At 30.2% G+C, this 219,455-nt stretch overlaps 3 protein-coding genes and 1 long non-coding RNA gene across 6 annotated transcripts; 3 read left to right on the top strand and 1 right to left on the bottom strand.

Moving 5' to 3' along the window:
- Positions 1-4,385: 4,385 nt before the first annotated feature.
- LOC142222552 (neutral ceramidase-like) lies at positions 4,386-24,980 on the top strand. Its single transcript, XM_075292746.1, has 8 exons — positions 4,386-4,588; positions 4,655-4,798; positions 8,552-8,728; positions 16,795-17,121; positions 17,197-17,406; positions 23,507-23,851; positions 23,965-24,584; positions 24,648-24,980. The coding sequence occupies exons 1-8, from the start codon at positions 4,454-4,456 to the stop codon at positions 24,844-24,846; spliced, it is 2,157 nt and encodes a 718-aa protein (XP_075148861.1). The 5' UTR covers positions 4,386-4,453; the 3' UTR covers positions 24,847-24,980.
- Positions 24,981-34,555: 9,575 nt separating this feature from the next.
- Positions 34,556-208,442, top strand: PH4alphaEFB (prolyl 4-hydroxylase subunit alpha-1). 3 transcript variants are annotated; one of them, XM_075292743.1, is made up of 12 exons: positions 34,556-34,807; positions 35,227-35,433; positions 87,401-87,422; positions 111,412-111,660; positions 154,488-154,639; positions 154,721-154,877; positions 154,956-155,143; positions 199,153-199,322; positions 199,424-199,906; positions 203,443-203,508; positions 203,862-204,027; positions 206,261-206,946. In XM_075292743.1, exons 4-12 carry the CDS (start codon positions 111,455-111,457, stop codon positions 206,344-206,346), a joined length of 1,674 nt encoding a protein of 557 aa, XP_075148858.1. In that variant the 5' UTR covers positions 34,556-34,807; positions 35,227-35,433; positions 87,401-87,422; positions 111,412-111,454; the 3' UTR covers positions 206,347-206,946. The 3 variants fall into 3 exon arrangements, with proteins under 3 accessions (XP_075148858.1, XP_075148857.1, XP_075148859.1); XM_075292742.1 differs by having other exon boundaries at positions 34,556-34,811; XM_075292744.1 differs by lacking the exon at positions 206,261-206,946 and adding an exon at positions 208,304-208,442 and having other exon boundaries at positions 34,556-35,433.
- Positions 139,387-146,412, top strand: spdo (sanpodo). The gene is made up of 2 exons (XM_075292741.1): positions 139,387-141,242; positions 145,217-146,412. The coding sequence occupies exons 1-2, from the start codon at positions 139,551-139,553 to the stop codon at positions 145,550-145,552; spliced, it is 2,028 nt and encodes a 675-aa protein (XP_075148856.1). The 5' UTR covers positions 139,387-139,550; the 3' UTR covers positions 145,553-146,412.
- Positions 208,443-218,735: 10,293 nt separating the features above from the next.
- Positions 218,736-219,254, bottom strand: LOC142222551 (uncharacterized). Its single transcript, XR_012718324.1, has 2 exons — positions 219,054-219,254; positions 218,736-218,997 (listed from the first exon to the last, which is right to left on the bottom strand). It is a non-coding gene; the product is annotated as an uncharacterized LOC142222551 (long non-coding RNA).
- Positions 219,255-219,455: the final 201 nt, after the last annotated feature.

The raw sequence follows: 219,455 nt of genomic DNA, 5'->3' as shown, positions 1-219,455 counted from the left end.
AAATCGAACCTCAGTGGTGAAATTGCATACCTAACATATGCTTCGAAGACTGAAGTTTCAGGGCTTGAAATGCAGATCGAAGCCTCTGTGATTGAACTACAAATCGAAGTCTTAGCCTCAGTGATTGAAATGCATAATGAAAGTCTCGAATTTTGAAGATTCTGTGAAATCTCAATGATAGAACTGCAGTGGTGAAGAAATCTTAGTGGTTGAAATGCATACCTGAGTTTCTCTGTGACTGAAATGCAGATGGAAGCTTCAGTGTTTCAAACTCAAATCGAAGCCTTTACCTCAGTGGCGATTGAACTGCAGATCAAAATATCAGAGATTCAACTGCAAGCCAAACTGAACTTCAATCCGTGATTCAATTGCAAAACGAAGTCTCAGCAATTGTTCTGAAGAATACTTCAACTGAAATAGGAATGTAAATCGAATTTGCAATGATTGAACAGCTGACCGAAAATTATAGGAAAGTATAGTTTCAATGGTTAAACCGCAAACTAAAGACTCAGTTGTTGAACTGCAGAACGAAGTCCCAGTGACTGAGAATTGATAGAGCTACAGACAGAAGCGAAGATTGAAATGTTTTAAGTGGAGATCGGTGTCTTGGGATGACCTTGACCTGGCTTAAGTGGATTTCTTGAAATGTCTTAAGTGAATTAGTAGTTGAATTGCATACCGTAATCTCGGAGAGGAAACTCAGATTGGAGCCTCAGCGATCGAAATGCAAACCAAAGCCTTGAAGTGCCATTAATAGATGTGCAAACCAAAAACTCAGTGATTGAATTGGAGATTGAAGGTGAAAAGATCTAAAGAACAGGGTAATATCGCAGCTATAGCATGACATACTTCTGAAAGTAGACCGGTTTTAGTAAGGGCTTAAAGCTCACATATCCCTCCATGCTTCATGTACCTCTGTGTTACTTATAACCCGAGAATAATCCACAGTCTAAGAATTGTGCTCTTCTGACATACCAGGACTTGCAGTCACAAAAACCTCCCAAGTTATGGCGCTCTGAAAGATCCACCCGCGTTAGGTTAGGTTAGGTGGCAGCCCGATGTATCAGGCTCACTTAGACTATTCAGTCCATTGTGATACCACATTGGTGAACTTCTTTCTTATCACTGAGTGCTGCCCGATTCCATGTTAAGCTCAATGACAAGGGACCTCCTTTTTATAGCCGAGTCCGAACGGCGTTCCACATTGCAGTGAAACCACTTTGAAACCCTCAGAAATGTAACCAGCATTACTGAGGTGAGATAATCCAACGCTGAAAAACTTGTTGGTGTTCGGTCGAAGCAGGGATCGAACCCACGACCTTGTGTATGCAAGGGGGACATGCCAACCATTGCACCACGGTGGCTCCCGCGTTAGGTTCCATGTCTGGAGATTACCTGTGTAACCTTCGTTGCCATGAGCAAGGCAAAGCAAGGCGTAGGATTCAACGCTGCGAAATTGAATTCTGGCAATAATATCACAAAAACTTCTGAGTCGCTTGATGAGGCCGTTATTCAGAAGCAATATCAGCTTCTTCATCAACAGTGAAGCAACAATAAAAACCCTGGACAATGCGGACATAAGGTCTACGTTATGCGCTTTACAGAGTATCAGTTATTCAGGACGGAATGTCGGTGTTTGTAAAGAATCTTACAGTGTGTCGGATCGATACGGCTTGTTGGCGATGACTAAATAATCGGTAAATGTGTTATCGATCCCATAAACATGCAGCAGTATCGATTATGCCTTCGGACTTAACTTCTATTGTGCACAATATATGGGATATGTTCGACACGAGCACTGTCGTCCGGAATAACTGATAGTCTGTAAAGCGCATTAGTCAACCGCTGTCGTAAAAAACGTATGGTTCTCATTGAACAGAAGAACCAGATGTGCTGACTAATGAGGGTGATCGTCCCTTCCGCTGTCTTCGTATCTTTACTGGATTCATGTCAAATATGAGGGACTATAACGAGTACTTTCGGTCGCCCCGGTAGCATGGGCTTCCCTCTAGGGCATGCAGCTTTCAGTGAGATGTTGAAGGCCTTAGTAATCCTCTCCACTGCGTGTTCGATAACTTGCACAGTGCTCATATTTGTCTCTGGTATTTCCGGTATCATCATATTGAACGATTCCCTATACCTATTCCAGTCAGCTTTCCTAACATTTGGCGGAAATATGGTCTTGGTGGTATGAACATCAAATTTGAAACTGATGTAGCGATGATCTGAGAAGCTATGTTCACTTAAAACCTGCCAATCAGATATCATTTCATTCAGTTCTTGCGAGGCCAAGGTGACGTCCAAAACCTCTTGCCTGTTTTTAGGAATAAAGGTTGGGGCATCTCCCTTATTGCAAACTACCAAATTTGTACGCAAAATAAACTCTAGAAGTGACTCTCCTCTTGTATTAATGTCACCACTTCCCCATATACTATGATGTGCATTTGCATCGCATCCCATAATGAGTTTTGTCTTTGCTTTCAATGACTCCTCAACTAAGGTGTTAACGGCACATGGAGGCATCTCCCTATCATGTCCCATGTAGACCGAAGATACCCAATATTTGCATTTGGCTATTTCTAAACTGGCAACGACAGTGTCTGTATTGCACATTGAAGGAAGCAGAAACAAGTTGAGCTCGTTTTTAGCAATTATACAGGCTCGATTTACATCATTACCAATATACTGCAATAGTTTGAACCCCGGAGTACTTAATTCACATATTTTGTTTCTATAAACATATGGTTCTTGAATAAGAACTATATCTATGTCCCCTTTCATCAGGAGAATTTAAGGCAGCACATGCAGCCTTACAATGGGGAAGATTTATCTGGAGGATCCGTAGGACCATCGAGGTTTTCAACAACCGTCACCTCAGCCGTTTCAATCGAGTCAACAAGAATATCCTATTCAGAGATCTCGGTGACTCTCGCAATAACCATAGGTTCAAGTTTGGTGAGTTTTGAGGCAGTAGAAACCTCCTCTTGCATACGGTGTCTATCCAAGTCTGCATCTTTGGTATCTCCCTCGACTTCGTAAGAGGATCCGCTTATTTCTGATTCAGACAGAGGCTTGTCGATTTCCGAATCCTTTAGCTGATCGTTTTTATATACCTTCATTTGTATATAATGAAAGCCATAACATACACGGCCCTGAGACTTTGCTAGATGTGGCAAAGACTGAGTGTTCAATATAAACACTGCATGCCGTCTTGGTCCATCCACTTCATCCAAACGGCCAACCTTCCAATCAGCTGTTGGAAGATCTGGATTGCATTGTTTCAGTCTATTTAAAATAGATTCAGGGTCAGGAGGGTTTGTAGGTATCCACGCATGTGCTCTAGGTCTAGCCGGTATGTCTTTCTTCTCGACTAACTCTAGAGCAGCTCCTTCCCAAACTTCACCAATTAGTATCAGAGCAGCTTTAAAACATTCTATAGACCTCTGGTCCTCAAATGCGACTAGCTTAAATCGTCCTTGATACCAACCAGCCTCTTGGTGTCGAGGATCTGGGACGGGAAACTTTTCCAGCACCTGAGAGTAGACGCCAGACAAAGCATTCTCAATTTCCCCCCATTTTTGCTTTGGAACCATACCGGCCAATGCTCCTTTATTAATGATAGCCATCACAAGGTTGTCTTTAGCAACTGAGGCAAACGATCGTTGATCCCTTTTGGAGGATGGCAGCTCATCCGGTGATCGTTCCCTTTTTCCAGCCTCAAGAATTCCTCGAGCCCATTTTAAGGAATCGCTTTGTTTAGCCGACAACGTGCTTGGGTCGACTGATCCTAATTTCTTTAGGATAAACAAAGCATTTCTGCGTTCTTTGCATCTCTTTCGTGAGGGATTACCTCCTTTTGATGCCGTTACCTTGGAAAAGGTCCGACTTGTCAAATTGTCGCCACCTGTCGACCCGTCTACAGGTCAACTAATTGGGCCTAACTCTTGGTCATTGCCCAAATTTATAACACCAGTCGATACCCGTCCACTGGGCCCTGAAGTTAGCAACCCATTGGATGTCTTTGAATTTTTCTGCATTGTGGCCTAATATCCCACCACACTTGAAATTCGTAGTAGGTACTTATTACGATGATTTTATCCGCTATTAAAAACACGTCGGTTCCGTTCGACGGTTGAATTTGAATAACCTTGTAGCTAAGACTAACCGTAAAAGTATTCACCTCAGTGTTATGAATAATGTACTATTCATTCAATTTTAAAATTTTACACAATTTTATTATAGAAAATCTCAAATGGATCGTGATTTTCAACTTATAGGTAATAATAAACTAACTATTGTAATATTTTCCAATATAACCTTCAAACTGATGTATGTATATGTAAGGTATGCATGGTATAAGAAGAGCCTCTGTGTATCTTCTTAGGTTTATATTCAGTCTAACTTTGGATATTGCTTATTTTCAATTCGCTACAACTATCTTTTTAACTGAGTCATGGAAATAAATTTCAAACCGCTTAGAATTTGCGGTTTATTGCTATTTTTATACGTATCAACACCAGTGTACGGGGATTATCAAATTGGTTTGGGTCGAGCAGATTGTACTGGTCCTCCAGTGGAGATAAATTTTGTATGATGGTTTTGAAATATTTACAAATGAAAGTGTTTATGTATACAGACTTTGTTTACTTTTCAGATGGGTTATGGCAACTTGAGGCAGACTGGTAAAGGCATCCACTTAAGGCAATTCGCTCGAGCTTTTGTCGTTCGAAATGAGAGCAGCGTCGTTGCATTTGTTTCCGTTGAGACCAGTATGGTGGGCTACGATATTAAACGTGAGGTAATAAGTGTTTCCTAAAGGGTGATACTGTCAAATTTTGGTCAAGGGAAAACGCGTGTAAATCGGTGAAATCGTTTATTTAAAAAATCAAATTAAATTTCTTTTTCAAGTTCAATTAGTATAAAATTCAGGAAAAATATTCAGTTAGGCTTTCGCTTTTCCAAATCCGAATTGCCGGGCCTCACGCTTGACACCTGCCATCAGATTTTGTACAGCCACCTTGTCCACCTTCTTCGCCGCAGAAAGCCAGTTTGCCTTGAACTGCTGCTCGTCCTTAGCAGTTTTTTTGGTCTTCTTTAGGTTCCGCTTGACAATAGCCCAGTATTTCTCAATTGGGCGGAACTCTGGCGTGTTGGGTGGGTTCTTGACCTTGGGAACCACCTACACGTTGTTGGCGGCGTACCACTCCATGGCTTTTTTACCGTAATGGCAAGATGCCACATCCGGCCAAAACAGTACGGAACAACCATGTTTCTTCAGGAAAGGCAACAGACGCTGATTCAAACACTCTTTCACGTAAATTTCTTGGTTGACAGTCCCGGAAGCTATGAAAATGCTGCTTTTCAAGCCACAGGTACAGATGGCTTGCCAAACCAGATATTTCTTTGCGAACTTTGACAGTTTTATGTGCTTGAAAATATCTGCTACCTTTCCCCTTCCTTTTGCCGTATAAAACTCCTGTCCCGGAAGCTGCTTGTAGTCGGCTTTGTATAGCCTCCGGGATCGCGCTTTGGCCGTCGTATTTTGTTTATCATCGCGATTTGGAGTCACTACCTTCCTGTAAGTCGATATTCCGGTCGTTTTTGGCTCGATGCACGGTTGTAGACGATACACCCAGCTTATTTGCGGCATCTCGGAGAGAGAGGTTAGGGTTTCGCTTGAAACTACCGGCAACTCTCTTTGTCGTATCAGCGGCTTCCGGTTTTCGATTTTCCCCCGATCCAGACTTCCTGGCTGTCGACAAACGTTCCCCAAACACTTTAATTACATTTGTAACGGTTGATTTGGCAACTTTTAGCGATTTTGCCAGCTTTGCGTGCGAGTAGCTCGGACTTACGCGATGCGCGAGCAAAAATTTTGATACGCTGCTCTTCTTGCTTGGACGGCATTTTGACAACTGAAGAGTGAATTCCAAAATCAAAATAGGAGCAACATTCTACACACACACCTTCAAAATGAGGGGTGTTCAGGTTTTTTAAATGCAAAATTGAAAGAAATACGTCAAGTTTATATTGACCAAATTTTGACCGTATCACCCTTAATTACGGTGATTTATCAACAACTAATGGCCTCGGTAGGCACCTCTTGCGAAAACTCCTCTTCCACTAAGGCACACATATTGCCTTTGGTAGAAAATGCAAACAAACGATCACATGGCGCCAACGAAAGTTTCGGTATCAATTTTTTTGGAAGTGCATACCGAGTAGGGATGCAAAAGCCGACCTTTCGAAAAAGTCTATGTTGACTTTTGGTAATTTTCAAAATCAATTTTTGAATTTTTTAAAAACCGAGTCAAATTCATCGACCTTTGATGTTGTTCCAGGTTAGGTTAGGTAGAGTGACATCCCGTTATTTTAGAACCAGATAGACTATTCAGTCCATTGTGGACCAAAAATGGTGAATTTCTCTCTTATCAATGACTGCTTCCCGATTTTATGTTTAGCTCAATGAAAAGGGACCTCGTTTTATAGCCGACTCCTAATGGCATCTCACATTGCGGTGAAACCACTTTAAAAAGCTTAGAAACTCTCAGAAATATCACTAGCATTACTGAGAGCGGATAATCTACCGTTGAAAAAGTTCTTGGGATTGAACCCATGACCATTTGTATGACGGCGGGAATTTTAACTATTCCACAACGGTGGCTCCATCTTGGTCAAACCGACAAATCAAACTTTAATGAAAACGTCGAATTAGAGTCGAAAGTCCCGACGTCAATAATCGTAAAAGTTGAAAAATCGTCTCCTCCATATTTGGAACAATCGAAAGTCATTTAAATCATGTATATACGGCCGTAATCTTATGTACCCTCCACCATGGATTGCGTAGAAAGACTGTCATCCACAAATTTCAACTCACTCGGATGAAATTTGCTCCTCCAAGAGGCTCCAAAACCAAATCTCGGGATCGGTTTATATGGGGGCTATAAATGATTATGGACTGATATGGACCACTTTTGGCATGGTTGTTAAATATCATATACTACCACCACGTACCAAATTTCAACCAGATCGGATCAATTTTGCTTCTCCAAAATGCACCGGAGGTCAAATCTGGCGATCGGTTTATATGGGAGCTATATATAATTATGGACTGATAGGAACAAATTCCTTCATGGTTGTTGGATACATCACGTTGGATAACATCACGTACCAAATTTCAACCGAATGGGAAGAATTTTGCTCTTCCAAGGTGCTCCGGAGGTCAAATCTGGGGATCGGTTTATATGGGGCCTATATATAATTATGGACCGATATCGACCAATTTTTGCATGGGTGTTTGAGACCATATATTAACATCACGTACCAAATTTCAACTGAATCAGATGAATTTTGGTCTTCCAAAAGGCTCCGGAGGTCAAATCTGGTGATCGGTTTATATGGGGGCTATATATATTATTATGGACCGATATGGACCAATTTTTGCATGGTCATTAGAGACCATATACTAACATCATGTACCAAATTTCAGCCGGATCGGATGAAATTTGTTTCTTTTAGAGGCTCTGCAAGCCAAATCGGGGGATCGGTTTATATGGGGGCTATATATAATTATGGACCGATGTGGACCAATTTTTGCATGGTTGTTAGAGACCATATACTAACACCATGTACCAAATTTCAGCCGGATCGGATGAAATTTTCTTCTCTTAAAAGACCTCGCAAGCCAAATTTGGGGGTCCGTTTATATGGGGGCTAACGTAAAAGTGGATCGATATGGCCCATTTGCAATACCGTCCGACCTACATCAATAACAACTACTTGTGCCAAGTTTCAAGTCCATAGCTTATTTCGTTCGGAAGTTAGCGTGATTTCAACAGACGGACGGACGGACATGATCAGATCGACTCAGAATTTCACCACGGCCCAGAATATATATACTTTATGGGGTCTTAGATCAATATTTCGATGTGTTACAAACGGAATGACAAAGTTAATATACCCCCATCCTATGGTGGAGGGTATAAAAATGTAAAAATTGAGTTTTTCTTTTTTTAATAAATTCGAAAAGTCGACTATTTTGAATTCTCATTACTATCTCGAAGTAGTTGATATGTTACTGTAATATTGATCGATGCTCGATGTAAGGCGGTTTTTAATCTGTAAGGCTGAGGTATGTTCAGTCGATTCCAGGGGTAAATGCTGAAAAAAAGTTTATTGGTGGTAAGAATAATATTTGAATTTTTATTTGTGTTGAAGGAAACCGTAAGACAATTGGATGGATGGGTGGTAATTCAGTTGGTTGTAATTTAGTGGAAGTCGGCCAGCACAATTCACAGAGAACATAGATTCCCAAACTATGAGAGCAGTTTCGTTTTTTCAGACCTAGGCGGGAAGAGATATCCAACTTTTTCCCTCTTTTTGAAGTACGCTAAATGAATAGAATTACTTGCAAATTTCGAGAAAAATAAAAATTATACGGGAGATAAACATGGGACACCTATGGTTTGGTATCTACACGATTCTTCATCCTTTAATTCATCACTCATGCTTTAATTCTTTAGTTTAATATTAACTTGTGAATATTTTTCAGGTTCTTCGACGTTTGGCAGACAATTATGGTGATACTTTTAACAATAATAACGTCATCATTAGTGCTACACATACACACAGTGCACCCGGTGGTCATATGATGCATTTCTTTTATGATGCCTCTATATATGGGTTTGTGCCACAGACCTTCCAGGCACTAGTCGATGGAATCTATCTGGTAAGAAATCTTACATTAACAATATTTGGTACTTAATACCAAAAAGATTTTGACCTTCACTTAAGGATGGTTTTGTGCTTTGAACGTAGTGAGAGCGCACTAATGGTCCTACACAGGAATCACCATCCCGGAATGTGCGTGAAGATAAATTGTAAATTGCAAATAGCTAAGACACAAACCAGACAGATTTAGCAGCGCACCGAATGGGTTAATTGAGTTATGCTAAGGCGACCAAAAAATTGTTATATATATTTTGATTACTTTGGACCAATATTAAATTAACTAAGCGACAAATTTGATGCCATAATAAAGGCCTAGAAGCGCACTTTCAGAAAATAAGGTCACATAGATCAAAAACACAATAACGATTGACGTATTGTAGAAATAAAACCGCACTAATGAATCCTTAATTTTTATAAATTCAGGCCACTGTGCAAAACTGCCCAGGATATTTTGGTATCAGGAGAAAGGTCGTAACGTGTACTTTCTAGCTATATGGTCGCTATATTCGAAAGCAATCCAGAAAATTGTGTTTTATCGCATTTAATGGAAAAATACTAACTTGGATGGATTAATATAAGGAAAAATGCCCCACTGTGCAATCCTGCCCAGGATAGTTTGGTATCAGGAGAAAGGGCGTGACGTGTACTTTATGGTTAAAAGGTTTCTATATTCAATGCCAATCCATATATTTGTGTTTTGTCCAATTTTATGCAAAAATGCAAACTACGTCCGAAATAAAAAAAAATGTCCCACTGTGCAAAACTGCCCAGGATATTTTGGTATCAGGAGAAAGGCCGTAATGTGTATTTTCTGGCTATATGGTCGATATATTCGAAAGCAATCCAGAAAATTGTGTTTTATCCAATTTAATGGAAAATTTTATGCAAAAATGCAAACTACGTCCGAAATATAAGAAAAAATGTCCCACTGTGCAAAACTGCCCAGGATATTTTGGTATCAGGAGAAAGGTCGTAACGTGTACTTTCTGGCTATATGGTCGCTATATTCGAAAGCAATCCAGAAAATTGTGTTTTATCCAATTTAATGGAAAAATACTAATTTGGATCTCATATGCATGTGTTTGTTTTATTTCAAAAATATTTTTGGGATTCCCCGTATAGTATTCGTGATTCAAATTGTCATTTAAAACCCACACTAGCAACACTGCTATTCCAGCGCTTATCTAGCCTCTTCTTTCACTCCCTCTCTTTCATATGATTGTGTTTGTTTTATTTAAACAGTATTTTTGGGAATCCCCGTATCGAATTTGTCACTCAAATTGGCTTTGTTGTTTGTTTTCGTTTGGTTTGTTATATGTTAAAATGATCGATAAAAAGTTAATGTTTTCGTTTTTTCCTAAAATATATTTCTTAAATCAAAAAGAAAATTACGAGTTTGTATTAACCGATTATTGTAAGAAGAAAACCAATAACCTGTATAGTGACTTTTTTGAAAAAAATACACGATTTGAAAAAAACACAATTTTCTGGATTGATTTCGAATATATAAACCTTTTAGTCATAAAGTACACGTCACGCCCTTTCTCCTTATACCAAAATATCCTGGGCAGGATTGCACAGTGGGACATTTTTCCTTATATTAATCCATCAAAGTTAGTATTTTTCCATTAAATTGGATAAAACACAATTTTATGGATTGCTTTCGAATATAGCGACCATATAGCCACAAAGTACACGTTACGACCTTTCTCCTGATACCAAAATATCCTGGGCAGTTTTTCACAGTGGGACATTTTTCTTTATATTTCGGACGTAGTTTGCATTTTTGCATAAAATTGGACAAAACACAAATTTCTTGATTGGTATTGAATATAGAAACCTTTTAGCCATAAAGTACATGTCACGCCCTTTCTCCTGATACCAAAATATCCTGGGCAGTTTTTCACAGTGGGGCATTTTCCTTATATTAATCCATCCAAATTAGTATTTTTCCACTAAATTGGATAAAACACAATTTTCTGGATTGCTTTCGAATATAGCGACCATATAGCCAGTAAGTACACGTTACGAGCTTTCTCCTGATACTAAAATATCCTGGGCAGTTTTGCACAGTGGCCTGAATTTATAAAAATTAAGGATCCATTAGTGCGGTTTTATTTCTACAATACCCCAATCGTTATTGTGTTTTTGATCTATGTGACCTTATTTTCTGAAAGTGCGCTCCTAGGCCTTTATTATGGCATCAAATTTGTCGCTTAGTTGATTTAATATTGGTCCAAAGTAATCAAAATATATATAACAATTTTTTGGTCGCCTTAGCATAACTCAATTAACCAATTTGGTGCGCTGCTAAATCTGTCTGGTTTGTGTCTTAGCTATTTACAATTTATCTTCACGCACATCATCCCGGAACCGCTTCAGCATTACCTCCGGGTGGTGAAATTTCATCTTTTCTCTTTGGCTATAAAATTCCTATACCAGTTTTCGTCAGCACTTAACAAACAATTTACAATGTCGAGGATTTCGTGCGACTGGGATGTAGATATACCTTCTCTTGCGTCGTTCATGAAAACGTATTTCGAAAGTGTGTGTCATCTTCCTCATTATTGGACATAATTACAAAGATTCCCATGACCACTGAACACCTGGCATACAATTGACCTTACCATGAGTTGTATTTACCCTGATCCTTATCTTCAGTCCATCTACATTTCTAATATTCTTTGCCATTTATTCAGTATTCTATCTTGGGATTTCATTGGGATGCGCTTTTTCTCTGGTGCTGGATGATAAATAGTACTCAGCATTGATGCTTGTTCGTTAAATATCTCAGAATTTGCCGTTATCAGCAATCAGCAATCCAATGCAGAGATTATACGGTAAGCAGTTATCACTCGGATAGTACGAACTCTTTACACTTTGTCTAGAATATTCCTGAGGCCATAACTATACTCCTCCGCGTTATTCAAAGCGGGTGCTTCGAAAAGTACTTGCGTGTATACAGTACGTAGCTTTGTGATTGTCTCTCCCCTCTCAAATATGGCATTATTCTTGTTAGCATCATCGTAGTTGATAGATATTTTCCTAGACTCCCAGATATGTAAGGTCCTTCTTGATGGCAATCTCTTGTCCATTCACTCATCAGTGTCCCATCTTCTTTGGTATTTATTCAGTAATTTTTCGCGAGTTTCTCTGCTACTGGTTGAGTGATAGTGTTGCATTGCATTGGTGCTTGTTGGTTAAATATCTCTTTCTCTTTCCATTATCTGCCAATGGAGTGATTGCAGTGAGAACCGTTGAGTCAGATGTCGAGATTGTACGCAGATATCGCTCGGGGAGTATACACTCTTCGCCCTTTGTCCAGCATTTTCCTGACACCACACTATTCCCTACCGCGTAGCTTAACCCAGGTGCTGCGTAAATTACTTGAGCGTATGATACGGTCGCCAGTAGTTTTGTGATTGTCTGTCCAAGACCTCTCATATTTGGCATTATTCTTGCTAGCTTCGCCTTAGTCCATATAGCTTTACCAGTTACGATCCTAAAATGCTTCTTTATAGTCAATGTGCTATCTAAGTAGACTTCCATCCATTCATTTGTGTCCCATATTCTTTATCATTTATTCAGTATTCTATCGCGTGCTTCCCTTTTTATGCGTCTTTTCTCTGGTCTCTTTGATCAATAGTGATCAGCATTGATGTTTGTTCGTTAAATATGTCAGACCTTATCGTTACCAGCAGATTCAATCCGGTGATTCCAATGAGGACCGTTGATGCGGATGTCGAGATTGTTCGCAGATATCGCTCGGGGAGTATACACTCTTCGCCATTTTTCTGACGCCAGCACTATTCTCTAACGCGTTACTCAAACCAGGTGCTGGGAAAATTACACGCACGTATGCTACAGTCGTCAGTAGCTTTGTGCTTGTCTGTCCAAGACCTCTCATATTTGGCATTATTCTTGCTAGCTTCGTCGTAGTCCATATAGCTTTAACAGTTACGATCCTAAAGTTCTCATCCATAGTCAATTTGCTATCCGTTTAGACTCCAAGATATTTATGGTCCTTCTAGATGACAATCTCTTATCCATCCCCTCATCAGTGTTCCATATTCTTTCTCATTTTTTCAGTATTCTATCGCGAGATTCTCCTTTTATGCGACTTTTCTCTACTGCTGGTTGAGCGATAGTGTTCAGCATTGATGCTTGTTCGATAAATATCTCAAACCTTTCATTTGTCAGCAGAACCAATGGAGGGATTTAGGTTAGGTTAGGTTAGGTGGCAGCCCGATGTATCAGGCTCACTTAGACTATTCAGTCCATTGTGATACCACATTGGTGAACTTCTCTCTTATCACTGAGTGCTGCCCGATTCCATGTTAAGCTCAATGACAAGGGACCTCCTTTTTATAGCCGAGTCCGAACGGCGTTCCACATTGCAGTGAAACCACTTAGAGAAGCTTTGAAACCCTCAGAAATGTCACCAGCATTACTGAGGTGGGATAATCCACAGCTGAAAAACTTTTTTTTTGGTGTTTGGTCGAAGCAGGAATCGAACCCACGACCTTGTGTATGCAAGGCGGGCATGCTAACCATTGCACCACGGTGGCTCCCAAATGGAGGGATTTATAGCAAGGACTCTTTATGCGGATATCGCGATTGTACGTAGATATCACTCAGAGAATAAACGCTCTTTCCACTTTGATTAGCAATTTCGTGAGGCCAGCACTATTCTCCACCGCGTCACTCAAGGCATGTACTGCATTTGTTTTGTGATTGTTTGTCCAAGATCTCTAATATTTGGCATTATTCTTACGATCCTAAAATGCTTCTTCATAGTCAATTGTCTATCTAAGTAGACTCCCAGACTGCCGGTCCTTTTTGATGACAATCTCTTGTCCATCCACTCTTAGTTAAGGGCATTCGTATAATCCTTTTCTGTATAAGCGTTGTCGTCTCTGTTTTCTCTGCTGCTAGTTTTAAACCGTTTAGTCTAAGCCATCTACTTATTCTACCCAGGGAATCGTTTGTTACGATTTCGATCAGTTCTGCAAAGTTCGTTTCGACTGTTAGGGTGACATCCACAAGTCTACAACTACAAGCTACCCCAAGATTCTTCGGGGATACATTCGAAAGCCTTTTCAAGTCGTCTGCCCATGCCACTGTAATTTGTGATAAACTCCACGGTAGACCAAGGTCCTCAAGTCACTTGTCGGTAGCACTTGGGGTGCGGTCAACAAGAAACCTTGCGGACTACATATAAGACAATTGGCGGGAGTATACCAGTATACTATGCAGTGCCTCAAACAAGCGTTACGTAGTGGAATACCAACAGACCTGTCACAATGCTTCCCACGGCAGTGGATCACCTTTATTCGGAGACCAAGATCTTCCCTGTCAGAAGTCACTACTACATATTGTCAAAGCAGCACCTCCTGGGTTGTTATAGCAGTAACCATTAAACTAAACGATTTGCGGATATGCGACCACCACCCAGGAAAAGGCTGATCTTCGTCTTCTAGAGAGCGAGATCCAGTGTTTCAAAGGAGAGCCTCTAGACCAGACATCGTACCAGAAGTCTGAACAGGATTCATGAGGATACTGTAGCTGAAGCGGCGAGAAGGTTAGGTTAAGTATAAGCAACCCGATATTTCACGCTTACTTAGGCTATTCAGTCCATTGTGATACCACAGTGGTGGACTGCTCTTTTATCACTGAGTGCTGCCCGATTCTATGTTAAGCTCAATGACGAGGGACCTCCTTTTTATAGCCGAGTCCGAACGGCGTTCCGCATTGCAGTGAAACCACTTAGAGAAGCTTTGAAACACGCAGAAATGTCACCAGCATTACTGAGGTGGGATAATCCACCCCTGAAGAACTTGTTGGTCTTTGTCGAAACTGGGTTCGAACCCACGATCTCGTGCATGCAAGGCGGGCATGCTAAGCATTGCACCACGGAGGCTCCTAAGCTACAATGTTAATTCTGTTCTGGGATATCGACCGCCGCTCATAGCACCGAAGAAAAGAGACCTCGCACACTTCAATTCCTACGTATCAGTAATTGCGTGTCCCATTTGCATCGAAGGGCTATAGGACGTGCGTCAACATTTTGCTTGCCCAGGTAAACCGACTCACCATAGGATATCTTTAGTCGAAGAGGATCTTGATCTGGGTACCAGCTCATGTACCAAATCATAGAACAAACAAGTAAATACGGCCGTGAGTTCGGCCAGGCCGAATCTTATGTACCCTCTACCATGGATTGCGTAGAAACTTCTACGAAAGACTGTCATCCACAATCGAATTACTTGGGTTGGGGTATCTTAAAACTTCTTAACATCGTTTTCTAAATTGTGAGTTAGTCCATACGTGGTATATATTAGACAAAAAAGTTATGTATAGTTAAGACTACAAATAATTACGAATCGACATGGAAATTGAAATATGGGGGTCGCTTATATGGGGGCTATATAGAATTATGAACTTGATATGGTCCAATTTTTGTGTGATTGGGGATCGATTTATCTGAGGGCTATATAACTATAGACCGATATGGACCTAGTTAACATAGGCATAGTTGTTAACGGCCATATACTAGCACAATGTACCAAATTTCAACTTGGATGAAATTTGCCCCTCCAAGAGGCTCCAAAACCAAATCTCGGAATCGGTTTATATGGGGGCTATATATGATTATGGACTGATATGGACCACTTTTGGCATGGTTGTTAAATATCATAAACTACCACCACGTAACAAATTTCAAACAAATCGGATGAATTTTGCTTCTCCAAAAGGCATAGGAGGTCAAATCTGGGGATCGGTTTATATGGGTGCTATATATAATTATGGACTGATATGAACCAATTCTTGCACGGTTAGTGGATACCATAGACCACGTACCAAATTTCAACCGTATCGGATGAATTTTGCTCTTCCAAGGGGCACCGGAGGTCAAATCTGGGGATGGGTTATATGGGCCGATTTCGACCAATTATTGCATGGGTATTTGAGGCCATATATTAACACCACATACCAAATATCAACTGAATCAGATGAATTTTGGTCTTCCAAGAGGCTTCGGAGGTCAAATCTGGTGAGCAGTTTATGTGGGGGGCTATATATAATTATGAACCGATTTGGACCAATTTTTGCATGTTCATTAGAGACCATATACTAACACCATATACCAAATTTCAGCCGGATCGGATGAAATTTGCTTCTCTTAGAGGCTCCGGAAGCCAAATCGGGGGATCGGTTTATATGGGGGCTATATGTAATTATCGACCGATGTGGACCAATTTTTGCATGGTTGTTAGAGACCATATACTAACACCATGTACCAAATTTCAGACGGATCGGATGAAATTTTCTACTCTTAGATCAATCGCAAGCCAAATTTGGGGGTCCATTTATATGGGGGCTATACGTAAAAGTGGACCGATATGGCCCATTTGCAATACCATCCGACCTACATCATTAACAACTACTTGTACCAAGTTTCAAGTCGATAGCTTTTTTCGTTCGTAAGTTAGCGTGATTTGAACAGACGGACGGACGGGCGGACATGCTCAGATCGACTCAGAATTTCACCACGACCCAGAATATATATACTTTATGGGGTCTTAGAGCAATATTTCGATGTGTTACAAACGGAAGGACAAAGTTAATGTACCCCCATCCTATGGTGGAGCGTATAAAAATGGATGAAATCACAAAAAACTACTACAACAACAAATTATTCCCCAATAAGGACCCTTCTCCTATGAGTACTCCTACTGATACTTTATAGTGAAGTAAAGTATTGAATATAAGGGATATCAACCAATTCAATTCGCAAAGAAATTTCATAATTAATATATTCGTTTGGCGATATTTTCTTAACTCTAAAATGTACAAATTTAAATGTTGGCAACATAGTTCACCGTAATAAGAAGTTCAAATACAAGTTGAACTGAAGCCCGCTACTATCACAACTTTTTTTCTTTATAAGAAAACTAAATTCTTGCGATTCCCAATATCGGAACATGGGAAGGGGGGGTTAAAAATCTTGCAATAATTTGAATATATCCCTTAATATTTTTCTAATCCATTTTCTTTCCATAGAGTATCGAAAGGGCAGAGAAAAACATGTTCACAGGAAAAATTTACCTCTCTCGCGTACCAGTTTATGATGTCAGTATAAATCGTTCGCCCTCATCATACCTTCTAAATGATAATGAGAATAGGAGTCTCTTTGAGTTTGATGTTGATAACAATTTAACACAATTGCGTTTTGTTGATGATGGAGGAAATATTAGGGGTGCCTTCAATTGGTTTGCCATACATCCAACATCTATGGATAGTACAAATACTTTAGTTTCCAGTGATAATTTAGGCTATGCTTCATTGCTTTTGGAAAAGGAATACAATCCGAATGATGTACCTGGTCAGGTGAGTTGTACATACAATCAAGTCACGGTATTTGAAAGTTTATAATATTTGTGTTTCTTTTTCATTTTTGTCCAGGGTACATTTGTAGGAGCTTTCTGTTCTACGAATTTGGGTGATGTGTCCCCAAACATCAAAGGTCCAAAATGTTCTGAGAGTGGCAACCCATGTGATAATCTATCATCAACATGTCCTGAAAATGAGGGTGAATGTATTGCAAGAGGTCCTGGTAATGATACATTTGAGAGTACTAAAATTATTGGTGAACGTTTGGCAGCAGCAGCTTTGGTAAGTAGAGTCGTACATATCATATGTACAGAGATATAATTCCAATATTTGAGGCTATTACAAAAACAAACCAATCATAAAACAAAACAAGCTTTTACAAAAACCAACATAGAACTGTCAAATACATCAGGCATAATTTACATTTAAGATAGAGAGCTGTTCTCTTTTAGTAAGAGACCAAATGGCTTTGAGTTGAAGTTGATTGATTTGACATTAGGCTTGTTTTCTTTGAGTATTTGATATTCAAGATGTGAAGAACTAAAAGAAAACAGAGTATTCGTATATCCAGGATATACCCAAACAAGTGCAATAATGGCATTAGTTGTTATTTACGCATAAGCGTAGGAAGGCCTCTAGGGAGGGGGCTTAGACCCCCCAGAAAAAATTTAGCCACCCCCCCCCCCAGAATTTGAAAACCTATTTACGATTTTACATTTTTATAAAAATTAAACAAGTATATACACCCGAACAAAGTTCCGCTAAAGACTTTCATGAACAATCGAATTACTTGGGTTGTGGTAGCAGTTGCCGATGGCACTGTTTGAAGTCTGATATTTATGAAATAGAGCTGTGATTGAACTTATGGCTTAGTTCAATAACTAATAGCTTGTTTCTGTATGTCGAACGAGTTCAATCGATGACTGAAATGCATAGAAACAGCTGTTTTTTTGGTTAAAAATTCAGCTGTTTGTTTCCATTTTAGTCGATCCACAGAGCTCATTCGACGTACATAAACAGGCTGTAAAGCTCCTGCCTGTTTATGCTCCTGCCTGGTTTAGTCATCGTAATTAAAAAATAGTAATTGGTATTAAAACTATTCTTTCATAAATTAATATGTTAATAATGCTGCAAAAAAGCGTCGCCAAAAAAGAAGTGAAAATGTTCTTTTTGGGTCCGGAAGTGGTGCAAAATTGACGGAGAAGCGATGAATGTAATAGGAACTCGTCATAGAACGAATGTCCACCGTTTCAACAGCCGTTGCAATAAATTTGCATCACTTCTTACGGTGTGATCCATATTGTTGTGTGATATTTTCCCAAATAAATAATTTTTCATTTTTCGTTTTTAATTTGATTTTTGGTCGAACTTTTGTTAGAATTATATAAATATTTATAAAGACCTCGAGCTTCAAGAAACATTAATTTATAATAATTTTTATATTTTTTTATGATTTTTAATGCATTCTAACGCTTGTTTGAATATTTTCAAAAATTATCGATTTTTCTATAATGGATTTAGCATTTTTGTGGCAAAATTTGAATAATTTTTACCATTTTATTTATTCTTACTCTTTTTTAAACTATTTGAAAAAAGAAAACAAAAATTACGCATTAAAATATGAAAAAACTGAAGTAAAAAACTTCCTGTGCAGTTAATATAATTAACTTCTTTGTGAGGACATTTTTGGAAGTGCTTTTAAAGTTGTGCCTTTAAAACAAATCCCAATTTTTTTGCTGGGAAAAGTGTGGAACTACTTTTAGTTGCTTTATTATATATTATTTTGATGTCTATTTTTGTATTCTTTTTTATGAAATAAAACAATAATTGAACCTATAAGTTCAGTCTATAAATTTTTAGCTAGGGGGGCTATAGCCCCCCCCTAGGAAAATTGTCTAGCTACGCTAATTTTTTTACGCCACTTTATGCTTATGAACAATAAAATACCTGTTTCCTTTTAGTACTGGATAATCAAGCCATAAGGAACTAAAAAAACAGAGTACCTATTTAACCAGAAAATTTACAAATTTGCGCAACACTGGCATCAGCTTATTTTCCGAAGACAGAAAGTCGAATTACTTGGGTGTTATCACAACCCATTGGTACAGTATATTTTAACATTCAATCTGAGGGTCGGTTTATGTTATAAGGTGTATAGACATACAAGTGGTCAGATTTACAATACCATTCGACCTACATAAATAACAACTACTTGTACCAAGTTTCAAGTCGATAGCTTGTTTCGTCCAGAAGTTAGCATGACGGACATCGCTAGATCAACTCTATGAAATGAAAAAGTTCCCAAAATTGGGGGCTTATTTTATTATGAAAAAAAAACACAAAACATTTTATGAAATTATACACCAAAACATGAAATAAATTCCTAAAATTAAAAATGAAATATATCTCCAAAATTTGGAGATTTATTTCCAAAAAACAATAATAACAACATTATTAATTAAATTCATTTTTTTCACATTAGTTTATAACAATGAGTCCCAAACCTCAAATGAAATGTGGATCAACGCTTCATAATGATTATGAGTCCCAACAAAATTTCACTGAAGCTTAAAAATAGAAATAAAATTTTGACAAAATTTTCTATAGAAATAAAATTTTGACAAAATTTTCTATAGAAATAAAATTTTGACAAAATTTTCTATAGAAATAAATTTTTGACAAAATTTTCTATAGAAATAAAATTTTGACGAAATTTTCTATAGAAATAAAATTTTGACAAAATTTTCTATAGAAATAAAATTTTGACAAAATTTTCTATATACACGGATGAAAAAGACTGTTTTTCATATGTTTGGCTATAAACATTATATGTTTGGAACACAAATTTTTAAACACAATATTTTTGAGTGCAAGCATATAATGTTCATAAACTAGCATAACATGTTTGGGACATATATGTTAATATGTTAGAACATATTATGTTTGGGACATAAAATGTTTGTAAATATAATATGCTTGAATGCAAACATATATTAATTTAGAAATAGCCTATTAACATATATGTGTTTAGTAGCTTGGATCGCTATTTAACAGGGAGCGATATTGAATTAAGTTGGTGGTTGTTGCTTGTTATGACAAAATTAACATTTTATTTTTCCTTGGGCAATTGATCTGCTACTTCTTTGATCCTTACAAACTGTGTGGTCCGCTGTTCGAGTCCCCGTCCGGCAAAAGGTAAAATTAAAATAAAAAAAATCATAAAATTGAATAATTTCTTCTACAATGTTTGTATTACAGAAAAAGGTGCTAAGAACTAAAAAATCTCGTGGAAGTTAGAAAGATGTCGGGGAATATACAATTGGGCAGAATCAAAATTTTGAGCATTCAGGTCGAAAACCTATGTTGTTAGCACCTATATTACCTGTTTATTTTCATAATTCATATATAAATAAATAAATAAAATTTTGAGCACAATATTGTTTGGGAGAACTTTTTTTAAGAATATAATATTTTTGGGTGCAAAATGCTTCCAAACATATTATATGTTCACATAATAACATAATGTTTTTTGGAAGACAACATTATTGAATTTGGATGCAAAAATACAAAATGTTTGGAACTTAGACTACCCAAACATATATTGTTTAGACCAATATGCTTTCAAACATATTATATATTGGTAGAGATCAAACATATAACTGTTTGGGCAATACCCAAAAATGTATATGCTTGAAGCAAAATATGTTTGGGAGTATATGTTACAGAAGCGATTTTTTGTGAGGGTGTAGAAATAAAATTTTGACAAAATTTTCTATAGAAATAAAATGTTGACAAAATTTTCTATAGAAATAAAATTTGGAAAAACTTTTATATAGAAATAAAATTTGGAAAAACTTTTATATAGAAATAAAAGTTTTCAAAAGAAATATAAAATTGACAAAATTTTCTATAAAAATGAAATTTTGACAAAATCTTCGATTGAAAAAGAATTTGGCAATATTTTCTATAAAAATAAAATGTTGACAAAATTTTCTATAGAAATAAAATTTAGACGAAATTTTCTATAGAAATAAAATTTTGAAAAACTTTTCTATAGAAATAAAATTTTGACAAAATTTTCTATAGAAATAAATTTTTTACAAAATATTCTATAGTAATAAAATTTTTACAAAATATTCTATAGAATAACGTTTAGACAAGATTTTCGATAGAAATAACATTTTGACAAAATTTTCTATAAAAATAAAAATTTGGCAACATTTTCTATAGACATAAAATTTTCTGCAGAAATAATATTTTTACAGCATTATCTACAGGGATAAAATGTTGACAATATTTTCTATAGAAATAAAATTTTGACACAATTTTCTATAGAAATAAATTTTTGACGAAATTTTCTATACAAGTAAAATTTTGGCAAAATTTTCTATAGAAAAAAAATTGACAAAATTTTTTATAGAAAAAAATTTTGACAAAATTTTCTATAGAAAAAAATCTTTTACAAAATATTCTATAGAATAACGTTTTGACAAGATTTTTTATAGAAATAACATTTTGACAAAATTTTTTATAAAAATAAAAATTTCACAAAATTTTCTGCAGAAATAAAATTTTGACAAAATTTTCTACAGAAATGAAACTTTGACAAAATTTTCTACAGAAATAAAATTTTGACAATATTTTCTATAGAAATAATATTTTGGCACAATTTTCTATAGAAATAAATTTTAGACGAAATTCCCTATACAAATAAAATTTTGGCAAAATTTTCTATAGAAAAAATTTTGGCAAAATTTTCTATAGAATCAAAATTTTGACCAAATTTTCTATAGAATCAAAATTTTGACAAAATTTTCTATAGAAACAAAATTTTGATAAAATTCCTATAGAAATAAAATTTTGAAAAAATTTTCTGTAGAAATAAAATTTGGGGAAATAGCGCTTCAGTTTGTTGCATTACATATCAACATGAGTCCCAACCAAATTTCACTGAAGCTTAGAAATAGAAATAACATTTTGCCATAATTTTCGAAAGAAATAAATTTTTAACAAAGTTTTTATTACAGAAATAAAAGTTTCAAAAAATTTTCTATAGAACTAAAATTTTGACAAAATTTTCTATAGAAATAAAATTTTGACAAAATTTTTTATAGAATTTTGACAAACATTCCTAATAAATTTTGTATAAATATTCTTAAGCAATAAAATTTTGCTAAAATTTTCTACAGAAATAGAATTTTTCCAAAATTTTCTATAGAAATATAATTTTGACAAAATTTTCTATAGAAATAAAATTTTGACAAAATTTTCTATGGAAATAAAATTTTTACAAAATGCTTTATAGAAATAAAATTTGACAAAATTTTCTATAGAAATAAAATTTCTAATTATACAATTATTTTTCGAGCTTTATGGACAGATATAGATTAAGGAACATGGTTAATAGAGCCACTGTACAGTGGGAGAAAAGATGATTCAATTTGTAAGAGGAAATTTCCCAAATGTTTTCTCCATAAGGAGTTAGCATAAAGGGCCCAAAATTGAGTTATCTCTCCCAGCCAGATCTATACAAAAGGCTGTGGAAAGGTTCATTCGCCCGAACCGAAACATGTACAGTCCAGGCGTGTATAGATTTGTATCTGGCGTTTTCTTTTCAATGGCTCTATTAACCATGTTCCTTAATCTATATCTGTCCATAGAGATCAAAAAATAATTGTATAATTAGATATAATGCATTTGGACGTCAATTGCCTGTTTCGGTATCAGGCTAACATGAAATATAAGAAATAAAATTTTGAAAAAAATCTTCTATTGAAAAATAATTTTGACAATATAAAAAATAACTTTGACAATAAAAAAAAAAAACAATATAAAAATAAAATGTTGACAAATTTTTCAATAGAAATAAAATTTAGACAAAATTTTCTATAGAAATTAAATTCTGAAAAACTTTTCTACAGAAATAAAATTTTCACAAATTTTTCTATAGAAATAAATTTTTTACAAAATATTCTATAGAAAACAATTTGACAAAATTGTCTATAGAATCAAAATTTTGACAAAATTTTCTATAGAAACAAAATTTTGAAAAAAATTTATATAGAGACAAAATTTTGAAAACATTTTCTATAGAAATAATATTTTGACAAAATTTTCTATAGAAACAAAATTTTGAAAAAATTTTCAATAGAAACAAAAGTTTGAAAAAATTTTCTATAGAAATAATATTTTGACAAAATTTTCTATAGAAATAAAATATTGACTAAATTTTTTATAGAAATAAAATGTTTACAAAATTTTCTGTAGAAATAAAACGTGCGCTTCGTTTTGTTGCATTACATATCAACCACCCTCTAATATTAATTATTATATCATTATATAAGTAATAATATTAGTTTTCATACACATTTATTTTTCATAGAAGTTACTAACAAACACCCAAGGACCGGACGTCAACGGGCGAGAAGTTGTAGGTGAATTGCGTTGCGTTCATAAATTTGTTGATATGCCAAATTACCGATACGAATTTGAAAATGAGACTGATGCCGCACCTATAGATGGGGTGTACTTCGTTAATGGCTGTGAACCAGCAATGGGTTATAGTTTTGCGGCTGGTACTATTGATGGTCCGGGAATTCCCTTATTTCAACAAGGCACCACAAGCGATAATAATTTCGTGAATATTTTGCGTGATATTGTAGCGGATCCTACAGCAGAAGATATTGTATGTCAATCGCCAAAACCTATTCTATTGGCTACGGGAAGGGTGAGTAATATCAGCAAAAGCTGTTGGGACACTGGTACTAAAAAAAGTACGATTATCCCCACTGTTTTTCTATTGGTACAAAAAAATGTCTGAGTTTTTTTTTTTTAACATAGGCCACCTTCCCCTATGAATGGCAACCGAAAATTGTTTCCACACAAGAATGTCGAATTGGCAATGTAATCCTAGCAGCTGTACCAGGAGAATTCACTACTATGGCTGGTAGAAATCTGCAAAAACTAATCGAAGATTTTTCCATATTTGGTGATGGAGAATTTGAGGTAATATTGGCTGGACTTTCCAATATTTATTCCAGTTACATTACCACTCGTCAAGAATATCAAGCCCAAAGATATGAGGCCGCCTCGACTTTATATGGACCCAATACGCTTTCAATTTACATGAATATCTATGGCACATTGACCAATGATTTGTTTCGCCCGTCAACTAACACAGATAGTGGTGAACCAGAACCTGAGCCACCCAATATGATGGATAAGGTATGGTCCCTGGATCTTGGTGTCTTATTTGATATGCATCCCTTGGGTAGATATTACGGCCATGTTAAAGAACAACCTTTAGACAATTATGCCATCGATGAGACTGTTCGGGTAACATTTGTAGCTGCTAATCCTCGTAATAATCTAATGCATGAGAAAACATATTTGGCTGTGGAGCATATGGTGGGGGATGACGAGTGGCGAGTGGTATATACCGATGCCAGTTGGGAGACCAAGTGAGTCGAAATGATTTTCTTATGCGGATTTTTTTTTCTTATTTTTATCACTTTTCCATTTAGATTTATATGGGAGAGAACATCTATAATTTTTCACACTAGCGAAGTTCATATCGAGTGGACTATTACATCAAATACTAAGCCTGGTCAATACCGTATACGTCATTATGGCTATTTTAAACCTATTTTGGGTAACATCGTTGCCTATGAGGGTTTTAGCAATGCGTTTAATGTTGCAGGATCACCAGATTATAGTGATTAGCGATTGATTGATTGATTGATTGGTAATAAAACAAACATTTTCCACGAGGCTTTAAGGCATCCATAAGTTAATAAAATATTAAATATCGTTTTTGAGAATAATAAAAATATTTGAAGTTAAGGTTCGATAACTTAGGTCTAAGTGAGCATTGTGAGTGCTGCTCCATTCTATGTTAGGCCCATTAACAAAGGACCTCGTTTCTATAGGTGGTGTAGGGTATGATATAGTCAGCCCTGAACTACTTTCTACTTTATTCACATTTTTTTTTAAAATCTTATTCTTCAAAAGCAAACAATTTCGATAATAACAAAAAAAAAATTGAAATCAGTTAAGATTTGTTCCAATTTGCTACCTTTGTCTCGAATTATGGCCTTCAGTAATTTTCGCAAGGATAGCGTACAGGGCCTAAATATATGAGCCATATTGACTTGAAATTTCTCCCAGAACTGCATACATAATTTCGATTAATGGTGGTTTCCAACGGGAATCGGCTACAAAATTCGATAACTCCGCTGATCGGTTGATGAAATTGCTGTCTCAATTAGTACAGCCAACAATCACCATTCACGTTCATTCACAATAACATTCTCATTAAATCACAATACTTCATTTATGTTATATTGAATATCTACAACAGATGTCGCCTTGTATAGAGCGATACTGAATGGAATCTTCGACGAAATGACGAAGATTGGCGCTAGTATCCTGCATTATTGAAATCCCGAAGGCAGCGTTGGCAAATTGTCTTTTTTTTAGGGAAACAGTTTTTCCGTGACGACAAATACAATAAGTTTGTCGGCAAAAATTTCCTCTTTCCTTGTTTCCGAGTGTTTGACATCAATCAATATAGTGTATAAAAATAACCATAGCGATAGGCGAACGCTTGTTTACGTGTATTTCTTATAGGAAGCCCAAAATTCACTACGGAATATCGTGACGGCTAACGGCGTGTCACCAAATTAAAATCTATTCCAATCACGGTTACAACTCGACCGCAAAATAATCTACCAAACTTTGAAGAATATTTTACCAAAAAAAAAATTATTTTGCAAAATTTTATTTCTATAGAAAATTTTCTCAAAATTTTATTTCTATAGAAATTTTTGTCAAAATGTTATTTCTATAGAAAATTTTGTCAAAGTTTTATTTCTATCGAAAGTTCCCTCAAAATTTTATGTCTACCGAAAATTTTATTTTTATCGAAAATTTTGTCAAAGGTTTATTTATATAGAATTTTTTGTCAAAATTTTATTACTATAGAAATTTTTGTCCACATTTTATTACTATAGTACATTTTGTTCAATTTATTTTATAGAAAATTTTGTTTATTTTAATAGAAAATTTTATCAAAATTTTATTTCTATAGAAAATTTTGTCAACATTTTATTTCCGTAGAAAATTTTGTCAAAATGTTATTTCTATAGAAAATTTTCTCAAAATTTTATTTCTATAGACAATTTTGTCAAAATTTTATCTCTATAGAAAAATTGTTCACAATTTTATTTCTATAGAAAATTTTGTCACATTTTTATTTTTATAGAATTTTTTTTCAAAATTTTATTTTTATCGAAAATTTTGTCAAAATTTTATTTCTGTAGAAAATTTTGTCAAAATTTTATGTCCATAGAATATTTTGTCAAAATTTTATTTTTACAGAAAATTTTGTCACAATTTTGTTTTAATAGAAAATTTTATTGTATCGAAAATTTTGTCAAAATTTTATTTGTATCGAAAAATTGACACAATTTTATTTCTATAGAAAATTTTGTCAAATTTTTTTTTATAGAAAATTTTGCCAAAAATTTTATTTCAATAGAAAATTTTGCAAAACGTTTTTGTCAACATTTGATGTCCATAGAATATTTTGTCAAAATTTTATTTTTATAGAAAATTTTTTCAAACTTTTATTTCTATACAAAATTTTGTCAAAATTTTATTTTTATATTATTTCTATATTCCAATCACGGTTACAACTCGACCGCAAAATAATCTACAAAACTTTGAAGAATATTTTACCAAAAAAAAATTATTTTGTCAAAATTTTATTTCTATAGAAAATTTTGTCAAAATTTCATTTCTATAGAAAATTTTGTCAAAGTTTTATTTCTATCGAAAGTTTCCTCAAAATTTTATGTCTATCGAAAATTTTGTCAAAATTTTATTTCTATCGAAAATTTTGTCAAAGGTTTATTTATATAGAATTTTTTGTCAAAATTTTATTACTATAGCACATTTTGTTCAAATTTTTTTTTATAGAAAATTTTGTCAATTTTTTTTTTTCTATATATAATTCTATCAAAAGTTTATTTCAATAGAAAATTTTGTCAAAATGTTATTTCTATAGAAAATTTTGTCAATATTTTATGTCCATAGAAAATTTTGTCAAAATTTTATTTTTATAGAAAATTTTATCAAAATTTTATTTCTGTTGTTTTTTTATTTCAGCTTAAAACCATGCATTGACTAAACTACAAGTGTAGCCTTTCCTCTGTTGGTTAAGCTACACTTGTAGTTTCGTCAATGCATGGTTTTAAGCTGAAATAAAAAAAAAAAACAACAAAACAGTAAAAAAAATTATTTCTATAGAAAATTTTGTCAAAATTTTATTTCTATAGAAAATTTTCTCAAAATTTTATTTCTATAGAAAATTTTATTGTATCGAAAATTTTGTCAAAATTTTATTTGTATCGAAAAATTGGCACAATTTTATTTCTATAGAAAATTTTGTCAAAATGTTATTTCTATAGAAAATTTTGTCAAAATATTATTTCTATAGAAAATTTTGTCAACATTTTATGTCCATAGAATATTTTGTCAAAATTTTATTTCTATAGAAAATTTTGTCAAAATTTTATTTCTATAGAAAATTTTCTCAAAATTTTATTTCTATAGACAACTTTGTCAAAATTTTATTGCTTTAGAAAATGTTGTCCAAATTTTAATTCTATAGAAATTGTGTGTCAAAATTTTATTTCTATGGAAAATTTTATCAAAATTGTATTTCTATAGAAAATTTTGCCAACATTTTATTAGAAAATGTTGTAAATTTTTTTTTCTATGGTAAATTTTATCAAAATTATATTTCTATAGAAAATTTTGTCAACATTTTATTTCTATAGAAAATTTTGTCAACATTTTATTTCAATAGAAAATTTTGTCAAAATTTTATTTTTATAGAAATGTTGTCAAATTTTTTTTCTATAGATATTTTTCTATAGAAAATTTCCTATGTCGGTTAAGCTACACTTGTAGTTTAGTCAATGCATGGTTTTAAGCTGAGATCAAAACAACAAAATTTTATTTCTATAGAAAATTTTGTCAAATTTTATTTCTATAGAAAATTTTGTCACAATTTTATTGTTATAGAAAATTTTGCAAAATTTTATTTTTGTAGAAAATTTGTGAAGTATCTCTTAGTTGGAGAGGAATAATTTGATTCCAACTCCGTGGCGGAAAGTGGAATAGTGTTGCCATCGCTTATCAAATATTTGAAGTCTCTTGCGAGAAAAATCATTTCATGACCTTTTTAGCAATTTTTTGACCTTTTTCGAAATGTTTCTATTGAAATATGAATAAAATTGCATTTTTATTCAATCTTTGCTGCCAGAATAAAAGTTTCCAGATATTTCAAGGCACAATCCAAAAGTCAAGGAAACTTTCTGAAAACATAATTATTCTATGAAGTAAAATAGAATTAAATTGGCTTTAGTGCCATATCGGGTTCATTTCTTTTTGTCACAATAGCACGCATAACTAATGGCGTTTTCTTTTCTTGTAAAAAATGCGCACTTTTTTTGCATTTTGCCCGGAAAATGTACTTTTTAGGTTCTTTTCTAAAAAAAAACAGGCAAAAGTGCGAAAAGGCTTCGAATTCTGTTGTGAAAATAGCGCCACGCATAGAGCCAAATTACGGGCATTTTCAGCACTGCCAACAAACGAGAGTGCTGAGATTGCCCTGTTTCCTTCTTTGATTTCTTTTCTGCCCGCTGAAATGATAGCATGTTTTTTAGGTTGCTGGTAACATTTTAAAAATGCGCATTCTGCACAGACAAAATGAAGGCAAAGCACTTTTTTCAGAAAAGAAAACACCATAAGACGTAAAAGAATCTAGTACACTGATAGCAAAAAGTAATATATTCCACCGAAGTATTACAATTGATTGTCGGTATACCCTTTTTGGGTTAACGTCTATACAGGATTTAGTACGTGAATAAAACATGTCCATGTCGTTCACGAAAACAGCCGATATGATCAAGAAGCCGCTATATGTATTCAATATCACACTTTCTATTTTTTTAATTTTTTTTTTATTTTTTGATCTTGCGCATACAGCATTACATACAATACATCGATGCAATCTTCGTGATATTTTTTTTTTGGCAGAGTGCTTCAGTTGTCCAATAACCAAACTGTGTTAATGTGCATAGTCTTAGGTATGGAAAACAGACGACACCGTCATCTAGTTGATTCCCTATTTTATGATAACGTCTTGACATTCACCTATACCAATATTTCGTAATGTGTTTCTAAGCAAATACTCCCCACTGTGCATCTCAAAGAAACCAACAACTCCAAAACACAGATACTGAGAGAAGCACAGATACGTTGCGTGAGAACAATTGGGAAAAATCAAAACAACAGATACTGAGAGAGGGCAAATATGAATTCAAAATGGAATGACAAAATGAATAAAACAATGCACAGTGATTCCATATCAATCGCTTCGCATAGTAATTTTAATAAATGTACTCACGTACAAACCAATGCCAATTTAAAAATCCAAATTATAACGGATACTTCAAAGAAAAAAATGTTTTCATAATTCCAAAAAAACTTTAAACCAAAGACGCTAAATCCTCAAAATAAGTCTTAGCCTATATTTGAAGTGTGTTTATCTTTAATCTAAAGTTTCAATATTTCAGTTCATTTAAGGACAATTTCTTTAAATCGAAAATGTGTTTCTTTACCTTAAGAAAAATTAGCCTTAGTTCAAAGACATGCGACTTTAACGGAGGGATGCAAATTTACAAAATTCGTGTCCTAAATTTAATGAAAAAAATTTTTGAAGCAAAGAATATAAACTTTATTTTAATTAAAGTTTCATTATTTTAAAGAAATTTGTACTTAATATTTTGTAAATTTCGCATCCTAATATAGGTTGCGTAATCTTTAATATCACGTAAATATTTTTTTCAGTGCAAACGGACATGGTTATATCATCTTATAATTCCTGATCAATAATATATATACTTTATATAGTCGAAAATCGATATTTCGATGTGTTACAAACGGAATGACAAACTTATTACACCCCCATAACCATTTTATTGTGATGGTTATAAAATATAAAAATATTAATTTGGGAAAATTTTAACTAAAACATAATTTCCATGAACTAAATTGGCTTAAGCAGGGTTGTAAAATGCAGTACTCGTACTATAGTACTTTTTTAAATACATGTTCACCCTGATCAGTACTGTAGTACCCCCACGGTACCTTTAGTACCTTTTGTGTAGGCATTTGTGAGCCTATTTCAGATTTATAGTACAATAGTTCTTGCAAAATATTTTAATATTTTCAGAAAGTCTTTAACAAAATTTTTTGTTAATGGTCGTTTAGAAATTTGGCAAAATAGACACGTTCATGCGTGAAGAAAAACTCGATTTTGTAAAAGTCATAGTCAAAGACACGATTTACTTGAATTTCAAGAATGTTTTAGTCGAAAAAAGCATGTGATTTTATATTACGCTTCCACACGAACACTTTCTACATAAGAAGTTATCGATCGCTTACTAAAATAATGCGAACCATTACAGTCACGATCGAAACTTGAGACAAAAATAATCTACCGACATTTGGAGAAAATCTTACCAAAAAAAATATTATTTTGCAAACATTTATTTCTTCAGATATATTTGTCAAAATTTTATTTCTACAGAAAATGTTGTCAAAATTTTTTCTTTTGGAAAATTTTATTAAAATTTTTTCTTTTGGAAAATTTTGTTCAAATTTTACTTTTTTTTGTCAACATTTTATTTCTGTAGAAAATTTGGCTCGAAAATTTTCTATAAAAAATTTTATCAAAATGTTATTTCTATAAAAAAATTTTTCAAAATTTTATTTCTATAGAAATTTGTGGCAAAACTTTATTTCTATAGAAAATTTTGTCAACATTTTATTTAGGTAAAAAACTTGTCAAAATTTTATTTCGGTAGAAAATTTTGTCAAAATTTTACTTCGGTAGAACATTTTTTCAAAATTTTATTTCTATAGAAAATTTAGTCAACATTTTATTTTATTTGATTTTGTCAACATTTTTTATTTCTATAGAAAATTTTTCCAGAATTTCATTTCTATAAAAAATTTTATCAAAATTTTATTTCTTTAGAATATTTTGTCAAAATTTTATTTCTATAGAAAATTTTGTCAAAATTTTATTTCTGTAGAAAATTTTTGCAAAATTTTATTTCTGTAGAAAATTTTGTCAAAATTTCATTTCTATAAAAAATTTTGTCAAAATTTTATTTCTGTAGAAAATTCTGTCAAAATTTTATATCTATGGAAAATTTTTTAATAATTTTATTTCTATAGAAATTTTGTTAATAATTTTAGTTTTATAGAAACTTTATTTCTATAGAAAATTTTATCAAAATTTTATTTCTATAGAAATTTGTGTCAAAACTTTATTTCTATAGAAAACATTGTCAACATTTTATTTCTATAGAATATTTTGTCAACATTTTATTTCTATAGAATATTTTGTCAAAATGTTATTTCTATAGAAAATTTTGTCAGGATTTCATTTCTAAAAAATGTTGTCAAAATTTTATTTCTATAGAAATGTGTGTCAAAACTTTATTTCTATAGAAAATTTTGTCAAAATTTTATTTAATAAGAAAACATTGTCAAAATTTTATTTCTATACAATATTTTGTCAAAATTTTATTTCTATACAATATTTTGTCAACATTTTATTTCTATAGAAAATTTTTGCAATATTTTATTTCTATAGAAAATTTTGTCAAAATTTTATTTCTATAGAAAATTTTGTCAGAATTTAATTTCTATAAAAAAAATTGTCAGAATTTCATTTCTATAAAAAATTTTGTCAAAATTTTATTTCTATAGAATATTTTTCAACATTTTATTTCTATAGAAAATTACGCCAAAATTTTATTTCTATAGAAAATTTTGTTGAAATTTTATTTCTATAGAAAATTTTTGCAAAATTTTATTTCTATAGGAAATTTTGTCAAAATTTCATTTCTATAAAAAATTTTGTCAAAATTTTATTTCTGTAGAAAATTTTGTTAAAATTTTATTTTCTTTAAAATTCAGTCTAGAGGAGCTCTTGACAATAATCTTACAATTTTATTTCATTAGAAAATTTTGTCAAAATTTTATTTCTATAGAATATTTTGTCAACATTTTATTTCTATGGAAAATTTTTTAATAATTTTATTTCTATAGAAATTTTGTTAATAATTTTATTTCTGTAGAAACTTTTGTCAAAATTTTATTTCTATAGAATACTTTGTCAACATTTTATTTCTATAGAAAATTTTGTCAAAATTTTTTTTCTATAGAAAATTTTGTTAAAATTTTATTTCTATAAAAAATGTTGTTAAAATTTTATTTCTTTAGAAAATTTTGTCAAAATTGACAATTTTTTAATAATTTAATTTCTATAGAAATTTTGTTAATTATTGTATTTCTATAGAAAACTTTGTCAAAGTTTTATTGAGACAGAAAACATTGTCAAAATTTTATTTCGGTAGAATATTTTGTCAAACTTTTATTTTTGTTGGAAAATTTTGTCAAAATTGTATTTTTATAGAAATTTTTGTCAAAATTTTATTTCAATAGAAAATTTTTCAATAATTTTAATTCTATGGGCAATTTTTTAATAATTTTATTTCTATAGAAATTTTGTTAATAATTTTATTTCTATAGACAATTTTCTCAAAATTCTATTTCTATATAAAATTTTGTCAAAAAATTTGTTTTTATTTATCTACAGAAAATTTATGAAGTATCATGAATTCTACCATTCCACAGTGGGGCAAATGACAGGTTTTTGACGCATTAAATCAACGGAAGCACCCAGAGCTCTGAAATTTTGTATATATACCACTGGGGATGAGAATAAAGTATGATATTTTTGGACCGATCCGCCCACTACAACGCCCACTTTCAAATGAATGCCTATTTCAACCCAAAGGAAGCGCCTAGAGCTCTGAAATTTTGTACATGTACCACAGGAGATGAGAATAAAGTATGATACAAAATTTGGACCGATCCGCCTATTGCCACGCCCACTTTCAAATGAAGGACGTATTTCAACCCTAAGGAAGTGCATAGAGCTCTGAAATTTTGTATATGTACCTCTGGGGATAAGAATAAAGTATGATCAACATTTCGGACCGATCCGCCCACTTCCACGCCCACTTTCTAATGGAGGATGTGTCTCAACCACTTTTATCATAATACTTTTTATCACTGTTACTCCATCTTGAGCACTACCTTAAAGTGTATATAATCTCAGCAATTTTAGTTCAATTCAACCTCTTACTCCCTCATTTTAGCTAAAAATTTTTAATACCATAATTTCTACAGTTATCATGGTAGACTTCTCTCTTTTTAATGTTTTTGCATTATTATTACAGCACTGGGATTTGTTTTTATCCAATATTTATAATTTCTGCGCTTTGATTGTAACACCAATAATTATAATAGGGTACCTTCATTAGCACTTATAAGCAGACAATTTTATGTTTGCAAGAAAGACAACATCTTGGCCTTTCTAAGGCAGTATAAAACTCTACCAATACATTCCAATATAGTAAGTTCTACTCCAGACAACATGGGACATACATTAAATTAAACAAAGAAAAACTATGTTTTTTGTCACACATTTTTCTCAAACAATCACACGATATTTACAATCGCTGTTAATTTTTACTAAAAGTACATACCTTGACTTAAATTTTACATTCTAAATTAAGTTTATAACTTTAAAAACTTTTTTTACCAGCAAAATCTCTAAAGCAACTTGCTAAACTATGAATTCAAGAAAAAAATCAATAACAAAGAGTTGCCACTTCGTCGGCCTGAAACGGCCAAACGGGTTGCCATATTGTTTTACCATTTTGGATTTGTGTTTGGTAATGTGTTGTCAGCTTTTTCGTAGCACCAAATATTTAATTTTCACAAGTTAAAAAATTGATTTTATGCGCGAGATTTCGGTCATTTGGCCCAATGCGCATTCTACCAAACAGTAGAATTCTACACCTACTGTGACAACCCTGATTACAATATCCGTAGTATTACAACTAAAAAAAATTAAAATTGAGGAGTTGAAAAACAAAATTTTATTTTCTTTAAAATTCGGTCTAAAGGAGCTCTTGACAATAATCTTCCAATGGAATTTTTGTTGAAATTTAGTGAACAGTACTTTTAGGCTCAAAAAAAACTTTTTTTGTACTTTCATAAAAATTGTATTTTCCATCCCCGGGCTTAAAAGCAGTGCCAATAAAATATGGTTTCAATTCAAATTATTTATTTTCTCCCCTTGCTTTTATTACACACTCAACAATATGTTATGAAAACACTAAATTTACTCGAACTGAAACCACTGTACATTGACTGTGAGCAAATCATTTATATACACAATGCTGGTAACGGCATAACATCAGTGTATTCATGACATTCGAACGCGCGGACGCAGTTGTTTTTCTCTTTCGTGTGTTTATGCCAACAGTTTTCCTACGGGAAGGGTGTGAGACAAATAAAGATACAACAAACAATAATAAATAAAAAGGACATTCTCTAGAAGAAAAGAAGAATTTTATTGTCAAATAGATAAGAGAAAAAATCACATAAATCGGAAATTTGATTAGTTAAAAATCAAGAAAAATTCCATAAAGCCAAAAAGAGTCTTAATTTTGTTGTTGTGAAAAGTGTGAGTGAGTGCAATCGAACGACCCAACGAACAAATATTTTTCGTTCGTCATTTCCTTCATTAACGAGGTGTGGTGGCAAAATTAAAAAAAATAAATTCTTTAGGTGTGTGGTGTATTCACGGCGAGGAGTGAGCGTTGAGATTTCATATCGGGGCGGAGGCGTTTCATTTTGATTTAAACAACGAGCTCTCTATGCGTGTATACTACACAGTGTGAAACGGTTTAATTTGTGTTAGTTTTCCGGCCGCCGTTATTTACCATTACCGTACATCTCGCACCTACAGCCATCAATTACATTTCCAAGCATTGTTTTTGTTTGTTTTGTTGTTACATATTTTTTATTGTGTCTACGGGTGGGTGTGTGTGATTTGAAATTTCCTGTATTAACTCACTTTCGTTGTGTCCGTCGTTATTGTAGCTCGTTTAGTTCTTAGGCCAGACCACCAAAGATACTCTGTTTTGTTGTGTGATGTAAAGCAGCGAAAAAAGAATATCAAGATAAAAACAAAAGGTGAAAAAAAGTGCAAGACAAAACCAATAAGAATCCTTAGAAACCAAAAACAGACATAGTTTACATTGAAATCCAACTCTTTGGAGTGGTGGCAATTACTAAAACATCGAACGGGTAAGTGCTTTCAATTGTAAAATTCTAGAGAATTCAATGTGTGTAGAAATTCCATAATTTTTATTTTCTTATATTTTGTGGATTTTTCATGATGACGATAAGAAACAGTGCCACTGTATGTGCGCATTGTTTCTTGTTGTTTTTGTTAGTTTGTTATCATAATCGTCTTTCCTTATCTGCTGTGCGTTTTGAACCGGGCAGTCTTTTAATCTTCAAATCCCTTCCAATGCATACTAGCTAGCATTCTCATTCATTCATAAACTTATGAATGTGTATTCTTGGAGTCTGCGTCGGAAACCGGGTCATCTACAGAAACAAAGCCATTTCCTAATCCAACGAATATTCTGGAATTGAATTTATGTTTGCTACAAACAACATCGAGAGTAATTTCAAGCAATCGCAAGATTATTTTTGATGTTTCAACCATATGTTGTACATGAAATCTTTGTGTGTTGTCCACGTTGACCATTTAATGGACACGTCATATTCATTAGCTTTTTACGAGGGGGAGGGTTTTCATTTATGAATGTTTTGTGCCATACCATTTGGTTGTAATAGAATAAGATTTCTTATCAGCTAATTTGTTCCATGGCCAACAGATGATGCTGCATGTTTCTTAATACATTCAAAAAATAATAATGTCAGTTAATATATCTACACTTACACTTACAAAAAAAAAAAAAAAAAAAAATATTGACCCACACGGATGAAAAAGACTGTTTTTCATATGTTTGGCTATAAACATTATATGTTTGGAACACAAATTTTTAAACACAATATTTTTGAGTGCAAGCATATAATGTTCATAAACTAGCATAACATGTTTGGGACATATATTGTAATATGTTAGAACATATTATGTTTGGGACATAAAATGTTTGTAAATATAATATGCTTGGATGCAAACATATATTAATTTAGAAATAGCCTATAAACATTTATGTGTTTGGTAGCTTGGAGCGCTATTTAACAGGGAGCGATATTGAATTAAGTTGGTGGTTGTTGCTTGTTATTACAAAATTAACATTTTATTTTTCCTTGGGCAATTGATCAGCTACTTCTTTGATCCTTACAAACTGTGTGGTCCGCTGTTCGAATCCCCGTCCGGCAAAAGGTAAAATTAAAATAAAATAAAAATCATAAAATTGAATAATTTCTTCTACAATGTTTGTATTACAGAGAAAGGTGCTAAGAACTAAAAAATCTCGTGGAAGTGAGAAAGATGTGGGGGAATATACAATTAGGCAGAAACAAAATTTTGAGCATTCAGGTCGAAAACCTATGTTGTTAGCACCTATATTACCTGTTTATTTTCATAATTCATTATGATTCTAAATATATAAATAAATAAATAAAATTTTGAGTACAATATTGTTTGGGAGAATTTTTTTAAGCATATAATATTTTTGGGTGCAAAATGCTTCCAAACATATTATATGTTCACATAATAACATATTGTTTTTTAGAAGACAACATTATTGAATTTGGATGCAAAAATACAAAATGTTTGGAACTTAGACTACCCAAACATATATTGTTTAGACCAATATGCTTTCAAACATATTATATATTGGAAGAGATCAAACATATAAATGTTACAGAAGCGATTTTTTATGAGGGTTCAATATGAAGGATTATGCATCGTAAATTTTAGAACACACAATTTACACAATATTAAAGACATTTTTCTTTAAAATAACGATCTTTAACGAAAAGAAAATTTATAATATTTGCTCAAAATTTGTTTTTATTAAATTTAGGGCACGAATCGTGGAAACTTCCGTCCCTACGTATCTCTTTAAAATATGGAACATTCTCCTTAGTGAAAAAAAAACATTTCTTATTTTTTTTTTAACGTGGCTTTTTATACCCTCCACCATAGGATGGGAGGTATATTAACTTTGTCATTCCGTTTGTAACATATCGAAATATTGCTCTAAGACCCCATAAAGTATATATATTCTGGGTCGTGGTGAAATTCTGAGTCGATCTGAGCATGTCCGTCCGTCCGTCCGTCTGTTGAAATCACGCTAACTTCCGAACGAAACAAGCTATCGACTTGAAACTTGGCACAAGTAGTTGTTATTGATGTACGTCGGATGGTATTGCAAATGGGCCATATCGGTCCACTTTTACGTATAGCCCCCATATAAACGCACCCCCAAAATTTGGCTTGCGAGGACTCTAAGAGAAGCAAATTTCATCCGATCCGGCATGGTACATGGTGTTGGTATATGGTCTCTAATAACCATGCAAAAATTGGTCCACATCGGTCAATAATTATATATAGCCCCCATATAAACCGATCCCCCGATTTGGTTGCGAGGCCTCTAAGAGAAGCAAATTTCATCCGATCCGGCTAAAATTTGGTACATGGTGTTAGTATATGGTCTCTAACAACCATGCAAAAATTGGTCCACATCGGTTTATAATTATATATAGCCCCCATATAAACCGATCCCCCGATTTGGTTGCGAGGCCTCTAAGAGAAGCAAATTTCATCTGATCCGGCTGAAATTTGGTACATGGTGTTAGTATATGGCCTCTAACAACCATGCAAAAATTGGTCCACATCGGTTTATAATTATATATAGCCCCCATATAAACTGATCCCCAGATTTGACCTCCGGAGCCTCGTGGAAGAGCAAAATTCAACCGATTCGGTTGAAATTTGGTATGTGGTGTTAATATATGGCCTCATATATTGGATATTGGAGATTTCCATATTTAAGAACATAAAGGGGGGGGGGGGAGGGTACATGTTTATGGGAGTCTTATTACAATCTGAGCAAATGTATGATATTAGGAGCTATAGTTTATTTTGCACCTAAAGAATTAGTATGCCACTAATATTAGTCCATTATAAAAATAAGAAGAAATCGGTCAATTAGTTGTGGGTAATAAATCCAAATTTTTCAAAATCGGGCGATACATATATATGGGAGCTATATCTAAATCTGAACCGATTTCGATGAAATTTTGCACATACAGTTAGACCTATAGAAGATTACATTTAGCCAACTTATGGGTACGATCGGTTGATAAATAAGGGCTTTACGACCAAATTTGGCTACATCGGGCGATACATATATATATAGGAGCTATATCTAAATCTGAACCGATTTCGATGAAATTTCGCCCATACAGTTAGACCTATAGAAGATTACATTTAGCCAAATTTGAGTACGATCGGTTGATAAATAAAGGTTTTACGGCCAAATGTGGCAAAATCGGGCGATACATATATATGGGAGCTATATCTAAATCTGAACCGATTTTTAAGGATAGATTCACCTAGATTTTTAAGGATAGCTTCAATTATTTTAGACTTGAATGAAATTAACTTACGGCAAATCTCTACCTGTATATTATACCATACTTTTTGAATATTCTCCCACAATTGTTTTTTTTTGTAGCCGTAGTGGAGCTTAGAGAGTTGTCTCTTACACCCCAAAGCTTTTCAATGGGATTGAGGTCGGTGGACTGTCTTGACCAATCAACAATGTTCGAATTATGATCCCAAAACCATTCACTCACCAACTTTGATGAGTGTTTCGGGTCGTTATCCTGCTGAAATCTGCAAAAAAGTGGCATAATTTCCTCAGCGTAATAACTGTCGAATCTCTGCTAAATTTCAGGACGATAGCGCCATTATTGCAGGCTGTTGCGTGCACTGAAAAAATATTGTTGTGAGGCCAAAGATTTATGACCTTAAAAAACGAAGACGCATTTCTCTGAAAGTTTTTTTCCCTTGTCCAAAAGTCGACAAACTTTTCAATAAAGTAACTTTGTTCTTATAGCTACACGGATGAAAAAGACTGTTTTTCATATATGTTTGGTACACAAATTTTTAAACACAATATTTTTGAGTGCAAGCATATAATGTTCATAAACTAGCATAACATGTTTGGGACATATATGTTAATATGTTAGAACATATTATGTTTGGGACATAAAATGTTTGTAAATATAATATGCTTGGATGCAAACATAGATTAATTTAGAAATAGCCTATAAACATATATGTGTTTAGTAGCTTGGAGCGCTATTTAACATTTTATTTTTCCTTGGGCAATTGATAAGCTACTTCTTTGATCCTTACAAACTGTGTGGTCCGCTGTTCAAATCCCCGTCCGGAAAAAGGTAAAATTAAAATAAAAAAAATCATAAAATTGAATAATTTCTTCTACAATGTTTGTATTACAGAAAAAGGTGCTAAGAACTAAAAAATCTCGTGGAAGTGAGAAAGATGTGGGGGAATATACAATTAGGCAGAAACAAAATTTTGAGCATTCAGGTCGAAAACCTATGTTGTTAGCACCTATATTACCTCTTTATTTTCGTAATTCATTATGATTGTAAATATATAAATAAATAAATAAAATTTTGAGCACAATATTGTTTGGGAGAAATTCTTTTTAAGCATATAATATTTTTGGGTGAATCTGAAATTCGAAATCGTAATTGTCGTTATAACGTTTTTAAAGGACTTTGATAGCATATGAAAAAAGCTTAAAAAAAAAGAAAAAATTATTTCTTAGAATCGAGTACGCAAAACGCAATTTTAAAAGAGATTTATGTCTTAAAAGTATCCTTAATTCAATTCTCAGCTTGTTTTGCTCGGAATCAATTCAAAATCATTAGTGTAAAGACAAAATGTTTGCAACCGGTGTGGTGATTATAAGTGTGGTATTATAATAAAAAAAATTACAAAGGCTTTTGTAGAATATGGACCATAAATGTCATAAATTACGTTTACCTATTAACTTTGAATGAAATGCTTCTTGATTGGATGACAAAAGTAATATTACACATTTTAGCATAAATATTTTCTTATTCAATTCTACAAAATGTGGTTTAAATTGTACAGAGATTTTACTCTATTCAATTCCTAAGCCCAATTTTATCTGATAAAATTTTACCTGCTTAAGATTTATTGGTCATCTTTTTGAAGAAATAAACTGTAACAAATGTTGAAGATGTCATTAACCTATTGATGGACAGAAACAGATAAAAGACATGCAGGTATTTCTTTTTGGGAGAATTAATAAATTCTTTAACTTTTGGCTTTTTTAATCGCATATATTATAGTCGACATTGGCGTAACTAGAAATTAAAATGAGGCTGTATGATCAGTAACCACTGCCTGATTAGAGAATAACGCAAGAGCAAGATGCTATGATGAACAATTTTACATTGACGGGAAAGAAAATATCCTCAAATTTCTTGGATTCACAACATGTGATCCAAAATAAACAACTGGAGAAGGAAAAACTTCCAAAGGACCACAATTCGACTAATATATTAGAATTACGCACCGGGTCACACCCTTTGCCTAGCCACGGTGAAATTGGAACCGTGCCAAAAATAATCTCAAATCAAAATTGGGAGAACTTTATTCCAAAAACTACCACACAAAAAAGTCTTATTTTTCAAAGTTTTATTTCTGTAGATAATTTTGTGAAAATTGTATTTCTATAGAAAATTTTGTCAAAATTTTATTTCTATAGAAAATTTTGTCAAAATTATATTTCTATAGAAAATTTTGCCAAAATTTTATTTCTATAGAAAATGTTGTCAAAATTTTATTTCTATAGAAAATTTTGTTAAAATTTTATTTCTATAAAAAATTTTGTCAACATTTCTATAGAAAATTTTGTCAAAATTTTATTTCTATAGAAAATTTTGTTAAAATTTTATTTCTATAGAAAATTTTGTCAACATTTTATTTCTATAGAAAATTTTGTCAAAATATTATTTCTACACCCTCAAAAAAAAAAAAAATCGCTTCTGTAACATATACCCCAAACACATTTTGCTTCATGCATATATATGTATTCAGGACAAACAAAAATATTGTTTGTATTGTTCATACATATTATGTTTCACCTTAGGGCATATACTGGCAGTAAAAAATTTTAAGGAAATTTTCTTTGTGTGGATATATTTTTAAGGCGCCAATTGATTACTTCCATTATTTTACTTGCAGCATACTCTCTAGGTCTCTCTTTCTAAACACATATATGTTTATAGGCTATTTCCAAAATAATATATATGTGTGCATCTAAGCATATTATATTTACAAACATTTTATGTGCCAAACATAATATGTTCTAACATATAGTATGTCACAAACATGTTATGCTAGTTTATGAACATTATATTCTTGCACTTAAAAATATTGTGTTAAAAAATTTGAGTTCCAAACATATAATTTTTACACCCAAACAGTCTTTTTCGTCCGTGTATAGAAATTTTTGAGCATTACTGGGCCAATGGTATCAAGTTAAAAGAAGACTATGTTGACAAATAAATTAAAACTTTTCCAAACTACTCTCATGTTAAATGGAAAATTTACCACCCTCGTACAATGATTTTTGATTTATTACACGAAAGGGTCATTGGACATTTTATTCGTACTAAGCACCTATTAACATTTTATTGTTTTCATCCATGAATCGATCACCAAAAATTATAGCCCATAAAATGTTTCTTTAGAAAAATCTTAGGGATCGTCTCACAATATCATTGACCTGTTCCAATAGATACATCAACAGAATCCATTAGATACCTGTGCTATTGTATTTATTTTTTATGTTCATTGATAAAATCCGTAGTGGATAGATTGTTTTTTATTTTTATTATTTTTTATCCATGGACCAATTGTTTTTATTCTAATTTATTGCAGTTTTTTGATAGTGTGTGCGTGCATTTATAGTCGTCGTTTATTTCATTTTTTCTAGTGATTTCCATGGGTCACTCACTCATTCAATGATCCCGCTCCCAAACGATTTATGTGGCTTTGTGATAATCTCGAATTGTCTTCAAATCGAGCAACAACACCAACAACAGATGTAAATTAGAAAAAAGAGAACAATCAGAAATTAAAATATTTTTTTTTTGTTCTCGAAGCTGTGATTTGTTATCATTTTAATGAACTTTTTCCAAGCCTTCCTTTCCTTTCCAATTCTATTCTAATATAAATTCTAGTTTTCATTTGAATTCTCCACATTTAGTTTTGTTTAATAGCTGACGTTTCAATTTTTTTTCCTTTGGCTGTCTTGTTGGCAATCACGTTGAGTTGTTGTCGTCATCGTCATCATCATGGTTGTCGCCTTCTTAAGTGACAAAAGGCCTATGTATTGACTTGGGTCAGTAGACACCAGTGTTGCCAACGATGGAATTTTGTATTCGTTTTACGAGGACAAACAAAAGAAATTGGTCTAAATAGATTGGTTTAAATTAATTTTGTACTCGGTCGTTCCATATGAGACCAGTGTGTATTGGGGATTATAATAAGAAGTTAAAAGTCGACTATGGAAGTTGTTAAAAAGAACAAATTAGAAAAACGCAATAGCTTCGGTTTTTTATTAATAACAAGTAAGGAAAGTCTAAAGTGGGGCGGGGCCGTCTATATTTTACAGTGCACCACTTTGGAAATCAACGTTTTCTCGATACTATAGCAAATCCGTCAAATGTGTTGGGTGCCATATATAAAGGGTTTTGTCCCAAATACATACATTTGAATCTCACTCCGACTCATTGCCGTATCTAGACGTTTTTAACCAGGGGGGCTATAGCCCCCCTATCTATACTACAGTAACAATATATAATGGAAAATCATATATAGGTTTTCCCATTCTGGGGGGGCTAATCTTTTTCTGGAGGGGATAAACCCTCCCCCCAGAGGCCTTACTACGCTTATGCTCCGACTGAACAAAATTTCTAATCTATAGACTTAAAATTTAAGTCGGCTAATGCCCTGGGGTGGTACACTATGTTAGTAAAAAATATGGGAAACATTTTAATCTGAACCAGTTTTGAGGCAACTTCCCAAAAGTGTATTTATGATTTATCGGTCGATAGATATGTATTAGAAATAAGGAAACATTTGAGTGACTTTTACAAGTTTTCGACTTAGCAGTGGCGATTTTATAAGGAAAATGTGGGTATTTTGGCCATTTTTACCCAAATCAGAAATACATAAAGGGTGATACGGTCAAAATTTGGTCAATATAAAATTTGACGTATTTCTTTCAATTTTGCATTTAAAAAGCTTGAACACCCCTCATTTTGAAGGTGTGTGCGTGTGGAATGTTGCTCCTATTTTGATTTTGGAATTCACTCTTCAGTTGTCAAAATGCCGTCCAAGCAAGAAGAGCAGCGTATCAAAATTTTGCTCGCGCATCGCGAAAATCTGAGCTACTCGCACGCAAAGCTGGCAAAATCGCTAAAAGTTGCCAAATCAACCGTTACAAATGTAATTAAAGTGTTTGGGGAACGTTTGTCGACAGTCAGGAAGTCTAGATCGGGGGGAAATCGAAAACCGGAAGCCGCTGAGACGACAAAGAGAGTTGCCGGTAGTTTCAAGCGAAACCCTAACTTCTCTCTCCGAGATGCCGCAAATAAGCTGGGTGTATCGTCTACAACCGTGCATCGAGCCAAAAAACGAGCCGGACTATCGACTTACAAGAAGGTAGTGACTCCAAATCGCGATGATAAACAAAATACGACGGCCAAAGCGCGATCCCGGAGGCTGTACACGACGATGCTGGCGAAGTTTGACTGCGTGGTAATGGACGACGAAACTTACGTCAAAGCCGACTACAAGCAACTTCCGGGACAGGAGTTTTATACGGCAAAAGGAAGGGGAAAGGTAGCAGATATTTTCAAGCACATAAAACTGTCAAAGTTCGCAAAGAAATATCTGGTTTGGCAAGCCATCTGTATCTGTGGCTTGAAAAGCAGCATTTTCATAGCTTCCGGGACTGTCAACAAGAAATTTACGTGAAAGAGTGTTTGAATAAACGTCTGCTGCCTTTCCTGAAGAAACACGGTTGTTCCGTACTGTTTTGGCCGGATTTGGCATCTTGCCATTACGGTAAAAAGGCCATGGAGTGGTACGCCGCCAACAACGTGCAGGTGGTTCCCAAGGACAAGAACCCTCCCAACACGCCAGAGCTCCGCCCAATTGAGAAATAGTGGGCTATTGTCAAGCGGAACCTAAAGAAGACCAAAAAAACTGCTAAGGACGAGCAGCAGTTCAAGGCAAACTGGCTTTCTGCGGTGAAGAAGGTGGACAAGGTGGCTGTACAAAATGGGATGGCAGGTGTCAAGCGTGAGGCCCGGCAATTCGGATTTGGAAAAGCGAAAGCCTAACTGAATATTTTTCCTCAATTTTATACTAATTGAACTTGAAAAAGAAATTTAATTTGATTTTTTAAATAAACGATTTCACCGATTTACACGCGTTTTCCCCTGACCAAATTTTGACCGTTTCACCCTTTAGGAGCCACCGTGGTGCAATGGTTAGCATGCCCGCCTTGCATACACAAGGTCGTGGGTTCGATTGCAGTAATCGACCGAGCACCAAAAAGTTTTTCAGCGGTGGATTATCCCACCTAAGTAATGCTGGTGACATTTCTGAGTGTTTCAAAGCTTCTCTAAGTGGGTTCACTGCAATGTGGAACGCCGTTCGGACTCGGCTATAAAAAGGAGGTCCCTTGTCATTGAGCTTAACATGGAATCGGGCAGCACTCAGTGATAAGAGAGAAGTTCACCAATGTGGTATCACAATGGACTGAATAGTCTAAGTGAGCCTGATACATCGGGCTGCCACCTAACCTAACCTATCCATTATGTCTAACATTTTCTCATTGCGCTCAAAAACAGTGAAATCACCAGGAAGGAAAATTTTGGTTATTTCTAAAAAATGTTGAGTATATCTAAAAGTTTACTGATTTTAAACGATGTAACGAGTTTTTGTGTGAAATATAAGAACTAACATTCCCAACATAATGGCAACACTATTACTCTCAGATATTCTTAATATTTGCTACAGTGCGAACAAACATCATCAAAGTTCGTACATATGAAGTGTAATGCGATTCCATGAAATGCATATCAGTTAACTTAGCTACAACAACAACAACACTACTAAAAACATCGTTTAGGACTTTTATTCTATTGCCCATACATTGCCTCTTGCGTCTTCATCGTCGTCATCATCATCTTCATTTTCATTCATGTTTGTTGATTATTCTATTTTAAATTGTGCATTTATTAAACGGACTGACTGACTGACTGCCTAGCCGGCTTCTCCGATTCCTCATGGGTTGGTCATTTCATTAAACACAATTTAGTGTTGGCATTTTTTTCATTCCTTTGTTTTTGATGGGGGATATTTAAGCTGTTTTTGGTGTCACTTCAATCAAGTGCAACATTGTGGATTTTTCTTATGTTGTCTGTCCGTTCTCTTGTATGTGTAATGGTATTACATTTCTTTCTTTCTCACAGATATGTATTTTGGTTTTTTGTTTTGTTTTATTAATTCGTAATCATAACATGTGAGAGAGCGTTTGTTTGTCAAGAGAGTGAGAGTAAATGCAAGAATTGAGATGCGTTATCATCCCTTATGGTGACTTGATTATCTGAGATATTTACAACTTGTGTACTAAAACGTCAAGATACAAGATAAATCGTAGATGCCATATTGTAGAAAAATTAGAAAGAATAATTCAAATTGGATTCTTATAATAGGTCTGTTCGCGTACTTGTCCAGTAAAAACAAGTAAGGAAAGTCTAAAGTCGGGCGTGGCCGACTATATTATACCCTGTACCACTTTGTAGATCTAAATTTTCGATACCATATCACATCCGTCAAATGTGTTGGGGGCTATATATAAAGGTTTGTCCCAAATACAAATATCACTCGATCTGGACAGAATTTGATAGACTTCTACAAAATCTATAGACTCAAAATTTAAGTCAGCTAATGCACTAGAATGGAACACAATGTTAGTAAAAAAAAAAATATGGGAAACATTTAAATCTGAAGCAATTTTAAGGAAACTTCGCAAAAGTTTATTTATGATTTATCGCTCGATATATATGTATTAGAAATTTAGGAAAATTAGAGTAATTTTTACAACTTTTCGACTAAGCAGTGTGGATTTTACAAGGAAAATGTTGGTATTTTGACCATTTTTGTCGAAATCAGAAAAACATATATATGGAAGCTATATCTAAATCTGAACCGATTTCACCCAAATTTGGCGCGCATAGCTACAATGCTAATTTTACTCCCTGTGCAAAATTTCAACTAAATCGGAGTTAAAAATTGGCCTATGTGGTCAAATGAGTGTATATCGGGCAAAAGCTATATAGGGGAGCTATATCTAAATCTGAACCGATTTCAACCAAATTTGGCACACATAGCTACAATGCTAATTCTACTCCCTGTGCAAAATTTCAACTAAATCGGAGTTAAAAATTGGCATCTGTGGTCATATGAGTGTAAATCGGACGAAAGATATATATGGGAGCTATATCTAAATTTGAACCGATTTTAATCAAATTTACCAAGCATTGGTAGAATGGCAATTCTACCCTCTGTGCAAAATTTTACGAAGATCGGTAGTAAACTTTGGCCTCTGTGGTCATATGAGTCTAAATCGGACGACAGATATATATGGGAGCTATATCTAAATCTGAACCGATTTCAACCAAATTTGGCACACATAGCTACAATGCTAATTCTACTCCCTGTGCAAAATTTCAACTAAATCGGAGTTAAAAATTGGCATCTGTGGTCATATGAGTGTAAATCGGACGAAAGATATATATGGGAGCTATATCTAAATTTGAACCGATTTTAATCAAATTTACCAAGCATTGGTAGAATGGCAATTCTACCCTCTGTGCAAAATTTCACGAAGATCGGTAGTAAACTTTGGCCTCTGTGGTCATATTAGTCTAAATCGGACGAAAGATATATATGGGAGCTATATCTAAATTTGAACCGATTTGGCTGATATTTTGCAAAATTTTCGTGGTTCATAAAATATTTGGATGTACGGTATTTCAAGAAAATCGGTTGATAAACACGCTAACTATGACAAAATCGGGGATAAATATATATGGCAGCTATATCTAAATCTGAACCGATTTTTTCCAAAACCAATAGCGATTGTCTCTGTCCCAAGAAACGGCCCTATGCCAAATTTGAGGACGATCGAACTTAAATTGCGAGCTGTACTTTGTGCACAAAATTACATATACAGACAGACGGACGGACAGACAGACGGACAGACAGACGGACATCGCTAAATCGACTCAGAATTTAATTCTAAGGCGATCGGTATACTAAAAGATGGGTCTATGACCACTATTTCCTGGCGTTACATACAAATGCACAAACTTATTATACCCTGTACCACAGTAGTGGTGAAGGGTATAAAAAGACAATAAATCACCTTGACTATCTACGGTCCACACTTAAGTGTGCCAAAGATGGTGTGTATGGGTTCATGTTTTGGTATTTCTCTCTTATAGATCTCTCGATTTGACTATAACGCTGGAATAGCCCAATTTTTAACGCTGGAATAGCCCAATTTTTAACGCTGGAATAGCCCAATTTTTATTGTGGGTCCACGCATAGGTAAGCCGATTATCGATCGATCCACATTTTGATATACCCCAGCCCCTCCCCCCTTCCATATAGAACGATCACCCGATTTGACTTCTTCAGCTTCTAGATACCGCAATTTGTATCCTATTTTAAGTCCGTAAATAGGTGTAGTGAATATAGAGTGGTTCAGTCTATGTTTTGGTATAGCCCCCCCTGTGTTAAGTCTCCCGATTTTCATGTTGGTATATATGTTTGCTTGGCAGAGTACCAGTCATCAAATCCACTTGAAATTCTATAATTTCAATCAACCCGGACTTAAGTCCGTATTACTTGTTTTCTGCTGTTTTTGGACGCTATTCAACACTGCTAGTGTAATGAACAATGATACGAGAAACAAAAGATTTATTCACATCTAAATGCTGGAGGGTTCTAACGATAGCCCCCTGTGCTTTGCCAGACAAATATAAAATAATCAGACTATAACGCTTGAATTTCATCACGAATAGCGTTATTTCTCAATGCAATAGATACAAATTAGGGTTTTTTCTCGGACTTTTTCCATTCCCGGGATAGTGGGAATTTCTATAAGGACAAAGTTGGTATAACCCCATCCTATGGTGGAGTGTATAAAGAAAGTATTAAAATTATACACACCCAGAGAAGGAATATGATTTCCTCAAACATGTTTTAAGAGCAAAATATTATTTTCGGGTCGTGACCATGTAGCATGGTTGTCGCAACCATGTTATTTTCTCAGATATTATGTATCAGATTTCGGCAAGCAGGTTATGTTTGATGAGAAAACAACATATTTGTGACAAACGTGTTAGATGGTCACCATACAAAAATAACACGTTGCTCTTGAAACATGTTTGAGGTGATCATATTCCTTCTCTGCGTGCATAAACAGTTTTATATTGTATATACAATAAGATATGTTTACACCATTATATCTATTATTTAATTATTTTAACACGTGAAGGATGGTACCAATTATAGATTTTCTATCTACCTAACATTGACTTTGCCAGTAAAAAATGTATATCTTAAATTAATTATCATTAAACGTTAGTTTAATTAAATATTTATTGTAAAAAAGACAATAAATCACCTTGACTATCTACTATCATACCATCAAAATGCTGAAGCCAATGTTTAAAAAAGATCTCTTTTTGTACGTATATATAAAATTTTTTATCAAATAGCCAACATTAAAATCTCATTAAGTTTATCAAAAAAATCAGCACGGATAAAACTATAATCACATTTCATATCTCCGAATACAGACATATTAGTTAAGTTGAGATCACTTCACGCCATCCATCTAGCTTCACTAGGTATTCAATTCCGAAAACGTGTCTAACCAACACTGCTTCCCTAATGACATACTGACGAACTGTCTAGTCTATTTAGCGTTTTTGCTGACCGACAAAATTATAATTACTTCACGACTTTGTTCAACACACTGGCTTTATACAACCGATAGTGGCCATAAATAGCTGAATATTCTATGAAAAAACCAGACAAATGCAAGTGCTTACTTACTTTTTTGCTTCTTCCATAAAACTTGAATACAACACCGAGAAGATGACAATGTTGTGTATTATTAGGATGAAATTGAATCTCACCTTGAATCTTGGGTTGGCTTTTTTTCCTTCTTTCGATTACATCGTGAGTACTAATGTCCATATAACTACTTGAACATATTTATTTTCTTATAAGCATACAATCATATGTTTTCGTTTAACATACAACTGGTTTTTCATTGTGAAAAGGTTACAAAAAATTGTGCACAGACCCCGGTATGGAGATATTGTAATCAATAATCTTGAAAGCGAAAACATTGATCGATTAACACTTTTGCAGGAAATAACGTGTTGACTATTACACATAGAGAACAGTCAGGTTTGTGAAGAGTAAATATATTTTAATTATGTTAATATGTAATTAACCTTTAAATCGTGATCTACGAAATTGTTACACTTTCACCAAAAAAGTTGATCATCTTTGAAAGATAACATTGTCTATATGACCAAAGTTATCTCGAGTTCTAATTATTTCAGAATTAGATTCAGCTCATCACAAAATTTTGACAAAATTTTCTATAGAAATAAAATTTTGACAAAATTTTCTATAGAAATAAAATTTTGACAAAATTTTCTATAGAAATAAAATTTTGACAAAATTTTCTATAGAAATAAAATTTTGACAAAATTTTCTATAGAAATAAAATTTTGACAAAATTTTCTATAGAAATAAAATTTTGACAAAATTTTCTATAGAAATAAAATTTTGACGAAATTTTCTTGAGAAATAAAATTTTGACAAAAATTTCTATAGAAATAAAATTTTGACAACATTTTCTTGAGAAATAACATTTTGATAAAATTTTCTATAGAAAAACAAGTATATAAAGCATTAAGTTCGGCCGGGATCTACGAAATTATTACACTTTCACCAAATATGTCGATCATCTTTGAAAGACTTTTGGCCATATAGACAAAGTTATCTTGAGTTCTGCCGAAGAAACTGCTGAAATTATTTCAGAATTGGATTCAGCTCATCGAGCCCTAAATAGTAATACAAAATTTTGACAACATTTTCTATAGAAATAAAATTTTGACAAAATTTTCTGTAGAAACACAATTTTGACAAAATTTTCTATAGAAATAAAATTTTGACAAAATTTTCTATAGAAATAAAATTTTGACAAAATTTTCTATAGAAATAAAATTTTGACGAAAATTTTCTTGAGAAATAAAATTTTGACAAAAGTTTCTATAGATATAAAGTTTTGACAACATTTTCTTGAGAAATAAAATTTTGACAAAAATTTCTATAGAAAAATAAGTATATAAAGCAGTAAGTTCGGCCGGGCCGAATCTTAAATACCCACCACCATGAATCAAATATTATAGTTTCCTGTGAAAATTTCAGGGGGATTTGAAATGATGAAATGAAAGTGAAATAACGCCTTGATTTAAAATCTAAAATCTGTAGATTTTTACCCCCATTATTTAAATGATTACCAGAAGTAAAATCTTGAAACTATAATTCAGTTTCAAGTCATTTTCATTATCAGTGCACATGGACCGATATTCACCATTTTCGGCACACCTCTTTATGTTCCTAAAATAATTCCGGATTTAAAATTTCATGCAAATTTTATAAAAACTATGGTTTCTAAAAGCCCAAGAAGTAAAATCGGGAGATCGGTCTATTTGAGAGATAAACCAAAACATAGACCAATACACGCCATTTTCGGCTCTCATATTTAAGGTCCTAAAATATCTGTAGATTTCTCATTTCAGGCAAATTGGATAAAACCTACGGATTCTAGAAGCCTAAAAAATAAAATCATTTCTTGAACACCTATTTGTATTCCTAAAAACCTCCAGATTTTCGATTTCAGGCAAAGTGGACAACAATTACGGTTTCTAGAAGTCCAAAAAGTAATATGGGGATATCGGTCTATCTGATGGCAATATCAAAACATGGACCTATACTCACAATTTTCGGCATACCTTTTTATGGTCCTAAAATACCAATTTGAGGCAAGTTGGATAAAAACTACGGTTTCTATAAGCCCAAGAATAAAATCTGGAGATCGGTCTATATGGGGGCTATATAAAAACATGGTCCGATACTCATCATTTTCAGCACACCTCTTTAGGATTTTAAAATACCTCTAGATTTCTAATTTCAGGCAAATTGGATAAAAACTACAGATTTTAGACGCCCAAGAAGGAAAAACTGGAGATCGGTCTATATGGGGGCTATACCAAAACATGGACCGATACTCACCATTTTCGGCACACCTCTTTATTGTTCTAAAATACCTCTAGATTTCCAATTTCAGGCACATTGGATAAAAACTACGGATTCTATAAGCCCAAGACCCCAAATCGGGAGATCGGTCTATATGGGGGATATACCAAAACCTGGACCGATACTCACCATTTTTGGCACACCTCTTTATGGTCCTAAAATACCTCTAGATTTCAAATTTCAACCAAATTGGATAATAACTACGGATTCTAGAAGCCCAAGAAGTAAAATCGGGAAATCGGTCTATATGGGGGCTATACCTAAACACCAACCGATAGTCACCATTTTTGGCACACCTCTTTATGGTGCTAAAATACCTCTAGATTTCCAATTTCAGGCGAATTGGATAGAAGCTATCGATTCTAGAAGCCCTAGAAATATAATCGGGAGATCGGTCTATATGGGGTCTATACCAAAACATGGACCTATACTCACCATTTTTGGCTCACCTCTTTGTGGTCATAAAATACCTCTAGATTTCCAATTTCAGGCAAATTGGATAGAAACTAAGGTTTTTATAAGCCCAAGACCCCAAATCGGGAGGTCGGCTTATATGGGGACTATATCAAAACTTGGACCGATATAGCCCTTCTTCGAACTTGACCTGCCTGCAGACAAAAGACGAGTTTGTGCGAAATTTCAGCACGATTGTTTTATTATTGAAGACTGTAGCGTGATTACAACAGACAGACAGACAGACGGACAGACGGACATCGTTATATCGTTATATCGTCTTAGAATTTCTCCCTGATCAAGAATATATATACTTTATGTAGTCGGAAATCGATATTTCGATGTGTTACAAATGGAATGACAAACTTATTATACTCCCGTCACCATTCTATGTTGACAAAATTTTCTATAGAAATAAAATTTTGACAAAATTTTCTATAGAAATAAAATTTTGACAAAATTGTCTATAGAAATAAAATTTTGACAAAATTTTCTATAGAAATAAAATTTTGACAAAATTTTCTATAGAAACTAAATTTTAACAAAATTTTCTATAGAAACAAAATTTTAAAAAAATTATCTATAGAAATAAAATTTTGATAAAATTTTCTATAGAAATAAAATTTTGACAAAATTTTCTATAGAAATAAAATTTTTATAAAATTTTCTATAGAAATAAGATTTTGAAAAAAAATTTTATAGTAATAAAATGTTGACAATATTTTCTATAGAAATAAATTTTTGACAAAATTTTCTATAGAAATAAAATTTTGAGAAAATTTTCTATAGAAATACAATTTTGATAAAATTTTCTATAGAAATGAAATTTTGACAAAATCTTCTATAGAAATAAAATTTTGACAAAATTTTCTTGAGAAATGAAATTTTTACAAAATTTTCATTAGAAATAAAAATTTGACAAAATTTTCTATAGAAATAACATTTTGACAAAATTTTCTATAGAAACAAAATTTTAACAAAATTTTCTATAGAAATAATATTTTGATAAAATTTTCTATAGAATAAAATTTTGACAAAATTTTCTATAGAAATAAAATTTTGATAAAATTTTCTATAGAAATAATATTTTGACAAAATTTTCTATAGAAATAAAATTTTGATAAAATTTTCTATAGAAATAATATTTTGACAAAATTTTCTACAGAAATAAAATTTTGATAAAATTTTCTATAGAAATAAAATTTTGACAAAATGTTCTGTACAAATAAAATTTGGACAATATTTTCTGTAGAAATAAAATTTGAACAATATTTTCTACAGAAATAAAATTTTGACAAAATTTTCTATAGAAATAAAATTCTGAAAAGATTTTCTATAGAAATAAAATTTTGACAAAATTTTCTATAGAAATAAAATTTTGACAAAATTTTCTACAGAAAAAAAATTTTGACAAAATTTTCTATAGCAATAAAATTTGACCAAATTTTCTATAGAAATAAAATTTTGACAAAATTTTCTATAGAAATAAAATTTTGACAAAATTTTTTATAGAAATAAAATTTTGACAAAGTTTTCTTGAGAAATAAAATTTTGACAAAATTTTCTTCAGAAAAAAATTTTTGACAAAATTTTCTATGGAAGTAAAATCTGAAAAAAATTTTCTACGGAAATAAAGTTCTGAAAAAAGCTTTATATAGAAATAAAATTTTGACAAAATTGTCTGTAGAAACAAAATTTAAACAAAATTTTCTATACAAATAAAATTTTGTCAAAATTTTCTAAAGAAATAAAATTTTGACAAAGTTTTCTATAGAAATACAATTTTGACAAAATTTTCTATAGAAATAAAATTTTGACAAAAGTTTCTGCAGAAATAAAATTTTGGCAAAATTTGTGAGAGAAAATTTCAATAGAAATAATATTTGTAGATAGTTGGTAACTTATGACCCGAAGTACAATGGTTAAGATTTCCGTTCAGATTTTTTAACAGTTTTTTTTATAATAGTTCCCAATTTGTAAAAAAGACAAATCCAATTATAAAAGTCTACAAGTACTAACTTTAAGACCTGTTTAATTTTCTGACTTGACCACCACGAGATGATGAGGGCGATCCCCCGCCTGTCTGGTTTGATTAGCCGGTAAATGAACACAAAAAAAACGCATATAAAAATGGCAAATACAAAACCACCGGTTAGTTATCTGTCATGGATGGTTTATGCTGTGGAGCGTGTTTTCTGATCTTCATCAGCATCGTCTGTGTCATAATGATCGTCATCCGCTTTTTATGGTCATTAACATCGAACAGTAGAGCAAATGTTTATATGTTTTGGGATGAAAGCTTTTTCCGAAGAGATAGAATAAAATAAAAAAATTTTCCTGGTTATCTTGCAGGCATAATGAAACCTTTTTGCATTCCCATGATCGATGTATGTCATTATCGACAATTAATAATTTTTTTAGTAAATTTTTAATTAATTTAAATTTTATAATAAATTTAATGTAATACAGGTTTGTGTTATTTAAATTAAATGAAAAATGAAATTACAAAAAGAAAAAAAAAATATTTTAAAATTAAATTAATTTAAAATTAATTTAATTGATGAAATTATTTTTTATTTTTATTAATTTATTATACTTAATGTTTTCCTGTACAACAAGACAAGACAGGATTCTCATAATATAAAATTTTTCGGTTAACCGTTTTACCATTAAGGCGGGTATTAAGTTCCAGTTTAGTCGCTAAAATGAAAAAAATAAATCACTAAAAAACGTATGAAGTTATACCTCTATGAAGCAAATTTTATTATAACTTGATGGGGAATAGCCCAAACTGAAGTTTATGTTCTTTATTATTACAGAAAAGTAATCGTGAAAAAATGGCTATTTTAGTGGATAAACTCGAACTTAATACCAACCTTTAGGGACAATAATACATATATAATTTGTTGATAAATTAATGTGATAAATATTCTTTTCTATCTTATTTCTATTTTATTTAATTTAAATCAATTTAATTATTATTTTTTGTTCGTGCACCACAGTGCGTCTAGGAAATAAATATTTTATATTTCAAATCCATTTGTCTTTGGCTACTACTGTGAATCTTGTTTTAACTTTGCTTTTTTATGTTAACTTGAATGAATTTCGGAAAACATAATAATAGGAAAAAATTAAAAAAAAAAATAATAAATAAATATCCAATGAAGATCAAGACATGCGAGTCTTAACTGTCTGCCTCCCTGTCTATCTGTCACATGCGATATTTAATTGTAGTCGGCTGGTTGATACAAAATTAAATAGCTATCGAGTTACACCAGTTACCTCCTGAACTGATGATGATCACCAATGAAAGTCATGGATATTGACCATATGTTGTTGCTTCGTTTTAAATGTTGGCCTTCATTCAAGCATTCAAAACTTTCGTTTCATTTGCGAAGAGCTTTTTAATTTGTTTTTCCTAAATCGGATCGAAAGATTTTCGATGATGGAAATGACAATCTTCCAAATGTGGCTATGATTTCTTTTCTGTTTTTTTTTTTGTTTTTGCAAAAACCTAGCAAAATATGTATTTAATTGCATATTTAACGCTATCTCTTATCGGTCATTTAAATTTTGTAGTTTAGAGCTGCTTTTAATCTTAGCAGTTTATGATTGAATTGAATGCACAGATCATTGAATTTGAGATGAAAAATATAATTTCTTAGGCATTGGAGTTAATTATAAATTTGTTCAATTAATCAAATGAAATGAAATGGCATAAAATATTATAAAATAAAATGTTCCAGTTTTCATAAATTTAATTTATTTCTAAACTACATAGAAAAATATTATTTGGCTTCAATCGTGAAATTATCGTGATCCAAATAATATGTAATTCACTAAAACATGTATTTATTTTAAGGAAGTCGCATCATTGGCTTCGAATCAATACCAAAATGTAATAAATTTTTTTTTTTGAAGCAAAGATTGTAAACTTTATTTTAGTTAAAAATTGTGAATCATAAAATTTAGGTTGCGTAATCTTTAATATCACGTAAATAGTTTTTTTTCAGTGTATAATAGTTTATGATATGCAAGCCTATAAAATTATACCCTCATTGAAAACAATACACCTGTTTTAATTCTTTGATGCTCATTTACTCTATATACAGAATATCTCAATCGTAATGATCCATTTGAATCCCATATATTCCCACACTGAAAAAAAATATTGTCGTGAGGTCAAAGATTTCATGACCTCAAAATATGAACGCAAATTTTGCTTAGCATAGTAGACGTATTTCTCTAATATAAAGTGTTTTTCCTTGCCTAAAAGACGATAAACTTTTCAATGAAATCGTATTGTCCTTATAATTAAGTGATTTCACTTAAAAATGGGTATCATAAAATGAAACAAAAAAATGTTTTGGGCTAAGGTCAACTTGGCTTTAATAATTCAGAAAAATTATTTAAATTTAATGAAATTGTCTTTAAATTTGTTGTCTTTTAGCATCTTGACTACAAAGCAAAAAACCGTTCAAATATAGGACATGTTTTTCAACACTTTATTTTAAAGACGTTTTTTACTTGAAACATATCATAATTTCTATTGGAAGTCGATTCTTAATTTGGAAAATAAAGTTGTCGTTAACTCATTTTTAAAGGACTTTGATAGCATATGAATAAAACAAGTATATACGGCCGTAAGTTCGGCCAGGCCGAAGCTTATGTACCCTCCACCATGGATTGCGTAGAAACTTCTACTGAAGACTGTCATCCACAATCGAATTACTTGGGTTGCGGTAACACTTGCCGATGGCAAGGTATCTTAAAACTTCCTACCACCGTAATATATACCACCAGCGTTGCCACAAAGAAATTTTATTTTGGACCAATTTTTTTCCACCATGGGACCAAAATTCCCTCCAGTGGACCAAATTTCCAATTTCGAAAAAATGCCTTAAAAAATAATTAATTGTTGTGCAAAGAGCTTTTATTAAAAAAATCAAGTAAACCAGGAAGGATTAAATTTTCATCCGATTTTCTTGAACCCTTATCCGGAGATTGAAACGGTATCTAATTCTATAGATTTTTTTTATTGAATATATAAAAAAAATTAAATTCTAGAAAAAATTGATAAAGTTGACAAAATTTATGAAAATGGACCAAAATTGGCTTAATTCCGTTTGGTCCGACCATCGGACCAAATTTAAAAATTAAAAATTTTTAGACCAATTTTGGTCCGATCGGACCAAAATGGCAACGCTGTATACCACATAGTCCATACGTGGTATATATTAAACTAAAAAGGGCAGATTAAATACGTATATAATTAAGTTTAAAGTTTTTATAGAAATGAAATTTTGACAAAATAAAATTTTGACAACATTTTCTATAGAAACAAAATTTTGACAAAATTTTCTATAGAAATAAAATTTTGACAAAATTTTCTATAGAAATAAAATTTTGATAAAATTTTTTATAGAAATAAAATTTTGACAAAATTTTCTATAGAAATAAAATTTTTGTAGATTATTTTTGGCTCGAGTGCTTATGTACCGTCCATCATGGATTGCGTAGAAACTTCTACTGAAAACTGTCATCCACAATCGAATTACTTGGGTTGCGGTAACACTTGCCGATGGCAAGGTATCTTAAAACTTCCTAACACCGTAATATATACCACATAGTCCATACGTGGTATATATTAAACTAAAAAAGGCAGATTAAATACGTATATAATTAGGTTTAAAATTTCTATAGAAATGACATTTTGACAAAATAAAATTTTGACAACATTTTCTATAGAAGTAAAATTTGGAAAAAAAATTTCTATAAAAATAAAATTTTGACAAAATAAAATATTGACAACATTTTCTATAGAAGTAAAATTTGGAAAAAGATGTCTATAGAAATAAAATTTTGACAAAATTTTATATAGAAATAAAATTTTGACAAAATTTTTTATAGAAATAAAATGTTGACAAAATTTTCTATAGAAATAAAATTTTGACAAAATTTTCTATAGAAATAAAATTATGCCAAAATTTTCTATAGAAATAAAATTTTGGCAAAATTTTCTATAGACATAAAATTTTGACAAAATTTTCTATAGAAATAAAATTATGCCAAAATTTTCTATAGAAATAAAATTTTGACAAAATTTTCTATAGAAATAAAATTTTGGTAGATTATTTTTGGCTCGAGTGGCAACCATGATTACACTGAAAAAAAAGCATACTCGGTTCCAAAGATTTTGTCTTTACTTTAAAAAATTTGGTATTGATTCCGAGCCAAAGAAGCGGAGAATACAAGTAAGGATACTTTTAAGACACAATTCTCTTTTAAATTTAGGTTTTGTGTACTTGCTTCTATGAAGCAAATTTTAATTTTTCGCTTTCTCGGCTTTTTTTCTTCATATGCTATCAAAGTCCTTAAAAACGAGTTAACGACAACTTTATTTTCCCAATTAGGACTCGACTTCCAGTAGAAATTATGCTATGTTTGAAGTAAAAAACTTCTTTAAAATAAAGTTTTGAAAAACATGTCCTATATTTGAACGATTTTTTGCTTTGTAGTCAAGATGCAAAAAGACAACAAATTTAAAGACAATTTCATTAAATTTAAAGAATTTTTCTGAATTATTAAAGTCAAGTTGACCTTAGCCTATAAATTTTTTCTTTCATGTTAAGATACCCATTTTTAAGTCAAATCACATAATTATAAGGACAATACGACTTCATTGAAAAGTTTATCGACTTTTGGACAAGGAAAATAACTTTATTTTGGAGAAATGCGTCTTCTATGCTAAGCAAAATTTGTATTCGTATTTTAAAGACATGAAATCTTTGACCTCACGACAATATTTTTTTCAGTGTATGAGCCTAATAAAATTTTAACAAAATTTTCTATAGAAATAAAATTTTGAAAAAATTTTCTATAGAAATAAAATTTTAGTAGATTATTTTTGGCTCGAGTGGCAACCATGATTATGAACCGATATGGACCAATTTTTGTGTGATTGGGGATCGGCTATATAAAACTATAGACCGATATGGACCAATTTTGGCATGATTATTTGCGGCCTTATACTAACACCACGTTGTAAATTTCAACCGGATCGGATGAATTTTGCTCCTCCAAGGGGCTCCGGAGGACAAATCTGGGGATCGATTTATATGGGGGCTATATATAATTATGGACCGATATGGACCAATTCTTGCATGGTTGTTAGAGACCATAAACTAACACCACGTACCAAATTTTAACCGGATCGGATGAATTTTGCTCCTCTAAGAGGCTCCGGAGGTCAAATCTGGGGATCGAATTATATGGGGGCTATATATAATTATGGACCGATATGGACCAATTATGGCATGGTTGTTACAGACAATATACTAACACCACGTACCAAATTTCAATCGGATCGGATAACTTTTGCTCATCTAAGAGGCTCCGGAAGTCAAATCTGGGGATCGGTTTATATGGGGGCTATATATAATTATGGGCCGATGTGGACCAATTTTTGCATGGTCATTAGAGCACATATACCAACACCATGTACCAAATTTCAGCCGGATCGGATGAAATTTGCTTCTCTTAGAGCAATCCCAAGCCAAATCGGGGGATCGGTTAGAGACCATATAATAACACCATGTACCAAATTTCAGCCGGATCGGATGAAATTTGCTTCTCTTAGAGCAATCCCAAGCCAAATTTGGGGGTCCGTTTATATGGGGGCTATACGTAAAAGTGGTCCGATATGGCCCATTTGCAATACCTTCCGACCTACATCAATAACAACTACGTGCGCCAAGTTTCAAGTCGATAGCTTGTTTCGTTCGAAAGTTAACGTGATTTCATCAGACGGACGGACGGACATGCTCAGATCGACTCAGAATTTCACCACGACCCAGAATATATATACTTTATGGGGTCTTAGAGCAATATTTCGATGTGTTACAAACCGAATGAAAAAGTTAATATACCCCCATCCTATGGTGGAGGGTATAAAAAGCTGAAAAAGCGAAAAATTAAAATTTGCTGCCTAGAAGCAAGTACACAAAACCCAAATTTAAAAGGGAATTGTGTCTTAAAACTATCCTTGCGTGTATTCTCCGCTTCTTTGGCTCGGAATCAATACCAAAAATATTTAAGGTAAAGGCAAAATCTTTGGAACAGGGCATGTTTTTTTCAGTGCATATTTACTCTTATTTGGAGCTTATAATAATCATTAACCTCTTTAATTTGATTTGAGATTTCCAACAAATTACTTTAGCAATCTCTTAGTCCATTCGTTATAGTCTTGGTTTAATGTTAAATACCTTCATTACCTTCATGGCAATCAGAGACAATAAAAACTTAGCAATTTTCTCTAAGCAATACCAAAAGCAATAATACTTCGTCGATTAAATACCAAAATTCTTCTTTCATAAACTTCAGATGCAAGAAACGAAACTCCCCAAAATAAAATACCAAGATCATAAAAACTTTCGTACAAAAAAGAAAAACCTGATACACTAAAGTGCTGACATTTGCCGTTTGTTGTTTTTTTTTCATCGAAATACTTTAACGACATTTAAAGAAATAAAGAAATAACCTTTTGCTATAATCACCTTTGATGAGATTTTAAGCTAGAGCTGATGACAGAGTTGTTTGTTTTTGATTGCATTTATGCCAAATTATAGTTTTGTTTTATTGTCATTAACAACATAAATAATTAATAAATTTTTCCTTCGCTGGCAGTGTGGGGTGAATATGTCTTACCCAGCGTAACTAATGTGAAGCGATTAATATTTAGTGACATATTGGACACATTGTTTGTGACACCTAAAAATGAACTTGTTAACTGGGTTAGATATTCTTTTTTTCTCAATCAATAAATTTTAATTTAAATATTTTAGTAATTTATTAAAAATGTCTTTTGAGTGTTAATACATGGCAATAGTTGCAGTTTTCAATGAATGAAACAAAACTCTTTAATTAATTTTTTTATCGAGTTATACATTGCAATAGATTGGCTTAGCAAGACCTCTTGGCCAGGTCAAGATCATAGGTCAGTCATATAGATTATTTTTTTATGTACAGTCAAACCTCTCAAAAGTGGACACCCACGGTGTCCACTAAATTTTGTTCACATTTGGTAGGTGTCCAGTTATGACACCTACCACATTTGGTAGGTGTCCAGTTATGAGAGGTTAATTTTAATGTGTTAACCCTCTAATGCCCAATCCCGCCTTTAGGCGGGCTTCATTTAATAAGGAAACTTTTAGTAAAACACTCTTTAAGACAGCAAAAATGGGTAAAATAAAAAGAAAACTTGTTTTCAGAGTGCGCATGTTTGAGAGGCTCCACTGTAATTCCTTTAAAACTGATCTGGGTCTGGAAATACCTCTTGCCAATTACCAGAGCCTTTTTTGGAATAGCAAAACATAGACATGGTTGCCAACATCTTTTGCGCAACTATGATACCATTTCAGAGTATTGTTCAATGTTATTTAAGGGCAATCGCAGAAGTTTCGGTGTCCTTTTTAAAAATTGATCCACTGGTTCACATCGGGAAGGTGAATGTCCCCGTTTTCTGGGACTCACAAGCACGGTTGCCACTGGAACTAAAAATAATCTATCAAAATTTGAAAGAGAAAGAGATAATTCTAAAAATACAAAACAAAAAATCTTCTATAGAAAATTTTGGCAAAATTTTATTTCTATAGAAAATTTTACCAAAAATTTATTTCTATAGAAAATTTTGCCAAAATTTTATTTCTATAGAAAATTTTGCCAAAATTTTATTTCTATAGAAAATGTTGTCAAAATTTTATTTCTATAGAAAATTTTGTCAACATTTTATTTCTATAGAAAATTGTGTCAAAATTTTGTTTCTATAGAACATTTTGCCAAAATTATATTTCTATAGAAAATTTTGTCAAAATTTTATTTCGATAGAAAATTTTGCCAAAATTTTATATCTATAAAAAATTTTGTCAAAATTTTGCCAACATTTTTCTTTCTATAGAAAATTTTGCCAAAATTTTATTTCTATAGGAAATTTTGCCAAAATTTTATTTCTATAGGAAATTTTGCCAAAATTTTATTTCTAAAGAAAATAAAATTTCCGGACACAGTCACAAGAAAATCACATGGGCGCCTGATTTGCTCACTTCTTTTGAACAACTATGATACCATTTCTGATTATTGTTCGATGTTTTTTAAGGGCATTCTCAGAAGTTTCAGTGTCCTTTTTAAAAATTGATCCACTGGTTCACATCGGGAACTCACAAGCACGGTTGCCACTCGAACTAAAAATAATCAACCAAAATTTGGATAAAATTCTAAAAAAAAAAAAAAAATACAAAACAAAAAATCTTCTATAGAAAATTTTGGCATACTTTTATTTCTATAGAAAATTTTGCCAAAATTTTATTTCTATAGAAAATTTTGTCAAAAATTTTTTCTATAGAAAATTTTGCCAACATTTTATTTCTATAGAAAATTTTGGCAAAAATTTATTTCTATAGAAAATTTTGTCAAAATTGTATTTCTATAGAAAATTTTGCCAACATTTTCTTTTTCTATAGAAAACTGTGGCAAAATTTTATTTCTATAGAAAATTTTGTCAAAATTTTATTTCTATAGAAAATTTTGTCAAAATTTTATTTCTATAGAAAATTTTGTCAAAATTGTATTTCTATAGAAAATTTTGTCAAAATTGTATTTCTATAGAAAAGTTTGTCAAAATTTTATTTCTGTAGAAAATTTTGTCCACATTTTATTTCTATAGAAAATTTTGACAAAATTTTATTTTTATAGAAAATTTTTCAAAAATTTTATTTCTATAGAAAATTTTGCCAAAATTTTATTTCTATAGAAAATTTTGTCAAAAATTTATTTCTGTAGAAAATTTTGTCAAAATTTTATTTCTATAGAAAATTTTGTCAAAATTGTATTTCTATAGAAAATTTTGTCAAAATTTTATTTCTGTAGAAAATTTTGTCCACGTTCTATTTCTATAGAAAATTTTGCCAAAATTTTATTTTTATAGAAAATTTTTCAAAAATTTTATTTCTATAGAAAATTTTGCCAAAAATTTATTTCTATAGAAAATTGTGGCAAAATTTTTCTTTCTATAGAAAATTTTGTCAAAATTTTATTTCTATAGACAATTTTGCCAAAATTTTATTTCTATAGAAAATTTTGTCAACATTTTATTTCTATAGAAAATTTTGTCAAAATTTTATTTCTATAGAAAATTTTGTCAAAATTTTATTTCTATAGAAAATTTTGTCAAAATTGTATTTCTATAGAAAATTTTGTCAAAATTTTATTTCTGTAGAAAATTTTGTGCACATTTTATTTCTATAGAAAATTTTGCCAAAATTTTATTTTTATAGAAAAATTTTCAAAAATTTTATTTCTATAGAAAATTTTGCCAAAAATTTATTTCTATAGAAAATTGTGGCAAAATTTTTCTTTCTATAGAAAATTTTGTCAAAATTTTATTTCTGTAGAAAATTTTGTCAACATTTTATTTCTATAGAAAATATATTTCTATAGAAATTTTTGTCAAAATTTCATGTCTATAGAAAATTTTGCCAAAAATTTATTTCTATAGAAAATTTTGCCAAAATTTTATTTCTATAGAAAATTTTCCCAAAATTTTACATCTATAAAAAATTTTGTAAAAAATTCATTTTTATAGAAAATTTTGTCAAAATGTTGTTTTCTATAGAAGTTTTTGTCAAATTTTTATTTCTATAGAAAATTTTCCCAAAATTTTACATCTATAAAAAATTTTGTAAAAAATTCATTTTTATAGAAAATTTTGTCAAAATGTTGTTTTCTATAGAAGTTTTTGTCAAATTTTTATTTCTATAGAAAATTTTGTCATTATTTTATTTCTATAGAAAATTTTGCCAACATTTTATTTCTATAGAAAATTTTGCCAAAAATGTATTTCTATAGAAAATTTTGTCAAAATTGTATTTCTATAGAAAATTTTGTCAAAATTTTATTTCTATAGAAAATTTTGCCAAAATTTTATTTTTATAGAAAAATTTTCAAAAATTTTATTTCTATAGAAATTTTTGCCAAAAATTTATTTCTATAGAAAATTGTGGCAAAATTTTTCTTTCTATAGAAAATTTTGTCAAAATTTTATTTCTATAGAAAATTTTGTAAAAATTTTATTTCTATAGAAAATTTTGTAAAAATTTTATTTTTTATAGAAAATATATTTCTATAGAAAATTTTCCCACAATTTTACATCTATAAAAAATTTTGTAAAAATTTCATTTTTATAGAAAATTTTGTCAAAATGTTGTTTTCTATAGAAATTTTTGTCAAATTTTTATTTCTATAGAAAATTTTGTCAACATTTTATTTCTATAGAAAATTTTGTCAACATTTTATTTCTATAGAAAATTGTGCCAAAATTTTATTTCTATAGAAAATTTTGCCAAAATTTTATTTGTAAAGAAAATTTTGCCAAAATGTTATTTCTATAGCAAATTTTTGCCAAAATTTTATTTCTATTGAAAATTTTGGCAAAATTTTATTATCGAAAATTTTGCCAAAATTTTATTTCTATAGAAAATTTTGTTAAAATTCTATTTCTAAAGAAAATTTTGAAAAAATTTTATTTATAAAGAAAATTTTGCCAACATTTTATTTCTATATAAATTTTGGCAAAATGTTATTTCTATAGAAAATTTTGCCAAAATTTTGCCAAAAACTCATGGAACTATGTATAAAAGGCAAACATAATAACCATTGCACCACAGTGGGTGCTTGGGCTAGTAAAAAGGATTGTTTTAACTTCCGTTTTACCATGGTCAATTTCATTGAATTGAGCTACGAACCGATAGGCACGTACGTCAACTTTGAGAATTGCTAAAAAGTGGCACAGAAAGCGTCACATGCCGTAAAAGGTGCCACACTTATTTTAAAAAAGTGGCACACTTTTTTATCCTACCAATTATTTTATTGAAAAGCCATTTTCTAATTAATATTCAGGAGATTGAAACGGTTGTTTAACCATAGAAAAAAATCTCAGCCTACTATTAGGCCTTGACCAATTAGTGGCAAAACAAAAAATGTCCCTTGAATATTACCGCGTGTGAGTGGCATAAATATCACTAAGGTGGCAAAATGGCCACTAAAAACAATTTCCATCGATTTCATTCTCCAAAGGATTTATTTATTATTCATGGTTAAGAGGCATTTATTATTTATGAATTATATAAATAACTCTTTTTGATTTTTTTTATATTTAAACTGGGTTAATACCCGTTTCATCGAAATATATCAAACTTATTTTTTTTGGTGTTTTCCCAGATATTATTCAGCATTGTTATTTCTCCAAACTTTTAATTTAGAATAGTTTCGATTTTCCTTAGTACTCACAATTGTTGCTTCTTGTTACTGTGTTGACATATTTCACAGTTGACATTTAAAAAAAGAAAAATGGTAAACCAGCTAAAGTTAACCTTTCATGTTCATTGCTGCTGTTTGTGATGCATATTTTTGCATGCATTGATTCCACTTATACCACATTTCGACTGTTGCTCCTACTCTTTGTGATGATTCTGTTTCTGGTGTGGCTGCTGTTTGCCATTTGATTGGATTCTGCTTTTTTTGTCGTTGCGGCAAGCATCATGTGGAGGTAGAACATGATGAGGTGTGGGTAAATATTTATTCACTATTTTTTTTTTTTTTTGGTTAAAATGCCTCTTTAAATTCATGTTTTTTCTGCCGATATACTGCGAGGCAAAAAACAAAAAAAAAACGAAACTAAACGGCAAACGTTTATTTAAGTCATAATAAATTAAAGTGATAATTTGAAGAGCTTCAGCAGATTTAGACACTTGCCATTGAAGGTTATTAAAATTTCATACTAGACTGTTTAACAGTTACGGAAAGATGACTACAATTTATATAGAAAATAAAATTGTTGATGTGCACTGAAAAAAAAACATACCCAGTTCCAAAGATTTGGTCTTTACTTCAAAAAATTTGGTATTGATTCCGAGCCAAAGAAGCGGAGAATACAATTAAGGATACTTTTAAGACACAATTCTCTTTTAAAATCGGGTTTTGTGTACTTGCTTCTAGGAAGCAAATTTTAATTTTTCGCTTTTTCAGCTTTTTTTCTTCATATGCTATCAAAGTCCTTTAAAAACAAGTTAACGACGACTTTATTTTCCAAATTAAGACTCGACTTCTAGTAGAAATTATGCTGTGTTTCAAGTAAAAAACGTCTTTAAAATAAAGTGTTGAAAAACATGTCCTATATTTGAGCGATTTTTTGCTTTGTAGTCAAGATGCAAAAAGACAACAAATTTTCATTAATTTAAAGATTTTTCAATTTCATTAAATTTAAAGATTTTTTCTAAATTATTAAAGTCAAGTTGACCTTAGCCCAAACATTTTTTCTTTCATGTTATGATATCCATTTTTAAATCAAATCACTTAATTATAAGGACAATACGACTTCAGTGAAAAGTTTATCGACCTTAGGTCAAGGAAAAAAACTTTATATATGAGAAATGCGTCTTCTATGCTAAGCAAAATTTGCATTCGTATTATAAAGACATGAAATCTTTGACCTCACGACAATATTTTTTTTCAGTGTGGAAATGTTCACTAGTATTTTTCCATTTGTCGATGCCAAAATGTGCCTACTCATGAAAAAACTAAAATTAAAACGTTGAATTAATGAAACAATTAAAAAATAAAGTTAGTTAAGTAAAATCTTTGAAAATTTTTTACGTAGCCAATTAAAATATTGATTATCCAAAATAACATTTTAATTAAATCAAAAAATATTTAAAAAAAAAATGTATTTCACCTATTTTTTGTTCGGAAATAATTATTTTATTTAATTATTATATACATAATTTTTGACTCAAATCCAACTACCCAGCAAAAAAATTTGGAAGGTCTTCTCAAGGCACAACTTTAAAAGAACTTCCAAAAATGCTCTTCCAAAGATGTTCTTTATTTTAACTACACAGGAAGTTCATTTGAGTCAATTTCTTTATAACTCGCTTTTTTCATATTTTTAATGGGAAATTTATTTTTTGTTTCAAATAGGTTAAAAACAGATTATGAATTAATAAAATGGTACAAATTATATAAATTTAGCCGAAAAAAATGCTAAATCCTTCATAGAAAAATTTCGAATTTTTGAAAATATTTGTTCACAAAAGTTCCAGACAAGCGTTATAATGCATTAAAAATCATACAAATTTTTAAAAAGTATTTATTTGTCAAAATATCACAAAATTTCTCAATTCACATCCAAAACACTGAATTCGCTTCACACCTTAAGAAGTGATGTAAATTCAGTGCAGCGTCTGTTGAAATGGTGGACATCCGTCCTATGACAAGCCCATTTTAAATTCATCGCTTCTGCGTCAATTTGGCACCACTTCCGGATCCAAAACGAACATTTTCACTACTTTTTTGGCGACGCTTTTTTTGCTGGGTATAATCATAATCGGAAAATTCATTAGACGGTACGAACTCTTGCAAAATTACATGGGAATTATTCCATCTAAAGGAAAAATAATTATAGAAAATAAATAATAATACAATAAACACTTGATTGCCTCAATTAAAAAATTAATTGAGTTTTGCGACCATATTTAATTTAATTTTTAATTAAACTAATTAATAAATTAACTGCAAGTACCAACAAAATCAATTAATTTTTTAATTAAGTATATATTTTGTATTTCTAATTAATGCCATTTCGTGATTGAAGAAATTTGAATTAAAAACTTAAAAAAATTGTGTAATTCATTTTGTGAGTGTTAAAATCATTTTCGTGATTGAAGCAATTTCACATAAAAAAATTAATTGGGTCGATTAGAAAAGAAAATTGTTTTCGTATAAATTATATTATAAATCGCCCACATAAAAAAAATTATTTGATCCATTTAAAAATTAAATTTATTCATGTATAAATTCATTCAATTAAAAAATTCATTAATCCAAGTAAAAATTTAACTTATTCAATTTATTTAGGAGATTGTTTTATATTGTAACTATTTCAATTTCATGTTTAACCAATTTAATCAAGGCTTTAATCGATACATTGTTTAATGATATTTTTTCTGTGTATTTATTGCGAACTCACTGAATCATTGAAATAATTAAATTAACCCTGGAAAAAAATTTCGTTTTTAAAATTAACCTTCTTTCTATGGCTATAGCATGTCGAAGGTTATTCAAAAATATTAGTTTTAATTACAATCGAAAGTTTATTCTGCAAATACAATGAAAATATTTAATGCCATCCATTGTAATTATTAGATATTAGCCAGCAAGGTTTGCTTAATGACTCTAGGGCTAATTCTGGATAATGTTGAAAAGTTGGTTACTAAGCGACAAGGAAAATGTTAAATGGTTTTTTCCATGACACTAATCCGCTATTTCACGATAATATTTCATGATATTCGAAATGTTAAAAACATCCAATGCAACGAAAAAAAAACAAATTCTATGAAAATTAAAAAAATAATAATAATACTAGTAATAAAACAATGACAAAATAAGGATTGTATTGTTTAATTATTTAATTTTTTATGCTTTCTTTTTATTTATATTCATAGCTTTGTTTTGGAAAAAAAAACTTGTATTTATTTCATAAAATTATTATTCACATCCTTGTTGGTCCTCCTTGTTAGACAAACTACTGATTCCATTAGTATAATTGTTAGCGAAGTCAAACTTCAAATTACGAAGACCGCTCTTCAAAAATCCAGCATGTCAACAACAAGAATTAAGTAAAAACATTTTTATATGTCAAAAAGTACACCACTCCAGAACACTCACAAAAACGGTTTACTTGGATTCAAAGATTTTGACCTCCCCTGAAAATTTTGTTATTGATTCCGACCGAGCCAAAGACACGGCTCCTTTAATATAAAGGCATTTTTACGGAGTTATCCAGATTGAAATCCATTACATTTCTTGTATCCATTTTACATACAGCTCTACAGTCTTTAGGCGTATCATAGATAACTAAAAATGTGAAGTAGATTTTTTCCTAAAAATATATCACAGATTTTTAGTCTTAAATTTTATTTAAATTTCCTAAATTGAGGTATTGTCTCATGGAATTTTTTGCCAAATAGCTTTGGTCTTTTGCAGTATCTCTTTGTCTTACATATTACATCACTATCGAAGTTAATCACCCTTAATTGCTTGCTAGTTGCTGCAGGCAATTATTCTGCTACTTCATTTGATGCATAATGGGTTTCCAAATTACAGCGAAGATTTCGCGAACTCCTACAATGTTACACTCAATCGTTGAATGGCTTGTGTTCAACCCTCTGTAGGTGGTGATAAAATAAGGTCAAACGGACAAAAGAAGATCTACATAAAGTGAGTGAAACTACTTAAGACGTTTTCGAAGAGTTTGTTATGTAAACAGGGTCATTGATGTGGAACAAATCGGAATAAAGCTATTGCTGAATGGGGAAATATTGACATTCATTCAATATTTCGATAAAATTGATTACCCTTTTAATTAAAGTATAGTATTTTATGCGTATATGTTACAGTATAGTTTTTTATTCTTCATTATGCTAAAATTAACTTATGTTTTTTTGTAAAAAATAATATAAAAATTATAATTTGCCCAACTTCAAATGAGAGTTTACAAATAGTTTACAAAATGCCAGATACCAATCCCAGAAGCCTAACTAGACATATTGTCAAAATTTTATTTCTGTAGAAAAAATGTCAAAATTTTATTTCTATTGAAAATTTTTCAATTTTATTTCTATAGAAAATTTTGTCAAAATTTTATTTTCTATAGAAAATTTTGTCAAAATTTTATTTCTATAGAAATTTTGTCAAAATTTTATTTCTATAAAAAATTTTGTTAAAATTTCATTTCTATAAAAAATTTTGTCAAAATTTTATTTCTATAAAAAATTTTGTCAAAATTTTATTTCTATAGAAAATTTTGTCAAAATTTTATTTAGAAGAAAATTTGGTCAAAATTTTATTTAGAAGAAAATTATTCAAAATTTTATTTCTAGAGAAAATTCTGTCAAATTTTATTTTTATAAAAGATTTTTGAAAATTTTATTTTTGTAGAAAATTTTGTCAAAATTTTGTTTTTAACAAAATTTTTGAAAATTTTATTTTTATAGAAAAATTTGATAAAATTGTATTTGACAAAATTTTCTATAGAAATAAAATTTTGACAAAATTTTCTATACAAATAAAATTTTGTCACAATTTTATTTCTACGGAAAATATTGTCAAAAATTTATTTCTATTTCCATAGAAAATATTGTCAGAATTTTATTTCTAAAGAAAATTTTGTCAACATTTTATTTCTATAGAAAATTTTGTCAAAATTTTATTTCTATAGAAAATTTTGTCAAAATTTTATTTCTGTAGAAAAAATGTCAAAATTTTATTTCTATTGAAAATTTTTCAATTTTATTTCTATAGAAAATTTTGTCAAAATTTTATTTCTATAGAAATTTTGTCAAAATTTTATTGCTATAGAAAATTTTGTCAAAATTTTATTTCTATAAAAAATTTTGTCAAAATTTTATTTCTATAAAAATTTTGTCAAAATTCTAGTTCTATAGAAAGTTTTGTCCAAATGTTATTTCTAATTCTATAGAAAAATTTTTTCAAAATTTTATTTGTATAGAAAATTTTGTCAAAATCGTATGTCTATAGAAAATTTGGTAAAATTTTATGTCTATAGAAAATTTTGCCAAAATGTTATTTCTATTTCTATAGATAATTTTGAAAAAATTTTATTTCTATAGAAAATTTTGTCAAAATTTTTTTTCTATAGAACATTTTTTCAAAATTTTAATTCTATAGACAATTTTGTAAAAATTTTATATCTATAGAAAATGTTGTCAAAATTTTATTTCTATAGAAAATTTTTTCAAAATTTTATTTCTATAGAAAAGTTTGTCAAAATTTTAATTCCAATAGTAAATTTTGTCAAAATTGTATTTCAATAGAAAATATTGTCAAAGTGTTATTTTTAAATAAAATTTTGTCAAAATTTTATTTCTATAGAAAAGTTTGTCAAAATTTTATTTTTATTGAAAATTTTCAATAAAAATAAAATTTTGACAAAATGTCAAAATTTTATTTTTATTGAAAATTTTGACAAAATTTTATTTCTATAGAAAATTTAGTCAAAATTTTATTTTGCGTAGAAAATTTTGTCAAATTTTTATTTCTATAGAAAATTTTGTCAAAACTTTATTCCTATAGAAAATTTTGCAAAATTTTATTTCTATAGAAAATTTTGTCAAAATTTTATTTCTATAGAAAATTTTGTCAAAGTTTTATTTCTATGGAAAAGTTTGTCACAATTTTAATTCCAATAGAAAATGTTGTCACCATTTTATTTCCAACAGAAATTTTTTTTAAAATTTGATTTCTATAGAAAATGTTGTCAAAATTTTATTTCTATAAAAAATTTTGTCAAAATTTTAATTCTATAGAAAAAATGCAAGTTTCCATAGACTTTAGAGTAGATCTTGCGGGGTGAGATGATTCAATTTGGATTCATCTCTTCATTGAAACATCTCTAGAAATTTTTTTCAAAATTTTATTTCTATAGAAAATTTTTTCAAAATTTTATTTCTATACAAAATTTTGTCAAAATTTTATTTCTATAAAAAATTTTGTCAAAATTTTAGTTCTATAGAAAATATTGTCAAAATTTTATTTCTATAGAAAATTTTTTCAAAATTTTATTTCTATAGACAATTTTGTCAAAACTTTATTTCTATAGAAAATTTTGTCAAAATTTTATTTCCATAGAAAATTTTGTCAAAATTTTATTTCTATAGAAAATTTTGACAAAATATTATTTCTATAGAAAATTTTGTCAACATTTTATTTCCATAGAAAATTTTGTCAAAATTTTATTTCTATAGAAAATTTTATCAAAATTTTATTTCCTATAGAAAATTTTGTCAAAAATTTTTTTTTCAAGAGAAAATGTTGTCAAAATGTTATTTCCAACAGAAAATGTTGTCAAAATGTTATTTCCTATAGATAACTATAGAAAACTTTTTCAAAATTTTATTTCCAATAAAAATTGTTTGTCAAAATTTTATTTCCAACAGAAAATTTTGTCAAAATTTTATTTCCAACAGAAAATTTGTCAAAATTTTATTTCCTATAGAAAATTTCTGAAAATTTTATTTCCAACAGAAAACTTTATCCAAATTTTATTTCCAATAGAAAAGTTTGTCAAAATTTTATTTTTATAGAAATTTTTGTCAAAATTTTATTTTCATAGAAAATTTTGTCAAAATTTTATTTTTATAAAAATATTTACAAAAGTTCTATTTCTATTGAAAATTTTTCAAAAATTTTATTTCTAGACAAGATTTTGTTAATATTTTAATTCCAATAGAAAGTTTTGTCAAAGTTTTATTTCCAATAGAAAGTTTTGTCAAGATTGTATTCCTATAATTTGTTTTCAAAATTTTGTAAAATGTTTATTTCTATCTTAAATTTGGTCAACATTTTATTTCTATAGAAAATTTTGTCAACATTTTATTTTCATAGAAAATTTTGTATAAATTGTATTTCTATTTACCAATTACGTTTTAATTGGAGAGGAATATTTTGCAAAATCTAACAAAACATCAAGAATTCTACCAATCTAGCAAACAGTAAAGATCTACCATTTTTGGTAGATTTCTACCAACTATGGTAACCGTTTTTAGGGGTCTAAAAGAAGTCTAAACTCCAAATTTAAAGCCAATTGGTTCTTATGTTCAATAACTTAAATTATGACATAAGTTTATATAGAGACCTTGTCACAATATGAACAGGGACCACCAATCTTCACCACACATATTTATAAAAACACAAAATTTTAAAAAAATAATTCGGCTTCAAGAAATTTAAGAAGCAAATTACTGGTGTTGGTATATATTGGTGTTATTTAAAAAAATCAGGCGATATCAATAAAAAATATTAATTTCTATGCGACCAAGAATCAGTTTATGAAAGGGCATATCAAAATCATAGAAAAAAATCATGAACGGCGTGCTCATTTCAAAACGATCCGTTCATGAAAGTGAATCATCACACATGTGGTATCAAATGGAGAACAGACGGTGTCAATTTGACAACGATAAAATGACACCATGCGTTGTCAAAACAACAACCAGCGTTCATTCATCAGAAAACGCAATGATTATGAATTTATAAAAAAATAAATATAAAAAAATCCGCTAACGTGACTCGAACCTAGATAGCCTGCACTATAGGCGCTAATAGTCGCCTTAGCGCATTGCATCACCGACGGAGTTGCCATCAAAACGTCTAACGAATATTTTAAGAATTTCCATGGCCAAAGAAAAACGAAAGCCGTTCATGAAATCATGAACGCCCGAGGATGAAACCGTGAACATTCTGTTGTGATGTTTTCATGAACGATTCCGTTTTATTTTGTTACCGTCCGTTCACTATTTTGGAATGTAATTTTTTCTCTTAGCAAAGAGTTGGCAAAGAAATTTTAGATCTGTTGGCAAAACTAGACTAACCATAAAAATAAACAAAAATTAAAGTAAATATTTCGAAATGTTACAAATAGAATTTTATGGCCGACTAACCAAGTCTACCTCTCTGGAAAACATAGAATAATCTCCATTACTGGAAGATGCAGATAGATTGAAGAACTTGGTGGAATCTAATTTGCGTAAATACTTTAAAAAATAAATACTATAAATATAAATATGAAATTTTTTAAAATTGTTGGAGTAGAGTCAAATTTGTACGACTCCGACTCCAGCAAAATTTTCACACTCCGACTCCAACTCCACATTTCTGGATTTGAATATATTAACCATTGTTCGAACAATATTATATCACCTTAATACAATTACACAACTTTTTGTGGTTAGATATGAAAAAATCCCTTTTGAAAGAAAAATAAAACCCAAAAGACCAGTTAGTTTTTTTTTGCACATAAAATAATAAATATACAATAAATGTCATAATCTTCAGTCTCTACTTCTGTAGTTTATGGCGCTTCTGTTCAGTCATTCATTCAGACAATGATTTGCCGCCTCCAGTATTATATATAAAAACCTTTATTGATAGTTTTGTTTATCATTTAAATATTGTTGTTTGTTTTGTTGGTTAAATTATAAAGTGCAAAATTATTGATTTGCATTTTAAATGCTAATAACTTTACAAATAGCCCCCTCCCCCCTATCTGACAATAGGCAATAGTGATGACACAAGCTTACAGTTTTAGCCACTAATTAGGGTTTTTCATAAACTGAATTACCCTCTACATTGTTTTTGGAATAAATTGGATACTTTTGATGTTTTCTATATATGAAATTGCAATACATATCAAACAATTGAAGCAATCAAGATTGTTTTACCTCCAGGTAGATCCTAGTCAAAGATCGTCTATGTGGTCAGAGAGATTTGATATGATACTAAATGATATCTATATATATAAAATTCAATGTATGTTTGTTTATTTGTTTGTTTGTTTGTTTGTTTGTATGTACCGAGTTGGCTCCGAAACGGCTGAACCGATTTACTTGAAACTTTCAGAGATCGTAGGGGTCGCTCATGTGGTGAAAATAGGGTACCTCATTTTTTGACACCTGGTCGCGGAGGGGGACCTCCCCTTTGTCGGACTTTTTGAAAATTGGACCAAAGTTGACCGATTTGCTTGAAATTTTCATTGAAGGTTGTGTTTGGTATCTAGACAAAGATCCGCTACTTTATATTTCGATATTTGGTGGCGGAGGGGGACCTTCCCTTTGTTCAACTTTTTTAAAGTACAGTGAAAAAAACTAAAATACTCTAAATTATCTGAGATTTACAGAGAACATGCGGTGAGGTTATGGAATTAATATGGGGTACCTGATGGTTTCATATGTGGACGGGGAGGGGGACCTCCCCCTTGCCCTACTTTTGTAAACTTGGAACAAAATTATGCGATTTGCGTGAAATTTTCATTGAATGTTGGGGTTGGCATCTAGACAAAAATCCGCTACATTATTTTTCGATATTTGGTCGGGGAGGGGGCCACCCCTTTGCCCGACTTTTTTAGTACATGAAAACAAAACTAAACTCCCCCGACTGAAATTTTACGGAAAAATGAGTGAGGTTATGATATTTATATCAGGTTCCTAATTTTTTAATAAAAATAAAAGGTCATATGGAGACATTCGCTTCTCTTAAGTAACTACATACAGAGAAACAATTAAACTTTATCGAGTTACTTGCAATTTACAGAGGACTGGGGAGAGGTTACGATATTAATAGTTGATACCAGATTTTGTGATATTTGGACGGAAGAGAGGCCGCCCCTTTAGGCTTATAATTTGCTTGACATTTTCTGGGACGTTTACAAAAGATACGCTACATCACTTTTCGATATTTGGTCGGGGAGTAGGTCCTCCTCTAAAACTGCAAAAAAAAAACAAAAATTCTTAAGTTTTCTTGAAATTTACAAAGGCAGTGGAGGAAGGTTATGAACGAAGGGAAGTTTCAAGAATTTTCAGGGAAGGTTAGGGGTGCTATTCACTACGTTGTTTGTCGATATTGTATCGGGGAAAGTGACGTCCCTTTAAAACAATAAGCAAAATTTAAACATCTCTGATCTACTTGAAATTTACAGGGAACGTGGGAAGAGGTGATTCAATTTATACATGATTTTTCGATATCTGGTTGGAGAAGGGGAAAATTGAAATAAACTTTGTCGATTTACTTCGATTGAATTTATAGGGACCATTGAGTAGTTATGAAATTATGTTAATATATTGTACGTGATAGTCCGAAATCAGGTCAGAGTGGAGCGAAGGTGGGGAGAGGGTTCCCTTTTGTCCGTTTTTTTTTCTTAAATTGAAAGTGGAGGGTTGTCCGTAAATGGGAATTTTATGATTTTTGCACAGGCTTCTGCCAGACTTCTATTTAGTAAAGAACTTAAATTTACATGAAATTGGCAGAGGGTGCATCATTTTCCAAAGTTTTAGCAAATGTTAATGTGGTAAAATTGTTTACTACTTCTGCTTTTTCCGATTTATTAGATGGGAAACAGTAATTCTTTGTATGTTATTATAATATAGTGCTTAATTTTCAGATATGTTGAGGAGAGGGATACCTTTCATTGACATACCACACTTAAAATTCACAAGAAATGTAGAAGTTTGTCCAACTACTTGAATACAGAACATTTTTTAAGACGAACCATTTTACATATGCATATCCGCCGTATTTGTACCTATAAACGAAAGAGCAAGTAGTCCGATTTGTTTGAAAGAATTCAAATCTTTTCGAATTTGTTTTCAGCACGAAGAATATGGTTGACTAAGTTAACGCAAAATGTTCCTACAAATACGCTTCGGAAGGCGCAGCGAAGCGGGCCGGGTTACGCTAGTAATATATATATTTGACTATAAATGCGTAAACCTAGAGAAGTAATGAGTTGGAATTCGAGTATGACAATTAATTGATACATTGGAAAAAATACCTGCCCGGTTCACGATTATCACTCGTAACTGTCATACGATTACCAAAAATCTACCAATTTAAAAAAAGCAATTTTTATGTTTTTGATCAAATTTTTTTAGTTAGTTAGACAAAAATGTTATTTTGGAAATGTATTTTTGTATTAACTCTCCTAGTATCCACAATTTTTTGGGTGTATAAAAAACCCCTTCAATTGTACATATATGTCTCAAATTTTAAATGCCTTAACGATTTTAGCTTGCACCACCACGGAAAAGTTTCTACTTCTAAAAAATAGGAAAACTTACTAAAAATTGACTTTGAGGGTATGCTCTAACACGAAAACTACAATGTTTAAAGATATTGAATTTATAGAAATTTTTGTTAAAATTTTATTTCTATAAAAAAATGTCAAAATTTTATTTCTATAGAAAAATTTGTCAACATTTTATTTCTATAGAACATTTTTTCAAAATGTTGTTTCTATAGAAAATTTTGTCAAAATGTTATTTCTGTATAAAATTTTGCCAAAAATTTTATTTTTATTTTAAATTTTATCCAAATTTTATTTCTATAGAAAATTTTGTCAAAATTTTACTTCTATAGAAAATTTTGTCAAAATGTTATTTCTGTATAAAATTTTGTCAAAATTTTATTCATATAGAAAAAATTTTTCAAAATTTTATTTCCATTGAAAATTTTGTTTAAATTTTATTTCTATTGAAAAATTTGTTTAAATTTTATTTCTATAGAAAGTTTTGTCAAAATTTTATTTCTATAAAAATTTTTGTCAAAATTTTATTTCTATAAAAAATTTTGTCAAAATTTTATTTCTATAGAACATTTTGTCAAAATTTTATTTCTATAGAAAATTTTGTCAAAATTTTATTTCTATACAAAATTTTGTCAAAATTTTATTTCTATAGAAAATTTTGTACAAATTTTATTTCTATAGAAAATTTTGTCAAAATTTTATTTCTATAGAAAATTTTGTCAAAATTTTATTTCTATAGAAAATTTTGTCAACATTTTATTTCTATAGAAAATTTAGTCAAAATTTTATTTCTATAGAAAATTTTGTAAACATTTTATTTCTATAGAAAATTTTGTCAAAATTTTATTTTTATTAAACATTTTGTCAAAATTTTATTTCTATAGAAAATTTTTTCAAAATTTTATTTCTATAGAAAATGTTGTCAAAATTTTATTTTTATAATAAATTATGTCAACATTTTATATCTATAGAAAATTTTGTCAAAATTTTATTTTTATAGAAAATTTTGTCAAAATTTTATTTCTATAGAAAATTTTGTCAAAATTTTATTTCTATAGAAAAGTTTATCAAAATTTTATTTTTATTGAAAATTTTGTCAAAATTTTATTTTTATTAAACATTTTGTCAAAATTTTATTTTTATAGAAAATTTTGTCAAAATTTTATTTCTATAGAAAATTTTGTCAAAATTTTATTTCTATAGAAAATTTTGTCAAAATTTTATTTCTATAGAAAATTTTATCAAAATTTTATTTTTATAGAAAATTTTGTCAAAATTTTATTTCTATAGAAAATTTTGTCAAAATTTTATTTCTATAGAAAATTTTGTCAAAATTTTATTTCTATAGAAAATTTTATCAAAATTTTATTTCTATAGAAAATTTGGTCAAAATTTTATTTCTATGGAAAATTTTGTCAAAATTTTATTTCTATAGAAAATTTTGTCAAAATTTTATTTCTATAGAAAATTTTGTTTAAATTTTATTTCTATAGAAAGTTTTGTCAAAATTTTATTTCTATAAAAAATTGTGTCAACATTTTATTTCTATAGAAAATTTTGTCAAAATTTTATTTCTATAGAAAATTTTGTCAAAATTTTATTTCTATAGAAAATTGTGTCAAAATTTTATTTCTATAGAAAATTTTGTCAAAATTTTATTTCTATAGAAAATTTTGTGAAAATATTATTTCTATAGAAAATTTTGTCAAAATTTTATTTCTATAGAAAATTTTGTCAAAGATGTATTTCTATAGAAAATTTTGTCAACGTTTTATTTCTATAGAAGAAATTCCCAAAATTTTATTTCTATAGAAAATTTTGTCAAAATTTTGTCAAAATTTTATTTCTATAGAAAATTTTGTCAAAATTTTATTTCTATAGAAAATTTTGTCAAAATGTTATTTCTGTATGAAATTTTGCCAAAATTTTATTTTTATTGGAAATTTTGTCAAAATTTTATTTCTATAGAAAATTTTGTCAAAATTGTATTTCTATAGAAAATTTTGTCAAAATGTTATTTTTTATAAAATTTTGTCAAAATGTTATTTTTTATAAAATTTTGTCAAAATTTTGTTTCTATAGAAAAGTTTGTCAAAATGTTATTTTTTATAAAATTTTGTCAAAATTTTATTTCTATAGAAAAGTTTGTGAAAATTTTATTTCTATAGAAAATTTTGTCAACGTTTTATTTCTATAGAAAATTTTGTCAAAACTTTATTTCTACAGAAAAATTTTATTTCTATAGAAAATTTTTGTCAAAATATTATTTCTTAGAAAATTTTGTTAAAATTTTATTTCGTTTTGTTTTGTTATTGTTGGTTTTTTTTCTTTAATCATTGTTGTTGTTTTTAATTTCTATAAAAAATGTTGTCAAAATTTTATTTCTATAGAAAATTTTGTCAAAATTTTATTTCTATAGAAAATTTTGTCAAAATTTAATTTCTATAGACAATTTTGTCAAGATTTTATTTCTATAGAAAATTTTGTCAAAATTTTATTTCTAAAAAAAATTTTGTCAAAATTTTCTTTCTATAGCAAATATTGTCAAAATTTTATTTCTATTGAAAATTTTGTCAAAAGTTTATTTCTATTGAAAATTTTGTCAAAAGTTTATTTCTATAAGAAATTTTGTTAAAAAGTTATTTCTGTTGAACATTTTGTCAAAGTTTTATTTCTATGGATTTTGTTGTTGTTCAAAGTTTAATTGCTATAGAAATTACCTTACCATCGATAAACACTGGTGAGTGACGGAGCTTCATCGCCACAAATTGAATTAAATTCATCGATTCACTGTTTCTTAGTTAATTCACGTCGAAAGTTGTAAAAATGAACGACATGAAAAAATTGAATTTTTAACGCTTCCATATCAAAACATTCTGAGTACGTACAACCTCAAAAATGTCAATCTTTACGACACTAGGGTTGCCCAATTTCGCCAAATAAAAGGCGATCTTCGTATATAAAATGTTAAACGTAATATTCATGCTGCTCCTATTCAAGATTTTGTAATACATCAATTGAACCTTTCGACAAAATAAAATATTCTAAAATACATCTACTCAAACATTTTATACTAATTTATTAATATTATATATTTCCAAATATTTTGTCGTGCTAAGTTTTATTGCAAACTCTTATTTTTTTCATTGAATATATAACAGACTTTTATTACATATAACAGGCTTTAATTGTTGCATATCTCTGTTGTAAATAAAAAAAAAAAAAAACTGGCAAATTTTTAATGTTACGTACGAACAATAACAAATAACAATTTATTGCATAAACGGCGTTAAATGATAAATGAATGCAACATTCAAACTAATGTGGTAGGTTAGCAGCACAGGTCATTTATTATAAATGCTACCGTTTCATCGTGAAAAATTGCATTCTCATCATTATTCACTGCGATGACTACGTAGATGGTGATCAGGTAATCTATGTGGCATGTACATCATGGTGTGGTATTGCTGTGGCCTCAGCTGCACCGCGATGTATACCTCATTACCGAGTGCACTTTATATTCACTCTAAATTTATATCCCACCAGCTAGCCACTATGTCTGCTGATGTGAAACTAAAAGTGTGTTGCATGGCAAGCCAGAAATTATAATACACACTTTAAAAGTTAGACCATAATATGTATTGCTAGGGTTCCCTACTCTCAAATGGACAATAGATTTCCTAAATTTTTATTACTATCACTATAGAAACAATGAAGTTTGTTTTTTGTTGTTGTTTTTAGTTTTAATAAATTGTGGTTTATATTACATACACGAAACTGAAATTTACCACATATTGTGGTCGCAATTGGTAATACACCAATAGCTCTGATGATGAACGATAATGATGAGCTAACGGCAACACTTTCCTATAAACTCCAGTGGTCATAGACAAAAGATAAAATGTACCGTCAAGCGGGGCCACATATCAGGAAAATTGTAATCGCGAAAAGTTACACAAAACCACAGACAAAAAACTAACTAAAAAAATAATTACACTGACTAAGCATTATGACGTGAAATAGATTCTATTGTGAGTCTTTTATATAGCACAATGGGCGAATATGCTAGACCACACTGAAAAAAATATTGTCGTGAGGTCAAAGATTTCATGTCTTTAAAATACGAAGGCAAATTTTGCTTAGCATAGAAGACGCATTTCTCTAATATAAAATTTTTTTCCTTGTCCAAAAGTCGATAAACTTTTCAATGAAGTCGTATTGTCCTTATAATTAAGTGATTTGACTTGAAAAGGTGGTATCATAACATGAAAGAAAAAATGTTTGGGCTAAGGTCAACTTGACTTTAATAATTCAGAAAAATTCTTTAAATTTAATTAAATTGTCTTTAAATTTGTTGTCTTTTTTCATCTTGACTACAAAGCAAAAAATCCTTCAAATATAGGACATGTTTTTAAAACTTTATTTTAAATTTAATTCTATAGAAAATTTTGTTAAAATTTTATTTCTCATAAAATTTTGTCAAAAAAGGAAATTTTCTCAAAATTTTATTTTTATAGAAAATTTTGTCAAAATGTTACTTCTATAGAATTTTTTTTTCAATATTTTATTTCTATAGAAAATTTTTTCAAAATTTTATTTCTCTAGAAAATTTTGTCAAAATTTTATTTCTATAGAAAATTTTGTCAAAATTTTATTTCTATAGAAAATTTTGTCAAAATTTTATTTCTATAGAAAATATTGTCAAAATTTTATTACTATAGATTTGTCAAAGTTGTACTACTGGGAGCCAACGTGGTGCAATGGTTAGCATGCCCGACTTGCATACACAAGTTCGTGGGTTCGATGCCTGCTTCGACCGAACACCAAAAAGTTTTTCAGCGGTGGATTATCCCACCTCAGTAATGCTGGTGACATTTCTGAGGGTTTTAAAGCTTCTCTAAGTGGTTTCACTGCAATGTGGAACGCCGTTCGGACTCGGCTATAAAAAGGAGGTCTCTTGTCATTGAGCTTAACATGGAATCGGGCAGCACTCAGTGATAAGAGAGAAGTTCACCAATGTGGTATCACAATGGACTGAATAGTCTAAGTTAGCCTGATACATCGGGCTGCCACCTAACCTGCTATAGAAAATTTTGTCAAAATATTATTTTTATAGAAAATTTTGTCAAAATTTTATTTATATAGAAAATTTTGTAAAAATTTTATTTCTATAAAATTTTTTTTCAAAATTTTATTTATGGAAATAATTTTTTTTTCAAAATTTTATTTATGGAAATAAATTTTTTTTTCAAAATGTTGTTTCTATAGAAAATTTTGTCAAAATTTTATTTCTATCGAAAATTTTATTTCTATGGAAAATGTTGTCAACATTTTATTTTTATGGAACATTTTGTCAAAATTTTATATCTATAGCTAATATTTGCTATTTTTTTTCTATAGAAAATTTTTGTAATTTTTTTTTCTATAGCAAATGTTGTAATTTTTTTTATAGGAAATTTTCTCAAAATTTTATTTCTATAGCAAATTTTCTCAACATTTTATTTCTGTAGAAAGTTTTTTCAACATTTTATTTTAAATTTTATTTGTTGTTTTGATCTCAGCTTTAAAATCATTGCGTTGACTTAACTACAAGAGTAGCTTAACCAACAGAGGAAAAAAAATTATTTCTATAGAAAATTTTGTCAAAATTGTATTTCTACAGAAATTTTTGTCAAAATTTTATTTCTATAGAAATTGTTGTCACATTTTATTTCTATAGAAAATTTTGTCAAAATTTTAGTTCTATAGTAAGTTTTTGCAATTTTTTTTTCTATAGAAAATTTTTGTTAAAATTTTATTTCGATAGCAAATTTTGCCAATTTTTTTTGTTATAGGAAATTTTGTCAAAATTGTTTTCTATTGTAAATATTGTCAAAATTTTATTTCTATAGAAAATTTTGTCAACATTTTATTTCTGTAGAAAATTTTTTTCAACATTTCATTTCTATAGTAAATTTTGCCAAAATTTTATTTTTATAGCAAATTTAGCCAAAATTTATTTCTGTAGAAAATTTTGCCAAAATTGTATTTCTATCGAAATTGTTGTCACATTTTATTTCTAAAGAAAATTTTGTCTAAATTTTATTTTTATAGAAAATTTTTGTTAAAATTTTATTTCTATAGCAAATTTTGCCAATTTTTTTTTTTTGCTATAGGAAATTTTGTCAAAATTGTTTTCTATTGTAAATATTGTCAAAATTTTATTTCTATAGAAAAATTTGTCAACATTTTATTTCTGTAGAAAATTTTTTCAACATTTTATTTCTATAGTAAATTTTGCCAAAATTTTATTTTTATAGCAAATTTAATCAAAATTTATTTTGCCAAAATTGTATTTCTATCGAAATTGTTGTCACATTTTATTTCTAAAGAAAATTTCGTCTAAATTTTATTTTTATAGAAATTGTGTAAAAATTTTATTTCTATAGCAAATTTTGCCAATTTGTTTTTGCTACAGGAAATTTTGTCAAAATTGTTTTCTATTGTAAATTTTGTCAAAATTTTATTTCTATAGAAAATTTTGTCAACATTTAATTTCTGTAGAAAAATTTTTTAACATTTTATTTCTATAGTAAATTTTGCCAAAATTTTATTTTTATAGAAAATTTTGTCAAAATTTATTTCTGTAGAAAATTTTGCCAAAATTGTATTTCTATCGAAATTGTTGTCACATTTTATTTCTAAAGAAAATTTTGTCTAAATTTTATTTTTATAGAAATTGTGTAAAAATTTTATTTCTATAGAAAATTTTGTCAAAATTTTATTTCTACAGAAAATTTTGTCATAATTTTATTTCTATAGAAAATTTTGTCAAAATTTTATTTGTATAGGAAATTTTGTCAAAATTTTATTTCTATAGTAAATTTTGTCAACATTTAATTTCTATTTCTATAGAAAATTTTTCAAAATTTTATTTCTATAGCAAATTTTTGCAATTTTTTTTTTCTATAGAAAATTTTTGTTAAAATTTTATTTCTATAGCAAATTGTGTCAATTTTTTTGCTATAGGAAATTTTGTCAGAATTGTTTTCTATTGTAAATATTGTCAAAATTTTATTTCTATAGAAAAATTTGTCAACATTTTATTTCTGTAGAAAATTTTTCAACATTTTATTTCTATAGTAAATTTTGCCAAAATTTTATTTTTATAGCAAATTTAGTCAAAATTTGTTTCTATAGAAAATTTTGCCAAAATTGTATTTCTATAGAAATTGTAGTCACATTTTATTTCTAAAGAAAATTTTGTCTAAATTTTATTTTTATAGAAATTGTGTAAAAATTTTATTTCTATAGAAAATTTTGTAAAAATTTTATTTCTATAGAAAATTTTGTCAACATTTTATTTCCGTAGAAATTTTTTCAACATTTTATTTCTATAGTAAATTTTGCCAAAATTTTATTTTTATAGCAAATTTAGTCAAAATTTGTTTCTATAGAAAATTTTGCCAAAATTGTATTTCTATAGAAATTGTAGTCACATTTTATTTCTAAAGAAAATTTTGTCTAAATTTTATTTTTATAGAAATTGTGTAAAAAATTTATTTCTATAGAAAATTTTGTCAAAATTTTATTTCTACAGAAAATTTTGTCAAAATTTTATTTCATGGTTCATTGTTGGGTTTAATGAACTGCCTGAATTTATTCTGATAACTGGTTGATAGTTTTGCTGCAAGTAGAGGATGCTGATGAGGAATGTGGTAATTCCGAAACGTGGTCCATCCAACCATCATGCAGTCTAAAGGGCTTTGCCCAAATAAATTTGACAAACATTCTTTTCCTCTGTTGGTTAAGCTACACTTGTAGTTTAAATAGTCAATGCATGGTTTTAAGCTGAAATCGAAAAACAACAACAATGCTTAAAGAACAAAACCAACAATAACAAAACAAAACGAATGAAAATTTTATTTCTATAGAAAATTTTGTCAAAATTTTATTTCTATAGAACATTTTGTCAACATTTAATTTCTATTCTATTTACGAAACCCCAAAGGAAGTGACCATGTCGAGTAGATTCTTATTAAATTTTTAAAACTCCACACTAATTTTCTAACTTAATTTGTTGTGTTTTTAGGTTGGTCCATTTTTATGCTATGTTATGTGCTCAGTTTGGACTCCATTTATAAGTACTAATGTACTAAGAATCCCAGAGATTTAACTCCCATTGCCTCTTAATTCAACAATCCAAGCTGGGGGGTACTTTTAAAGGTGACAATTTTTGTTAAAATGTTATCAATGTATTGTATTTAAGTTTAGTGTGATTTTATGTACCTTTCTATCATTTAAAAATGTAAAATACAATATTTTGAGGAAAAATTAATTTTCAATTCGGTTAAAGTTCTAATAAAGTAAAACCAAATAAGATGGGAGTAACGACCAATTGCATCGTCTAGTACAACCAACTCCATATACGGTATTGGTTGGATTTTCCATAATTAGATTGAGTCGACCGAATTTATCGGGTATCACAACTGCCAGCAGATAGTTGCTGCAACTGCCAAAAGGAGGTTGGCAATAAATTCGGTCATCACAACCAATATGTATTATCTGTGTATAGAAAATTTTGTCAACATTTTATTTCTATAGAAAATTTGTTTCCTATTGAAAATTGAAGTACCTCTTTGTTGGAGAAGACTGTTTTGCAAAATCTATCAAAACATCATGAATTCTACCAATCTACCAAAAAGTAAAAAAATTTACCATGTTTGGTAAAATTCTACCAATTGTGGCTACTGCACCCAGAGAAATGATTGGTTGGAATTCGAGTACGACAACAAATAGATTGTGGTGACCCACAATTTTTAATTGTTTGGAATAATTTTTAGTTACTTCCCTTGTTTAATGGTTTCTGTAACCAATATAATAGTTGTGTGACTAAAAGTTGGTACACCCGACCAAATATTGGTCGTTATTTATATATTGCAGTAAGCAACTATTTCAATTTATTCCATCTTGTTGTGATAACTAATTTGTTTTGCCAATGTATCACCAAACCCAACTGAAAGTCTGTATAGCAAATAAGTTAGTTGTGTTAACAGATTTGATAGTTATAAAAAGAATTTGTTGCTATGGACTACATATATGACAACAAATAATCTTTTGTTTCATTAATTATATAAAACTTAAAAATTCAAGTTAGATTTTTTCATAATTTTTTAATTCCGGTAGCTGCATTGTAAGTTAAGCATCAAGGTAAGTAAGATAAACATCAAATTGCAACTTACTCTTCATCATTTCCCTTAATTTCTATAAAATTTCTATAGATATCATAGAAAATGTTACCAGTACTGAGGTTGGGAAAGGTAAACATATAGATTGTCTGCTTCATCAGCGGTCTCAAAATTTCAACATTCCCCTGATGCCGATATATAAGAAAAATTTCATGAGCCATGATTGAATCCCAAGTCACACTGAAAATTGATCCCATGATTGTGAGTGGTTGAACTAACTGAGCGTGGCCGAACTAACCAAATTAGTGTATGGGCGTGAGTATTGGCGGCAGTTGGGAAAATCCATGTTATTCATTTGCTATGGGACGCGTTCAACGATGATAATGTGGTACTACAACAATTGGAAATACTTGATTGTGCTTTTGAAGATTTTGAAAATCTCCACCTTAGCTATTTCATGGGATTATCTTTTACCGTTCATTAAGGACTTTTTACAAGTTCCTTTTTGGTCAATAACTAGAATATACATTATTATATAATAAAATAAAAACTAAAATGATATTTTCTTTAAATTCGCAAGTATTGGTCGTCGGACAATAATTAGTTGGTTGTATAAACGAATGCAATTTTAATGGTTCTGTTGGCTAATTAGACTGTTAATGTACCCAAAATTTAGTTCTTTAAACTACTTTATGTACTGTTGTGCCAGACAACAATTGGTTGCTTCAACAAATTTTGTCGGTTATATTCTGATAGTAGATGGGACCAAATAATTTGGTTGGCAAAAAAATTGGTTGGCACAACAAATTTGTTTTCTGTGTGTGTGCTTGCTCGACAAAAAAAAAAAAGAAAAAGAAAAACGAACATAGAGCTGTTTATATAAAAACTGTGGTCACCTTATTTACGTCAATATTCTCCCATTGTGCACAGTCAAACTCACATATAGTTAAAAAGTGCTCTTAATAATCTACCATTCAGACACGTTATGGAAACGCCAGCAACAACTTAATGTGAAAAGTAACTTTTTCGTTTTTTAAACTTGTTTTATTTGGCCATTCGAGTGGTCAGCCTATTTTAATAACAATTCTTCATATTTATGCACTTGCAAATATTTACTACATTTATTAATTTCATGTTCGTTTTAAGTGTTTTAATTAGCAAAAATTATTTCATAAGTTATGAGTATGCGAAATAGGTGTTTCATAAATCATTTCGATTTCGTTTTACCCTGTCATAAGGAAGATATTTCAATTGTTCGTGAGCAGTCATGAGGAATTGCAATTTATTTGAAATTGTGTTATATTAAAATCGTTTCCTCCCAAATAATATAAAATATACAGTGCAATGATTTAAATAAATAATATTTATAATTTTAATTGATTTAATTTTTGTTTTTCTTTACAGACATTTTTTTCGATACACCAAGGTATGTAAAACCAACTCCTTACGTACACTCACACAAAAACTATGTCAATAGTTTCTCATTCATAATCTGGTATAATTTAAAATGGTGTAATTTAAGAAAAACTAATCTTGACGTTCTACAGATGTTGACCTACATATATGTAGCGGTGAATGTGATCTATAATGCCAAGAATTGGTCCATATCCCTTAGAAAAATACAAATTTCGCTGTTCTTGAAGTCTTCATCCCTTACAAATGTATACAGCAAATTGCTTTTTGAAATTCAATTACGAAAATAATGGTCCTTTTAATTTTGTTATTTAGATAAATTAAAATATTATTATGAATTATTCTACATATTATTTTTCATATGAGCTTATTGGACATGAAGATTAAGGAATTGGTATTATTAAGTTATTGGAAACAAATGCCAGATACCAATCTATACATACCTGAGTGTATGTATGTTTCAAACCTAAGTGTACATATGTTCAAAACTTATGGCGATTTCGATTGGGAAAAAAGGTGCAACATTCTCGAAATTGATTGCAACATATCAAGAACACTGTCATAGATTTTGGATCCTTTATACCTCACAATATTATAAATTAACAATAACTTTAGAATTACACTATCATTTGGGCGAAATGTCAATTAGGGAAAAAGTAGTGTAACACCAAGGCAACATATTTTTTGCGAATCGAAAACGCCCTTAGTGTACATATGTTCAATTTGAATTTCCATAGCCTTCAGTACACAGAAAAAAATTTACGAAACTTTTTCCAATTAAGATTTTAATTGAGTTTTAAAAAATATTGAATCAAAAATTTAATTGATTCAACAATTAATTGAAACAAAAATCAATCACAACAAGTATATACGGCCGTAAGTTCGGCCAGGCCGAAGCTTATGTACCCTCCACAATGGATTGCGTAGAAACTTCTACTGAAGACTGTCATAGACAATCGAATTACTTGGGGTGCCGATGGCAAGGTATCTTAAAACTTCCTAACACCGACTTCTAAATTGTAAGGTAGTCCATACATGGTTATATTAAACTAAAAAAGGCCGATTAAATACATACATAATTAAGTTTGACACAATTTTCTATAGAAATAAAATTTTAATAAAAGTTTCTATAGAAATAAAATTTTGACAACATTTTCTATAGAAGTAAAATTTGGACAAAATTTTCTATAGAAATAACATTTTGGTAAATTATTTTTGGCTCGAGTGGCAACCATGATTATGAATCGATATGGACCAATTTTTGTGTGGTTGGGGATCGGCTATATATAACTATAGACCTATATAAACCAATTTTGGCAAGGTTATTAGCGGCCATATACTAACACCACGTTGCAAATTTCAACCGAATCGGATGATTTTTGTTTCTCTAAGAGGCTCCGGTGATCAAATCTGGGGAACGGTTTATATGGGGGCTATATATAATTATGGACCGATATGGACCAATTTATGCATGGTTCTTAGAGACCACCACGTACCAAATTTCAAACGAATCGGATGAATTTTGCTCCTTCAAGAGGTTTCGGAGGTCAAATCTGGGGATCGATTTATATGGGGGCTATATATAATTATGAACCGATATGGACCAATTTTTGCATGGCTGTTAGAGACCATATACTAACACCACGTACCAAATTTCAACCGGATCGGATGAATTTTGCTCCTCTAAGAGGCTCCGGAGTTCAAATCTGGGGATCGGTTTATATGGAGGCTACCCAGCAAAAACTTGGTAAGCACTAGGGATTTATTTCAGTAATACCGGTAATCAAAAAGTTACTACTTGCAATATTACCTAGGATTTAAAAATAATAACTTACCTGTGTAGGCAAAAATTGATTCTTTCTATTAATACCGGTAATCAAAATCATTTCTTGAGGTCCGGGTTCGGCTCTACAGTGGGCATCGTTAATAGTAGCGAGAAGTAATGCCAAATTACATTTCAGAAAAAAAATTGCCAATAAAATATACCTTTGTTTTCTAAAGTTGTATAGTACATAATTTATATTACAAATTACATCATTGAATAGATCCATGCCGTGGAGCGTGGCATAGTGTGTTGGATTACAAAACAACAGGGGTGAGTTCGCACTTTTTGGGTATCTTATGGTAAAGATATTATTTTTGGAGAGCTGGTATGCTTGCGAAGAAGTACTTATTTTTCGACTGCTGGTATGCTTGCACGGAAGTACTTTCCTCCAATGTCATGCCCGTGTAAAAGTATTACTACTGATATATGTACGAGGAAGTTGTTACCAATTTGGCGCAGGCATACTTGTGCTCATACCTGGTAACAGGAGTTTTGCTGGGTATATATAATTATGGACTGATATGGACCAATTTTTGTATGGTTGTTAGAGACCATAGGGAGACAGGGAGCCACCGTGGTGCAATGGTTAGCATGCCCGCCTTGCATACACAAGGTCGTGGGTTCGATTGCTGCTACGACTGAACACCAAAAAGTTTTTCAGCGGTGGATTATCCCACCTCAGTAATGCTGGTGACATTTCTGAGGGTTTCAAAGCTTCTCTAAGTGGTTTCACTGGAATGTGGAACGCCGTTCGGACTCGGCTATAAAAAGGAGGTCCCTTGTCATTGAGCTTAACATGGAATCGGGCAGCACTCAGTGATAAGAGAGAAGTTCACCACTGTGGTATCACAATGGACTGAATAGTCTAAGTGAGCCTGATACATCGGGCTGCCACATAACCTAACCTAGAGACCATATACTTACACCATGTACCAAATTTCAGCCAGATCGGATGAAATATGCTACTCTTATAGGATCCGCAAGCCAAATCTGGGGTACGTTTATATGGGGGCTATATATAATTATGGACCGATATGGACCGATTTAGACCAATTTTTGCGTGGTTGTAAGAGACCATATACTAACACCATGTACCAAATTTCAACCGGATCGGATGAATTTTGCTCCTCCAAGAGGCTCCGCAAGCCAAATCTGAGCGTCGGTTTATATGGGGGCTATACGTAAAGGTGGACCGATATGGGCCATTTACGATACCATCCGACCTACATCAATAACAACTACTTGTGCCAAGTTTGAAGTCGATAGCTTGTTTCGTTCGGAAGTTAGCGTGATTTCAACAGACGGACGGACGGACGGACATGTTTAGATCGACTCAGAATTTCACCACGACTTTATGGGGTGTTTCGATGTGTTACAAACGGAATGACAAAGTTAATATACCCCTTTAATATATCCTTTATATACTTGTTTAACTTCAATCAACTATTTCATTGGAAATTGTTTACATTTGTTCTGTGTATTTGGTCAAATTTGAAGAGGTAAACTTTCGAATTTTGCAAATGTCCAATTTCAGTTTTTATAAAATATCAAGTTCGAAGGTTCGCTATATTGGTCCAATATAGACTGATCTCCCAATTTGATTTCTTGAGGTGTAGCTTCCAAGCATTCAATCTCCCGATTCAAATGCTTGGACATCTAGATGCTGCAATTTTCTCCGATTGCCCTGAAATTGCAAATCTAGAAGTACTATATACTCAATAAAAAGTGAACTCTCTATTTCACTAAAGCCAATTTAACTTTATTTTAGTTCATAGAAATATTATGTTTGGAGAATGTTTTCTTTACTCTAATACTTTTTTGTGTACGTTAGTTAAATTAACTAAACCCGAGGAAAAAAATATACTCAAATGAAGCATAAAGATTAACTAAATTCGTGTCTTCCACAAAATAGTTCAGAATTTCTTTAAATTTTTAAATTTTACCAAAAATGCGTCCATCGTGAACTTCGTATGTCACTAAAGACATTCTTGCAATTTTGAACTCCAAGTTTTTTCTTCAAACTACAAAATTTTCTTTAACAAGTGAAAAAACTTCGTTATGTCTAATAAATTTTCTTGTATTTGTCGAAAAATATTTACTTATTTTTATGACATCGGCGTGATGCCAACGTTTGTAATACTGTTTAGTTAAAATTTTCTACAAATACTCAAAATTTTCTAAAATTAACCGAAAGTTTTCTTCCTGGTGGGTTCACTGTTTTTTCAGTGTATTTACAAAGACCTGTGTCGAATATCGGAGGATGGTTTGGAATAGCCCCCATATAGACCAATCTTCCGATTGCTCATTCTTGGACATCAAGACACATTAATTTTTATCCGATTTACTAGAAATTGCACGTATTTTAGGCCCATAGAGATAGGTTTAAATCTGTAAATATTTGATATAGTCTCATATAAACCGCTTAAATTAATAGTTGACTTCTTCAGGGAATAAAATTTCACGAAATTAGATGTAAAATTTCCCAATTTTACTACTCATACTCAAAAATCTACAGAATTTAAATTTCAAAAACTCAACCAAAAATGATACTTATAAATCTAAACTTTGAATTTAACTTCGGGAAGCATATCATTTAAACCGATATTCTTGTGGGAGTATGTTTCATAAAATCTATCTGAAATTCTATATTTGTATTATCAAGTAACCCACCACGGCGAGGGGTCTTCAAAAGGAAACAGATCTATACCGAAGGGTATAAAAATTTGATCTTGGCGGTGACGAAACATGTATAGCTAGGCCTGGGGAAATTTGTATGTATCATTTTTTCCAATAACTTATTAATACCAATTATTTTATATTTCTGTACAAATAGTCGGAAAGCCATTTATTTTCTTATATATTCCTATCGATATACAATCCATATTATAGTATACATAGTAACACCGTAGTAAGCTTTCTCAAATGAAATATATTTTTTCTAAAAATTTTAGGAAAGAAGAGGTCTCTTTCCTGGCGAACGAAATTTTTGAAAAACGAGGTTTTCGTATAATTCTAAAAATTTTCCTTAAAGGCAAATAAAAAAAGATTGGAGAAATTCGTTGAATCGCTTGTCATAAATTCGGGTTTATTTGCTTTTAAAGAGACTTTTTTTATAATTTTTTAAGTGTATACATTTTGTCAGATACATAAATTTGTGAATTTTATTTGCAATTTCATTTTATTTGATATAAAATAGCATTTGTTGCCACATTATATGCACCGGTTTAAGTGGATGCATTTTTAATTTTTTAATCTTTACTAACCAGACCAACATTTAGTTTTCAGGAATTAACCACTATGGCATGAGTGCCACTAAGAAATTTCGTTCAATTACTCTAAGCATCTTTTTTTTACTTTGTATTAAGTTAACAAAAATATTTAGTATTTTAATTGACTTATTTTTTTCTATGATGTGAACTGGATATTTAAAAAAAAAGTTGGTCGCAAGAATATCAATAATTCTTATCGGCGTTGTTGACATTAAAAATGGACTGGTTTCAAATCAAGTGATAAAATACTTTAAACGAAATTGTTAAATGGAGCTTGAACTATTTTAAAATACAACGAAATTAAATGTTCCTGTTGCTGATACTATATAATACGATGGGAAGAGGTAGTAAAAATTGATATTTGTATTATTCATGAAATTCGAAATCAATCAGCATAACATGATGGCATCAAAAACTAGATGGCCAAATTTATTCGAAGGTTCTATTAGCTTTTATTTGAAAATTAATATGTCCGGTCGTAGTCTCTCTTCAATTAATTTCAAATTCAAATGCTAATGACTTTTCATAAATGTCACATTTTAAATAATCCAATAAAAAGAACATTTTCTCTTCATTGTTGCCTACCATCCATTTAGCGAGAAATGTTAAATGGTCTTCGATTTGATTGAAAATAAATTTGAATAGTGATGAAGAAAAGAACTGGAAAAGATTTCGGAATTGGCTTATTTAGAGTGAGTTGATGTAACAATATTTCCCTATAATTTATTATATTTTAAGATCACTTCAATTTCAAAAATTTAAAAAAGATTCGTTAAATATTTAATTTAATGTGAAAAATGTACCAAAGATTCCTTTAAGAGGCACTTTACTTCTCTTTAGAAATAATCTGTAGAAATAAAATTATGACAAAATTTTCTAACGAAATAAAATTTTGACAAAATTTTGCTATAGAAATAAAATTTTGACAAAATTTTGGTATAGAAATAAAATTTTAACAAAATCTTTTATAAAAATAAAATTTGACAGAATTTTCTATAGAAATAACATTTTGACAAAATTTTCTATAGAAATAAAATTTTGACAAAACATTTTCTATAGAAATAAAATTTTGACAAAATTTTCTATAGAAAAAAAAATTGAAAAAATTTTCTATAGAAATAAAATTTTGAAAAAAATTTTCTGTGGCAATAAAATTTAAAAAAAAAAAATTCTATAGCAATAAAATTTGGACAAATTTTACTATAAAAATAAAATTTTGAAAAAATTTTCTATAGCAATAAAATTTTTAAACAAGTATATAAAGCAGTAAATTCGGCCGGGCCGAATTTTAAATACCCACCATCATGAATCAAATATGATAGTTTACTTTGAAAACTCTTCGTCGTTGTGGGTTACTTGATAATATATAGAATTTTAGAGGGTTTGATGACAAATCTTCTCCTAAGGCAGTCAGCTCCCGAAGACAAACTTTAAAGATTCTACCTATGAAGACCAGATAAGATTCTAGATTTATGAGAACCAATTTTGTTTGAGTTTTAGAGAAATTATAAACATATCGTGTATATGATTAAATTACGCCTTGATTTGAGATCTTAAAGATTTTTTCCGCCATTATTTAAAGAAATACGATGATTAAAATCTGGAAATTTTACTTTCAGTTTGAAGCAATTTTCATGATCAGTGCGCCTGCTATTTTAGAGAATTTTAAAGTTGAATAAACGAAAATACTTTATAAGAAAAGGAAATTTCGTTTGTCTAAAATTTCATTATATATTCTAATTTCCAGCAAATCGGATAAAAACTACGGATTCTAGAAGCCCAAGAAATAAAGCCGGGAGATCGGTGTATATGGGGGTTATACCAAAACTTGAACTGATAGGTACCATTTTCTACTCACATATTTGTGATCTTAAAATACCTCCAGAATTTCAAACAAATCGGCTAGAAAACATAGTCTCTATAGTCTATAAGGGGGTTATACCAAAAAATGGACCGATATACCTCAATTTCGGCACACTTATTTGTGGTCTAAAAATACCTCTAGATTTCGAATTTCAGGCAAATCGGGTAATAAATACAGTTTATAGAAGCTCAAGAATTTCAGGCAAAGCGGATGGTAACTATAGTTTCTAGAAGCCCAAGAAGCAAAATCGGGAGATCGGTCTATATGGGGGCTATACCAAAAAATGGACCGATGGGCACCATTTTCGGCACACCTTTTTATGGTCCCAAAAGAACTCTAGATTTTCAATTTCAGGAAAATCGGATAGAAAATATAGTTTCTAGAAGCCCAAGAAGCAAAATCGGGAGATCAGTCTCTATGGGGGCTATATCAAAACATGGACCGATACGGACTATTTTGGACACACCTCTTTATGGTCCCAAAATACCTCTGGATTTCCAATTTCAGGCAAATCTGATAAAAACTACGGGTTTTATAGGCCCAAGACCCCAAATCGGGAGGTCGGTTTATATGGGGACTATATCAAAACTTGGACCTATATAGCCCATCTTCGAACTTGACCTGCCTGCAAACAAAAAACTAATCTGTGCCAAATTTGGGGACGATAGCGCCATTATTGAAGGCTGTAGCGTGATTACAACAGACAGTCAGACAGACGGACAGACGGACATGCTTATATCGTCTTAGAATTTCTCCCTGATCAAGAATATATATACTTTATATAGTCGGAAATAGATATTTCGATGTGTTACAAACGGAATGACAAACTTATTATACCCCCGTCACCATTTTATGGTGGTGGGTATAAAAATGTTTGATAGAAATAAAGTTTTGACAAAATTTTCTATAGATATAAAATTTTGACAAAATTTTCTATAGCAATACAATTTTGACAACATTTTCTACAGAAATAAAATGTTTTGAAAATTTGCTAGAAATGAAATGTTGACAAATTTTTCTATGGAAATAAAATTTTGCAAAACTTTCTATAGAAATAAAATTTTGACAAAATTATCTTTAAAAATAAAATTTTAAAAAAATTTCTATAGAAATAAAATTTCGACAAAATTTTCTATAGAAATAAAATTTTGACAACATTTTCTATAGAAATAAAATTTTGACAACATTTTCTATAGAAATAAAATTTTCTATAGAAATAAAATTTTCTATAGAAATAAAATTTTCACAAAATTTTCTATAGAAATACAATTTGGATAGAATTTTCTATAAAAATAAAATTTTTTCCGTTCTCTTTAGAAACAATCTATAGAAATAAAATTATGACAAAATTTTCTAACGAAATAAAATTTTGACAAATTTTTCTATAAAAATAAAATTTTGAAAAATTTTCTTAAAAATAAAATTTTGCCAAAATTTTCTATAGAAATAAAATATTGAAAAAAAAAATCTATAGCAATAAAATATTTAAAAATGTTTATATAGCAATAAAATTTTGACAAATTTTTCTATAGAAATAAAATTTTGAAAAAATTTTCTATAGCAATAAAATTTTAAAAAAAATTCGATAGAAATAAGGTTTTGACAAAATTTGCTATAGCAATAAAATTTTGACAAAATTTTCTATAGAATTAAAATTTTGACAGAAAAAAATTTGATATAGAAATAAAATTTTAACAAAATTTTCTATAGCAATACAATTTTGACAAAATTATATTTAAAAATAAAATTTTGACAAAATTATCTGTAAAAATAAAATTTTGAAAAAATTTTCTATAGGAATAAAATTTCGACAAAATTTTCTATAGAAATAAAATTTTCACAAAATTTTCTATAGGAAATAAAATTTTGACAAAATTTTTTATAGAAACAAAATTTTGACAACATTTTCTATAAAAATAAAATTTGGATAGAATTTTCTATTAAAATAAAATTATGACAAAATTTTCTATAGAAATAAAATTTTCACAAAATTTTCTATAGAAATAAAATTTTCACAAAATTTTCTATAGAAATAAAATTTTCACAAAATTTTCTATAGAAATAAAATTTGGATAGAATTTTCTATAAAAATAAAATTTTGAGAAAATTTTCTATAGGAGTAAAATTTTTTACAAAATTTTCTGTACCAATAAAATGTTGAAAAAATGTTCTATAGAAATATAATTTTGACAACATTTTCTATAGAAATAAAATTTGGATAGAATTTTCTATAAAAATAAAATTTTGAGAAAATTTTCTATAGGAATAATTTTTTTTACAAAATTTCCTGTAGCAATAAAATGTTGACAAAATTTTCTATAGAAATAAAATTTTGACAACATTTTCTATAGAAATAAAATTTTCACAAAATTTTCTATAGAAATAATATTTTCACAAATTTTTCTATAGAAATAAAGTTTGGATAGAATTTTCTATAAAAGTAAAATTTGGAGAAAATTTTTTACAAAATTTCCTATAGCAATAAAATTTTTTACAAAATTTCCTATAGTAATAAAATTTTGACTAAATTTTCTATAGAAATAAAATTTCGACAAAATTTTCTATAGAAATAAAATTTTGACAAAACTTTCTATAGAAATGAAATTTTCATAAAATTTTCTATAGAAATAAACTTTTGCCAAACTTTCTATAGAAATAAAATTCTGACAAAATTTTCTATAGAAATAATAATTTGCCATAATCTTCTTTAGGAATAAAATTTTGACAAAACATTTTCTATAGAAGTAAAATATTGACAACATTTTCTATGGAAATACAATTTTCCAAAAATTTTCTGTAGAAATAAAACTGTGGTGAAATTTTATCTCTGTTGATTAAACTAACCTTGTAGTTTATTGGAGGACTTACGGAAATTACTATGGCCATGAAAATTACCAAAAATAAGCAATATTCTGCTAAAATCTTTAACAATAGATTTTATAAGTATTTTGTCCCCCACTGTGTTTTCTATCACGTATTATTTTACTCGTGGGAGTTGTCGTCATTTATCTTCTTATTATTTTTACTTAAAAAAAAAAAAACATTGTCTAATTTTTATTTCTACAAACAAAATAATATTTATTGCTTTTCTTATTTATGAGTGCAGTTCAGATATACAAAGGTTGTTTTGTTTCGTTCATATCAACAAAACATTCAAATTTAAATTTAAATTTGAATTTCAGTTGAGTTAACTAGCCGTGTATATCACTTTTAGGTGACCGAAATTGTCTCAATATATTTTACGCAAATAATGTAATCGCTTCACAGAACAACGACAAAATAACAAAAAACCTGTTGCATTTCGAGTTCATTGTGTTAAATTTCAAAGATATACCAATGATAATTTAGATGCTAATATTGCTAAGCCCATTTAATTATTATGTTATTAGCCGATATATTATTTCATTCACTTTTTGAAACATATGAATATAAAATATGAACTCAAATTAGGGTCTATCGACTACAGATAAAATTCATATTTTCGCAAATATAAATATTTTGAAATAAGCGCGGCAAATTTTGTGAAGAATCGCAATTTATTAAATTTGCTTAATTCTTCATTGTTTGTTTTTGTTATAGAAAAACCATAAATATATTTTGATCAATATTTGGAAATTTTCACTTAACATTTCTCTCGGTCTTCACAACGTTCCGTCCATTGAAAAATTTTGTCAACATTTTTTTTTCTATAGAAAATTTTATCAAAATTTTAATTGTATAGAATAAAAAAATTATTTCTGTAGAAAATTGTGTCAACATTTTATTTCTATAAAAAATTTTGCCAACAATTTATTTCTATAGAAAATTTTGTCAAAATTTTATTTCTATAGAAAATGTTATAAACATTTTATTTCTATAGAAAATTTTACCAACATTTTATTTCTATAGAAAAATTTTCCAACATTTTTTTCTATAGAAAATTTTGTCAAAATATTATTTCTATAGAATTTTTTTTTTTTAATTTTATTTCTAAAAAGAATTTTGTCAAAATTGTATTTCTATAGAAAATTTTGTCAATTTTTTTTCTATAGAAAATTTTATCAAAAGTTTACTTCTATAGAAAATGTTGTCAAAATAGAAAATTTTGTCAACAATTTTTTATATAGGAAATTTTGTCAAAATTTTATTTCTATAGAAAATTTGTGAAAATTTTATTTCTGTAGAAAATTTTGTGAACAATTTATTTCTATGGAAATTTTTTTTGTTAAGTTTTATTTCTAAAAAAAATTTTGTCAAAATTGTATTTCTATAGAAAATGTTGTCAAATTTTTTTTCTATAGAAAATTTTGTCAAAAGTTTACTTCTATAAAAAATTATGTCAAAAGTTTATATCTATAGAAAAATTTTTCAAGATTATATCTCTATAGAAAATTTTGTCAACAATTTATTTCTATAGAAAATTTTGTCAAAATTTTATTTCTATAGAAAATTTTGCCAAAATTTTAGTTCTATAGAGATTTTTTTCAAGATTTTATTTCTATAGAAAACTTTGTCAAAATTTTATTTCTATAGAAAATTTTGTCAAAATTTTATTTTTATAGAACATTTTGTCAAAATTTTATGTCTATAGAAAATTTTGTCAAAATTTTATGTCTATTTTGACAAAAAATTTCTATATATAGAAAATTTTGTAAAATTTAATTTCTATAGAATATTTTATCAAAATTTTATTTCTATAGAAAATTTTGTCAAAACTTTATTTCTATAGAAAATTTTGTCAAGATTTTACTTCTATAGCAAATTTTGCAAAATTTTATTTCCATAGAAAATTTTGTCAAAATTTTATTTCTATAGAAAATTTTGTCAAAATTTTATGTCTATAGAAAATTTTGTCAAAATTTGATTTCTATAGAAAATTTTGTCAACATTTTATTTCTATAGAAAATTCTATCCAAATTTTATTTCTATAGAAAATATTGTCAAAATTGTATTTCTATAGAAAATATTGTCAAAATTGTATTGCTATAGGAAATTTTGTAAAAAATTTTTAAAATTTTTTTCAAAATTTTATTTTTATAGAAAATTCTATCCAAATTTTATTTCTATAGAAAATTTTGTGAAAATTTTATTCCTATAGAAAATTTTGTGAAAATTTTATTTCTATAGAAAATTTTGTCAAAATTTTATTTTTACAGAAAATTTTGTCAAAATATTATTTTTACAGAAAATTTTGTCAAAATTTTATCTCTATAGAAAATTTTGTAAAAATTTTATTTCTATAGAAAATGTGGTCGAATTTTTATTTCTATAGAAAATTTTTTCAAAATTTTATTTCTATAAAAAATTTTCAAAATTTTTTTTCTATAGAAAATTTTGTCAAAATTTTATTTCTATAGAAAATTTTGTCAAAATTTTATTGCTATAGAAAATTTTGCCAACATTTTTTTCTATAGAAAAGTTTGTCAAAATTTTATTTCTATAGAAAAGTTTGTCAAAATTTTATTTCTATAGAAAATTTTGTCAAAATTTTATTTCTTTAGAAAATTTTGCCAAAATTTTGTTTCTATAGAAAATTTTGTCAACATTTTATTTCTATACAAAATTTTGTCAAAAATTTACTTCTATAGAAAGTTTTGTCAAATTTTTTTTTCTATAGAAAATTATGTCAAAATTTTATTTCTATAGAAAATTTTGTAAAAATTTTATTTCTATAGAAAATTTTGTCAAAATTTTAGTTCTATAGAAAATTTTATCAAAATTTTTATTTCTATACAAAATGTTGCCAAAATTTTAGTTCTATAGAAAATTTTATCAAAATGTTCATTTCTATAGAAAATATCAAAATAGAAAATGTTCAACATTTTATATCTATGGAAAATTTTGTTAACATTTTATTTCTATAGACAATTTTGTCAAAATTTTATTTCTACAAATAATTTTGTCAACATTTTTTTTCCACCGCTTCGCAGTTTCCTGGTATATTCCTGTGGCCAGAAACCCATAGTGGGTGAATATTGTACTGCTCAGCAATATCGTTGAGTGATTATAATTCGCTATACTTTGTTGCATCATTTTATTTTATTTTATTATTGAATTATATATTTATTTCTTCAATAGTCCAATATATTTTAGAAATTACCTTCATAAGTCTTTTATATTTTTTCTCTACTTAATATTGTTATTATTAATCCATCTTTCAAAGAAAGATGAAATCATTTCAAGTTCAGTGAACTTCAATGCTTATTCAATCCCATCTATAGGCCATAAAGATACAGTTACAGTTTCTGAATGTAAAAGACAATTGGGAATTAAATTTATTCGAGCCAAGTACTAGAACAAAGAATGGTTTATCATAACGGACAGGGCTAAAACATTTGCATTATATAACAATACGGAGCATGCACGTGTATATTTAAAAAGTATTTATTTTGCAATAAAATTTACACAACAACGATACATTTTAATTTCAAAAGCAGAGGACAATAACGATGGATGATCTATTGTTGCAACAGGTGAACAACATTTATTTTATTACTATGTTTGGTTTGGTTGGAGATTACTTTTTATTGTTTTAATTTTTTTTTTCAAATTCAAATTTCAATAGAATTATTTGTAGTAGTAATTTACTAAGTAAGCTTTTGTTGTATAGTATTATCAGATATGAACCACAAAAGGTCTTTTAGTTTTGCATATGAATGAATGGAATAATACAGAGGGCAAAATCTGTGGTGGTAGTGAACAGTTAATATTTAGGAAAGTATGGAGATTCTGAAGAAAGGTACACTAAAAAAAATTTACTTGGATCCAAAGAAAATAGACCATTCCGATACAAAGATAATGCCTCTGTAAAAAAGACAGTTTTGAGGAAGCTATCTAGCTTTAAATCGTATCTCTATAAAATTAAAATACGTGTTTCACTTCCCAGCAAAAAAAATTGGAAGTTATTCCAAAGGCACAACTTTAAATGCACTTGCAGAAGATGTAGTTCATTTCATTAAAAATGTTCTTTTTTTAATTTTAATGGAATTCGTCCTAACATTTTAAAGATTCGTCCTAAATTTTAAAGAAAAATTGTGAATTGTGAATTGAATTGTGAAAAATTATGAACTTTCTGTTAATTAAATTTTCTTTATTTTAAAGAAATTTGTCCTTAATATTGAGTATATTACGCGTCCTAATCTGCCTAATCTTTCATATTAGGTCCAGATTTCAGTGTAGGTGAAGTTAGTTTAGATATGGTGCCAGCTCTTTATATTAGGCTCACTTATTCTATTTAGCCCATTATGACACCACAGGAGGTGAATTTCTTAATAATGAGTCCTGATCTTCATTTAGATCAATTATAGCTGAGTCTGAGAGGCTTTAGTATGAAACCACTTGTAGAAGCTGGGAAACACTCACAAATATCACCAGGATTATATTGGTGGTACAAACACGGTTGCCACAGATGGTAGAATTCTACCAAAAATGATAAAATTTTTACTGTTTGGTAGATTTATAGAATTCGTGAAATACAATTTTGAAATAATATTCTATATAAATAAACTTTTGACAAAAATTTCTTTAGACATAAAATTTTAGCAAAATTTTTATAGAAATAAATTTTAAAAAAATTTTCTATAGAAATAAATTTTTAACAAAATTTTTTATAGAAATAAATTTTTAACAACATTTTCTAAAGAAATAAAATTTTTATTAATTTTTGTACAGGAATAATATTTTGATTAAATTTTGTACAAGAATAAAATTTTGACAAAATTTTCTATAGATATAACATTTGGATCAAATTATCTATAGAAATAAAACTTTGACAAAATTTCCCATAGAAATAAAATTTTGACAAAATTTCTTATAGAAATAAAATTTTGACAACATTTCCTATAGAAATAAAATTTTGACATTTTCTATAAAAATAAAATTTTGACAAAATTTTCTATAGAAATAAAATTTTGCCAACATTTTTATAGAAATAAAATTTCGACAAAATTTTCTAACGAAATAAGATTTTCTATAAAAATAAAATTCTGCCAAATTTTCTAACGAAATAAGATTTTCTATAAAAATAAAATTTTGACAAAACTTTCTATAAAAATAAAATTTTGGCAAAACTTTCTATAAAATACAAATTTTGACAAAACTTTCTATAAAAATAAAATTTTGAAAAAAAATCTATTGAAATAAATGTTTGACAAAATTTTCTATAAAAATAAAATTTTGACAAAATTTTCTATAAAAATAAAATTTTGAAAAAATTTTCTATAAAAATAAAATTTTGGCAAAATTTTCTACAGAAATAAAATTTTGGTAAAATTTGTATAGAAATAAAATTTTGACAACATTTTCTAAAGAAAAAAAATTTTGGACAAATTTTTTATAAAAATAAAATTTAGACAAAATTTTCTATGGAAATAAAATTTTCACAAAATTTCCTATAAAAATAAAATTTTGACAAAATTTTCTATAGAAATAAAATTTTGACAAAATTTTCTATAGAAATAAACTTTTGAAAAAATTTTCTATAGAAATAAAATTTTGACTAAATTTTCTATAGATATAAAATTTTGACAAAATTTTCTTAGATAAAAAATTTTGACAAAATATTTTATAGAAATAAAATTTTGACAAAATTTTCTATAGAAATAAAACTTTCTATAGAAATCAGATTTTAACAAAATTTTCTATATAAATAACATTTTGACAAATTTTTCTATAGAAATAAAATTTTGACAAAATTTTCTAAAGAAATAAGATTTTCTTTAAAAATTAAAATTTTGGCAAAACTTTCTATAAAATACAAATTTTTGACAAAACTTTCTATAAAAATAAAATTTTGAAAAAAAATCTATAGAAATAAATGTTTGACAAAATTTTCTATAAAAATAAAATTTTGAAAAAAAAAATCTATAAAAATAAAATTTTGACAAAATTTTCTATAGAAATGAAATTATGGTAAAATTTGTATAGAAATAAAATTTTGACAGAATTTTCTAAAGAAAAAAATTTTCTATAAAAATAAATTTTTAACAAAATAAAAAAATGTTGACAAAATTTTCTTTAAAAATAAAATTTTGATAAAATTTTCTATAGAAATAAAATTTTGCCAAAATTTTTATAGAAACAAAATTTGGACAAAATTTTCTAACGAAACAAGATTTTCTATAAAAATAAAATTGTGACAAAACCTTCTATAAAAATACAATTTTGAAAAAAAAATTTTTAAAAATAAAGTGTTGACAAAATTTTCTATAGAAATAAAATTTTCTATAAAAATATTTTTTTTTTTTGCAAAATAAACATCTGTTGAAATAAAATTGTGCCAAACTTTTTATAGAAATAAAAATTTGACAACATTTTCTAAAGAAATAAGATCTATAAAAATGAAATTTTGAAAAGATGTATAGAAATAAATTTTCTATAAAAAATTTTTTGAAAAAAAAATCTGTAGAAATAAAATTTTAACATAATTTTCTATAGAAATGAAATTTTGGCAACATTTTTATAGGAATAAAATTTTGACAAAATTTTCTAAAGAAAAAATATGTTTTACAAATTTTCTATAAAAATAAAATCTTGACAAAATTTTCTCCAAAAATAAATTTTTGATAAAATAAATAAACGTTGACAACATTTTTTATAAAAATAAAAATTTGACAAAATTTTCTATAGAAATAAAATGTTGACAAATTTTTTATAGAAATAAAATTTTGACCAAATTTTTTAAAGAAATAAGATTTTCTATAAAAATAAAATGTTGACAAAACTTTCTATAAAAAAATAAAAATTTTGGCAAAATTTTTATAGAAATAAAATTTTGATAAAATTTTCTGAAGAAAAAACAATGTTTGACAAATTTTCTATAAAAATAAAGTTTTGACAAAATTTTCTATAAAAAGAATTTTTCGACAAAATAAATGTTGACAAAATTTTCTGTAAAAATTAAATGTTGACAAAACTTTCTGTAGAAATAAAAGTTTTTTTTTATAGAAATAAAATTTTGACAAAATTTTCTAAAGAAATAAGATCTATAAAAATGAAATTTTGACAATATTTTCTATAAAAATAAAATTTTGAACAAAAATTGTATAGAAATAAATGTTTGAAAAAATTTTCTATAAAAAAATTTTTGAAAAAAAATTCTATAGAAATAAAATTTTAACATAATTTTCTATAGAAATAAAATTTTATCAAAACTTTTATAGAAATAAAATTTTGCCAAAATTTTCTAAAGAAAAAAATGTTTTACTAATTTTCTATAAAAATAAAATGTTTACAAAGATTTCTATAAAAATACAATTTTGACAAAATTATCTATAAAAATAAAATTTTGACAAAGTTTTCTATAAAAATAAAATGTTGACAACATTTTCTATAAAAATACAATTTTGACAAAATTTTCTATCAAAATACAATTTTGAAAAAAATCTATATAGAAAAATAAAATTTTGAAAAAAATCTATATAGAAATAAATTTTATTGACAAAATTTTCCATAGAAATAAAATTTTGTTTTAAATACAACTCTTTCAAGAGCTATTGCTTATTGGAGGCGGATTTCTGCATCCTCATCAGTTATCTTTATTGGACATGCTGCTGATTCCAATTATGGCTACACTAATAGAAAAAATTACGTTCCGCAACCTTGAACGGACGGTGACAAAATGAAACGGAAACGTTGACAAAAAATCTAAACGGAATGTTCACGATTTCGTCCACGGGCGTTCACGATTTCGTAAACGGCATTCGTTTTTCTGTGGCCATGAAAATTCTTGAAATAATCCTTAGACGTTGTTATGGCAACTCCGCCGGTGCTTCAATGTGCTAAGGCGACTGTTAACGCGTATGGTGCAGACACAGGTTCGAGTCACGGTAGCGGAAACATTTTTTAATTTTGTTTTTAAATTCGTAACCATTACGTTTTCAGATCATGAACGCTGGTTGTTGTTTTGACAACGCATGGTGTTATTTTAGCGTTGTCAGATTGACCACACCCAGAGAAGGAATATGATCACCTCAAACATGTTTTTTTTGGGTGGTGACCATGTAACATGGTTTTCGCAACCATATTATTTTCTCGGAAATCATGTATCTGATTTCGGCAAGCAGGTTATATTTGACGAGAAAATAACATTTTAGTGAAAAACATGTTACATGGTCACCATACAAAAATAACATTTTGCTCTTGAAACATGTTTGAGGTGATCATATTCCTTCTCTGCGTGCACATATGTTCTCAGTTTGAAGACGCATGTGTGTTGATTCACTTTCATGAACGGATCGTTTTGAAATGACCACGCCGTTTATGATTTTTTTCTATGGGTGTACATATTAAAATAAGAAGTTCCCTAACTAGCGATTAAGAACACCAGTAACTTTATCTAATGTGACATTTTTAACTTACTGTGTAAATGTTCGCTTTCATTTAATTGGCTCCAAAATTTATGGTTATTTTACCTTATGGTCCATAAAATATAACGACATATGAAAAACTTAACAAACTCCACAACTAATAAATCACTTTATGGCGGCTTTATTAGAAACATTGCAAATGTTGTATATTCTTTTTCTCACATTGTGTGTTTTTTAGAATACTGACCTACATAAATAAATTAATTCTTTTGTTTTGGTGCTTTATTTGTGCCGGCTTTGGGGGAAAAATGAAACGAATATCCCATCCCATCCGCATCATTTCATTCATAATTCTGCTTCTTTTTTCAAGTTCAGTGAACTTGAACGCATTCACAGTTCCGCCTTTATGATGGTGTTAATACATGTGAAAATGCATAAAACAATAAGCGGTCGACAACTTGAAACCGTTATGGTGTTGTTTAATATTATGCATAAATTCTTTTATTATTATTTAATTTTTTTATTTAAAAAATTGATAAAAGAATATGACATATTTGTTTTTTTGCTCTCCTTAGAAATATAAAGGACTAATAGGCTCCCGAAAGATTTTTTGAGTGGTTTAGAAATTATTACAACTGAAAGTTGGATGCAATACATATCGGCCACTCTGTATACACAAAGTAAATATAAAATTATGTAGAAAACAATTGATAATGAGAAATTATAGGATTGTCCATAACAAAGCAAACAAATAAAACTTGTACGTAAAATAAATTTTTAATTGGTTTTAATTTGCGTGAGTTTGCCAATAAATTTCTTAATCGCTAATTTCTAGCCCTAGTCTTAGCTAAATTTTGTTTAGCCAGTAAATGATGTATGATGACAAGTCTAATCTGATTTTAAACAGTTTGTTTTTTGTTGTTTTGGATTAGCAAAACAGTTTGTGTGTCATTGGGTTTCAAAGAATATAATTTTGTAATTAATTTAACCACCTAAATCAGCTAAAGTGATAGGCGATTGTAAACAAAGATCGGAACTTTCACTGAAATTAAATAATAGGTAGACTAGGTACAAGAAAAAAGTAAACAGGTTTGTGAAATTCGAGCCATTTTTTGATAAAAAAAATTCAAAATTGTTTGTAATGCTATGAATAATAGATGTTTATTTATATATATTTATTATATATGTAATACAAAACATAAGTTTCTCATAGGGAGCTACTGTGGTGCAATGGTGGGTATGCCCGTCTTTCATACATAGGATTGTGGGTTCAACTCCAGTTTCGACCGAACATTGTTCAGCGTTGTATTACGCCACTCAGTAATGCTGGTGACATTTCTGAGTATTTCAAAGCTTCTCTAAGTTGTTTCACCGCAATGTGGAATGCCGTTCGGACTCGGCTACAAAAAGTATAACCCTTGTCATTGAACTAAACATAGAATCGAGTGATAGAGAGAAGTTCACCACTGTGGCATCACAATGGACCGAATAATCTAAGTGAGTCTGAAATATCGGGCTGCCATTATATCTTACCCTACCTTCCCTACGGGTTTTCTAGATAGTTTTTACAATAAGTTCAAATCATCTCCTCCCGCCAGATCTAAAGGCTATGGAAATTCGTATTAATCAGCGATGAAACATCTGTACAGTTAGGCTTGTTTGGACTGGTATCTGATATTTTCATTTCAATAACTTAATAATACCAATTCCTTAATCTTCATGCCCGATAAAATTTTCTATAGAAATAAAATTTTGACAAAATTAGCAGAAATGTATGTCTTCTATGCTAAACTAAATTGGGATTCCTATTTTAAGGACATGGCATATTTTTTTTTCATTGTGCACACCATATAACATATAATAATGGACGGATATGGAGCAATTTTTGTAAAACTTTAACAAAATTTTCTAAAGATATAAAATTTTGACAAATTTGTTTATAGAAATAAAATTGTGACAAAAGTTTCTATGGAAATAAAATTTTGACAAAATTTTCTATAGTAATAAAATTTTGGTAGATTTTTTTTGGGGATCGGCTATATATAACTGTAGACCGATATGGACCAATTTTGGCATGGTTGTTAGCGGCCATGTACTAGCGCAATGTACCAAATTTCAACCGAATCGGATGAATTTTGCTCATCCATGAGGCTCCGGAGATCAAATTAAATGGGGGTTATATATAATAAAGACCATATATTACCACCATGTACCAAGTTTCAACCGAATCGGATGAATTTTGCTCATCCATGAGGCTCCGGAGGTAAAATCTGGTGATCGGTTTATATGAGGGCTATATATAACTATGGACCGATGTGAACCAAAGTTTGCATGGTTGTTAGAGACCATATACTAACACCACGTACCAAATTTCAACCGGATCGGGTGAATTTTGCTCTTCCAAGGGGCTCCCGAGGTCAAATATGGGGATCGGTTTATATTGGGGCTACATAAAATTATGGACCGATATGGACCAATTTTTGCATGGTTATTAAATACCATATATTACCACCATGTACCAAGTTTCAACCGAATCGGATGAAATTAATATGAAAATACTATACTTTATGGGGTCTTAGAGCAATATTTCGATGTATTACAAACGGAATGACAAAGTTAATATACCACCCATCCTATGGTGGAGGGTATAAAAATAGCTTTATTATACTTTTCTGGGCTACTGTTCCACTACAGAAACCTTTGGGCCTACGGTTCCATAACAGAGACCTTCGGGCGTACTGTCCCTCCACAGAGGCCTTCGGGTCTACTATTACCCCACGGAGTCCTTGGGGCCTACTTTCCGTTCGTTTATTAGCTAGTAGCCCTAGTAGTCATTTTCAAGGTAGTCGTCAGTAATACTAAACAACCGACTACAAATCGACGAATACACAACTACCAATTATCAACGAACCATCAACTACCGATCATCGACAAACCGACTACCAATCATCAACGAAGCGCACTTCTCATCAACTACCTAACATTGACGACCCAAATTCTCCTTCACTACCGATTATAAACCAACTGAAAATCGATAAACCGACGTTCCCTTCACTACTGAATAACGACGAACCGAATTTTCACCGACTATGAATTATAAAGTAACCGAATTCCTTGTCAATTACCGAATCTCTACGAGCCAACGTTCTCATCCATTACTGATCATCAGCGAACCGACACACTCATCACATGGAACGAATATCTCATTAAATACCGACCATCAAGAAAACGAAGAATCGAAGTATTTACAACCTGTCGATTATCTACGAATCCTCGTCATATTAAAGAGAGCGTTATACTGAGCTAACTTCAACCGACGAGAAAAACGCATTACATTTGCCCAATAGCGAAATATAAAAGTCAACCCTCGTATTATCGTACTCTCACATTACATATCATACCATAAAGTTTACATACACAGAAAAAATTCCATGAAAATTTTTCCAATTAATCCAAGACTTGATTGAGTTTTAAAAAATAGTCAATTAAAAATTTAATTGATTCAAAAAAAAAAAAATACTTGAAACAAAAATCAATCACGAAAATTAATAGTATCAATTAATTTTTTAGTTGGATCAATTAGTTTATAATTGACGTTCAATTAATTATTTAATTGATACTATCATTTCTGGAATTGAAGACATTTCAATTAAAAAATTAATTGGATCAATTAATTTCGTAATTGAAGCTGAAACAAAATATTTGTGTGTAGGATAACTACTTTTACTCAAAAGGGCTAGTAGTGCTCATCAAACCGAAACTCTTCATGTTTGATATGTAAGTCATTACTATCAACCATTTGGTATTGTTAGGGGTAATGCTATAAGTGTTTTTGGAAACGGGAAGTGTTCTCCACACCTACTTATCCAGGGGAGCCACCGTAGTGCAATGGGTAGCATGCCCGCCTTGCATACACAAGGTTGTGGGTTCGATTCCTGATTCGACCGAACACCAAAACGTTTTTCAGCGGTGGATTATCCCACCTCAGTAATGCTGGTGAAATTTCTGAGGGTTTCAAAGCTTCTCTAAGTGGTTTCACTGCAATGTGGAACGCCGTTCGGACTCGGCTATAAAAAGGAGGTCCCTTGTCATAGAGTTTAACATGGAATCGGGCAGCACTCAGTGATAAGAGAGAAGTTCGCCAATGTGCTATCACAATGGACTGAATAGTCTAAGTGAGCCTGATATATGGGGCTGTCACCTAACCTAACCTAACCTACTTATTCAGGTTTTTCTGAGCTGCATCCCTATTTTAAACTTAAAAGTGAAATATAGAATTTTAAGAATTTATTTTTCAATTGAGCATAAAATATACGAAAATCGATTCGACCGATTTAAAATCCATTCTTACTTGTTTTTACGATAATGATTGACGACTTATATACATTTCGTTAAGTTTATTACGAAAAAAAAAATCATATTAAAATTAAAAAAAAAGTTCCAAATCGCTTATTATCATAAGTAACATTTTCAATTTCATGGATATAAATTCGATTTTGTTTTTCATCTTTTTACGACTTGCCGAAAACCGGTGATTTAATTTGCAAGTTGATGGTACTTAATTAATCTTTTACTACCATTTGGGATATAAAAAAAAGTGAAGCACTTCTAAAGATTAGCATTCCTGCTATTATATCATTAGAGGGTTTATGATGGTGTTCTCCTTCGAATCTGGTAAAATAAGATTAAGCAGAAATCCTCTATACTAGATCATTAATGAATTTAATCCACTTAAATACACGCAAAGAAAAAAAAAACGTTTGAAAAACGTGTACTTTCGGTACATTTTTCTTTTGTTTGAGTTTTTTGAATTGCTTCAAAAATTTTAAACTTTTATCGCCAAAAAAATTCTTTTGTTACAAAATTTTTATTTTTTCAATAAAAACAGTTATTTTTGAAACAACAACACAGTCCATTTCGTTTATATCAAACACTGTTCTTTTCAGACTTTAGGTCTTTAATAAGACACATTTTACAGTTCAAAATTTAATATACTACAATGTAATGTTGAACATTTTTTCGGAATCTTCTGAACATATCTGGAATATATTAAAAAAAAAAAAAACTTTGGTCGAAGCAGGGATCGCACCCACGACCCTTGGCATGCAAATCGGACGTAGCAACCACTGCTCCACGGTGCCAAACTAAATGTTTGTTTCTGTTAAATAAACTTTGTTTATTCGGTTCGTGGGCGCCGCAAGCTATGCTATATAAATATAACTTATATGGATATTTATCTATTGATGACCATAACAGGTACATAGCTCAGTGGTTAACGCGTTGGCTTACAAAGTGCATGGTCCGCTGTTCGATTCTCCGACCAGGCGAAAGGTAAAACATTTTTAAAAACTTATAAAATCGTATAATTTCTTCTACATTGTGGTATTACAGGAAAAGGTGTTAAAAACTAAAAAACCTCGTGGATGTGGGAAAGATGTGAGGGAAAATGCAATTAGCAAGAAAACAATGTTTTTTTTTTTTGAGTTTGTCTTTATGAAATTGTTTATCACAAAAAGTATATACTTTTCTTCCAAATACACTTCCTTACAGCGAAAAGCAAATGAGAAACGAACTTTGTTTGTCTACAATTTCGTTTGGGAGGAAAGAATTATTTTTGTGCGTGTACATATCATAAAAGTTAGTACTTTCTTTTTTTTTTTTTTTAAATAAGATACTAATTTTATATTATTCTATTTTTAAATAAATTTTAATAATTGTAATTTTGATTTAATATATAAATATTTGTATTTTTTTTTTAGATTTTCCCACATTGCCAAAATTCGAATTTAATACGAAAACAAAATGCTTCAACAACGAAGACAAATAAATTTGCCTCGGCTTTTAGTCTTGGGGCTGTATTTTGTGATATGTTCCATCAAATCCAGCAACAGTGAGGTCTATACCGCATTGGCGGAAATGGAAGAGCTACTTGAGACTGAAACCGTATTAATAAGTAATTTAGAGGGTTTTATTAAAGTTGAGCAGGAGAAATTGGATTATCTCAAAACGTAAGTAATGAAACAAAATTCTACAAATATTCTGCTTGTAAAATTATTAATTTAGTAAATATGTACTTAATTTAAATATTTAATTCTTTAATAATAAAATAGAAGACCATTATTGTACTGAATTTTGAGTATCTTATCTGTGTCATTATGTTCAATTCAATGAATTCAATTTTTCAATTCGTCTTTATTAGTAATAATTTCTTATTGTAATTATAATTTTTGGATGAGATTTTATCTTTTGGATATTGCTATAATTAAGATTTTTCATCAGATATATTAACAATATGTTTTAATCTATATTTATCTATATATTATCAAAGGGAAAAATTAGTATAAAATCTTTATCTACATTTTCATAAACAATTCAAATATTTTGGAATAAGTATGACTATAGAGGGATATTACAGGAATAGCCACGATAAACATACGACTTCCAATATGATAACTCTAGTGATTGTGGTATTAATAAAAGTCTTAATATGTACTTAATTTATAAAAGCCTTAATATGTACTTAATTAATTTAAATAATTAATTGTTATTTAATTATTTAAAAACAAAATAGAATTATACGAAGGCACCACTATGGTACTGAATTTTGAGTATCTTATCTGTGTCAGTACGAGGGCGGTTCGGAAACTTCTGAGCCTATCAATGAAAGAGAATAGTTAGTTTTTCAAAAATATTTTTATTTTTCCAATAGAAAATAATTAATCAAGCTTGAGATCGTTTTTTGTATGTATTGGTTTCTTTATTTTTCAATATTTCGCAATTACATTGAATTGCTTCATCAGGAGTCGATCTATAATAAAAATGGTTTGATAATTTTTAATCATGACATGTATCAAACTACTTTTATTATAGATCGACTCCTGATGAAGCAATTCAATGTAATTGCGAAATATTGAAAAATAAAGAAACCAATACATACAAAAAACGATCTCAAGCTTGATTAATTATTTTCTATTGGAAAAAAGAAAGATCGAATAAAATCAAAATTTCTAATTTTTATTTTTCAATATAATCTCCTGAAACTTCAATACACTTAGTCCAATGCTTTTCTAGCGATTCTATCCCTTGATTAAAATAGTTTTCCTCAAGGTCTTCACAATAGTGGTTTACAACTGTAATTGCATCTTCATTTGAGGTAAAACACTTGTCAGCAAGGAATTTGTTTAGATTTGGGAACAAGTAAAAGACACTGGGAGCTAAATCAGGAGAATAAGGTGGGTGGTCAAGCAACTCGTACTTTAATTCGTTCATTTTAGCCATTTTTAAAACACTCTTGTGCGCTGGTGCGTTGTCTTGATTAAAAATTATTATTTTGTGCTGTAAGCCAGGAAGTTTTTCTCCAATTTGTACATTTAATTGATCCAAAAGGTTGCAATAGTACTATGAATTTATTGTTTTACCCTTTTGCAGATAGTCAATCAATAAAATACCTTTGAAGTCCCAAAAAAAAAACGTTGCCATAACCTTACCAGCCGATTGCATTGTTTTTGCCTTCTTCGGGGCACATCCTCCAGCTTCAGTCCATTGTTTGGATTGTTCTTTTGTCTCTGGAGTATAGTGGTGGATCCATGTCTCATCAACAGTTATGAAACGACGCTTAAAATCCATTTTTTAACAACCATGCATGAATTGGTCCATACCGGTCCATAATTATATATAGCCCCCATATAAACCGATCCCCAGATTTGGCTTGCGGAGCCTCAAAGAGAAGCAAATTTCATCCGATCCGGCTGAAATTTGGTACATGGTGTTAGTATATGGTCCCTAACAACCATGCAAAAATTTGTCCACATCGGTAAATAATTATATATAGTACCTATATATACCGATACCCAGATTTGGCTTGCGGAGCCTCTAAGAGAACCAAATTTCATCCGATCCAGCTGAAATTTGGTACATGGTGTTGGCATATGGTATCTAACAACCATGCAAAAATTGGTCCAAATCGGTCCATAATTATATATAGCCCCCATATAAACCGATCCGCAGATTTGGCTTGCGGAGCCTCAAAGAGAAGCAAATTTCATCCGATCCGACTGAAATTTGGTACATGGTGTAAGTATATGGTCTCTAAAAACCATGCAGGAATTGGTCCAAATCGGTCCATCATTATATATAGCCCCCATATAAACCGATCCCCAGATTTGGCTTGCCGAGCCTCAAAGAGAAGCAAATTTCATCCGATCCGGCTGAAATTTGGTACATGGTGTTAGTATATGGTCTCTAAGAACCATGCAAAAATTGGTCAATATCGGTCCATACACCCAAAAAATAATTCTTTCCTCCCAAACGAAATTTTAGACAAACAAAGTTCGTTTCTCATTTGCTTTAAGGAAGTTTATTTGGAAGAAAAGTATACACTTTTTGTGATTTCATAAAGACTAACTCAAAAAAGAAAAAAAAAAACAGTCTTTTCTGGCTAATTGCATTTTCCCTCACAACTTTTTCTGTAAAACAAACACGCAGAGAAGAAACATGATTATCATAATCATATTCGAAGAGCAAAATAATATGATAGGAGCTATTTTTGCGGCGACCATGTAACATTTTAACCTGCAACCATGTTGGCTCAGTGAACATGGTTCAAAAAAAAAATGTAATTGTCCTCATCTAAAATGTTATTATATTGATAAAAAGAATTTTGTTTGAATGAAAAGACAATGGTCACGATTTAAAATATTATGGTATTCATTAAAAATGTTTTTATCCTAGTTAAAAGAACATGGTCGCAACCTAAAATGTTTTGATCTTTATGAAAAAACTTTTTTCATCGTCGAAAAAAGGACGCCACTTGAGAAAAGAAAACACAAAATTAATTTTATTTGTTTGTTTTTATTTATTTATAAACTAATTCATTGTTTATTTGTATTTATAATGCCGTTTAAGCAAACATCATATATTTTTACACACTATATTTTATTTCAATTTCAACAATAAGTAATTATTCCATATTTACATCGAGCTCATCAAATGTACAAACGCAGACATTATGTAACTGCAAATAAAAATAAATTATACCATATAGCAAAATGCAGAACAAAAAAACAGGTACATTTTTTCAATTACACTTTCCTTTTTTGTGATCACATAAAACAACGTGCCACTTCTGAATAAATAAATTAACACAAAACACGGTAAATCCGTATTCTCCGTCCATTCCAAGAAACAATCAACACACGACTGACGCGCAAAATGAAAATCGTGTGTCCCTGCTCAATGTTTTTATAAAATTCTTTTCGCTGCAAACAAGTTAAAAAAATAAATGGTCACGAAAAAATGTAAATGGTCTTTATGGCCATGTAATGGTTCTAGACATGTTTATACTTAACCTATAAAAATACTTTTTTTTTCCTGTAAAAAAGTAAAAGCAGGTACATGATTTTCCCGACCATTTAATGGTCTCAAATTCTATCATTTAAATGATAGAACATGTTTGCGGTATTTGATAACCATTCAAATGCTTATTGGCACCATAAATTTTTCTCCGCTCGAAAACTATTTTTACAAAGACAAAATACATGGTTTTCGCGGCAAATCATGGTTTGCCGAAATCAGATACATGAATTCCGAGAAAATAACATGGTTGCGAAAACCATGTTACATGGTCACCACCCAAAAATAACATTTTGCTCTTAAAACATGTTTGAGGTGATCATATTCCTTCTCTGGGTGTATATACTTGTTAGTTCATACTTTCTTTTGTGAACTGCAGTTAAACACTACAACAAGGCTTTAACAACGCTTTGTGGAAATCTCCAAATATGGATACAATTTAGTTCAATTTTCGAACGACTTAGTTTATGCATCCTATAAAACATTTTTCTTTTTTATGTCTTTTTTTTGAGTCTCCTAATCAATATTTTTGTTTAGGACCTTAGTCATTTAAAATTTGCCATCGCCGACCGTATGCCCATATAATTCTGTTTCACTTCATATATCAACACCTTTAGCTAATAAAACTCATAAAATTTTCTATTAAGTGTGGTTAAGTTTTTATAATGGGATAGAACTAATAACCCCTGCAATGAAGGGCGCCTTACCATCATCTTTACCACAAAACATTTGTCACGATCGATAGGCAAAACAAATGCTTATGTGGTTAATAGAAAATAAGAATCGAATAAGATTTTCGAATAAACAAACAATAAATGTCAGTTAGTAAAATAATAATCGGTCAACCGGCTGACAGCAAAAGACAAAAGGAGATTTCCTCCATAACGATAATGATGATGAAGATGCTGCACATGTCTGACGAATACAAATACATTCAGCAAAAGCCTTAGTTCTCAGCTGTAAGGCACGAGCGGGTTGGGTGATATGGAAGAGGCTCATGCAGTATATTGACATCAACTCAAAACCATATGGCATTTATATATCCCAAAAAGGTTGCCCCATACATAAGAATGGGAAGGAGAAACAAAGAGCTACGTCTACAGGTATCACCAACCAGGTCACATATGAACGACAAACTGACACAACAATTAAGACAATTAAATGAAATAAATGTTGGCTCATAGGACAGGGCCATGGTAGTAATGGTGGTAGAGTCATGAAATATGCAGACATCGATGCTGCTGCTGCTTTTCTATATGAAGATAATGATGATGACGATGGATGGTCTTCAGGATGCCAATGCTCGTACAAATTTAAGGACGTGTGGCACGAGCCTTACAACCACAAGCATACATTCATGTCTCTTCGACGATGTTGTCGTCATCATCACTATCCTGCTGCGCATTATTTTCAATATGCGATTCAGGAAAACATCACAAGGCACACAAAACAAAACAGACAAAAAAGGAAACAAATGTAGGCTGTTCCGCACACTCAAACTGAATATGGTGGTGTGTTATGGTATGAGAGGATAAAAGGACAAAACATTTTTAGAAGAAAAAAAAAAAACAGCTGACAGCTGTTGGTTGGATCCTGTCTGTTGTCTATTTTTCCATTCAATTGTTATTGCTGCTGCATATAAAAGGAGCAATAACAGCCACCTAATAATGTGGAGGGAGCAATAAACTGGTACTGCTCATAGCAAGTACTAATTTAGTTGGAAAAGTTTTGTGTTTGGTTTATTAAAGGATCCCGCCTTTATAGTGGTTCTAAATCGCATTTTGTTTTTCTTCAAATAATTCTGCAATTTTTAAATGTATAATATTATCAACATGAATTTGTTTCTGTGTGCAAGCTGAAATGTTTTCTTATAAGTTTTGAGTCCCTAGTAGTCCCTAGCAAAGAATGAAGCCGCCAAGCCACGTCGCCTATACTTTTCACCAATCGATGACGCCGTCGATAGTGTCGGCTCATCTCCTCTTGAATGTAGGTGCCAAATAATCAAAAATATTTATTTAAATCTGAAAAATCGTTTTTCGACTAATTCAAGAACATAACATTTAGAAAACGAACAAAATCTAGCAGACATAAATATTTTTTTCTTTTGTTAAAGCAAGTTTCATAGTAGAGTTCAAAATTGCAAAAATGTCTTTAGCGCCATAAACTCAAAAAGCAGCAAACTCTCCATTTCACTAAAGCGATTTTAACTTTATTTTGGTTCATGGAATTATTATGTTTGGAGAAAGTTTCCTTCACTCTGATATTTTTTAGCGTGCGTTAGTTAAATTCTCAAAAAAATGGGCAAAAATTATACACAAAAGAAGCAGAAAGATTTACTAAATTCGTACTTCCCACAAAATAGTTCATTATTTCTTTACATATGTAAATTTTACTACAAATGCGTCCATCTTCAACTTCATATGGCACTAACAACATTCTTGCAATGTTGAACTCCAATTTTTTCCTTCAAACTAACAGGTTGGCTGATAAGTCCCCGGTCTAACAAAGAAAAACAAATTTTTTTTGTCAAAATTCGTTTTTATTATTCAACATAGTTCCCTTCAAGAGCGATACAACGTTTATAAAGACCTTCCAATTTTTTTGATACCATTTTGGTAGTACTCCTTCGGTTTTGCCTCAAAATAGGCCTCAGTTTCGGCGATCACCTCTTCATTGCAGCCAAATTTTTTTCCCTGCGAGCATCCTTTTGAGGTCTGAGAACAAGAAAAAGTCGCTGGGGGCCAGACCTGGAGAATACGGTGGGTGGGGAAGCAATTCGAAGCCCAATTCATGCATTTTTGCCTTCGTTCTCAATGACTTGTGGCACGGTGCGTTGTCTTGGTGGAACAACACTTTTTATACCCACCACCATAGAATGGTGACGGGAGTATAATAAGTTTGTCATTCCGTTTGTAACACATCGAAATATCGATTTCCGACTATATAAAGTATATATATTCTTGATCAGGGAGAAATTCTAAGGCGATATAACGATGTCCGTCTGTCTGTCTGTCTGGCTGTCTGTCTGGCTGTCTGTTGTAATCACGCTACAGTCTTCAATAATGAAGCAATTGTGATGAAATTTTGCACAAACTCGCCTTTTGTCTGAAGGCAGGTCAAGTTCGAAGATGGGCTATATCGGTCCAGGTTTTGATATAGTCCCCATATAAACCGACCTCCCGATTTGGCGTCTTGGGCTTATAGAAATCGTTGTATTTATTTAATTTGCCTGAATTTTTAAATCTAGAGGTATTTTATGACCATAAAGAGGTGTGCCAAAAATGTTGAGTATCGGTTCATGTTTTGGTATAGCCCCCATGTAGACCGATCTCCGGATTTTATTTCTTGGGCTTATAGAAACCACAGTTTTTATTCAATTTACCTGAAATTAGAAATCTAGAGGTATTGTAGGACCACAAATACGTGTGCCAAAAATGGGGAGCATCGGTCCATGTTTTGGTATAGCCCCCATATAGAGCAATCTCCCGATTTTACTTCTTGGGCCTATAGAAACCGAAGTTTTTATCCAATTTACCTGAAATTGGATATCGAGAGGTACTTTAGAACCGTAAAGAGGTGTGCCAAAAATGGTGAGCATCGGTCCATGTTTTGGTATGGTCCCCATATAAACCGACCTCCCGATTTGGGGTCTTGGGCTTATAGAAATCGTAGTTTTTATCCAATTTGCCTGAAATTTGAAATCTACAGGTATTTTATGACCATAAAGAGGTGTGCCAAAAATGGTGAGTATCGGTCCATGTTTTGGTATGGTCCCCATATAAACCGGCCTCCCGATTTGGAGTCTTGAGCTTATAGAAACCATAGTTTTTATCCAATTTGCCCGAAATTGAAAATCTAGAGGTACTTGAGGACCATCAAAAGGTGTGCCGAAAATGGTCCGTATCGTTCCATGTTTTGGTATAGCCCCCATATAGACCGATCTCCCGATTTTACATCTTGGGTTTATAGAATCCGTAGTTTATATACAATTTGCCTGAAATTGGAAATTTATAGGTATTTTAGGACCATAAAGAGGTTTGCCACATATGGTGAGTATCGGTCCATGTTTTGATATAGCCCCCATATAGACCGATGTCCCGATTTTACTTCTTGAGCTTCTAGAATCCGGAGTTTTTATCCAATTTTCCTGAAATTGGAAATCTAGAGATATTTTCGGGTCATAAAGAGGTGTGCCGAAAACGGTGAATATCGGTCCATATTTCAGTATAGCCCCCATAAGAACGATCTCCCGATTTAAGTCCTTGGGTTTCTAGTTGTTTTTATCCGATTTGCTTGAAATTGTAAATATTCTGGTATTTTAGGCTCACAAAAACGTGTATCGGATTAAGTTTTTATCGGTCCTTTTGGTAATGCCTCCATATAGACCGGCTTCACTTCTTGAGGGTATAGAAGGCGCACTGATCATGAAAATTGCTTGAAACTCAATGTAAAATTTCCAGATTTTACTTCTCGGGTGAAAATCTACAGATTTAAGATTTCAAATCAAGACGTTATTTTATAATTTTCTTGCACGCTTGCAAGAGATGTTAATGATTTCTCCAAAACTCAAATAAAAATGGTTCTTATAAATCCAGAATCTGATATAGTCCTCATAGGTGAAATTTTTAAATTTATCTTCGGGAAGTGTCCTCAAGCCCTCCTGAAATTTCAAAGGAAACCCTTATATTTGGTTCATGGTGGTGGGTATTTAAAATTCGGCCCGGCCGAACTTACTGCTGTATATACTTATTTTATTTCAACTCGGTACATATCAACTGGTACATATTAGCTACATTTTCACTTTTTTTGGGCGACGCTTTTTTTCTGTGAGGTTAAAAATAGAGTAAGAATCAATAACATGCTAAAAATTATTTAAATTTTGTCGAAAAAATTCTAAGTTCATTCTAAAAAAATTGCGAATTTTCGAAAATATTTGAGGTCAAACGTTTCAGACAAGAGTTAAAAATAATAAAAAAAAAAATTAAAAATAATAAAAAATTATAAAAATTAATTATTTGGCAAAATATCACAAAATTTTTCAATTCACACTCAAATTCAGATCATACTTTAAGATGTGATGCAAATTCAGTACAACGGCTATGAAAATGGTGGACATCCGTCCTATGACAAGTCCCATGTTAAATTCATCGCTTTTGCGTCAATTTTCCGCATTCAAAAAGAAAATTGCCCTTACTTTTTTGGCAACGCTTTTTTTATACCCTCCACCATAGGATGGGGGTATATTAACTTTGTCATTCCGTTTGTAACACATCGAAATATTGCTCTAAGACCCCATAAAGTATATATATTCTGGGTCGTGGTGAAATTCTGAGTCGATCTAAGCATGTCCGTCCGTCCGTCCGTCCGTCTGTCCGTCTGTCCGTCTGTCCGTCTGTCCGTCTGTCCGGCTGTCCGTCCGTCTGTGGAAATCACGCTAACTTCCGAACGAAACAAGCTATCGACTTGAAACTTGGCACAAGTAGTTGTTATTGATGTAGGTCGGATGGTATTGAAAATGGGCCATATCGGACCACGTTTACGTATAGCCCCCATATAAACCGATCCCCAAATTTGGCTTGGGGAGCCTCCCGGAGCAGCAAAATTCATCCGATCCGGTTGAAATTTGGTACGTGGTCTTAGTATACGGTCTCTAACAACCATGCAAAAATTGGTCCATATCGGTCCATAATTATATATAGCCCCCATATAAACCGATCCCCAGATTTGACCTCCGGAGCCTCTTGGAGGGGCAAAATTTGGTACATGGTGTTAGTATATGGTCTCTAACAACCATGCAAAAATTGGTCCATATCGGTCCATAATTATATATAGTTCCCATATAAACCGTCCCCAGTTTTGACGTCCGGAACCTCTTGGAGGAGCAAAAGTCATCCGATACGGTTGAAATTTGGTACATTTTGTCAATATATGGCCTCTAACAGCCATGTAAAAATTGGTCCATATCGGTCTTTAGTTATATATAGCCGATGACTTATTACACAAAAATTGGTCCATATCGCCAAAAATAATCTACCAAAACTTTATTTCCATAGAAAATTTTGTCAAATTTTATTACTATAGAAAGTTTTGTCAAAATTTCATTTCTATAGAAAGTTTTGTCAAAAGTTTATTTCTATACAAATGTTTGTCAAAATTTTATTTCCATAGAAAATTTTGTCAAAGTTTTATTTCTATAGAAAATTTTTTAATCTACCAAAACTTTATTTCCATAGAAAATTTTGTCAAATTTTATTACTATAGAAAGTTTTGTTAAAATTTCATTTCTATAGAAAGTTTTGTCAAAAGTTTATTTCTATAGAAATGTTTGTCAAAATTTTATTTCTATAGAAAATTTTGTAAAAAATTTATTTCTGTAGAAAATTTTGTCAACATTTTATTTCTATACAAAATTTTGTCAAAATTTCATTTCTATACAAAATTTTGTCAACATTTTATTTCTATAGAAATTTTTGTCAAAATTGTATTGCTATAGAAAATTTTGTCAACATTTTACTTCCATAGAAAATTTTGTCAACATTTTATTTCTATAGAAAATTTTGTCAAGTTTTTATTTCTATAGAAAATTTTGTCAAATTTTTATTTCTATAGAAAATTTTGTCAAAATTTTATTTCTATAGAAAATTTTGTCAAGGTTTCATTTCTATAGAAAATTTTGTCAAAATTTTATTTCTATAGAAATTTTTGTCAAACCAGATTATATACGTATTTAATCGGCCTTTTTTTGTTTAATATATACCCCGTATGGGCTAACTTACAATTTAGAAGACAGTGTTAAAAAGTTTTACGATACCTTGCCATCGGCAAGTGTTATCGCAACCCAAGTAATACGATTGTGGATGACAGCCTTTAGTAGAAGTTCCTACGCAATCCATGGTGGAGGGTACATAAGATTCGGCCTGGCCGAACTTACGGCCGTATATACTTGTTGCTGAATATTTTTTATATCCGGTAAAGTGCAGAACATTTATTTAGAAAACTAAATGAAATAAAGGATTTTTTTTGATACATATCCTTAAAAGAAATTCGAATGAAGTTAATATTAAGACCATATTAAGAATATCGGTTTTGAATTGTACACTGAAATTAACGAAGAAGAACACACACAATTTTTTTACCGGAAATTTATAAATTAAAGCGTGGTATATGCATGCATTTATAAGAAAAAGATCCTAATCAACAAATGGAATGTGCTGCAACATTATTACTATACATGTACATTTTCTTTCTTACCACATCTGTGTTTTCCTTTTTTGTCGTATCATCCTTACAGTTGCACAATGAACCCTTATTTCATTTGCGTTTGAGTTTTGTTTTTCAACTTCCAGCTTCAATCGTTAAAAATTTATTTGTATAATAAAAAGTAGTTAAGTTTTATATCCTGTTTACTTCTATTTATTGTATACATTCCAAGGAAGAGAGCAAATACGAAGAAGAAAATAAATTAAGAACTGTTGATGAATACCTCTATAGTTGAACAAGTTATTCGAGATTATTAATGAGACAAAATATTAAGGTGGGCTAAATTATATATTTTTTTAAAAAAATTTCAAAAGCCTCCTTTCAGAGTAGTAGTTGGTGCTGTTTAAGCGCTACAAAAATATTGTTTCGTGATTGTCGACAAAGGTTAGATATAATGGTAGACGGTTAGGAAACAAGAATCCATAAACCTTAAATTACTCCCGGGTAACGTGCTCCGAAGTAGGCGAAGAGACCCCATTTCTTGTGAATCACAGACTTCATATGAATATTATTGTAATATTTTAAATTTTCGTATTTCTTCTAACCCCATCTAATGTACAAACCTAATGACAATTCTGAATAACAACTGTCTTATTTTATTTTGCATTTATATGGGGTACCTATCTTTTTTCTTTCTTATCACAAAAAACAAATGTTATCCTTGAACACCTTTTATATAAAAAGATATTTTCTTCCTTTAGTTTCTTATGATTACACAAACACAAATTGATGGTTATCCTTGGCGTAATACAAAAACAAAAATGAGAAAGGATATGATCAACATGTTGCACATTGTTTGAGGCAGATAAAGAATTTTTTTTTACCAATAGTGCACATGTGTTTGAATGAAATTTATATGAATATACAATTGTGGCTTATCTAGCCATTGACAGATAATGCAATAATGAAAAATTGTGTTCAAAAATTTTGCTATTATCAATTGTAGATATTGACTATCGAGTATCAGAAAATCGGATGTCGGTTATGGTATTGATTCCGTGGCCATGGGAAAGAGAAAGTAATCTAAGTAAACGCAAAAAAAATACTTGCATCTAAAGTTTTTGACCTTCGCTTAAGGATTTCGGTATTAGTATCGATTTTACTTTTTCTTTTTGCGATGTAATAACAAAGCTTTTGATGTATAAATGAAAGTCAGTTGAAAAATCGACACTGTGACGTATACTTCAATGTGTTTTCCTAATTTCAAACAAAAAACAAGAAATGCATGGTATATTCATTTTCTCAGTCAATTTAAAGATTATTTCTTAAAATCAAAATGTTTTTTTTTTCACTTTAAGAAAATGTTGCTTTACTTTATACGACTTTAACGAAGAGATGCAAATTTTAAAGATTCGTGTCCTAAATTTAAAGAAGAATAGTTTTAAAGTAGTAATTATGAACTTTTTTTAGTCGTATTTTTTTACTCCCAGCAAAAAAAGCATCGCCTTTTTGAATCCGGAAGTGGTGCAAAATTGACTCAGAAATTGCATTGAATTTGCATCACAAGTCTTTGACCTCACGACAATATTTTTTTCAGTGTACACATATGTTTCAGTGTTGGCCAATACACATGTCCATAGTCTTTGCGTCTTTTATGTTAATTTCTTATGAACATTACTTACGAGATTATTCTTCCCAAATTGAACCATTTTATTTACCACAACTGTGCATCAAATTTCCAAATAACTTCAATCCCTTAATCTTATTTTACGATCTCGGTTTGTTAATACACTAAGGCAACAACAAATCGAAAACTATTTTCATTATTTTAAAAAATGTTTTCCTTAATATTACGTAAATATTTTTTCAATTTAGCTAGAATACCAAAATTTTTCTACATATTTTTTTATGGTTGCTTAATAAATGTTTCTTGGATATATGGTAATTTGTGTTTAAAATGTTAAAGTAATCAATTACTTTTTCAATAATATTTTAGTTTTTTTTTTTTCAAATCCAGTTAAGATTTCTATTTTAAAAAATGTAGTGTAGGTTTTTTGTCCGTACAGTTTTTTTCATATACAGTTTTTCTTCAATATTCAAATACATCTCTTTAATTATAGAAAAAAAAAATCCCACGACTCGCCCTTCCCTTTTCTATATTAATTACCCACACTTTACATCATGTCGTAATCCAGCCATTTCCAAAGATATTTTATATCTCTTTTAAAAGTACAGATACATTTTTTGATAAATAATTCAAAACATTAAATTTTACTCCTGGGATCAATACCAAGTGTATAGATAACACATTCATCCCCAAAATGCTAAGATTTATGTCCACTATGATTATCCTCATAGGATAGGCATACTTTAAAATTTTCCCACATATCAATGAACATACCACTCCCACATGTTTTGGGTTTGCGAGCAATTAAATTTTAAAATTTCTCTCTCACCACGGGTTGATAGTCTTCGCCCAACTATTGGATTAAATCAAGGAAATTTAATATTATTCAAATAAGACGATTTTTTCCAAAAAATATTTAATATAGACAACTAAACTAAATGTATCTATTGTCAAACCAGCGTGAGAACTTTGACTCTACATTTTAGAAATGTATTACAAACTGAAAACTCTATCGCTGTATTTCTAATAACTAATGGAAGAATAGATTAAATTATATAAAGACTACATCATATGATCAAATCCTAGAAATAAAATTTTGACAAAATTTTCTATAGAAATGAAATTTTGACAAAATTTTCTATAGAAATAAAATTTTGACAAAATTTTCTACATAAATAAAATTTTGACAAAATTTTCTATAGAAATAAAATTTTGACAAAATTTTCTATAGAAATAAAATTTTGACAAAATTTTCTATAGAAATAAAATTTTGTTAAAATTTTCTATGAAAATAAAATTTTGACAAAATTTTTTTATAGAAATAATATTTTGACAAAATTTTCTATAGAAATAAAATTTTGACAAAATTTTCTATAGAAATAAAATTTTGACAAAATTTTCTACAGAAAAAAAGGTGTTGACAAAATTTTTTATACAAATAAAATTTTGACAAAATTTTCTTAAAAATTAAATTTTGACAACATTTTCTATAGAAATAAAATTTGACAAAACTTTCTATAGGAATAAAATTTTGACAAATTTTTTATAGAATTAAAATTTTGACAAAATTTTCTATAGAAATAAAATTTGGACAAAACTTTGTATAGAAATAAAATTGTGACAAAATCTTCTATAGAAATAAAATTTTTAAAATTTTTCTATAGAAATACAATTTTGACAAAATTTTCTATAGAAATAAAATTTTGAGTAAATTTTCTGTAGGTGTAAAATGTTCACAAAATTTTCTATAGACATAAAATTTTGACAACATTTTCTATGGAAATAAAATATGGCTAAATTTTCTATAGAAATAAAATTTTTGATAAAATTTGCTTTAGAAATAAAATTTTAAAAAATTTTCTATAGCTATAAAATTTTGACAAAATTTTCTATAGAAATAAAATGTTGACCAAATTGTATATAGAAATAAAATTCTGACAAAATTGTCTATAGAAATAAAATAGTTACAAAATTTTCTATAGAAATGAAGTTTTGACAAAATTTTCTATAAAAATAAAATTTCGACAAAATTTTCTATAGAAATAAAATTTTGACAAAATTTTTTATAGAAATAAAATTTTGACAAAATTTTTTATAGAAATAAAATTTTGACAAAATTTTCTATAGAAATAAACATTTGACAAAAATTTCTACAGAAATAAAATTTTGACAAAATTTTTTATAGAAATAAAATTTTGAAAAAATTTTCTATAGAAATAAACATGTGACAAAATTTTCTATAGAAATAAAATTTTCTATAGAAATAAAATTTTGACAAAATTTTCTATAGAAATAAAATTTTGATCAAATTTTCTATATACGTAAAATTTTGACAAAATTTTCTATAGAAATAAAATTTGGACAAAATTTTCTATAGAAATGAAAATTTGACAAAATTTTCTATAGAAATAAAATTTTGACAAAATTTTCTATAGAAATAAAATTTTGACAAAATTTTCCATAGAAATAAAATTTTGACAAAATTTTCCATAGAAATAAAAATTTGACACAATTTTTTATAGAAATAAAATTTGCCATAGAAATCAAATTTTGACAAAATTTTTTATAGAATTAAAATTTTGACAAAATTTTTTATGGAATTAAAATTTTGACAAAATTTTTTATAGAATTAAAATTTCGACAAAATTTTTTATAGAATTAAAATTTTGACAAAATTTTCTATAGAAATAAAATTATGACAAAATTTTCGATAGAAATAAATTTATGACAAAGTTTTCTACAGAAATAAAATTTTGACAAACATTTTTATAGAAATAAAATTTTGAAAAAATTTTCTATAGAAATAAAATTTTGAAAAAATTTTCTATAGAAATAAACATGTGACAAAATTTTCTATAGAAATAAAATTTTGACAAAATTTTCTATAGAAATAAAATTTTGACAAAATTTTCTATAGAAATAAAATTTTGACAAAAATTTCTATAGAAATAAAATTTTGACAAAATTTTCTATAGAAATAAAATTTTGACAAAATTTTCTATAGAAATAAAATTTTGACAAAATTTTCTATAGAAATAAAATTTTGACAAAATTTTCTATAGAAATAAAATTTTGACAAAATTTTCTATAGAAATAAAATTTTGACAAAATTTTCTATAGAAATAAAATTTTGACAAAATTTTCTATGGAAATAAAATTTTGACAAAATTTTCTATAGAAATAAAATTTTGACAAAATTTTCTACAGAAATAAAATTTTGACAAAATTTTCCATAGAAATAAAATTTTGACAAAATTTTCCATAGAAATAAAATTTTGACAAAATTTTTTATAGAAATAAAATTTTGACAAAATTTGCCATAGAAATCAAATTTTGACAAAATTTTTTATAGAATTAAAATTTTGACAAAATTTTTTATAGAATTAAAATTTTGACAAAATAAAATTTTGACAAAGTTTATTGTAGGAATAAAATGTTGACAAAATTTTCTATAGGAATAAAATTTCGACAAAATTTTCTATAGAAATAAAATTTTGACAAAATTTTTTATAGAAATAAAATTTTGACAAAATTTTTTATAGAAATAAAATTTTGACAAAATTTTCTATAGAAATAAACATTTGACAAAAATTTCTACAGAAATAAAATTTTGACAAAATTTTTTATAGAAATAAAATTTTGAAAAAATTTTCTATAGAAATAAACATGTGACAAAATTTTCTATAGAAATAAAATTTTGACAAAATTTTCTATAGAAATAAAATTTTGACAAAATTTTCTATAGAAATAAAATTTTGACAAAATTTTCTATAGAAATAAATTTTTGATCAAATTTTCTATATACGTAAAATTTTGACAAAATTTTCTATAGAAATAAAATTTTGACAAAATTTTCTATAGAAATGAAAATTTGACAAAATTTTCTATAGAAATAAAATTTTGACAAAATTTTCTATAGAAATAAAATTTTGACAAAATTTTCCATAGAAATAAAATTTTGACAAATTTTTTTATAGAAATAAAATTTTGACAAAATTTGCCATAGAAATCAAATTTTGACAAAATTGTCTGTAGAAATAAAATTTTGACAAAATTTTTTATAGAATTAAAATTTTGACAAAATTTTTTATAGAATTAAAATTTCGACAAAATTTTTTATAGAATTAAAATTTTGACAAAATTTTCTATAGAAATAAAATTATGACAAAATTTTCGATAGAAATAAACATTTGACAAAGTTTTCTACAGAAATAAAATTTTGACAAACATTTTTATAGAAATAAAATTTTGAAAAAATTTTCTATAGAAATAAACATGTGACAAAATTTTCTATAGAAATAAAATTTTGACAAAATTTTCTATAGAAATAAAATTTTGACAAAATTTTCTATAGAAATAAAATTTTGACAAAAATTTCTATAGAAATAAAATTTTAACAAAATTTTCTATAGAAATAAAATTTTGACAAAATTTTCTATAGAAATAAAATTTTGACAAAATTTTCTATAGAAATAAAATTTTGACAAAATTTTCTATAGAAATAAAATTTTGACAAAATTTTCTATAGAAATAAAATTTTGACAAAATTTTCTATAGAAATAAAATTTTGACAAAATTTTCTATGGAAATAAAATTTTGACAAAATTTTCTATAGAAATAAAATTTTGACAAAATTTTCTATAGAAATGAAAATTTGACAAAATTTTCTATAGAAATAAAATTTTGACAAAATTTTCTACAGAAATAAAATTTTGACAAAATTTTCCATAGAAATAAAATTTTGACAAAATTTTCCATAGAAATAAAATTTTGACAAAATTTTTTATAGAAATAAAATTTTGACAAAATTTTCTATAGAAATAAAATTGTGACAAAATTTTCTATAGAAATAAAATTTTGACAAAATTTTCTACAGAAATAAAATTTTGACAAAATTTTCTATAAAATAAAATTTTAACAAAATTGTCAAAAACAAATGTTGACAAAATTTTCTATAGAAATAAAATTTTTACAAAACTTTCTATAGAAATGAAATTTTGACAAAATTTTCTATAGAAATAAAATTTTGACAAAATTTTCTATAGAAATAAAATTGTGACAAAATTTTCTATAGAAATAAAATTTTGACAAAATTTTCTACAGAAATAAAATTTTGATAAAATTTTCTATAAACATAAAATTTTAACAAAATTTTCCATAGAAATAAAATTTTGACAAAATTTTTTAAAAAATTAAAATTTTGACAAAATTTTCTATAGAAATAAAATTTGAACAAAACTTTGTATAGAAATGAAATTATTACAAAATTTTCTATAGAAACAAAATTTTACAAATTTTTCTATAGAAATAAAACCTTGACAAAATTTCCTATAGAAATAAAATTTTGACAAAATATTCTGTAGGAATAATATTTTCACAAAATTTGCTATACAAATGACAAAAATTTCTATAGAAATAAAATTTTGACAAAATTTTCTATAGAAATGAAGTTTTGACAAAATTTTCTATAGAAATGAAAATTTAACAAAATTTTCTATAGAAATAAAATCTTTACAAAATTTTCTATAGAAGTAAAATTTTGATAATATATTCTATATTAATAAAATGTTGACAAAATTTTCTATAGAAATAATATTTTGATAAAATTGTCTATAGAAATAAAATTCTGATAAAATTGTCTATAGAAATAAAATTTTGACAAAATTTTGTATAGAAATGAAGTTTTGACTAAATTTTGTATAAAAATTAAGTTTTGACAAAATTTTCTATAAAAATAAAATTTCGACAAAATTTTCTATAGAAATAAAATTTTGACAAAATTTTCGGTAGAAATAAAATTTTGTCAAAATTTTCAATAGAAAAAAAAATTGATAGGAATAAAATTTTTAAAAAATTTTCTATAGAAATGAAGTTTTGATTAAATTTTGTACACGAATAAAATTTTGACAACAATTTTCTATAGAAATAAAATTTTCTACAGAAATAAAATTTGGACAAAATTATCTATGGAAATAACATTTTGACAAAATTTTCTATAGAAATAAAATCTGATAAAATTTTTTACTGAAATAAAATTTTCGCTCACTGTGGTATCATAATGGAAATCGGGCAGCAGACAGAAAAATAAATCTATGTAGCCAAAAAATCTATATATTTATGATGATACCGTTTTAGCTCTAAAAAGATCCAATAAAACTAAAATAATTGATGGCAATGATCCACATTTTGAAATGAAATCTGACCACATTACAGCTCATAAATAAAAAGGATCTCTCTCACTTTGCAATGTAAATACCCAAGAGAATATAAGAATCTATCACTTCATCAATTACGAATGCCAATCTCAAATAACCATTGTTTGATCAATGAGGTGTGGGGGGTTAAATACGGATTTCCATTCTACTCGAGGCACACCTTTTTAAGGCTGCACTTCCTCTTACCACACTCTCCCCCTCTTACTTGCCATATGCATTCAATACACCAACGGGGTGTTCAATACTCAAGGTCCTGATAAAATTGAGTCTTAAATGGCAGCAACAAAAAAAAAGTAACGGTCGTTTCAGCCTGCTCATATCCTTTTTGAATTGTCACGAATCCTAAAAGGGGGAAGTTTTATTTTCTCTTATTATCTGCAATTGAAGTTTGTGTTTGTTTAAGTATATAAAATATAAATTTTGATATATTTGAACAAATGAATGGCAAAGAACACAATGAATGCAGGAGTAAACACACATAACTGAAAATTATTTTCGATAAAAGCCGGCTGCGTTTGCGTTTTTCAAAAAGACTGAAATAATTCCATTTCAACCCTCATATTGAGATCTTATTGTGCTGTTGTGTTTGTCAGCCGCTGCTTTGGATTATAATGCCGTGTGGCGCATATAACACGAGTCAACGAATTTATCCAAACGCCAAGTAAAAGCAGCTAAGGGGCCAATCAATTCATTGTAAGTTGCACAATGGGAATGGACAGTAGAGTAGAAATTAAAAAAAAAACTAGCATATATGAAATTGTGATTATTATACAGTTAAATAAGAAACGAACTCGCAGAGAAGGATTCGGAACACCTCAATTCTGCTCCAAGACCATAATGTTACTTGATAAACTTTAATTGTTTTTTTTATAACATAAAAACAATTTCATAAAGAAAAAAAATATTTTCTTATAAAATTTTACCTTTCGCCTGGACGCTACGTAGCTGTTATTAACATCCACAGGCACCCACGAGCCGATGTAAAGTAACTTTAACAGAAATATAAGGGTCGTGGGTTCAATCCCTGCTTCTTTTTTTACATATATTTTAAAAATATTCGGAAGATACCAAAAAGATGGTCGACATTACATTCTACTATATTATATTTCCACTATGAAACTTCAAAATGTGTGTTATTAAAGGGAGCCACCGTGGTGCAATGGTTAGCATGCCCGCCTTGCATACACAAGGTCGTGGGTTCGATTCCTGCTTCGTCCGAACACCAAAAAGTTTTTCAGCGGTGGATTATCCCACCTCAGTAATGCTGGTGACATTTCTGAGGGTTTCAAAGCTTCTCTAAGCGGTTTCACTGCAGTGTGGAACGACGTTCGGACTCGGCTATAAAAAGGAGGTCCCTTGTCATTGAGCTTAACATGGAATCGGGCAGCACTCAGTGATAAGAGAGAAGTTCACCAATGTGCTATCACAATAGACTGAATAGTCTAAGTGAGCCTGATACATCGGGCTGCCACCTAATCTAACCTAACCTATTAAAGACTTAATGTTAGAAAAAACAGTGCTCGATATAAATGAAATGGACTGTGCTTTTGGATCCAATATCGTTTTGTTCTTTTTTTTTTTTAATTGCAAAAATAAAAATTTTGTAACCAAAATTTTTTCCTGAACAAAGTTAGAAATTTTCGAAGAAATTCAAAAAAAAAAAGAAAAACACTTTCGGTACACGTTTTCCAAACGTTTTTTTCTTTGCGCGTGGCCGATAGAATAGAAATAAAATTAAAAAATATATTTTTATAGAAAATTTTGTCAGAATTTTATTTGTATAGAAAATTTTGTTAATTTTCTTTCTATAGAAAATTTTGTCAAAATTTTATTTCTATAGAAAAGTTTGTCAAAATTTTATTTCTATAGAAAATTTTGTCAAAATTTTATTTCTATAGAAAATTTTGTCAAAATTTTATTTCTTAGAAAATTTTGTCAAAATTTTATTTCTATAGAAAATTTTGAAAATGTTTTATTTCTATAGAAAATTTTGTCAAAATTTTATTTCTATTGAAAATTTTGTCAAAATTTTATTTCTATAGAAAATTTTGTCAAAATTTTATTTCTATAGAAAATTTTGAAAATGTTTTATTTCTATAGAAAATTTTGTCAAAATTTTATTTCTATAGAAAATTTTGTCAAAATTTTATTTCTATAGAAAATTTTGGCAAAGTTTTATTTCTATAGAAAATTTTTTCAAAGTTTTATTTCTATAAAAAACTTTGTCAAAATTTTATTTTTGTAGAAAATTTTGTCAAAATTGTATTTCTAGAAAAAATTTTGTCAAATTTTTATTTCTATAGAAAATTTTGACAAAAATTTTATTCTATAGACAATTTTCTCAAAATTTTATTTCTATAGAAAATTTTGTCAATATTTTATTTCTGTAGAAAATTGTGTCAAAATTTTATTTCCATAGAACATTTTTCGAAATTTTATTTCCATAGAACATTTTTTCAAAATTTTATTTCCATACAAAATTTTATTTCCATAGAAAATTTTGTCAAAATTTTATTTCTATAGAAAATTTTGTCAAAATTTTATTTCTATAAAAAAATTTATCAACGTTTTATTTCTATAGAAAATTTTGCCAAAATTTTATTTCCATAGAAAATTTTGTCAAAATTTTATTTCCATAGACAATTTTGTCAAAATTTTATTTCCATAGAAAATTTTGTCAAAATTTTATTTCTTTAGAAAATTTTGTCAAAATTTTATTTCTATAGAAAATTTTGTCAAAATTTTATTTCCATAGAAACTTTTGTCAAAATTTTATTTCCATAGAACATTTCTTTTAAATTTTATTTCCATAGAAAATTTTGTCAACATTGTTTTTCTTTAGAAAATTTTGTCAAAGTTTTATTTCTATTTTTCTCTTCTTTCTATTTTCTTTCAATTATTATTGTTGTTCTTGATTTCAGCTTAAAGCCATGAATTGACTAAACTACAAGTGTAGCTTAATTTTGTCAAAATTTTATTTCTACAGAAACTGTTGTCATAACTTTATTTTTATAGAATATTTTGTCAAAATTTAGTTTTTATAGAAAATTTTGTCAACTTTTTATTTCTATAGAAAATTTTGTTAAAATTTGTTTTTATATAGAAAATTTTGCCAAATTGTATTTCTATAGAAAATTTTGTCAAGAATTTTATTTTTTTAGAAAATTTTGTCAAAATTGTATTTCTGTAGAAAATTTTGTCAAAAATTTGATTTCTTTTGAAAATTTTGTCAAAATTTGTATTTCTATAGACAATTGGAGTACCTGTTAGTTGGTGAGAAATATTTGGAAAAATCTACCAAAACATCAACAAGTATAAACGGCCGTAAGTTCGGCCAGGCCGAATCTTATGTACCCTCCACCATGGATTGCGTAGAAACTTCTACGAAAGACTGTCATCCACAATCGAATTACTTGGGTTTTCTAAATTGTGAGGTAGTCCACACGTGGTATACATTAGACAAAAAAGTATGTGTAGGTAAGTCTACAAATAATTACGAATCGATATGGACTTTTGCACGGTACGTAGGGAGCCAGAATTGAAATATGGTGGTCGCTTATATGGGGGCTATATACAATTATTGATATGGAAAAATTTTTGTGTGATTGGGGATCGATTTATATGAGGGCTATATATAACTATAGACCGATATGGATCTACTTAGGCATGGTTGTTAACGGCCATATACTAGCACATTGTACCAAATTTCAACTGACTCGGATGAAATTTGCTCCTCCAAGAGGCTCCAAAACCAAATCTCGGGATCGGTTTATATGGGGGCTAGATATGATTATGGACTGATATGGACCACTTTTGTCATGGTTGTTAAATATCATATACTACCACCACGTACCAAATTTCAAGCAGATCGGATGAATTTTGCTTCTCCAAAAGGCACCGGAGGTCAAATCTTGGGATCGGTTTATATGGGTGCTATATATAATTATGGACTGATATGAACCAATTCCTGCATGGTTGTTGGATACCACATACTAACATCACGTACCAATTTCAACCGAATCGGATGAATTTTGCTCTTCCAAGGGGCTCCGGAGGTCAAATCTGGGGATCGGTTTATATGGGGGCTATATATAATTATGGACCGATTTCGACCAATTTTTGCATGGGAGTTTGAGGCCATATATTAACACCACGTACCAAATTTCAACTGAATCAGATGAATTTTGGTCTTCCAAGAGGCTCCGGAAGTCAAATCTGGAGATCGGTTTATATGGGGGCTATATATAATTATAGACCGATGTGGACAAATTTTTGCATGGTTGTTAGAGATCATATACTTACACCATGTACCAAATTTCAGCCGGATCGGATGAAATTTGCTTCTCTTAGAGGCCTCGCAAGCCAAATCGGGGGATCGGTTTATATGGGGGCTATATATAATTATGGACCGATGTGGACCAATTTTTGCATGGATGTTAGAAACCATATACTAACACCATGTACGCAATTTCAGCAGGATCGAATGAAATTTGCTTCTCTTAAGGCCTCTCGAGCCAAATCGGAGGATCGGTTTATATGGGCGCTATATATAATTATGGACCGATGTGGACCAATTTTTGCATGGTTGTTAGAGACTATATACTAACACCATGTACCAAATTTGAGCCGGATCGGATGAAATTTGCTTCTCTTAGAGGCCTCGCAAGCCAAATCGGGGGATCGGTTTATATGGAGGCTATATATAATTATGGACCGATGTGGACCAATTTTTGCATGGTTGTTAGAGACCATATACTAACATCATGTACCAAATTTCAGCCGGATCGGATGAAATTTGCTTCTCTTAGAGGCCTCGCAAGCCAAATTTGGGGTCCGTTTATATGGGGGCTATACGTAAAAGTGGACCGATATGGCCCATTTGCAATACCATCCGACCTACATCAATAACAACTACTTGTGCCAAGTTTCAAGTCGATAGCTTGTTTCGTTCGGAAGTTAGCGTGATTTCAATAGACGGACGGACGGACGGACATGCTCAGATCGACTCAGAATTTCACCACGACCCAGAATATATATACTTTATGGGGTTTTAGAGCAATATTTCGATGTGTTACAAACGGAATGACAAAGTTAATATACCCCCCATCCTATGGTGGAGGGTATAAAAATTATACCAATCTATCAAACAATAAAAAATCTGTCATTTATGGTAGAATTATACCAACCGTGGTCACAGTGTCAATATACAATGGAAAATCGTAAATAGGTTTGCAATTGGGGGAGTTACATTTTTATCTTAGGGGCTCAACCTACTCTCAGAGGTCTTTCTACTCTAACAACCATACAAAAGTTGCTCCATATGCGTCCATTATTACATATGGTGTGCACAATGAAAAAAATTTGTCATGTCCTTAAAATACGAATCCGAATTTTGTTTAGCATAGAAGACATACATTTATGCTACAAAGTTTTTTTCAGGCCCTTGTCGTTTTGTCTTTATATTTAAATAATTCGACTTAAAACTGGATATCTTTACATGAAATTTTTTTTTACTTACGTTAACTTGGCTTAAAAAAATTTGAAAAATGTTTTAAAATTAATAAAATCGTCTTACAATTTATTGATTTTTTCTATCTTGACTATAAATTGAAAAATCATTAAAAAATAGGATGTATTTTTCGACACTTTACTTTAAAGCCATTTTGTCCTTGAAACATAGTATTATTTTCTGTTCAACTCTACTAATTGCATTAATTTTTATCACGTGCAACCCATAGTGCAAAGACTTTATACTAAGCTAAGTCGTAATATCATATATGTATGTTTTGCGGCTAACAGCAGCACCAACAGACAAATAGTAGAGTAGAGTTTATCATTGCTATTAGGTCCGTTTTATTTTCATATGCAGCAGGAGCAGATGTTTCCTTAAGCGGAACGCGCCAACCTTATTACACGTGTACTTTTTACTGCGCCTGTGTGTGGTTGATGATTGCCAAGGAAAGCAGTAGACAAGCAGCACACATCAATAAGCGGGTATCTTGAGTGTGCCAAGGCAATAGGGGAGCGTTTAGAGCTCAGCTCAAAAGAATAAAATACGGAAGGACAGACGGACATAGGGAGGAAATTCATAAGCGCGCGCGTGTGTGTGTGCGAGAGTTTTTATCTCTCCTTCTGATATACATCAATGGAATAATTTTAACGTATTTTCTTCGGTTCCTTTACCTTGTTTTTGGTTCCGTATTGCTTTCTTGCTGTTTGTTTGCTTCATATGATAAATACCCCCATATTGATCTTTGTGAGTTGAGTAGAATAATGTTTTTTTTGTTTCTGTTAGTGAGCTGCATTTGCTAGCAACGAACTGTGACTTTGAACTTCAGATGTCAGTTCAGTCTTCAAGAATCGTTCGGAGTGAAAAGTTGTCCTTTTTGTTTGTGAAGAGAATGTAAGAGAGTGGAATTGAACAAACGGATAAAAACTCACATAAAGTAATGATAATTAAAAAAAAGAAATAATACAGCTTGTTTCGAAATTTGGAATTTTTTAATTGAGAATCTATATCAAAAACCCCAAAGGATACTGTAATTAAAAAGTGTTAAACTTCTTAGAAAACGAAAACATAATTAAATAAAATTTACATAAAAAATAAAATAAAATTTAAACTATTATAAAAAATTAATTTATAAAAGTAAAAATGTTTATAAATGTTTTTCTTAAAATTTACAATAACGATAAAGAAAAAACGAATAATGAAATAAAGTAATATTTTTAAAGCTTCTATAAATATACGAGTGCAAATTTAACTTAAAGAAATAATTTTATAAAATTGGATAAAAAAAAGAGTTGATATAATTATTAAAATAATTCAGAAATTTTTAATATAATTTTTTTTTTATTAAAAACATTAAAATTTACTACTGAACATAGAAGAAACAATGACAGTTGAGTTAATTAATATACGTAAACATTTCTTGTGTTGAACAAAATTTTAGTTAAAGTAATTTTTCATGGAAAATAGTAATTTTAAATAAAAAATTGGAAAATCCATGGCAAGAGTTTTGTGAAAAATATAAAATGTTTATTTAAACGAATTTAAATTAAAAGAAATAAAATAAAAATTTAAATTAAAAGAAATAAAATAAAAATTTAAATTAAAAGAAAAACAAAAACAAAAATAAAAATAAAAATAAGAAAATGAAGTCTTAAATAGAGAAGTTCACAGAATTTAAAACAATTTAAATTAAAATAAAAATTTAAATTAAAATAAAAATAAAAATAAAAATAAAAATAAGAAAATGAAGTCTTAAATCGAGAAATTCACCGAAATGAAATTAATCAATCACCAGTGTCAATAAAAAGATTAATTGATCCAATTAAAATTTAATTGATTTAATAATTTTAGTGAATGATTGTTGTTGTTTCCATTAAAAGCCTAGATCAATTAAATTTTTAATTAATTTTTTTTTTTTACATTTAATTAAAATTTTAATTGCTTTGGTAATAATTTTGTTCGTGTATAAATTAATAAATTAATAAAATATAACATATTTTCAAATATATACCAACGATTTTATTCATTAAAATTTAAATAATAACTTTAATAAAAACAAATTACAAAAAAAAAATAATCCAATTAAAAAAATAATTGATTTAATAATTTTAGTGAATGATTGTTGTTTTTATTAAAAACCTAATCAATTAAAATTGTAATTGAATATGAAATTCTATTAAAATTTTAGTTAAAAAAATTTTGAGGATCTTTTTCAAGTATATTTCTAATAACAAGGATTTTATTTATTAAAATTTATATAATAAAGGATTTTCAAATAGTTTGAAAAATTTAACAAAAATAGAAATACATTTTTTTTAAAATAATTTTTGGCAATATCCTGAAACCCAATATAAAAATAAAATATATGTAAATATAAATTAATAAAATAAAAATAAATTTTATATAAAGTTGAAGTATAAAAAATTCAATTTTTTGTTTTTCAGTATACTCTTAAAACCCAATATAAAAAATAAAATATATATAAATATAAATTAATTAAATAAAAACATAAAAATATATTTTATATGAATTTAAAATTTATAGAATAAAGGATTTTCAAATAGTTTGAAAAATAATTGAAAAATAATAAAAATAATATTTTTTTAAATAATTTTGGGCAATATCCTGAAACCCAATATAAAAATAAAATATATGTAAATATAAATTAATAAAATAAAAATAAATTTTATATAAAGTTGAAGTATAAAAAAAATCAAATGTTTGTTTTTCAGTATACTCTTAAAACCCAATATAAAAAATAAAATATATATAAATATAAATTAATTAAATAAAAACATAAAAATATATTTTATATGAATTTAAAATTTATAGAATAAAGGATTTTCAAATAGTTTGAAAAATAATAAAAATAATATTTTTTTAAAATAATTCTGGGCAATATCCTGAAACCCAATATAAAAATAAAATATATGTAAATATAAATTAATAAAATAAAAATAAATTTTATATACAGTTGAAGTATACAAAAATTCAAATTTTTGTTTTCAGTATACTCTTAAAACTCAATATAAAAAATAAAATATATATAAATTAAAAATATATATAAATATACATATAAATTAAAAACATAAAAATACATTTTATATAACGTTAACAAATTAAATTAAAGTTCAAAAAATATTAAATTTTATTTTGGCAATATTCCTGAAACTCAAAAATAAATTTTATATATGGCAATAAATAATTATTTATAAAAACTAAACTTGATTCTCAACAAATTTCTTAAAGTAACAAATCTATCACATCGAAATTAAAAAATTCCAGATTTAAAAACAAACAAAAAAAAAAATAAAATAAAATTATCAAAGTCCTAACGTCTTTCTATTTAACAGAGTTGTTCAGTGAATATCGTTGTAAAAAGCAAAAAGGATATTAAACAAAAACAAAAATTTAAATATCCAAGACCATTGAGGTGATTTAGAAAAAATATTTTAAAGACCACAAATTGGAATTTTGAAGACCAGAAAAGTGATTTAAAACTCAAAAAAAAAACGAAACGAAATAAAAGAATAAAATAATGTCAACAAGGAAAAACACCATGAAATATCATCGAAACCTGCAAAAATAAACAAAAGAAATATATAAAAACATTAGTGGCTAATTTGGTGTATTTTGAACATTGAACTGATAAAACTGTACATAAAAGTGAAAAATACACAAAAAACTATTGAAGCAGAAACCGTGTCAAAAAGTCAAAATAAAGAGAAGATCTAAGTAACTTACAAAAAAAAAATTAAAAATAAATAAAATTAAATAATCATAAAATCTAAAATTAATTTGTTATACTGGATTCTAGAAAATTGACAAAAAAAAATAAAATAATAAAAGAACCAAGTAATTTTTCTGAAAGGCCCTTACATCTGTTTCCAAAGACTTGCATAAAGAATTTCCCCTACCCACATAAAACTCATCGAAGCCTAACATCCTTAGCAATTATTTTTTTCTAAATGCCATCAGTCTAAGAGCTTCTGGAAAATGTCTACCAAACACAATTACACCAATCCAGCTTTCTGTCAGAATAGTGAATTTTATCCGGTACCCTCAGCGAATAAGGCGGTAGCGGCTAAAACTACTACAAACCCTTATGGTCAAAAGGAACCTGTAGAGGCCATTTACAATCGTAGCTTACAAATAAATTTCAATGGTAATGCAACGACACGCTATGATTCCCGTGATGGTAATGGACCTTTGCGTATGCAGCGGAGCATGTCAACACGATCAGTGGCCACTAAGAGGACTACGACGACGGCGGCAGCTAACAAAACAGAGCAGAATATACCAACAATACATCAACAATTGCATAGACAACAGCAACAGCATTATGAACGTCAGCAGCAGCAACAGCAACAGTCAACTGTACCCCAAAGACCTTTGAAACAAGGAAATCATACTCATGTGGTGGAACCTTTTGAAATGAGATCGGGTTCCGGAAGATATGCCCTGGTACCAGTTGAGGAATTATCTACAGATTTAAATAGTCGTTATGCCATAGTTCCAGGACCAGCCTCACTGGGTCCTACTCCCACTAAAAGCCAAGATAGCAGATCCTATTCCTCTTTGGCTACAACCAGACGATATGCTAAATCTCAAGATGATTTAGATCGTTATAGTTCGCAATTACAATTGGATCCCGATGAGCCTCATTCATTTCATGAAGATCCCTCAGCTGCGGGAGGACCCTATGCCAGCTTGCCACCCGTATTGGAAACTGGCAAATTACAACCCAAACGTCGTATATCTTTACAGAATCGTCAGGGTTCCCAACAGAATCTACCCGCTCCTACCAAAATCAAACATGCCTTCTCCAGTGACTTTGGCAGTAAGACCTTCCTCATAGTCGATAAGAATTCCAATCAACGTTATCAAATGGTACCCACAGCCGAAGATGAGGAACTGGTCGATGATAACCATGAGATTATACAAATGCACAATGGCAAGGCTCATCGTTATGCTGTTATACCGGCCGAAGACGAAGATGACTATGAGGAGGGTAATGACCGGGATCAAGAGGAAACTTGCCTTAGTAATCCCGATCTAAATCATAGTCAAAATTTCCTACCCGTAGGCTATGAACAAACTCGCACTCCTATGCGAACCTCAACACCCCAAAAGGGTATATCCATGAGTAATTTGGCCTCCTATCCCAATACACCTTTGAAAAATCCTCAAGCTACGAAAATGCTGCATGAACTCTTATCCACACCTCGTAAGACCCCGAATCAACAGATGAATCGTTCCAATCAAAATATATCCCGCAATGTCTATGCCTCACAACGAGAGCTGAGAATTCAATATGCCCAACAGGGGCAACAGATTAATTTCTCTCCCGCAGGAGGTGCTACCGTAGGGAATTCAGTTCCTCCCATATTGCCTAGGAAAAATTCACATTTATCTCCACAGCGTTTACATTATGAGACTGTAAAGTCACCTTCGCATCATCCAAGTGATCGTACCATGGCTGTTATACAACCCAGGGTGGCTGGCACTACATATCCCCATATTGAAGAAGAAGAAGATTGCAGCAGTATTCATGGCAAGACGGGCCATAATAATAGCTCCTATCCTCAAAAGGTGGTCAGTGCTACCATAACATTGGCCATTGTTTCGTTGATGTTGGTTCTGGGTAGCTCCATGAATTCGGCATTAATTGTCTATATGATAGCCCATGTAAGTATGAAAAGGTGAAATGAAGGTAAAAATTGAGCCAACGAGAGTCATTTTTTTATTTTAAAGAAACTAAAGAAATTTTGCTTAATTTAAGGAAATTTTACTTAACTTAGGGAAATTTATAAAATTTTATAAAATTAATTTGCATACTTCGATTTCAGTAAAAAAGTGTAGTGTTCAGGAAAAAGTGTAGAGTAGTAACGCACAACTAGCTGTATTTATTTTGGGATAAATGTATGACAAAGGGGAATCCCCCAAAATCTATTTCTCAGATTTATTTTTTTGGCTTTTTCATGAAATATCAAGGTGAAATAAAACTTTTCTTAGTATATGGACGGTGAGACGGTGAGTATTCCGAATACCCACCAAAAATTGAAGAAAATTTTACCACAAATCTACCAACTTGAAAAAATCTTTTTTTAAGTTCTTGATCAAATTTTTGTGGTGAGCTAAAAATTAAAAAAAATATTTTTTTCGAATGAATGAATAATCCACCCTATTTACGACAACTTTGAAATAGCGTATGAAATAACACGAAAATTAAAATTTTTAGAAATTTATCAAAATTTCAATTGTGTCAAAATTTTGTTTCTGTAGAAAATTTTGTCAACATTTTATTTCTATGGAAAATTTTGTCAAAATGTTATTTCTATGGAAAATTTTGCCAAAATTTTATTTCTATAGAATATTTTCTTGCTATAGAAATTTTGTCAAAATTTTATTTCTATCTTCTAACTTTAATTGAAAATTTGTCAGCGAAGAATTTAAATTGAGTTCCGTGAAGTAAAACATTTTTATTATAGGTTTCCCGAAAAAAAGTAAATGACAGATATTTTATTTTTAAGTTTTCTACGAAATAAGGCCGCCTACCTGCCCAAATTTGAAAAAATGAAGTACCCTTGTCTTGTTTTAGTATATCCCCTAGCTTTCCTTCCAATTTCAAATACATCGAAGAACTTAAAAATTAAAATTTTAAAGTTAAAATTTTGAAGAAGCCTAAAAGTATCGATTTTCGGCTTTTTTGCAAACAGCTAAGAAGTACCTCAATTTTCTATAGAAATTTTCTCTACAAATTTTTGACAAAATTTTCTATAGAAATAAAATTTTGACGAAATTTTCTATAGAAATAAAATTTTGACAAATAAAAATTTTGACAAAATTGTCTATAGAAATAAAATTTTGACAAAATTTTCTATAGAAATAAAATTTGGACAAAATTTTTCTATAGAAATAAAGTTTTGACAAAATTTGTCTATAGAAATAAAGTTTTGACAAAATTTGTCTATAGAAATAAAATTTTGACAAAATTTTCTATAGAAATGAAATTTTGACAAAATTTTCTATAGAAATAAAATTTTGACAAAATTTTCTTTAGCAATAAAATTTTGACAGAATTTTCCATAAAAATAAAATTTTGACAAAATTTTCTATAGAAATAAAATTTTGACAAAATTGTATATAGATATAAAATTTTGACAAAATTTTCTATAGAAATAAAATTTTAAAAAAAATTTTCTATAGAAATGAAATTTTGACAAATTTTTCTATAGAATTAAAATTTTGACAATTTTTTCTATGGAAATAAAATTTTTACAAATTTTTCTATAGAATTAAAATCTTGACAAATTTTTCTATATAATTAAAATTTTGACAAAAATTTCTATAGAAACAAAATTTTGACAAAATTTTCTATAGAAATAAAACATTGACAAAATTTCCTATAAAAATTAAATTTCGACAGAATTTTCTACAGAAATAAAATTTTGACAAAATTTTCTATAGAAATAAAATTTTAACAAAATTCTCTATAGAAATAAAATTTTGACAAATTTTTCTATAGAAATAAAATTTTGAAAAATTTTTCTATAGAATTAAAATTTTGACAAAATTTTCAATAGAAATAAAATTTTGACAAAATTTTCTATAGAAATAAAGTTTTGACAAAATTTTCTATAGAAACAAAGTTTTGACAAAATTTTCTATAGAAATAAAGTTTTGACAAAATTTTCTATAGAAATAAAATTTTGACTAATTTTTCTATAGAATTAAAATTTTGACAAATTTTCTGTGGAAATAAAATTTTGACAACATTTTCTATAGAAATAAAATTTTGACAAAATTTTCTATAAAAAAATTATGACATTTTCTATAGAAAAAAAATTTGACAACATTTTCTATAGAAATAAAATTTTGACAAAATTTTCAATAGAAATAAAATTTTGACAAATTTTTATAGAAACAAAATCTTGACAAAATTTTCTATAGAAATAAAATTTTGACAAAATTTTCTATAGAAATAAAATTTTGACAAAATTTTCAATAGAAATAAAATTTTGACAACATTTTCTATAGAAATAAAATTTTGACAAAATTTTCAATAGAAACAAAATTTTGACAAAATTTTCTATAGAAATAAAATTTTGACAAAATTTTCTATAGAAATAAAATGTTGACAACATTTTATATAAAAATAAAATGTTGACAAAATTTTCTATAGAAATAAAATTTTGACAAAATTTTTTATAGAAATAAAATTTAGACAAAATTTTCTATAGAAATAAAATTTTGACAAAATTTTTTATAGAAAAAAAATTTTGACCAAAAAATTTTTTTGTCAAGATTTTGTTTCTATAAGAATTTGTCAAAATTTTATTTCTATTGAAAATTTTGTCAAAATTTTATTTCTATTGAAAAATTTGTCAAAATTTTATTCTATAGAAAATGTTGTCAAAATTTTATTTCTATAGAAAAATTTTGTCAAAACTTTATTTCTATAGAGAATTTTTTTTTTTTAATTTTATTTCTATAGGAAATGTTGTCAAAACTTTTATTTGTCAAAATTTTATTTCTATCATAATTTTATTTCTATCAAAATTTTATTTCTACAGAAAATTTTGTCAAAATTTCATTTATATCAAAATTTTATTTCTATAGAAAATTTTGTCAAAAATTTGTAAAGAAAATTTTGTCAAAAATTTTTATAGAAAATTTTGTCAAAAATTTTTATAGAAAATTTTGTCAAAAAATTTTATAGAAAATTTTGTCAAAAAATTTTATAGAAAATTTTGTCAAAAAATTTTATAGAAAATTTTGTCAAAAAATTTTATAGAAAATTTTGTCAAAAAATTTTATAGAAAATTTTGCACTTTTAGGCTTCTTCAAATTTTTAACTTTAAAATTTTAATTTTTAAGTTCTTCGATGTATTTGAAATTGGAAGGAAAGCTAGGCGATATACTAAAACAAGACAAGGGTACTTCATTTTTTCAAATTTGGGCAGGTAGGCGGCTTATTTCGTAGCAAACTTAAAAATCAAATATCTACCATTTACTTGATTTTTTTCGGGAAACCTATAATAAAAATGTTGTACTTCACGGTACTCAATTTAAATTCTTCGCTGATAAATTTTCAATTAAAGTTATCCGGACAGAAGATATCTGCACTTGATTTTCTGGTATCTGACTGTTAAAACCTAACGAAGCTACACGATCCTCCAATTTTCTTTAAACTGTCGCGGTGGGAATCCCAGGTTAGAAAATGGAATACATAATCTTAAGGTGTGAAGTGATCGTATTTATTTTGCTTTAAACTTGAGTGGAAATATGATACCCACTCTTAAGGTATCCACCTGGTGTACGGGGACAATTTAGGGGAGGGGAAAATATGGAACTAACCTCAGAGAAAGAGCCCAGAGCGGAGAACTTAATCAAGAACTATATTTTCAGATTAGGTTCCTCCATCAGATTATTATAATTTTAAACAAATCAAATCTTTAAATTAACGTCAGAATCTTTCAAGTCAATATTTTCGTGGGTGTCAGATTTTACTGAAGAAATAAAAAATAAAAAAAGTTGGCTCAATTTTTATGAAAAGAAAATCTGTAAGGTAACATTTATCTCACAGTATTCGAGGTATATTGGCCCAAAAATTAAATTAAATTATTTATTTTGTTTTTCCTTATTTCTCAATTTTTCAGTTGGGTCGTGCCTTTTATCTGCAATTCAGTTTAGTGGCTGCCATCAGTGGTGTTGGTTTGGGCTTCTTGGGATTTCGTTCACGTCACTGTGAATGGCTGCCCAATCGAAGCTACACCTCAGGATATATTTTGGTCACCGTTTTTTGTTTGCTGAAATGTTGTTGCCTGCTGGTGATTTTGGTCTTGGATCCTTATCCTGGTTTGCCATTACACGATGTTACCACGGGAATTATTTTGGGTTTGTCAACGTTTACAATGTTCTTTATTGGGCTGGGAGTAATTGGTACTCTGTGGTGCTATCGTCCACCACCAGATAATAGAGTTAATGTAGTTTAATTTTATAATATTCTGGTGGATATACATAAAGGAGACTTTTCAATCAATTTAAAGTGTAACGACTATAGTGAATAAATAGCCAGAGAGAAAAAAGTCGGTTTGAATTTTTATTATCTGTAACTAAAAAATAAATTGTTGGTTTTATTAAAAAATCAATTAATTGCAGAATTAATTGATTCACTATTTATTGTTTATTTTTCGAATTAATTAAAAATAAAATAAAAATTGTAATTAATTAATTGAATGTATTAGTTATTTCCGTATCCTTTTCCATCATATAGTGCAGCTAGTCCTCATGTCGCCCCACAATAAATATAAATAATATTAGGTATCTTGTTATATACATAAAATTATCTATATTTTATGATTATATCATTAAACACGTTTATTTTTACTTTAAATATATTCAGATTTGTTTGTCAAATAAATTGAATATTTCGTCATACTCCCAATATATATTCACAAGATATTTACGTTGTATCGGCAACATTTTATTACAAGTGAACCATTGTATATTTATGTAAAATAATTATCGATAATTAATAATTAATTTATTATACACTATGTAATTTTTATAAGAAACAAAATGTTTATAACAAAAAACTTTTTAAGCTATTTCAAAATAACGGCTAAAATACCAAAAAATAAAACACTTTGCAAAAATATTAGTAACGTTCCAACTCCAACGATTCCAATTATGAAGGCTGTAAATAATGTAACATATACAAAAAAAATATTTATATATTAATTAATTATATTTTTAAAATTAAATTTAAGAAATATTGTTGTATATTTGATCACTATAGGAGACATTCAAGGGTTGTAGTTATTTATTTTAGAAATTTAAGGCATTTATTATGCAGTGTAGCATTTATGCATTAAGATTTTAAGATTGAAAATATAAAATATATGTTATACTGATCAAAAGCTTGTTTTATTTAATTTAAAGCAAATATATACGGCCGTAAAATATACGTCACCAACTAAGGGCTACTTTTCTGTAGAAATAAAATATTGACTAAATTTTCTAAAAAATAAAATTTTGAAAAAATTTCCTATAGAATTAAAATTTTGACAAAATTTTCTATAAAAATAAAATTCTAACAAAATTTTCTATAGAATTAAAATTTTGACAAAACTTTCTATAGAAATAAAATTTTGACAAAACTTTCTATAGAAATAAAATTTTGACAAAATTTTCTATAGAATTAAAATGTTGACAAAATTTTCAATAAAAATAAAATTTCAACAAAATTTTCTATAGAATTAAAATTTTGACAAAATTTTCTATAAAAATAAAATTTTGACAAAATTTGCTATAGCAACAAAATTTTGACAAAATTTTCTATATAAATAAAATGTTGACAAATTTTACTATAGAAATAAAATTTGGACACAATTTTTTATGCGTAAAATTTTGGTAAACTTTTCTTACAATTAAATTTTGATAACATTTTCTTACAATTAAATTTTGATAACATTTTCTTACAATTAAATGTGGACAAAATTTTCTATAGAATTAAAATTTTGACAAAATATTCTATAGAAATAAAATTTTAACAAAATTTTCTAAAGAAATAAGATTTTGACAAAATTTTCTATAGAAATAAGATTTTAACAAAATATTCTATGGAAATAAAGTTTTAACAAAATTTTATATAGAAATAACATTTTCTGTAGAAATCAAATATTGACAAAATTTTCTATAGAAATAATATTTTGACAAAATTTTCTAAAGAAATAAGATTTTAACAAAATGTTCTATAGAAATAAGATTTTATCAAAATTTTCTATAGAAATAAAGTTTTAACAAAATTTTATATAGAAATAAAATTTTGACAAAATTTTCTATAGAAATAAAATTTTAACAAAATTTTCTATAGAAATAAAATTTTGACAAAATTTTCTATAGAAATAAAGTTTTTTCCAATTGATAATTGTTGATAAAAACGAGCTCGAGGTCTGGATGATTAATTTTTTATTTATTCAATATTTCGTCTTTTCATTGAAAGACTTCATCGGGAAAATTTTTCTGCGTATACAAATAGAAAAGAAAATATATACACAATACAATTAAATACGTACAAATTGCATGTTACATTAAAAACACTCACGAAAAGAACAAAAATTAATACACCAACTGTAGAGTAAATAGCTAACGACGGTGTCTGTTGCATTACTAACGCTTACTCTGCTGCGCTTTGCTTTTTCTAATGAGATTTCTGTAGCTTTGCGCCAGTGCTGCCGCTACTACTTCAATCGAAGTATTTTGCTTCATTTTCACAAAATTTACTTCGTCACTCCTTCTTTCAAAAATCTGCTTCACTTTTTGTTCTGCTTCAAATTTTTAAATTTTCCCCATATTACCTAATTGTTTTTCCTATTCCTTTAATTACGATGAACATAGCTGTTTTAATCATTGAATTATTAACCGATGTGGACCAATTTTTGCATAGTTGTTAGAGACCATATACTTACACCATGTACCAAATTTCAGCCAGATCGGATGAAATTTGTTTCTCTTAGAGGCTCCGCAAGCCAAATCGGGGGATCAGTTAATATGGGGGCTATATATATAATTGTGGACCAATTTTTGCATGGTTGTTAGAGATCATATGCTGAAGCCATGTACCAAATTTCATCGGATGAAATTTGCTTCTTTTAGAGTCCCCGCAAGCCAAATTTGGGGATCCGTTTATATGTGGGCTATACGTAAAAGTGGACCGATATGGCCCATTTGCAATACCATCCGACCCAGAATATATATACTTTATGGGGTCTTAGAGCAATATTTCGATGTGTTACAAACGGAATGACAAAGTTAATCCTATGGTGGAGGGTATAATAAAATGAATTCTATTGTTTGTTTTCAAAAATGTATGCTACTTCAATTTTATTCAATCTACTCCACTTTTTTCCAAAATCTACTTCACTCAATTTGTCACTAGCGGCAGCACTGCTTTGCGCCAAATTGTCAGTGTCTGTCTTATAGTTTATTCGCTTCTGTGTTGGTGTATTGAGAATGTGCAACATCTCCAGTGTTAGTCTCTTGTTGTAATTACTCTCACACTGTAACACACGCGCTCTCTCCAAATCTGGGTGATGGTGTTCTCCTGCACAGTGGGTTGATAATGCTGTTTTTTGCATAGGTCTCTGCAAACGGTGTTTCAGATCTGATTTGTGGCCTGATAAACGAGTTTTTAATTTATTTTTTGTAGTTCCTACGTAAACCTTGTCACACACGTCTTTTTCGTTCCCATTGCACTTTATTTCGTATATTAAATTGGATTTATCCATGTCGTCAATTTTTGGTTTTAGATTAGTAAATAGTTTTTGTAGTGTATTATTAGTTTTCGGGGCTATTGCGAAGTTACTCTTGTCAATGAAATTGGCATTACTGAATCTTTCGTGTAATTTTGGAATATACACGACCGATTTGTAACAAAATTTTTGCTTCTCTTTGGCTGGCTGTACTTTGCTGTTGTTGATCAGTTTATCAATGGTAGATAGAGGAAAGCTATTTTGCTGGAGTATTTCTTTAATTTTTTTGATGTTCGGCTGGTGAAATTCTTGGCTGCTTATGTTTAATACTCTGTTCACAAAATTTTGAGCAGTATTTTGTATAACTCTCCTGGGGTGGCTGGAGTAGAAATTTACCAATCTGCCGGAAGAAGTTGGCTTTTGGTACCAGTCGGTTTTAATTTTGTTACCATCTCTGATAATTAAAATGTCCAGATATGGAATTTGTCTACATTTTTCGTATTCCAATGTGATCTCATTAGAAAAAGCAAAGCGCAGCAGAGTAAGCGTTAGTAATGCAACAGACACCGTCGTTAGCTATTTACTCTACAGTTGGTGTATTAATTTTTGTTCTTTTCGTGAGTGTTTTTAATGTAACATGCAATTTGTACGTATTTAATTGTATTGTGTATATATTTTCTTTTCTATTTGTATACGCAGAAAAATTTTCCCGATGAAGTCTTTCAATGAAAAGACGAAATATTGAATAAATAAAAAATTAATCATCCAGACCTCGAGCTCGTTTTTATCAACAATTATCAATTGGAAAATCTATATACAGGTCGAATATAATAAAAACATCCATAATATAAGAAATAAAGTTTTGACAAAATTTTCTATAAAAATAAAATTTTAACAAAATTTTCTATAGAATTGAAATTTTGACAAAACTTTCTATAGAAATAAAATTTTGACAAAATTTTCTATAGAATTAAAATATTGACAAAATTTTCAATAACAATAAAATTTTAACGAAATTTTCTATAGAATTAAAATTTTGACAAAATTTTCTATAGAAATAAAATTTTGACAAAATTTTCTATAGAAATAAAATTTTGACAAAATTTTTTATACATAAAATTTTGGTAAACTTTTCTTACAATTAAATTTTGATAACATTTTCTTACAATTAAATGTTGACAAAATTTTCTATAGAATTAAAATTTTGATAAAATTTTCTATTGAAATAAAATTTTGACAAATGTTTCTATAGAAATAAATTTTTGACAAAATTTTCTATAGATATGAAAATCTGACAAAATTTTCTATAGAAATATGATTTTGACAAAATTTTCTATATAAATAAAATTTTGATAAAATTTTCTTACAATTAAAGTTTGATAAAATTTTGACAACACTTTTTATAGAAATAAAATGTTGACATTTCTATAGAAATAAAATTTTGAAAAATTTTCTATAGAAATAAAATTTTGACAAAATTTTCTATAGAAATAAAATTTTAACAAAATTTTCTAAAGAAATAAGATTTTGACAAAATTATCAATAGAAATAAGATTTTAACAAAATATTCTATAGAAATAAAGTTTTAACAAAATATTATATAGAAATAAAATATTGACAAAATTTTCTATAGAAATAAAGTTTTAACAAAATTTTATATAGAAATAAAATTTTGACAAAATTTGCTATAGCAACAAAATTTTGACAAAATTTTCTATATAAATAAAATGTTGACAAATTTTACTATAGAAATAAAATTTTGACAAAATTTTTTATGCATAAAATTTTGGTAAACTTTTCTTACAATTAAATTTTGATAACATTTTCTTACAATTAAATTTTGATAACATTTTCGTACAATTAAATGTGGACAAAATTTTCTATAGAATTAAAATTTTGACAAAATTTTCTATTGAAATAAAATTTTGACAAATGTTTCTATAGAAATAAATTTTTGACAAAATTTTCTATAGATATGAAATTATGACAAAATTTTCTATAGAAATAAAATTTTGATAAAATTTTCTTACAATTAAAGTTTGATAAAATTTTGACAACACTTTTTATAGAAATAAAATGTTGACATTTCTATAGAAATAAAATTTTGAAAAATTTTCTATAGAAATAAAATTTTGAAAAATTTTCTATAGAAATAAAATTTTGACAAAATTTTCTATAGAAATAAGATTTTGATCAAATTTTCTATAGAAATAAAATTTTGACAAAATTTTCTATAGATATAAAATTTTAACAAAATTTTGTAAAGAAATAAGATTTTGACAAAATTATCAATAGAAATAAGATTTTAACAAAATATTCTATAGAAATAAAGTTTAACAAAATTTTATATAGAAATAAAATTTTCTGTGGAAATAAAATATTGACAAAATTTTCTATATAAATAAAGTTTTAACAAAATTTTCTATAGAAATAAAATTTTGACAAAATTTTCTATAGAAATAAAATTTTGGCAAAATTTTCTATAGAAATAAAATTTTGACAAAATTTTCTATAGAAATAAAATTTTGACAAAATTTTCTACAGAAATACAACTTTAACAAAATTTTCTATAGAAATAAAATTTTGACAAAATTTTCTATAGAAATAAAATTTTGACAAAATTTTCTATAGAAATAAAATATTGACAAAATTTTCTGTAGAAATAAAATATTGGCAAAATTTTCTATAGAAATAAAATTCTGGCAAAATTGTGTGTAGAAATAAAATTTTGACAAAGTTTTCTATAGAAATACAATTTTTACAAAATTTTCTATAGAAATAAAATTTTGACAAAATTTTCTATAGAAATAACTTTTTTTTACAAAATTTTCTATAGAAATAAAATTTTGAAAATTTTTTTTACAAAATTTTCTGTAGAATTAAAATTTTGACAACATTTTCTATAGGAACTAAATTTTGAGAAAATTTTTTATAGGAATAAAATTTTGAGAACATTTTCTATAGATTTATATTTAGCCTTTGGTGTCCGTCCGTCCGCAGGATTGTGGTAGCAATTAATAAGCAATTTGCCTGAAATTTGGTACAGAGTGTTTTAATGAACAAGGCGAAACACTGCTGAATATGGAAACACTCGGATCTAATATAAATATATGTCCCATATATATGTATCTCCCGATTTCGATAAATGAGGTTGCATTGCGCTTTTTTTTATCAACCTATCATCGTCAAATTTTGCACAAGGTAATTTAATTCACCATCCTTTAAGTGTGCAAAATTGTATCGAAATCGGTTCAGATTTAGATATAGCTCCCATATGTACGTATCACCCGATTCTTAAAAATTGTGTCCCAAAATAAACTTATTTATTAATCGATTGTACTCAAATTCAGTATAAGGAAAATATTATCGAAATCGGTTTAGTTTGAGATATTGCTCCCATATATATGTATCGCCCTATTTATTAACCGATCGTACTCGACTCGTTTTTTGTTTACCGAGCGTTGTTAGGATGTCGATTGGTTTAAGATTGCAATACACTGCATACGAACATTGTTATATACTATTGGTGTTATACCCTCCACCATAGGATGGGGGTATATTAACTTTGTCATTCCATTTGTAACACATCGAAATATTGCTCTAAGACCCCATAAAGTATATATATTCTGGGTCGTGGTGAAATTCTGAGTCGATCTGAGCATGTCCGTCCGTCCGTCTGTTGAAATCACGCTAACTTCCGAACGAAACAAGCTATCGACTTGAAACTTGGCACAAGTAGTTGTTATTGATGTAGGTCGGATGGTATTGCAAATGGGCCATATCGGTCCACTTTTACGTATAGCCCCCATATAAACGGACCCCCCAAATTTGGCTTTCAGAAGACCCTCTAAGAGAAGCAAATTTCATCCGATCCGGCTGAAATTTGGTACATAGTGTTACTATAGGGTCTCTAACAACCATGCAAAAATTGGTCCACATCGGTCCATAATTATATATAGCCCTCATATAAACCGATCCCCCGATTTTGCTTTCAGAGCCTCTAAGAGAAACAAATTTCATCCGAACCGGTTGAAATTTGATACACGGTGTTAGCATATGGTCTATAGCCCCCATATAAACCGATCACCCGATGTGGTTTGCGGAGCCTCTAAGAGAAGTAAATTTCATCCGATCCGGCTGAAATTTGGTACGTGGTGTTGGTATATGGTCTCTAACAACCATGCAAAAATTGGTCCACATCGGTCCATAATTATATACAGCCCCCATATAAACCGATCCCCAGATTTGACTTCCGGAGCCTCGTGGAAGAGCAAAATGCAACCGATTCGGTTGAAATTTGGTATGTGGTATTAATATATGGCCTCAAACACCCATGCAAAAATTGGTCGAAATCGGTCCATAATTATATATAGCCCCCATATAAACCGATCCACAGATTTGATCTCCGGAGCCCCTTGGAAGAGCAAAATTCATCCGATTCGGTTTAAATTTGGTACGTGAATTTAGTACATGGAGGAGCAAATTTCATCCGAGTCAGTTGAAACTTGGTACATTGTGCTAGTATATGGCCGTTAACAACCATGCCTAACTAGGTCCATATCGGTCTATAGTTAGATATAGCCCTCAGATAAATAGATCCCCAATCACACAAAAATTGGTCTATATCAAGTTCATAATTGTATATAGCCCACATATAAGCGACCCTATATTTCAATTCTGGCTCTCTACGTACCGTGCAAAAGTCCATATCGATTTGTAATTATTTGTAAATTTACCTATACATAACTTTTTTGTCTAATATATACCACGTATGGACTAACTCACAATTTAGAAAACGATGTTAAGAAGTTTTAGATACCACAACCCAATTAATTCGATTGTGGATTACAGTCTTTCGTAGAAGTTTCTACGCAATCCATAGTGAAGGGAACATAAGATTCGGCCTGGCCGAACTTACGGCCGTATATACTTGTTTTTATTCTCGCATTTGTATCACTGCCACCGACATTTTTTGGGTAAGATTGCAAAACGACCATAATACCCTGATTTATTAACCGATCTTAGTCAAATTTTGTGCAAATAACTTGCACTTCTCTATATTATCGGTTCAGATTTAGATATAGCTCCCATATGTATACATTGCCAATTGTGGCCAAAATACTCTTATTTGTTAACCAATGTTACGCAAATTTTGATGTTTTAGCCAATCTTATATAGACTTACGTAGAGCTCTTACATATTGCCCGATTTTCACAAATATGGCTACATTACCCACACTAATTGAGTGATTTCCACTTTATTAATAATGGACTCAATATTAGGTATTACTATCTCTTTAGGAGTAAAATCAGGTATAGCTTCTAATATCAGGCGTTTCTGTTCAGATTGAGATAAAACTCCCATAAACATGTACCCCTTAATTTTATTAAATAAGGAAATCGGGGAGTTTTTCCAAAACCTGTTTCAATGATACCCCACAAATGATTACGTTGACTAATTCAGTAGGGGTGGTTTACGGTGTGATATAGTCGGTCCCGCCCGACTTTCTTCTTTACTTACTAGTTTTTTTTTTTTAATAAAATTAATTCATTTACAATTTTAATTATATTTACAATTAACTATAAATATAATTGTGAGCTTTGACTGCTACGATCTGAAGCTTAAACGTAAATAATAATACTTAAGAATTTTCTTTTATTTCTTATCTTTGCAGAAAAATGCACGAATACCAAAGAGAACATGCCGAAGCAGCTATTGACGTTTCGACTTATGTTTCAAATCCTATCAATGCTTATTTATTAACAAAACGTTTAACCACCGATTGGAAACAAGTGGAGAATCTAATGGCCCATGATGTGGGTGCAGGTAAGTTAAGGAAATTCTCTCAGACAACTTATAACGAATGAACTTATATGAACTTTCCTTCCTCATCTTCTTCTCACACAGAGTTCCTTGGAAATATCTCCAATTATAGATCAATATTGAAATTCCCATCAGAGGAAGATCTCAATGGAGCGGCAGTGGCTTTAATGCGTCTACAGGATACCTATAATTTGGATACATCCAGTTTGGCTAGAGGTGAATTGAATGGCGTTCAATACAGGTTAGTAAGGATTTAATAGAGCCATGTTTTCTGTGGCTAATTAAATAATTTCCCTCTCTCTCTCTCTCGTTGCTCTAGTACGGAAATGTCTTCAGACGATTGTTTCGAATTGGGTCGTCAATCGTATGTAAATCATGATTATTATCACACTGTCCTATGGATGAATGAGGCCATGACTCGTATGATGGATGAACCTAGAAATCGTTCGTTAACATTTTCCAAGGCTGATATTTTAGAATATTTAGCTTTCTCAACATACAAACAAGGTAAGTGGGACCTTTCATTGATTTGTCAGACCATTTCATGTGGTTGGTAGTGATGGCGGTTGGCGGTGGTGATGACAATGATGTTGATGTTCTTAGCACCTTTGCCTTGGAAATTTTCAATTTGATTAAATTGAATAGAAATGTATAATGTTTCCTGTTCTTCTTGGCCATTACTTTGATATTGAATTACATTTCATATAAAATGTCACCTATAAAACTGTAAGTGACTTTGATTGCATTTTAGTTTTATAGCATTTGTATTTTGTGGGTGCTTCATCTAACAATCATGCTCAGAGTTTCTTCAATCGTTGGTTGATATCGACCATAATGCAGTTTGTGATGGTACCATGTTGTGAGTTTTTGGAATGGCTTGTATGTAAAATGCTGTTAGCATTTGGCAGTGGGACAAATGCAGGTGATTGTAGGTTATCTTCATTGCTAATGTTTAATTTGGGAAAGCTTTTATAAGTTCTCAAAACTTCAGGATTGAATATGAGAATGTCTTTTAGGGTGATCGTAACAGGTTGGCTGATAAGTCCCCAGTCTAACAAAGAGAAACACATTTTTTTTGTCAAAATTCGTTTTATTATTCAACATAGATCCCTTTAAGAGCGATACAACGATTATAATGACCTTCCAATTTTTTGATACCATTTTGGTAGTACTCCTTCGGTTTTGCCTCAAAATAGGCCTCAGTTTCGGCGATCACCTCTTCATTGCAGCCAAATTTTTTCCCAGCGAGCATCCTTTTGAGGTCTGAGAACAAGAAAAAGTCGCTGGGGCCAGATCTGGAGAATACGGTGGGTGGGGAAGAAATTCGAAGCCCAATTCATGAATTTTTGCCATCGTTCTCAATGACTTGTGGCACGGTGCGTTGTCTTGGTGGAACAACACTTTTTTCTTCTTCATATGGGGCCGTTTTGCCGCGATTTCGACATTTAAACGCTCCAATAACGCCATATAATAGTCACTGTTGATGGTTTTTTCCGTTCGCAAGATAATCGATGAAAATTATTCCATGCGCATCCCAAAAAACAGAGGCCATTACTTTGCCAGCGGACTTTTGAGTCTTTCCACGCTTAGGAGACGGTTCACCGGTCGCTGTCCACTCAGCCGACTGTCGATTGGACTCAGGAGTGTAGTGATGGAGCCATGTTTCATCCATTGTCACATATCGAGGGAAAAACTCGGGTGTATTACGAGTTAACAGCTGCAACCACCGTTCAGAATCATCAACACGTTGTTGTTTTTGGTCAAATGTGAGCTCGCGCGGCACCCATTTTGCACAGAACTTCCGCATATCCAAATATTGATGAATGATATGACCAACACGTTCCTTTGATATCTTTAAGGCTTCTGCTACCCGGATCAACTTCATTTTACGGTCATTCAAAATCATTTTGTGGATTTTTTTGATGTTTTCGTCGGTAACCACCTCTTTCGGGCGTCCACTGCGTTCACCGTCCTCCGTGCTCATTTCATTACACTTGAATTTTGCACACCAATCAATTATTGTTGATTTCCCTGGGGCAGAGTCCGAAAACTCATTATCAAGCCAAGTTTTTGCTTCCAACGTATTTTTTTCCCTTCAGAAAACAGTATTTTATCAAATCACGAAATTCCTTTTTTTCCATTTTTTCACAATAACAAAAGTTGCTTCACAAAAGACGCTCTATCTCACAAACTAATTGACTTACAGACCTCAAATTTTGACACGAATCATTTGAAGGTTGATACTATATAAAAATAATATGCATATAATACTAGCGACGCCATCTATGTGTCAGACCGGGGACTTATTAGCCAACCTGTTAGGTTAGGTGGCAGCCCCATATATCAGGCTCACTTAGACTATTCTGTCCATTGTGATACCACATTGGTGAACTTCTCTCTTATCACTGAGTGCTGCCCGATTCCATGTTAAGCTCAATGACAAGGGACCTCCTTTTTATAGCCGAGTCCGAACGGCTTTCCACATTGCAGTGAAACCACATAGAGAAGCTTTGAAACCTTCAGAAATGTAACCAGCATTACTGGGGTAATCCACCGCTGAAAAACTTTTGTGGTGTTTTCAGTAAGATCATTTCTGTTCTTACCTTATTAACTCTACACAAAATTATTGATGGCAAATCCTAGATTTTTGCCACACTATAATATTTATGTAATGTGAAATATCTTAGAATTTCAATGCTATACTACTATATACAGTGTTACCGTTGGAAATTTTGAAAAAGTCGCAAAAAAAGTCGCATACTCAAAAAAGGTCGCACAAAAAAGTAGCATAATGATAAAAAAAAGTCGCATACATTTGTGAAGTATTTTTATTACAAAACATCTTCTATGAATCAACACAAAAACAATAAAGGAACACTCCCTTTAACATAAAGAGATATTTTAGCAACTTATTGTATCAGAAAATCCAGTAAAACGTAAACTTGCAATAAATAAAAAATTGATTTTTTTCTCCTTCCTAAAATTAGCAGAAATATACGAGAACGCCATCAAGTGCCAATTTACTATCAGCCATGTAAAAGCATTTAAATCAATTAAAAAAACAAAAATATTTATTTTTTATACTACACTCCTAATTGACTCTGTGAAATATATTGCACCTATTATTTGTTAATGGCTAACTATTGCAAGATTTTACTGGGAAAAAAATTCCTAGCAAAAACTTGCAACTTATCTATTCCTCAAATTTCACATTTGATCTCACTGTGGCTCTCTTTTGCTGGCTTTTTGGAGTAAACGAAAGACTCCAGTAAAAATTTTTGATAATTATCAAAAATTAGTGGGTACTCGAACGGAGCTAGTGGTTGAAATGATATGCAACAAAACAACGACTTAACAAACCAGAACACCGTGTAGGGTAGGTATCGTAGGTTAGGTGATACTATACGTGATCTACTTCTCCCTTAGTTATGAGTGCTTCTATGTTTAGTTCAATGACAACTTGTCATTGAAAAGTGAACTCTTTTTTATAGCCGAGTTCTGGCGTCTCACATTGTGGTGGAGAAGCTTTGAAACATTCAGCATCCACCGTAGAAACACATGTTGCTCTTTGGTCGAAACTGGTTTTGAATCCATGACCCTTTGTATACAAGGCGGGCCATTGGGGTGGCTTCGCACGGCGATGAATTCCCACTTGCTTAAAATTTAAGCACTTTCCTTTTTTTACATATTTTAAAAAAGTCGCACAAAAAGTCGCATGACGTCAAAAAGGTTGCAAAATGCGACTCTACCAAATAATAGTAGTATTATTTGGTAGAGTACATAATAAAAGACTTTCTCCCATATACAATGAACTTAAAGTAAACTTTAAACCAATACTTTTTATTAAAATAGGTGGATTTATTACCCAGCAAAAACTCTCATTACCCGGTAATCTTGTAGGTAAGCCTATTTAAAAATTAATAACCACTTATTAATTGGCATCGCTTCGGATTACATTTACATGCGTATGTCCTAGAAGGAAAGTACTTCTCCCCAGGCATACTTTCGGTCATAAAATAAGTAGTGCATTTAAAGCATATAATCACCTAATATGTAATGACTTAATCGTAGATACGCCAAAGCTTGCAAAATAGCCACTTATTGTCTCAGACATCCAAATCTCGAAAATATTGATTTATATCGCCGATTACAATGGATCAAAATATGGCGAGTGATGCTGTAATAGGAGAACTACTTGAATAGACACGAATATTGTATAAATAAACAAAAAATCTAATAAATAATCTCAATAAGATTACACGAAATTTAATTTCACACTTAAAATAGAAATAAATGTAGGTTGTTTAAGTGAGTTGGATTCGTGAATTACGTTATAATATATCCAATAGCCAATTCACATAAGGTTCGAAATCTACTAAAAGTAGATTTTAAGTCTCTTTTTTTATAAGGCTAATGGCATTTGAAAATTAGTTTAAGCGCATTTTGGAAGTGTAATGTGAATGACGTATAAGAAAGCATTTATTTAAAACATAATATGATAATGTCACTAAACACAATTATAATGAAATATTTTTGATAAAAATTTCTTAACGGAAAAATATAAGTGCTCGATTATGTGAATAATTATACCTAATGGTACCATCATTTATTCTATTTTATTAATTCGTTAACTACAACTGCCTAAAAATTTGAGAATAACAATTCGAAAATTACCGAGAAGTATTTATTTTTGTCATTACAAGTTAGTCATTATAACTCGCCGCAATGTAATGCAACGTGTAATGACAGCTTTACTCCTGGTAATGTAAATTGTAATGAGATGTGGTTTGCTGGGTAACCAATGTATAATCTAGTTGTGGTTACTAGTTGGATTCAAAAAGGAAGACACGTTCACACCACGTATCGTATGCATAACGAAGGCTTTATATATGACAACAAATTACATAGCATACTTTCAGGCTCGAACAAAATAACTACAAACGAATATCTGTATTAATATCTCATCCTCAAAGTATGCTTTAGCTAATTGAAATTCTTTAACTCAATTCTTTTCTTTACACTGCCTTACATAAATGTGTGAAGACTTACAGGGTGGCTGATATTTAATGCAATCAAATAAAACACTATACTTTTTTACATATTTTGGAAATAACATCAATTTTAGAATTTGTTGAGATATGTTCGTATTTGCTACTTCTGGCACGAATTATGGCTAACAAATGGTCGACAAAGCCATCCCTCAAGAAACAGTGTACCCACCAGGAAGGAACATTTTTTTGTTAATTTTAGAAAATTTTAACTAAACTGTATTGCAAACGGAGATGTCGCGCCGTTTCCAAAAAACTAAGTAAATATTTTTCGACAAATTGATAAAGGATTACTAAATTTTCTATACAACCGATCTTAAACTTAATAGGAGAGCAGAAGTTTATGCTGTAATGTTTAAAGTAGAAGAGGTTGGATTTCTCTAAAAATCGACTCCTGTAACACGTATCATCCCAAAGATTCAAGCTTGGTATGCCTCAAAGATTAATCGATTTTTTTCTTAATTTTTTTATACCCACCACCATAGAATGGTGACGGGGGCATAATAAGTTTGTCATTCCGTTTGTAACACATCGAAATATCGATTTCCGACTATATAAAGTATATATTCTTGATCAGGGAGAAATTCTAAGACGATATAACGATGTCTGGCTGTCTGTCTGTCTGTTGTAATCACGCTACAGTCTTCAATAATGAAGCAATCGTGCTGAAATATTGCACAAACTCGTCTTTTGTCTGCAGACAGATCAAGTTCGAAGATGGGCTATATCGGTCCATGTTTTGCTATAGCCCCCATATAGACCGATCTCCCGATTTTACTTCTTGGGCTTATAGAAACCGCAGTTTTTATTAAATTTACCTGGAATTCGAAATCTAGAGGTACTGTAGGACCACAAATATGTGTGCCAAAAATTGTGAGTATCGGTCCATATTTCAGTATAGCCCCCATATAGACCGATCTCCCGAGTTTACTTCATGGGCTTATAGAAACCGCAGTTTTTTTCCAATTTACCTAAAATTGGAAATCGAGAGGTACTTTAGAACCGTAAAGAGGTGTGCCAAAAATGGTGAGCATCGGTCCATGTTTTTGGTATGGTCCCCATATAAACCGACTTCCCGATTTGGGGTCTTGGGCTTATAGAAACCGTAGTTTTTATCCAATTTGCCTGAAATTGAAAATCTATAGGTAATTTAGGACCATCAAAAGGTGTGCCCAAAATGGTCCGTATCGTTACATGTTTTGGTATAGCCCCCATATAGACCGATCTCCCGATTTTACATCTTGGGTTTATAGAATTCGTAGTTTATATACAATTTGCCTGAAATTGGAAATTTATAGGTATTTTAGGACCATAAAGAGGTGTGCCACAAATGGTGAGTATCGGTCCATGTTATGGTATAGCCCCCATATAGACCGATATCCTGATTTTACTACAATTTGCCTGAAATTGGAAATCTAGAGGTATTTTCTTATAAATCCAGAATCTGATATAGTCCTCATAGGTGAAATCTTTAAATTTATCTTCGGGAAGTGTCCTCAAGCCCTCCTGAAATTTCAAAGGAAACCCTAATATTTGGTTCATGGTGGTGGGTATTTCAGATTCGGCCCGGCCGAACTTACTGCTGTATATACTTGTTTTTAAATATCAATTTTTATAAGTAGACCATCCTCTTGCAACTTAAAGTGATTTTTTCCATTTTTTAATAGCATAATTGAGTTTTCTTTATTGGTCAAATATTAAATGTACGTGACGTGCCACGGCATACAAGAGAAGTAAAAGTATTTATTCATTGGCATCATGTACACTCATAGAAAAAAATCATACACGGCGTGCTCATTTCAAAACGATACGTTCATGAAAGTGAATCAACAAACATATGGTGTCGAACGGAGAACGACAACGATAAAATGACACCAGCGTTCACGATCTGAAAACGTTATGGTTACGAATTTATAAACAGGATTAAAAAAAAGATTTCCGCTACTGTGACTCGAACCTGTGTGTTCTGCACCATACGCCTTAACAGTCGCCTTAGCACCTTGCACCACCGAGGGAGTTGCCATAATAACATCTAACTATTATGTTAAGACTTCTCATGGACAGAGAAAAACGCATACCGTTCATGAAATCGTGAACGCCCGTGGTCGAAATTGTGAACGTTCCGTTTTGATATTTTGTGAACGTTTCCGTTTCATTTTGTCACCGTCTGTTCACGACTATGGAACATAATTTTTTCTATTAGTGTATGGTTATATGGCTTCACCGGTTTCCATTGTCTGTTTACTTAAATACGAGATACATGTCCATGCTTTGCAATCGAAATGCTGTTATAAAAATATATGATTCAATTAAAGAGGATTTACACGAAAATAAATTTCTTTTCTATAAATTGAAATTTTAAAAATTTTTTATTTTTATGTAGTTTTTATTTTTTGCGCCCAACTTAATCTCTTTGGGTACAACCTTGTGGCCACCTGTAGAATTTTGATAAAAAATATTTATCCAAAAAAATGAGTAAACAAATTTCAATAATATTTTTTGAGTAGCGTTATTGTTGAGAGTTTTTAAAATGTGGCACAAATAGTGTAATTAGCAATAAAAGGCGGCACACAACTTTTAAAAAAGGGACACATGTTTTTATAAAGTATACAATAACAAGTATATACGGCCGTAAGTTCGGCCAGGCCGAAGCTTATGTACCCTCCACCATGGATTGCGTAGAAACTTCTACTGAAAACTGTCATCCACAATCGAATTACTTGTGTTGCGGTAACACTTGCCGATGGCAAGGTATCTTAAAACTTCCTAACTCTGTAATATATACCACATAGTTCATACGTGGTATATATTAAACTAAAAAAGGCCGATTAAATACGTATATAATTAAGTTTAAAGTTTCTATAGAAATAACATTTTGACAAAATAAAATTTTGACAACATTTTCTATAGAAATAAAATTTTAACAAACTTTTCTATAGAAATAAAATTTTAACAAAATTTTCTATAGAAATAAAATTTTGACAATATTTTCTATAGAAATAAAATTTTGACAACATTTTCTATAAAAATAACATTTTGAAAAAATTTTCTATAAAAATAAAATTTTGCTAGATTATTTTTGGCTCGAGTGGCAACCATGATTATGAACCGATATGACCAATTTTTGTGTGATTTGGGATCAGCTATATATATAACTATAGACCGATATGGACCAATTTTGGCATGGTTGTTAGCGGCCTTATACTAACACCACGTTGTAAATTTCAACTGTATCGGATGAATTTTGCTCCTCCAAGAGGCTCCGGAGATCTAATCTGGGGAACGGTTTATATGGGGGCTATATATAATTATGGACCGATATGGACCAATTCTTGCGTGTTTGTTAGATACCACATTCTAACACCTCGTTCCAAATTTAAACCGGATCGGATGAATTTTGCTCCTCAGAGAGGCTCCGGAGGTCAAATCTGGGGATCGGTTTATATGGGGGCTATATATAATTATGGTCCGATATGGACCAATGTTGGCATCCCGAGTAAAAATTGAGAGATCTAATTTGATACAATTAGATATTAGTAGATCCGAAAAATGGTAAGATCTAATCATATCTAATTACTATGGAATTAGATCTGATCAGATCTCAAAATTGGCCTAGATCTAATGTCTTAGATATGATTATATCTATCCCTATATACAGTTGGATCTCGTCATATGTGGAATTATATATAATAATATCTAATTGTGTCTCATCATATCTAAGTAAGTCTGCTTGGATCCAAAGCGGCCAATTTTGAGATCTAATCATATCTACTTAGATCCCCCAATTTGTACACGGGATGTTTATTAGAAACCATGACAAACACCACGTACCCAATTTCAACTGGATCGGATGAATTTTGCTCCTCTAAGAGGCTCCGGAGGTCAAATCTGGGGATCGGTTTATATGGGGGCTATATATAATTATGGACCAATTTTTGCATGGTTGTTAGAGACCATATACTAATACACCCAGAAAAAAGGGGCTCTAATGCCAACTGAACTTTATTTTAGTTCATGAAGTTTAGTTGATTTTAGTTAAACTTTGCACAATATTAGTAAATGTTCCTTATTTGAATAATTTTTTGCTAACTTTAATGACGTGAACTAAAAAGAAGAAAAAAAGTTTTACACAAATATAGTGCACAATTTTACTAAAAAATAAAATAGTTCATATTTTCCTAAAATGACAGAAGTTTGCTTAAATTGAGTTCATAAGTCTCTCAAATGAGTAAATTTTACAAAAATTGTACCTGTCATGAACTTCGTATAGCGCTAAAGACATTTTAACAATTTTTAAATCCAATTTTTTCTTTCAACATATGAAATTTTCTTAAACAAGAGAAAAAAATTAATTATTTTTAATAAATTTTCTTCAATTTGACAAAAAGTATTAACTTATTTGTAACATGTTGCAATTAGAAAACTATTTTAGTTAAAATTTTCTAAAACAAACCTACATTTTCTTCAACGGTGGGTTCACTATTTTTTGGGTGTACCATGTACCAAATTTCAGCCGGATCGGATGAAATTTGCTTCTCTTAGAGGATCCGCAAACCAAATCTGGGGATCGGTTTATATGGGGGCTATATATAATTATGGACCGATATGGACCAATTTTTGCATGGTTGTTAGAGACCATATACTAACACCACGTACCAAATTTCAGCCGGACAGGTTAAAATTTGCCTCTCTTAGAGGCTCGGCAAGCCAAATCGGGGGATCGGTTTATATGAGGGTTATATATAATTATGGACCGATGTGGACCAATTTTTGCACGGTTGTTAGAGACCATATACTAACGTCATGTACAAAATTTCAGCCGGCTCGGATGAAATTTGCTTCTCTTAGAGGATCGGAAAGCCAAATTTGGGGGTTCGTCTCTTAGAGGCTCGGCAAGCCAAATCGGGGGATCGGTTTATATGGGGGCTATATATAATTATGGACCGATATGGACCAATTTTTGCATGGTTGTTAGAGACCATATACTAACACCACGTTGCAAATTTCAACCGGATCGGATGAAATTTGCTTCTCTTAGAGGATCGGCAAGCCAAATTTGGGGGTTCGTTTATATGGGGGCTATACGTAAAAGTGAACTGATATGGCCCATTTGCAATACCATCCGACCTACATCAATAAAAATCACTTGTGCCAAGTTTCAAGTCGATAGCTTGTTTTGTTCGGAAGTTAGCGTGATTTCAACAGACGGACGGTCGGACGGACATGCTCAGATCGACTCAGAATTTCACCACGGTCCAGAATATATATACTTTATGGGGTCTTAGAGCAATATTTCGATGTGTTACAAACGGAATGACAAAGTTAATATACCCCCATCCTATGGTGGAGGGTATACAAAGCTGGTGGTCTGCTTATATGGGCGCTATACCTATGGTCCGATATTACCTATATGCCATACCATCCGACCAGAGAATGAAGCCGACCCATTTTTGTCGGCGGCGGCGGACACTAAATTTTTGCCTCCGGCGGCGGCGGCTTGACGGCTGAGCCGATATAAATTTGTTCACTCGGCGGCGGACAATTATCCATTACAAAATCAATTTGAAGTTAATCGAATGATAATGAGATTAGTTGTACAACCTATCTAACAAACAAATTTACTTTTCGTTCAAATTTTCTGAGCTAAATTTTTGCTAAATTATTATAGCAGCTTAAATATGATTGGTTGTGTTCAAAATTTTGGAAAAAATACGTCAAATATATATAAATTTTTCTGATTTAAATCGACATTTTTGATTAATTAGCGGCTAAATTTGAGTCGAGGTGAGTCGACATATTCGGCGGCGGCGTCGACTGGCAAAAAATGGTCGGCGGCGACTGAAATCGGCGGCGCGACTCGGCGGCTTCATTCTCTGCATCCGACCTTCATCAATAATAGGTTAGGTTAGGTGGCAGCCCGATGTATCAGGCTCACTTAGACTATTCAGTTCATTGTGATACCACATTGGTGAACTTCTCTCTTATCACTGAGTGCTGCCCGATTCCATGTTAAGCTCAATGACAAGGGACCTCCTTTTTATAGCCGAGTCCGAACGGCTTTCCACTTAGAGAAGCTTTGAAAACCCTCAGAAATGTCACCAGCATTACTGAGGTGGGATAATCCACCGCTGAAAAACTTTTTGGTCGAAGCTGGAATCGAACCCACGACCTTGTGTATGCAAGGCGGGCATGCTAACCATTGCACCACGGTGGCTTCATCAATAAAAGCTACTTGTGCAAAGTTTCAAGTCAACTTCGTTCGGAAGTTTGTATGATTTAAACAGACGGGCAGCTGGACGGACGGAAATCGCTGTGTCGACTCAGTATTTTACCACAACCTAGAATATATATATTATCTGGGGTGTGAGACCAATATTTCTATGTATTCGAAACGGAAGGGAAAAGCTAGTATACCCTCTCTCCTATGCACAGAACAAAATACCACCAAAATTTTTCCTTTTAAAATTTTAATTGATTTTATTAATTTAATAAAAAAATTTAATTGATTTAACAAAATTTTTAATTGAAACAAAAATTAATTGTATCAATTAGTTTTTTTAATTGGAATTATTAATTTTTCAAATGACTAGTGATTGATACTATCATTTCTGTGATTAAAGACATTTCAATTAAAAAATTATTGAGATCAATTAATTTCGTGATTGAAGACAAAAATATTTTTTATGTGCTGTGGAGGTTATACGAATTATCCAAAACATTGCACAACATGACAAGAAAGTCGCACAAAAATGTAATACGTTGATTTGAATAGAGAGTGTGACAAATTTTCTACTAAAATGGCACAAGGGTATCATAGAAGTGGGGACGTGAGTCTCCTGAAAGTATGCTAAAAAAGAGATCTTTATAAAAACTTACATAAATGCATTTAATTTGTATTTATTATTTATGGGAAAAAGTGACACGTTTTTATACCCTGCGCCACACTGTGGAACAGGGTATTATAAGTTAGTGCATATGTTTGTAACACCCAGAAGGAGACGAGATAGACACATGGTGTCTTTGGCACTAATGCTCAGGGTGGGTCCCTGAGTCGATATAACCATGTCCGTCTGTCCGTCCGTCCGTCCGTCCGTCTGTCTGATCAAAGTCTAGGTCGCAATTTAAGTCCAATCGCCTTCAAATTTGGCACATGTTCCTAATTTGGGTCAGAATAGAACCCTATTGATTTTGGAAGAAATTGGTTCAGATTTAGATATAGCTCCCATATATATCTTTCGCCCGATATGCACTAATATGGAGCTAGCAGCCAGAGTTTTATACCGATTTGCTTGAAATTTTGTACAAACATAACACTTAGTCGTATAGTCAAGTGTGCAAAATTTGATTGAAATTGGTTCAGATTTAGATATAGCTCCCATATATATCTTTCGCCCGATATGGACTTAAATGGCTCCAGAAGCCAGATTTTTGCCGAATTTGGTTGAAATTTTGCACTAGGAGTACAATTAGTAGTATAGTCAAGTGTGCAAAATTTGATTGAAATCGGTTCAGATTTAGATATAGCTCCCATATATATCTTTCGCCCGATATGGACTAATATGGTCCTAAAAGCCAGAGTTTTGGCTCAATTTGGTTGAAATTTTGCACAGGGAGTAGATTTAGCATTGTAGCTATGCGTGCCAAATTTGGTTGAAATCGATTCAGATTTAGATATAGCTCCCATATATACCTTTCGCCCGATATGGACTAATATGGTCCTAGAAGTCAGAGTTTTGGTCCAATTTGTTTGAAATTTTGCACTAGGAGTACAATTAGTAGTGCAGTTAAATGTGCAAAATTTGATTGAAATCGGGTCAGATTTAGATATAGCTTCCATATATATCTTTCGCCCGATATGGACTAATATGGTTCTAATAGCCAGAGTTTTGGCCCAATTTGGTTGAAATTTTGCACAGGGAGTAGATTTAGCATTGTAGCTATGTGTGCCAAATTTGATTGAAATCGGTTCAGATTTATATATAGCTCACATATATAGCTTTCGCCCGATTTACACTCATATGACCACAGAGGCCAATTTTTTACTCCGATTTAGTTGAAATTTTGCACAGGGAGGAGAATAAGCATTGTTGCTATGCGTGCCAAATTTGGTTGAAATCGGTTCAGATTTAGATATAGCTCCCATATATATGTTTTTCTGATTTCGACAAAAATGGTCAAAATACCAACATTTTTCTTGTAAAATCGCCACTGCTTAGTCGAAAAGTTGTAAAAATGACTCTAATTTTCCTAAATTTCTAATACATATATATCGAGCGATAAATCATAAAAAAACTTTTGCGAAGTTTGCTTCAGATTTAAATGTTTCCCATATTTTTTACTAACATTGTGTTCCACCCTAGTGCATTAGCCGACTTAAATTTTGAGTCTATAGATTTTGTAGAAGTCTATCAAATTCTGTCCAGATCGAGTGATATTTAAATGTAAGTATTTGGGACAAACCTTTATATATAGCACCCAACACATTTGACGGATGTGATATCGAAAATTTAGATCTACAAAATGGTGCAGGGTATAATATAGTCGGCCCCGCCCGACTTTAGACTTTCCTTACTTGTTTTTATTATGAATGACATTATTTGTTCCAATTTCTAAAACAAAATTCAACTTTACCGTTGCATGGAAGAGTGTTTCAAACAAAAACCTAAAAAAATAAGTCTTTGCTTTCTATTCAAATAAGTATCTTCGAGGCATTATGCTAAAAGACTGTCATTAAATATTTTCATTGCAAATTTCCCACATAAGTATCCTTAAACCCCTTTTTATCCAGACCATAAACATGAAACGTTTGGATACTCGATATATGTACGTCTCATTTTGGAATATGCAATTTCGTTGACATTCAAGAATTAAATTGTACCACAAACCTTCACATCCGGTTGCACAAACACATCCTGACAAAAGGTATGTATATGGCCACATAGCCATATTGTCGACATTGACGCCAACATTATGCTCCCTGATGTGGCACTGACACTGGCAATCCACAGCAACAGCCCACATTGCAGCAGATCCAATGTTTGTGTATTGGAAAAAGTTGAAGTTTTCTCTATGGTTTTCCAAGGAAAAACAAACACTAAAGCTGGTTGGTAGGGTGGGCAGAGGCAAATGAAAATGAACAACTTTGGTAACCAAAACTGAATTTATCTATAGGACTAGTGCAATACTGTAAAACACTGCAGAGTTCGGAATGAAATTGCACCCACTTCTTGTAGGTAGGGTTGCCAGATGAAACTTTTTGTACAAATGTCCCCAATTTTGTTAGGAATCTGTATTTTGAAATTTTGCAGGTACAAGTTGGAAAAAGCTATTAAGAAGCTAGTAGCTTTTATGTTACGACTATGCCAGATTATACATTTTTACAAGAACTCAAAAATATAGAAAGAGGTAACACCACGCGTATAGTCTTCACGAGATTGCTATGCCACTTAATGGCAAATTTTCAACTTTTTAAAGTGATGATTCATTGGTGCCACTAAATAGCAAACTTTTTTTGAGTTATACTGTTAAAAACTTTAAATTTTGTAAATTTTGATCACAAATCTCGTTAAAATTACCGATATGATGGATACCTTCATAAATAATGCAGTTTTTGGTGTCACATACCAAATTTGTGAGCATACTTTTCCTTTCCCATTACCATAATATTTTCAAGCGGACACATACCCAGCAAAAAATGGAGCACTATTTCAGCACGATTGTAAAGGAGAGAGGGCTGTGGAGCCGGAGTCGGAGTCGGAGTCTGAAGATTTTGCTGGAGTCGGAGTCGTAAAAATGTTGCTCGACTCCGGCTAAACCAATTTTTTTTAAAACACTTCACATTTTTGTAACTAAGCAAGTCTTTACGCAAATTAGTTTCCATTGCGTTATTAATTTAATCAATGTACAGCATGATTGTAAATGAAAATCATTTTCATCAATCAATTCAATTACGGCTATCTTTTGATGTTTCCTAGCAGATGGGCTGGATCGATCCATTTTAATGTCCATATCAATAAATTTGAAATATTTCGAACAAATCGAAATTATTTTTTTTAATTTTATTTTAAGGCCATATACATATGTGGAATATTGACAGAAAATTTTTTTATACCCTCCATCATAGGATGGGGGTATATTAACTTTGTCATTCCGTTTGTAACACATCGAAATATTGTTCTAAGACCCCATAAAGTATATATATTCTGGGTCGTGGTGAAATTCTGAGTCGATCTAAACATGTCCGTCCGTCCGTCTGTTGAAATCACGCTAACTTCCGAACGAAACAAGCTATCGACTTGAAACTTGGCACAAGTAGTTGTTATCGATGTAGGTATAGCCCCCATATAAAGGGACCCTCAGATTTGGCTTGTGGAGCCTCTAACAGAAGCATATTTCATCCGATCCGGCTGAAATTTGGTACATGGTGTTTGTATATGGTCTCTAACAACCATGCACAAATTGGTCCACATCGGTCCATAATTATATATAGCCCCCATATAAACCGATCCCCAGATTTGAGAAGCAAATTTCATCCGATCCGCCTGAAATTTGGTCCATGGTGTTGGTATATGATCTCTAACAGCCATGCAAAAATTGGTCCATATCGGTCCATAATTATATATAGCCCCCATATAAACCGATCCCCAGATTTGGCTTGCGGAGCCTCAAAGAGAAGAAAATTTCATCCGATCCGGCTGAAATTTGGTACATGATGTTGGTATATGGTCTCTAACAACCATGCAAAAATTGGTCCACATCGGTTCATAATTATATATAGCCCCCATATAAACCGATCCCCAGATTTGGCTTGCGAAGTCTCCAAGAGAAGCAAATTTCATCCAATCTGGTTGTAATTTGGAACATGGTGTTAGTATATGATCTTTAACAACCGTGCCACAATTGGTCCATATCGGTGCATAATTATATATAGCCCCCATATAAAACGTTCTCCAGATTTGACCTCCGGAGCCACTTGGAGGAGCAAAATTCATCCGATCCGGTTCAAATTAGGAACGTGGTGTTAGTATATGGTCTAACAACCATACCAAAATTGGTCCAATCACACAAAAATTGGTCGATATCGGTTCATAATCATGGTTGCCATTAGAGCCAAAAATAATCTACCAAAATTTTATTTCTATAGAAAATTTTGTCAAAATTTTATTTATTTAGAAAATTTTGTCAAAATTTTATTTCTAGAGAAAATTTTGTTAAAATTTTATTCGGTTCATAATAAAATTTTCATCATTGTCAAAATTTTATTTCTATAGAAAATTTTGTCAAAATTGTATTTCTATAGAAAATTTTGTTCAAATTTTATTCGGTTCATAATCATTGTTGCCACTCGAGCCAAAAATAATCTATCAGATTTTATTTCTATAGAAAATTTTGTCAAAATTTTATTTCTAGATAAAATTTTGTTAAAATTTTATTTCTGTAGAAATTTTTGTCAAAATTGTCTTTCTATAGAAAATTTTTTCAAAATTTTTATTTCTATAGAAAATTTTGTGAAAATTGTATTTCTATAGAAAATTTTGTTAAAATTTTATTTCTGTAGAAAATGTTGTCAACATTTTATGTCTACTTTGTCCAACTGAATTATATACGTATTGGATCGATCTTTTTATACCCTCCATCAAAGGATGGGGGTATATTAACTTTGTCATTCCGTTTGTAACACATCGAAATATTGCTCTAAGACCCCATAAAGTATATATATTCTGGGTCGTGGTGAAATTCTGAGTCGATCTAAGCATGTCCGTCCGTCCGTCCGTCCGTCCGTCCGTCTGTTGAAATCACGCTAACTTCCGAACGAAACAAGCTATCGACTTGAAACTTGGCACAAGTAGTTGTTATCGATGTAGGTCGGATGGTATTGCAAATGGGCCATATCGGTCCACTTTTACGTATAGCCCCCATATAAAGGGACCCTCAGATTTGGCTTGTGGAGCCTCTAACAGAAGCATATTTCATCCGATCCGGCTGAAATTTGGTACATGGTGTTGATATATGGTCTCTAACAACCATGCAAAAATTGGTCCACATCGGTCCATAATTATATATAGCCCCCATATAAACCGATCCCCAGATTTGGCTTGCGGAGCCTAAAAGAGAAGCAAATTTCATCCGATCCGGCTGAAATTCGGTACATGGTGTTGGTATATGGTCTCTAACAACCATGCAAAAATTGGTTCACATCGGTCCATAATTATATATAGCCCCCATATAAACCGATCCCCAGATTTGGCTTGCGGAGCCTCAAAGAGAACAAAATTTCATCCGATCCGGCTGAAATTTGGTACATGATGTTGGTATATGGTCTCTAACAACCATGCAAAAATTGGTCAATATCGGTCCTTAATTATATATAGCCCCCATATAAACCGATCCCCAGATTTGGCTTGTGGAGCCTCTAAGAGAAGCATATTTCATCCGATCTGGCTGAAATTTGGTACATGGTGTTGATATATGGTCTCTAATAATCATGCAAAAATTGGTCCACATCGGTCCTTAATTATATATAGACCCCATATAAACCGATCCCCAGATTTGGCTTGCGGAGCCTCAAAGAGGAGCAAATTGCATCCGATCCGCCTGAAATTTGGTACATGGTATTGGTATATGGTCTCTAACAACCGTGCAAAAATTGGTTCACATCGGTCCATAATTATATATGGCGCCCATATAAACCGATCCCCAGATTTGGGTTGCGGAGCCTCAAAGAGAAGTAAATTTCATCCGATCCGCCTGAAATTTGGTACATGATATTGGTATATGGTCTCTAACAACCATCCAAAAATTGGTCCACATCGGTTCATAATTATATATAGCCCCCATATAAACCGATCCCCAGATTTGGCTTGCAAAGTCTCCAAGAGAAGCAAATTTCATCCAATCCGGTTGTAATTTGGAACATGGTGTTAGTATACGATCTTTAACAACCGTGCCAGAATTGGTCCATATCGGTCCATAATTATATATGGCCCCCATATAAAACATTCTCCAGATTTGACCTCCGGAGCCTCTTGGAGGAGCAAAATTCATCCGATCCGGTTCAAATTAGGCACGTGGTGTTAGTATATGGTCGCTAACAACCATACCAAAATTGGTCCAATCACACAAAAATTGGTCCATATCGGTTCATAATCATGGTTGCCACTAGAGCCAAAAATAATCTACCAAAATTTTATTTCTATAGAAATTTTTGTCAAAATTTTATTTCTAGAGAAAATTTTGTTAAAATTTTAGTCGGTTCATAATAAAATTTTCATCATTGTCAAAATTTTATTTCTATAGAAACTTTTGTTCAAATTTTATTCGGTTCACAATCATGGTTGCCACTCGAGCCAAAAATAATCTACCAAGATTTTATTTCTATAGAAAATTTTGTGAAAAGTTTATTTCTATAGAAAATTTTGTTAAAATTTTATTTCTGTAGAAATTATTGTCAAAATTTTCTTTCTATAGAAAATTTTGTCAAAATTTTTATTTCTATAGAAAATTTTGTGAAAATTTTATTTCTTAGAAAATTTTGTTAAAATTTTATTTCTGTAGAAAATTTTGTCAAAATTTTATGTCTACTTTGTAAAACTGAATTATATACGTATGGGATCGATCTTTTTTGATTTAATATATACCACGTATGGACTTACATACAATTTAGAAGATGGTGTTAGGAGGTTTTAAGATACCTTGCCATCGGCAAGCGTTACCGCAACTTAAGTAATTCGATTGTGGATGGCAGTGTTTAGAAGAAGTTGCTACGCAATCCATGATGGAGGGTACATAAGCTTCGGCCTGGCCGAACTTACGGCCATATATACTTGTTTGATTTAATATATACCACGTATGGACTTACATACAATTTAGAAGATGGTGTTAGGAGGTTTTAAGATACCTTGCCATCGGCAAGCGTTACCGCAACTTAAGTAATTCGATTGTGGATGGCAGTGTTTAGAAGAAGTTCCTACGCAATCCATGATGGAGGGTACATAAGCTTCGGCCTGGCCGAACTTACGGCCGTATATACTTGTTCCAAATTTGTTTTTATAGCAAATTTTGTCAAAATGTTATTTCTATAAAAGGTTTTGTCAACATTTTATTTCTATAGCAAATTTTGTAAAAATTTTATTTCTATAAAAAATCTATTCAAAAATTTATTGCTATAGACATATTTTTTTCTATAGAAAATTGAGTCAAAATTTTGTTTCTATAGAATATTTTGCAAAATTTTATTTCTATAGAAACTTTTGCAAAAGTTTGTTTGTTACACAATTTTTTTTTAATTTTATTTCTATTGATATTTTATTTCTATCAAAATTTAAGTCAAAATTTTATTTCTATAGAAAATTTTGCCAAAATTTTTGTAGTAATGGATTTTTTATTAGAAAATTTGGTCAAAATTTTATTTCTGTAGAAAATTTTGCCAAAATTTTATTTCTATAGAAAATTGAGTCAAAATTTTTTTTCTATAGAATATTTAGCAAAATTTTATTTCTATAGAAAATTTGGCAAAATTTTGTTTGTTACACAAACATTTTTTCAAAATTTTATTTCTATTGATAATTTTATTTCTATAAAAATTTAAGTCAAAATTTTATTTCTATAGAAAATTTTGCCAAAATTTTATATTTATTAGAAAATTTGGTCAACATTTTATTTCTATAGAAAATTTTTCCAAAATTATATAGTAATAGATTTTTTTATTAGAAAATTTGATCAAAATTTTATTTCTATAGAAAATGTAGTCAAAATTTTGTTTCTGTAGAATATTTTGCAGAATTTTATTTACTACACAAAAATTTTTCTAAAATTGTAATTTTTATTGATAATTTTTTCAAAATTTTATTTCTATAAGAAAAAATTTTCAAATTTTATTTCTATAGCAAATTTTCTCAAAATTTTTTTTCTTACTGATACTGCTATAAAAAATGTATTCAAAATTTTATCACTATAGAAATATTTTTTTCTATATAAAATTTAGACAAAATTTTATTTCTATACAAATGCTGTTCCTATAGAATATTTTGCAAAATTTTATTTCTGTAGAAAATTTTGCAAAATTTTGTTTGCAACACAATTTTTTTTAATTGTATTTCTATTTGATAATTTTTTCAAACTTTTATTTCTATAAAAAATTTTGCCAAATTTTATTTCTATAAAAATTTTATTCAAAATTTTATTTCTATATATTTGGTCAAAATTTGATTTCTATAAAAAATTTTGCCAAAATTTTATTTCTATAGAAAATTTAGTCAAAATTTTGTTTCTGTAGAATATGTTGCAAAATTTTATTTCTATATAAAATTTTGCAAAATTTTATTTACTAGACAAAAATTTTTCCAAAATTGTATACTCACTGATACTCACTGCTAAGCCGAAAACTTGTAGAAATGACTCAAATTTTCAAATATTTAAATGAATGGCTCATAAATTCATTTTTGCGAAATTGTCTAAACAATTATAAATATTTCCCAAATATTGTCCGAGATTTTGTAGAAGTCTGATTTGAGATTTTATCAAAATGTAGATCTAAATACAAAGTTGTGCAGACTATATTATAATCGGCCCGCCCGACTTTAGACTTTCCTTGCATTTTTATTTTTTGTTAAAATTGTGTTACGTCCCATAACGTTAGATTTAATTTAAGTACATAGATTTTGTAGAGGTATATACAATTTTGTCTAAATCGATTCAGATTCAAATTCATGAATATGGGAATATAAGCCTTTATATAGCTCGCAACAAATTTAAAGGATTTGAGATAGTATCAATAATTTTAGTCCACAAACACATATACTGTTGGTATCTTCTCATATTATGATGGGTATTTATATCGTTATTTTATTTATTAAACATTGCCCTAAATTTCAAATATAGAGTTCAATTGGCATCTAATGTGAAATTAAGACCTTTTTTTTGCAAACATAAATAAATACGATACTTTATATCGATCCACTTACGGTACCCCCACAATAGAACTAAAAATTAGTGGTATTAAAATGAAAATTAGTTATATTACCCAGAGTCGACTCCGGAGTCGTAGTCGGAGTCGAGCTGATGAAAAATGCTGGAGTCGGAGTCGAGCAAAATTGGCTCGACTCCACAGCCCTGGTACCAACTGCTTACAAAACAATCGAATCAGCGCTGATTTTTGTGGGCGATGTCCCGATTTAGAGCAGCTTCTACATAGCGCTGATCTAATTGCTCATTTTAATAGAAATATTGCTCAGAAGTGATATATAATCTTGAGTATAGCATTGTTGGCGTGAAGGAAAACAGCACTACCTCTCATGCGTCTATACTGCATGAATTGGTTGCAATAACGTAAACGAATGATCATAAAGTATTTTAATTACTCGTTTACGTTATTGCTACCGATTCATGCAGTGAGGATACACTGCCTACTTTATTGTATACCAAAAACCGCAACTAAACTCTTACTGCTGAAGTATTTTTTGCTGGGATGTACTACCTAGTTGAGGTTATGTTTGGTATAGTGACTGTCCGTTATTTCAGGCTCACTTAGACTACTCAGGCCATTGCGATAACACAGTGATTAATTTCTCTCTTACCCCTGAGTGTAGCCCGATTCCAAGGACAAGAAAACTCCTGTTTTTAGCCGAATCCGTCAGAAGCATTACTGAGAGGAAATAAAGCCCCACAGGAAAACTTTTGGGCGTTCGATCGAAACCGAGATTGAGCCGCCATGGTGCAATGGTTAGCAAGTCCGCATAATATACACAGGGTGGTGGGTTTCGATCAAACACCAAAAGGTTTTTAAGTTTGGATTATCCCTTCTCACTAATGCTGGTACCATTTCTGAATGTTTCAAAGCTTCTCTAAGTGGTTTCACCGCAATATGGAAGGCCGTTCGGATTCGGCTATAAAACTGAGCTGTACAATTTAATTGTCACTGGCAATAAATGTAGTTGATATCCATTTGAATTCCCAATTCAATAAACGTACTTTTCTGTTTGAGTTCCAAACGAATACGAATATCTTTATTGAATAAACGATCCCAGGTGACCATGCAGCACACATGCGCGTCCTGCTTTTCTTCTTATATTTGGGTCATACATTCCAGAGTTTGGCCATCTGTTTTTTGGGAGCCACCGTGGTGCAGTGATTAGCATATTCGCCTTGCATACAAAGGGTCTTAGGTTCAGTCCCAGTTGCGACCAGACACCAAAAGGTTTTTCAGCGTTGGATTTTCCCTTCTCAGTAATGCTGGTTATATTTCTGAGTATTCCAAAGCTTCTCTAAGTGGTTTAACCGCAATGTGGAAGGCCATTCGAATTCTGCTAAAGGGTGATTCTTTTGAGGTTAGGATTTTCATGCATTAGTATTTGACAGATCACGTGGGATTTCAGACATGGTGTCAAAGAGAAAGATGCTCAGTATGCTTTGACATTTCATCATGAATAGACTTACGATCTGCCACAACGTCGAATTTTCAGTGAATGGGCCCTAGAAAAGTTGGCAGAAAATCCGCTTTTTTATCGACAAATTTTGTTCAGCGATGAGGCTCATTTCTGGTTGAATGGCTACGTAAATAAGCAAAATTGCCGCATTTGGAGTGAAGAGCAACCAGAAGCCGTTCAAGAACTGCCCATGCATCCCGAAAAATGCACTGTTTGGTGTGGTTTGTACGCTGGTGGAATCATTGGACCGTATTTTTTCAAAGATGCTGTTGGACGCAACGTTACGGTGAATGGCGATCGCTATCGTTCGATGCTAACAAACTTTTTGTTGCCAAAAATGGAAGAACTGAACTTGGTTGACATGTGGTTTCAACAAGATGGCGCTACATGCCACACAGCTCGCGATTCTATGGCCATTTTGAGGGAAAACTTCGGAGAACAATTCATCTCAAGAAATGGACCGGTAAGTTGGCCACCAAGATCATGCGATTTGACGCCTTTAGACTATTTTTTGTGGGGCTACGTCAAGTCTAAAGTCTACAGAAATAAGCCAGCAACTATTCCAGCTTTGGAAGACAACATTTCCGAAGAAATTCGGGCTATTCCGGCCGAAATGCTCGAAAAAGTTGCCCAAAATTGGACTTTCCGAATGGACCACCTAAGACGCAGCCGCGGTCAACATTTAAATGAAATTATCTTCAAAAAGTAAATGTCATTGACCAATCTAACGTTTCAAATAAAGAACCGATGAGATTTTGCAAATTTTATGCGTTTTTTTTTTTTTAAGTTATCAAGCTCTTAACAAATCACCCTTTATAAAAAGGTGGTCCTTGGACCCAGCAGGTCCCCTCCCAGCACTCAGTGATAAGAGAGAAGTTCACCTCTGTGATGTCACAATGAACTGAATAGTCTGAGTCTAAAATATTGGGCTGCTACTACACCTAACCTAACCCTCTTTAGGGCAGATTGATTAGATCCTGAAAAAATTGTACCTTGTTTTTTCTAATAGATAGTGATGGACTCTGGTTCAGGAAGTGGGGCGAGTCTTTAGTAACTTCCGGGTTCAGGCACCATTTGCAAATTTCATCATCATTAAGGCCGATTCTTGCCATATGTTTCCCAGGTGTCCAGTTATAATTTCAATTAAAAGCCTCAATTCCCGTCTGTTTATCGCCTTCAGAATTTCGCAATACTTGCAGTTCTTTTTGTCCAATATCAACATGGGTTTGCTCGTAACCTTCCGAAGAGACCGAACGACCGCAAGGACATTATTCGCTCCACGAGCGCCCTCCTTAGCCAATACATGTGCTTCTTCACTTCCAATTATTCCATATTATGGTGTTCAGTGAAAACTCAATCTGTCTACGACAGCGGCTGCCCACCTTAGACCTTATGTCTGCAATGTTTCAGGCTTTTACAGCTGCTTGACTGTCGAGTTGATTTCGCTTCGGAATAACTGTGTCATCAACAGCGACTCAGCAGCTTTTGTGATTGCAGAAATTTCTGCCTGAAAGCAACCTCAATCGCTATATACACCTAGATCTCGCTTTGCCTCGCAGATAACACGACGCAAACTGAAACGACGCAAACTGAATTATGAGTTTCTATGGCAAACCATGCAAAGATTGGAGATAGATAACAACGACAACAACGCAACTTTGAAAATCTAACGACGCAAAGTGAAAACTAGTTCTAATTCAGCAGTGACGCAACTTCGAAACAACGCAAATCGAGGTCTAGGTGTAATCTGTAGGACTTTCGTATTCCCAGTTCACTGCAATATATGCCTCTACCAGTTTCTTCCTCTATTTTCGATCCATCTGTATACATATTCAGAGTTCGGGAAGGTATCCTCCTCTCCCCCACTCTTCCATACTTGATATAATATATTTCGGCTTATTGTGATAAACATGCGCAGTCGCCATATAATCAGTGTCTCTATAACCCTCGGCATGAAATTCCTTCTTGCCGAGGTTTCCAGTATATCTAACCTTTTAAGCCTCACGAGTGTCATTTCTGCTATTTTCTTTATGTATGCAGACTTTTTGATATCTGATTTTTGTGGTTCTTGATTGTCCACCAAATGTGGCAGCTATATGTATCCACAGGTCTTATAATCGCAGTATAAAGGCAATTAAAAAGGGAAGGAAGCGTTCTGCATAGTTCCCCGACTAATTTTTGACAAGAGTTCAATGTCTCATAGGTCTTATTTATGCAGTCTTTGGTATTTTTCATCCATCTCAGTTCAGAGTCCAAGAGATCTCCCTTTTACATGCAGTGACGATTATGTCGCCGAATAAAAATCATGGTGTGGCCAACATCTGGCATATGTCTCAAAAAATTGGACGCGTGGATAAACAGATAGTATAAACGGCGTCTAGGTCGCAATGTGCCCCTCAAAAATTTCTCTCTGGTAAGAAAGTACTTTGTCGGAAAATATGTAATTTTCTAGTCTGGCTTGGCACTTTTTCATCAACTATCTTCCTCCCCATAGAATATAAAAAATCCACAGAAAACCTAGCGCAGTAGCAATATGCCCTCTCAAACATTTTCCTCTTGTAAGAAAGTACTTCGCCGGAGTACTTTTCGTCGTGTTTGGTACTTTTTCATCAACTATCTTCATCCTCGTTTATGTACTGTATCTAGAACATTAGCAATATACCCTCTCAAACATTTCCATCTGGCAACATCGGTGGAAAACCAGTCAATAGTTGTTTGCCCTGTGCAACGGGATGATTCTACATATTTCTGCGACTGCGAATTTTATGCTACTAGCTAAAGTAACAAAAATACGAACCTACATCTATCAGCATACACCCACAATCATGCAGTGAACATCCTACGATAGCAAGTATCCATTTATATATACATCTATGTATGACGTGGGATGTTTTTCCTGCAAATTTGATGGATAGATAAAAGGAAAATGTATGTACACCACTACTACATCTCGTTCATTTTATATGGAAATTTTCTACGGTGTTCTAATTGAAATGTTGCTACATAATGAGAGTTTATGAGAAATATTTATAATGAGTAATGAATTTGTGTACATTTCTATTCAAAACTGTACCACTAAGCAGGTTTGGACAAATAACTTCACAAATTGAGAGAGTGTCCAGTGTCCCAAGAATGAAACATGTCCGCGTGTTTGACTTTCTGGCTAGCACAGAACCTGATGCGGAGTCATTTGGCACAATCCATTAATAGTTCCACTTACAGAGCCATACTGGCTTCCGGCAGACCAATAAGAATGCTATTGTTTTCGAGTATCATATATACCCCTAACCCAGCCGATACCCCATTCCTGTTTCTACTAGGAGTATATTCTAGAGTTCTCAGTCCAGTCTGGTGGAACCACCGTAGTGCAATGATTAGCAAACCCGCCTTGCATACAAAGGATCCTAGGTTCAATACCTCTTTAATCCGAACACCAAAAACCTTTTCGACGATGTCACCAGCACTTCCGATAGGTCATCAGAAATGCTGGTGAAATTTCTAAGCGAATCAAAGCTTTTCTACGCGTTCGGCCCTTGTAGATAGTTATCCTCATTGTCCCACTTAATTCGAGACTCCAAATACGCACGACCTTTTGCCATATTTCCTTGCTGGGCTTTTTCTCCATTAATGTACTATACTTGACTTTCAATGTGACATTTTTGGATTTAGACCTCATTTTGAATCCTCTGTTCTTCAGCATAGTACACAGCATCTCCGACGCTGCCAATTCAGTTTAAGTTTTTCTGATATGCATATTTCCGGATTCATATTTAGGCTCCTGAGTTTAGCTCTGTCATATGTCTATTCAGCCAAGACTCAGGAAACGTTACACTTCCAGTCTATTATAGCTCGAGCATCTGGAACGCTACCGGTCGTATTTGTTGATACATATATAGCTGGTTTATTGTTGAGGTTTCGATGATTCGGCATCGTTAGTACGGTTCTTTGAGTTAACTGGTTTAGCGTAGATACGGACTAAGTACTACACCCTCAAAAAAAATCGCTTCTCTAACATATGTTCCAAACATATTTTGCAGGAAACACATATATTATTGGATACTGCAGAAACATTAATATGTTTGTTTTATCTGAGCGTATTATATGTTTGGAAGCATTTTGAGTCCAAAAATAGTATATGTTTGGAAGAATTCCCAAAAGAAGATTGTGCTCATTCCCTCACATAATTTTCACTACCACGAAATTTTTGAGTTCTTCGCATCTTTTTCTGTAATACAAATATGCTGTTTTTTCTTTCAAATGTCTATTCTCTTGGTTCCGAATGTATATTCTCTTTATTCTGAATACTCATTCTAATATTCAAATTAAATAGTAATTAGACTTAAGCATATAAAATTTATGGCCTTATCATGAAACAGTTTTCCGAACCAACATACAAGCGGTTTCACAGAAATTGCTCTCATTTCATTCTATCGCTGTGTTATGTTGATATCTTTTTATTCAACCATCCCGGTTTCCATCTCTATTTATTTCTCTATACTAACTCTCTCTCTCTCTGGCGCTCTTTGAATAAAGTATCACAACATATATATGTTTACTCGAAATTTGTAAATTTATATATGTTTACATTCACACATATTATTTTTATGAAACATTCATGCCCCAAACATAATATATTCTAACATATTAACATATGTGTCCCAAACATTTTGTGTTAGTTTAGGAACATTACATGTTTGCACTTAAATATATTGTGTTTAAAAATTGTGCCCGAAACACATTTTGTTTATATCGGAACATATTAAAAACATATTTTTCTAACAGTGTAATGCGTATGTAGCAAAAAAAAAAAACAAGTATATATGGCCGTAAGTTCGGCCAGGTCGAATCTTATGTACCCTCCACCATGGATTGCGTACAAACTTCTACGAAAAACTGTCATCCACAATCGAATTACTTGGGTTGTGGTATCTTAAAACTTCTTAACATCGTTTTCTAAATTGTGAGTTAGTCCATACATGGTATATATTAGACAAAAAAGGTATGTATAGCTAAGTCTACAAATAATTACGAATCGATATGGACTTTTGCACGGTACGTAGAAAACCAGAACCAGAATTGAAATATGGGGATCGCTAATATGGGGGCTATATACAATTATGAACTAGATATGGACCAATTTTTGTGTGATTGGGGATCGATTTATCTGAGGGCTATATATAACTATAGACCAATATGGACCTAGTTAGGCATGGTTGTTAACGGCCATATACTACCACAATGTACCAAATTTCAACTGACTCGGATGAAATTTGCTCCTCCAAGAGGTTCCAAAACCAAATCTCGGGATCGGTTTATATGGAGCTATATATGATTATGGACTGATATGGACCACTTTTGGCATGGTTGTTAAATATCATATACTACCACCAAATTTCAATCAGATCGGATGAATTTTGCTTCTCCAAAAGGCACCGGAGGTCAAATCTGGGGATCGGTTTATATGGGAGCTATATATAATTATGGACTGATATGAACCAATTCCTGCATGTTTGTTGGATACCATATACTAACATCACGTACCAAATTTCAACCGAATCGGATGAATTTTGCTCTTCCGAGGGGCTCCGGAGGTCAAATCTGGGGATCGGTTTATATGTGGGCTATATATAATTATGGACCGATTTCAACCAACTTTTGCATGGGTGTTTGAGGCCATATATTAACACCACGTACCAAATATCAACTGAATCAAATGAATTTTGGTCTTCCAAGGGGCCCCGGAGATCAAATCTGGTGATCGGTTTATATGGGGGCGATATATATTTATGCACCGATGTGGACCAATTTTTGCATAGTTATTGGAGACCATATACTAACACCATGTACCAAATTTCAGCCGGATCGGATGAAATTTACTTCTCTTAGAGGCTCCGCAAACCAAATCGGGGGATCGGTTTATATGGGGGCTATATGTAATTATGGACCGATGTGGACCAATTTTTGCATGGTTGTTTGAGACCATATACTAGCACCATGTACCAAATTTCAGCCGAATCGGATGAAATTTGATTCTCTTAGAGGCTCCGCAAGCCAAATCGGGGCATCGGTTTATATGGGGGCTATATATAATTATGGACCGATGTGGACCAATTTTTGCATGGTTGTTAAAGACCATATACTAACACCATGTACCAAATTTCAGCCGGATCGGATGAAATTTGCTTCTCTTAGAGGCTCCGCAAGCCAAATGGGGGGATCGGTTTATATGGGGGCTATATATAATTATGGACCGATGTGGACCAATTTTGCATGGTTGTTAGAGACCCTATACTAATACCATGTACCAAATTTCATCCGGATTGGATGAAATTTGCTTCTCTTAGAGGATCTGCAAGCCAAATTTGGGGGTCCGTTTATATGGGAGCTATACGTAAAAGTGGACCGATATGGCCCATTCGCAATACCATCAGACCTGCATCAATAACAACTACTTGCACCAAGTTTCAAGTCGATAGCTTGTTTCGTTCGGAAGTTAGCGAATTTCGGTCAAATAAAGGGTGGTTAAAATTTCAAGGGCCGATGTTGATTTTGAATAAAATACAAACTATTTAGGAAATTATTGTAATTTATTTAATTATGATATATTGGTATTACTCAATTATGTATGGAACAAAATATCGGCCAAATGGGCGCCGCGACCTCGGTGGCACACCTTCATCCGATGGTCCAAATTTTCGATGACGCTAAGGCATAATGGAGGTTCTATGCCGTTAATGTGCCGAATTATCTCATCCTTTAGCTCTTGAATTGTTGCTGGCTTATCGACGTACACCATTTCTTTCAATTAACCCCAAAGACAAAAGTCCAACGGTGTCAAATCACATGATCTTGGCGGCCAATTGACATCGTCATTACGTGAGATAACACGGCCATTGAATTTGTTGCGCAAAAGAGCCATTGTTTCGTTAGCTGTGTGGCAAGTGGCACCGTCCTGCTGAAACCACATATCGTCCATATCAATATCTTCCAATTCGGGCCATAAAAAGTTCGTTATCATCTCACGATAGCGAACACCATTCACAGTAACTGCCTGACCGGCTTCACTTACATACGGCCCGGTGATGCCGCCAGCCCATAAACCGCACCAAACAGTCACTATTTGTGGGTGCATTGGTTTTTCAACAATCACTTTTGGATTCTCATTCGCCCAAATGCGGCAATTCTGTTTATTGACGAATCCACTGAGGTGAAAATGTGCCTCATCACTGAAGATGATTTTCTTCGAAAATTGATCATCCACTGTTGCCATTGCTTGGAACCATTCTGCCCATTCACGACGTCTATGGTTCAAATTGAGTAAGTCTGAAATAGAGAAATGTCAAATAAAATTCGGAAAAAAACTTGGCGTTTACTTGTGGTTCATATTCGACATCGGACCTTACAATTTAACCACGCTTTATAAGCCTAGTGTGACCATAGCCTTAAGAAATCAGGCACTCAAAGCATCGAATTGATGGGTCATCCGCCGATGTTCGACACCTGAAGAAGCGGTTGATGCATTCAGAATTGATGCTTTGGAGATATCTCGATCAGAGAGGCAAAAGTGCTTCCACAATTGGATCCAACGCATTTAAAATTTTATAAAAAATTAGATCTTAATGGGGAATATTTTGGAAAACAATAAAACGATTTTCGATGATTAATAATTTGTTTTTGTTCTCTAATCCCGAAATATAAAAGGCAATCCTCGCACATATACGAAAGTACATCAAATGTACTTCGTACAACAAAGTCTTGAATTCACTACACAGATAATAAATGAATAATTTATTTATTTTATTGCCATGACATCGTGGAAACAATTTCGCATAGAAAATCCTACGAATCTTTATTTTCATTTTGTCCACGTTTCACATTTATTTTCTCCTAGATAGCAAAAAGGGTCCTTGCCAAAAAAATAACAAACCTTTTAACTTTTTGATAAACATTTTTGTCGCTCATTCCCTGCGGACAAAAGTGCACAAAAACTATTTTTACATATTTTTAATTTGTAGCAGATTTTATTAACTGGAAACTTGATCTTTTCTTTCGTTTGTTGTCTCATGTTCATGTTTTTGTTAGGAACCACGTTTTTCCATGTACCCCAGAGAGGAAAAACTGTTATCTACACCACCCACAAATGTTGACCATCTCCAGTGTTCGTTTTTCATTAGTTTTGTTTTCTATCCAAACTTTTTGTTGTAATTGAAATTTTTTCATTTAATTTCAGTTTTTATGCTATTTTCATGTACCAGAGAAATTCTTTGGAAGCGACATGTTTTTGTGTTTCGACATTATTCGGATGAGGTTTTTTGGGAAAATATTTTTCTATATTTTCAACAAACTGAGGTTTGGGGTTACCATTGCTGGACATTATGAATTTGGAAAGAGAGCCCATTTGTTTTTTATTTGTGGTTTATAGTTCTGCAGCACAAAAACAAATCGAAAATTGGTTATAAAGTAAATGTGGTTAGAAATCGGAAATGTATTTCTTTAGGAAAGAAACTAGGATGAATGCGACTATATTATAGCCTAAACTAACTCTTCTTAAACAACCCATCAAAGAGCTTCCAAAAATGTAGGATCCCCAATTTGTGATCCGGAAGTAGTGCCAACTTGGATCATCTCCAATGATTTTTACATGGGCTTGTCATAGGACGGAAGTACTCCATTTTTGGATTCTTTGCATTGCTTTAGAAGTTGTGTATTTTAAATTCTTTTTGATGAATAAATTTAAATTTAATTTTAAAACTAAAAAACAAAACTTTTAAAACTAAAAAACAAAACTTTGACATTCTAACTACTTCCTGCGATGTTCTTTATGATTATGAATAAAAAAAATAAAGAACGCTGGTTCAAATATCACCAGCAGTAATTTTTTTTAACAAATATTTTTCTACAAAATAAAAAAAAAATATTTTGTAGAAAAATGTTATATATAAATTTTATTTTGTTATTTTCGGCATATATTTTTATATAAACATATTTTTTCATTAAATCAACAAAAAATTAAAAATTATCGTAATTTGCAAAACCTTCCCAAAAGAACTTCCATGGAAGTAAAAAAGTCAAATGAAACAGGTTCAAATCCCAGCGGGGGTTGAAATTTAATTTTTTTATTATTATCTGTTTTACTTTTTTATTGATTTTCTTTTTTTTTGTGAAATTTAATTTACTTGTCCAAAAGGATTGCATCGGAAGTGGAAAAAGGTCGAATTGATATCCCGGGATGTGCTTTAAAAGAAATGTTTTTGGAACAACGTAAAATTTTTTTTACTGGGAAGTGGTAAACTTCTCTCTCTCTCTCTCTCTACCAATGCTCCCATAGATAACTAACATATAGTGTACCCATCGGTGTCAATCGCAGTTTGACAGTTCCCAAAATGAAGAATAAGCAAAGAAAATAGGAGAATTCAAAATTCTCTTTGATATTTGTTTTCTCAATTTTCCTATTTTATCCACAATTTGAGCATTTTTTATATATAGGATAATTTATTATCATATTAAATATTTAAAAGTTTATATTTGTACAGAAAATTGTGACCAAAACCCCGAATATACAAAATTTATTTTTTTTAGGAAATTTCCTCTCTACGAAAAACACAAAATGTCAGAGAATTCATTTGGTGTTAAGTAACATTTTTGATGCAGAGACGGACGTGTCATCTATTAGTTGATTATCTATGATGCCCCGGCGTGTTCCAAAAATAGCAAACACTGAGTCAAAATTTTATTTCTATAGAAATTTTTGTCAAAATTTTATTTCTATATAAAATTTTGTCAAAATTTTATTTCTATAGAAAAATTGTCAAAATTTTATTTCTATAAAAAATTGTGTCAAAATTTTATTTCGTAGACAAATTTGTCAAAATTTTATTTCTATAGATAATTTTGTAAAATTTTTATTTCTATAAAAAATTGTGTCAAAATATTTCTATAAAAAATTGTGTCAAATTTTTATTTCTTAGACAAATTTGCCAAATTTTATTTCTATAGACACTGAGTCAAAATTTTATTTCTATAGAAAATATTGTCAAAATTTTATATCTATAGAAAATTTTGTCAACATTTTATTTCTGTAGAAAATTTTGTTAAAATGTTATTTCTATAGAAATTTTTGTCAAAATTTTATTTCTATAGAAAATTTTGTAAAAATTTTATTTCTATAGAAAAATTGTCAAAATTTTATTTCTATAAAAAATTGTGTCAAAATTTTATTTCGTAGACAAATTTGTCAAAATTTTATTTCTATAGACAATTTTGTAAAATTTTTATTTCTATAAAAAATTGTGTCAAAATATTTCTATGAAAAATTGTGTCAAATTTTTATTTCTTAGACAAATTTGTCCAAATTTTATTTCTATAGACAATTTTGTAAAATTTGTATTTCTATAAAAAATTGTGTCAAAATTTTATTTCTTAGAAAAATTTGCCAAATTTTATTTCTATAGACAATTTTTTAAAATTTTTATTTCAATAGACAATTTTGTAAAATTTTTATTTCTATAGAAAATTTTGTCAAAATTTTATTTATATAGAAAATTTTGTTAAAATTTTATTTCTATAGAAAATTTTGTTAAAATTTTATTTCTATAGAAAATTTTGTCAAAATTTTATTTATATAGAAAATTTTATTTCTATAGAAAATTTTGTTAAAATTTTATTTCTTTAGAAAATATTGCCGAAATTTTATTTCTATAGAAAAATTTGTCAAAATTTTATTTATATAGAAAATTTTGTTAAAATTTTATTTCTATAAAAAATTTTGTCAAAATTTTATTTCTGTAGAAAATTTCGTCATATTTTGTTTCTATAGAAAACTTTGTCAAATAGAAAATTTTGTCAAAATTTTATTTCTATAAAAAATTTCGTCAAAATTTTATTTCTATAGACAATTTTGTCAAAATTTTATATAGACAATTTTCAAAATTTTATTTCTATAGACAATTTTGTCAAAATTTTATTTCTATAGACAATTTTCAAAATTTTATTTCTATAGAAAATTTCTTCAAAATTTTATTTCTATAAAAAATTTTGTCAAAATTTTATTTCTATAAAAAATTTGGTCAAAATTTTATTTCTATAGAAAAGTTGGTCAACATTTTATTTCTATAGAAAATTTTATTCAAAATTTTATTTCTATAGAAAATTTTGTCAAAATTTTATTTCTATAGACAATTTTCAAAATTTTATTTCAATAGACAATTTTCAAAATTTTATTTCTATAGACAATTTTGTCAAAATGTTTATTTCTATAGACAATTTTGTTAAAATTTTATTTCTATAGAAAATTTTGTCAAAATTTTATTTCTACACCCTCAAAAAAAATCGCTTCTTTAACATATGTTCCAAACATATTTTGCAGGAAGCACATATATTATTGGATACTGCCGAAATATTAATATGTTTGTTTTATGTGAACATATTATATGTTTGGAAGCATTTTGAGCCCAAAAATATCATATGCTTGGAAGAATGTTTCCCAAAGACGATTGTGCTCATTGCCTAACATACTCGTAATTTTCACTTCCACGAAATATTTTAGTTCTTGGCACCTTTTTCTGTAATACAAATAATGTTGAAGAAATTATTCACTTTTATAATTTTTTTAAATTTTACATTTCGCCTGCACGGAGAATCGAACCGAGGACCATTTTTTATATTTGAAGGCGTCCGTCAACTCCTCGTGGACAACTTATTAATAAAGAGGAACTAAACTTTGTTTTTATACATTTTACTGTGTAATTTTTCACTATTTCCTCCTTATTTCATTTTACTGTCCCAACTCTATAAAGAGTATAGTGCCCTTTCGTTATATTTATGAAGACCCCTGAGTTCTTTTAACGAACCAAGAAAAAAATTGTGCCCAAATGACAAACAAAACACATGTCCGCACATACATACCAAAATGATAAACAAAACACATGTCCGCACATACATAAAATGCTGCTCTCAAGGCGAAAACATATGCTGTTTGTTTTCAAATATCTATTCTCTTGGTTCCGAATGTCTATTCTCTTTATTCAAATTAAATAATATTTAGACTTAAGCATATCAAATTTTTGGCCTTATCATAAAACAGTTTTCCGAAACAACATACAAGCGGTTTCACAGAAATTGTTCTCTTTTGATTCTTTCGCTGTGTTATGTTGATTTCTTTCGTCAACTCTCCCGGTTTCCATCTCTATTTCTTTCTCTATACTCTCTCTGTCGCTTTGAATAAAATATCACAACATATGTATGTTTAGTTGAAATTTGTAAATTTATATATGTCTGCATTCACACATATGATTTTTATGAAACATTCATGCCTCAAACATAGTATATTCTAACATATTAATATAGATGTCCCAAACATTTAGTGTTAGTGTTGGAACATTACATGTTTGCACTTAAATATATTGTGTTTAAAAATTGTGCCTGAAACACATTTTGTTTATATCGGAACATATGAAAAACATATTTTTCTAACAGTGTATAGACAATTTTCAAAATTTTATTTCTGTAGACAATTTTGTCAAAATTTTATTTCTATAGACAATTTTCAAAATTTTATTTCTATAGAAAATTTATTCAAAATTTTATTTCTATAAAAAATTTTGTCAAAATTTTATTTCTATAAAAAATTTGGTCAAAATTTTATTTCTATAGAAAATTTCGTCAAAATTTTATTTCTATAGAAAATTTTATTCAAAATTTTATTTCTATAGAAAATTTTGTTAAAATGTTATTTCTATAGAAATTTTTGTCAAAATTTTATTTCTATAGACAATTTTGTCAAAATTTTATTTCTATAGAAAATTTCTTCAAAATTTTATTTCTATAAAAAATTTGGTCAAAATTTTATTTCTATAAAAAATTTGGTCAACATTTTATTTCTATAGACAATTTTGTCAAAATTTTATTTTTATAGAAAATTTTATTCGAAATTTTATTTCTATAGACAATTTTGTCAAAATTTTATTTCTATAGACTATTTCATTTCATTATTTATAAAATTTTGTCAACATTTTATTTCTATAGAAAAAATTGTCGAAATTATTTCTATAGAAAATTGTGTCAAAATTTTATATCTATGGGAAATTTGTCAAACTTTTATTTCCATAAAAATTTTTGTCAACATTTTATTTTTATAGAGGAATTTGTCAACATTTTATTCCTATAGAATATTTTGTCGAAATTTTATTTTGTTTGCTTTTTTTAGAAAATTTTGTCAAAATTGTAACTATAGAGTTGTCAAAATTTTATATTCTAGAGTGAAGTATGTCTTGCAAAATCTACCAAATAGTAGGGCTGTTTTCATTTAGCACGTGATGCAACATTTGTATGGGCTATCCAGAACATCGTGTTCTATCCAGAACATCTCATCAGTGTAAATCAATCCGATGTTGCCAGATTGTATTTTGATAAAGGGACGCTTCTTCGATTCACAATAGCAACTTATTGTGACTAATTTATCGAAAAATAAGAAATTCAAAGTTGTATGTTACCTTGTCATAAATAATCGCAGCAGTAAATATTTATTACTTTTTGAACATTTCATACATTAAAAATGCAAGATTTCACTTCTTTTCTGTGATTGTTTTTAAACAGCTGATGACATTGTTGCATATTTTTGGAGATGTCCTGGATAAACGAGTACTCTGTTTTCTTTTAGTTTTTCGCGGCATAGGGTTCCAGTGCTAAAAGAAAATAGTCCTAGTAAAAAATGTCAATTTTTTGGTAGAATTCTCTCAACTGCGGCAACAATGGAGAATATATACAAAACTGAGCACAACTGATAATCTATCAGTGTTTCGTTATATCAATGAAATGTGTCATTAAAATTGAGCCACAGGAACAAATTCGTCAGTACAACAAAATTGTTCGTTATTATGATGAATTTTCTGTTAAACAATGAAATGTTTCGTACTAATAACGAACGTTTTCATTGCCTTAATGAACACATTCGTTATTAGATATGAAACACTGTCGTTGGCTAATCCTAAAGTCTGATTTCAACCATATTTGCCTGTTACTATTTAATAACCATACTTTTCATTTTCAACTTTCCCAAATACAGACGAAATCGTTGAATAACAACTCTAATCCTTGTGGCTGTCATGACAACCACATCCATTATAGTCGCTATCAAATGTTCTAATTAAAATTCTGAACAGATCATATCTTTCAACAAACTCCAAAAAGTGAAAGTTTGTTCATGGAGAAAAATGCCAATTGGCTAGGATGTCCCAATGTAGCATATCCCAGGAGCATGACGATGGATGGTAGTTGGATAGATTCTGGGTACATGGACAAGTACATACATAGATGTGACTGTTTATGGTTTGCGGTGAAGAGTTAATTATTCACTACAACTTGTATAGGAGGAACTGGGGGAGGCAGATCAATATTATGTGAGATAGTGCAACAGTCAGTGATGACATCAATGTCATTATCATCATCTCGATTTAGTTGACAGTTAGCTGGTAGCTCTGCCATCGTCTATGACATTACAAACACACATCGTTAGCTTAATGTGTAAAGGTGCTAAGTCAACCTTTTACAAAAAAATGGATTAAGATGCAGATCGACAGATAAATAAAAAATACATAGTTTACCATAAAAAAATATATATTAAATATCTATTTTTATCTGTTTGGTAATGATGTGTAAAAGTGCTAAGTCAGAACCTGTTAAAATACACGTGCTAAATCAAATTTTAGGTTGAGTAGGCTTTGCTAAAAAATTTAATAGAAATTGTTTGTGTACGATTTTGCGGAAAGTTTAGTGTTTGTATTGAAAGCATTTATGGTAACTACATTTACAATTTTCGAAAATAGGTCTATTTCACAACTTATTAAGTTTTTTGTCTCTCCTATAAAATTTCAAAAATTTGACTTAGCACTTTTACACATTAAACTAACGATATATCGGTGCCTTAATTTCATTGTATGCTAAGTCGACAACAAATATTTTGTGTCAATAGACCTGTTTTCGTTTAGTAATCGATGCGAGAGATGTATGATCTATCCTGAACATTGTTGCACTGGTGTTCTATGTGGAACATCTCATTAGTGCAAATTGCGTCAGAGTTGATAAAGTGACGTTTTCTCAATTCACAATAACAATCAATTGTTATTAATTTGTTGAATTACATGAAATTAAATGTGTTAAAATGCCAGAAATAATCACAGCAGTAAATATTTATGACAATTTGAACTTACATTAAAAATAGAAAATTTCATTTGTTTTCTGTGACCCTGTGTAAAAATTGAAGGATCTAATTAGATATGATTAGATCTCAAAACAGGCCACTTTAGATCTATGCGGATTTACCCAGATATGATGAGATAGAAGTAGATATAATTATATATATAATTCCACATATGACGATCTGATGTTAGATCCAAGTATATCCTGCCAACATTATTTTTTTGAATTTGACGGCGCTTCTGAGAATCCCCATACGTCGGAAAAGCGCCGTCACTATTGAGAAGTTGTACCACGCCAAGTATATACGGCCGTAAGTTCGGCCAGGCCGAAGCTTATGTACCCTCCACCATGGATTGCGTAGAAACTTCTTCTAAACACTGCCATCCACAATCGAATTACTTGAGTTGCGGTAACGCTTGCTGATGGCAAGGTATCTTTAAATCTCCTAACACCGTCTTCTAAATTGTAAGTAAGTCCATACGTGGGATATATTAAATCAAAAAAGACCGAATTAATATGTCTATAATTCAGTTTGACAAAATTTTCTATAGAAATAAAATTTTCACAAAATTTTCTATGGAAATAAAATTTTAACAAAATTTTCTATAGAAATAAAATTTTCACAAAATTTTCTATAGAAATAAAATTTTGACAAAATTTTCTATAGAAATGAAATTTTGACAAAATTTTCTATAGAAATAAAATGTTGGTAGATTATTTTCGGCTCGAGTGGCAACCATGATTATGAACCGATGTGGACCAATTTTTGTGTGATTGGAGATCGGCTATATATAACTATAGACCGATATGGACCAATTTGGTATGGTTGTTAGCGGCCATATACTAATACCACGTTCCAAATTTGAACCGGATTGGATGAATTTTGCTCCTGCAAGAGGCTCCGGTTTACACAGTCTGACACAAGTTTACGTACGGTTAAAGAATTTATATTTTTATTAAATAATCAAATTTTAAAAAATATGCATATATATCCTTTCGTTTTAGTAAATTAATTTGAAAATCAAAGTAATTGTTAATTTTCAAGAATATTTTATTGATATGGATTATAAACAACAACAAGAAACATGTTTAGTTAGGAGGTAAAAAACTCAGGGGTATGTAAACTTATGTGAGACTGTGTATATGGGGGCTATATATAATTATGGACCAATTCTGGCACGGTTGTTAGAGACCATATACTAACACCATGTTCCAAATTTCAACCGGATCGGATGAATTTTGCTCCTCCAAGAGGCTCCGGAGGTCAAATCTGGAGAACGGTTTATATGGGGGTAATTATATATAGCCGAAATGGATGGAAATTATATGTTTGGAACTCAAATTTTTAACACAATATTTTTAAGTGCAAGCATATAATGTACGCTGCAATTAAAATAATGGAAGTAACCATTTGGCGCCTTAAAAATATATCCACACAAAAAAATTTCATAAAAACATTTTTTCTACCAGTGTATGCCCTAAGGTGAAACATAGTATGTTTGAACAATACAAACAATATTTTGTTTGGACCAATCCTGAAAATATATATACTTGAAGCAAAATGTGTTCGGGGTATATGTTACGGAAGCGATTTTTTGAGAGTGTAGCTGTGCATGTTTTTATATAGCCTCCATATAGATCGATCTCCTTGTTTTACTTCTTGATGGTATGGGTATGGAAGCCACAATTTTTATTGGATTTGCTTGGAATGATTTTTAGTTGTATATAAGCCTCGATAACCACACCCGAAGGAAAATTACTTTCTTCCGGAACGAAATTTGAGACAAACGAAATTTCCAAATCTATTGTCTCCAGTCTTTGTACCATTACTGTGGTTCACGATATAATAAGTTTGTGCATTTGTCTGTAACCCCCAGAAGGGTGGTTATACCAATCGCCTTAGAATAAAATTCTGAGTCGATTTAGCGATATCCCTTTGTCTGTCCGTCCGTCAATCTGTCTGCTGGTGTATTTTTGTGTGCATAGTCCAGCTTGGAGTTTAAGTCCGATCGTGCCCAAATTTGGGTATTTGTTTTGGCTCAAAGACGATCCAAATTGATTTTGAAGAAGAAAAAAAAATCGGTTCAGATTTAGATATAGCTCGCATATATGTATGGTATTTATAACTGATCTGGTCATAAATGATGTATTGATCAACGGATCTTTTTAAAATTTCGTATATTCAAATATTTTGTAAGTCTCGAAGAATTTTGCGAAATATCAGTCAAACCCGTTCAGATTTAGATGTAGCTCTCATATATATCTTTTGCTCGATATGTATTTATATGGCCCTGTAGGTCAGAGTTTCATTTTATTTTGCTTAAAATTTTGCACAAGGAGTGCAATTGTTATACCCTAAACCACATAGTGGTCAGGGTATAATAAGTTTGATCGGCCAAAAAATGTGCCTACCAGAAATATTGATTTTAGACCCCATAAAATATATACCGATCGACTCAGAATCACCTCCTGAGTTAATCTAGCGCTTGGTGTCCGTCCGTCCGTCCGTCTGTCCATGTATTTGTTGTTCACAGGATTCCGGTCGCAATTATTAACCGATTTTGATGAAATTTGGTACAGGGAGTTTTTTGGCCACAAGGACGAACGCTATTGATAGATATAGCTCCCATATATATGTATCGCCCGATTTCGACAAATGGGGTCACGTTGCGCGTTTTTTCAAACGGATCGTCACCAAATTTGGCAAAAGGCAATCTTCGCCCATCGCCCTTCAAGTCTGCAAAATTTCATCCAAATCGGTTCAGATTTAGATATAGCTCTCATATATATGTATCGCCCGATTTTCCCAAATTTGGCCACAAAACCTTTATTTATCAACCGATCTTACTCAAAGTTGGCTAAATATAATCTTCTATAGCACTAACTATATGTGCAAAAAATCATCGAAATCGGTTCAGATTTAGCTATAGCTCCCATATATATGTACCGCCCGATTTTTCTAAATTTGGCCATAAAACCCTTATTTATCAACCGATCTTACCCAAATTTAGCTAAATGTAGTCTTCTATAGCACTAACTATATGTGCAAAAAATCATCGAAATCGTTTCAGATTTAGATATAGCTCCCATATATATCTATAGCCCGATTTTCCCAAATTTGGCCATAGAACCCTTAGGTTAGGTTAGGTTATGTGGCCGCCCGATGTATCAGGCTCACTTAGACTATTCAGTCCATTGTGATACCACAGTGGTGAACTTCTCTCTTATCACTGAGTGCTGCCCGATTCCATGTTAGGCTCAATGACAAGGGACCTCCTTTTTATAGCCGAGTCCGAACGGCGTTCCACATTCCAGTGAAACCACTTAGCTTTGAAGCTTTGAAACCCTCAGAAATGTCACCAGCGTTACTGAGGTGGGATAATCCACCGCTGAAAAACTTTTTGGTGTTCGGTCGTAGCAGGAATCGAACCCACGGCCTTGTGTATGCAAGGCGGGCATGCTAACCATTGCACCACGGTGGCTCCCTTATTTATTAACCGATCTTACTAAAAATTTGCTAGATCCAGTCCTCTATAGTCCTCCAGTCCTCTAAGATGTAGATATAGCTCACATATATGTATCACCCGATTTTGAAAAAATCGCCCCTAATAACCTTATGTTTGACCATACAGGCTTCATTTCTTAACTGATCTTACTCAAATCCTGCACAAGGTAACCTTTTGTGGTATTAATCAAACCCGCAAAATATTATGCAAATTGGTTCAGATTTAGATATAGTTTCCATATATATGCATCGCTCGATTTTCCCAAATTTGGCCATAGTACTCTTATTTATTAACCAATGTTACTCAAATTTCAAATTTTGATGTACTAGCCGATTGTACTTATACGTACTTGTAGCTCTTACATAAGAATATTACTCGATTTTTACAAATTTGTATTTATTACCCACACTAATTTAACGATTTTCTCTTTTTTAATAATGGGCTCAATATTAGTGACATACTAACTCCGTAGGCGCAATATCAACACAGCCAGTGTTTCAAGAAGTAGGGGAAATTCCCTATATGTACACCCATAGAAAAAATCATGAACGGCGTTGTCATTTCAAAACGTTTCGTTCATGAAAGTGAATCAACACACATGTATTGTCAAACTGAGAACAGACGGGGTCAATCTGACAACGTTAAAATGACACCATCCGTTGCCAAAACAACAACGAGCGTTCATGATCTGAAAACGTAATGGTTACGAATTTATAAACAAAATTAAAAAAAAAAAATCCGCTGCCGTGACTCGAACCTGTGTTGTGTGCACCACACGCGTTACCAGTCACTTTAGCTCATTGCACCACCGGCGGAGTTGCCATAACAACGTCTGACGATTATTTTAAGAATTTTCATGGAAAAAGAAAAACGAATGCCGTTCATGAAATCGTGAACGCCCGTGGACAAAATCGTGAACATTCCGTTTTGATTTTTTGTGAACGTTTCCGTTTCATTTTGTCACCGTCCGTTCACGATTGTGAAACGCAATTTTTCTATTAGTGTAGGGTTTTTCTAATATTTAGCGTCTTGTAGGGACGTAGGGCCACAATGTAGGACATTTTCACTCAACACAATTTGTAATAATTTTTACATTTTGGTGGCTCTAGAGGAGGAAATTAGAAGCCGGCAAGGCTTGATCTTTAACAATGTGTGGTAAACTTTATTCCTGTAGAGAATTTTGTCAACATTTTATTTCTATAGAACATTTTGTCAAAATTGTATTACTATAGATTTTTTTTAAATATTATTTCTATAAAAAATTTTCTCAAAATTTTATTTCTGTGGAATTTTTTCTCAAAATTTTATTTCTATAGAACTTATTGTCAAAATTATATTTCAATAAAAAAATTTCTCACTAAAATTTGTTTATAGAAACTTTTTCCAAAATTTTATTTTTATAGAGATTTAATAAAAAAGATTACTAATTTGGGTAGAATTCTACCAACTGTGGCAACGGTGGTGGTAATACAAATTTATATTCTAAGTTATATACGTTACATATTCATGTTTTAAGATAATAAAGTACTTTTGTTTTGTAAAATTTTTTAAATTTAACGAAAAATATAGTAGGGCAAATTGTTTGGGAATGTATGGGAAAGTAGGGACCTGTTTTTTTGTCCTTGTAGGGTAAACCGAACATTTTCCGTGGCAACATTGACTATGAGCTATAGTCAGATTGACACAAAACACCCATAGACATGTACCCCTTAATTTTCTTAAATATGCAACTGCGGTTTATCTCCCAGACCTATATGTTACCCCACAAATGCTTATAATTACAAATTCTGTAATGGTGGTTTAGGGTATGATATAGTCGGCCCCTCCCGACTTTCTACTTTACTTACCCCCATTTTCATGAAGTTCCGTTAGTGCTCCGTTAACTAACGAACTTTTAAACCGTATTGTGGACATAACTGCCATCTTGCCTGTATATTCCACATGCCAGTTAGGAACTTAACTGTTGAAAATTTTTCAGTTAAAGTTAACCGAAAGAAGATATTTGCAATTTACTTTCTGTTAACTGGGAGTTAAAGCCTAACGGAGCTACATGAAAATGGCCGTTACTTGTTTTTATTGTTAAGTGTGCCAACTTTGGTTCAAATCGGTTGGTTCATATATATCCCATATATATCTGTTGGTCGCTTTACATTCATAAGACCATATTGGGCAAAGTTTTACTCCGACAAAAGAAACAAGTATATACGGCCGTAAGTTCGGCCAGGCCGAATCTTATGTACCCTCCACCATGGATTGCGTATAAACTTCTACGAAAGACTGTCATCCACAAATTTCAACTCACATGGTTGTTAAATATCATATACTACCACCACGTACCAAATTTCAACCAGATCGGATGAATTTTGCTTCTCCAAAAGGCACCGGAGGTCAAATCTGGGGATCGGTTTATATGGGAGCTATATATTGTTATGGACTGATAGGAACCAATGCCTGCATGGTTGTTGGATACCCTATACTAACATCACGTACCAAATTTCAAACGAATGGGAAGAATTTTGCTCTTCCAAGGTGCTCCGGAGGTAAAATCTGGGGATCGGTTTATATGGGGCCTATATATAATTATGGACCGATAACGACCAATTTTTGCATGGGTGTTTGAGGCCATATATTAACATCACGTACCAAATTTCAGCCGGATCGGATGAAATTTGTTTCTCTTAGAGGCTCCGCAAGCCAAATCGGGGGATCGGTTTATATGGGGGCTATATATTATTATGGACCGATGGGAACCAATTTTTGCATGGTTGTTAGAGACCATATACTAACACCATGTACCAAATTTCAGCCGGATCGGATGAAATTTGCTTCTCTTACAGGCCTCGCAAGCCAAATTTGGGGGTCAGTTTATATGGGGGCTATACGTAAAAGTGGGCCGATATGGCCCATTTGCAATACCATCCGACATACATCAATAAAAACTATTTGTGCCAAATTTCAAGTCGATAGCTTGTTTTGTTCGGAAGTTAGCGTGATTTTAACAGACGGACGGACATGCTCAGATCGACTCAGAATTTCACCACGACCCAGAATATATATACTTTATGGGGTCTTAGAGCAATATTTCGATGAGTTACAAACGGAATGACAAAGTTAATATACCCCCCATCCTATGGTGGAGGGTATAAAAATCTTCTTTCAATGCATCCACAGTATATGAAGACGAATTTTATTCTCTATAGCGAGAGGTTTGTCCCTCTATATCATTTTTATTTCTATTGATTTATGCTATTTTGTAATAAAACTATATCGTAACTCCCCTCCTGTATTATTCATTAGTAATTCATTAGTTTTCCTTTGTTTTCGTTTGGTATTTTCTATTACAGGCGATGTAGAAAGTGCGCTCACCATGACAAATGAATTGTTGCAGCTGCTGCCCTCACATGAACGTGCTAATGGCAATAAAGTTTACTATGAAAAGGAACTAAAAGAGCTTTCGGTGAAAAAGAAGGTCAAAGGTGATGATGGAACCGATGAAACTCCAAAATCAGATTTGGTAAGGTCTTCAAATGCAAACACAAAAAAAAACCAACACTATTATATTTTTTTGCATATTAATTTATGTACGCTTTTTTTCTCTTCCTCTCTCTCCTTTAGCCAATATCAAAGGCGGAACCTTCTCTATATGATTACACAGAACGCAAAGCTTATGAACTCTTGTGCCAGGGTAAATTAAAACCCACCCCTGAACAAATTAGACCATTACGTTGTCGTTATGTTGACAATAATAATCCCTATTTGAAAATTGGCCCCATGAAAATGGAAGAAGCTTTTAAAGATCCCTATATTGTTGTTTTCCATGATGCCATGTTCGATTCGGAAATTGAAGTTATTAAGAAAATGGCTAGACCACGTTTCCGCAGGGCTACTGTGCAAAATGCAATTACTGGAGAATTGGAAACGGCCAATTATCGCATTAGTAAATCGGCTTGGTTGAAAACTGAGGAACATCCTATTATCCGGGATATTGTTATGAGAACGGAAGCTATGACTGGTTTGGATATGATATCGGCGGAAGAGTTGCAGGTGGTTAACTATGGCATTGGTGGTCATTATGAGCCTCATTTCGATTTTGCTCGGGTATGTGTTGTGTGATAAAGAGGAATTTAGACGTTTAACATAATTAAGGTTTAATGTATATAGATGATAAAATTAGCGTTAAGATTATCTTTATGAGGCCTTATTTTACTACTATTGTAGTGCATACTTTTAGGGTTACACAATTTTTAATGAGTACAAAAATTATTTACTGCCTAAAAGTATGCTATAGCTTTGAATATTTGTATTTTATTGTTATAAAAATTTTAGAAATAATAGTAATGTTGGTTTCTTCTTCAATCGATAATAATAACGATTGAAGAACAATAACAAAATTAAACAACGAACGCTCAAAATGAACCCAGCCAAAGAACTCAAATCGATGATTTGACTTTGGCAAAGGAAAAGTGATATCTTTTGGGCAAATTTATGAAGCCAAAGTCTATTTACAAAATCCTTTTTTGGAGAGTAATTCACATTTGTTTTAGTGAATTATACGAATCTATTCTGATAATTGGTTGATAGTTTCGCTGCGAGTAGAGGATGCAAATGACGACATTTGGAGTTCCGAAACGATCGTTGTTTTCTACAGAAATAAAATTTTGACAAATTTTTCTATAGAAATAAAATTTTGACCAAATTGTCCATGAAAAAAAAAATTTTTTCGATATATATATAAAATTGCGGCAAAATGTTCTATAGAAATAAAATTTTGAAAAAATTTTATATAAAAATAAAATTTAGACAAAATTTTATATAGAAATAAAAATTTGACAAAATTTTACATACAAATAAAATTTTTACAAAATCTTATATAGAAATAAAATGTTGACAAAATTTTCCATAGAAATAAGATTTTGTCAAAATTTTTCCAAAGTAATGAGATTTTGACAAAATTTCTAATTTTGAACAAATTTCCAATAGATATAAAATTTTGAAAAACAATTTCTATAAAAATAAAATTTTGAAAAAAAAATATTTAGAAATAAAATTTTGACAAAATTTTCCATCGAAATTAGATTTTGACAAAATTTTCTATAGAAATAAACTTTTGACAAAATTTTCTATAGAAATAAAATTTTGATAAAATTTTCTATAGAAATAAAATTTTGACAAAATTTTCTATAAAAATAAAATTTTGACAAAATTTTCTATAGAAATAAAATTTTGACAAAATTTTCTATAGAAATAAAATTTTGACAAAATTTTCTATAGAAATAAAATTTTGACAAAATTTTCTATAGAAATAAAATTTTGACAAAATTTTCTATAGAAATAAAATTTTGACTAAATTTTCTATAGAAATAAAATGTTGACTAAATTTTTTATAGAAATACAATTTTGACAAAATTTTCTATAGAAATAAAATTTTGACAAAATTTTCTATAGAAATAAAATTTTGATAAAATTTTCTATGGACATAAAATGTTGACAAAATTTTCTATAGAAATAAAATTTTGACAAAATTTTCTATCGATAGAAAATTTTGACAAAATGTTCTATTGATATAAAATTTTGGCAAAGTTTTCTATCGATATAAAATTTTGACGAAATTTTCTATTGATGGAAAATTTTGACATAACTTTCTATAGAAATTAAATGTTGACAAAATTTTGTACAGAAATTAAATTTTGAAAAAATTTTCTATAGAAATAAAATTTTGACAAAATGAAATGTTGACAAAATTTTCTATCGGTATAAAATTTTAACAAAATTTTCTATCGGTATAAAATTTTAACAAAATTTTTTATAGGAATAAAATTTTGACAAAATTTTCTATAGAAATAAAATTTATACAAAATTTTCTATAGAAATAAAATTTTGATAAATTTTTTTTTGGAATAAAATGTTGACAAAATTTTCTATAGAAATAAAATTTTGACACAATTTTCTATCGATAGAAAATTTAGGAATAACATTTTGACAAAATTTTCTATAGAAATAAAATTTAGACAAAATTTTTGATAGAAATGAAATTTTGACAAAATTTTCTATCGGTATAAAATTTTAACAAAATTTTCTATAGAAATAAAATTTTGACACAATTTTCTATAGAAATAAAATTTTGACAAAATTTTCTATAGAAATAAAATGTTGACCAAATTTTCTATAGATATAAAATTGTGTCAAAATTTTAAATAGAAATAAAATGTTGACAAAATTTTAAATAGAAATAAAATTTTGACAAAATTTTAAATAGAAATAAAATTTTGACAAAATTTTATTTTCTATAGAAATAAAATTTTGACAAAATTTTCTATAGAAATAAAATTTTGACAAAATTTTCTGTCGATATAAAATTTTGACGAAATTTTCTATTGATATAAAATTTTGACATACCTTTCTATAGAAAAAAAAATTGACAAAATTTTCTATAAAAATAAAATTTTGACAAAATTTTTGATAGAAATGAAATTTTGACAAAATTTTCTATCGGTATAAAATTTTAACAAAATTTTTTATAGGAACAAAATTTTAACAAAATTTTCTATAGAAATAAAATTTAGACAACATTTTTTATAGAAATAAAATTTTGACAAAGTTTTCTTTAGAAATAAAATTTTGGCAAAATTTTCTATAGAAATAAAATTTTGACAAAATTTTTTATAGAAATAAAATTTCGACGAAATTTTCTATGGAAATAAAATTTTGACGAAATTTTATTTCTAAAGAAAACTTTGTCAAAATGTTATTTCTATAAAAAATTTTGTCAAAATTTTATTTCTATAGAAAATTTTGTCACAATTTTACTCCTATAGAAATGAAATATAGACAAAATTTTCTATCGGTATAAATTTTTAACAAAATTTTTTATAGGAATAAAATTTTGACAAAATTTTCTATAGAAATAACATTTTGACAAAATTTTCTATAGAAATAAAATTTTTTTATAGAAATAAAATTTTGACAAAGTTTTCTTTAGAAATAAAATTTTGACAAAATTTTCTAGAGAAATAAAATTTTTACAAAATTTTCTAGAGAAATAAAATTTTGACAAAATTTTCTAAAGATATAAAATTTTGACAAAATAAAATTTTTACAAAATTTTTTATAAAAATTAAATGTTGACAAAATTTTCTAAAGAAATAAAATTTTGACAAAATTTTCTATATGAATAAAATGTTGACACAATTTTCTAGAGAAATAAAATGTTGGCAAAATTTTCCAGAGAAATAAAATTTTGGCAAAATTGTCTATAGAAATAAAATTTTGGCAAAACTGTATAAATATAGATATAAAATGTCGACCAAATTTTCCATAGCAATAAAATAAATTGTGAATTACATAGATGATTTGTTTTTTCTTCCCAAAAAAAAAATGTTCCATACATATAGATGAAGAAACGAATTTGGACAGTTATGAGATTGAAGAATAAATGAAGAAAATAAAAGAAATTCTAAAATCACTTTGATTTTCTTTTTCACAATTCTTCAATTTTTTTTCTCTTTGAGAAAAACACTAACCGAGAGATGGGTCATCTGTTTTTACAGTTATATATGTTTGTAATCTTTTAAATATTCTTTCTGTTTCAATTTATGTTTGCTAATGCTATTTCTTTTTTGTGTGTTTGTTTTTAGCGAGAAGAAGTTCGTGCTTTCCAAGGCCTAAATACTGGCAATCGTATTGCCACAGTTCTATTCTATGTGAGTATTTCATTGATACTTTATTTTCAAAAAAATATATATAGAAAATACATAATTAGAGAAAAAAATTGAATTTCTCAAAATTATTGTATACCCATGGCTATTATGCTAATTGTACAACTTTGCACTAAAAAACCAATATTTTCGAATTTTCTAAAAATTTTAAATTGAAACATTTTTTGATAAATCGGCTAGATTTTGCTTCGGATATGAGAAATTCGTCGTTGCTTTTTGTCTTTTTTTAATTTTTTTTAAGTACCGAACTAAAGTCGAAAGGTATTATTTTCTTTTGCCTTCGGAAATTTTCCCATTTTCTTTGAATATATATTTTCATTGTTTTCTCCTCTTTCTAGATGAGTGATGTTGAACAAGGTGGTGCTACCGTCTTTACCGCAATCAATGTCGCCCTAACGCCGAAAAAAGGTACCGCAGCTTTCTGGTTTAATTTACATCGTTCTGGTGATGGTGACTACCGTACAAGGCATGCAGCTTGCCCCGTTCTTACTGGTTCCAAATGGGGTAAGAGCAATTAACTTTGTTTTTCGTTTGGTGGAATATTATCTTATTCCAAAAATATTATGGATATTTTTAGGAGTCAAAGTTTAAGAATCGGTGTTGAACAAATTTTCTATAGAAATAAAATTTTGACAAAATTTTCCAAGGAAATGAGATTTTGACAAAATTTCCAATATAAAAAAATTTTGACAAAATTTCCAATAGAAATAAAATTTTGACAAAATTTCCAATAGAAATAAAATTTTGAAAAAAATTTCTATAAAAGTAAAATTTAGGAATAAAATTTTGACAAAGTTTTCCATACAAATTAGATTTTGATAAAATTTTCCATGGAAATTAGATTTTGACAAAATTTTGCTATAGCAATTAAATTTTGACAAAATTTTCTATAGATATAAAATTTTGACGAAATTGTCTATAGAAATAAAATTTTGACAAAATTTTCTGTAGAAATAAAAATTTGACAAACTTTTCTGTAGAAATAAAAATTTTACAAACTTTTCTATAGAAATAAAATTTTGGCAAAATTTTCTATAGAAATAAAATTTTGACGAAATTTTCTATAGAAATAAAGTTTTGACAAAATTTTTCATAGAAATAAGATTTTGTCAACATTTTTCCAAAGAAATGAGATTTTGACAAAATTTCCAATAGAAGTAAAATTTTGACAAAATTTTCAATAGATATAAAATTTTGAAAAAAAAATTCTATAAAAATAAAATTTTGACAACATTTTCAATAAAAATTAGATTTTGATAAAATTTTCTATAGAAATAAAATTTTGACGAAATTTTCTATAGAAATAAAATTTTGACGAAATTTTCTATAGAAATAAAATTTTGACGAAATTTTCTATAGAAATAAAATTTTGACAAAATTTTCTATAAAAGTAAAATTTTGACAAAATTTTCTATAAAAATAAAATTTTGACAAAATTTTCTATAGAAATAAAAATTTGACAAATTTACTGTAGAAATAAAAATTTGACAAACTTTTCTATAGAAATAAAACTTTGGCAAAATGTTCTATAGAAATAAAATTTTGATAAAATTTTCTATAGAAATCGAATTTTGACAAAATTTTCTATAGAAATAAAATTTTGATAAAATATTCTATAGAAATCATATTTTGACAAAATTTTCTATAAAAATAAAACTTTGACAAAGTTTTTCATAGAAATAAAATTTTGACAAAATTTTCCATAGAAATAAAATTTTAACGAAATTTTCTATAGAAATAACATTTTGGCAAAATTTTCTATAGAAATAAAATTTTGACAAAATTTTCTATAGAAATAAAAATTTGACAAAATTTTCTGTAGAAATAAAAATTTGACAAAATTTTCTGTAGAAATAAAAATTTGACAAACTTTTCTATAGAAATAAAATTTTGGCAAAATTTTCTATAGAAATAAAATGTTTACGAAATTTTCTATAGAAATAAAGTTTTGAAGAAATTTTCTATAGAAATAAAATTTTGATAAAATTTTCTATAGAAATAAAATTTTTTAAAAATTTTCTATAGAAATAACATTTTTTAAAAATTTTCTATAGAAATAAAATTTTGACAACATTTTCCATAGCAATTAGATTTAAATAAAAATTTTCCATAGAAATCAAATTTTGACAAAATTTTCTGAAGACATAAAATTTTGGTAAAATTTTCTATAAAAATAAAATTTTGACAAAGTTTTCTATAGAAATAAAATTTTTACAAAATTTTCTATAGAAATAAAATTTTGACAAAATTTTCTATAGAAATAAAATTTTGGCAACATTTTTTATAGAAATAAAATTTTGACAAAATTTTCTATGGAAATAAAATTTTTAAAAAATTTTCTATAGAAATAAAATTTGGACAACATTTTCTATAGAAATAAAATTTTTAAAAAAATTTCTATGTAAATAAAATTTTGACGAAATTTTCTATAGAAATAAAAATTTTGACTAAATTTTCTAAAGAATTAGAAAATTATGTCTTCTATTTGCTCAAAAATTGGAGTACTGTATAATTTAAGGTACAACAAAATATACCGCAAACTTTTTTTTGTTCTTGGTAACACTTTGGGTAAATTTTTAGAAATTAAGAATTTTACGAATTGTTGACCTCTAGATCACAAAGTATAAACATATAATAGAAAACCGATTGTTGTTTTTAGCAGACTTTTGTATAAAATTTTTTCAAAATTCAAAACATTAGTAATAATAACATATTGAAAACTCTTTTTTCTTTACAGTTTCCAACAAATGGATCCACGAAAGCCGACAAGAATTCAGACGTCCCTGTGATTTGGAACCGGATAATGGTGAATTTGCCATATAATGCAATTCTTCCTCACATTGTTTACAATTCCATAGATTTTAATCAATGTCATTGCGAATTTCCATTTCTCATATAAATAACCTTTCTGAATGGAGAAAAGAATATCCAAATACGAAAAACTTAACTGTTAAAAAAAAAAAAACACTTTAGAATCTCATTGCGATCAAAATTCCACGTTGAGAATATGTTTTTTTTTTCGAGCTATTTTTTTTAGAAGATTATCTACTTTTTCGTATATGCTATACAAGATTTTTATTTCTACAATCTATATTCGATGGTATATTCCACTTGATGTCAAGATGCTTGTTAATGAAAATCTTCATGAGGTTACCAAAAAGAAAATGTATTCAAAATCAAAGTTTGCGTTTTTTATAACATGCAGTTTTATATACTTAAGAGATATGTGTGTGCGTGCATAATTTTAATTTTATATATATTTTCCATATATAGTGAAAATTTTCTATTATTTTAATTTTTTTTTTATACATTTCTGTTCATAAGAAATTTAATGATGATGATTATTAAAGAAACTCATCAAATTTATTGTAAATGTATTTGTTTTAGTATCTAAGTCAATAAATACTTTTGAAAAAAAAAAAACATTAAATGTATTTTGTGTTTTAAGGAAATAAAAATAAAGGTCACATTATGAGAAATATCAAAAATGAATATAGTAAGTATGGTACTGTGCCGTAGTTCATATATAGGGTGGCTGATATCGATATGTCACGCAACAAAATAAAACGCAATATGTTTGGCATTTTATTTTTTTAAGCAAAAATTTCGGGAGTAACATCAAATTTTAGAATCAGTTGAGCTTTGTTCGAATTGGCTACCTTTGGCAACTTTCAAACTAGAGTGATCACAACTGGTGGATAAAAACCGGTTGACCGGTTTATCTTCTTCAAAAACATCGACCACCGGGTTTGGAAAAAAGTCCGGTTTTTTAAACCAAGAAAACACGACTAAAAAAAGCGTGTTTTTCATCGCTCTACTTCCAACCGCCGACAAAGCCATCACACACTGCACGAATATGGCTCTGCGATATTTTGGCCCGTTCCCGGCGAAGCGAAGTCTTGAGACGATCGACACTTTTATACTATCTATCTAGTGCGAATCAATTGCCTTTGGCGCAAAAGTCCATCGAATTGATATCACGAGATTTTTATGCGGTAGAAATGAAGCGAACAATTCGTAGTTGATGCGTGCCGAGTCCAGTTGATATGTCTATGTGTGCGGCCGAAATGTTTGTCCAGGGCTTCCAATACTGTCATTTTAGGATAATATTCGACATTTATTTTAACCCCAAGAACGATTAATACGAGCGGTGAGCGATTGTCTGCGTTACGGCGGCTCACACTACTACCATCGTCGGCACTTGAATTCTGATGGGTAAGGTGAGCGATAGATTCTTTGGATCCATAAAAATCTTCAGGCTTGGACAGAATATACCCACGTATGTTTCAGGAGTCTTTAGATCTCGTACAAGTTAGATGTAGTATAAAGGACTACATAAGGTCCAAGGTAGTAAATCGCCAGGGATGGAAATTGCTACAGTACTTTTTTCACCTTGGTCAGTACCGTAGTACCCCCGCGAATGATTTAGTACCTTTTGTGTAGACATTTTTGAGCCGATATCAGATTTATGGTAGAATGGTTTTGACAAAACATTTTAATATTTTGAGAAAGTATTCAACAAACTTACTTGTTAATAGTCTTTTACAAATTTGGCAAAGAATTTGCGGGAAGAAAATCTTGATTATGTAAACGCCATTGTCAAGAACACGATTTTCTTGAATTTCAAAAATGTTTTAGTAGAAAAAAGCATGTGATTCTATATTACGCTTCCATGCGAACACTTTCTAGATAAGAAGTTATCGATCGCGTACAAAAATATTGCGCACCATTACAGTCACGGTAGAATCTTAAAACAATAATAAACTCGTTTTCTTTACAGTTTCCAACAAATGGATCCACGAAAGCCGACAAGAATTCAGACGTCCCTGTGATTTGGAACCTGATAATGGTGAATTTGCCATATAGTGCAATTCTTCCTCACATTGTTTACAATTCCACAGTTTTTAATCAATGTCATCACGAATCTTGAGACAATAATAATCTACCAACATTTGGAGAAAATCTTACCAAAAACTACCAAACAAATATTATTTTGCAAAAATTTATTTCTTCAGAAAATTTTGTCAAAATTTTATTTCGGTAGAAAATTTTGTCAAAATTTTACTTCGGTAGAAAACTTTGTCAAAATTTTATATCTATCGAAAATTTTATATCTATAGAAAATTTTGTCAAAATTTTATATCGGTAAAAAATTTTGTCAAAATTTTATATCTATAGAAAATTATTTTTTTTTGGTAGAAAATTTTGTCGATATTTTGTCAATATTTTATATCGGTAAAAAATCTTGTCAACATTTTATTTCTATAGAAAATTTGGCAACATTTTATTTCTATAGAAAATTTGGAAACATTTTATTTCTACAGAAAATTTTGTTAAAATTTAATTTGTGTAGAAAATTGAGTCAAAATTTTATTTCTATAGAAAATTGAGTCAAAATTTTATTTCTATAGAAAATTTTGTCAAAATTTAATTTCTATAGAATATTGTGTCAAAATTTAATTTCTATAGAAAATTTTTTCAAAATTTTATTTCTATAGAAAATTTTGTCAAAATTTTATTTCCATAGAAAATTTTGTCAAAATTTTATTTCCATAGAAAATTTTGTCAAAATTTTATTTCTATAGAAAATTTTGTCAAAATTTTATTTCGGTAGAAAATTTTATCAAAATTTAATTTCTAAAGAAAATTTTGTCAAGATTTAATTTCTACAGAAAATTTTGTCAAAATTTTATATCGGTAAAAAATTTAGTCAAAATTTTATATCTATAGAAAATTTTGTCTTTATTTTTTTTTGGTAGAAAATTTTGTCAATATTTTATATCGGTAAAAAATCTTGTCAAAATTTTATTTCTACATAAAATTTGGCAACATTTTATTTCTACAGAAAATTTTGTTAAAATTTAATTTGTATAGAAAATTGAGTCAAAATTTTATTTCTATAGAAAATTTTGTCAAAATTTAATTTCTATAGAAAATTTTGTCAAAATTTTATTTCTATAGAATATTGTGTCAAAATTTAATTTCTATAGAAAATTTTTTCAACATTTTATTTCTATAGAAAAATTTGTCAAAATTTTATTTTTATAGAAAATTTTGTCAAAATTTTATTTCTATAGAAAATTTCGTCAAAATTTTATTTCGGTAGAAAATTTTGTCAAAATTTAATTTCTATAGAAAATTTTGTCAAAATTTTGTTTGTATACAAAATTGTGTCAAAATTTTATATCGGTAGAAAATTGTGTCAAAATTTTATTTCGGTAGAAAATTTTATCAAAATTTTTTTCTATAGAAAATTTTGTCAAGATTTAATTTCTATAGAAAATTTTGTCAAAATTTAATTTCTATAGAAAATTTTGTCAAACTTGAATTTCTATAGAAAATTGTGTCAAAATTTTATTTCGGTAGAAAATTTTGGCACAATTTTGTATCTATCGAAAATTTTGTCAAAATGTTATATATATCGATAATTTCGTCAAAACTTTTTTTCGGTAGAAAATTTTGTCAATATTTTATTTCTATAGAAAATTTGGCAACATTTTATTTCTACATTTTGTTAAAATTTAATTTGTATAGAAAATTGTGTCAAAATTTTATTTCTACAGAAAATGTTGTCAAAATTTAATTTCTATAGAAAATAGTGTAAAAATTTTATTTCATTAGAAAATTTTGTCACAATTTTTATACCCTTCACCACTGCTGTGGTACAGGGTATAATAAGTTTGTGCATTTGTATGTAACGCCAAGAAGGAGTAATCATAGACCAACCTTTTAGTATACGGATCGGCTTAGAATTAAATTCTGAGTCGATTTAGCGATGTCCGTCTGTCTGTCCGTCCGTCTGTCTGTCCGTCTGTCTGTCCGTCTGTCTGTCCGTCTGTCTGTCTGTCTGTCTGTCTGTCTGTCTGTCTGTTGATGTATTTTTGTGTGCAAAGTACAGCTCGCAGTTTTAGTCCGATTGTCCTAAAATTTGGTATAGGGTCCTGTTTCGGCTCAAAGACGATCCCTATTGATTTTGGAAAAAATCGGTTCAGATTTAGATATAGCTGCCATATATATTTTTCGCCGATCTCGTCATAATTGGCGTGTGTATCAACCGATCTTCCTCAAATTCCGTACATCCGAATATTTTATGGGTCTCGAAAAACTTGCATAATACCAGCCAAATCGGTTCAGATTTAGATATAGCTCTCATATATAGCTTTCGTCCGATTTACACTCATTTGCCCAAAGAGGCCAATTTTTAACTCCGATTTGGTTGAAATTTTGCACAGGGAGTAGAATTAGCATTGCAACTATGCGTGCCAAATTTGGTTGACATCGGTTCAGATTTGGATATATCTCCCATATATAGCTTTCGCCCGATTTACACTCATATGACCACAGAGGCCAATTTTTTGCTCCGATTTAGTTGAAATTTTGCACAGGGAGTAGAATTAGCATTGTAGCTATGCGTGCCAAATTTGGTTGAAATCGGTTCAGATTTAGATATATCTCCCATATATAGCTTTCGCCCGATTTACACTCATATGACCACAGAGGCCAATTTTTAACTCCGATTTAGTTGAAATTTTGCATAGAGAGTATAATTAGCATTGTTGCTATGCGTGCCAAATTTGGTTGAAATCGGTTCAGATTTAGATATAGCTCCCATATATATGTTTTTCTGATTTCGACAAAAATGGTCAAAATACCAACAATTTCCTTGTAAAATCGCCACTGCTTAGTCGCAAAGTTGTAAAAATGACTCTAATTTCCTAAACTTCTAATACATATATATCGAGCGATAAATCATAAATAAACTTTTGCAAAGTTTCCTTAAAATTGCTTCAGATTTAAATGTTTCCCATATTTTTTTACTAACATTGTGTTCCACCCTAGTGCATTAGCCGACTTAAATTTTGAGTCTATAGATTTTGTAGAAGTCTATCAAATTCTTCCAGATCGAGTGATATTTAAATGTATGTATTTGGGACAAACCTTTATATATAGCCCCAAACACATTTGACGGATGTGATATGGTATCGAATATTTAGATCTACAAAGTGGTACAGGGTATAATATAGTCGGCCCCGCCCGACTTTAGACTTTCCTTACTGGTTTATCTATCGAAAATTTTGTCAAAATATTACATTTATCGATAATTTTGTCAAAATGTTGTATAGGCAAATAATTTTTTCACAATTTATTTCTATAGAAAATTTTGTCAACATTTTGTTATACCCTGCTCCACACTGTGGAACAGGGTATTATAAGTTAGTGCATATGTTTGCAACACCCAGAAGGAGACGAGATAGACACATGGTGTCTTTGGCAAAAATGGTCAGGGTGGGCTCCTGAGTCGATATAGCCATGTCCGTCTGTCCGTGAACACATTTTTGTAATCAAAGTCTAGGTCGCAGTTTTAGTCCAATCGACTTCAAATTTGGCACAAGTATGTGTTTTGGCTCAGATCCCTATTGATTTTGGAAGAAATCGGTTCAAATTGAGATATAGCTCCCATATATATATTTCGCCCGATATGGACTTATATGGCTCCAGAAGCCAGAGTTTTACCCTAATTTGCTTAAAATTTTGCAAAAGAAGAACAATTACTACTATAGTCAAGTGTGCCAAATTTTATTGAAATCGGTTCAGATTTAGATATAGCTCCCATATATATCTTTCGCCCGATATGGACTAATACGGTCCCAGAAGCCAGAGTTTTACCCCAATTTAGTGGAAATTTTGCACAGGGAGCAGAATTAGCATTGTAGCTATGCGTGCCAAATTTGGTTAAAATCGGTTCAAATTTAGATATAGCTCCCATATATAGCTTTCGCCCGTTTTACACTCATATGACCACAGAGGCCAATTTTTAGCTCCGATTTACTTGAAATTTTGCACAGGGAGTAGAATTAGCATTGTTGCTATGCGTGCCAAAATCGGTTCAGATTTAGATATAGCTCCCATATATATGTTTTTCTGATTTCGACAAAAATGGTCAAAATACCAACATTTTCCTTGTAAAATCGCCACTGCTTAGTCGAAATGTTGTAAAAATGACTCAAATTTTCCTAAACTTCTAATACATATATATCGAGCTATAAATCATAAATAAACTTTTTCGATTTAAACGTTTCCCATATTTTTTTACTAATGGCGATTTCGATTGGGAAAAAAGGTGCAACATTCTCGAAATTGATTGCAAAATATCAAGGGCACTATCTTAGATTTTGGATCCGGTATCTCTCACAATATTATGAATTAACAATAACTTTGGAATGACAATATCATTTGGGCGAAAAAACAATGAGGGAAAAAGTAGTGTAACACCAAGGCAACCTATTTTTTGCGAAACGAAAATGCCCTAACATTGTGTTCCACCCTAGTGCATTAGCCGACTTAAATCTTGAGTCTATAGATTTTGTAGAAGTCTATCAAATTCTGTTCAGATCGAGTGATATTTAAATGTAGGTATTTGGGACAAACCTTTATATATAGCCCCCAACACATTTAACGGATGTGATATGGTATCGAACATTTAGATCTACACAGTGGTGTAGGGTATAATATAGTCGGCCCCGCCCGACTGTAGACTTTCCTTACTTGTTTTTATAGAAAATTTTGCCAAATTTTATTTCTGTAAAAAATTTTGTCAACATTTTATTAAAAAAAAATTTTGTCAACATTTTATGTTATTTCTACAGAAAATTTCGTTAAAATTTAATTTCTATAGAAAATTTTCTCAAAATATTGTGAAAACTTTATTCCTATAGAAAATTTTGTCAAAATTTTATTTCTACAGAAAATTTTGTCAAAATTTTGTTTCTTCAGAAAATTTTGTCAAAATTGTATTTCTTCAGAAAATTTTGTCAAAATTTTATGTTCTCAAAAATTTTTTTCACCATTTTATTTCTATAGAAAATTTTGTCAAAATTTTATTTCTATAGAAAGTTCTGTCAAAATTTAATTTCTATTGAAAATTTCTTCAAAATTTTATTTCGGTAGAAAATTTTATCAAAATTTAATTTCTATAGAAAATTTTGTCAAAATTTTGTTTGTATAGAAAATTGTGTCAAAAATTTATTTCGGTAGAAAATTAAGTCAAAATTTTATTTCGGTAGAAAATGTTATCAAAATTTAATTTCTATAGAAATTTTTGTCAAAATTTTATTTCTATAGCAAATTTTGTCAAAATTTTATTTCGGTAGAAAATTTTGTGAAAATTTTATTTCTATAGAAAAAGTTGTCAAAATTTTATTTATAAAAAATTTTGTCAACATTTTATTTCTATAAAAAATTTTGTCAACATTTTATTTGTATAGAAATTTGTGTCAAAACTTTATTTCGGTAGAAAATTGTGTCAAAATTGTATATCTATGGAAAATTTGGCAATATTTTATTTCTACAGAAAATTTTGTTAAAATTTAATTTCTATAGAAAATTGCATCAAAATTTTATTTTGGTAGAAAATTTTGTCAAAATTTTATTTGTATTTATCTACAGAAACTTTATGAAGTACCATGAATTCTACCAAACAGTAGAATTCTACCAACTGTGGCGACCGTGATTACAATACTGCGGTAGTCGTTGTAAGAGGATATAAAACTAAAACAAAAAACAAGTAAGTAAAGTCTAAAGTCGGGCGGGGCCGACTATATTATACCCTTCACCCCTATGTAGGTAAAAATTTGTGTTACCATCTCAACTACTTCACATTTGCTGGAAGCTATATAAAGGAGAGAATTTTTTTACTTCTACAAAATCTCTAGAATTAAAATTTAAATCGGCTAACGCTATCCAGTTAATTGGAGGAAACTTCCATTGATAATGGGTCTAAAATGTGTAACAGTCTACCATATTTCCCCAACTCTGGTGTACGTATATATGGGAGCTATATCCAAATCTGAACCGATTTTGACTAAATTTGACATGTATAGTTAGAAAAATAATTCTGCTATCTATGCGAAATTTCACGTAAATGGGAGTATAACCTTGGCCCCCCTGGTCATATGGGTGCAAATCGAACGGAAGATATATATGGGAGCCATATCTAAATCTGAACCGATTTCAACCAAATTTGGCACAATTACCGATACTACTAAACGTACTCCTTGTGCGAAATTTGAAGTAAATAACGGCAAAACCCTGGATTTTGAGTAAGTTCAAATCGGACGAAAGATATATATGGGAGCTATATCTAAATCTGAATCGATTTTGACCATATTTGGCACATACAATAGTATCGTTAAAAGTACCGCTTGTGCAAATTTTGAAGTAAGTCAGGGCAAAACTCTGGCTTTTGAGACCATATAAGTCCAAATCGAGCGAAAGATATATATGTGAGCTATGTCTAAATCTGAACCGATTTTAACAAAATTTGACACACTTAACGATACTATTAAACGTACCCCTTGTGCAAAATTTGAAGCAAATCACGGCAAAACTCTGGCTTTAGTGGCCATATAAGTTAAATCGGACGAAAGATATATATGGGAGCTATATCTACATTTGAACCGATTTCAATCAAATTTACCAAGCATTGGTAGAATGTCAATTCTACCCTCTGTGCAAAATTTCACGAAGATCGGTAGTAAACTTTGGCCTCTGTGGTCATATGAGTCTAAATCGGACGAAAGATATATATGGGAGCTATAACTAAATCTGAACCGATTTGGCTGATATTTTGCAAGATTTTCGAGATTCATAAAATATTTGGATGTACGGTATTTCAAGAAAATCGGTTGATAAACACGCCAACTATGACCAAATCGGGGATAAATATATATGGCAGCTATATCTAAATCTGAACCGATTTTTTCCAAAATCAATATCGATTGTCTCTGTCCCAAGAAACGGCCCTATGCCAAATTTGAGGACGATCGGACTTAAATTGCGAGCTGTACTTTCTGCACAAAATTACATATACAGACAGACGGACGGACAGACGGACATCGCTAAATTGACTCTGAATTTAATTCTAAGCCGATCGGTATACTAAAAGATGGGTCTATGACCAATATTTCTTGGCGTTACATACAAATGCACAAACTTATTATACCCTGTACCACAGTAGTGGTGAAGGGTATAAATATTTAAAATTGGGGAGTTGAAAAACAAAATTTTATTTTCGTTAAAATGTTGTCTACGGGAGCTCTTGTCAATAATCTCCCAATTGAATTTTTGTTGAAATTTAGTAAAAATTACTTTTTCGCTCAAAAAAAATATATTTTTGTACTTTCTTAAAAATTGTATTTTCCTTCCCTGTCGGCCGCTGTCGTAGCTGTATTTCTGATATCCAGATCGAGTGGACAGATTCCCATCAGTACCTACAAAGCTGCGGTGGCCGTTGTTCATATAAATAAGGGCCGTCCTGTTTATTCTGTTTAGTTTCTGTATATTATTCCTATGGTTAGCAAAGTTCCACCAGACGTGGCATCCACTGCTAGATACTGGTCTTATAACTGCTGTAGACAGCCAATGAAGTGGGAGGTCTTCATTCCCCAATCAACTTTTGGCACGCAGAGAGTGAAGTGTAGGTCTTCGTTATTCGACCATCTGTATTTTCTAGCCAGTTTAGTCTGGAGTCTATGACAACTTCCAAGAACTTAGCCGATTTTGAAATTTTACACGGTAGCTTTTCTCTCCCTAGTGAAGAGTACTAGCTCCATTGTCTTTGGTTCAACGCCTAAACCACAGTTCCTTGCCTAACCGTATAGAAGTTGTAAGGCCTTATTATATCAGAAATCGTGTTCAGAAATTTGCCTGATACGATTTTGACAGTATCATCCACATAGCCGCTATTTTTAGGCCTTTGTTGTGCAGAAACGTCAGAACGTTGACTGATGCATCCGGACTTCATGTTTTGGAGATACCTTAATCAGTGTGGCAAAAGTTTGGTTCAAATGCAACCCAAAAGTGTGTAGATCTTAATTTGAGAAATAAAGCGATTTTCGATGATTAATATTTTTTTTTTTTTGGTTCTCTAATCCCGAAATATAAAAGGCAACCCTCGTAATATGTAAATGAGACTGCAATTGGACCGATTTGATTTTAGCGAACGAGGAAATGTAGACGCTGCGTTAACACGGCGCAAGAACAAGTTTTTAATGTTCAAGTGAGGCAGTTTTGATTCTCCGATTCACCCCCATTTTCAGGAAGCTCCGTTAGTGCTACGTTAGCTAACGAACTTTTAAACCGTACTATGCTCATGCCTGTCATCTTGTCTACATATTCCATATGCCAGTTAGGAACTTAACTGCTAAAAAAAATTTCAGTTAAAGTTAACCGGAGAGAAGATATTTCGAGTTTACTTTCTGTTAACTGGGAGTTAAAGTCTAACGGAGATACATGAAAATGGCCGTCAGTGACACAACCTGACAATGAAGTGGTATTAAATTGTAAGCAGTGTGGCATTTAATGGCACAACGAAAATAAAATCACTTGAAAAGCGGCAATTTTTATGTTCACTATAATCGCAGCCAAATTCAAGGTAGCCACCGTGGTGCAATGGTTAGCATGCCCGCCTTGGGTTCGATTCCTGCTACGACCGAACACCAAAAAGTTTTTCAGTGGTGGATTATCCCACCTCAGTAATGCTGGTGACATTTCTGAGGGTTACAAAGCTTCTCTAAGTGGTTTCACTGGAATGTGGAACGCCGTTCGGACTCGGCTATAAAAAGGAGGTCCCTTGTCATTGAGCTTAACATGGAATCGGGCAGCACTCAGTGATAAGAGAGAAGTTCACCACTGTGGTATCACAATGGACTGAATAGTCCAAGTGAGCCTGATACATCGGGCTGCCACATAACCTAACCTAACCTATGCCCGCCTTCCATACATAGGTTGCTGAGTTCAATCCCAGTTGCGACCAAACACCAAAAAAAAAAAAAAAAATCAGCGGTCGACTATCTGAGTGTTTCAAAGCTACTCTAAGTTGTCGTAATTTAAAACGCCGCACAGTGGGGTTTTTGATGTCAAAAGCGGGAATTAATTCGAAGTAGCTTTCCCTGTTTATAGTTTTAACTTTTTTCGGCCAAATTCACTAAAAGACATAAAACCAATCAAATTTTAAATATTTATTAGTCCACATTTTATTTGTTTTCCATTAGTTAATTTGCAACAAAAAAAAAAAGAGAATGAATATCTGCTTTTTGATCTGATTCTTAACAATTATTATCATCATCATCACAATCATCATCGTCAGTAAAATTACTATATGCATCATTATCATCAACACTGGCATTTTGATCACCATCAAGATTTGACTCAAATATCAACATTTGAATTGCTTCCATAGGCAAATTGTGGGGTTTCTTCTCTTTTAATTTCTCATTTCTGATATAACTGGATCCGAAGTATGTTAATTAACAGTCTTTTAAATATCTCTTCATTTGATTTTTCCACAGAACATTTTCGCAAAAAATGCTCTCCAAAATTTTTAAAATCTTTGTTTCGAGCTTCTTGCGCTTCTTCCGACAACTGTCCAATTGGAAGTAAAGAGTGGTTAATTATTTCTGCTCCAAGTAATAAATATTTGTGCACAGTTGGGGACATATAGTACCAGGGGTTGAAATATGTATTTCCATTTAATTTCAAAATGTGCAAAAAAGTGCAGACAACTTTTTCATCTATGCTTTCAAAAGAGTTTATTGTTTTAGAAAAAATAAACTTTTTTACTTAATTTGGCTTTATTCACAACTATTTGTCGACATATTTCTCGAAATCCTCTAATTTAAAGACTTACGAGCGAAACTAAATTTCAAAAAAATAACACAAGTCACATATAAAAACAAAAAACACAAAAATAGTCTTATTAACCTGAGGATAAAGGTTCCATTATTATTTTTTTAATTATCGCTTTAGAAAACACTCAAAACTAATTTTTAAGACACCAATAATTTACATTTATATCGCACGCAAGGAAAACGTAAAATAACTCCAACTTCAAACATATATAGTGACACAACGGTACTTGTCAAAGACACAATTTTTGCGCTAGTGATGTGGAATTTTGTGTACTATTACCGACTATAAAAATTTTTTCGGTTCTCCTAAATTTCATTTTTCAATTAATTCCCATTTTTGGTATCAAAAACCCCAATGTGCGCCGTTCGGGTTAAAAAAAGGGGACCCCTTGTCAATGAGCTAAACATGGAATCGGGCAGTACTCTGTGCCACCAGAGTAATTCCCCCCTGTGGTAACACAATGGACTGAATAGTCTAAGTGGACCTTAAATAATGGGTTGCCACTATCCTAGAACGGTTAAAGGTTTTTGTTGTAAGGGTTTTATTTAGTATAAGAAGCGTATTCCAAAAATTTTATCCGTTTGTTTATGCCAATGCTGCACATCCCAATATTTCAATAAGTTCGGAAACTTCTTCGATTTCTTCCAAAGTTTTGAGAACACCATCAACAACGGCAAAGGCAATCTTAATGTAGGGTTTGGCAGCAACCCAAGCAATGGCAACATCTTCACGGAAATGCTTAACGACATCCTCAACATCATGGCCAAATTTAACAGCAACAGTTTTCTGAAAAAAATAATTTAAAGAAATTACCCGAAAGAGTAGAAAAATACTGGTCTTACCACATCATGACCAACATCTTTGGCGACATGAGCAACATCATCGGCTCCTTTAACAACATCATGACCAAAATCGACAGCAACATGGGCAACATCGTGACCAAAGTCTTTGGCAACATGGGCAACATCATCGGCTCCCTTTTTGAAAACATGACCAACATCTTCAGCACCTTCTTTAACATCATGGGCGAATTTTTCGGCAACATGTTTCTGTAAATTTTAGTTATTTTTTTTTATAAAAAAAAATCATTTAGTTTTTAGAGAAATTTTGTAGAGAATTTTTATTATTTTTCTAGGTCTTACTATATCGTCGGCTAATTTTTCGAAAATATTCTCATGATGATGATGAGTTTCTTTTTTGTCACGTTTATCACTTTTATGGTCGTGATGGCGGGCATCGGCTAT

This window comes from Haematobia irritans, chromosome 1 (genome assembly GCF_050003625.1).
Source record: "Haematobia irritans isolate KBUSLIRL chromosome 1, ASM5000362v1, whole genome shotgun sequence".
In the NCBI taxonomy this organism is placed as follows: Eukaryota; Metazoa; Arthropoda; class Insecta; order Diptera; family Muscidae; genus Haematobia; species Haematobia irritans.
Note: the sequence above shows the minus strand (reverse complement) of the source record. Positions and strands in the feature narration are given on the sequence as shown.

Coding starts and splice junctions, on each gene's coding strand:
- PH4alphaEFB (XM_075292744.1), top strand. CDS start 111,455: ATGCTTCAACAACGAAGACAAATAAATTTGCCTCGGCTTTTAGTCTTG. Junction 155,144..199,152: donor TTTCTCAACATACAAACAAG/GTAAGTGGGACC, acceptor TTTCTATTACAG/GCGATGTAGAAAGTGCGCTC. Junction 204,028..208,303: donor TCTTACTGGTTCCAAATGGG/GTAAGAGCAATT, acceptor TTTTCTTTACAG/TTTCCAACAAATGGATCCAC.
- LOC142222552 (XM_075292746.1), top strand. CDS start 4,454: ATGGAAATAAATTTCAAACCGCTTAGAATTTGCGGTTTATTGCTATTT. Junction 4,799..8,551: donor GCTACGATATTAAACGTGAG/GTAATAAGTGTT, acceptor AATATTTTTCAG/GTTCTTCGACGTTTGGCAGA. Junction 17,407..23,506: donor GTTTGGCAGCAGCAGCTTTG/GTAAGTAGAGTC, acceptor TATTTTTCATAG/AAGTTACTAACAAACACCCA.
- spdo (XM_075292741.1), top strand. CDS start 139,551: ATGTCTACCAAACACAATTACACCAATCCAGCTTTCTGTCAGAATAGT. Junction 141,243..145,216: donor TTGTCTATATGATAGCCCAT/GTAAGTATGAAA, acceptor TCAATTTTTCAG/TTGGGTCGTGCCTTTTATCT.